The sequence below is a fragment of the Rousettus aegyptiacus genome, unplaced genomic scaffold (genome assembly GCF_014176215.1).
Source record: "Rousettus aegyptiacus isolate mRouAeg1 unplaced genomic scaffold, mRouAeg1.p scaffold_m13_p_12, whole genome shotgun sequence".
NCBI lineage: Eukaryota > Metazoa > Chordata > Mammalia > Chiroptera > Pteropodidae > Rousettus > Rousettus aegyptiacus.
In genome coordinates, this window is record NW_023416287.1 from 57,270,856 (window position 1) to 57,559,213 (window position 288,358).

General features: G+C 42.2%; 2 protein-coding genes, 2 long non-coding RNA genes, 1 other non-coding gene and 1 pseudogene across 16 annotated transcripts in view; 3 read left to right on the plus strand and 3 right to left on the minus strand.

The window, feature by feature from the left end:
* Positions 1 to 13,108: 13,108 nt before the first annotated feature.
* On the minus strand, positions 13,109 to 26,857 carry LOC107520367. Of its 7 annotated transcripts, XR_004953694.1 has the most exons (7): positions 26,205 to 26,857; positions 25,786 to 26,028; positions 19,982 to 20,018; positions 19,348 to 19,493; positions 18,523 to 19,194; positions 15,685 to 16,463; positions 13,109 to 15,567 (listed from the first exon to the last, which is right to left on the minus strand). It is a non-coding gene; the product is annotated as an uncharacterized LOC107520367 (long non-coding RNA). The 7 variants fall into 7 exon arrangements; XR_004953691.1 differs by having other exon boundaries at positions 13,109 to 16,463; positions 25,786 to 26,001; XR_004953692.1 differs by having other exon boundaries at positions 13,109 to 16,463; positions 18,523 to 18,697.
* Positions 26,858 to 36,805: 9,948 nt separating this feature from the next.
* On the minus strand, positions 36,806 to 66,267 carry LOC118610032. 2 transcript variants are annotated; one of them, XR_004953698.1, is made up of 4 exons: positions 66,168 to 66,267; positions 56,900 to 57,032; positions 50,228 to 50,347; positions 36,806 to 37,574 (listed from the first exon to the last, which is right to left on the minus strand). It is a non-coding gene; the product is annotated as an uncharacterized LOC118610032 (long non-coding RNA). The 2 variants fall into 2 exon arrangements; XR_004953697.1 differs by lacking the exon at positions 36,806 to 37,574 and having other exon boundaries at positions 49,038 to 50,347.
* Positions 65,111 to 168,555, plus strand: CABLES1 (Cdk5 and Abl enzyme substrate 1). Of its 2 annotated transcripts, XM_016163998.2 has the most exons (10): positions 65,111 to 66,368; positions 109,631 to 109,702; positions 115,038 to 115,130; positions 131,638 to 131,715; positions 146,202 to 146,298; positions 147,566 to 147,722; positions 148,808 to 148,911; positions 162,465 to 162,571; positions 163,775 to 163,982; positions 166,707 to 168,555. In XM_016163998.2, exons 1-10 carry the CDS (start codon positions 65,539 to 65,541, stop codon positions 166,845 to 166,847), a joined length of 1,887 nt encoding a protein of 628 aa, XP_016019484.2. In that variant the 5' UTR covers positions 65,111 to 65,538; the 3' UTR covers positions 166,848 to 168,555. The 2 variants fall into 2 exon arrangements, with proteins under 2 accessions (XP_016019484.2, XP_036085798.1); XM_036229905.1 differs by lacking the exon at positions 131,638 to 131,715 and having other exon boundaries at positions 65,457 to 66,368.
* A 14,326-nt stretch (positions 168,556 to 182,881) lies between these two features.
* Positions 182,882 to 288,358, minus strand: part of TMEM241 (transmembrane protein 241) — a 110,297-nt gene continuing 4,820 nt past the window's right edge. Inside the window, exons 3-15 of one of the 4 annotated variants that reach the window (XM_016164596.2) lie at positions 283,960 to 284,037; positions 271,167 to 271,248; positions 259,919 to 259,996; positions 256,330 to 256,355; positions 253,064 to 253,115; positions 251,413 to 251,461; positions 250,634 to 250,679; positions 249,395 to 249,430; positions 245,386 to 245,420; positions 238,177 to 238,246; positions 234,766 to 234,827; positions 197,809 to 197,873; positions 182,882 to 187,096 (exon numbers count right to left, since the gene is read on the minus strand). In XM_016164596.2, coding sequence (XP_016020082.1) covers positions 197,839 to 197,873; positions 234,766 to 234,827; positions 238,177 to 238,246; positions 245,386 to 245,420; positions 249,395 to 249,430; positions 250,634 to 250,679; positions 251,413 to 251,461; positions 253,064 to 253,115; positions 256,330 to 256,355; positions 259,919 to 259,996; positions 271,167 to 271,248; positions 283,960 to 284,037 — 649 coding nt within the window. In that variant the 3' untranslated portion in view covers positions 182,882 to 187,096; positions 197,809 to 197,838. Of the gene's footprint in view, positions 187,097 to 197,808; positions 197,874 to 234,709; positions 234,828 to 238,176; positions 238,306 to 245,385; positions 245,421 to 249,394; positions 249,431 to 250,633; positions 250,680 to 251,412; positions 251,462 to 253,063; positions 253,116 to 256,329; positions 256,356 to 259,918; positions 259,997 to 271,166; positions 271,249 to 283,959; positions 284,038 to 288,358 lie in introns of those variants that run through there. The other 3 variants (XM_016164491.2, XR_001599392.2, XM_016164761.2) reach the window with 3 other exon arrangements.
* Positions 222,391 to 222,496, plus strand: LOC118610148. The gene has a single exon (XR_004953806.1). It is a non-coding gene; the product is annotated as a U6 spliceosomal RNA (small nuclear RNA).
* Positions 286,600 to 286,718, plus strand: LOC118610306 (annotated as a pseudogene).

Sequence of the window (288,358 nt, forward strand, 5' to 3'; positions counted from 1 at the left end):
TTCTCACATGTTTTATTTACATTATACTTTTTTTTCTAGGACAGTTTTAAAGCTGATTTTTTTTTTTTTTTTTTAAATCTCTGCCCATGTGTTCAAGTTCAGTTGTATTGTTTTTCTGGATTGACTTATGAACTTGTAATTTGGCAACAAAATAGGTTTCTCTCTTTAGTAACTTTCTCTTCCTCTAGGACCTAGTCTCTGAATCATTAAGATAACTGACCACATCTTGTCACCTTTTTTAGTGGCATTTTGTTTACCAGTGTATTGTGTTCCTGTCGTTCATATCTTGATAGCATTACATAAGCAGGAGGACATGAGACACTGAATGGAATGCCTCACTAAAATCTAAATTATCTTATGGATCACCTTTACTTCTCAGAGTTCCCAAAAATCTTTTTGCTCAGTCTTGTCTTCTTCATTGATCAAGGTTATCATGTGAATAAATGACATCAGTTTGTGGTCTCATAGAGAGTATTGGAAAAGAAATCACGTGTATTGAGTATCTACCGTATGTCAGATCCCTGTATACATTGTTTGGTTCTGAATGTGATTCTGAATTTTTTTACAGTTTTATAGCTTCTAGTGAGCATTTTTCTTCCCTTCCCAAATTGTTTATCCTGTGTTGATTTTTGTTCTCTGCTGACAGTCAACTAATCTCCCCAAAATAATAGCAACTATTCATTCACTGGCCACTTAATTCTATGCTAGGAACTGTTTTGCTCTTCACATAGATTTTTCTCTCTTAACCCCAAATAATATTATGAATTTATGTATCAGCTTAACATTAAGCTGCCAAAAGTGGATCCCAAAAAAACAGATTAAACAACAAATGACTGATTTTATTTTTCTCACATTAAAAAGTCTGGAGGTCAGCATTCCAAGACTGGTAATGCCCTCATACACCTGGATTTCTTCTAGCTTTATGCTATTTTATACTCTTTATATGCCCTTCATTCTTTTAACTATAAAATAGTTAGACCACCTCTAACAATCATTAATATTCATGTTCCAGGCAGGAAGAAGGGAAAATTAAAAAAAAGCATTTCATTTGTTTTTGTCTGTCTTTAAAAAGTTTTCCAGAAGGCCTCACCCAATAACTTCATCTATTTCACAATGGTCAGAGTTGTCACTTGGCTACTTCTAACAACCAAAAGATGAAATTAGAGCCCAGGATTGGCTAATTTCAGAATCAGAGCTTGTATCTAGCTTAGTGTTTCTAAAGGCCAGGAGATTGACAGACACCTGGATTTGAACAGGGCACCATAGAATTTTGCTTTTTAAAAGGCAGGCTAAGCAGAGACAGCAAGTTGTCTACCTGATAGTAGCTTGATGGTGATCCAACCCTTTATAACTAGCATTTTTCATTTTATCCTTAGTCACCTTGTGTGAGTTTGGGTAAACTGAGTTCTCTCGTCTTTGTGTCTGCTATTAACTAGCTCTACCTTTAAATGAAGTTATGAAGAGATACTTTTTAAAAACACTTGAGTGAAAAGAATGTATTTAAATACAAAATTGTAGTGTATGATACATGATGTACTCTCAGACTTTAAAAAGATAATATGAAAGGACTTTATTCATTTGTAAAGAGGTATATATGTTAGACAATATTTTCATACAAATATATTTCAGTCACTGTTTATATATAATTATATGTAGTTTCAGGGTGCCTATGAGCTTTTTAAAGTTATGACCTCTGATTTAAACTGAAAGTATTAAGAACCTTATGTCAGCACTTAACATTTGAGAAACATCTTCCTGCCTTTAAACAATCAGATATTTTGATCAAACCGTTTGAAACCTAAGATTGTCAAAGGCAGCAGCTTGAATGAATTTCAATCACTGGTACCCAAATATATGTAGAAGACATAATAGACTACCGAGAGAGCGCAAAATGAAGCAGAAGAATATTTCCTAATGCCTTTCACGTAGCGAAAATTTTTCCTTAAGTCCAAGGAAAAGCTGCTGTTGGTAGGCTCAGTGTATTAGTGATTCAATTTAAACTGCAACTGGCAGATGTTTTTAAAAATGCATAGAGAACATTCTTAGGCCTGCTAAGAGAAATAACTCTGAAAGCCTGCAAAGATTCTTCCCCGAAATAACTCTGAAAGCCTGCGAAGATTCTTCCCCAGATAGTCTTTAATTCACAATTCAGTTCCAAAAAAGTTATAGTATTACATAAACCAAATACTAATACATTTATTTAACAAAGGTTTTTTAAGCACTTTACTAGGCACGATACCAAAGACAATATCAGGTTCAGGTAAAAGCTGACATTTTCTACAAAGGAGCAAGCTTTTAGATAAACACCTAAGAATCTTAATTCTGTTATCCCTGACATCTTAACATAACAAACATGCATTTAATTTTGAAAAATACCTCTTCAGAAATAAACATTTGAAATATATTTGAAAGTTTACCATCCAGCTCACTTCAACAATTCTAGCAGTTTAATAGATATCTCAAAATCTTTCTCTTTGCTGAGTTGATGCTGTTAAAATGGTTCCTTAGAAACTGAAGTGTCCTTACGCTTTAGTTCTGTAGATGCACTTAAGCAAAGAATTAGTAGAACAGTTGTCCGCTATCATACCAGCAGAGGCCAGAAGAGAGCTATTTTTGGAGAATAATCAGTGGGAACTAGGAGCTGAATGAGACTATCAAAAAAATTTTCTGGGATAAATAGGATACGAGTTGGAACCTTTGGTACAGTAATGAAAGCTTGTTGGGCAAAAACAATATAAACTTTCAACAAAGCTATTGTTGGAATAAAACAAATGGCAGAGGCAATTCATGATCCTGAAAAAAAATCAGCAAACATTATGTACTTACCATATGCTAGTCATTTAGGGATACAAAAAGATACATGAGATCCTGTTATTGCCCAGTGGGAAACCAGACATAAACATTTAAAAGAAAATTGCCAAAGAGGCTAAAGAAGCATAGACTCAGTGCCAAAGAAATATTAAGAATAATTAGAACCTGAACTATGCCATAGGATGAGTTAACCTGGAGAAACAGGAAGAGAATGCAACTGAAGTGGGGAAACCAATCTGAATAAGGAGATGTTAAAATACCAAGAGTCAGAAGGAGCCTTAGAGATTATTTAGTTCTAGGCTCTCACTTTATAATGAAACAGAAGCCCAAAGAGAACTAGCGACTCGCAAGGTCCCAATGGGCTGGAACATTCTTAGCCTGGAACCTTTGGTGCATTTTCCCCTTCCTAGGTGCTAGGGAGCATATATAGGTATGTGTCAGAGCTACGGAGTAGAGCTGTGGGGTATTAGTAAGAAGCAATAAACTCATGTCTTAAAAGGGGAGACTAAGGAATTTAGACTTCAGTCTTTAGACCTTGGTTTTCAAAAATATTAATAGCAGACTCCTTTATTCAAATAAAACTTTACACAGAACCCAAATAAGCGATGATACTTTATTTCAAGCATTCAAATTTATCACCTTATTATCTGTTCTGTAAGACTAGATAAATACAAAATTGTGAAATGAGTTATGGATGGCAGATTACATTGACCTCAACATTCATGATATACCAATGCTTGCTGCACCCAAACCAATTAAGTCAAATTATGAGGTTAAGTTGTCAGGCATCTGTGTGTGTGTGTGTGTGTGTGTGTGTGTGTGTGTGTGTGTGTGTGTTTTAGCCTACAGCGCCCAGTCTTCCTAGGTGGTCTCCCATCCAAGTACTAACCAGGCCCAACCCAACATCAGTATATTTTTTAAAAACTCCTTAGATGTTCTAGTGTGCAGCTGAGTTTGAGAACCACTGCCCTAAAACATTGTTAGAGGCTAATTCAATGGTATTCATACTTTAATGTAAGTCAAAATCACCTAGAAGGCTTGTTAATCCACAGATTGCTGGGTTTTACCCCAAAGTGGGTAGGGGCCCAAAATTTACATTTCTCACATGTTTCCAGGGGATGCTAATGCTGCTGGTACAATGACCAGAACTTCCTAATCATAAAAGTTTCCCAGATACGTGATAGAGAGTCTTAGGCTCTTCCTGTAGGGATTTTTGATTCAGGTATACCCTGAACATTTATATTTTTAAAAGTTATCATGTCATTAGTATGAGGCTACTCTTAAGTGATAATGCTTAAGACAACAGTAAACTAAATAGCGAAACATTAAGTTTTGAGTTGTGTTGTAATGCATTAATTTAGATATTATCATCAGGCATCAATATACAATTGACTGTTAAACAACATGTTTGAATTGTGTGGGTCCACTTATACTTGGATTTTTTTCTCAATCGTTATACAACTGGCCTTTCATATCCCAGAGTTTCACATCCACAGATTTAACTAACCTCAGATAGAAAACAGTATTTTCCATCCACTGTTGGGCATCTATGGATGCAGGGGTCCTCCTCTGTGCGTTGTTCTATGATGCCACTTTGTATAAAGGACTTGAGCTATCCATGGACTTCGGTATCCATGGGGTGTCCTGGAACCAATCCCTCATGATACCGAGAGACAACTGAAATTTGGGGAGAGTTAAAAGTTACATGCGGATTTTTGATTGTACAGGAGACCATTGTCCCTAACTCCCACATTGCACTAGAGTCAACAGTATGTATGATTTTTTTTTTTGGGGGGGGTAGGCAAAGGGCAGATAGGCATAGAGTTAGGTATGCAAGAAAAAATATTCAGTAATATAATATTCTAAGCATGAAGAACACCTGGGCCAAGACGGTGGCAGTAGGAAGGGGGAAAGAAGAAATTCAACCACTTAATGGCTGTTATATACCAGAACTTGGCAGCTGAAGATACAAAGATGAGTATGACACAGTTTCTCCTCAGTGAGCCTATAACCAACTTAGTGGGAACAAGGAACATTAAAAGGAAGAATCGGTTGGACAAGGTCCCACTGGAAATGGGGAGAGACCCTTGTTCTGCATGCCATTTATAATTGTAAAACTTTTAAAAAATAGGAATGAACTCATCTGCAATTCTAAAGTGAACTTTTTATAGCATACTAAAGAATTCAACAGTTAGTGGACATTTGCCTCGAGCAGTTTTTTCGATCATAGGCAAGGTTATTTTACAGAGCCATAGCAGGTGGCCTAGCGAGTCCTTTCTAATGCATTTTCCTGGCATATGTTACTCCCCACTCAAATTCAAAGGTGCCTATTACTTGGTTGGAGATTTTCCCAAGAGACTTGCTTTTTTTTTTCCTGTTTATCCTTCTCTATTCATTTTTTCACTCAGATATTCATTCATTCATGCTTACTGCCTTTGGGCCCTTTTAGTGTTTCCACCAAAGGCCAGTGGGATCAATAAAAGGTGAAACTCAGACCAAACTTAGACCATCGATTTATTTTGATAAGATATTTGGGAGGAAAAGTAGGCTCAAAATTTGAAAAATGATATGATTTCTAGGGATCCAGGCATTGGCCTAACAACCTAAGTCAATAATTCTTGGGGAAACAGATACAAGCAAACTAGGGAAAGCCTCTCAGTTTAAATTAGAGAACAGTATTCAAGTTTCCCGTTAGAGTTGATTAGATAAAAAGTCATCTCTTTCAAAACACTAGAGGGCTGCTGAAACAGTGGTTAGAGACACTAAGATTAGAGGGAGGAGAAACCAAGAGGTGAGCTGAATCCTGCTAATGGTGTTCCCCTGCGGCAGGAGGCTGAGAAACCTGGGCTTTACCAGCCAGAGGGGTACTAGTGGTGGTCTCTTACAAGGCCGAAATGACAATGCTGGAAGACAAGCTTGGTGACGTGGTCATACATACATGCATGACTGCAAAAGAGGGACAAGGTCTTTTGGAATTGGATTAGGCTTAATTAGCATGCTTCCTATTTTCTAATGCTGGTTCTTCAGTAATTTGAGCAGCACTGAATCACCATAAACAGGGCCTTTCTACGCTCTGAACTTTATCCTCTAAACGAACACCCGCTCCAGTCTCCAGCACACCCTATGGAACTGCAGCTGCTCTGAGTGTGGGGTCAGGCCAATGACCAGGGTCCCACACTGAGGCCATCAGTGTGCGTGGCACTTCTGCACAGAGCCACACTTAGAGGAGGTAGGGGTTTACTCAAGCTGCATTTTGAGGCAGCTTTGTGTGTGGATTCATCAAATTCGACAGGAGCACCCAGAGAAGATACAGCAGGAACGATACTCAGGTCCCAATACAGTGCCTTAAACAGAAGGCTTTAATATGTGATTGTTGAATGACTAAATGATGAATGAGTATGAGAACCAGGAAAACATCCTTGCCTAGGCTCTGCCAACATTTCATTGTTACCTTGATCAAGACTCTGCCGTTTTGCGCTTTAGGTTCTTCATCTATAAACTGAGAGGACTGGATGATATGACCTTTGAGATTCCACCTAACTTTATTAGCTTTTCCAATTAGATGATTAGCATATTTCAAGAAGGTGGATTGGAGAGTGGTTATAAAAGCATGGCCTTCAGAGCCAGACAAACCAAGGCAAGAGTTCCAGCTTTGTCACTTAGGATATGACATGGCCAGTGCACTCAAATTCACCTTCCAGTAACAAGGTTATTATAAAGATTGAATGAGATGCAACAGGTGCTTATTACAGGGACTGATACTTAATAACAGTTCAATCATTGATAGCTGTCATCATTATTGTCAGTATTTGCAGAGATGGTGGTGATAAATCAGAAAGCCTCTTAGAGAAGTCAGATTTTGAGCTAGGCCTTCAAGACTAGGAAAGATTTAGAGATGGGGGAGCATTTCCTAAAGGGAAAGGGTCATATGAACAAGGGCCTACAGGCAATAGAACAGGGAGGATGTTGCAGGTTGGGGTGGGGGCTGCAAGGAGAAGATAAAACCGGGTAGGGGAGTCACAGACTATAGTGAGTGATACAGGGGTGCTTAAGCCAGGATCTCAAAAGAAAAATTGCACAAAGGGGGCTCCATGAAACCAATATTCTAAGCCCCTGGATTCTCCCTGCTTTCTAAATGCTCAAACCAGATGTCCTTCCTAGGCCATAGAGTCATTTTAAATTCTGTCATTTTTGAAGAGTGAATTTAATTCCATAAACTTTATTCCATAGATATTAATCGACTGCTTCTTATTTGCTCATTAAAAAGTCAGCAGAGGCTGGAGATAGAAGTGGAAATGGCTTCCCAGGCCTCAATGAAAACCAAAAGACCAAATTCGTACTTTTAGAAGAACACCCACAAATTTCCTGAAGGTGTACAATCTTGTTTCATAATTCAAGGCTTGTAAGAGAAGCCAGTGTGACTGCAGATTCAGCAAACAGAATGCTGATAGCTCAGCGCTGGGTGTGCATTTCAGGGACAAGATGTCTGCTCGGCAGTACTACCTGTCCTCCAAACTTACCTTCCTGGTCACCCCACTTGTTCCACACAAGAGGAGTAGCCAGGTTAACTTGACACAGTTACTGAATTATCCAAAGATGTCCCTGGCACACCCCACCCTCTCTGTATTAAAAAAAAAGAAAAAAGAAAAAAAAAGGTGAAAGCCTCCTTAGTCAGAAAAATAATACAGTGGGGAGGCATGAGGAGGAGACTTGCCCCCCAAAATATTAAAGCATGACCTACTTAAGTAATTTCCAAACATCAAGGGGGAACAGTGTGGAAATGTTAGAAATACAATCGGCTATGAAATCAGCTGTGTAAACTGAGACATACGTCATGGTGTTATTTGTCCTTTGACAATGTAAACATTGCATATTTTCACTCATTAGAAACTGAAATAAAAAACTATAGCCTTCATCTCACAAGGAGATAAAGCACTGCCAAGTGGATCTGTCTCCTTCCTCCAATCATTTAATCATACAATTCCCCTGACTTTGTCTCAGCTGAGAACCTTCCCCATTTGCCTGTGACCCTAACCTGCAATGCTCCCCATCCCAGAAGTATTTCGTTATGTTTAGGCATTCCACCAAACTCCAGGATTCTCCTTTTAAAAGATGAACACACCTACTTACCACATTGAACACTTCAATGTTCATTCATTTTCACCTGGCAACGATTCATTTCTCAGATAACACACTGCCATTTTGGAAAAGAACAGGGTCTTAGGGTAGGGTTTCCTGGAAGAGAATGTTGAAGAAAGGAGGTAAGAAAGAGCCCAAGGCACAAAGTACTCCCCATGGAGTGGGGAGACCAGGCATTGCCCAAGAAAGGCAGCGAAGTGGAATCCGTAGGACACCTCAGAGTTAGTTCTTTGGGGGTTTTAGAGCTGTATGTTTCTGTGTGAGCGCAGCAATGATGGCAGCAGGCTTGCTCTTCTGTACCCGCGCTGACAACGGACCCCTCTTGAGTGGCATTAGGCAGCAGGAAGTCCAGGGCACCTGGAATGCTGGGATGAAGACATTGAAGAGAAGTTTCCTAGGAAGAGGCAAGAGGGTGCCATGGCGGTTCCTGTCAGCTCCTGGTCTTGGCATTTTATCTGAGTGGAAGTTGTGCTCACCTATGGGGAGCCTTGAATAGATTTGCCCCAGCCATCATTGCTGCTGTACCAACCTTGGCCAATTTGATGCTGAAGAACAAAATCTGAGTATCTCCAGCTCTCCTGGGAATTTGCATGGTTATTTGCATGCACCCAAGGGAGTTCATTGACATCATTTTCATAATAATACTAAGACATCATTTGCCTTTTTCTCTGTGTTGACATTTTCACTGAGAGCATAAAGCAACTATGGGTAAAATTAGTACAATCAAGGCAGTAGTCATTGTATTCTTCACTGCCATGCACTGGCGAGGGAACAAAAGCCATTTCCACTTAAGAATGTCCTTGCTAAAGAAGGAAAAATAATAATTTTATTATATTTTATCATCTTTTTAATATTCTGCTTAGGGATGGTTGTACTCAGGAAAAGCACTTGTACAATTGTTTTGGAAGCTGAACTAGCCACACTTTGCATGGAATGACAGTTTGAAAGGACGAACAGAAATATTATGATCATTCAGACTTGATCATTTGGCAGACATTTTCTGGAAAATAATGGAGTAAGCCTGTCACTTTAGGGAAAACAACTGTCCATCATTGTTGCCAATAATAAAATTTAAGCTTTCCAGTAAAAATTAGAATTGGGGGAAAACTTGTATCTTTCACTTAATGATTTTTCTGATGAGGTCAGTGATGGTATTAATGAATGTGCTTTTTATCATATACTGAAATTTGTCACCACCATATAAGAGATCCACAATCCTCAGCTGAATCAATATTTTTCAAATGATCAGTGATTTGTTACAGGTCATGCAAGATAGACTTATGGATTTTAATGCAACAGAGTACAAAAAAAAAAATCATATAGTTTCAGATTCTACATTGCAACTGACCTTTTTTTGTCTTTATTGAAATATAATAGACAATTAGTTGCTTGTATTTACATTGTACAATTCAATGAGTTTTTTTAAAAATTATACTTGGCATACAATAATATATCAGTTTTAGTTATATCGCATATTGATTGGACTCCACATTAACTCACAAAGTTGTCGTCATCCCACTAAATCTAGTACCTCTTTACCCCATTACATATTTATTCCAACATTATTAACCATCTTCCCCATGCTATACTCTACATCCCCATATCTATTCTGCAACTATCCATTTGTACCCCTTAATCTCTTTGCCCTTTTTTGGTACCCCCCCCCAATCCCCACCCATCTAGTATCCCTCTAAATAGTCTCTGTATCTATGAGTTTATTTCCACTTTTGTTGTTGTTGCTGTTGATTTCATTCTTTAGATTCCACATGTATGTGAAATCATGTGATATTTGTCTTTCTCTGTCTGACCCATTTCATTCAGCACAATACCCTCTAAGTATATCAAGGCAACATCTTCTTCCATCCCCTTCCTTTTAGTCTGTGTGTGTGTTTTTTAATCTGAAGTGAGTCTCTTGTAGGCAGCATATGTAGGGATCTTGTTTTTTTATCCATTCAGCCACTTTATCTTTTGGTTGGAGCACTTCATTCTTTTCCATTTGAGGTACTTGTTGATAGCAATGTAATTGTTACCATTCTTTATTTTCTTTATTACTGTTTTTGATAGATGTTTTATCATCTTAAAGAAGTCTCTCCAACATTTTCTGTAATACTGGCTTGGTGTTGATAAATTCCTTTAGCTTACTTTTGTCTGGGAAGCCCTTTTTTGTCCTTCAACTCTAAATGATAGCTTGCTAGATAAAGTATTCTTGGTTGTAGATCCTGGGTTTTCATCACTTTGAATATTTTGTGCTAAGCCCCTCTGTCCTGAATAGTTTCTTTTGAGAAATCAGCTGCCAGTCTTATGGGTGTTCTCTCGTAGGTAACTGCTTTTCCCTTGATGCTTTTAAGATTCTCTCTTTGTATTTAACCTTTGGCATTTTAATTATGATATGTCTTGGTGTGGGCCTCTTTGGGTTCCTGGTTTTTGGGACTCTGTGAGCTAACTGGGGTTTTATGTCCATTTTCTTCACCAGATTAGAAAAGTTTTCCATCATCATTTTTTCAAACAGCTGTTCATCATCTTGATATTCTTCAGTTACACCCATCAGACAAATATTTGTAACCTTAATAGTGTTCCGTATCTTCCTTAAATTATTTTTATGGTCTGGAGTCTTTTTTTCTCGCCATTCTGATTGAATGTCCTGCTTGGCTTTCCTGTCCTCTAGATAGGGCATTTGATCCCCTTCTTTATTCACTTTGTTTATTCCACTTAATATACTTCTCATCTTGGATAATGTGTTCTTCATTTCAGACTGGTTCCCTTTTATAATTTCCATTTTTATGTTTTTTTTTATCTCCTTGTTGAAGTTCTCACTGAATTTATCTACACTTTCCAAAAGTTCATTGAGCATCTTCATAACTAGCGTTTTGAACTCAGCATCTGTTAGATTACTTGACTCCATTATATCAGGAGCTCTGTTCTCTTTTCTCTTATGGTTTCTGCTTCTTTGTCTTACCATTTTGGCTGCCTTTCTGTGTCTGTTTCTATGTACTAAGCAAAGCTTCTAAGTCTCCTAGTTTTATTAGTGTAGATTTGTGAAGTAGGTGTCCAGTGGCACAATCCTGAGAGGAGTTCAGCTGCAGGCCAAATTTAGCCCAAGCTTCTACCCCTCTGGAGCCACTAGTTACGATTCAGCAAGCAATCCACAGATGCTGTGCTTATAGTTGCCTCAAAAGGCCACACTAGAAACTGAGGCCAGTTGCCTCCACTGTGAATCTAGGCACTGCTTAGCAAGGAGCACCTGACTCTCTGAGAATATACCTGGATGTGGCTTGGGTGGGGCCTCGAGTTGGGGGAGGCAGGATTTCAGGGAAGCCTCTGGGTGGAGTGGCCTCTGTTATACAGTTTGGTGACCTGTCTGCTATGGTGGTGTTGAGTCTATGCACTGGTAGGAAGGAGGGCTCAACTGAGGAACCATAGATACCACCAGCACTTCCAGAGCCTTGTCAATGAATAGGAAGCCCATCTGTATTCTTGCAAATTTTATTTTAAATGGAAGTCAGCTTTACCCTATAGCAATTTCAGAGGTGCTAGAGATTGTCTATGGCCACCATAAGAACTATGAGTACCAGTTTGTAAGACAGGGTCAGAAAAAGATAAAGCAAGTTGAATCCCTAGATCCTTAGAATGTCCCTCACTCTTGGGGCTAGGGCTTCACACACCCTGCATCCCTGGTCCTGCTGATTCATACCATTTTATTGAGCAAAAGGGTGTCTCAAGCCCAGTAGGAACTGCCTCAGGTAAAGGTATGAGCTAAAGCGGCTTGTTTCAATCCAGGGCATCTGCCTTGTTGCACAGTGGTGGTCAAGGATCTCCCGGGCACAGCTGAGAGGGTTACTCAGAGTTGATTACTAACTCTCTCTAGAAACTGAGCCCAGAACATGCTCAGCTTCCAGAGTCACATGATGAGGGGGTGTGGGCAAGAGTTAAAGAGGAGACTGCAAAAGCCTCTGAAAGGGAGTCTTAAAGGGCGGAAATGAGAGGCCGGGCTGGGCAGAGGTGGCTGCTGTGTAAGTACTATTTGACCTTAGTCAGCATTCCCAACATTTCAATCCTCTACCCGTACCTACCTCACCAAGGCTCTTAACGTATCAGCACAGGCCGGACTCCACAATTTGTGAAGTTTTTTCTAAGCCTGACAAGACGTTTTAAAAATATGTCTGAAAGTTCTTTCATTTCCAGCTTTGATTCCACTGTCTGCACATCCTTTGATGTCACATAAAAACATTCATCTTGCTGACCTTGCCCTGCCGAACGTGGCTTTGCCATTTGCTCGGAGGAACTAAAGATGTCTGTTTTCTCCTTCAGGAAAAAAGGAAACTTTTCCCATTTTATTTTCAGTTCTTTTTAGAAGATAAGCTGAAATTGAAACACAGTGATAGGTTGTGTTATTTTTAAGTGAATTTTGAATGGCAAATAATTTGTTCCATCTGGGAAAAGGCTGATAGCATTTTTAGCAACCAAACACGAATCAGGATGAATTATTTTCAGTATTAAAATAAAAAAAGTTTGTTTAGGTCCACTGCACACTGGCTACTCACAGTCAGTGGCATTTCCTGACTCTGAAGAGGGGCTAAGCCCTTGGCTGCGTCTCTCATTCCTTGAGCCCACTTGCCTCTCACAATATCACAGATCTCTTGCTCATTGCACCCCACCCCTTCATGGTTTCTGTCAACCACTTTCGGGGAGGGAACTATTATGGTTCACATTGTGGTAGCAGCTCACACTGAACTTAATCCCAGCCATTGGCAAAGGCCTCAGGTGCTGTCACGCATCAGCGGCTGAACTTGGCTCCTCTGGGTGCTTGTTCCCATAGTACACAACCTCATTTGAGAAGAGAGAGCAGAAAGAGCATTGCGCATTTAGGGAAAACAGAGGATGAGATGATCCTGGGGCTCCGTTTCGCTTCATCCAGCTCTCATTTGCCTTCTAGGAATGCCAGAATTAAAGGTATTTATAAAAAGGACAGTTATTTGTACACCCATGTTCATATCAGCATTACTCACCATAACCAAAAGGTGGAAAAAAACCCAAATGTCCATGGATGGAAATGTGGTATATACATACAATGAAATGTTAACTCAAATTAAAAAAACAATTTTTTTTTTAATTTGGATGAACTTTGAAGACAATGTGCTACATGAAATAAGCCCAAAAAGATAAATATTGTGTGATTCCACCTTTATGAGGTGTCTAGAATACCCAAATTCACAGAGATAGAAAGTGGAATAGGGGTTACCAGGAGCTGGGGGCAAGGAGGCATTAGGGAATTATTTAATGAGTATGGAGTTTCAGTTTGGGATGATGAAAAGCTTTGGAGGTGATGGCTGCACAAAAATGTGAATGTATTTAATGCCAGTGAACTATACACTTAAAAACTGCTAAATGGTAAATTTTATGCATATTTTGTCACAATTTTTAAAAGGGAAGAAAAGCGTATTTGTGCTTTTCACTGCCCCCAGATCCTTTTCTAAAGGAAGGCTTCTGGGTGTTATTGTTGCTATGTAAGGCAGTGGTTAGTGACCAGGCTACCCAGAGGTGTGCCACTAAATGATCAACAACTGGTTCTCCAACAAATACAAAAAAACCTGCATGGAAATATTGAACAAGTTCAGCATAAATTTTAGTGATATAAAGCATATGAATCACACAATTTTCAAATAACAATAAAATATACAACACTATTTTAAATTCCACATACACCATTGATTTTTACAGAATGATTTCACTGACTTGTGCAAACTCATTTCCATATCCAACATCGGTTGCAATTGATGAACAAGTATAGTTCTGACATGAATGTTGGTTGATATTTTCATTTATGTTAGTGAGTAAGACAAGTGAAAAAGCAAAGACATATATCGAAATGTCACTTAGTTGTCGATGATATAACCAATTTTTTTGATGAATTGGGTAATAGTTTTTGAATAGTGAAAAATATTTCCTCAATTTCTTGTTATTCACAATGTGACAGCTTAAGACACAACGTACTTTTAAGTTTAATCTAAATTATTATTTTCTCCACCATGTTGTTATATCTAGACAATCAATAAAACAATATTTTAAGCCTCAATTTTATAGTATTTGCTGATTTGTATGGTGTAAAGACTTCCACGGTGGTTGATTTCAACCTACCAATATGAAGTCACTTGAAGACAGAGTTAGGAAGAGGTATGCGGTAACATGCCACTGTATAGTATTTCTACATAATGTAGACACTTTGATCCCTACTAGATAGGGAAATACACTAAAATAATTAGAATGCTATGAGCTTGTAGTATTTTTTATGTTTTTAACGTCATGTATTTAATTGTAAGTTTATATTATTTATTTTTTTTAATAACTGTTTAACACCTAGCTCACAAAATGCCTAAAAATGTAATAATTGGATCTCACAGACCGGTACACACCAGGTTTGGCCAGTCATGAAACACTGTTTCTCCCTACCTCTAATGAAATCTCAGGAAGCACAGAAATTGAAGGTTCCTGCCACATTGGCCTCATGACATCACTCTAGATTTTTCTTCTTTCTCTGTTTCCTTTGTGCTTCCTTGGATCTTGTTCTTTTGGGGTACAGACTTCGCCGTACAGTATTTCTCACATATTCCATTTTCTTCTCGATGTTTCCTTTGTGACTCTCTTAGGTATTGTCATTTGTTTCTCTCTCTCTCTTTTTAGTCTCAGTGCGGTCTTGACTCTCCACTTGTTCTCCTTTCCCCCTTTCCACTGATCAGCACACAATTTTTCAGTTGCCATTGTTCATGGTTTTCACCAATTGTCCCTCTTTTCTTTTTCTAGCATAGGATAGCCGGGGGCCACAGGAATCCATGTTTATCAGAGAATTTTGAAGAAATCTACAGCTGGCTCAGCCTTCTGGGGCATTTTCTTACTAGTTTTCTTATGTTCAGTGCAGCATTTTTGTGAACTCAACAATCAAAAGAGAGGGGGCTACTCTACAGATGTATCTTAAGTGGGGTCCTTGGGGTGGCTGGCCATTAAATGGGATTTCATTTTTGAGAAAAGCGTAGCACAGAAGGAACTGGTAGAAAAAGTTAATAAGTCCTATAATAAATGAGGCAATAAAAATAGTGAGAATTCCTAGGGGACTTATTAAGAAAATATCTTTTTAAAAAAACTCAATGACATCTGGTCATGGAATATGTAATTCATGGACCTTTTTAAAGAGAAAAAATTATTACAGACCTGTTTTAAAGAAAACATAATTTTTTTGGATCCTCAATATCGCCTTAAATAATTTTGTTATTTAGAGTATACATATAAAGTAGGCATAAAGCCATATGCTTATAACCCTCATATAATTGTAAAAACATATGTGCAAAAATACAAATGAAACCACAAAAATCAATAAGATTTTAATCAACAACATTAATTTAATGTGATGAATGATGTTCTTGAAAGTAACTTGCCACCGTTGGGTTTTAATATTTGGTTTGTTGAAAAAAATTAATAAGTGAATAAATCTTGACTTTTTCATTGGTGGCAGCAGGCATCACTGTTCTTCCCAATCCCCACCAACTCTTCACTGCCACATAAACATTGCACTAGCTATTACATAAGGAAGGATGTCTTTTCTCTTATATTCTCTTACATTTGTCACTATTCAAAAACAAACAAAAGAAAAAACAAGGAAAGCGTATTCATTAGACAGCTCATAATGTGTTTGATATTTAATTTAACAGCCTTAAAAATGTTCTAGAGAAAAAATTTTTTTACCTTTCTTTATTCTTTCTTTTCCTATAATTGATTTGATCTCTTGAGCCTTCATTTCTGCCCAGCAATAGGAAATGTCATCAACCCAGTTCCTCCTATGGAAAATAGTCAATTCTTGATTATTTCTCCTGCTCCTCCTGGAAAGTGACCTAATTTGCAGGGTCCTGTGTCTTGGAGGAGAGGTATCCCACATGCTCACTGGCGTCCATCATGTTTTTGGTCTGAGATCTGCCATCCCCATCAGTCTTGATAGCAGTCCTTACCCCTGTGTAGTCAAGGGAAGATCAGGGACCTTTTTGGCCCACACACTCTTGAGTTTCTGATCTGATCTCTGCCCCATCCTGGTGGCAATAGCTTATGAAATAAAGCAGTGATGTGTTTAAATGTTCAACAACTGATTCTCCAGTGGGGTAAAAGCCCTGGTTTGTAGAATTTGCCAGTTTGGGTATAAACACTTCCACCACAGCTGATTTCAGCTCCTGGATGTGGGTTGGGAGGAGACATCCACATCAGCTCTTGTGAACCTTTGGACATCGAAACCACTGGTTATTAATGACCAAAGCCAAGCTTTTCAAAATTTAAAATCTCTTCTCTCTTGAGAAACCCACTTCTTTCAACAGAAAGCCTGGGCTTTCAAGACTTTTCTTCTTACTGTGCATCTTAAGACTCTGTTTTAGAACTCAGAGCCAAGAATTTGTCTCTGCTCTCTCCTGAGGAAAGTGCATTTAGCATCTCATCCTTGTGTCTCCAGTGGTGAGAGAAGGCAGTGGGTATAAGAAAGCCTGGAGAAGAAAAAACCTTGAATTATGTCTCAAAATATTATCTACCATCCACTTACAACATGTTTTTCTTTTTCTTTTTTCTTTTTCTTTTCTTTTTTTCTTTTTTTTTGGAGCAGTTTAAAATAGCATATGTACTGCCAATAGATGCTTCACTAAGAAACTTCTATCAAATTGGCACAGACTTGGTATGAAGTTAAAGGAAAGGTAAGCTACTAGGACCTTCAGTACTGGAAAGAGAGAGAGCGGAGAGGGAGACAGATGGAGGGAAGGGGGGCAGCAGGAGAATCCTTAAAGCAGAGTTACCAAAATGTGATATATTCTATACATTTTAGAAATCAATGTTTTCTACACATGTTTTGCTAAATACAACTGTACACCTAAACCTCATCTGAAGCTGTCATAAGACTAAATCGGTGGGCTTGAAGAAGGGGCGCCAGGGACTCACTCTGCAGCTACTAGTGCTGGAGGGATGGGAGCCAGAGGAGGAGCCGGTGTTCAGCCTAAGCTCAGTCCTTGTCCTCAGCCCCTCCCCTCCTTCTTGCCTCTCCTAAGAAGAGTGATATCCCCCAGCCCCCAACTTCCAATCTGGTGGGAGACCCTTGCAGTGGGATTGCTGGGGTGCAGGTGCTCAAGTCCTTTGATGCCTGAATCTGAGATGCTTAAAACCTAAACCAAAAAATAAAAGGTAAGAGAATCTTAAATATCAGGACTATCACTTGTAAATTGTCTCCTTTCCCCTCTCTCTCACTCTGACAGACAGTAGCAGACTGTTTGAGGTACCTCAAAGTGTCTTTAACTTTAAACTGCGAGGAATATTTAAAAGTGAGAAGTAACAAAGACATGAGATTCCAATTAACCAAACTGCTGATTGCTTTTGGAGCCTGGGGAAACCTGGCGGCAAGCCCAGGGACTTCTCTATTTACTAGTTGTGTGCCTTTGCAAAAATTGCTTAGCATCTCTTAGCTGTCGTTCCCTTATCTGAAAATGAAAATAATACTTACACTATAAAGTCAAAGTAAGGAGTAAGTGAAATTTTATGTAAACAAGTGACTTGCAAACTAGAGTTCTATATAGATATTTGCTATCAGACAGGATCCAGCTTGTTCAGGGCAGCATGGCCATAGACTTGCTAGTGTTATTCGACATTGATTTCCTCAAAAGTAGAGACACATGTTAATCTTTGGGACTACAGCATCTAGCACAGAGCCTAGCCCCGATCTTCATGACTGTTATTGGATCAAATTATTGAAAGAACCATCTGTGTCGGTCACAAATCATGCTAATTTTTTTTTTCTTTCATTTTGTTTTTAACAGAGATCATCTAAAACCAGAATTGGTTCAACAAGTTTTGAAGCGCAGAAAGGCCAGGTGGGAACGTGCGGTAAGGCAGAGAGATGATAGTCACTGCAGGAAGTGGCTGCCACCCCAGGCCTGCTGGAGAAGAAGCCGGGCTGGGGGTGGTGTCTCTGAGGGGGTGCCAGGGTGGGACACCTGGAAGCTGGAACTTCTTTCTGGCTTCTGAAATCAACTGTGGCTGCCAAAATGAAGAGTCATTGCTGTGGTGACAATAAGGTGATGAGCAAGCAGTACAGGAAAGGGCAAGTGTCCCGACCCTTGTCCCCCACTCTGCCCCCAACCCCACCACCCCAGCCCTCCTATTGGCTGAACCGGCAAGGATCCAGCTGACGAAGCGGAAACGCAACCTAGGCCCCGCCTCACAAGCCCGGTAGAGGGGCTTTGAAATGAGCGATAGCGTAATAACCACACATCTCTATTAAATGCAGGGGACTTTTGCCTATAGGTGAAGATGCCAAGGGTGAAGCTCCGATGACTTCCTCCCTCTTTTTATGTCCCCTGAGAATGATCCGAGGAAATGGAGTGTGGTACATCGATGGCAGGAGGGTCTCAGGCGCTGGGAGGCCTGCTGGGCAAGGCCACCCCAACCCAGCGCAGCCAGCGGGGTTACACACACACACACACACACACACACACACACACACACACACACACACACACACACACACACACACCACACACCCACCCAGAAATCTGCTCTTACTCCACCGGCCAGTGCAGGAAGAATCCGGACAGCACGCTGGCTGTGGCTCAGGCAACATTTCCATAATGCTGGGGAGGAGAGCAGAGAGGTCCTCTACAGCTGCAGGAGGCAAGAGAACTGGGGACATTCCAGCTTGTGATTTGACATGGCTCCCTGCAGCAAACTCCCGACTGGCCTTGGTTGATTTAATGACAGAAGGAGAAATAGAGCACTTTTGGTGATGTCTTACATCCCTTGCCACCCCTTTTCCAAAGGAACACTGATTATTCTGAGGCTCTGAGAAGACTGATAATAAGACTAACTCCCTAGCTCAAACCTGAAAGTGTTTGTTTGTGTTCCCTTTTTAAGACAGAATCTAAATAAAATTCTTATTTCTTACATGTCACCTGAGCTGATGTGGAAGAGTTAAGGCTCATCCTTCATGTTGCTGCAGACAGCCAGAGGACAGACGGCCTGCAGCCAGGAGAGGATAGATGTCTTTTTCTCCGTGAAGGGTAGCCATTTGCAGACAACTAGCTCTGCTTTCCCCATGAAGAGGGCAAGATGAGATGGAGTAACAGGTATACTAACTTCTCCTCTTAGCTGGCCCGCTCTTCAAATGCTTTGCATCTCTCATTCCAGTACAGGTAACACCATTCAGTATCCTTATTGACAGAATCCACCCTGGGGGGGCTATGGTAAAGGACAACAGTGCTGACTTCAACTTCCACTCCACCTTCTACCTCTTTTCAGCTGGCTCATTTTCCCCAGGCTACCTGGGGGTATGATGTGCTTTCCTGCTGGCTACCTAGCCCCTTGACCCCCGCCCCCCCAGCCTAGCCCCACCTTGCAATCAGGTGTTCTTCTCCAGGCGGAGCTTTGTGCTTCCTTTCTCCCTCACTCCATGCTCTCACCAAACTGTAACCAGTTTCCTGTCTCTATTAGGTCTTTGTTCTCTGTTTCCCAAAGGCTTGTTTATTTTTCTCGAAAGCCTGGAGGTGAGAGAAGGCGCTGTAATTCAATACACATAGAAGTCAGAGGTGGAGCGCTTCTTCAGACCATGGGCATAACTTTGTGTTGTGTTAGCACTATAGCGATTTCCAAAGAATTCTGTGGACCCCCAAGACAACCAGCACCATGACCACCCCCTGAATACATGGTGCGTGGTTCATTGCTGGACATTGTGCTTCTGCCACCACAGCTGGCAGATGCAGCACACAAGAAACTCATATCTACAGGCCCTGTCAATCCCGGTTGAAGCTAACAAGACTCGAACAAGAATGGGTACGATCGGTCATCTGCAGAAGTGAAGCACTTCAAACATGGGCCAGCAGCTCTGCCAAATATAATCTGAGTCCAAGAGCACCTCTTGAGCTGATCAAGAGACCAGAGTACCTGCAGAGTGTGGGCACTTTACATCCTGAGTACTGGAACTTTTTTTTAAGTGGACTATTTTATCATGTCGTGACTGACTACCTACCTGATAGAAGAATGGTGCTCTGTACGGATTCTAGAACCTAGGAGAGGAAACCAAAGAATAAATATTTCTCAGTGTTTGTCCTATGCTTTCAAATAATATTTAACGGGTCACGGGATAAAATAAGAGCCCATTTATAGGACGCTTATTAAATGTTCCAGGCCCAGACATAGGTAAGCTTTATGTCTACTCTCTCATGTAATTCTTATAGGTACATTATGAGGAGGTGTATCCATCAGCCTTTTGTGAGTTTGATTGCTGGGAATCAAAAACCTGATTTGCTCTGGGGACTGAGTATCTGAACTTGCAAAGCGAGAATTGAGAACGTGGTGACTCGCCATCATATAGCCACCCCAGGGTGCCAGGCTGAAACAGATGGCCCGAGTCTCTTAAATTGTCTTGATTCCAAAAGAGATTATCTGTTCCAGCCCTCGGTTGACCCAGGCAGTTTATCGAAGTCATTTGTTACAAGATGTGAGACTCCGAATATGCAAAACCCAGATTAGAACAGTGTGACACGACATGGAATTCAAATGGGCCAGTCTCTGTGACAACTTGAGCTATTTCCATCATACATGCTTTCCTTTCAAGGGCTTGTAAATAGAAACAAGGGTAACATGCTTTGAACAGCTTATAAGGGACGAAAGAGAGTATGGGTTGGAGAATGCATTGGTAAGGATTCTAACTGCCTAGGAAAGAAGATGAACCCCCACTCACCAAAAAAAGCATCTTGATGGAAGATTTGAAACTTGGAATTATTAACATTATAATCTTACCACGACTTATAAATATCTAAAAGGAGAGAATTATCATTATCTTGACATGATATAGCTTTTGGCCTAATTTCAGTCTGAGCTGATGACTCCAAGACAACTGATTGCCCTGTAGTAAGTGGGACACCCATCAGCTGACCTCACATAGTCTAAACCAGCTGGGTTTGGGAAGGGCTGGCGTGCTGTTATTGCACCAAGATGAAAGTGGCTGGCTAAGTGGCTCTGGTTTGATAAATAGGCCCTTCACTATAGCTCTCAAAAGTAAAGCCAGGCCTAGCAACTTTCTATGATAGTGGAATAGTCCTACCTTCTTCCAGACATGGATATTGATCTAAGAGGTATATGTTTATTGTAACAAAAGTATAAAAAATGGGTATCAAAGATGAAAAAAATTATAAAACAGTACATATCTATGATCTAAAAGACTGTGAAACAGCTTCCAAATATACACAGATGGTGAATGAACAGGGACCCCAGGATACTGCATCAACCTGGACTTCGAGAAGACGTTGAGTAGGAAGATCCAAGTCATCTTGAATCCAGATTGATGCAGTATCCTGGGGTTCCCACTCATTCATTCCTTCTTTCTTCTATCCTTCCACAATCAAAAAAAGGAGATAAAATTGTAAAAAATGAGCAGAGTCTTTGTGGTATTATAGTTTCAAAACGCGGGGAGTGGTACAAAAGGACAACTATTCCTAAGGCTGTGTCTGCACACACAGGGACAGAATAGTCCCAACAACAGTTCCAACTGTCTCTTTCAATTAAACCAAGCATGATGATCTGTCCACACTTCAGTGTGATGGGAACATCTAATCCTACCAGCTCTCCGTGGCTGTATAGATAAAAAAAACACCCATCGGTCTGACCAAAAGCTATAGCTAGAATAATTCTCAGAATTGTCCTACTGCAATTATTTTAAGCGGCAGTTCCAGAAGGGTGGCAATGACAGATTGAATAAAAGTTTGGATAAGTCTGTGGCCAATGAAAATAATTATAAGCAGAAAATGTTGTTTTTAATTTTACATTTTTTTAAATTTTAGTTTTTACTGATTATTAAAGTAATATAGCTCACTGTGGGAAATACAGCAAAGCATTAAGAAAAAAAGAATCACTAATAACCTTCCACCCACCCAGCTGTGAAGAACTTTTTCAACCTAAGTGGTGGAGCTAAATTAATCTTCTATGGTCAATAAATCTAAAGAGCTCTGGTGTTTGCCCTTCATTCACAGAGTTTCTCTTTCACGATCTCAAAGCCAGTGTTGACACTTCCTAGGCTCGCCTCAGTCTCAGGCAGAATTGCGACCCTCTACTAAGTGAATATTCAGGGTCCCCAAGGAGGCGTCTGCCCAGAAAGGCCCTTTTCCAATCTGCTCCCCAGAATCAGAGCTCAAGAGATAACACTTGTTATTTCCATTAAAATTAGCTAGACGGAAATGCCCATTGCCTTAAACTTATTCGCACTAAAATGTAAATATGGATTTTTTGTGTGTCTACAAGAAGGGGTCACCACAGAACACCAGGCACCCGGATTGGGAAGCAGGACGGTCATTCAGGAGTGAGCCAGTCTAATGTAAGGCAGCCCTTCTGGTTAGTGACTCTCAAAGCCTAAACGGGCTCTATGATAGCTTTAAACTTAGCTATTATTTGAACAGATGCCACCTGAGAGGTGTTTGTCTTCCAGCGAAATGGCACTGTGGCATCTCTATCGCCTGGAAAGCTGGTCTAGCGCAAAAGTCAAATCACGGATACCATTTCTTTTCTACTATCTTTTCCTTTGAAACTGCTTCTCATGCTTCCCAGCTGTAAAAATTAATTTAAAATAGCAGCAAGCCTAATCAGGCCAAGTTGTCCAGTTTCACGTGAGAATTTCTCATCTTTCCAAAACACACAAATCTTCTCACAGTTTGTTTTCGTGTCTAATTAGACATGGCTTTAGGGTCACTGAACCCTAAATTAGTTAAATCTCTTGAACTGTTTTTGAGAAAGAGTCATCCTGTGTGTTTATTAAATAAAATTATCTAGTGTCTTTCATATTATTTTACAATAAACTAATTCCTTTTTTTTATTTTTGGGTTTTGTTTTATGTTTTTTGTTTTTGTTTTTTTGGAATTCTTTGATGTTCCAAAATCTTCTGGAACATTTTACATGAGATTTTTTAGGTCTTCTTCCTTAGAAACAGGAAGTTGACAAAAAGCCCATACATTTATTTTAGTTCCCAAAATTGGGGTAGGGATGTCCAATGGATCCTTAAAAATAGTTAAAAGCTCTTTAATATTGAACTTTGTTCTTACCAAAAGATTCTATGGATTTAAATTTAGTCTGAAATGTGTCCAAAACTCTCCTGGTTAGATTTGGAGGCGTCTTTACATTCATTAATATTCTTGGCTCTGAAAATATGACACCTGGAAAATTGCTTTATGTCTATCCTTGACAGGATAAACAATTATTTTAATAACAATGAACATCCCTGACAATAAAAACTCACTGTTTATCAAACCATTACATTCTCTCTTTTATAACAGGAATTGGCATACTACACTTTATGGGTCATATCTATCTGCCTTGTTGCTTTTAAAAAATAATTTATAGAGGTGCAATTCACATAACATAAAATTAACTGTTTTAAAGTGAACAATTTAGAGGAATTTAGTACACTTGCAGTGTTGTGCAATCACCACCTCTATCTAGTTCCAAAATATTTTCATCATTCCAAAGTAAAACCCTGTACCCATTAAGCAATTCCTCCCGTACCCTCCTCCCCCAGCCCCTGTGTTCTGGCTCTGTGGATTTATCTATTCTAAACTTTTATAGAAATGAAATCATACAATTTGTAGCCTTTTGCATCTGGCTTCTTTCACTTAGCATAATGGGTTGGAGGTTCATCCACGTTATGGCATGTGTCAGTACATCATTCTTTTTTATGGCTTAATATTCTATCGTATTTGTATACAATAATTTGTTTATCTATTGATGGACATTTGGGCTATATCCACCTTTTAACTATAATGAATAGTGCTGCTATGAATATGGGGATACATGGACTTGTTTGAATTCCTGTTTTCATTCTCTTGGGTATATACCTAGGAGTAGAATTGCTGGGTCATATGGTAATTCCATTTAACTTTTTAAGAGTGTGACAAAGTGATTTCCACATTCTTACCAGCAATGTATGAGGGTTCCAATTTCTCCACATCCTTGCCAACACTTATTGTTTGCCTGTTTTTTTTTTCATTGTTATAGTCATCCCTGTGTCATTGCCTGTTTTTGTAAATAAAGTTTTATTGGAACATAGTCATGTCCGTTCATTTACATGTCTATGGCTGCCTTTGCTACAATGGCAGAGACTATATGGCCATACACCTAAAATATTTACTATCTGACATTTTAAGAAAAAATTTGCTGAATTCTATATTAGAATATTGGTTCTTCTTTTTCCTTTGTTACTTTATTTCAGTTTCCCAAAATAAGACCAAATAATACCTTTGGGACCTCAGGTGGGTTAGTTATTTTTAGTCTTAAATTTCCTTATCTATAAAAAGAGAGGGTAGGACTAACTGATTTCCAAGTTTTCTTTTGGAACTTTAAAATAATCTGAAAAATTATAATATTTCTAAAGTGAGTAATTAATTTTCAGTTTATACTTTCTTATGCAGTCTATAACCTGCTCAGCTTTCTTCCGGCTTAAACTAATTCTCCATGATCTGTTCTTCATATAGGTAGGGAATAGTAGCTGATTCCTAGTTTACACTGTTCTTTCTCTGTACCAGGCAGCACTTGGTGGAATTACTATACTCCTGTCCCTGTTCTGCTATGTAGCTATCACCAAGCAGGAGCCCTGTCTCGCTCTGGCAGGACATATTAGTGTCCCCTTCCTGGCCAACACTTCAGAAGCATTATGCTGTAATGGAAGAGCCTTGGAGACCTGGGTTCTAATCCCAGCTCAGCTGTTGTTAACTGTGTGATCTCAAGCAAATTACTTAACCTCTCTGATCATCAGACTCCTGTTCTAAAAACTAGAAATTAAAAATAAAAAACTTATTCATAGGATTATTCATTCCTACAGAAAATATTTTTTTGAGTCCTTATATGTATCATCTCTGATCTAGTCAGTGGTAATATAGTAGCTTCAAACATAAGTACTTAGATATTGTTTCTTTCCCCTTCGCTGTTTATTCCCTAGTCAAAGCACAGAATCCTTAGAGAAATTTCCTGCCTTCTTTCTCACCTCCAGTGCACATTATTACGTCCTTTAAGTAAAGATCACCTAATAATAGTAACACTTAACACTTCAGGGACTTACTACATGTGAGGTGCCATTTAAAGTACTTATATATTTGCTAATTTAATTTTCACAACACAACGAGATTAAATTTTACAAATAAGGAAAAGGAGGCACAGAGAGCTAAGGAATTTGTCAAGGTCACATAGCTAGCAGATCATGGAGCTGGGATTTGAACCTGGGCACCTCGGTTTGAGTCTGCAGTCTGAGCCAGTCCATCGGAGGTCATATAGCTTAACCCCTCTGAAGGATACCATGTCTTCATAGCTGTCTCTCTCTCCCCATCCTTTCTTTGCTTTGTATTCTTCTCTCTTTTCTTCTCTCAGCTGAAGAAACTGAGACAGGGTTAGATGACATGCTCAAAGGTACACAACTCTTCGTGTCATTTGTCCTGACTCCCATTCCTGTTCCCTTCTATAACATTGTGCAACACTAGATAGTACGAAAGCCAATGGCTGAAGTTAATTACTATTTTGAGTAAATCGTTTATGTGGCTTTATCCTTCTAGTTGAAACAATCATTCTAAGGTATCAGATCTGATCATAAAAAAAAAAAAAAATTCCTTAGATACTGTTATGTTTCCTTTAGTTTAATTAATAACAACCTGAAATTCATTCTTTGTTTTTGCTACAATTGCTTGAATTTCTGCTCCCATAAATAATGCAAATGTTGTCTCAGTTTCAGTTAGCTTCCGGTGTTTTCCTTGGACTGGTTTCAGTAATGATTTTGGGGTGGAGTATTGACGGTCTTACCTGTCATCCGTGAAGCTTTGTATCCCAAAACCACAGTAGCCACAGCTTGGAGATGACCTCAATGTACAGTCAAAACAAGCCCAGGGTGCTTCATGAGTTTGGCAGTGCTGTGTCTCAGCTGCAGAGTGATCCCGAAGTTTATGACACTATCACATGGAGCCATCTCACCCAAACAAGCCCTCCACTGAATCATCTAGAGCTTTGCCTTTGAACTGCCTGATGGAGATCACCACAATTCAGAACCTAATTCCAGGAAAAATGCTTTCTTGTGTAAAGGGGGTACTCATCCCAGAAGAGATAAGAGAGTCAATAGGTGCCAATGAGAAACTGGGACCTAAGTTTACGGAGGGTGGTGTAGGCAATAAGTGAGACATTGTAGGAAGAACACTATTTACAGATAGAAGGGTTTTTCAGCTCACCTGTATCAGTCAATGCACTCCTCTGAGTTTTGATTTCCTCATCTGTGAAATGGGAATAATTATTATTGATTACTCAGGGATTAAATGAGGAAACTAGGTAAATGAGCTCAATATGAAAGCCATAAAGTGCTCTAGAAAATTGATGGAATCTATTATTGCTATTTTGTACAGTATATATAAAGAAAGTAAAATTTCACTGGAATAAAAGTTTCACTGGAATATATAACAGTGATTTCAACTAATATGTGCCTGAAAGAATGATGCAGTTCATTACGAAACTTCCACTGCATTTTTAAACCCGGGGAAAGAGAGACAGTTTTGTAAACACCACTAAATAACAAAAACACAGCAAGGTAATGTTAGACAGGGGCACATCAAGGAGGGTGAGGCAGGTGAAATGTGCAGCTTGTGTGTGCACAAGGGGCCAGACACAGTCACTGGGCTGCCACCCAGGGCAAGAGGAACTCGATGCCAAGGCAAATGTTAGAGACTGCTATGGACACAATTGTGTCCCCCAAATGAATATGTGAAGCTCTAACCCTCGATATGATGATAATTGGAAATAGGGCCTTTAGGAGGTTAATTAAGGTTAAATGAATAAGGATGGGGCCCTAATCTAGTAGGATTGGTGGCTTTATAAAAAGAAAAGATCTTCTCTCTCTCTCTCTCTCTTTCTCCCTCCCTCCCTCCCTTTCTCCCCACTTTTCCCTCAGAGGAAAGGCCATGTGAGGACAAAATGGCCATATGCAAACCAGGAAGAGAGTTTTCACCAGAAACTGAAACCTGCTGGAACCTTGATGTTGGACTTTCCAGCCTCCAAAACTGTGAGAAAATTTCTGTTGTTTAAGCCAGCCAACCTGTGATATATTGTTATGGCAGCTGAGAAGACTAAGATAGTGACAAGTTGTCATTTTTTACAGCTAAAAAGAAAATCAAGTTTTCTCTTAAGTATTTTAATCTCTGCAGCTTCTGCCAATATAACCAATGAAAATGAGAAAAACACAATTCCAATGGGAAAATCTTATTGGGTGCTGTTTTATCTCAAGAAGATAATACAGTAGTCTATTCATCAATTCTCATCAGAATCAGTCTGCTCTTCTAAGATTGAATCAAAGTTATCAGATGTCAGGATTACAAAAGATCTTAAGGTTTTGGTCTAGTCATCCACCAGAGTTTCAATTTCATTCCTACAGTGGAGCAGCTAAAAACACACATATTGGATTTTGACCACCTGAGAGCACATCCTGGCTCTCGTGTTTCTTGGTTGTGAAAATCTGAGAAACTTTAAGAATATCTCCAAATCCCAGTTTTCTCATCTATAAAATGGGAATAATAATAATAATAATAATAGCATCTACCTTGAGTTCGTTGTAAAGAGGAAATGAAATAATGTAGCCCAGTGCTGTGTCTGGCACCCAGTAAGTGCTCAGTTAATATTAGCTGTTACTATTGATATTTGAAATGTCTGATATAAAATACAAAATACTCTGCAATCAGGTTAAAGTGAGACCTTCCATTGGGGAGTCAACCTTTAGCACTCTATACCCACAAATTTACTATCTATTGATCTATAAAGCCAATTAACTAAACATTTATCAATTAGAGTGAGAGGAAGGGATAGTATCAGAAGAGAATGACAATAAAATCCATTTACAAAAATCCAATTCAGTAAATCTTTTCACTCGAGACAAGCAAAGCCATTGTCTAGATGACACAGAAAGGTATTATTTCTGCCAATGTGCTTACTGATCCACAGAATGAGTCCTGGTATTCTTACTCGTGTAGTGTATGCAGGGAGTGTCAACAGAGAGGCTTGCATGGGACAGACCCCTTCCCAAATGGAACATGGGTCACCCTGGGGGATAGAGAGGGCACACAAAGCCACAGGAAAAAAACATGGCCCAGCTTCCCGAAGCAGCAATTTTATGACACAGAATGCATATAGTTGCATGATTTTTCTCTTAAAGACAAAATACGATACTTCAAAGAACTTTCTGGTATGCCAATTTCTGTTTCCAGTTGTGCTTCCAGTTTGGCAGGGACTGTGAACTCTGCTCTGCCAGGGAGGGCTCTGGGGGAAGAGCTTGGGACTCTGCGGGGTCGGGGGAAGACCCCAGAGCAGGAGGCAGTTCCTCCACCTGCCACTGCTATCCAGGATTACCCCCGCAGCCTCCTAGCCGCTTTCTCCTCTCCTGCACAGTGCTCTTTGTAAACTGTAGTAACACGGTCCATCCTCCCTGAGGACACACTTAATACCACCCTCACACCACGCTCCCTCACACCTCAGCCACTGCTCTCCACCACCCTCCACCTGTGCTGTCCCTCTCTGCCTTATCACCCTTCCCCACTTCCCTGGCTCATCTCTGAGATCTTATTCAAAGTCCAGACTTGTGCAATGCTCTCCCTACCTCCTGCCCCCAGGGTGTTCCGCACAGCAAGGCTTTCCACGCTAAATACTGTCAGTGTTTAACTACTAGCATTACCTGGCTACTTAAGTTAGTATTTAACTGGTGTCAGGGCATGCCGACTACAATTTTGTTCTCATTCACTTTCCTAGTTTGCAGAGAAAGTTCCTTCATGAAGTTAAACTGCTCTTTGAAAACGAAATCTCAGCAGATTTTCTTATTTCCAAACAGAATTAGAACAGGAAGTGAGAATCTAAAGTGTGTTCTACTGTGACAAAAGTCACATTGTGAAACCAAAGTGTCCTCATCTCTTAGGCAACTCCAGTCTCCTCAGGGGCAGAATGATGTCCCAGGGCTCCCAGTTGAGATTCCCTGGAAACTCACTTCAAGTTTATTTCACTCCTCAAACGTCACAGGGTTTTGAATGCCAAATAAAGCCCCTTAGACTCCAGGTCAGATCGTGGGAAGACAGGGGCTGCAGAGGACCAGGCTGGGGGCCAGATGCAGCTTAGAAGACACAAAAGTTTTTCCTCCATAAAAAGAAAAAGAGAAAATCCTTTTGTGGAGGAAGTCCAGTGTCTCCAAGCAAGTTCTAACTTTACTAAACAGCTGAGCTCAGCTCTGCCAGCCTCTTCCAGAAAGAGGGAGAAGAGAGGTGCCTATTTTCTCTCCACACCAGGGCAGAGAGAATTAACAACGAAGTCTGTTTGCCTTCCAAATAACAGATCAATCTCTATTCACTTTTACCCCAATTTATCAGTCAAAACCAAAATTTCAGTCACGACATCACCAATTCCCAAATGCTGCTGCCACTTCTGGTTTTGTCTGATCTTGTTCATTTATTTTGTTGTTGTTTTGTTCTTCCCACAGTTGGCAGTGGACAACGATCAATAAAGGAATTAACACAGAAAAAGAAATTAACACTCTATCCTGGGAACACAGGAGTGTGCCAAAGCTAGCAGAGAGAAAGGCTGTGAGAAGTAGAGTTGTGTTCTCTCGTTCTTATAAATATGCTAATACTTTGCCCTGTTCCGAACTCTAGAACAGCTAGTTCGTTTTGCTGTTTTTGTTTTGTCATTCACCCATTTATCTAACAGTTATGAGCTATTATTGTATTGAAAGTCATCCTTTAACACAACTTCAGTGGTTCTTAAACTTTTGTTCAACACAGTCACCCCAAGACTTGCTAAAATACAGATAGTTGGACCAGGACCCCTAGTTTCCAATTGTGTAGCAATGAGGTGAGGCCCTGAAATTTGCATTTCTTAAAAATTTCCCAGGTGGTGCAACTATTGCTAGCCCTAGGAGCACACTCGGAGAAGTACTTCATGAATATATCCACCACTAAATCCGTAAAATGCCCAGAACTTAGAAGATACTCAGTAAATAGTCATTAAACTGAATTGAAGCTCCTTTGAGAAAATCCTGGACTGAAATAACAGATAACAGGCTAGTGCAAATATTTACACGTTTTTCCAGCTGAGAAAGAGACGCAAATGTACAAGAACAACTTTATAGAGCAGGGGGCTCTCATTTATAGATCAAATATTCAGTTGAGAACAAAGTATTTCACAGCTGCCTTATTGGTAAGCTGACATAGGTGTGGACATCTTGGGGATTATTACAAAAAAACAGGAAAATTATTTTATCATCTTTACCACCTGGCCCTACAGTGACCTGCTTTCCTCCTCTCTCCTCTTCCCACCCCTTCTTCCTCCCCCCTTTTCCTCCATCTCTACAAGGCTATCAGTTAAGATGTTTACAAATACTCTGAGTTCTTTGGAAGAGAGAAACTGTATTGTTGCCAAGTGAAATAAATAATTTCTCTCTGTTCTTTAAGAAGGTAGACAGGGCAATATTATCATTCCAAAGAAATTTTGTTTTCTTTATAACATCTTGTTTATCAAACTTTAGAATAAACATTTTTGTTCACTGATGTATCCCAAATGTCTGAAACAGTGCCTGGTACATAGCATGTGCTCATTAAATATATGTTGACTGATTTAATTCTATATTTGTTACATGCCAGGTTCTATTTATATCCCTATTAGATCAAGTTTTAAAATCTCCTTGTTCAAAACTTTCATATCTTTTTGATGTTTTATCTCCCTGATCTATTAGTTTCTGAAAGAGCAATTTTTTTAAATCTCCCACTCTGATCATGGCATTTGTCAATTTTTCCATTTGATTCTGATCCTTTTTATTTTCTCTTTCCCAAGACTCTGTTGTTAGGCCTATCAGTCAGAATTCTAAATTGCAAGTAATGGAAATTGACCTTGGCCTGCTTAAGCAGAAAAAGTACCTCCCAGAATTATTGGGAGACTTGAAACGCTGGGATCAGCACTACCCTGCCAAGAGTTGCACATCGAGAACAGCAGTCACGTGAGGAAGCCATCACTTTCACTGCAAAGCTATAGGTGTTGCTCCCCAATGCCTTGAGTATCTCACAGCAACTGCTGCTGTTATCAGCATAGCCAAAATGCTGCCCTCGGAGGTCAGCCTTCCAGGAGCCCCCAGCCTGTTGGAGGATTTTTTGGTCTTTGCTTTTCCATGTCACTAGCTCTCAAACCAAGTGAGGCAAAGTGGTGTCCATTGGCAAAGCCTAGGTCATGTGACTGGCCTTCAGGGCCAAGGAGGTAGAGAAAATAACAGTGAGGCACTTTGAGCTTCTATAGTGGGAGATAGGGAATCCTTTAAAATAGGAAGTGAATTAGAAAGCTGGGCATGATGAATATCTGCTCTAGATAACATTCATGATTATTTTATCTTCTTGATATGTTGGTCCTGTACTTTGATATTTTTGCTGTGAGATATTACCTTCCTGAGTTGTGTTTTTCCATGAACCCTACAGGGCTTACATTAGTCAAGGGAAGGGTTAGAGCTGGCTTTCACAGCATTGGACAGGAGGCCCTATTCTGGCCTGGATTTCACTCTGTCTCGCTCTGCTTCAAGCCCATAAGGCTGGGGAAAGGGCTTTCCTTCAGGGATGAGCTTTTTTTCTCTTGTTCTAGACTTCCCGCACCTGTAAGCAAGTCCAGTCCACCTCCTAGTAGCAGTCCCCAATCTTTCTGGCACCAGGGACCAGTGCTCCTCTGAGAATCGAATGCCTAATAGTCTAAGATGGAGCTGAGGCGGTGATGCTAGTGCTGGGTAGCAGCTGCAAATACATACAGATGAAACTTCACTTGCTTACCTGCTGCTAGATTCCTGCTGTGCAGCCCAGTTCCAAATAGGCCATGGGCCGGTACTGGTCCATGGCCCGGGGGCTGGGGACCCCTGTCCTAGAAGACAGGTGCTCTAGACAAAGAAAATACTGGCTCTTTCAAGGACCAGGGTCCCTTAAAGGGTAGAACTCTACCAACTGTCCACTTCTTGATTTCTCTAAGAAGGAAAGTTTGTCCTGAGGGGAGAGGGAAGTCCATTTCTGAGAGAAATGAACAGAAAAGTAGAAAGCGGTCTTTGATTCGACTCTAAGACTAGAATCTACTTATACAAACCATAATCCAGGTGCATAGACTTTAAAAATGATCACCCACTTAAAACATTAAAAAAAAATAGAGAAAAATAGAGCAAACACTATCTTCAGCCTCTCAGCCTAAGAAATAAAGCATCACAGTCTTAACTGTGCACTGTGTGGTCCTCCCTGACCTCCCTTCCTTCCTCCCCAGAAGTCACCACCATCCTAGAAATATTTTTTATCATTTTCATGTGCTTTTTAAGATTTGATGTTAATGATAGCATACATATGCATTGTTCTGCAACTTGATTTTTCACCTAGCCTTATATTTGAGCATTAACCAATATTGATAAATGTAGCTTTGGTTCATTCATTTTAACTAAGCACCCCTTGATACAAATACATCACAATTTTTTTCATTCCCCTTTTGATGGTCATTTAGGTGGTTTCTAATAATTTGCTATTATAGGCAATGCTGTAAAAATAGTCTTGCTTCTATTTCTTTGTGCATATGTAGAAAAAAAATCTCAGAAAATGAATTACTTGGTTTAAAGACATACACATCTTTAATTTTACCAGCAATAACCAAGTTAGAGGCTATACCAGTTTACACTCTCACTAGTAGTTTGTTTCCACAGCTCCATTAGTCCATGACATTTGTAATTGTCAGGCTGCTTTTATTTTTCTCAAATCTAACAAATGTAAAGTATTACATCACTGTGTTTTAATTTGCATTTCTCTAATTATCTTTGGGATACTTTGGGATACATATCTCTGGTGAGGTCGAGCATCTTTATATATATTATTTTGTCATCCTGAGTTTCTCTTTCCTGAATTGCCTATTCATATCATTTGTCCATTTTTCACTGGCCATTTTATATTTTTTTAAATTGATTTGTAGGAATTCTTTATATATGTCAGATTATCCTTTGTTAACCATAGGCATTACAAAGAGATTCTCCTAGTCTGTTTCTTATTATTTTGCTTTATTTATGATATCTTTTGATGGGCAAAAGACTATTTTTTCTTAATGTAGTCATATATGTAAGAAATTTGGAAGGAACACAAAAGATTACTGAGTGTTCTCAGTGGAAAGTCATGTACTGTTTAGGGCACATCCTTCCAGGTTATTGGATATTAGCTGCTCATTGTCACAAACTATTTGACAACTTTAAGATACCAATGGCAATGCAAAATAATTGTCACTAGACATGAAAATAAATTCTGTCTGCCGGTAGTTTGATTGACTCCTTCTGCCCACACCCCTTAATTCTCCTCCCCCATCCTACCTGTGGAAATAGCCAGCTTCATGTTCATTTATAAATTTATTTCAACATTCCTTTATTCCATGTAAATCTGTGGTACTCTGCTTTCTCCTTTTAATGGTTGTAACATCCACCCAATTCCCTCATTAATAATGATGTAAACAAAATCTTTAATACATATTCATTTTATATCTGTATGAGAATCATGATTTTAACTTTCCTGAATGTTTTCTTTAACAAATGTATGAATCTTTTCTTTCTTTGTTTTTGAGTCTTAAGAAATTATTCCATCCTCTAAACTCATAGTCTCCTATTAAAGTTTTACTTTTATTATTTAAGCTGTTTGCAATAGATTTTTTGCTTATGGTGTGAGACGTAACTTAATTTTTCCGCCATGGAGAGCCCGTTTTCCCAGAACCACTTACAAAACCGTCCAACTTTTCCGCACTCATTGGTAGTTCTCTGCTGTGCATCAGTCTATTTCGGAGTCCCCATTCTGTTTCAGCGGTCTCCTTTTCCCACTTTTGTGCCAGTGTCACGTTGTCATAATTCTTAGAGCAATATATGAAGTCCTCACATCTGGTAAGATGTCTCTCCTTTGGGTTCTTTGTATTTAAAATTACCATGGCTGTTCTTGGTCCTTTGTATCAATTTTAGAATCAGCTTACGGAAATATGCAAAATACCCATTGGGATTTTCATCTAACTTTTATTAGATTCACATATTACTTTGGAGGAGAATTGACTTCTTTAGGATTTTATGTCTTCCCATCCGCAAACATGGTAGATATTTCCATTTATTTAGATTTCTTAAAATATTTTTGCCATAGACTTATAATTTCCTCCACACAAGTCTTGCACATCATTTGTTAATTTAATGCCTATGTACCTTGGGGTTTTGTTGATGTTGTAAACAGTATTTCTCAGAAGTTTATTTTCAGCGTATAGTCATGTAATTGATTTTTGATATATTGATATTATATCCAGAAATCCACATATGTTCTTAAAGCTAGAATTTTAACGTGCGACCCCTTGGCCATTTCTTAGTCTTTCTTGGACACAAGAGACTCATTTCTGTTTTTAAAACTTCCTGTGAAAGATTTTTCAACTTAATACTCTGTGGAGTGTCAGGCACATTGCAAACGCACTTAATAAATACAAGTTAAATTAATAATGGCCAAAGAGGCCATCTTCATTTGAAAAATTATACATTTCTCTAGGATCCACAAATCCCATATACAGTTATGTAAGCGTGAGAATATGATATATGCATCTCCTACCTTCCAATTTTAATATGTAAAATCTAGTTAAAGAAAAAATTCTGGGAACAATCCTAAAAGAAAAAAGGAAGAAATGGAATAGCACGAATTGATATCTAGGGGAGGTGAAGAGAGGGCACTGTTGCTAGGTAACTGACTTCTTTCCCAACAGTGGCTGACCCCCTCATTCCCCTCTTCTCACCTGATAGAGTCAAGAGTGGGGAGTGAGAGGTTTGCTGACCGAATCTCATGTCTGGGACAAAGCTACAATGGTTCCTAAAATGCACATTCCATATCAAAATTTATTTTCCTCTTTGGAGAAGACATGCTGGCATCAATTTGGGGTATGATATAATTTCAGTTTCTGTGATCATAGGCTTGGATCCTTGAGATCTGAAAGAGATCCCAGAGATGTAGGAGCCATGGTTTTCAAATTTTGTCCTCTGATGAGGAACTCATAACAGAATTTTTAATCTAATGGGGGCTTCAGGGTATGAAAGATCGGTTCTGCTTTGATATTTGAAATGATGTGGAATATGCTCAGACATATAGAGAAGTATGGGCTGGAGGCAGCTGAACTGTCTGAAGTGGAGACCAACATTTAGAGGTCATCAGCTCTATGTGAGTGAAGATTAAAGTCAGGGCAGTAGGTGAATCACCACAGAAGCTTCATAGATGAGAAGAGAAGAGGCTGGGCATGAAGCTCTGTGAAAAACCACCTCTAGAGGAAGACATGCCTGCCAAGGATGCCTACGAGGAGCAGCTGGAGAGGTAGGAAGTGAAGGAGGGAAGGTAGGGGTGAGGATTGGAACCAAGCAGTGTTTTGAGGAGGAAACGGGAAAGGTGCAAATACCAAGGACAAGTAAGGAAGATCAGCAGAGAGTGGACTTATCACAAGTTGGCCACAGGCAACCAAGGTAAGTCAATGAGTTCTGTGCTGGTGCCTTGTGCACCTGGAATGAAGAGACCCTGAACTGGCTAATCTGGTCAAGCCACTTAACTTCTATGGGTCTCTGTTTGCTCATCTTATAAACTGGGCATGATAACGACTTCCTTCAGGACTGTTCTAAAGATTACTAAATGCTCAGTGTGTTGATGATGTCTCTGTCCTTCCCTCCATCTTTGCCCTTCCTCACCCATATCTCACCGTCAGAGCTCCTTTGACAATCTCCTGCCCCCCCCCCCATATTATCTGACCTCTCTCCACAAATTCCTTTGTATTTAAGTTTTCTGTGAAGATCTTCTGATGGGAGCATGGCAGGAGAGCACCGAACAGCTTCTCCCACCCTATGCTCCCTAACCCTCCTGAAGAAGTAGAGTCCCATCCTCATCTCAAACCTCAGTCACGCCTTCTGACCATGACAAGCATTCCCTGGAAGATATGGGAACAAATGAGGTAAATGTCTCCTTTGCAACATACTGTCCTTTGAGTGATTCTAAGTAGAGATGTTTAAGTAACCCTTCTGATATCTCCACCAAAAGGATGTATGGTTGCTAGGAAACAAATAGGCATTAACCACACCTAGCATGAAAATGCTCTCAACCTAAAGCACTGTAATTATTCTCAGAAGAATTTTTAGCTGCTGTTTCATTGTCATCTTTCAAAAATTTAATTTGACAATTATTTATTAAACTCATATGTGCAAAAAACATGCAAAACACAAATCCTATCATATCACTCTTCAACTCAAAAAACTTCTGTGCGCTCTCATCCACAAAAGAAAGTCAAAACTGCTTAATCTGTCTGACAAAGCCAGCCTTCTTACAACTAACTCCTTACTCCCACCTCACCTGGTTGCTACTCTCTCTCTCCTCTCTACTTCTGAAATCCCATCCTGCTCTTGCCTGTACAAGATCTTGCCACTCTTCAAAGCCTAATTTAAAGGATACTGTTAAGTCCAGACAGAATGAATTGCTCATTCCTGGTCACTGATGATTTCAGGTATGCATGCACTCATTCAACAGAGATTTTGTCAGTACTGAGTACAGCTGGTTTGCCGTCTTTCTTTATAGGCTGCAGTTGATAAGTGTTCTATGCCTGCCTCTATCAAAAGGATTTTCCGTGGGTGACAAAACTGTAGCAACTGGTAATTCTTTTATTTCACAAATTATGGTCCTGACGATAAATACAGAGTGGAAAAAATTTTAATTCAAAAAGCAGCTAGTAATTATCCTAGAGTGTTTTTTAAAAAATTATATATACTCTGTTACCCAGTCATGCTTAACATAGCAATGGGAGGCATCTTCCTATATTCAGGCTTTATTCAAATTTTATTAAATTTGGATGTTCCCAGAAGGCTTCTACTCAAGAGAGAACTAGCTCTTGGAATCAAAAAGCTCATTCTTAGGGGAAAGAATGGCTTCTCCACATAAACAGGCTGCCAGCTATCATAGCCATCAGACCTAGATTATTAAGATAGCCAATTTTTATTTTCCTTTTGACACATGCTCAAAATTCTCTCTAAACTCTGTGCCTAATTAAGCTCCAGTTTATGCAGCCCCTGCATTTTACCTGCTGCCATTGCAACAAATGTATCTACTGATGCAGCAGCTCTTTGAAATGTCTTCACTTTGCCTTCCTTATCTATGTTCCCTGAGCTGGGGTGCAGTTCCCAGCACGATCCTAAATTATAACCTATTGTGTTGCCAGAGTCTAGTGAGAAAAGCCAAAACCAATGTGTGTGTTATGGAGGGAATTTATTGTTTAAGTGATGAAAGAGTGAAGAAGCCAGAGATTAGCCACAGCTGGAAACTATTAAGGCTGGAAGGGCAAAGGGGGCAGAGGGTGTTAATGGAACCCAGGATTTGGCATTACCTGCTAGATGCTGACGCCAGAGGAGAAAATATTACCGTCCAAGGTAGAGGGAGAGAGAGAAAAGTACCACAGCTTCTGCCTAGCTCTTACTCCAATCTTCCAGTAGCTTCCACTTGGTCAATCAAGCTTCCATCAAGCCAGGGGGTAAAGAATCTGATAAATTGTAGTTCCTTGAAATAGCAAATAGCAGCAGGGGAGAGGTAGAGAATGAGTCTGACAGCAAAAGGAACACAATCTGCACCTTTGAGCCCCAGAGATGAAGCTCTGTCATACCAAGTGTTGCCCACTTCTAACCTGGGTCTGCTCACAGACCTCCTTAGAGTCCTATGAGGACAAGCTCCAGCTAATTGGATACCATGAAATATACCTCTCTCTTTTCCATGAGGCTGGCCAACTGTTGGGTAACACCAATCTAATTAAGTTCTGTTTTATTTTTCTAATTAAGTTTTAAAAATAATTTTCAAAGGGAGAAATTAATATTGCTACATTATAATCATGTCTCATATTTACATTTCAAGTGGTTTTCCATTTCTCTCCAATTAATGTCATTTTTTTCAACATTTGATATTCAAATACCTGCACATAAAAATGCATCTCAGTCCTATTTTTTCCACATTTATTTCCTAGGGGTTTTTCTTGGTTTGGTTCTGTTTAGCACAACTTTCAAGTAGCATGTTGGGAGCTCCAGGCAGATTTAAATGATCTCCTTTAAATTAAAAGGAAACTCTTAGTGCACTCAGGGTTCCTCAGCTAGAGTGAGCCCAGTCATCTGAAAGTCATTTGACCAAAACATTTAAAGTGTACTCTTGGGAAATTCTATACATACTGGGAAGATTTGAACCATGCTGTGCAATAGGAATCTGCTAAAAAGCGCCTACAATAAGAGCAAGCAACATTTTTTAAAAAAACTATATTTCTATTCACAATTAAATAGAACTATTAAAACCACATATTAATTTTTGGAAACTATAATCTTCAGAGCTCTTATCTATGTTTAAACCCCCATATACAGCCCCTTTACTATTTTACATCCATCTTTTTAAAAAAATATAAATGGTCGTTATAGAATATTTGGAGAATAAGGGAAAGAATAATAACTAAAATTTGTGAAAAACCCATAACTCCGATATCCAAAGATACCCTTTTTTAACATTTGAATTCATGTCGTGTGTGTGTGTGTGTAAAACAAACTTGTGGACACACCACACGGTTTTATGTTCTGATTTTTATCATTTACCATTTTATTTTGAGAATTCCCCATACTATAATTTTCCACGTTAAAAATCATTTTAATTGGATCATAATATTCTATTTGATGACTGTATTGTAATTTATTAAATAATCTCCTTTTTGTTAGACATTTAGGAACCACATTGCTACTTATACCTTGGCAATCCAATATGAAAAGACTGGTTTTCAGTCTATAAAAAGGAAGTAACATTATCCTGAAAGTAGCTGGCATTTCCTCTTCCCAGCCTCTGGTTGTTTCTGTTAGCTGTGTTTGGTTTCATGTTAACGAAACGTGAAGCATAACCATGTGTTATGCTGAAGAGTCGAAGTGAAAAGAACTCAACCAAGGGAGTGGCAATGGATAATTATTAAAGTGATGCTTTGGAAGAACATAAGTCTTGTTCTTGTTTATAAATTGCAAGTCACTGCTGACATAATTTTTAAGGGCACATATATTTTTAGATGCTTAGAAATCCCTCATAAGTGAGTCATCAATTTTGAATACCAGAGAAGGGTATGGTTAAGTGCCTAATTTGACTCATTTGGTGTGCCTATGGGTTTTCTTGTTCCTGTTGTATTTTTCTAGCAGGTATCAATGATTTGGAGTAGGAATGGCCCAGAGTGGTCCTTACAGCACTAAAACCTGTCTTATTAAATTTTTATATGTTGCTATATTTACACTATACCGCCTATACTTACATATATACGAAAATAATAATTATAACAGAAACATTATAAGATTGTTGAAGACTAAACGAGATGATACATGAAGAATTCAGCTCAATGACTGACTAATTCCAGGAGCATAATACACTATTAGCATCTTCATTATTATCTTTATTTGAATAGGACTTATAGCTTACAAAGACTTTCATATACATTTGCATTTTCATTGCTACAACAACTCAGAGAGGTAAGCAAGGATGGGGACTCTTATTGTCTCAAGGTGCTTGCATACTACAACTCATGATGGTGATCTGCCAGTTTTCTGATGGCCATTTATATGGTCATGTCGTACTGAATTATTATAAACTATGACTTTGGCAAAAGTTGATAGAACGAGTGGACAAGGCATCGCAAACTCCTTCCTATTCTATCAGAGACATGAAAATTTATTTAAATCACTATCAGTGTTTAGCCATTGCTAATAATAATAATAATAATAATAATAATAATAATAATACCACTGTACTCACTAATCTGAGGTTAATATCACGAGCACAGAGGAAGATAAAGCAGTCAAAATTATGTCTTTTTAGGAGTGAAACTTAGATTGAAAAGTATTCTGTCAAGACTTTTCTAAACAGGGTCCTTACTAATTGAATATAATAATCTAAGCATCATTCCTTTGGAGTGTTTAACGAGAGCATTTAATACCCCCTCTCTTCCACCGGAGCTGCTTACAGCAAAGGAATCATTCAAACTGTTCCTAAAACAGTTTTTAGGAATACCCATCTGGAGGCCAGAAGTAGGACGAGGGGAGTTACATTTGGAGAAAGAAATCCAAGGGGATAGCCATGATTCAGTAAGGGATTGGCTCAAAAGTTGCATTCCAGGTCAAGGTCATGGCTCTCCACATGCACTGAAGAGTCAGGGGCCTCAGAGTCAATGGCTTGGCACTTATGAATACTCCAGGTCAAGCTTACTGTTTATATGGTTCATCAGTTTGTTTTCAAAGGGCTGTCCTAAAGTCAGCAGGGTTAATCAATTCTAATCACTAAGCAATCAAATAGCCAGCAAAGGCATCCCAGGAGGAAGATGAAGGCAGAAAGCAGGACACACCATTTGACTGTCTTAATCATTGAAGAACCAGTTGTAAGAGAACCAATCATTTCAGTCTTCTGACTCAACATGTGTACCCCTCATTTTCCAAATTTCTTAACAGACTCAATTGAAAAGCAATCTCTTTAAATTCATTAAGTACTAGGACAGGTAATGTACATCAGCAGGACATACCTTTTCCAAATTAGCAGGATCAGCAAGGAATGAAATAGGAAGGTTGGTTGATCAGTGACTCAGATTTCCCAGCCTGGTGGAGAGCTTGTCAGGTAACACAGAGAGTCAGAAATAGGAGTGATATTTGGATGGTGTTAAATTATGTTTCGCTTTACCGGAGAGACTATGTGGATGTCAATTGCCTTCTACAGATCACCAAACAAGCACAGATATAACATAAAACAGTAACTAGGTTTATATAATCCAAATATCTGCTTAAAGTCTACTTCTGCCAACAACAGAGCATTTGATAAATTCTTGACTTGTCTTGGAATTTTTGTCTCAGAATATAGAGGAAGCAAGGAAGGCAGCTAAAGCACTAGATTGAATTCTGATGAGCCAGAGGGAACGTGTAGGTGATATGGAAGGGCGGGGTCCTGGACAATTAAGCAAGTGGTTCACCTTAACCCTTACTGACTTAAAAAAAAAAGAAATCAAAAAGTTTATCAAAGAGGTATAGACAATGAATGATGTCTGTGATTTGCTTCAAAATTATCTAGTGGCAGCAGGAAATGGGTCGGAGGATTATAGGTGGGAGTATAGAAAGATCAGGAAGAGTTGGTAATTGTTGAAACTAAGTAATAAAACTAGGGGATAATTGTTGAAAATAGGGTTCATTATCCTATTGTGTGTGTTTGACATTTACTATAATAATAAGTGAACAAAATAAAACAAGAGAAAATAATATATGACTCATTCCAAAGTTAAACAAACGACCTCCTCCAAAAGGAGAATGACTTAAAGATATGACAAGCTTTCAAAAATGAAACGGTTTATTCATAGAGGCACAAACAATCCCATGTAGAGATAAAGTGTGTGTGAATTTGGAGTATGGGGTGGGGAGGCAGCATCTAAAGCAGTGTGACTCGACCAGGGGCCACTTGGAAATTTGTGGGGGCATTTTTGCTTGTCATGAACCCTGGCAGCAAAGGTGGTTCTCAGTGGCAGAAGGCCAGGGATACTAAAACTCTTTTCATCCAAGGACTGTAGAATTGCCCCCTCCCAAGCCAGTAGTGCCCCCACTGAACAGCATTAATGTGAGGAAACCAAAGTGCCAAAGTGGCCACTGAGGGAGCTCTTCCATTAATCTGATCTTAAAAGCACATGGCCCATGAATGGGAAGGATAAATAGTAAAGGATGAATAATGATAAAGACACATATGCAATAGTCAGAAGTGGATCAAGAAAGCCAAAGACTGAATGATTAGAGGCTTGCCGGGATTCAAGAGTAAGCACAATATTGAGATACAATAAGAATAAAGCATTTGTAGGTTTCAGAAAGAAGGGAGAACTTTTCCATAATCTAAAAAAGGTCAAACGACTGTTGCTAAAGAGAAATTGCTAAATGGTAACAGGGTAAATAGTGAGAAAGTACCCCCAAGAATTTATGTTCAGACTTCAATGAGATTGTGCTAAGACTACTTACCCTGGAAGATTCAACCCTTGCCTTAGGCTCTTGGGCAGAAACAATCTTGCCCATGCTCCCTGTACCCCTCAGGAAAATCTAATAAACCTCAAGGCCATGGTTCTATCAGTGGGTGAGCAAGCTTCGCCTCTGAAAATAGTATTCCTGCTCACTATTGATCAGGTACTAATTTCAAGGAGTTCATCATCTGCTTTGGAAAAGCAAAACACACTGAAACAAGTTCGAAGATGTCAAAAGACACCGTAAGATTCAGTCCTGAATGTGCTGCACAGATGGTTAACAGTATAAGTCAACAAAAGGAAGAATAGCTGTGGGTTAGAGTCAGCAGGGAATGTTTTGTGAGACAAAAGAGATGTGACCCTGATCTTAAAAGAGGAGCAGGTTTTGAAGAAACATAGAGAAAGGAAGAGGGCACACAGTTGGTGTAAAGTGCAGAATTGGGAGGAGAAAAGAAAATGAACAAAGGTCTCATTCTTTGACCTTGTCTTGACTGAGGACTTCAACTATAATGACTTTCCTAGCTGGCATGTGCTTGGACTCTGGCCTTCTTATCTCAGCCCTTGAATATTCTGGGCTCTTGATTTTGTGGTACACCTTCCTCTGACTCACTGCTGCTCAGGCTTTGGGTTTCCATGCACTCTGGCTTCAGAATCCTCAGATCTCTTTTGGCTAAATGCCACCACTGCCTTGGCCTAATGCAAGGAAGTGTCGCTGGCCACTCCTGGGCAAACAACCCACACACATTTCTAAGAAAGGAATGAAGACAACCATTCTACATGGAGGGGAAACCAAATTCACTGTCTTTGAGTGCTTTCATGTAATCAAATCCAAGGGAAATTTTGTCCAAAACCCTTCTCTTTTTCTTTGACAGATTCCTTTTTATTTGTTCATTTTTTATTTTCTAAAAGTTGGTATCAAACCTGACAGAGAAATTCACTTAGATGCATCATGAATGATAGACTGGAATGTTTTCAAATACTATTTACTCAAATGTTGGTAACTGAATCAGTAGCAGTTTGGTATCTGGAATCAGCTTTAAAAGAATTGATTGATCCATCAGCTCCACCAAAAGTCAATAAATGTATGATTCATGATACAAACTGTGACCAAAACAAACCTGCTGTGTAATTCATGTATCTGTTGGGGCTGTAATACTCGTGATAGCCTGAAATAAATTATTATGTTCCTTGTAAATTGACTTTTAAAAACTACACATCATATATCTTTTTAAATCTTAATTAAGTTACTACCATTCATAGTCCTGTAATTATGGGAAAAAATTTTTCTTCTAAAAATTATAAACTGTATTTCTCAGTAAAATACTAGGTAAACACAAATTAAGACGATGGTTGGCTGTAATAATTAAAATGCATTAAGATGCAGTACCCATGGAGTCAGATGAGGTGAGGGCAAGCACAACACTGCTTTTTCTTTCTTTACAGGCTCTGCCAACACCATATTTGGGTTCTTGGGTTGGTCCTTATCAGAAATCATGTTGACACAGACATGAACATTGTGAATTTTTGCAGGGCGTGTGTGCGTGCATGTGTGGCTGTTTCGCTATGCTTGCCGGAGCACATTTCTCTTAACGAACTGCTTTTGAGAAGCTGTAAAAATTTCACAACATATAGCTGCTTGATAAACAGCATCATTTCCTCCGGAAAAACTGGAGACTCAGGGCAGCCGATGCTGTTCATGTACGTGTTCAGTATAAAATGCTCGGAGCTGGGGGCAGGGGGTGAGGGTAGGGAGTGGGGGAACAATACTTGTGAGTTTCTATAAAGACAGAGTTTGCTAGATGGTTTCTAGGAAGTCCACAGCTTGGACATTACTACTTTAGTGCAATTATAATTGTGTTTTTAGAAAGACTGTACTCAGCTCTTCATTCTGAAGTTTTAATCTAGTTCACATTTCAATTGACTCCCAATTGCTAATACCAATGTAACTTGATGAAGGGATTGTTTCTGAACACTAAAGTAGAGAATATATATATTTTTTCCACAGAATCCAAATAGGACATGGGATGATTAATCTAGCACAACATCTCCTATAGCCAAGGTTCTTCACGCACTCATTCAAATGTCTGTTCATTGATCATTATGCAAAATGAATTATGAAGTTCAGACTTATTCAAATCCCAAGCATATGGAGTTTCACTCATTGAAAGCAAGTGTGCTTCCAAAATTCTTATTTCAGCTTCTTAAAATTCTTCAGCTATGTTTAGAGAATATGTTGTCAACTTATGGTTGCATAATGAACAAGCTTTAATTCTAAGAAATAAAATATAAATATAACGTCAATTTTATATAGCATAAAGCATGTGAATAGCTTTGAATATTATGAATATATCAAATGGTTTGTGACATTGGCCCCTGCTGGACCTGTCTCCTACACCAGCTGCAGAAAGCAGGTCAACAAGTAGAGATGAATGCACAGCCCCGCCGGCCAGGCTGGGAAAACATCCCTTAAGTGTGTTGTCTACGGCCCAGCTGTTTGTCCAGAAGCCTGATACAGCCAGCAGGTCACTCCTGGATCCAAGCCTGCTGAGTCTTTCCCACTGTTGAAAGAGCCAGGCACAACATTGCAAGTATGCTCCCTGAAACACTACGTATCAATTAACCTTCATTTTGCTTAAAAACAATGAAACAAAACAACTCCCCCCCGCCCCCCAAAAAACCCCTCTAATAATCAATTATATCAAATAGGCTGTTTAAAACCATTTTCCTTTATCAGCTTGTCTGAGAATGAAATAAGGACAGAGACAGCCAGAAGTCTATTAAATGTGCCCTCTTCTTGCCCCATTCTCACCCCCAGTGCTAATTTTTTCAGAATTCTGAGTCCTCAAAAAAAAATCCTCTTGTAAAAGGTATATTATTTTCACTCAAATCATTTTTGAGACCAAATGAAATTTTTTTTTCCTCCACACCAACCACTTCTCCAACTCTCTAGACACTGACTGGATCTCCTAAAACTAGATTTGATTCTAACACTAACTACCCAGACTTAGTGCAAACCCTACAGACTTAAGAGCTCAGTCCCATAAGACTGCCCACTTCAGATGCCAGCCACAAGTCCCAGGCTGTCACTGGTATTTCTGACCAACTGGCTATAAATTCGGGGATTCTTACAACCCATCCTCAGGTTTGATAATTCACTAGAACAGCTCAAAGAACTCAGGAAAGCGCTTTACTTACTGTTTTCAGTTTATTGTAAAAGAGTCAGCTCAGCGACAGCTGAATGGAAGAGATGCAAAGGGCAGGGTGTGGGGGAGGGGTGCGGAGTTCCCATGACCTCTGGGAGCGCCACCCTCCCAGCACCATGATGTGTGCACCAACCTAGCAGCTCTTTGAAACCCATCATCGAGGGGTGTTTACAGCAGTTCGTCACGTAGGTATGATTGGTTAAGTCATTGGCCACTGGTGATCTCCAGCCCCTCCCCGTCCCAGGAGATCCAACACTAATAATGGTTTGGTCATTCAGGACACCAGCTCCCATTCTGCAGCTACGTCCATAGGCATCTGCCAAGAGTAACCTAATTAGAACAAAAGAGGCTTCTATCACCAAGGAAATTCCAAGATTTAGAAGCTCTGTGTCAGGAACTGGTGACAAAGACCAAATATAGATTTGTTAATGTAGTCACACAAGGCTTGTTACTTTTATTGATTCAGTATAGAGGAGACAATACCTATAACTTTGTTCATTTTGCTTCATTATCCCTAATCCCAGCTGAGAAGCTCGATGGCAGATGAGAGCCTTCGCGGTCACTTTAAGTGGTTTTGTTTTAGGTACCATTGCTTTCTAGAAGCTTCTTCAGTTTATCTTTCATTCTGGCTCTTGTGAGCCAATTATCTGTGGATTGGTCACTATGCTAAAAGTAGATCAAAGATGGGTACTAAAAATGAATTAGGAGGTTCAGACTTATTTAAACCCCAGGCACAGAGCGTCTTACTCCTTTAAACCCACTCATGGTCCACACAGCAAGACTGCTTTCTCACTATAGTTGTTCTTCCCGTTAGTCGCCAGCTCCCCAGGAGGTCAAACTAAGGAAACCGCTGTGGACCTTCGGCCATGGGAAAGTGAAGTTCTGACTCTGATAGGCCCAGCAAAATTGGGGAGACTTATCTAAGAGGGAGGAAAGGGGAGAAGACACCCTTATGCTTGAATTGTTTCTATAGAAACCCTAGTCTCCTCCCTTCCTGTTCTTGCCCTCTCCAACCCCTGCACTCACCAAATGCCTCATGGATTCTCACCTAAAGTTGTTTTGAATTTTATATAGCAGTAACTTCTAGAGAATATGGTTATATATTTACATATGCATTTTTGGGATACGTTTTTCTTGGTGCCTTTGAAAGACTTTCAACTACCAGAGTTCACTCTTCTAGGTTTACAGCACAACCTGAGTTCTAAGTTTAGGTTATTGGTCCCCACCTGAAGTGTCAGCAATTACTGGTGAAAGGAACCAGAAGCTAAACACCCAAAAACAGATGTGGGCTTTGAATCTCAGCAGGGCTGGGAAACAGTCCAACAGCAGATGTCACAGTTTTTCCCCTCAAGAGCTCAAAACACAAAAACCAAAAAAAAAAAAAAAAAAAACCTAGCACCATGAGAAATAAAGGAACTATGCTGCTATGCAGTAAGGGCTGAGGCCTTGCACAACTCTAGGGGGCACCATTCCCAGGAAAACAGTGTGAATTCCTGCCCCCATTTCCAGTGTTGTGCAGATACTGGCCTCTAAGAACTAGAATGCTTTTTTCCACCATGTGTTGATGATTCTCCTGAGACACACACCACAGGGCATGAAAGCAGATCCAACACTCATGCACTTGAGAGGATGTGGCTGTCGGTAAACATGACTTAATTCTGTTCCTCATCCACCCAGAGCCCTCCCTGAAGACCTCCTCTGTACTTTGAAAACAGCCCAAGCTTTGGAATGAGGAAGTTGAAAGACTGGTTCTGTTACTTGTCTGGCTTTGGGTAAGTTACATACCCTCTCTAAGTCTTGAGTCTCTTACCTGTCGAGTGAGTGACCTGTATCTAATATTTGGAGTTATCACATCCAATAAAAAGAATTCTGCCTGTCCTTGTAGTTCCTGGATCCTTTTGTATGGGGTAAGGGAGGAAAATGAGAAAGGCCAAGGTAGCCAGATTTACTTTACACAGGAAAGAATAGAGCGTTGCTACAGGAAGAAGAAAAAAGTCATTGAAAAAAATGAGGGAAAGGAGACAGAGAGAAGTGCTAGAATAAGGCAGGCTGGGGGAAATTTGGGAGGAGAGATTCACGAGAGGACATATGAGCTATATTTAGAGAGAGTTGGGGGGCTTCGTGTGGTTATTAAATTGCCCTTTAGCATTTTTAGAGATAATTTAGTTAAATAAGAAATAATGTTATCAAATAGGTTGATAAACACCATTTACTTCACCAGCTCGTCCAAGAGTGAAATAAGAACACGAACACCCAGAAGCCTATTAAATAAATGTTCCCTCCTTGGTTCTGTCCCCAACCCCCCCCCGCCCCCAGCTATAAATTCTAGCGGCTCACAGACTCTAACGCACCACCTTAACCGGCCCTTAGTGGGAGAGGCTACTGGCACAGGGAAGACACCAATCAGATGTGTCATTGATTTATTGTTTTCCATGGCACTTTCAGATTTCAAGCTGAAGAAGGTCGAGAGAGAATTATAGCCTCTTTGGCTTCATTGTCAGGGTCTTGGGTCCCAGGAAGTGTGATGGAGCCAACTAACCTCTGGGAACCCCTGAGATGACCCCTAAACTTTATAGAAGCATCTGTACAGAGCTCATTTATGTTGTTCAAAGCTTCCTGAATTAAAAAAAAAAAAAAACTCATAAAAAGTCAGAAACCATTCATGCATTTTAAGACATTTCCTAATCTTTTGATACTAACAGATAACAAAATGGGAAAAAAATACCTGGAGTCAAAGGAAATGTGTTTGTTTATACTTATAGGCAGGTGGTATTTTACATCGTGAACTGATGGGTTTTAACATTTGATGCAAGCATCTGAACACACATGTTTTTACAACTTCTTCCTTTTTTCTGTCCTATAATATTCACTTATTTTAGAGGTCCCTCGAAGTGAAATGGGGGTAGTTTTATGTAGGAATTATATTTGGAAATAGAGTCTGAGGAATTCATGATGGCTGAACCATTGGTTTACGTTATTTTTTTCATTTTAGAGACTATTCCCATCAGATTTCTTTGTGTGATTTTTGTGTATTCTCATAAAACTGAGAGCTAGATAAAGGAGAAAATAAGTAAACTTTGTTTCTCTCTTACAATCAAAGTTCTCACATCCATCTTATTTTCACTTTGCTGCAGAATATTATACCTAACCCTCATGTTCGGTGCACAGGGCTAATTACAGCATCTCTTTTTTTCTGTTGGGAGGAAATAAAGCAAACTAACTGCAGCAATTGTCCGTGAAACTGAAACGCTCCGGATGGAATTGGAGTGGCATTTAGATTAACGAAGGTTTCCACTCACAGACCTTTTCACCTGACCAGGAAACCTGACGTACATTCACCAGTTCCACAGAACACAAAACACCTACCTATTCCCACAGCCTTGAAGACTGACTGCAGGAGAAGCTGCTAGTACAAACAGTCACCAAAATTTCTCCCAGCCCCACTCTATCCTCAGAAGAGAATGGGCTGCTGTAAGTGCATGCCCATGGGCCCTAGAGATATTTTCAAAGGAAACAGCTAGAACTGGCGTTCTCATGTATATTTCAGGGCTAACTTCCACACTACTTAATAGAAATAATGGTATTTTTTTCCCCTGAATAGAAACGATTGTAAATTAGTGTACAAAGTTTAAAAACATAAAAAAGGAATGAGAAAAACAAAATCACAGGATCTTAAAACTTTAGGCATAAATCTTTCTAGTTTTCTATGAACATTTATGTTTATTAAGTATATATACACACAGATATAATAAAAAATTAAATGACACTACATTGGCTTGATATACTAATTTAAAATAATGAACTACATAACATGAATATGTTTCCACTTCATTAAATGGGATTTCATATCAGCATTCAAAATGGTTATTTAATGTTGTATTAAGGGTAGTGCTGTGATTTATTCAATCAAGTCCCAGTTGCCGGACATTAACCCAATGCTCTGCTATTCAGATGAGAACTCCAGGGGCATCTTTGTGGATAGACCTTGGTAAACCTCAGCAATACATTCTTTGGCATAAATTTGGGGATGTTGAAATGCTGGGTCACAGAGCATGTCCGTTTTAAAGGTTTGGACATGCAACTTTAAACATCAATTTTCAGTCTCTCTAGTCTTGCCAGCAGTGCATATTATCTGAACAAAAATACTTTGCCAATTTGATTTTTTTAAAAATGTTATCTCAGTGTGGTTTTACTAAGAATTTCTATGATTGCTAATGAGAATGAAGGTCTTCTTCATCTATTTAACAACTATTTATATTTTTCTTTTGGTTATTTATAGCCTTTCCCTGATTTTCTTTTGAATATTTGTCATCTTCTTAGTGATAAAGAAGACCTCTTCAAATACCAAGGATAGTAACCCTTTGTTAATATACTGACAAATTCTTCCTCACTTGCCAGTTGCCTTAATTGTATTTATGATGTGTTTTGTTGTACAGGAGTGTTTCATTTGTATGCAGTCAAAACATTCAATCTGTTTTATGTTTTCTGACTTTGGCTTCATAGGCTTAGAAAAGCTTTCTCTAAGTGCCACAGACTTTTATCAATAAATCACAGTCACGTACTGCCTTGTGACAGCTCTTCTGTCATTGCGCAAGGTATAAACAATAACTAAGAGCCAAGATCAACTCTTAACTTTACTTCCCCTCTAAGTGTCCTGTATTTAGTAAATTGCAATCCATTCATTAACAACATGTTTTAATTGAGCACCTCCTATGTTCCAGGATTATTAACTATAGATGAGCTAGGCACTGATACACAACTGCTTCTTTGTGAATTCCACCAGCTTGTATTGAACACTTAACACATGTGAAGAGTGCGCAGACCATGGCAAAAAGGGAAGAATGACAAATTTAAAAAAATCCCTGCCCCTTGAGAAACTTATAGTTCAATTCATTCTGGGGAATTAAAGAGAAGTAATATTTAAATGAAACAGGTGAATAACTGTAATGTAGGAGAGAAAGTTTAAGTACCTTGTGAGAAGGGTAAAAACTCTCAGTGCTCATGCAGTGTAGATCAGGGAAAGCCTGGAGAAAGTGGCATCTGAAACGAGCCTTACAGGTGACAATGAAGGAGAGAGCATTCTCTTCTTCCTGCTCTCAAAGAGAAGAGAAAGTTACATTCGACCCAATTTCTCCCTGTAGTACTACAAAAAAAGATGTAACCAGCCAAATACGCTTATAATCAACCCACAGTGCCCAGAAGATGGGCTCAGTGAGGGGCTTAGGGAAAGAAGTTACAATTCTTTATGTCTTTTATATTCATATTATGCTTGTGGTATTTTTGTGTACAATTTTCTTTCTTATGTAGTTAAATCTTCTTGGATGGTGTGGCAGATTGTATCCCGTCTCCTATGCTCTTTTTAGAATGTGACATTAACAGACTTCATTGAGAAGTGAAGTCTATATCCCCTGAGTGGATCTTGTAACTGCTTAAACCAATAAAATGTGGCAGAAGTGTTACTGAATGACATCCAAAGCTAAGTCCTAAAAGGCACTCCTAGCTCAACCTCTTTCTCTCTCTTGGGATGCTTGCTTTCTAAACCGAGCCACCATATTGTGAGGAAGTTTAGACCACATGGACAGGCTGAATGTGAGTGTTTTCATCAACAGCCCCAGGCAGATTCCTGGCCAACAGGAACAAGGAGTTGAGCTTCATGATGTGAGTTACCGAGGATGTCTAGATATTTAGCCTGAGCAATTGGGTATTAAGTGATGATGTCGTTTATTGAGATAAGGACTCCTGAGGGAAGAGCCACTTTTCAGGGCAGTGTACGTCAATAGTTTGATCTGGAGCACATTCTATGAAACTCCTGTTAGACATTCAATAGACTAGAGCTCAGAGAGAGGCCTAAGCTGGAGATATAAGCTTGGGGGTCATTGGCATATAGATCATGTTTCATATACTACTGTTGTGTAAGAAAGGATTCTAAAAGTTAGCTTAAAAGTTATTTCATTTGCCCATCAATCTGTGAGTTAGGAATTCAGGGCAGGGAACAGCAGGAATATTTAGTCTCTACTTCACAATTTGTGGGGCTTCAGCTTGGAAGATTCAAGGGCTGAAGGCAACATGATAGATGGGGCTGGAATCATCTGGAAGCATCTTTACTCACAAATCTGGCAGGTGAAGCTGGTTATTCACTGGACCTTAGCAGAAGGTGTCAACTGGAATACAGATAGTAGCTTTTCCAGGTGACTTGGGCTTCCTTACGGCATGGTAGTTGGACTACTTACATGGCAGCTCAGGGCTCCCAAAGTGAGAGTGCCAATAAATAAGGCTGAAGCTGCATTGGAAGTCATGCAGCATTATTTCTAGCTCCTTCTATGGGCTACATGAGAGTAACAGCCAGCCTAGACTCAAGGATGGCAAGAGGGGAGAGGTGGTGATGGACCTAGACCTCTTCTCTTGATAGAAATGTGGAGATCACATTGTAGAAGAGCATGTAGAATGGAAATACTGTTGTACTCAATTCTGGAAAATATAATCTGCTACAGGTGATGTTTATTTAGAGCTGTATAATTGGATGAGATCACTTAAGAAGCAAGTGCACAGAGAGAGAAGTCATCTTGGACTGAGCCCTGGGCACCCAATAGAGATCGGGAGGAGGAAAAGCAGAAGAAATCATGGAGCAAAGGCCATTTCTTGCGGTGGCTGCCACTTCCTGATGCAAGCAGAGACCAGAACCAACCCTCCCCAGGTGGAGACTGCCTGGGTGCTCCACTGGGCACAGCTACTCGGGCAAACCAAGATGATCAGATAGCCAGTACCCTCAGTCCTGCAGGTGCTCAGTTTTCCATAACACAAGGAGGAGTGGGGAGGGGTTGGACGTAGACCCCTGCTGTGTTGGGGGGTTGCTCCAGTTCATGCTCTTAGAAAACTATTTTGCCTTTACTCAACTCAAACAAATGAAAAACAAACAAACAAACAAAAAACAAACAAACAAAAGAAACTTAACATCCAAATAGTAGCATCTGGATTTAAATTTAACTCACTTCAGTTTTCTCTGAAAATAACTAGTGAACGTTGCCTTATAGTCTTGTAGAATTTTCTAAACTAAGAGAGTCCAAAGGTAATTGTTTTCACTTCCAGGAAACTAAACTGCCAGAAGTTCCCGAAATGGCAGGTCCCAGGAGAAAATTCAAAAAAATTAAGTCCCTCTCCACAAAGACTCTACTACAATGGTTAAATAATCCTGAGTGTTAGAGTTGAAAATTCTCTAATTATGTAGCTGTCTTGCTGAAATGGATTCTGACCTCCACACGAAAAAGGCACTTGCTGTTCCTTTAATGTTGTTTTTGCTCATGCAAATGATACCCTATTACATTCAGTAATACATAACTACTACGTTAATACATAGCAATTTGGACCACTCTAGGATCCCCTCACTGTTTTGTGGTTTTATGCAATTCATATATTGTATGCAAGAAGAATTGACCTGGAGCAGGCAGCAAGAAATGTGTAATTAGAAACACTTCCCAAGGAAATTACGGTGACAAATGAAGGCTTGAGGATTTCTGTGGGAGCCTGGAACTGCAGATATTCATTATAGGTACTTGCGAGGCACAGCTGCCCTGCTGAAAACCATGTCTAATTTTTGTGGGGCTGGATGCAGCCATGGAGGACAGCCCAGAGCTGCCCAGAGCCAGAAATGGTGTCCGTGGCAACATAATGCTCCATTTGTAAACTTTTTTTCAATGCATAAAAATAAATTGCTTAGATTTTTCCTCCCTCTTTTTCTTCCCACTAATTTCAGAGTTTGTACCAGCAGTGAATACCCTCTAGGTCTAACATTTCCTGGTAGCTAATGACTGGCCAGCTGGGTTAAGCGCCTTTGGCTATACCTCCAGCATTAGCAACTCCAGCTGTCATTAATTACTGCTCCAGGAAGCATTTTCCAATCAAATTATTGTTGAATCAAAATGAAAGAAAATGAACTTTTATTGCTGTCAACAATTATTAACTCTCCCTATGAATCTAAATGGAAATAGTGGAGGTTTTACACTTAAGAAGTGTCCCTCTGGGGGTATTTCTCTAGATACAGCTAAGTTGCTTGGACAGCCCTCAAGGACTGTTCACTGTGAGTGGGGAGGAGGCTGACCCACAGGCAGGAAGACCCAGGAAGCTTATGCACGTAGCACCGTGAGTCCACAATCGTTTTTGTCAGCGTCCTTTTAACCTTGGTCTTAAGCTAAATGCCCCAAATGCTTCTGTGGGAATGTCTGAGGAGAAAAGATTGCTTTCATGAGCTGAGAATATGTAAAACCTGCATGAATGACAATAACTACACTTACTGAGTACTGGCTTTGTGCTGGGCTGGTACTGTGCCCCATGGTTTATACATACAATCTCCAGGGAACCCAGTAATTCTCACACAAGAAGAGTACAATCATCATCCCTGTTTCACAGATGGGAAAACTGAGACTCAGAGAGGTCAACTTAGCCAAGACCCACCACTTCCTGGTAAATGGCCAAGCCAGAACTTGATTACTAGTCTTTCTGTAACCACGGACCAGCTCCAATTGGCCCTAACCTATTTCTAACAAGACCCGGAACCAAAGTTTAAAACTTGGATACACCAGTTATGAGTAACACGGGTGAACCCTTAACTGCTCCCTCCGCATTGGAACCTAAAGCAACCTGAACACCAGGACCCTTTCAGAAACGAAGGGTCGGTCCATTGTTCAGTAAGATCCAGTGCTGCAACCCCTTAAATCTTGCCCTGATCCCTGGATGGGGGAGACAGATGTGAGCCTTACCTCCTGTCTCCTTGCGGGTTGACCTTGCAATAAAATTTTTTTCTTTTCTGAAAAAACCATGTCATGGTATTGGCTTCTATGTACGTCAGGCAATGAGCCTTTGCTCAGTAACTTTTCCATCAGAGCCTTAGCTTTTAATTTATTTTCTAACTTTTACCTATGGTGAAATACACATAACATAAAATTTACTATCTTAACCATTTAAAATGTATAGTTCAGTGGCATTAAGTGCATTCACAGTATTGTACAGCATCACCATCATCCATCTCTAGAACTCTTTTCATCTTGCAAGTGTGAAACTCTGTACCCATTAAAAAACAATTCCCCATTCCTTCTTTTCCCCCACCAACCCCTGGCAGACACCATTTCACTTTAGGTCTCTCTGAATTTGACTGCTCTAGTTAGTAGAATCATACGGTATTTGTCCTTTTGTGACTGGATTATTGAACTTAGCGTAATGTCCTCAAGGTTCATCTACATGGTAGCACATGTCACAGTTTTTCCTTTTAAGTCTGAATAATCTTCCATTGTATTTATACATCACATTTTTTTCATCCATTCAGCCATGGATGGACACTTCGATTGCCTCCACCTTTTGTCTATTGTGAATATTGCTGCTATGTTTACCTCTTAACCGCTAAGATATATTGAGACTTGAAAGAGTGACTCAAAGGAGAGCACACAGGCTGTCTGACACACCCCAAACTTCTGATCAGCCGAGTACCACGTGGCCCATCAGCCCATTCAAGAAGGCGCCACCTTGCTGGCAAGGAAGACAGGTGCCTGAGGCCAAAAACTCCAGCAGGTTGGCCAATGGGAGCGCCGCAGCTCCAAGCTGGCACCCCTGAGGAAGATCTTAAGTGTCCAATCCAGTCTGTTCCCCTGAAGCTTAGGTTCCAGGAAAAACAAGGTCCTTTATAGTCGAACTTGACTGGGTTTCCCCAGAGAGACCAGAGCCTGACCTGGGACTCCATGGGCTCATCGGCCAGCCATTGTCAGTTTCTTCCACTCAGTGGTTCCCAGTGGGGTTGGGAATGAGCAGTGTTCCCTCCTGATGTTACCACCCAAGGGGCTTTGTGGAAATGTGAGGGGTATTTCTGGTTGTCATAATGGTTTGATTGGGGGCACGGCTAATATTTAACATGTGAGGTCAGGGGTGTGAGGTACCCTGCCATGTGTGAGGCAGTTGCCCACAACAAAGAATTGTCCTGCATCCCAAATCACTTTCAAATATCTCATTAGAATGTATCTTGTAAGTGAAAAGCCTCGTTACAATTATTTGAGCCTAAAATCTAAATCATATTTTACAAATGCACACAAGTAATTTTACATGGTTTTTATATGCACTGGATTTTTTAGGAATGCAACTATTGATTACATTGAGGGACACTGTGGTTTTTTTTAATATTTGGAACTTTACCTAGAGTTGTTTATCAATTTGGAAAATCATGGAAATGTCACTCTTAATATTTGAGTTGCAAAATAAGTATACACAACTTTATCAGCTGCATTTGAATTGCCACATTCAGGAGCACCTGCGATTAGGGGCAAGCATCCAACTAACTCATTCCTTAGGTCTTCCAGTGTTCTCTTGCCCCAGCCTTTACATATTGAAATATACATTAGATTATTAGACATGTCTATTCTTTTATATCTTCTTTATTTTACACTTAGGGCATTGTATTACTAAACATCACATGTGTTGGTCAATTATATTAAACCACAACTCTATATCCAAAACTCTTAGGGGCCAGATATGTTTCAGAATTAAGAATTTTCTAGATTTTAGAAAAGTAGTATGATGCACATAAAATATATTATATAATGCATCAGTAGTGTCTGGAACAGTATCCTATAATCAAAAACGCTGATATTTCTACAGCAAAACATATAAATAGACACAGAGAATCAGATACATAGTCTCTCTGTAGCTTCAGGTCTGCTTAGGGCAGGTTTTGTTGACAAATGGGTGTTGCTGGTAAACTTAAAAAAAAGAAAACAACTTTGGATCGTTAAAGACTTTTGGATTCTGGATATGGATTGTGGCTCTCACTTGGTGATAACATGGGGGACGTTATCATTGGATCTGATAGGCTAAGAGCACAGCTCTGCCCACCAGCTCAACATTGGTCTCCCCTGGACTCAACCACCCCTCATCCTCCAACCCTCCCCACCCCCCCCACCCCCCCACCCCCCGCAGCCACCCAACCCCATCCCTGAGGTTCTCCTTTCTCAAAGCCTCTTCTGGGTTCAAGTGAATGTGACCTGGTTGGTCTCTTTACTGCCTGTCAGCTTCTGGACTTTTATAAATCAACTTCATCAGGTAACCACCATCACAAGCGATGCCCCCTGACGTAACTGGCCTCTCTTTATTGCTGCTCCAAGCAGGGCAGATAGGAGCTCTGAGAGCTGGCATCAGTGGCTTTCCCAGGCTCCTTTCCCTTCACTCTCGTGGCCAAAGATAAGCCATCCTCTCTGCTGAAATGCCCACTCTATCCCCCTTGTCTTCTAGATGAGTAGTTCCTTCTTTAAGCCCCAGCTTAAATGCCACCGATTTATGGGACTTCTCCAAAGCTTCTGAATAATATTTATCACTCTCTCAGGTGAGATCCCTCAACTCTTGTATGTTCATTCATTCCAGAAACATATTTTTATGAGTGCCTACTATGTGCCAGGCACTGGTCCAGTTTAAACAACATGGATTTCCTGGGATGATGAAACCTTGGATTTCATGGGATAATACCCCTCAAAGCTCTGCTTAGAGCATAATACATTCATCAGCCTCCTGACCTTGCCAACAGAGCAGGGTCCCCCCCCCCTACCACCACCACCTATCCCCTCCCCCCCATTCCCAGGAACAGTTCCTTTCCCACAGAGACAGGAACTCACATTTGCGGGGCAGTTATTTGATGTGCAAACACTGCAAAGTTCTATTCTCTTCAGAAATGGGATACTTGCTGGTGTGGCCAAAAGATAAAGTCCCAGGATAAATGTGTCACGTCTTTCTAGAATGTTAATTTCACTGTAGATTTGGGAAGGAAAGTCAATTAGTGTAAGGTAAGTAATTTAAATATTATTTTTATATCAAAATGTGGATATATTGACTACACATTTTTCCTAATTTAATTTATTATTTGAAAAGGTAATACGTGTTTTGAAACAAAACTCAAAAGGTCTAAAAGAGTTTAGAATGAAAATTTATATCTGTTTCCAGTCACCCAACTTCACTCCCAGGAGGCAACTGCTATTCTCAGATTCTTAGGAACTGTCCAAGAGATCATCTATACGAAGTATAAATAAATACCTATTAATGTGAGTTGTGTGTGTTTGGTTTTTGTTTTAGTACAAATAATAGCATAAACTACACACTACTCTGCAGCTTGCTTTTCTCAGATAAACACTACATTTTGGAGCTCTTTTCATTGTACATTCATAAAGAGTTCTTTCATTCTTTTAATAGCCGAACAATAAATATTTCATTGCATGGATGTGCTAGTTTGCTAACCAGCCTCATGAAGGTTATTTCCAATACTTTCCTATTACAAACAACACTACATCAAATATAACTCGAAATTTTCTTCATTTGTACACATGGTAGTATATAGGTAGGACAAATTCCTAGAAGTAGGCCACAGGTACATTGGATGATCCAACCGCACTCTGGAGAGATCTTCCAGTCTCTCGACTACTACATTAGAGTGTCTGTTTCCTCGTCCGTTAGCCAATACACAATAGATAATGCATTCTCAACCTTTCTGACTTTGGCCAATCTGATAGGTGAAAACTTGTATATCATTAGAGTTTTTATTTGCTTTTCTTATCTAGGAAGGAAGTTGAGTATCTTTTTTTTTTTTTTTTTTTTTACTGTTCAAGATTCATTTGTATTTCTTATTCTGGGAACTGTTTCTTCATATCATTTGCCTGTTTTTCTACTGATTGTCGGCTTTTTCCTTAATGTTTTGAATTTCTTTAAATATCAAAGAAAGGTACCTTTTGTGATATGAATCACAAATACTGCCCTTCAGTAGATTGTCTTTTGATTTAGTTTGGCCCCCTTACCCCCATACAGTAATTTGTAATTTTTTTCAATAGCTGAATTTACCTTTGGCTTTAAGTCTTCTGGGTCTTGTGGCATACTTAAAAAGGCTTCACCCCTATCTGAGGTGATTTAAAAATATTCTTTTATGAATTCGTTTCACCAAAAATTTACTAAGCTCTGACTCTGCCAAGCACTGCTGTAGGTGCTAGAGTTGCAGCTCTGAATAAAACAAACCGTGGGTACGTGTTTTGAGTCTTTTTGCTAAGTTACCGCACATTTCCTAAGTACTTCCACGGTTTCATTTTTTGCATTTAATTTTTTCTTCTATCAGGAATTTAATTTGGTGTAAACTGTGAAGGATCTGCTTTCTGACTGGTAACCCCGTTGTCTCAATATCATTGACTGAGAAATGTATCTTTCCTTTACTGATTTGAAATGTCAGTTTTACCAAATGCCGAATTCCCATAGCTCATACATTTTTAAGCTAAAAAGAAGGCCTCAAAGAAATGTCCTGCCTCAAGTTTCATCAACAGATCCTTCATGCTGTTAAGTCTATTCTCTTCTATCTTCGGGAACATTTGGCGGAAAGTCTGTGTATCACCATCTTTTTATCCTCTTTAATCTTCGCAATAACTTCCAAGGTAGGTCATATACCTCCATTTCCCCAGTGAGAAAAATAGGCCTAGAGAAGTTAAGAAGGTGCCCCACCAGGGTAGACCCCCTATTGTTTTATTTGTCATGCATTTCCCTTCTTTTGAGTAGTGCCCATCCCACACACCCCATCATCTGCTTCCAGGAGTGAACACCTGTTAGTTGAGACCTAGCCAAGCTGACTGATCCAGGGCCTGCTCCAAACAAGGTTGGCCAATCACAGTCTTTCCTTGTAACTTTAAAATGGAAACCTAGAGGGGCCAGTCCCTGTGAGTTATAAAGATGGGGATCTGTCAGAGGCACATTTCTTGCCCCATGGACCAGAGAAGCAGAGGAACCTAATCTGTAGAGGCAAGGGATATAGAACGTGACTCGGGCACTAGAGAAGGCTAAGGGCCAAGAAAAGGCGAGTCCCCAAGTGTTTATATTCACAATTCTCTGTGTGCTGGGCTTCCTCTGTATTCCCAATTCTGTGTTTCTTGAGACACTCCTGTATGCTTAAAATAAATTCTCCTTAAGCTGCTTTGACTTGGGTCTCCATCACCAGCAGTCAAAGGGGTCCTTCAGTGATTGAAATGGGTCTGACCCTGGATTTTTTTTTCCAAAGCCTGCTGTGGGTGTATCACAAAAGGGGGGCAGAATGCTGTTTTGCCTCTGAATTGTCTCAAAGGGCAAATGGAATGTGCGATTATGGCCCGTGTCCTCAGTCGTCCACTGTGTGAGGCCATCTGTCACCAAATTGAAGGATCGTGCCAGTATAGACTCAAAGCCTACTCCTCTTTTAATCTGATAAAGATGAGTGAAGTTGTGATTTAGAAAAATGAGATCTTTTTAGCCTTTTCACATTGGGTCTCTGTGTGATGGTGTAGAACAGGAACTCATGCCAAAATTCAGCCAGCGCTTTACCCTCTCATTTGTTCTCCTCTTCCTAGGGTACTGTTGGTTTTTTCAGAAATTACAGCTGCCCCACCCCGCCCCCCAGGCTGGAAATCTGGAAGCCAGTTTCTCTTCAGTGCCTCTGATACTTGACCTTTCTTTTCCATTCTCACTGCCAATTCCAAGTTTTATTGCCTCAGGCCTGAATTGTTGTAATAGAGTCCTAAGGTTATTGTCCCCCTGCCTTTGCATGGCCTGAAATACCCTATTTCAATGTGAACTAAAGTCCAAGTTCAAATATCACCTCTGTGGGGCTTCTCTGACCTCTAGAATTAGGCCATTCCCTGCTGACTTAAACCTCTATCCTAAGATTACAGAGGGAACTATCCAGGGATCAGGTGTGTGAGCAGAGGCAATCATCATGCTTAACTTTGTTAAGGCTTTGTCTCGTTCTCTGTCAGATAGGATAAGATAGCAGGGCTATGGTAAGAATTCAAACTATGTAGGTAGAGATGACCATTTCAGGGCTTCCACATAAAAGGGAACCCATCTTTATTCCTTTTGCTCTCTTTCTTCAATTTTCTCAGCAGGCTGATAACTCTGCAGCCTGAAACTCTGTCTTCCTGTAAGTGCCTAGCAGAGAGCATAGCATAGAGCAGGCTTAATGCATATTGAATTAATAAATACAGAAATGAAAGAATGATTAAAAATCCTCTCTACTTCTTTAGACTCTCTCTTCAACCTCTTGTGCATATTCCTATTTACCAAATTAACGCTCCTTCAGTTTGGCTTCCAACACACATCACTTTTTGTTTAAAAATGATCTGTGGCTCTCCAGTACCTGTAGGTTCAAATTCCTTGTTTGAGATTCAAGGCCTTCATGATTTGGCATTCTATACTGTTTTTCAACTTTATCTCCCATTGTTCACCATTATAATCCTTTTTAATCCAGCTGTTCTGGCAGGTTTATTCATGGCCAGCCACTTCCCAAAAGTCCGTTCCTTTCTTATCCCTGTCTTTGCACTTTCCTTTGCACTCAATCCCCTCACCAACAGGCATTTTCTTTTCTGTCTAACCACGTCCTACCATCGGTAGCAAAGAAAACTAGTTGCCTCCTAATATCCCTAAAGAAATTGAAAAGAAGCCCCTCAATATTTCCACCATTTAATGTTTGGACATATTTTCTTCTAAGATTTATTTTCATGCATTCAGAAATATTTTTTAAATTGTTATTTGGGAAGCAGTTTCTATAATGACCACACACTTATTTCTACTTAGGTGAGCAAAATGAAGCAATTAGAGATCACCATAATCCTACCAGCCAGTGATTTTAACCTTAAAACAATTCCATTCATTTTTTTACAACGTTGAGATATTTTGACCAATCTAGTTTATGTTCTGCCTTACTTGGTTAGCATTGTTTCCAAAAACATTTTTCATGTCATTAAGAAAGCTTGGTAAAGAAAATTTTTTAAAAAATAGAAGCACAATATCCATTTGTTTGAGTAAAACATAATTTACTTAGTTTTCCATTGTTCCACATTTAGGATTTTTTTTTCAAGTTTTCTTTATTTTAAACAATGCAGCAATGAATATTTTTGTGCATTAATCTTTGACCTTGTTTCTTAATAATCCTTTAGGATTATTATAGTAACTATATTCTTGAATGCTTATCACACGCCAAGCATTCACTGCACTGTTTACTGCACTGAAGACTCATAACTATTCTGTAACGTAGATTATCACTTCCATTTCACAAATGACAAAACTGAAGCACGTATAGACAGAGTAACACGCTCAGCACACTCAGAGCCATGAGTGGGGCCAAAATTTAATCTGGCCAGTCTAATACCAAAGAACTTTTTAAGACTCTTGATACTTATTGCCAAAGGATTTGCCAGAAAGGTTTCAATCTTTACTCCATCAGCAGTCTAAGAGTGCCCACCACTCCTATTTCTCTTTCAAACAATTGCTGAGCATTTGCATTTCACTTTCTGTGAGCTATATTTTCATGTAATTTGCCCATACATCAGTAAAGGTTATCATGGTCCAACAGTTAGTCCAGCTGAAGTTCCCAGTGGCAGGCAAAGTGGTGATATTTCCCCAGAATCTGGTCACATCCACCCCACTCTAATGTGAGAATGACCTGAACGAACACAAACACCATAAAATAATGCTTTTATACTGGGATACACAGAGCCTACGCCTGCCTATTTGTGCAGAGTCTAGCGGAGCCTTCATCTGGAAGCCTGTGCATGCAACGAGGGCCAATCTGGAGTCTCCAAAGCTTACGAGCTTGTAAGAGCCTAAGCTGGCATCAGAACCTCTTGTTTTCCACTATACCAGATGTTTTCTGTTATAAGTGATAGCCACTGTCATCCCTGAGCTAATTTTCAGACTTCATGGTCTAGTAATTTCTTTTAAGGGTCAATCATTACTTGCAGATTCTTTTTCTTTCTTTTTTAAATTGGCCCCCATATATGTCAATTAAAATAGTTCATGCATACAAAAAAGTTTTCAGAATGGGTACTTGGAAGGGGCAATATGCAAGTGAATGGGGAGGGGGGACTTGACTGATTAAAAATTACATTTTAAGATCTAGTCCTCTATGCTTGCAATCTACCAGTAATTTGGAGAACTTCCTCTTCTGGAAGTGTTCCCCTCATTTCCATCTTTATCTCCCAGGTCAGCTTAAATACTGGCTCTTGCCTGAGGCCTCCCGCTCAGGCCTCACCTCAAGTAAAAAGCTCCTTTTTCATGTTTTGATAACATTGACAGTCCCGCCAGATTGCTTAATTTATCAGGAGTCTGCCTTGCATTTTTATTTAAATGTGACCTGAGCTTTTGTTTTCCACTATTTTCACTATCAAGGGCACAGGGCTAAAGGCCACGCTTCTTTTTATAACTTTTGTAGCAAGGTGGCGCTGTGCCCATAGAAGTCCCTCAAAATAACCCACAGAGGAAATTGGCTTTGAGAGGTTAAAAGACTTGCTTTTGACACCCAGATTCTCTTCCTCCAAAGCTTGTTTCCATTATGGTTGACTCTCAAGTATAAACACAAAATTAAATCTGGAATTGGGCCCCTTCATAAAACATCCTCACCAGCAGAGGGCGCAAGAACATGCATTGTCTGAAATAAGGTTTGTAATCTGGCCCTTTAAGAGTTAGGTTAATTTGGGCAAATTCTTTAATTTTTCTGAGCCTTGTCTGCAAAATATTGATGATAACACCCTTCCTCTCTTTGCAGGGTGGTTATAGAAATAGTCTGTGGCTGGCACACAGTAGGTGGACAGTAACATATCTCTAATCTTCACAAAAGAGGATCACAGGAACAGTTTGGAAGTTAAATAGACATTGATTCTTGTTTGATACTTTAATAAATATTTTAAATTAGTTTGCATATTTTGCATTTAAAAATATGCAAAAAGTTATAGCAAATGCACAAATACATGAATATTGATGAAAAAATTTTGATACCCAGTGCTGGCAAGAGGATAAGGAAGCAGACTGAAACACTTTTTTTTAGATAGAAAGCCTTAGAAACATTATACGCTGCTTGCCCTAGTATCTATTTGACCTAAGAAAATAATGTTGAATGGTAGCAAGATTTAGAGAAACAAGGGATGTCATCACTACTTTCATAACAGCAACCTAAATGTTCAATTTAGGGCACAAATTTAATAATTATAGTCTCTCCATCAATTGAACACTGCTGTCATTCAAAAGATCTTATAGAAGAATATTCTAAAGGAAAAGAGGATCACAACACAAGCAAAAAGAAATCACAAGACACAGGTTGCTTTTACATTTGTTTAAAAATACACTGAGAAAAATCAAAATTTTAACAGTTACAAGAGATGAAATTGTTAGTGATGCTTTATCTACTTTTTTTGCTTATCTTACTTTTAAATGTTCTTCAATTAACATATATCACTCTTGTAATTTAAAAACTGGTGTTTTCTTTTACATATGCAGAGTTCGTGTCTTTCATTCGACACTGCCTGATAGCACAACCAGGCCCGTAGTAATGGAAAATAAGTTAATTGTAATAAGGCAGCTTGGAAGTTTCTAGGTAGTTAGTTAAATAAAATTAATTAAAATCCTAATGAAATTTCACAGAGCTGGTCACCAAGCTTTCACTTAGCTACTGAAAGGCGGCTATAAATAGACAATGGGCTACACTTTTTCAAAAGGCCTAAATATGGCATAAAATAAATTATAAAAATTGTTCATGTAAAGGACCGTGTGCCATATTTGTCCTAAGCAAAGGTAACCTGAAACTCCCCCATATCTCATTCTCTAGGTTGGCTGCACATCTCTGGACAGGGTGTATTTGCTCTCCATTACTCGATTTACTCTCCTGAACTTGAAATGGAGTGGAATTTCAATGTAGAGTTACCCATTAGCTTCAGGGCTAAATTTAAACCTTTAATTAAATTAATCCGTTGATCTTAAACACATTGCTTCTCCTTCAGACACCTCTACCGAGGTTTCTTAGATGCCGCAGAGCTTAACCTAGTGTGACGATGGTTCCTTATTGCATTTCCCTATGCACGCAAACTGCATAGGGAAAGCAGCATACATTTTCGGATGGCTCCTGCCCCCCAACCCTGCGCGGGTCCCTCCTCCTATCTTCCCTGGGGGTGGGGCTAGGGTACAGCATTCAGCTATTCTTCCCAGATCCAGAGCTGCAGCTCTAGGCAGGAGCCTATCTTTACAGAAGACATGGCAGGGTGTCAAATGAATGACAGAAATCAACTTGTCTCAGTTTATATAGGAGGAAAAGAGATCATAACCTACAAAAATTTTCAAGGGAAAAGGGAAAAGAGGTGTGAGGCCATCTCAGCCCACCTCAGTCTTCAGAGAAAACAGTACATTTCAGGACCAAAGTAAAAATTTATGTTGGTCTTTGCTAAGAAAGAGATGAGAAAACGACAGCACCACCATCAAATGGGGATGTGTAAATTAGTCTGGCCACACGGAAGATGTTCACACATCTGGGGTCTTAAGAACCCCGGGGAGTACATTTATCTCAGAGGCTGCATCCTCAGCCTGAGAATAAATGAGACAGAACCTCAGTGGTTAGCGAGAGCTTTAACGTGCGACAGTTCATGTAAGGGGCTTTTGACCTACCCTCATAACTATTAATAAGGACTTATTTCTCGGGCCCAACTGCAGTGCAAAGGTCTAGTTAACAAACACGAGGGCTAAATCTACGCGTTGCTCCAAATAACTGTCCTGCAGACCCACAACTCTTCTGGGACCACATCTTCACGCCCTGACTCGAGGGATTCTGCTCGCACCCTCAATTTCCAGTCTGAGCGCGCGGGGGAAACAGGCTCCCTCCCGCCCATGGCTACAGCGCGCCGCGGGAGCCACTAACTCTGCCCGCAGGAAGCTCGGACTACCAGGACCGCGGGCCGGATCCCCCGACTCGCCACCCGCTCGGCTTTCCCTTCCTCCTCTTCCTCCTCCAGCCCCTCGCCTTCGGCCGTCTGCCTCTGCGGCCGCCGCCTGCGGCTTTGTTTTCCTCCCAGGTTTCATTCCCCACACGTGATACTGTGTTATTGCAAAGAGCGCTCCGGAGCGCGAGCGCGGGGCGCGCGCACCTATAAATACGGACACCCGGGCTGGCGACCCGGAACGAGGGGGCCGGGAGGGCCGGGGACCCAACGACCAGGCGCAGCCGGCAGACAGACAGACAGTCAGCTAGTCAGCCAGCGAGCCAGCAGGGAAGCCAGCCGAGCGCGTGGGCCGCGGCGGCGGGTCCTCCCCCCACCCCCCGCCCCTGAGCACCGAGGGGCGAGCATGGCCCGCCCGCAGGGGGGCCGGGCCGCCGCGCACGCCGCCCGCGCCCCGCGCCCTGCCCAGCCCGGGTCGCCGGCGCTCGCGCCCGCCGCTTAGCACTCGGGCGCCGCTCGCTTGTCGGGGCATCGCGGAAATATCGCCGCAGACGTACACAATGGCGGCGGCTGCCGCCACCCCCAGCACGGCCGCCTGCAGCGGCAGCGGCAGCGGCAGCGGCACCGGCACCGACGCCGTGGGCACCAGCGGACTGCAGCAGCCGCCGCCGCCTGCGGCCGCCACGCCGGCCCAGCCGCCGCCGCCGGAGCCCCCCAGGAAGCCGCGTATGGACCCGCGGCGCCGCCAGGCTGCTCTCTCCTTCCTCACCAACATCTCGCTGGACGGACGGCCGCCGCTGCAGGAGGAGGAGTGGGGACGCAGCGAGGAGAGCGCAGCGGCCAAGCCCGGCGCGGGCAGCGCCTGCGGCTCGAGGACTCGGCTCAGCTTGCTCGCCGCCGCCGAGCGGGGCGGTTGCAACGCGCTCGCCGCGGCGGGCACTGCAGCGGCGGCGTTGGCAGCGGGATCGGGTCCCTGCCTCCCGCCATCCTCCCCGCTGCCGCCCCTCGCCCCCGGCGGCCACGTGCCTGTTCCCCGCCTCGGGGCGGCCCGGGGGTTCGCGAGCCCCCTGGGCGCGGGCCGGGCGTCGGGGGAGCTGTTTCAATCACCCCGGCCGGCACCTCTTGCCGCCTGCGCTCAGCTCCAGCTACCCGACGGGCAGGAGGAGTTGGAGGAGGACGATGCCTTTACCAGCGTGCAGGTGCCGGCGGCCGCCTTCCTGGGCTCCGGGACTCCCGGGAGTGGGAGCGGCAGTCGGGGCCGCCTCAACTCGTTCACTCAGGGAATCCTGCCCATCGCCTTCTCCAGGCAGACCTCGCAGAACTACTGCTCCCTGGAGCAGCCGGGCCAGGGGGGCAGCACTAGCGCCTTCGAGCAGCTACAGAGGTCCCGGTGAGTATCCCGGACGCGATGCGCGCCTGACCCCACGTCCCTCCTGGCCGGCTCTTTGCTGCGGGAACACGGATTGCTTCCACCTTCCCGCACCCTGAGGGATCTCTGGGCTTCTGGCCCGTATTCCAAACTACGCGGGCACGCGAAAGAGGGAGAGTCCTTAGGGAGTGTTTGTTCACACGCTTGTGCACAGCCCGGCACTCGCAGAGCAGAAGCACCGCGGTCATGCGGTGGGTCCGGAATTAGGAGTTGGGGGAGCTCATTAAAAAGCCGCACCACACTCTCGCATAGCAAGGAGGAGATCTTGAACCTCCAGAAATCCAGCCCGGACCCGGAGACGCGCTCTCCCCACGCCAGGCGAGACTTGGCGCCGCGCAGAGTCGAGCAGTGGGTCCTGGCCGCGCGCGGCTCAGTCGCGCATGTGAACCTGAACTTGTCGCAGACACGCGGTGAATCCCTCGTAAGAAATTACTTCCGGCGTTCAAGTATTCCTGTGTCTCAGAAAAACTTGGCGTTTTCCTTTTACTTTCCTAAAAGCATATAAAGTCCTTACATTCCCTTGAATCGGACATTGGGGGCGGAGGGCAGGAGGGAATGAGGGCTTGGGGATTCTTTTTTTCATTCTAAGATGTTTGCTAGAGTTCATTAAAAGCGGTTACACTTAGTAGCTTAGGTTGTCAGCAGGTATTAATTAGGTATCTTAGCAAAAATATGAAGTATTGGACATTTGCTTATTGTTCAGGAAATAGCTGGAGCTTGTCGCCATATGTTCAAGGTACTGTTGGAAGTCAGATCAGTGTCAGGCGGTGGGACTGGAGATTGGAAGAGGACCAGAGTAGGGGTAGAGCTCAGGGAACAGGTCTGCATTCCCTACCCCTACTCTGGTCCTACTCTGGTGAGGAGTATTCACCTTCCCTTATGCGTTAAGAAGTCCTGTGCAGTTACAGCATTGACTCAACCTCCATTCAGTCTATTCAACCTCCTGCAGCCTCAGTTTCCCCTTCCGGAATGGGACCTTGCTAACATTTTGCAGGCCTCAAGATGAGAAGGGAGAGTATTTTAGCTTCCACCCTCTCTCCTGTAATGCTCATCTGAAAGCTCAGGCTTGTTCTGTCCTAAGCAAGAACATGGCCTATTGGAAAACTTAACTTCCTCCCCCCAGGGACAATTAGGAAAGAACAAGCTGGGCTCATCCAGAAGTTTGCTGAGTCTCCTTCCCAAGTGGGTGAAATCATGACCCTGCTTAGTATGTAGCATAGTGACATAGTGCAGGGGTGTGGAATGGGGGAAGCAGCCTTGTGATTATATGGATCAGTTAGCAAGGCTGAACACAGGTGACAGTCTGGCTCTGGCATTTCTTGACAGAGCACACATCTCATTAGTGGGTGAGTGCATGGGAGGGAAATCCCTTCCTTTCTGGGTGAGTGGTGCGCACTCAGCAGTTTCTGGGCAGCTTAGTATTACTGCTTGACATCACTCACGGGCTCGTGTCTATAGCTTGAACATAAGCACAGCGAGTCCAGAGGGTCATGCCAGAAATTGTAATAAACATACACATTACTGTAAGTGTGCAAGACTGACCTGAGCCTAGGTAGATAGATGTGTTCCTGGGCTTAAGAGCAGCTGGCGGTCAGATTACCTTACACTTTGTGTCCAAGAATCTTATTTAAAGGGATATGGAGGATCTTCTGTATTAATATTTCTGATCCAAAGAATAGCCAGGATTTAATCTCCGATCCTCTCAGTATGAAGCCCTTAGATGCTTTATTGATCTCTCCCCACAACATACACATTAAGATGAGTTAGTCAATATAAGGTGCTTTCTTACCTGACAATCACATTCATCTTACTAGTTTGGCATTTTCCATAATGGGCAACTTGATAGGCATTTTAAAAAAAAATTACAGCTGTCCACAGAAACAGCATTAAATTTGATGTACAGAGAAGAGGTAAATGGGTAAACCTTGATTTAAGAAAGGCCTTGAAGAGCTAGTCTGGCCACCAGCTGTTGGAGTGGCAATGAACTTGAAATATCTTAGGATGTTTTGTTCCCTGTACTCCACTGCTTTTAAGAATTTTGTCAGAGGCATGCCGCTTTTATGATCACTAAAGAGTACTTTCACTTGCCTAGACAAAGCATGTTGTGTAGAGTACAGACTCATTTGAAGAAAGCCCAAGGCCAGCCCAAAGAATGCCATTTGCTTTCCTGGTGTGCCTCCCTTGAAGAAACCTTGCCAGCCTGGGTGGTTCCATGTACCCCTTCATGGACGTTCTCCTGGCATGTTGTTTTTAAATAAAATTATGCTTTCCTTGGATTTGTTTCTTGTTATTTAAGGAATTCCATAGGACCTTGCTGCTCAAAAGCTTGGGCTCTTGGCTCTTCAGCTTCACTGTAGCTCTTAGAAATGCAAACTCTCAGGCTCTACTCTAGATTACTTGAGTCCTAATCTGCATTTTAACAGGATCACAGATGATTCATATATGAATGAAAGTTTGAAAAGCATTACCATCATGTATCTGAAATCTTTTTTTTTTATGAACTTGAGATTTCATATATCAGGCTTGTCACAGGTATATAAAAATCAGAATTACCCTGTTTCAAATTTTGTAACCTTTCTTTTTCGTTATTTCCATCTGGACTCTTGTAAAAACCAATCATAATTATTGTTTTGACTTCTAAACTTTGAAATGAGGAAAATTTCTGTGCCCAGGCATGATGCTCTGGGCTGGATATTTAACATCATGTTTAATCCTCACAGCCACCTCACGTGTGATTCTTTCACAAACCTTGTTTTGCATCTTCGTTTGGGGCCCCCAGCTTTGTTGCTTGCCAGTCTCCATTGTCATGTCTCAGAATGAGGACCAAGGGCCTCAGAGCAGGCACCCCAGCCCTGGGAAGCCAGCACGCTGGGATTTGTTCTCAGGCTAGGCAACAGACCAGGGAACTAAAAAAGTTGCCTTCTAGCTTGACACCCTGTCCTGTTTCTCTGCTTGGACTGGAGCACTGCGTGAGGAAGGTGTTAATGGGTGAAAGGGAGTGTAAATTTATAAGGCGTGTTTTAAGGTTTCCTTTCACTTTAAAAATTACATCTCAGGCAGCAGCTGGCAGCAGTCCTGGGTTACCCCACTTTCTAGAGCTTCAGAATGGCAGACAGCCACCCAGAAGGACTAGTCTAGGCTACTGACCAGAGAGGTGCATGGTAACTAGGGTATTATTTAAAAATATCATGAAGGTTTTGCTTCTTAGAACACCTGAGTCAGTATTGTGCTTGTGGAGAGTTAGACCTTAAATTGAAGGAGGTCATGTGGTATAGAAGAACCCCAAGTCTTGGGTTCGAATCCTGTGTGACCCAGGGCAAGTTAATCAGCTTTTCTAAGTCTCTTTCCTCATGAGAGCCTTGGCCTATGTTTTGGGATCTTTCAAGTGCTGTAATTGCACTTAACATTTATTATAAAGGGCTATGTGTAGAGGTGTAATAATACATACTTAATACTTATCTGCACTTCTCAAATAGAAAGGTGTTTAGAATCACCTGGGGATCTCCATAAAAAGCAGATTCTAATCCTGCAGGTCTGGAAGGGGCCTCACTTTTGCATTTCTAACTAGTTCTACAGGATGTGAATAGACTGCACTTCGAGGAAGCAGACTTTAGCGTGACTTTGATTGTTTCTATTGTAAGGTCAAAGAAACTGAGGCTCAGAGATGTTAGGTAACCTGCTCAAGGTCACTCACCATTGGGACAGAGCTCAGATTTGCTTCACACTTCCATTGCTTTGCAGACTTGGAACTTCTAACTACCCTTCCCTCTGTATTTCCTTTCTTGGGGTAAAACCTGGACTCTTACTGCCACTGTAGTCTTGGTCTTTACTGGAAAGAAAAATATAAGCCAACTAGGGTATTGACAACCAGAGTAAGAAGGGGGAATTAGACATTTTTTCCTAACTCTGTCACCACCTTGCTTTGTGACTTCAGGCAATTCACCACCCTGTGTGCTCTAGCTGTAAGCCACCTAACCCACCTGGATTTCAGAAGTCCGTAAAGGGCTTTGAACTCCTTAGCAGTAAGCAAACCCAAGTTACTATAGAGCCATCTTTACAGCAACGTGAATTGTGGAAGCCAAAGTTGCAGTTCCAGGCAGGGCCAGGCTCTGGTTTGGACAGGTGCACCCCAAGGCTGTGAGGAGGCTGCCTTGCCAGGGGCTCAGGCCAATAGCCCTCTTCCTCGCAGTCACAAAGCCCAAAACAGTGTGGGTGAACTCAGAAGGGGAAGTCAGTCGGAAGTCTGCTTGTTGCTGCAGGTGCCCAGAGAGGGCAGTGAGTTCAAGTGTGACCTTTTACCCTCCAGGAAGGGCAGGGGGAAGCTGCAGCATGGCTCCTCACTGTGTCCACAATGCTGTCCCTGGAAGCTTTGCTCGCCTGGACCATTTTCCATCAGGAGAGTTTTTATGTAGGGAGAAGGCCAAGGGCAGGTGGCCTTTGGAATACGCTGGGAAAGAAAGGTCTGTGGGGCCAGGTGAGGTGACGTGATATGGATCAGAAATGTACTTGGAAACGCTGGATTCTGGGTCTCCCCATGCCATGGCTGATAACCCTGGATAGGTTACCTCACCCCTGCCTCAGTTTCCTTATGGAGTAAAATAGTTGAGACAGATGAACGCTGTTATTTTTCCAGGTTGAGTGTTCTGAGCCTATTAGTGCTGCTGCCTGCTGCGGAGGCTGGGGCGTGTTCGGCTTGGGGATGTTTGGGTAACCTAACCTTAGAATCAGATGCAGACCCATTGTTAAGTTTGTTCCATGTGGCTTCAGTTGGCAGGATATGCACTAATGAATGAGTGAACGGGTTTCCTTCTGTGGTAAGGGAGAATAAAAAACACCTGCTGTGCTCCTTATGGCAGTGGAGGTGTCATTGGGACTGACAACTTTAAGAGGCCATCCAAGCTGGAAGTGACTGTCCTGTGAGGAGCTCTGTCCCCAGCCACCACCACCCACATCTCAGAAGTGATCTGTAGTAACTTCTGCTGCTAAAGGGCCTTCAGGTTTACAGAATACTTTTGTAGACATTGATCTCAGGCCCTAGCAATGAGGAGGGCAGGAATCCAAGGTCCCAGAGTGGGCAGAAGGTGACCTAGGTGTTTGTTTTCTGTCAGGTATGTTGTGGAGGGGATTCTAGTATTGGTACCTAATGCCTTGTATCATTTATTCAACAAATATTAAACACATTGAATATCAATTGTGAGGGGGCTATTGTTCTAGTCATGGGAGATACAGACATGGTCCCTGGCTGTGTTGGGAGATGTACATAAACAGGCCGTTTATTCCAGTGGTAAGTGCTTGGTCAAGGGTGAGCCCCTTGTTTGAGCCCTCACCAGGGCAGGGACACTCATGCTCTTCCCTGTGGGACCTGGCTCAGTGCCTCAAGACAGTATTTTTGTCTAAGCAACATGTCCCAAGCATTATTCTACGTACTTTACGGTCATTAAGGGAGTTCACATTTATAATAATCCTCAGACGGCACTGCTTCATCACCCCCATTCTGAAGCACAGCTTGGTTAAGTGACTTGCTCAGGATCCCTCAGCCTGTCTGTGGGAGCTGGGTTCAAACCTTGCCATTCTGGCACCAGAGTCTGTGTCCTTACCCGCTTCACTCCCTGTGCTCTGGTTTGTGAGTCAGGCTCATAAATGCTTATCAAACTGGCTTCAGCTAAACTGGGCAGAAGGTGGCTTAAATGACCTCTAAGGGCACTACTCACCAACCTGTGGTTTCTGTTTTTTGGTTTCTGCTTTTCTGTCATTCAGGGAGGGACCTGTGTGTGTCAAGGCCCAAAGCACAATCCAGGGCAGATAGCTTCTTGTGACTGCAGTTCTCAGTCCTGCCTAGCCCCTGGCCTGCTTCCTCTCTTTTCAGCTGTACCTTATTTCCTGTTCACCTTTGGTGCCTCGCAGGCATCGGGTGCTTACATGCCTTTCGTTGTTTATATTGTAGTGGAATAGGAGCATGAGCCTGTACCCCAGGAACTGTGTTGTGGTTCTGGTTCTGTAATTACTTCTTGACCAGGTTCTCATCCATGAAATGGGAATAATAATAACACCCCCTTCCTAGGTGAGTTTCCTTTGTTTGGACTCTTCCTTTCTTCTCAGAATCACCCTTTCCCCTAGCCCAGGGGTCTGCAGACTATGGTGATGGGGAAATTTGCCCACTGGCTGTTTATAAATAACATTTTCTGGGAAAACAGCCCCACCCATTTATTTCTGTATTGTCTTTGGCTGCCCTTGTGCTTCACACAGAACTGAATAGTTGTGGCAGAGACCACATGTCCTGAAACACCTTAACTATTCATTCTCTAGCTCCTTACAGAAAAAGTATTTGAGCCCTGCCTCTATCCAGTGCTCTGTAGCCCAGAGACAAGCACTGGTTCCCTGGTCCCTTCTGGCTCACTCTCACTAACCTTGCCTTCTGGAAGCTCCTGGCTTCTGTTTGGACCTGCCAACACCTCCCCCAACTGAAACCCAAATCTAGTCCTCTCAGTTTTAAATTCCTTGTCTTTCATGTGAAGCAGCCATGGCCATCCACCATCCATCACTGCAGCCACACCCCACTGCTCTCCTGGGGATTATACCCATTTTAGAGCTTTGAAGATCAAGGATCGGAGGGGTTAAGGAGACTTGCCTATGCCCAAGGCCTCGTAACTGGAATCTAGAGCTAGAAGTTAAACCCAGATTCTCTGGCTTCTAAGCTGAGTTTCTGCTAAACCCAGTAGGAGTCTGTGAGCTTGTTGGTGACCTGAAATCAGTCATGGTGGAAGTATTTATACCACAAGAATCAGCTTTACAAGCTGAGGTTTCCCTCACCCCCCTCACTCCCGCCCCAGAGATCTGGTTTATCAGCATGTGTACCAAGGGCACACCGCATATCTTTCTGTTCCATTCTTACCTTTGGGGGCTGTGTAAAATGTCACCATCAGAGCAAGAGTGTTGAAAACTAGATGTTTTTATAAGAATCTGTTACTTAACATAATTTTGTGAATTTCTCCAGGGGTCGCCATCACTGATTTTTCCACCTGAAAAAAAATTTGACCCCCTCAAGTTTCATTTTATATGCAGTTTAAAGACCATACTTTTCATAGACACTGTGGGGCTCAAACAGACTTCTTAGTATTACATATAGGAATCATTAACTCATTAGCCCTTACTCTTCTTTACAAACTGTGTAATACATTTTTATTTTTGTTTGGTTTTTAAAAGCCTCCAAGAACATTCAGTTGATCAGAGTTTCTTAATTTTTTTTCTCCTTTTTATTTGTGTTAACATTTTGGATGACTGCACACTAGTTTATATTTAACAGGCTTATCATTAATGGGGTTTATTGCTATACATTCAGTCACAAAGACAAAAGCATATAAAACAGAACATGCAAATGCTAGAAGTTTAGGACTTGGAATATTGTAATAATGTGTGCATGGAACAGCTCACCCTTTTCCCTGATTTAAATGCAGGTGTGCTTAAATCTAAGTTAAATTCCATGGTAAATAGATAATAAACCATTCAAGAAGAGACTAATGAAATATTCAAGAATGCTAGATTTCTATGTGCCTAGCTCATTGATTTTTATTTTAAAGCACTTTTCTCATTGACCTAGTGATTTATAAAGCAAAATCTCTACTTTGATCATCTTAAGAAGGAAGGGAGGGGGAAAATGTGAGGGACTGGAGGAGAGGCAAAGTCTAGTTTTTTTCTTAACAACAAGAGTTGGCATGTTCGGGGTAAATGGTTGATCTGATGTTGAAAGATACTTCTTGATGAAGTATTATGTTTTGTTGAGTTAAGTTGTTTTTGGAGAAAGAATAGTGAAGAAGGAAGATGAGATTATAAATGTCCAAGATAGTTGTATGGGTAATTAAAGGGTTTAATTTATCCATCACAAAACAACCATCTGATAATAGAGTTCTACTTGTTTGCGGCTTTACAATTTGCAAAGTGCTTTTTTATCAAGCCATTTCAAAAAGGCAATGTGACAGCTGTTTTATAGATTAGAAAGTCAAGACCATGAAGAACTAAGTGACTCCTCCAGGTTAAGTACTCCATATATGGCAGAAATGGAATTTTGAAACATGTTTTCTAATTCTAAGTCAAGTTTTTTTAAATTATTTTTTTAATTGATGTAGTATTAGTTAATAACATTATATAAATTTAGGTGTATGTTATAATTTGACATCTGTATGCTCACCCTCGAAGGTCTAGTTTCCATCCATTACCATATGTTTGACTCCCTTTATCCATTTCTCCCTTCCTCCACCTCCTTACATTCTGTTGTCTGTATCTATGAGTTTTTGTCCTGTTTTATTAGTTCATTTGTTACTTCAGTTTGAAAGTTTTAAAACAAAATACTATAGCTGTATCACTTAAGAAAACAACTCTATTACTGTAAAATTTTATTCTCCTTCCTGCCCCAAATCTTCCACTTGTTTATTAGTTAACCTCAAGAGAACAAAAATGCTAGGGCCCCATCCATTTCAGACCTATGGGCTAGAGTCAATCAAGATCAGAATGTTAAAGTACAAAGAAATATTGTGCTGTAGTTTTGGCTATCAGCACCTTCTTGTCAAGCTAGGATGCTGATCTTCATGTGATGACCTCTAGGGTAGGCCAGCAGAACCCTGGTTTGGGGCCCGAGTTGTGGAAAATTTTCCTGATAACGACAGCTCTCTCCAAATCATAGATTGGTGTCAGTTCCTCTTTTCAGGTGTTCCTGCCTCTCCTCGGCAAATTGGGTGAACATTCAAGAGTAAAAAGACCAGCTTTGGGGTCAACTTCTGTCACTTAGCGGCAACTTTTGGGAAATTCATTTAACCTGTCTGAGCCTCAGCATCCTCATCTGTAGAATGGGGAAAATAATTCCTGCCCTTTTAGGGTGTTGCAACATTAAAGAATGGAACAGGAAGCTGCTAGCAGAGGCTTGGGCCTTGGCAGTGGATCAGTAAAATTGTACCTGTTAATTCCATTCACGATTGTCCTGCATCCTACACTGTGAAGAAGCAGTTGAGAGACTTCACAAGGTCTGCTGAGATCACTGGGAGTGGAGCTGTTTGCTTTGGTGGAGCTAATGCTATAGTACACTAAACAGATAATTTGCTTTATTGTTTTAATTTTACATAGTAAAGTAGAATTAGAGCAGTAAAGGAAAACAATACCCCCTCCATCAGGTGCTGCATTTCTTCCCTATTTACACTGAAGTCTTGACAGTTTCCATTGCCAAAATAAAAGTCTTGGGGACCGGGAAGCAAGAAGGGGTGAATTGACGTGTTCGTCATCGCATGCTTAGAGCAGCAGAGTGAGGAGGTTAAGAGTGACAGCGGATCTGGCCCACACCTAGGCACACGGAGGACGCTGCCCTGCTTGTCAAACTTTGCAGCCCTGTTGGGACACATGCGAGGGGAGGGGGATGTATCTCCAAGGACAATTCTAGAAGATGTGCCTTGGCTCACTCTCTTTGCAGAAGCCGTGACCCTCGTTCCATGATCTTTGTGCTGCCCACTTGTCCTCCTTTTTAAAGCAGGATACCCCCAGAGTATGAAGGCTCCTGCGGGACCCCCGTGGCTTCTCCTTCCCTCCTCCCAGCCCCTGCTTCCCCTCCTTGTTCACATATTCCTCTGCATCTAGCCCCCATTTCCTCTCTTTGAACTCCTAGTTTGACAGAGTTTGTCTTTGTCCAAGGCTCCCAGTGGAGCCCACTTGGCATTGGGTCAGCAGCAATCCGCCCCCTATGTGCCAGGTTGTTCATATATCTTGGTGTGACAATCAAGTGGCTTGGTTGTTCAGAGATCACTGGGGCCAGCTCCCAACTTCCAGAAGAGAATTACAGCCCAAGGCATTTGGGCTTCCAGGAAGAGAGAGTGTTCAGGGTCCCCCATTCCTGCAGGGGCCAGTGGGCAGTCATCCTAGAGATAGCTCCTGACCTGGGCCTGTAGGTCAGCATGATGGCATGGCACATTGAGTACTCTATTATGGAGGTGAGTTTTATTTCAAAGGGTGGCTTTTGAGCAGGGACAGGTGTGAGCAGAATTGGGTTTTTGAAAGCTGGAGGCTGGGTCAGTGGAGGAGGGAGTGTGTGCTACTGAGCATCCCAGTTGTTTCAGAAAGATGAACTTGTGCACATTCAAAATTTTCTGTTCTATGGGGTTCAGTCTATTTTTATACATATAGACTTTTAGAAAGAGTTTCACTGGGTTTATGGATGCTTGTAAATATCTCTCCAAGGGAGGAAGATTAGCAAAGAAGCTGATGTGGGAATCCCAGAGAAGGGTGGGGGCCTGAATGCAAAGGCAGCTCAGGGGCCTCTGATCGCTTGTGGTGCTTGGTAACTGCACAGATTTGGGGCACATCCTTAGTGGCACCACTGCTGTAGTCCTTGAAGTCCTTTGGGTCATCCACCTCTGCTGCTCTTGTGTGTACTGGGTTGAATAGTGCCCTCCAAAATTCACGTCGACCTGGAACCTCAAAATGTGACCTTATTTTGAAATTGGGTCTGTGCAGATGTAATTGGTTAAGTCAAAGTCATACTGGAGTAGGGTGGGCCCTAAATCTACGGACCTTTGTCCTCATAAGAAGGCCACGGTGAACCCACAGAGACAGAGAGAACACCATGTGAAGACGAAAATGGAGATTGGAATGAACTGTCTACAAGCCAAGGAATGCCAAGGATTGCTGGCAAGCACCAGCATCGGGAAGAAGCAAGGAAAGACCCTCCCCTAGAAGGAACCAACCCTACTGTCACCTTGACTTCAGACTTCTAGCCTCCTGAACTCTGAGAGAGTAAATTGCTGTTTTGCAAATCTCCCAAGTTTGTAGAGATTTGTTACGGCAGCCCTGGGAAATGCACCTCAGAGTTAGAGTCGGGATCAAGGTCCCTGCCCACATAGACTAGCAGCCTTCCTTCCCCTGGCTAACAGGATTGGACAGAAGTCCCAATAGACAGAAGAGCCTGAATGGGGGCGTCTGGAGGTGGCTGAGGCGCTGTGGAATTCAGGGGCGGGTGGGAAACCTAAACTCTGCTGAACAATTCTGTTTTTGTTCAGTTTTTTGGCATAGCCATAGACCAGTTCTCGGAATGTGGTCCCTGGACCAGCAGCACCTAGGAGCCTGTTCAAAGAGTGATTTCCCAGGCCACACCCCAGATTTCCTGAATCAGACCTTCTGGGGGTGGGGCCCCACAGCCTGTCTCTTCAGGCCCTCAAGGTATGTCTGGCTGGGGCCCATTCCAGTTTGGGAACGACCGCTATAGACAAAGCCTCATGTGTCTTAAGCTTTATTGTACCTCCTGGAAGATGTAAACAGTGCTGATTGTACATGAAATATTTGAATTTTGCTTCAAGACATTCATTCTAGGACAAGTCAGTGGAAATCCTCTGATTCAGGGCTCTGCTGAGAGGCCAGATGCTTCATGTGTGAGGCTCCACACACCATCAGGTTCATCACTCCTTTTCTGTCCCCACCGTTGACCTGGTGAACTTCTAGACAGAGCCTAATGAATTCCTTTCACATTAGCTTTCCCCGCCTCCTCTCTGGAGTGTCTCTGTTCTCATTTGTGTCCTGAAGCACTTTGTATTTACCTCTGTTTTACACAAGTCTTAGTAGTTTTCTTCAAGTATCCAAACCGATATGTTGAAAGCCCTTTGTCACATGCTAAGGTCTAGGGATACAATGGGACACCAGAGAGACGGGTTCCCTGCCATCACAGATCTTCATGTGAGAGATAGGGGAAAAAATGCAACTGAATAAAATGACACATAAAATAAGTTCTGAAGAATGCTGTGGAAGGACTTGGTGAGGTCTGTGAATGTCTAGTAGATGTGGTCTCTGTGAATGGCCTTTCTGAGAAGGATGAGAAAGCAGTGACCCACCTAAGACTGGACATGGGTTTCAGGCATTGGGAACCATATGTTTTAGGGTCCTGAGATGGGAACAAACTTGATTGTTTAAGGAAAAAAAGGGTAGTGGGAGTGTGATGAACTCAGGGCCGGGGGGAGCTGAGCCCCAGAATTGGGCAGGGGCCACAGCACAGCAAGCCTTGTAGAACATGGTGGAGAGTTCTTACTGTGTGGTAACTGTGGTCGGAAGCCCTTGGAGAGTGTGGCGGTGGAGAGCGCTGTGCTCTGGCTTACCTTTTAAAGTCTTGCAGAAGACTGTGTGGCGAACGGAGTAAAGGAGGACAGGTGGCATGGATGTGGGGAGACATTGGGGAGCCTCTTGCTTTGACAGCTTGGCCTCTTGCTGAGAGACATGGTGGTCTGGTCTAGGGTGAAGATGCCAAGGGGGTGATGGACTCAGGATGCAAGTTTTGGAGATAGAACTGACAGAACTTGTAGGTAACTTGAGAAGTTCCTACCATCATAGAGCCTGTTAACACCCAGCAGATGTTAAGAATGCAGCTGCACTGCACATTACCAAGGGGAGGTCCTTGGTCCTATGCGAGCCTGTAGTAAGCACGATAGTGGATTTGACCCATTTGTGGTTAGGAAGGCTGGTTTCTGCGATGATTACTGAAATGTGGTCTAACGCAGTGGTCCCCAGTCTTTTTGGCATCAGGTACCAGTGCTCCTATGAGAATCTAAGGCCTGATGGTCTGAGGTGGAGCTGAGGCCGTGATGTTAGCACTGGGGAGCGACTGCAGATACAGATAAAGATTCACTGGCTTGCCCACCACTCACCTCCTGCTGTGCAGCCCAGTTTCTAAGAGGCCATGGACCGCAACCAGTCTGTAGCCCAGGGGTTGGGAACCCTGGTCTAAAGGATGAACAAGGGCTGGGAGAACTGGACAAACCACAGGACCAGCCCAGGCAGACTTTCTAGTGGGAAAGAGAAGGGAGCCCTGGAGGAGACAGTGCAGAGAGTGAGAAGAAGAGCAGGTAACATAAGGGCCACATGGAGGATTTTGATCTGCATCATGAGAGTGGTGGGAGCCATTAAAGGGTTTTCAGACATGTGGAATCAGAATGAGACTGGTGTTTGAAAGGATCGTGCTGCTGCGGTGTGGAAGAACAAACAGATAGATGGGGGAAGCTGCAAATGGGAGAAAACCAGAGAGTACTGCAATGGTCCAGGGAGGAGATGGTGGCCACTTGCCAGACTAGAGCGATAGTGATAGGGGTGGGGGAAGTGGGCAGATTCTAAAACATTTAGGGAGCAATGGAATGGACTTTGAGATGGATTGGCTGTAGAGGGTGGGGGAAACGAAAGCATCAAGGGAGACCCTTTCAAGTCCCTTTTAGTGTGTCAACTGATTGGATGGCAATGCCACCTCTGTAACATGGAGGAGGGTGTGGCACAATGCAATGCTATGAGTTTAAAGAATACTACCTAGAAGAAAAATTGTAGAACTGAAGATGACCCTATTTCTTTTCATCGTCTTTATTTTTATTTTTTTCTAACCCTTGTGCCTTTACTCTCCAAGTAGCTTGAGGTGATATATCTGTAGGGTCATAAATAACTTTCTGAGTGAGGATGTGCATATAGACATTTTCCTTTTTCTTGTAAAGTGGAGAATGATATTTATGGTCAAAGAAAATCATCTCAAGTTTTGGGTTCATTTCCAACTTTTTTGGCCTAAAAATCCTAACATTACCTTTTAAGATAAATGTTGATCAATTTCAAATAAATACCTCAAGTCCAATTTTATTCATTTAATTTCAGTTAAAGACACATAATTTCTTTTTATTAAAGAAAAAAAAATATCCTTGAATGAGATCATGAGATATTTTAAAACAATCCCAAGTTTAGCTTGCACATATTTGCAGCTGATTACCAAGTGCTGAAGTCTGAGTGATTTTGAATATGGAGAATGAAGATATGTTCTTCAGAAGAGAAAAAAATGGCTTCGAAAAACTGTGATGGTCTGCTGCAGTTTCTACATGATTTCATACTTCAAAGTAAGGGCGTGATGTAGTCTTAAAATTCTAGCAGCAATTGCATCTTTTTCTTGTTTTATTGGTGGTTTTTTTGTAATAGAGTAGTCCCCCATTATCCATGGGGGATACGTTCCAAGACCCCCAGTAGATTCCTGAAACCCAGTTTGATAGTCACTATGTTTTTTCCTATGCATACATATGTATGGTAAAATTTAATTTATAAATTAGGCACAGTATGAGATTAACAACAATAACTAATAACAAAATAGAGCAATTTTAATATACTGTAATAAAAATTATATGACTGTGGTCACTAGTTTCAGGGGATCCCTTGTTGAAGTCTCCGTAAAGGCTCAATTTTTTCTGGCACAACATGTTGGCATCAGTCAGAACACATTTTCTGTTCATGCCTCTTCCATGCACAAATTTAATGCCTTTTCCATCTTAACGAAGCACTTATCTCACACCGGGGATGTAACTTTTGCAGTTAGAGATGTGGCAGCAAAACTAGCATGAATTTCTTTTTCTTCTTCAAAGTTTCTGAATAGAAGATTCATTCTCCATATATCTTAGTAATCTCAGCATATGATTTTTTTTTCCTTTCCTAAGTCAAGAACTTTCACCTTTTCACTTAAAGGAAGTACATTATGGCTTCTCTTTGGCACATCCAAAGTGCCAGCATCAATACTCTTGTGCTTTGGGGCCATTATTAAGTAAAATAGGGTTACTTGAACACAAATACTGTGATTCTGCAAAAGTCGATCTGATAACCCAGACGCTGCTAAATGACTAGCTGACGGGAAGTGTCTACAGCATGGAGATGCGGGACAAAGTGTGATTCACATCCTGGATGGGATAGAGTGGAATGATGAGAGATTTCATCACGCTATTCAGAGAGGCACGCAGTTTAAAGCTTGTGAATTGTTTCTGGAATTTACCATTTAACATTTTGGGACTGCTATTGACCGCGAGTAACTGAAACCATGGAAAGCGAAACCTCGGGTAAGGGGCACTACTGCAGGGGCACGCTTATTGAACACTAACGTTATGGGATAGGAATTGCTTCACATCCCAGATCTGCCATTTCCTGAGTGTGACCTTGGGTAGATTCCGTTATCTCCGTGAGAGCCTCACGGAGGAAATGATATTTAACAATCAGATACCTTAGAGTATGACTGCCAAGGTTATCTCTGATGATTTTTGTAAAGCACTTAGCACAGTGCCTGGCACAAAGTTAGTTCTCAATAAATATTTGATACGATGATTGTGTCCCAGATGCTGTGCTGGTGCTCTGCACATTTTGTAGGGGTGACATCACAGTGTAAGTGAGGAATTGAATTCTAGGGAGTTAACTTTTCCCACCGGGTCGTGTAGAGCTCGGTAGAGCTGGGATCCTGTCTAACCCTGGAGACCACTGCTGCCACTATGCTTTATATTGCCTTTGACACGTGTAAGGTTTTATCCAAACAAGCTTTGTGACCTTCCTGAGCAAAACAGTTTCTGTTTTAGGATCCAGGTGGTGTTTCTTGATATTTGCACTTTTTGACACTTTCAGCTGTCTAAGAATATATGCTGATGTTTGTGTCATTTACCTATCCAGCCCATGTTTGACTATATATGTGTCAGTGGGGAGCTGCTATGTGTATACAGAGTGAATAAACCAGATTTTTTATTGGACCCTGTTTGCTCCAAACACAGGTGAATAATTGAGGCCCCAGAGATGAGAAGAGATGGGAATGATATATTTCAATCCACTCATCCATCTGGATATACCCTCCCTGCAAGCTCTATTTTACAGAACTAGAAGTATTTAACCTGTAGAGCTTATTAAGAGGTGCAACATTTGTTATGTGTAACTTTAATTCTTTTGGAGCCAGGAAAATAAAAGTCAGGACTGGAATATAAGAAACGTGCAGGCTGGTGAAATCTGGAATTAAAAAAAAAAAATTTACATGGGAGTTCAGCTTTGATTTTATATTGTCACAAATTAATACCAGATGCCTGCATTTCAGACAGACTCAGGAGCTGATCTGAGAGAGTGAGTTGGAAAACAAATCACTTTGCCATTTGGAATACTGATTGATATTTTAGAAGTTTCTTTTTGTTTTCAAAGGGAAAATAATGCACATTACAGGCCTAGCAAACAGAACTTTTATAAATGGCAATTAACAGAAGATGCCCAAGGGAGGAAGTCTCCAGTTTCTTTTTATAACCTTGGCAAAAGTAATTGAGGTGACATTTTATTAGCATTGGCATCTCCCACTTGCCCTGGGAGCTGGTTCAGTCTTGTGTAGCTATGTCCAAATCTGGTAGCTTCATTTCCACTTTCCTTCAGCCTCAGGTTAGGGGAGAAACACAAGAGCACTTCTGTCTGGGGCAGCTGGACTCATGTGGTCTCCATGTGGCAGGACCCCAGGCTCATGGGGAGGTTTACCCATTTTCCTCTATGGTTTAAAGAAGTGGCTTTTAGTTTTGAGCCTTAGGTTTGGTTTTCAACAGTGTTCCCTTATTCTACAGGCCCTTTTTCTTGCTGGCATTTGAATGACTCATAAAAAATAAGTTTCAAATAGCCTGACACCTCTGCTGTGTTCCTTGAATGCCTTCTGAAAGGTACTGCTGTGGAAGAATATATGCCGATTTTTCCATTTGAGTTGTCAGAGCATTGCTCGGATGACCGGGAGAGTTGAGTCTGAGTTCTGGCTCCGCATCTTGGAATTGAGAAGTGACATTCACACTGTCAGACTTTGGTGGGAACCACTCTCTGAGGCTTAGCCTGGAAAAAGGAATATCAGAGCTGGGTGGTTGGACGATCACAGGAGAAGAATGAAGTGAGGTTGCTCCATGGCTCCCAGATGGCCCTTGGTATTTCCCACAGTGGCTGGGCCATATACTTCAAGATGGATGAGAAGGGACCTCACAGAGTCCTGGAGGGGTGAGGCTGCCATGTACTCCTGAGCTCCATGTACATTGGAATGAAAGGATGAGAGTGCTCACCCCTGCACACTGGGGATAATATTGGCCCAAAGCTTCTCAGCTCTGGACGGAGACTCAGAGAGTGCCAAGACTGTGTGTTCCAAGTACTTCTCCATTTCCTCTGTAGACTTTGGCAGAGGAAATGTCCTTCTATGTTAGCTGCCTTTACTGTAAGGGAGTGACTTTTATAGTTAAAATTTTTAGCTTATATAGTTGATTCTCATTACTCACAATGGTTATGTATTCTATAAAGTCACCGCGATTGCTGAATTAGCTGCAGATACGTACTACTGAACCACTGTCCCCAGGGGAAATTTGGGGTTGGGTTCTCGTGAGCCTCTAGTCACATTTTCATCATCTGATCAATTACTAAACTTGTTTTATGTGTGTTTCCATTTAAAGGTACATTATTTAATATATATTGCTAATTCATTAACATTGAACTTAGAGCCAGCAGTAACTCATCCCTGAAGGAAGCTTTGCTCACACATGTATTTTCACTATTGGCCACATCACAGTCTTCTTGTGCTTAGCAACATTAGGCAGCACTTTGGTACTTTGCCTAGAGACCATTTTAAACAGCGAAATCACCAACAAAAAGCACAAAAATGCAAAAGAACCTGGCACTAAAATTACCACAAAAAGGGCACTTATTTGCAGTATAAGAGCTGAAACAAGGCAGAGCCTTGTCTTGTCGCCTCAGCTGTTTAATTTTTTTTCTCTTTTGCATGTACACATGTTCGTGAATGAATTTAAAAGCACTGATTTGGAGCTGCAAGTAAGTTTTAGCAAGTAGGCAATTTGCAGTCATGAAATCTGCAAATAATAAGAATTAACTGTACAGTTGTCCCGCCTTATTCATGGTTTTGCTTTCCTTGGTTTCAGGTACCTACAGTCAACTGCAATCTTAAAATATTAAATAAAAAATTCTAGAAGTAATTTATAGATTTTAAATTGCACACTGATCTGCAAAGCATGATGAAATTTCGCGCTGTCTCGTGTCATCCCACTGTACGCTACCCAACCATTAGTCGCTGAGTAGCCACTGTCTCGGTTATCAGGTCGCTTGTCTCGGTATCCCAGTGTTTGTGTTCAAGCAATCTTTATTTTCCTTAATTATGGCCCTCAAGTGTGAGAGTAGTGATGCTGGCAATTTGGATATGCCAAGAGAAGCTGTAAAGTGCTTTGGTTAAGTGGAAAAGTATGTACATATAGAAAAAAAACCACATAATATATGTAGGCTTTGGTACTATGTAGTTTTAGCACCCACTGGCAGTCTTGGAACATATCCCTGCAGACAAGGGGGGACTACTGGACTTAGGTGTTTCTTAAGTGTGTGCTATGAGCTAGAAGCTTTCTAAGACTAGGATGTCTCGGAAGGAGTCTGTTTTCTGTCTTAGAAAGGTCTGCCCCATGCATTCTCATATTTATTCCTGGTAACACCCTGGAGGGCGGAAGGGCTGGCTTTATGTCTTCCCATTATTGAGGAGGAAACCAAGAACCAGAGAGCTGATGTGGCTCAAAGTCCCAGCAGAAAGTGGAATATGATGGAAAAGCATAAATTTTGGAGCCACACTTAGGTGTAAATCCTGACTTTGCTACTCTCATACCTATGTTTTTAGGCAACTTTTAAATAAAATACAACCTTTCTGACTCTTTGTTTCCTTATTTGTAAAATAAAGATAATATTAACACCCAGTGTGAGGTTAATGTGAGACTTATGTGAATTAATCCATATTTAGTGCTTGGATCTGTGCCCAGCACACTGTAGGCCCTCTGTATGTGTCAGCCACGGTCGTCATTGAGCATGATAGGTACTCAGGAAGTGCTTGTTGCATTGATCAATGATGACTCTAAATATTAGGGAAATTGTGAACTGTGGTCGCAATTGTGCGGCTCAAGCCAAGAGGAGATTTTGCAAATTTCCAGTCCTTTCGATCCATTTGGGTTACAGGATTCAGACCTAGAAAATCTGCTTTAAAGCTTTATTCATCGAGTTTGACTGTCAGCAGTCAGCAGATTGAATAGACTTTTGTCAAGTCTGTGTCATTTTTGATGACTGGACAGCTAATCAGATAAGCAAATATTAGCGGCACCTGCTGAATGCCAGGCATCCTGCTGGGTTTTAATATTAACCTGTGAATATTCAAGCAATAAAAGATAAGAATATGAGCTGTCATAAAGCAGAGCATAATTAAGGCATATAAAGAGCAAATCCCCGATCACCCCAAAACCTCTATCTTTGTAGCCACTAAAGTGTACTTAAAACTGCCAGAATTTTCCTTCCCCTCCTTTTGCTCACATCTGGTACAGATGGTAGTAAAAATCAGTTGCATGCCCCACAGGGATGGGGAGACCACATCGTGTGGAGGGTCTCCAAACTGAAATCATGCCCAGACCCATCAGACATGTACCTTTCTAAATAGACCTCAGGCAGCCAGTCCATCTCCTTGGTAATGCCTTTCATGTCACCAGTAGGAGAAAATTACAAAGGATGTGGAGATAACTCCACATCTATCTAATTACAATATGGTAGTATTGGGAAAATCGATTCTTTATCTTCACTCTGGAAGCCCCATTCTTGGGCAGTAAAGTTACTTTCTTTCTGCATTTCTTCTTCCCTCTGTGGACCTAGGTCTCACAGTTGAGTGGCACAAAAGTAATCTTTCATGGGATGCTTCAGTTAGGAACAAGGAATAGGACAGCAGACTTTGAGAGCAATGGAGGAAATTCTTGTTTGCTTTCTAGAAACAGAGTTTGGAATTCTCCAGCCCTGTGGCGGTGGGGGTGGGAGTGGGGAGGGGTGTCTGTTATTTGCTGACAAAAAAATTGCAGACCTAAATTCATATTCATCTTATCTAATATTAAGTTTTGCCTAACCTGGTTGCATTCGTAAATATAAGCTTGATAGTGTTCTCTTGTTAGAAAACTCCTATTTTCTTTAGGAAAAAATCACCTTTCCTACAAGCAAGTATTTTGTGACACAGTTTAAGTAGACTATTTACCCTAGATAGTTTTTTTCTACTGTATGCACTTTTTATTAGTGAACAAGTGATTCTCTGTGTCTGTGTTTGTTCCGCCTGAGGTGATGGTGTGAGATACACTGCTGAATAGATTCCAGTCAGATGGTCCTGGCTGCGTGAGCTTATAAAAGACATCTGTTTAAGTTTAAAAATAAATAATTAAAACACATGCACAGACAAAAGGTTGTTGCTCCTAGCCTGATTAAAATTAGTCTGCTGTTACCTAGGCTCTTTATGTTTTCCTCAAAAGGATTTATGTTTTTTGTTGTTGTTTTTGTTTCCATTTAATCAAAAGATAAAAGTCTAGGTAGAGAAAATGGTAAAACATTGGATTTTTTAAAACTCATTGTCAAGTTACACAGTTAAAATACTCTCATGTGGCACTAAGACCCTTTTGTGTCTCTAGAGAATTGAAGGTAATCCTTATCTGTGGCTACTCTGAAATTACCTAAATAAGATAAAATTCTTCTAAGCAAGAACTTTCAAAAAGGTGTGTTGATTTTCAAATAACTTTTGGTAGAGGGTAGATTGCTAGAATCTTGAATTCAGAAATGAGAAAAGACATGGGCAAAGTCATCTTCCAGTTTTATTTTGTGAGGCTCTCCGCCCCTGTGCTGTGCCAAGCACTTAATTTTTAGAGCGGTAGGTGCCATGTGCCGCCTTGTACTGCTAGGTATGATACTTTGTGGCCTGCCCGTCTGCCCAGCAGGCCCTTCCTGGAGGGACCTCAGCAGGCCCGTTGTCTGAATCATTAGAGCAAAAATCTGGTGTTGGGGGGCAGGTGGTCATGTATATTCCTGTCAAACGGTTCCCATATGTACTTTGTATGGGCTCTGTGTCCTGTCTGGTCTTCATCCCAAGACTCTCTTGTCAGTGGAGGTCTCTCCCTTCTAAATATGAGCTGGCCTGTGGACTGTGGTAAAAATCTTTCTTTGAAAAAAACTGTAACGCTGTTACTTTATCAGTCACATAACACCTTTATACTTTCTTGTAAAACACTTTACTCCAGTGCTTTTTAGGAATCTGTGTTTCAGAAGTTGTCTTTAAATTACAGTTGTGTTAAAAATGAGTGACAGTTTAAAGCTAGCAAGTAAAATCATCTGTGATCCCATCACTGCCAACATGTTGGCGCACTTATCCAAGGGCGGGGTCCTGTCTTCTATCCTTCATCCCTCTATACCATGTACCTAGCCCAGTGCCTGTCCTCTGTACCTGGCACTGGGCTAGGTACATGAGATGAATACCAACCCTGCTGTCATGGAGTTTGAGGACCAATGTGTGTATGTGTCTGCTTGAATGTAGGTACACTTATTTTTTAAGTGGTATCATGCTTTACATATGGTTTTGAATTGCTTTTTTCTTTTTCACTTAAAGCAAAAAAAGAACCACATTTGTAAAATACTAAGAAAACTTTAAAAAATACTTGTGATAAAGCCTTCGTAAGAAAGTTTTTATAATCTAGATAATACCTCTAATGATCGTTATGGGTATATTACATTCTTTTCAAGAAAGATATTGTTAGCTTAGATGGCCAGCTGTCTAATGTCCTGATGGCCTTCCGAAACTTAGGCAGCTAAAGGAGGCCTGTACCTGGCGTGGTTTTTCATTAGGTTCTTTCTTTCAGGAGATGTTTATAGAACATACACTATTTGCTAGGGGCAAGGCAAATAGGGTTGAACAAAATGTCATTGATTCTCACCATTAGGGAACTTATAGTCCTAGGCAGGGAGACAGATAATTAGACAAGTAAATAAGTGAATATAAATATGAATATAAGTTGTGTTAAGTGCCCTGGAAGAAAAGAGTGTGAGCTGCGAAAAGAATAATAGAGGAGGGGAGAACCGCTTCTGCTTGGTAGAATCTGGGAAGGCTTCTTGTAGGAGGTGTCTTTGGCTGCTAGAGGAGAAGCCACCAGCATGTGAGGAGTGGGTGGCAGAGTTCTAGGCAGAGGTAACAAGGACGTGTTCAAAGGACACATGGCACAAAATAGCCCGTCTGGGGGAAGAAATGAAAGAAGGCCACTGTGGCTGAGGAGTATGTATGTAGGTGGGAATGAGGGGAGGTCAAGAGGTAGGTGGAGCTGTTTGTGTCTTATGGGCTTCCTTAAAGGGTTTGCATTTTCTTAGTATAATGGGAGACAGCCGTGGGTTTGAAAGAGAGAGTAACTAGATCCAGAACTGAGTCAGGATCAGCTAGGGTGGGCACGCATGTGTAGGATTCAAGGTTTATTTCAGAAATAAGCTGGATGGTACTTGGTGCTGGACTGGATGTGGACATGTGGTGGAGGAGGGTCAAAGATGACGTGGCTTCTTGTACCACCGACTGAGAGGGGGCTGGTTTAATGGGAGAAGGGGCAGAGAGGAGGACGAATTTGGCTTATGAGGTTTGAGCTGCCCATGAGAATGCCATAGGGAGATTTAGGGAAGGTGCTTGGGTGTACAGGACCCTGAAGCTCCAAAGCAAGGCAGGTTGGTGAAACATCTGCGTATCATCAGCATGTGGATGGTGTTTAAGGCCAAGGGAGGGTGGAGTCACCCAGGGATGGGGTACAGAGAGATGACAGAAGCCCAAACCTTGACGGTCTTCCACATTGAGAGGTTGAGCAGAGGAGGACCTAGCAGCAAACACACAGCACAGCCAGGATGTGGACGTGAAACTGGGACCGGGCCACTGCCAGGGAAGCCTGCGTGGCTGAGAGAGGGTGCAAGGGGGCTGCGGGAAGGGTTGGAGGAGTGGGGAGAAAGCACAGGGCAGCAGTTTGGGAGCATGGGAGGGGAGTGGATACAGAATTGTAGCAAGACCGTGGAGTGCCTGTTTGAGGCTGGTGAACATGGATTTATAGTGACATCAAGTTACTTGACTGTGATTATTTAATACAAGGACACAGGGATGGTTATTCATAGGAGGAGGTCACTCCAGACAGGAAGGACTATGTCTCCCAAATGCTTTTACCATATAAACATTTATGCTTGTTAGTATTAATTTTCATAAACAAGATTCAAAAGCAAGAGCTTAAAAATATTAACATATCCAATCTATAAAACAATCCTATAAGGTAGGTCTTTTTATCCTCCATTTTACAGATGTGGAAACTGAGGCACAGAGAGATTTAGCACATCTATGATCCCAGGACTGAGAACCATGGAGCGGCATTTGAATGCAAACAGTCAGGCTCCAGAGTCAGGTTCTTACCTGCTATGCCCTGCTGCCTTGGGGCTCTGTGACCACCCTGACGGTCTTCCATTACACTCTTTTAAAGGGGCAGCATTGTCAGGAAGTGGAATTGTTTCTGAAGCTTTCTGTAGTATGAAACACCCCTTTCTCTGAAGTTTTAAAGACTTTTTCATATTGAATCACTTGGATATGGAGTGAATGGTTAATTTCACCTTGCAAGTTAAGATGTCTCCCTTCAGCCTGTGGGTGTTTTTCTTGGCTGGTCCGCCCTGTCCTCAGCGACCCCCCACACATCCACTAGGTTGATACAGGCCAGTGTCCATCATCACAACAGCCCAGCAGCAAGTGCACAGCGTAACCACCCAAGGCCCCCACAGCAGCCAGCAGCTCAGGCCAGCGCGTGGGGCCCACTGTGTGTGGGCTGTGCACTTTCTGCTGTATTTTTTAAAGCATCCGCGCCTGAGTGTCCAGTCATGGAAGTGGGAATGAGATTATTTTCCCGTTAGGTTTAACTACAGGCTAAACTCCACTGAAAGATAGGCATGATGATGGGGGGGGGGGGGCGGGGAAGGAGTTTTGAGGGTGCCAGAAATTGCTCTGTGCATCTGTAAACTAAACTGAGTAGATAGAATACAAACTACCACATGAGCTTTTACATAACATGTGAAAAAAAAAGTTTGCCATCTTAGCCATTTTTAAGTGTACAGTTTAGTAATGTTAAGTACATTCATACTGTTTTTCAGTTACTCTCTAAAACTGTTCATTTTGCAAAACTGAAACTCTATACCCATCCTCATTCCCCACTCCCTCCAGCCTCCAGAAACCACCATTCTATTTTCTGTCTCTATGAATTTGACTATTCTAGGTGCCTCATATAAGTGGAATCATACAGTATTTATCTTTTTATAACTGGCTTAACTCACTTAGCATAAAGTTCTTAAGGTCTATCCATGGTACGGAATGTGTCAGAATTTCCTTTCTTTTAAAGGCTGAGTAATACTCCATTGTATGTGTACCCCACATTTTGTTTTTCCATTCATCTGTCGATGGACATTTGGGTTTTTCCACCTTTTGGCCTACTGTGAATAACGCTGCAGTGAACATGGGTGAACACCACACGAGATCTTGCTGTGTTTTCTCACCTATCTAGAAGCAACCTTCAGGCAGGGGTGATTCATAAAGGGAAAAGGAAAGCTGGTTTGAATGCAAACTTGATAAGGAATTTTCAGGAGGAAATTCACATTTCAGGGAAATGAATTATTTCCTGTCTTCTGGAAAGAAGCAATTCTAGGGATATTGTGAAGTGTATGCAAGCAACTGGATAAATTAATCATAATGGGCTTTCTTATCAACCTGTTATTCTGTTTTTTTGCCTTTATACCTATTTTCTTCAACAATGGGACCAATTGATTCTTAAATACTACCTAGAATATCATAACAGTACACATAGACATATTTATGTCTCTATAATATGAATACATTGTTTTTTAAAAAACAATTTTTAATAACAAACAGGAATACCTGTGTAAAATATTTAGAAAAAACAAATTCAGGTTACCCATAAACCTACCTTCAGATGACCAGGTAACATTTGATGTAGACATGCATACATGAGTGGGTTAGGTTCTGTCAGTTTTCATTTGCTATGCATATGTTCTCCCTCTCTTTTTTATTACTAGAGATCAGATTGCATGTACCATTTTGTAAGTTTCCCTTTTTCACTAAATAATACATTTGGTCATTAAATCGTATTCTGTGTCTGACTGTTGGTGACTAGGTATATTTGTATTGCATTCATAGGAACATAACATTCTCTTGGTGACGCCACCCATCCTAAGTCAGGTGTCCTGAAGGTTCTGTGTTGGGTGTGATTTCTCTGTTGAATGTCTTACAGAGAAGAAAGGATGGGAGATCCCTCATCATATGGCGGAAAACACAAAAAGTTAACTCTGAATGACTTAACCAGGATGGGGGAAGCTGGAAATAGAAACCAGATCACTCACTCACTGCCTGGTGCTTGATTCATTTGATAAAACTAATCTCAAGATCGCTATCAGCGGAAATTATTTTCCCTAATCTCCTGGGACTGTGCCGTAGTAGTTTTATGTTTGCTTAATGGTAATTTCAATTCTATGTCTATTTTTTTCCACTTAGAAAAAAAATGAAAAATTTCCAGGCTTCTTTGGGAGACTTTCTGGATCTTTCTTCTCCCAGGGGTGGAAACTTGTGTGGCCACAAAACTAGCAGAGCCCAGGACCCACACCCTTGGGCCACCTTCACTGTCTCCCACAGAGAATCATCAGGCTCTGGATGGTCCAACTAGAGGCCAAGGTTTTCATAGGCTGTTTGGAAGTTCAGGGTCTGTTTTATTTATCAGATGCTGCCTTTTTTGCAGTTTTATTAGCTCTTTCAAAATATGCTTTAAAAGTCTAATGTGGTACCATCTTATAGAATTCATATAGTTAGATTCTGTCAGTTATAATTTATATACTGTTAATCGTTTTGGGGTTTTGGGGTGCTGATTATTTTGGTTTGTTCAGTCATTCAATGGGTATTTCTTGTGCACCGAATATGAGTTACAGCCCTGGATGTAGGGAGCCCTGAGTTACAGAGAGGAACCAGACAACATCTACCAGGATGGTACAGGGCTGTGGTAACAGAGCCTTGCCCAGGAAGCCAAGGGGGCTAGGAGGGGCCCTGCATGCAGGGAGGGGCTAGAGGGAGGAGAGAAGGGGCCATCTCACATCTGGGCCCTGAAGCCCAAGGTGTGCCCTGAGGGAGCTCAGCAGGTAGCTTTGCCTCTTTGGAAGGAAGGGTGTGTTTGGGGTGTGGAAGGAGACTGAGCATGCAGGGGCTTGCGCCCTTCTGTCCATTCCCATGCTTAAAAGCAAGAGGCAGATTTCCATAAACACTGCAGAGCTGATTTGGCAGCTCTTCAGGTGACACCTGTGGCTGTGTGGGCAGGATGGAGGGTGACAGCTCCTGGACGGCCTCCTTTCACACATGAGGCCCCTCAGGGCCACCCAAGGACAATCACTGGGGTATCTGATGAAACTGGTGCCAGTTTGCCCTTTTAGAGTAAAAGAAAATAAGAGAAAACAGGACAGAAGTAGAATTCTCAAACAGATATTTGTCCATCCCCCGCCCCCCCGCACCCACCCAATGTTTATTATAGTGTTATTCACAATAGCCAGAAGGTAGAATCAACCCAAATGCCCAGTGATAAACGAATGTCTAGACTAAATGTGGTGTGTACTACTATGCAGCCTGAAAGAGCAAAGAAATTCTGACTTGTGTACAGGGATGAACCTTGAGGATATTATGCTAAGTGAAGTAGGCCAGCCACAAAAAGACAAATACTCTATGATTCCACTTCTGTGAGGTATCTAAGTCGTCAAACTCATAGAAACAGTAGAATAGTGGTTGCGATGAGGGATGGGGATAATAGGGAGTTAGTGTTTAATAAGAGTACAGTTTCAGTTTGGGATGATGAAGAATTTCTAGAGATGGATGATAGTGTACAACAATGTATTAATGCCACTATATTATGCACTTAAAAATGGGTAAAATGGTAATTTTGTGTTGTATGTATATTTTACCGCAATCAAAAAAAAAAAAAAAAAAAAAAAAACGCAGTGTTTTCAAAGGAAGAAACCAAACCAGGGCTTAGAGCAAAATTGTGCCCCGGGCGAGGGCCAACTGTTGAGCCTGGAATAAGAGCCCCAAGCCACTCTGCTTCCTTCCACCAGGTGAAGCGCCTCTCTCCAGGTGCCCTCTGATGCGGCCCACCCTCATTGTGAGAAAAGCAGTGGGATCAGTGCACATGCCTATCTGTACCAGAGGGTTGGTTTCCCCTACAGGTACCCATGATACACAGTCTCCAGTAGGTTCCAGTCTCCTGAGACCTAATCTAATGATTAAACACATTAAATTTATAAGGTCAGATATTTTACAAAGAAACTGCCTTGTCTGTCAGGAAAATATAGTTATTTCTTCACTCCTTAGAGTTCCAGGAATGAAGCTTCCCCTGGCCCAATCCAAGATTCCAAAGTTAATTTTATTTTTAAACCCATCGTTTCTCCCTAGTTGGGTAAAATTTCCTTATTTCTTTGGCAAAATAACTTCCATTTGAAAATAAACTTTGAAGTTGTTTGAAGCTAAAACAGCTTTCTTTCAAACACAGCAGAAACAGAAAGAGCTTCACTTCTTTTGAAACAAACTTCTGGAGAACTCATCAGAATTTGAAAGGACAGTGAAACAGATATCCTGTTGCTTCGATAAGTACATGGTGGGTTTTGAAGTGGCCTGTGATTGTAGAGGCATCTCCTGAGATGCTTTTGAAATCCTGTCGGCTTCCCTTAATTGGAGCTAGCGGCCTGTGTGGGGTCACAGGTGACCATGGGGCAGGTGGCTCCTGCCTGGGCTTGGCATGGCCCGATTGGGGCAGCCAGCCCTGTGGGATGGAGGGATCACTGGGCAGTTCTCTTTCCTCTGTAAGAGCTACACGTGGTAAGCTGGTAGTTCTGCAAGAGGTGAGATACAAACGTGGGGAAGGAAAAATAATTTTTCTTCTTCCTTTTAAGTTCTGGCCTGGTTAGTTATTAAATTGACATGAGACAGTTTAACAGGAGAAAATCACTAAATTTTTCATGTAGGTACATATGGGGGTTCCATAATATGAGACCTTAATCTCATTGGGCACTTAAGGCTCATATGCCATCTTGAGCTAAGGAGAAAGGGGCTGGGGGTAGGGGGTGTTGGAACTTCAAAGGGCAAAAAGGCAATTCATGTGGAGACAGAAAACCAAATGTTTGGTAAACAAATGTTTGCCGGGCCATCTTTAACAATGGGACACAGAGAGGACTTTGATCCGATGGGCCCTGCTAGGTTCCTCCCTGCCTATCACACTTAGTTCATATTAAACCGTGGGTATCTATGATGAAAGCTCCCTTCCCAGAGCAGGTCCTCTGTCCAGATTCTTTTAGGCAGTTAGGGGGAAAGTCAAAGGTTTTCCTTGAGTCTTTCATTCCTTAAAAATAACCAGCTTAAAATAATCTTTTTCAAAAGGCATATTTTAGGATGGCAAACTCTGACAAGAATGAATTTCCTTGTCATAGTGACACCTCAGACTCTTTAGTATAGAAGTTGCCCTGGCTCTGTGGCCTTGGGCAAGCCACATACCATATTGGAACTTCAGTTTCTCCATCTGTGAAAAGGTAGTCAGAATAGTACAAACCTTACAGGGGTTTGAGAATAAAATGCAAAGATGTCTTCTATAAAGCCCTTAGCAGAGTGTTTGGTGTGTAATGTTCCCGAAATGAAATGAGCATGTAACTAGGGCCTGCTGGCTTCTTGATCTGGCCTGGTCCTTCCTGAGAGCCTTAGTGCTGTTTGAAAGAACATCAAGCATGCATAGGATGTAGGTCCCTTTTATTCCGCATCTCTGCTCTGGCCTCCAGAGGATTGGATGGCAGGGGAGCTTCCAAGCTTTATGCTCTGTATTTCTGGGTTCCATAGCCAAGGCTTCTTGGCAGCATGTTGATGGGCCTTGGGTCCGTATATGCCCCCTTACGCTTTTTTTTAGTTTAAAAGCAGAAGCTAAACTGCTGTGTTTCTCTGGACCTGGGAAAATGGGCTGTTGATGATTATGGGGCATTGAATTGTAGAGCTATTTTAATGGGCACAGCCCAGCATCAGAGTGAGCCCCGCATGTACTAATGCATGACAAGCTTCACTTTCAAAAGACACCTATCAAAATCCAGGAACAGAAATCTCTCAGACTGAGCAGGGAGCAAGGAGCAGTTTGAGGAGCCTTTTCCCATCTGTGTTAGTTGCAGGGAAGGTGAGAGTTTGCTCTTCCTTTTAGAGATGAGTGGGTAGCGTTGTTCATTATTGTGGGACTCATGGGCTTTGCTAACACGTGACCTGGGTTGTATGTGTTCTCACCTGGACTGGTGATCTCCCATGTCTGTCCCAGTGCTGACACCCAGGAAGCCTTCCCTGATTTGTTCCTCCTTGGCCCTACTCTGGCTGTCTGGGGTCCTCCTTCTTGTTCTCACAACACTTATGATGGATGGATATATATATATATATATATATATATATACACACACACACACACACACACACACACACACACACACACACATACATATACACACACACATACATATATACCAGTGCACTCTCCATTTATATCATTCTCTCTTAATGTGCCTCCCCACCAGATTATTCTCGAAGATAGGGACTATTCATCTTTGTCATCGGTGTTTAATAAATGATGGTTGCATGAATGAATGATGGTTTATAATTCTGGTGAGCTCTGTTCTAGGTAGTGGAGGAGAAGGTTCATGTGCATCGAACCTTCCCACAATATGTACACTGTTCTCATCATCCCTGCTTATATTTATTTATGCCTCCATTTCTTGGTAAAGTTTTACAAAGTCTTTCTGTTTTGCTAGTCTCTATTTCTCTTTTGACAGATTAAAATGTTATTATTTCTCCTTGCAATTTTAGGAATCTATCTAATTTTCAGACAGGGCTCTCACTTCTACTCTGGTGTTGCTTTGACGGTCATTCCTCAGCTTTTTTCTAAGATTCCTATAACCCACTGAAACCCTAGCCACTTGGGCTTGGTTCCTCAGGGCAGAGCCAAGGGCCCCATCAGCCCTTACCAGGGACCCACCCACCATGTGCACCCTCACTGAAACTCTGCTTCCCCACAGGGAATCAGCCTTGCATCCCTGCTGAATGGGGCATGGCCCAGAGCTTGCCTGAGTACCAAGCTTTGGCCTGTGAGTGTTTAACCAAAGTCTTAAAGTTTTTAGAGCTGTGTTTGCACTGTCTCCATTCTAAGTCAGTAGCCACCTAGAACAAGGGACCAAGTCTCACATTTCTTTATTCTTCTTTGTATGCCTGACATCTAGGACTATGAATACTTGTGTATATGTGGTGATAACAATGACAGTTTGCTTCAAGTCACATAATAGAGATAGAATGGGATCTGGAATGCCACCCTGGTATCCCCACTACGCCTGGTAGCACCATCCTTTGCCTGATAGTGGTTTCTAATTTTGGGATCACATAGACTTTTAGGAAAGAGGGGGAAATGGACATTGATATACACATGCAAGCTTTGCATCTAATTTTGAAGGTGCATGGAACTCCTAGGAGGTCCTTGGACCATGGTTTAAGGACCCTGCCATAAAGAATGACACCATTGACCATCCTTAGGAAAATGAAATAGCTGCTGATTGCATTTATTTTAGTTCATTGCTTTCTGAAAACATCAGTTGAAAACAGCATATCTCCACCTCCAAAGCTGTTAAGAATATATTATTTTCCACAATAACCATTTGGTATCACAAGCAAGCCCTGGCATAAAGGGACTGTTCAGACCTCTGGGGTAGGCTTTTGCCCAAGAATCCAATCAGTAGTTGAATCCACATTACATCTAAGTGAATATTCATGTGGTTTTAGGCACGGTTCTCATGCTGCAAATTCACTTTAGAAACCTTTCCTGAACAGCCTGAACTCTGCTTGCTAATTATGTATTCGATGAAGCAGATACACTAATAATATATTTTCAGAGAGCTCTGAACAAGCTGTTAAAAAATTAAACTACCTCCCCAGATGCTGACAAGCTTGAGGAGGGTGTATTGTCTTTCTTCTCGCTTCTTGGATGCTCAAAGGTGCTTCCGGGTTCTCTCCTAGAAAACAGTATATCAGCCTTTATAAAAAAGGGAGTAATTTGCAGGTGTGTCTTACACTAGAGGCTAGGGAAATGAGAAGTTAAGGAAATTAATGTTTCAGAGCTCCAAATAAACGACACTTTGATGATGTGTACAATAGGAGGTTTCCTTTTTGGAGATGCAGGGAGAAAGGGGATGGACAGGTGGGCAGTGGGCAAGTGTTAGGTGATGCAGTTCTTGAGGCCAAGTGGACCATCCTCTCTGGGAGTTGTGGAGAAAATGAAGCCCTGGTGAAGGTGATGAGCAGGTTTTGCCTTACCGAGAGGTTGCCTGTGTCTACTGCCTTCTATTCTCACCTGGTACCTGCCACTGGAAACAGCCCCCTCAAAAGACCCGTTAAACTCACATTAGAAAGGAAAGGGACCAGCTCTGCAATGAGGTAGTCTGAGCCCTATCCGAGCTCTCTCGTCTAGTGCTGACCTGGGCAGGTCAGTCAAGCTCTCAGTCTCCTCCACAGCTCTAGTCAAAGAAGGTGGAACAAGATCCACAGTTTTCAAAATTGTATTATCTAGAGTTCTAAAGATCTCAACAAAAGCGTTAGGAGTTCCACAAATGGTTGGTTCAGTTTACATATATATATATATATTTTTCCCCCCAGTATATATTTTTCTTACATACATAGGTTTTATATATCACATGAATATTTTAACAGCTTGATTGAGATACAATTCACACATCATCTTTTTAGTGGCTTTTAGTATATTCACAGAGTCGTGCAACCATTGCCACTGTCTAATTTTAGAACATTTTTATCACCCAAAAAATTAATGGTGTGGCCCATTCCACTGACTCCCCATAGCCATTCCTAGGCAACCTCTGATCTACTTTCTGTCTCTATGGATTTGCTGCTTCTGGGCAGTTCATATAATTGGAATCATACACTACGTGGTCTTTGCGATTGGCTTCTTTTACTTAGCAAATGTTTTCAAGGTTCATCTATTTTATAGCATGTATCAGTACTTCATTCCTTTTTATGGCTGAATAATACTGCATTTTATTCACCCACTTATCAGTTGATGGACATTGGGTTGTTTTCACATCTTGGCTATTGTAAAGATGCTGCTGTGAACATTCGTGTTCACATTTTTTATGTGGGTATGCTTTCATTTCATTTTCAAATTTTTGTGTGGGTATGCTTTCATTTCTTTTGGATTATATCTAGGAATGGAATTGCAGGACATATGGGGTAATTCTGTGTTTAACATTTTGAGATATAATTTATATGTACATATATTTTATACTTACATACATATATATGGTTTTTCATAAAGTGTTTTTAAAACTGGAGTAAAAACAAACTCAGTAGTGTTCTATAGCAAACCCTATCACACTGATGACCATCTATATGTTAATTATGCATTAATTAACTTGTGCTGCCAGAGTAAGTTGATTTTCTGCAACTAACCTTCACCTGCCACATCTATTTAATTTGTGTCCTAAGATGTTTAAAACTGGTTACCATAGACACCTACTTATCTGCGTCAATTAATTATCTTCATATTGTACTACCAAGACCAAAAGAAATAAATTAGATGTTAGATTGACTTAAGACTGGAAATGTCATCCATAACTCCAGGTTTCAAAATTGTTTGTACATAAAAAAGCTTCACTATTCTAATAATTGAGTTATAAGTAAATTTTACACATTCAGATTTATAAAATTGATAATGCTAATCTGTTTCATATTTTGGGAGTTGACATAAGATTTAGTTTGAAAAGAAAAAGCATTCTGCTACTCAAAAAACAATTGAACATCTGATGATCTCCGAGGCTTTGGTGTTGGGTTGGGCTTATGCTGGAGGGTCTCACAAGCGCCCCTCAAAGCAGTGTGAATTTGATACCTTGGAGCAGATAAGATCCATGTTTGCCTGGTGTGGGCTACCTGCAGCTGCAAACAGATGTCCATACTTTACATAAGGATTGATTGAGCGCCTCTGTGACAAGGCGATATGCTAGTCACCGAAGGGGTTTCCAAGGAGGAAAGACATAGTTACCTGTCTTCAAGGTACTTGCAGTCAGGTGGGAGATACAGGGGATAAAACAAGAATAAAATTCTATAAGCATCTAGATATGAATATTTTCAAATACAGTAAAGATACCAAATGTAGGAATTCAGAAAATGTCAGGGACGGCTCTGCAGAGCAGGTGGCAACATGCTTTGCCTTAGGACGGTGGTGGGGTTTGGGTGGATGAAGGGCTGGTGAAGCAGAGCCTGAGTTTTCTTTTGAACTAAGATTTGGTCAGCTTTGGGCTCTTCCTTACCCCATAAATCCCTAATAAGGAAGCAAGTCAACTGTGCCCAATCCCCATTCAGTTTTCAGTAACAGGAATAAACATTGGTGGGCAAAGAGAAAGAATGCATTTTTTAAAAGGCTTCCAGACAAGAATGAAATCATTTGGGCCCCTTGGTAGGAAAAAGGATGCTGTTGATTGAAAGCTAGATAGACAAGGAAGCATCAGTCTTTGTTTCTATAAACTGCTATTGAGCGTGGGCCATGGCAAATCTAAAAAACTACAAAGTAAAGATTGATGAAACCCCATCAATCCCAAATTTGCTATAATTTATTACATGCTGTTTCTGAGCTGTCAAAATCCATTTCTACTGAAGGCGCTTGGGAGCAGAGAAAGGTCACCTAGGAAACCAAGGGAGAAACTCAGGGGAGGGATTATGCTGGAAGGCAGCATCCTGAAGGTCCCATTAAATACCACTTGGAAGCAACCAACCCTACCTGACTCCCTGCTGGTTCTAATTAGATCCCATTGACATCTCAGCCCTTCAGGACTGGGCCAGGGAAGGGAGTTTGCTTCCAGGCAGGGTTTGGCTGTCTCTTGTCCCTCTCCAGTCTTTGTGCTGCAAACCCCAAGCATGTGCACAGAGAGCCCTTACTTTGCTTTCTAATGGGAAATAAATGTGTATCTATCCAGCTTCTGCATTCAAAGGCATTCCTTGAAAGCACCAGAAAGCATCAGTAAGTCCTAATGATTGAGAAAGAAAGGCGAGGTCACCAATTCTCTGGGCCCATTGTCAGGATGGGTGTTTCAGAGACAGCGCCATGCTGAGTGCGGAGAAGAGGGTCCAGGATGAAACATGCTTCCTGAAGAGGCTGGGGAAGAGTGGAGGTCGTGGACCCATCAGACACAACTCAGGCACGGGCCTTCAGAAGGAACAGGTTGCACTCAGCCTCTGTCTAAGGAAGCAGCTCCAGCCTGCAGCATCTGCAGCCTCACTGTCTCACACAAGCCCTGCAGGTGTTCTGGCACCTGCTTTGTTCTTATGGTCTCAGAAGGAAACGCTGCATTAGTGAGCACATACACGTGCACACTTCTGCATTGCACAGGATTGTGCCAGCGCTCAGCCCCAACTGTCAGTGCATGTTCTTTTAGTTCTTGGGGGTCTTTCCAGCTCCCCCTAGAACAGAACTCTAGCCTTCTGATTGGGGGCCTGGCTGTCTCCTGGCTCCTGTTGGCTCCTTTCCTGACTTTGTTTCAGGGGATTTCTCTATGCCTTGCACAAACCTGGTGTTCCGTTCTCTTTAGCCCCATCTTGTTGAGCTTGTGTGTAAGAAGTTCATCCTGGGTTACCCCGTGAACCGTCTGCAATGCTCCGATTGCTTCTCCACGAAGTGCTTTCCTTGCCTCCTCCCAGTTAAACTGGCCTCTCCTTTGAGTTCACTCGTGACTCCCACATTCTCCACACCTGGTCTATCCTAGCCTTGAACTCTGAGTTCAGGCTCTTGATTCCCAGCCACCCTCCCCACCTGGCTCAGGGAATTTCTTTGGCAGAGAACACCTGGGTTTGATTTCTTGAATTCCGATACCCAGAACATACATGAGTTGGCCCCAAACTTATTGACCTCATTATATTAGTTCAACAGGACTCTCTTCTCCAGGCTGAAGCCAACTCTTTTATTCTGAGTGGCTTTTCATTGTTTTTGTTTCCTTCTCACCCTCACCCTGTCTTGGCCCCTCCTTGTCCCCCCATCGTGGATATCCAGCGTGCTCTCTGGCAAGGACAATATCGTTTACCTCATCAGTCACACACAACCTCAAACCTTTCTGGATCCTGATTATTATTTTTTTTTAACCAGTGCACCTGCTTTCAGTTTCAGCTCTTCTGCAACTTTGGTCAGCTTGGTCCCCCTGCTGCAGGGCAAGGCCGTTCCCCTCAGGGTGAAGCTGAGCGGGAATTAGAACGTAGCACTGTCACTCGGCCCATGTTCCTGGGCCGGCCCCTTTATTTCCTGACATCCCAAAGATATTCCACGAGCGTGGGCAGGTGCCTTTGTGATGTCGGGTGTGCTGTGTCTGCTGCTGTCTTCTGACCTCCCTGTCTAGTTCATTTGTCACAGGAATTTGAACTTGTTCCCAGAGAGAATCATTGTAGATCTTCAAATTGGGGAATGACATGATGGAAAGGGTATTCTGTAAGGTAAGCAGGGCGGCATTGGGCAGGGAGATCTGAGGAGTGAAATCCTGGCCAGTTTTTAAATCCCACTAATAAAGCCCTACACACTGAGATGACCTCACACCTTGGTTTTCCAGAATTTGGCAATGAGATGAGATGATGAGAACTTCGAAAGGAAAGTAAACACAGGCAAGCCCAGTGCCTTTGTAGTCTCTGCAAACAGTTAGAGTTGCTTCCTTGACCTGTATATAAAAATGTAGAAACAGATTTTATTTGAACAAGCTGATAGGCAACTCTTGGTGTATTGATTTTAATTTGATTTTTTCCTGATTCATCAGCTGGAGACTTTGAAATATAGCCAAATTCAAAATCAGTTTCCTAGCATTTTCTCTGTTTCTTGATCTGCGTATCTTTCTTTTTCTCAAAGAAAATTAGATTTTCCTTCCTTTATGAGGAAGACCCCTGTGACCCGCTGAAGAGTTTGAATTGCTTCTGTCAGTATCCTGGGTATGGATCTGGCTTTAGGTATATAAGCTGCCATGGGGAGAGGAGGGTTTTCTTTGCACAAGCAAGCCAGCTGCGAGCAAAGAGGCATGCAAGGGCTGATGAGTCCAGACAGGGTGCTCTCCTGGTCGCCCCAGCCTGGTGACTGGCCCAGCCAGTCTGCCAGTGCGGTGTCATGTCCCACGGCTCTGCTCCGGAACTTTCTCCACAGTCTAGCAAGCAGCTGTTGCCAGGTGAGCAAGTAAGTGTCACACTCGATTTCATCAGCAACTTTGCTGCTGGACAAAGCTTTAGACCCATGGAAAGCAGAAGAAAGCATGTATCCAATGAATGTGTCTAAAAGCTGAACCCAAGGGCATTTTTGCTTTACGACTATGTAGTGTCTATTAAGAGGTGACATCTGACTTTCTTCATCTGTGAACACATAGTATTGCTGCAAAACAGTTTGCTTCTTCAGTGAGCACAATCTGATGTGACTTCTGCTAAAAGAGCATCTGGAATCTTGGCTATAAGATTTGCCAAATCATGAACAAAGTTATCATAACAGTTGCTGAATCTGGAGAGCAAGCTCACGGTACTGTGGTCTCAGAAACTTAAAGCAGTGTTAGGGAAATGAAGGAAATAACCATGGGATGTTAGAGATGCATTTGGCCTTAAGAGATCTCGCCTGGTAGATGAAAACCAGCATTTTCACCAAAGATATCAATCAAAGTATATTTCTTAGATATAAAAAGGTTTTTTAGGTGTCTTTTCAGTAGCAGATTGCCACAGAGATAGTCTTCAAGTTACAGATTTATATCCTGATTTTAGGACCACCTTTTCTGCATGAGCCGAATACTATTTTCAGAACAAAAGAATATGTCTGTGTTGTGGGTATACAAAAATCAGAGATGGTATCTTATGACATTTTACAAGGGGATTTTCTATCTGCTAAAAAGGTCAGCTCTGCTTTCTAGGCTGGTGAACCCTATGCCTTTTTAGCTAGACCCTGATTGGGCCCCTTGGAAGCTTTGCGATTTTTTAAGTCAGAAAAGGGAGCTAAGAGATGAAGGCTCCCTTAGGCTCTAGACTGAGTGGGACTGCTTGCTGTCCACCCCTGACCCCTTGCCCTCAGCCCTGCAGCACCCACTCTACCTGGGATAGAGGTCTGTGCTCTGATAGTCCTTCAGCTCCTAGAAGGGCCTCGGGCCACCGCTCCCACACCTGCAGCTCCACATGGTAAAGGCTACTGGACCTGTAAGCATCAGGACCACGCCTCCAGGGTGAAGTTGGAGCCCTAACCCTACTGGTGGTCCTTGATCCCCCTCTTTCCTAACTGGTGTGAGCAATCAAGCATGACCCCTCTGTGCTGACTGCTTTTCTTGTTAGTTCACCTATAGCCAGAAGTTGTGGAGAGGACATGGTGCCCACCCTAGGGAGTGCTTCCTAACCTGGGGGAGGACCCAGGATTCTCTCTTGGCTGCTGTCTATCTGCAATCCCATTCTTCTGTCTTGCTCAGATACTAGGAGTGTCGGTAGTAAAGCCAGATTCCAGCTTTGTCCCGTGGCGGTGTTCTTCCTGACTGCCTTTGGTTTTAAAAAAGCAAACCTTTCTTTTCCTTTTCACAGTTTAATCACAAACATATGTATATGTATGGAAACATTTATAAGTAGATGTGGCACTAAGAGTCTGAAAGGACATATACCAAACTCTTATGGGATACTCTCTGGGCTTTGGGGTTGACAAGTCATTTCTTCAGTTTCTACTTTATGCATTTCCTGGTTTGAATTTTTTTTTACAGTGAGATATGTAAATGAATATTTAATAAACCTAAACAGAAGAAACCCATTTAAAACAGATTACACCTTATATCTGTGAATTGCTCAGCTGTGCTTGCAGAGGACTGTCCCTTCTGTCCACCCGCCCCTCCTGCTACATGAGGATCTTCTGCCTCCCCGTACTTCATGTAGTGAGGCGTTGGGAAGCTTTCTGAGGATGATTCTGAGTTTCTGGTGACCAGACTGAGAACTCATATAATGACTAGAGAGGGTCCGCTAGTAACTGTGTGTAGAAAAGCATTGAATGGGAGGTCAGGCGCTCTCTGGGAAAATCTACAAACTCTCACCCGCCTGATGAGGTAGTTTATTTGGCCAGCCTTGATTGAGCACCTACAGTTTGCTTAGCATGCTCCATCACTAGAGCTATACAGGTGAGGAAGGCAGGGTCCCTGCCTGAGTAACTCACTATCTAGTGTGGTTCAGTTTTGACTGCAGGGGAGGGAGCTGGTCAGTGAGAGAAAGACAGAATAACAAAGCAATTACAAGTGTGTGGGTGTCTTATGACTATGGTAATAAGTTATTTTTATATTTTTTTGGTCATGATAACAGATCTGAGGTAATCATGACCTCAGCTTGCCCATCACCTGTGTAATTAAAGTATCCGTAGTGCTCTCGCTTCTTTCACACCTGTGAAGAAGTAACCATGCCTTCTGTGGCCTGTCTTATGGCCAGGAACGCGACTGCTTGCGTGGAAAGAATTAGAGCTACATAGGAAATTGCCTTTTGTGAGAATAGTGATGGTTGGCCCAGATGGCCAGGGTCCCTTCTTGCTTTCAAAGCTTGTGTTTTGCTCCCGAAGATTTCTAACGTTCCCTGGGCATTCCAGCACACAGCCAGGGTGGAGAGCCTTCATCCAATCTAACTTCCTCATTTGATGCAGAGGCCACGGGGTCATCTTCCTCGTCACATGCTGGTCCTAACTCTTGGGCTATAGTTGTTCCCTGTGGTGCCCACTGTCTGACATTGGTCTTCTGGCCAGGCTGCTTCCCCAGGTTACCCTATAAGGGGATTGACCTTGACCAGTTGGCCCCACTGGACCCCAGGATGATCCTGTCCTGACCTCGCTGGTCAGCAGGGACAGCAGTGAGCCCAGAGTCCAGCTCTGGGGAGGTTCTTTGGCATTGCCCATCTCCCCTCTCTGAGGCATTCTACTTACCAGGCTAAAAAGAGACCTCCCTCTTCCAGAAGCACTGGTGAAGGTACTGCAAGCACAGCTGTCCTTTACCCCCTCACTCTCTTGGGGTCCCCAGAATGCTGTCACCTGGGACAATGACAGAGCTTCGGCCAGCTTTCAGGATGGCCAGGCCACTGGGCTCATTTTCCGCTTGGTCAGTTAGTGTGCATGGTTGGTCATGGCCCCTGCTCTGAAGATGAAGTTGGTGACATTTTTGTGCCTAAAAGACACTTGAAAAATACTAGCCCTCGGTCCTGCCTCACCTAGTGCTGTGTCACCTCAGTCACATGTTTTTCTGTGTGATTTTTTCCCTCCTTTTCTCAGTGACCTTTTCTTAAGCTTTCAGCATAAGTGGATTTATGATAACTACCACTCTGATGAGCCCTGGGTCCCAGGAGTACCCAGTGACTTGTGCTGGCAGATGAACCATTACTCCTAATGATAAGTGGATTAATTTGGTCAAAGAATATGTATCCAGATATATGGTCTTATCATGTATTTACCACTTCCTGGCTCAGGCAGAGCTGAACATTCAAAAAATAATATTCTAAAATGAGTCTAAGGGTTTTAGGGAGGCCAACGTAACACAGGAGCTTTGAATGTGAACCACATTGGCTTTAGAATTGTTTGTGGCCAGTGTGGAAGGACTTACATTGTAATCATCAGACAAGATGGGGAACCCCAAGTTCTGAGGATTCAATCTGAGGACCAGACACAGACTCTTCCATTTGATGATGTCAACACATAAAGCTGTTTTCTTTTTCTTTTCTTTTTTTTTTTTTTGCGGTCTGTCAGTCTCTTACTTGATGTCTGCTTGGTTAATGAGGGGCCACACTATTTTGGTCCAAGTCTAAGTATTCTTGTCAGTCATTAAAATTTGCAGACCTGTGCTTATCTAACTGTGCCCAGTGATAAAGTTGTTTGTATAGTAACAGACTTAGTTTATGAAACATATCATGGAATGAAAGGTACCAGTAAAGGTTGGCCACCTGCCCTTAGTCTTCTCTTCCATTACGGGCTTTCTAAGGATAGAAAGTAAGGGAAGAGGTTGTCACTTACCTTGGAAGGATCTAGCAAGGTAGCAGGGGGCAGAGATGAGAGCGCTACTCGTGACCACCACAGGGCATGCCCTTGCAACAGCAAACAAGTCCTTTTTTTATGTAGGAAGGGCAGGCATCACACCTCTGTTTTCATGGCACCATATGATGGTTTCTTTATAATAACAGGTGGTAGTTTTTTCTAAGCTCTGTATCTCCATCTCAAAGAATAGACTGCTGGGTTCTATTCATATCTGCCGAATTTAAAGAAATGGGTGGGTATTTGAGTTTTGAATTTTTTTAAGGGATCCAGATTGTAAGTGTCCGTGTGTGTGTGTGTGTGTGCGCACGCGCGCACACACGCGAATTTTACACTTGTTTAACTCACGAAGAGAATATCAAGTGTACTTACTTTTAAAAAGCAAATTCTTATAAATGTATAGAAAGACATATTCTTATTTGGTTATTTCCTAAATAAACACCTCTCTTTTTCAGTATATGAAGAGCTAGATATAGCTTTTTGATAGGGGCACTATCGGATTATGTGCTTTTGTGAATGGACCTATTTTCCAGGGTGAACACCCAGGTCTAAGTGTTGCATGAGAGGCCTGTGGAGTCCCAGCCTGCCTGGCAGGGGCCTGATGAGTTCACCATGGGATTTGCTTAGCCTTTTCGGCTTGAGTGCTCCTCATGCTGCTCCTGGGGTGGTTGGGGACGGGGGTAGGCAGTTCCTAATGCCGGAGAAGCTCGATGGATCATTAGTGGAATTACTTGGGGGTCATCCCACGGGATCCCCCTTGACTGTGAGCTCCTTGAGATCAGGAATCAAGCCTGGGTCAGCTTTGTGTTTCCACCAGGCCAGGTTTGCCATTGGTGTGGTCAGGGTGGATGAGTGCAGGATGTCATCTGCCTGGCCGTTGCTGGGGCCTTGGGTTTTACCTTTACTGCCCAAGGAGCCAACCACAGAACTTCCCGGTGGACCTCTGTTAGGATAACTGGAGGAGGGGAGTCCTTGGAGTTGTACGATTGTTTTAGTCACCCCCGTTGTAGGTTGAGCAAAATATCTATTTACTTCCATTTACACCTATTGAGCAAAATGTCTATTTACTGGTCACTCAAAAATGCTATGCTATGCTGTTCAATTCTATCTAAATATTTAGTATATCTAAATATCTGAATATTCTCTCTGAAATGCTATTTGAGTTTGACAGGATTTGTTGAGATTTATAGGATCTGAAACCTATGTATTTATTTCTGCCTAGGGATAGAAGTTATCTCTATGGACAGCCTGGGTGTGCACACTTAAATCAATATTTCACTTGTGATTTAAAATACTCCCAACATTATCCAGAGATAGACAGAGTAAATGTCATTTTAATCACCACCTTCTGGCTGTGGAGGAGACACTGGTATTAAGTAGGAACAGTGCACAGAGGCCTGGGCGGGTGGTTTACTGATTTTCTGTGTGGCCAGCGCATCAGCAAAGGTAACATACAGAGTTAGTTGTGCTTAGAGGAGGGTGTAGGTGTGGAAGGAGCAGTGTCTCAGGTGGGCTCAGACACGAGGCAGCCCTGCCACTGGCTAGGATTGGAGGAGGACCCAGTGCTGGGACAGCCAGCCTGATCATAGTTGAGGGGGCGGGGCGGGTCAGGGTACAGCCCCAATGGAGGAAACTGGATTGTTTTACCCAGTAGCTACCTGTCATTAACTACCCTGTGCCAAGGACTTATTTTGCTCTGTTTCTTAGTTACTCTCATTTAACCATTTCATAGATGAGGAAACTAAGGCTCAAGAATTAAGGAATTTTCTAAGTCCCCAAAGTCTCCAAACCCCAGGATTGAAATCCAAATCTGTCTGACCCAGCACGCATGTTCCTTTGTGGAACTGCACTGTCCTTTGGGTGAGGAGCGTGGAGGTGCCTGACCCTGAGAGCTGCGACAGGTAGCAGTGTGACTATATGGGTGTCTCTCCCATCCTGTGAGACCTGGAGGGGCTGTGCCTCAACTGGAAGCTTCAGAACCACAGCTGCAGGCTGCTGTCAGGGATCCTGGTGAGCCGAGTCCCCAGAGCCACAGGGCTACATGGGCAAGTCCTGCTTACTAATGAGTTGGACACCCATAAAATCAGCTCCCTACCCTATCAGGCCACTTTGCACCTTTGCAAGTAAGACCAGTGTCTCCCCATAGCCATTGCCTCCAGTTTGGCTGACTGTTGGACTCTGGCAATGGTGTAGAAATGGAAATTCAATGTAAGTTAATTGCAAAGTTAAACTGCAGACCTTACAGAAGGTCTAGTACCTTATGAAGACATTGAGGGTGATGTTGGAGAACTCTTGGATCTCACACGATAGCAAATTAGGGTCTGAGAGAATTAGACCAGTTCATCAGTGGAGAAGGAGGGTCTGTGATGAGTAGTTTAGAAAGCATTTGTTAGTGGAAAGGCTCTTAGAAAATTGATGAAGCCCTTGAATAGTTTACAAAAATGATCTTTCTGATTGTTTTTTTAAAATTAAAACATGAAGCAAAAGGTGTAGGGGTAGTTGGTCAGGAAAAGTACACAACCAAAAAAAAAAAAACCAAAAAATTCATTGCATTTTTTCTTAAGAGCAAATTAGAACATAGTTGTAATTACATGTTATTAACCTAAATTTTCTCAAAACAGAATTATCATTCTAATTTTAGTCCCATTTTTTTTTCAAGGTACATTAAGACTCAATCAGATAGATGTTTTCCTGCCCACCATCCTGAGCCAAATCACTGACAATGAAATGATGGTCGAATGGATTTACTGTGAATTACTACCACCCCAGCCGGACCCAGTACCAGACAGTCTTAGTTAACTAGGACCTGTTCTTATTTCAGTCTGGCAAAAGAAACTAGATTGAGGAAGTTTTAGCAGGTAGTTTACAATCCTTTGGCAGCCCGAAAGAATTAATGTTTTGCCTAACCATGCCCAATATTTATTCTTACTGTCTCTGAGAAACTCTCCCAAAAAAATAGTGTCTTTTTTGCTTCTAATTACTTTTGAAGTCATGGCCAACCAGAGACTGTAATTTTTTTTATTGCATCCTAATGATTTTATTGTGCTTCAATTGATATTTTATTTAATATGGTTTTAAATTTTAATTTGTATCGGTTAACCTGGTTCACACCACTAATATTTTAATACTTCACAGTATTAAAATACTGTACCCAAGTCATATAAGAGACACCATGTCTTTTTGTCTTCTGGGGAAATTGCAGCATAATAAGGATCAGTCAACTTCCCCAATCACCACAAAGCTGCCCTACAACTAGGGAGAATGGCTCAGAATTCAGCAAGGTAAGATGGTCCTGGCCTTTGGGATGGAGACTGGGAGCATGGCAGCCTCTCAAATACAACTTTTGTCTAATTTTTTTTTTAATGGACTCTATTTCTTAGAACAGTTTTAGATTTACAGAAATGCCTAATGCATTTTACAATGCAGTTTTAACTCCTAGATTTTTTTCTCCTTTCTCTGCAGGCGTCGTCTCATCTCCCAGAGATCGTCCTTGGAGACCCTGGAAGATATTGAAGAGAACGCCCCTCTACGGAGGTAAGTTTCCCGTGTCGCATTTATAGATACGTAAAGGGCTGGCATGGCAATATGGTAGCCAAAGTTTGCTTCTTTTTTTATGTTCTGGATCTACAGAATTAAAATTCTTAAATGACCCTCTGACTCCCAGACTCATAGTTTAAAAACCCCTACCCTGAGGACCATTAGAACTAGAAAACTGTTACAGTCCAGGCACATATTGGGAGAGGCCAGTTCACATGTGAATTTGGGTGCTGTTTCTCTTTAAATTTGAAAGCTGCTGCTTGATGAAGAGGAGTCCATCACTGTCCCAGCTTTCTCAGGCACAGTAACACTGGCATCACAGTCCTAAGTTTCGCCAGGAGGTGCCCACGAAGTCACTGTATAGCTGGTTGCTGGGGAAACTAGGTTTAGGATAGCTGTGAGTGCTCCTTTGGGACTGAAAGCATTCCATTTCTCCCACGGGATTACAAAAGTGCTTGCGAGGCATCTTTTTTTGGGTGACAACAGTTGCTGAGCTGTGCTATGCCTCTGACTGGCAGCTTTCTCTCCTCTAATCCTACACCTCTTCACCAGCCCCCATCTGCAGCGCAGTCCAGCCAGGCCCTCCTTGAAGGGAGGACTCAGTACTCACACTGTGCATCTCCTTGAGTCCTCCCTCACTGCAGTATGGGTCAGGTCGGCCAGCATGCTGGAGGACTAAAGGAGATGCACAGCCGTAAAACCACGGCTCCTTTCTGCAGTAGTCACTGGGGCAAGATGGGGATGCCGTGGTTTTACGGTTATGTGTGGCAGGCGGAAGATGAGGAGGCCTGTGGGAGGTTATTGGTCCCCTCAACTCACACCAGTTCCTCTGGGAACCCACATCTGCCCCCCTTTGTGCTTCTGTTGCTGGTCAGGACTCAGGAGCTCCAGGGTCCTCCCTTTGAGCTTGGGAGAGTGCTGATGTGTGTGGAGGGAGGCACCTTACCCTGGAGCCAGCTCCTTCCCTGCCAGGACCTTCACTCCCAAGTTTAGGTCTTGTCCGCAGACCACCTGGGTGAAGTGTGGAGCATAGACAGGCCTAGGGTCAGGTTGAAAGTGTCAGGAGACCCTGACTCTCCTCAGTGACATCATTCTAAAGAGAAAGCCAGGCCCAGACAGTCTGATTTCCACTTTTGAAGTCTTTTTGAAAATGTACATAACTGCTGGGCTCATCCTAAGGTGAATGGCGTGTAGCCGTGTGACAAATGTGGCTTGGGTGAGAGTGTTCTTCCATTCATCAATATTAAATGTTGGGAGAAGGGCTATTTCCTTGAAGGAGCCCTACAAAAAGCTGCTTTAAAAGTCAAATTAGAGAGCTGGCTCTGGTCCAAAGTAATCAGCAACAGTGGAGGAGAAACATTCTCAGGTGGCACCAAGTGGCTTTGGCATTTGGCGTTTCCCACAAATAGGAAAATCAATGAATAGAGCTGAAAAGCCCCTGGTGTTTCAGAAGGTTGCGAGAAGCCACAGTTGTTAGAGCAATGTGGTAGCTGTGAGCCAAAGAAACCAGGTTAAAAAAAATGTTACCCCTTCCTCAGGGATTCTAGGTTATTCGTGGGGGGACTTGGGAGGAGCTGGGCACTGTGATCCTGGTTGTGTGCCCCGTCATCTCACACCTTCCTCTCAGAATCTACCCAGCCTGGCCCTCTGCCCCTCAGGCCTCCGAAAGCATAGATGAGCTGAGTAAAAATGGCTTATCTGCCCCACCTTCATCCAACTCTTACAGATATTATACTTATATAATCTTGTGTAAATATAAAATTTAAAAATAAGTCAGAAATCAAGGGAATTTAGACAGTTTAAGAAGTTTTCATTTTCCCTAATGGATTTTTTTTTTTAAATAAAAAAATTTACTTAGAAAATTATTTATTCCTAGGAAATAAATTAGCATGGCATAACAGGAAGGGACCTTAGTTTGAGAGATCTTGGCCTGATTTTTCTACTTACTGGTTCCCATGGCTTTGGAAATTCACTTAGCTTCTCTGGGGCCTCAGCTTCCCCACCTTTAAAATGGGTGGGGCAAATTGGTTGATCTCTGAGATCCTTTCCAGCTCCCTGATTCTGCGAAATGAATGTACTGTTAATAACACTGAAGTATTTGAGAGAATTGTGGAGGTTGAAGACTATTAGCCCAACTTGTTTTTCAACTCAGCACATTGAATAAATGGCTTCAAGGCATCTATTAAAAACCTTTTGCATAATTAAATGCTAACAAGAAAGAGATAATCTTTCATTAAATTAGTTTTTAATTTCATTCTCTCCTAATTTAATTTTGCATCATACAATACATATGTTTTTAAATAGATATTTATACATTATTTGCAGGTGGCTTTGAAATTAATTTGTTCTTTGCTTAACCTGCCACAGTCTGAGTGCTCAGTCTTCCAATTTCCTTGGCAATTGTTGCTAATGCCACAATTCTCTTAAAGCATTTCTTAGATTCCCTGGTGGTTTAGTTGAACGTTTAAAAAAAATACAAGACAACAAACAGCTCCATGAATGAAACGCTAGATTGGTAGCATACCCAGTTAGAACTGGGCACTGATATCTACCTAAATCATCTTTAATTTCTCCTTTTAAAAGTCTTGCTTCTCTTCTCTGCATTACAGTTTGTTAGTAAGCTCATGTTCTGTATCCACCTAGAACTCTAAGAATTGAGCATTTATAGGAGAAGGTTTATAGACTGAGGAGTTTTCCACTTGCCTGGTGGTTACGGTATCCTTGAAATAAGGACCTAAGATATTTCTACTAGGTGTCCAGAGGATCCTCAGTTCATCTACAGCAAAGGTAGCAGTCACCACCACCTGCCCCAGTTTTCCAGTCTGTCTGGGTGGCTGGTACTGATAGCTACCTATGGTGTTTTGCTGACTTCCTGTGAAAGTCTGGGGAATTTTGTTTTCAAACCTGAAAGGCAACAGCACTTCTTTCTGCAGGCACGGGAGGTAGGGAACAGCTCGGGAGTCATCTGTCCTCTGGGCTAGGATTGGTACCAGCTTCCCGCCACTAGGGTAGGAGTAGGAAGGTACCATCATAGTCTAGCTCACAATCTAGCTCTGGGCCCACTGCCCTCAGACTGGATGGCCAAGGAAGCTCTGCTCTTTGTTGGGAAGTGAGGTAAGGGTGCGAGGACACTTCTGAAAACTCGGCCCTGTCCAGAAACCAGTGGAACCAAACCTTTATGCTTTCAGAGGTTTTCACCTTTCCAGTGACTACATGGCTCTAGAACTTCCTTCTGTGTGTGAGAGACAGTTGGGGATGTTGGGCAGCTTACAGAATTGAGCAGTTATTTCTGGAGGTAGAAGTGAGGCAGTTTGGAGTCTTTGGTATGCTTCCAGAGGGCTGCCTCAGGAAAGCAGAGTGAGGCTCTATCCCCTTGGCCTCTGGAAGCCTAAGTCTGGGGTTAGAAGCCTGGAGTGGGGAGTGGGATTGGTGAGTACTGTCCCCTGTTCAGACCTTGCCTGAAGTCTACAGGAAGCACCTACTAAATGTTCTCAGGCAGGGCTCTGCAAGTCTTTAAAAGATTATTTAAAACCAAGAATTCAGGACCCTTATTAAGGGCCGCAGTTTTAACAATATAGGTGGCAAGTAGTAACAAAATATGTACCCTTCGTAGCTTAATGGTATGTTAGTAATAATCATAGCACCTGAAATGCATATCTGAATATTCACATGAACGTACAGTACGCATACACGAATGTGCATATTTGGACGTGTCACTTGACAGTTTATGAAGCTTGTATACATCATCACGTTTAATCCTCACAGCAATGCCAGGGAAGGAATATTACAAGTGATAGTCAGGGTCTGTTGTAGGTGGAGGCTGGGAGGACTGTGGTTTCTGGTGAAGCGTCTTGCAGGGCTGCACGGGCTGTAGACACAGGCTGCGGACCCCGCTCTGGTGACTGGCAGGAGGCTCTCCCTCCTCTAGACACAAGGCTAGGGGAACCCCTTTTTTCTATGAAAGTCACCAAATATCTGATGTCATGTCTTTGTTTTGGTCAGCATTCTTTTACTTCAACGTGATTGTTTTTAAGTTAAATTATATTTTAAGGGGCTGTTTCTTATGAAAAGAATAATTCTCAGTGCCCTCTGGGAAAAAGGGCTTCTAGAAAGACCAACCCTTCCTGGAAGGAGGGTAAGAAGAGAGTTTGGGGGGACGTACATGCTGAGGCCTGGACCAGGGACATCACCTGTTTCCCTTGAGCTGGGTCCGTGGGGATCGTAAATATTGGAGTTGCTCCGCAGATCTCTGACCTTGCCCTTCCCCAGTCCTGTGGCCCGACCTGCCCTTGGCTGTGCCTTCTGGTTGGGTTATTCTTGTACCTGAAGCCCCAACGTTTAGAACTCACTAAACATGGGGGCGGGAGAGAGAAGTGGCCTTAGCCCACGTTGTGGCTTTGTGGCTTTGGGAAGTCGGGCACTGCCCTCTGGAACTTACTTTCTGAAGCATGAGTTCTTGGGTACCCCCTTCCGATGGCAGGATCTGCCCTTGAGGCCCATAGTCAGAAAGGTTTTTAAGCAAACAATTTGGTAGCAAAGACCAATCTGCAGACTCGTTTGTTGGATTCTTTGCTTTTTTCCTCTTGTTGTTGTTGCAGCTATGTAACTTAAGAATTTGCCAGGTAACTTTGAAAAAAAAATACAAATAAGTAAAATCTTTTCAGTCTGTTCTGTCAGTTCTGTAGTGCAAGAACATGTCATATATTCCAGGAAAAAATAATTTGAATCCAACTCATTTTGTTCAACAAATATTTAAAATTTATCTTAAAAAAAAAAAAAAAAAGGTAGGAAAAAAATCAGCCACTAGCTGGGTCTCTGATTCTCATTCAAAGTAAAGCTGAGACTTCCAGGCATTAGTCAAGTTGAGAAATGAGGCAGCTGGCCAAGTAGTTCGGGCCAGAGTCCTGCTACAGAAGAAAAATGATTCAAGGTTGCTTTTAAAGTTGAATTTTCCAGTGTTTTTCCTCTCTAAGTCCTTTAAATTTCCAGTTTTCTGTTCCCATTACCTGTGTTGATACAGGAGGATTCTTTTTAAGATGACAAGAAAGAATAATGTCTTTGGAATCCGAGTAAGTTATGTTATTGCAACTGAGGACAATCTTTTTCATGAGCTGGCTTTTCAGAGACCCATATAAATTATTATCAGTATTATCAAGGAAGTTGTCTGTCGTTGGGTTTTTTTAAAGCTTCCTTGCTTCCAGCCATATTGTCCTCATTATCCTTGGGGTGACTCCAACCGTTTGTCTGGTCTTTCCTTCCTGTCTTTGTGTGGAGATGCCTCAGCTGTCCAGGGAACAACTGACTGTGTTTTTGAAATGACTGTATTTTTCAGATGTCGAACTCTCTCAGGTTCGCCCAGACCAAAGAACTTTAAGAAGATTCATTTTATCAAGAATATGCGGCAACACGATACCAGGAATGGCAGGTACTACACTAACAGAAGCTGCTCGCCAGCTTCTGTGGGTCCAATGGGGAAGGGAGGAAGGGGCTGTTTGAATGAGGAGACTTCTGCCAAGTGAAGCCAGTGCAGTTAAGATGGACAGGATCTCCAGTAACCTTCCCAAACAGACCAGTTCCACCCCATTCCCACCAGAATCATCCAAAGAAGTCTATAGGAAGTAATGCTCCCTAATAGTGACCAGAGGCTTGCTGAGATTTTTAGATTAACCACAAACTGACTTTTTAATAGTACTCAAATATATTTTTATAGAAAATTTGGAACAGAAAAAGTTGAATTTTTTGTTTTTAATTTTTCCTCCCCCTCATTTTCTGCTTTATTTCCTTTTTTTCACTGGGGCTATGTGCTCTAGTCAGTAAATATCCCTCCAGATCTGTACCTGAACTTGGTTTTGGTGCTAACTTTGATCAGTCTTTAGGAGACTAGAATCATGACTTTGCCAGCAGATCCTTACTGAGCGCTGGTTCAGATTCCTGGGCCGCTGACATTTGGAGCATGGGTTTCTCCAGCTCTTCAGTTGCTCTTTTAGAAGGTGCTGTCAAGTGAAAATTATCGTGGTTGAAATTTTTGTGACCTTGATATTAAAACAATCTTAGTGACAGATCACAATCGTTATTACTGGCATGTTTGTGATCGACCGACTAAGTCCATTCGTGGCAGCCCGAGGGCGACACTGGAACAGACTTCCAAGACCTCTTGGGGTCCCCTGATGCTCTGTACCCCCCTGTACCTGTTAGGAACAGCTCTTCCCCATAGACCTGTGACCTGGATAATGGTTTCCCTGAATGGGAGAGTTTTAGACACCATCCCAGAGCAGAGGTCCTGCGTGAAGACCATTTCGTTGGACCTCCTGATGGACAGAAGACCACTAGTACACTAATCTATACCAAATGAGAATTGCTAAAAAGTCATTAGGCTCATGGAATGATTAAGGCCCAGCATTATTGTGATTTGGTGTAAAACACACTGTACAACCTAAATAATAACACTAATGACTACAGTTTTTAAAGAATGGTTTACTTGAAGTTTGTATATACTTTTTAAACCTTAGTTGAAAAGGGAATATAATTTTATGGCTATTCAGTGATTTCGGAATAGCACGATTGAGCTCCCTTGTCAAATAAGTTTTACACAGTCAGTATATATTCATAGTTTAAGTACAGAGCTTTAGTTAAAATGTACCCAACTGCCATCTGTTAAATGAAATATTCTGAATTTCTCTCTCTCTTCTCCTTACTCTCACTGTTGTAATTGTTATGCCTTATTCATTTAATCACCATGTTTTATCTTTTGTGGCTCTTAATTACTAAATCCAAACCTTCATTATATTATTTTTAGTATAATTATTTATCATTTATTTACATTTATGTTTTTATCTGTAATTTCTTTAACCATAAAATAAGCATAGGAAGCCTTTAATTCCTAAATAAAATCAGTGACAAAGCCAAAGGAATCAGCCACATTAATAGTATTCTTCACCTGTAGACGCTGTCGAGGATACAGTCAGATAATCACCTGGCATGGTTTGGTAGTGAGAGCACGTAGTTAACAAAAGACTTGGACTGACAAGATTGCCAGTGTATGTGTTACAAAGCCATATTCTTTAGCACACCCTTGACCTAGGAACAATATGAACAGTCCGAAAAGCATGCAATTGCTGGCAGTTTTGCTGGAGAATTTTCAGAGGGAACCAGGAGAGACTTAGCTTATCTGAAGATCTGAGAACTGGAATTCAGGACGGGAACCACAGGCTGGAGGCTGTGGCGATGGCCAGTTGTAACTGCCCAGGTGAGAACTGCTTTTCCTGTGCCAAAGGAAGATGAAAAGACTGGAGGTGTTAGGGGTGCGCTCCTTCCCCCACCCAGTTAATGAGCAAGGAAGGACTGTTCTTACATGAAAGAAAGAACCTGGGAGGACGCCAGGAAGAAAATACATACGATTTCTGAGGTGACAGAAGGAAATTGTGGTCAAGAGCCGATGAATGGGAGGATGTGACCTGCCATTTGAGAAAGGAAAGGAGAATTGCCCCCACTGCAGCTGGGCAGAAGGCGTGAGATTGTCCCGAGGGAAGGTGGCTAGGGACATGTGGATGATCTACGGGTCCAGCAGTGATGGGTAGCAGGGATCCTGGTCATTCTCTTAGAAGGGAGACACTGGTGCGATGGCTGGGGCGGGGTCTCTGATTGCCCCGCCTCAGGTGTACAGAAATGCACATACAGCACCACACAAGAGGGGCACTCCTGCAGCGAGTATCAGAGCCACCAGACCCGGGTTTCTGCCTGCGCTGGGGAGGAATGAGGCTTCATGGAGAAGGCTGAAAGTGTTCATTAAAGATCTTGAAGGTCTGGACTGAAAACAGAATGGCCTGAGTTACTGGTATGTTTGTCTCTTCTTGCACTGGGGACAAGAGAATGGAAAGGAGCCTGCACAGCCCTGAGGCCCACAGCAGGCTCTCCAGCCCGGTGGTCTTGGTCTCTACTCCAGGCCCTAGTTTTGCCCACTCAGACACTGTGCCCACCTTCTGAGTCTCCTTGTAACCTCTGACTGCATAGACCAGCCTCTCAGACTGCAGGCCAAACTTGGGGCCCACTTGCTGTTTGGCCCTGGTGTTGAGGTTCCTCTGTCCGGAAGCCCACTGACAGTGATGGAGGCACCAGCATCGAGGAATATCTGGCCTCACGTCTCAGCAAGGACAAGAGTACGTCGATGGGATGAAAGGAGGAGCATCTGTCGAGATTCATCACACTGTCTGATTCTGACAGTGGAGCTGAAGCTTTCATCGCTGGGTCTGCCATCTGTGTCTGGGCTCTGTCCTCAGCTCTACCGGCTCAAAGCTCTGTAGCGTGACTCCAAAACACACTCAGCTTGCTTTTCTGTATTTCTGTTACGTGCAAAGCCTTACCGCAGGTCCCTAATCCAGCCTCATGGAATTTGCTCATTCCAGACAAATAATTTTCATTTCAAATAGACTCACCTTCCATCAGAGCCACATCTTCTACTGAAGGTACATATTAAGTACAATTAAAGATAGAAAAGAGAAAGGATAATAAAAACTGAGGAGCAAATATGATAAAAGATAAATCTTGTGTTATTGTAAAAACAAAAAACCTATGATCAGTAGTATCTAGGTAGCTGCTAAGAAGTAAAGCTTGTGCGTTTGGCCTGCTCCATGTTCACCCAGTTCTCCCTATGACATTAGACAAATCCCAGATGGCACATGAAGTGGAGTGAGCACCTTCAGTAGACAGTGCAATGAGTTCTTTACTGGCCCTGCTAGGTCTTGCATCTCCCAGCAGGTAGGGGAAGCTGGGACAGGAGCTGCCACACTCAGTTTTCTGCCTTAATATAAAGACAGTTTGGCTATGGGGAAGTCTTGTTGGGCTTGATAGTTGGAAAAGAAAGCAACGCTTGGCTGAGTTTTAGAAAGACAGATTTCAGAAAGGTCAGACTAAGAAGTGGCTACTTATGCCTGCAAACATATTTCCCAGAGGGATTATAAAATTATGAATATCATCAGGTGATAATGGGTGCATTTATTGAGTGCTTACTGGGTGCCATGCTCCAAGTTTTTGATAAACTTTGTTTCATTAACTAAACTCAGTGGATGATTGTTGAGTAAATGAGTGGAAAGATCTTCTAAATATCACCAGGACTATATCTTGAGAAATAGGAAGAATTTAGAAATATACATAATCCTTGAAATAACCTTGTGAGGTAGCTGCTACATTTGTTGTGTTAGGCAGAATAACATGTCGTCCCCCTCCCCCATCCCAAAATGTCCATGTCATATCCCCAGAACCTGTGACTATGTTAGGTAACATGGCAATGGGGAATTAAGGGGATAGATGGAGTTGAGGTCATTGATCAGTTGCCCTTAACCAAGCAGGATCATCCTAGATTATCTGAGTGGGCGCAGTGTAAACACAAGTGTTCTTAAAAGTGGAGGAGGGAGGCCAGAGAGTGAGTGGCAGGGTGATGTGATGTGAGAAAGACTCAGCTGTTCCTTGCTGGCTTTGGAGATGGAAAGAGGGGCCGTGAGCCCAGGAATGCAGCAGCTCCTAGAAGCTGGAGGAGGCAGGAAAGCGATCCTCCCTTAGAGCCTGCAGTGGGAACCGGCTCTGCTAACACCTTGGCTTTAGCCCTGTGAGACCTGTTTCAGAGTTCTGACCTCCAGAACTGTAAGGTAATAAATTTGGTCTTTAAGTCACTAACTTGGTGGTAATTTGTTACCGCAGCCATAGGAAATTTAAACAGTCCTCATCCCAGTTTACAAAGGAGAAAACTGGACCACTTAACTCGAAAGTGAGGAGTGGAATATGGATCCAGGCATCAAATTTCAAAGCTCTTTGTCATAATTGAAGGGAAGAGTGAGAGATAAAAATCCATACTATAAGACAGCATGTCCTAGTGGATTTTGAGAAAACGCTATTGAATTCTGATTTTTAAAAATCATTAGCTAAAGGCCAAAGACTGATAAAAGAATGGCAAATGTAGAAGAATATCGTGAGGAAGATTCAAGTCCAGAATGAACTAAGGATTTATAGAAAGACTAGGAAATTGGAACCTTTTCACATTGGAGGTGGAAATGTAAGATGGTTCAGTAATTGTGGAAAATAGTTTAGTGGTTTGTTCGGCTGTTCCTCAAAAAATTAAATATAAATTAACATAAGACCCAGCAATTTCACTGCCAGGTACATAGCTAAAATAATTGAAAAGAGAAATTCAAACAGATACTTGTAATCAATATTCATAGTAGCGTCATTCACAACAGCCAAAAGGTAGAAACAACTCGAGTATCCATCAACGGATGAATGGATAAACAAAATTTGGAACATACATACAAAGGAATATTATTCAGTCATAAAAGGGGACAGAGAGCTGATACATGCTACAATGCATATGAACCTTAAAAATATGCTGACTGAAATAAGATACTAAAGGTCACATATTGTGCGGTTCCATTTATACATAATACCCAGAATAGGTAAATCTAAAGAGAGAGAAAGCAGATTAGAGGTTACCAGAGGCTGGGGAAAGAGTTATTGCTAAATGGTTGCCAAATTTCTGCTTGGGGCGATGGAAAAGTTTTGGAAATAGGTAGTGGCGATGGTTGCTCAACATTGTGTTTGTACTTAATAACACTGAATTGTGCACTTAAAATGGTTAAATGGCATTTTTTATATATTTTCTCACAATAAAGTAAAATGCCAGTGATAGCTTTGGGGCTTTTAAAACCAGTTCAGAAGAGGGAGAGAAGGGATGGCGAATTTATGCGGGTTGATGGTACAAGGGAGTGGATGTCAGCTGCCAGCCTAGTTTCAGTTTCCTTAAGTATAACTGTGAAATGTAGACTCTAAACAAAGCAATGTGTAGACACACAGTAGGTGCTCATTGTTTGTGGAATAAATGAATAAAGAGGCCTTTTAAATGAGTTTTAGTCTTCAGCACTGGATTCTGGGGAGTGGAAAGAATTTAGAACAAATGATCATTAAAACACCATGAGGAATAAAAGAAGTTCTAAGTTGAATGCTAGGTGAATGTCGCCTAAAAAGTCAAAAAGAGGCAGAGGAGGTAGCACAGGGTAAGTTCTAATAATCATAGACTAGCGAGCCCAGAGCTGATTGCTGGAAGTTCTGGAATGGATTATTACACAGATGGTTTGGGTGCTTTTAGAAAAGAGTGGAGTTTGTTAACAGTCAATATGACGTCACTGTTAAAAGTCATGGTAAGTTAACTTCATCTCCTTATTGGTGGAATAACTAGGTTGGTAAATTAGAGAACTGCCATAGACTTGACATTTGATTCCAGCAGAATATTAGACCGCTCTTCATTACAGCATTTCCCAGTGGCTAGAATGGTGAACAGTGGGCTGGGGGCTGGTGAGGCTGGAGAGCTTGCAGGCAGCGGAACTTCTTTAGTCGATGGTTGTTAGCCTGAAGGGGAGTTTAAAAAAAAAGATTAGCACATGGTATTCACATGAGCATTATCTCCTCTTCAGAGTAAAGGCCAAGCCAGTAAGCCTGTTGTGGGCCTTCTGGAAGACCAAGAGCAGCAGGGAGAGAAGAAGATTGTGTTACAGAGGCAAACCAAGACCCAGCTAACTTCAGTAGCCGGAAATGCTAGGCGCAGTTCACTGAGACTAAATTTAGCAGGGATAAATGATTTACAGTATCAGATACAGACTTTTCAGAGTTCATATGAAAAAATATCTTGGAATTTAGATTAACAGTTTGTTTCATAGAGGTTAACAATGAGATGTAACTACAGAGGAAGCTAATTTAGCTTGTCCTAGTAGAAGGATAGTACCACAGAAATGTATCACTTTTACACCCAGCCAGGGTCAGTCCCATTTGTCGTGTTTCAATCAGCGTGTCACATTTTAAGACATTGGATTTGTATTGAGATGGCTCTGTTGTGGTGGGCTCGGATTTTCCAAGCCCCTTCCCTACGCAGGGCAGGGTGGATGACACACAGCAAATGGGAACAGGCAGAGCTTCTGGTTCATTTCATTACATCACCTAAGGATCAACAGCCATTTTTTCTGGAAGGAGACACGTGCATCCAGATAGAAGAGGCCTTAATAAAGTGGTTCCTTAACTGTAGAGAATGAAGTGACCCCCGTGTTTTAGTCTATTCAACACCTACGTACTGATACCTGCTCTGTGCTGGGACTGTTTTAAGTGATGGGACTGATCGATGAATAAAGTAAAGATCCTGCTTCGAGTAGTTACATGCTAGTTGGGGAGGCAGACAATACACAAGTAAATATATCCTGTCAGAGATGGGATAGGTGTGCTATGGAGGGAAACTCATGCAGCTGAGGGGGTTGGGAGTGTAGGGGCAGGGCCCGTGATAGGCCAAGGCTTCAGAGATGGGAATACCTTTGAACAGAGGTGAGGAAGGTGTGAGAAGGAGATGAGGGCGCCAGCCCTGGGCTCGCAGTGAGGAAGAATGTTCATGGTGGATGGAACAGTGGGTGCAGAGTCCCTGAGGCTGGAACGTTTGGGATGTGCTTGACGAGCTATACGGAAGCCAGTGAGGGTGAATTAGAGCGGGGGTGGAGGGGAAGAGATGAGTCTTGGGAGGGTAGATTGTGAAGACCCCTGCTTGTATTATGAGTGAGGTGAGAGCCATGGAGCGTGCTGAGCAGAACACTGGTGTGACCTGGCTTGCATTTGAGCAGGAGCACTCTGGCCAACCAAAAATCAGGAGCAAGCATTACAGGTCATTTTTTTGGTAACTTTATTCTTGTAGAAAATTAGACTGTGTGTGTATTGTGTCCTGTCTTCTAAAAGTGAATTGATTTTGATATGAAGTTCCAAAATGACTCGAGGTCTTTAAAAAACTTCTCACGAATGTATGAGTAAATTCTTTGTTATGAAAGAGAAGTGACCAGTGGCCCCATGCCACAGCATCTAGAATGGGTTCTTGAACATCCTGAGAGGAGGGTGGTTGGACAGTGGGAGCTGCTGCTTAGTTAGTAGAGAAGAGTCAGTCACCATTTGCTCTCATCTGTGCCTTCACCAAGAGCCCCACTATGTCCTGGGGAGAGGAAGTTAACCAAAAACAAAGAAAAATCTCAGTCCTTGGGGTTAAAATACACCCTTGAAAATGACAGGTATTAAAAGGCCAGTGAGCGCCAACTGAGAGCCAGTTGCCGGCCAGGTAGAACTAGATCATCAGGATAGAGAGTAGAGATTCTGTGCCTGAAGGCTGAAGACTTAACCAATGGTCTTTCAAGATACTTGTGTCTAAGTGACCTCATAGTCCTATTAGGAAAGGACCTTTCCAGCTCTTGGGACTCCCAAACATTTGTCTTTGAGGGAGACTGGAGACAAGAGCCCTCAGTTCAAATGGGTGTCACCCTCCCTCAGGCACGCAGCTTGTGGGCATGATTTACCATCTTGGAAAGTCATCCGCTTTTAAATGTCTGCGTTGTACATAAGTGATGGCTATGTGTACCGGCAGTGCCCACCTCCTGGGTCTGCTTTGAGAATCATTTCATTCTGAACAGGCAGAGAAATGCTCTTCGCAGTGAGTGGACTGGGCTGTCTCATCCCAGTCCTCTTGAAAAGGATTTGAGGTGGGACTGGACAAAGAAGTGAGGTATAGGGCGTTTCTCTTTAAAGTGTGAACTCAGTGGGAAAACTCAAAAAGTACATTAAAAAGATTTTGGTACTTTTCATCTGCTTTTCAAGTAAGATGGTAAAAGTACAGTAACTGAAGTCAAGTTGAGGCCTTTTCTTTTTATACTGACGATTTTGGAGGGGGATAGGATAATAACTAAATGAAGACCTTGTTTGTGATCTCATGAATTCCAATCTGTCAGCCTGGTTTAGTTTGAAAAATGTTAGAGAAAGTGGTATGTTTTAAAAAAATAAAATAGCTAGTTACCAGTTCTGAACTGCCCTTCTTGAATGGAGAATGTCATTGCCTTTTCTTCCTTTAATGAATTCATCTAATTTGATAGATGTTGAGCATCTTCTGTGAGGCCCCTTGCATACTTTTCCCTCTCAGAGCTTTTGTTCTTTATTAGAAAACTAAAACCATCGCCCCAGCAGCAGGAGGCTGGCAGGGAGCATCTTAATCTGTTTCATCATCAGTGTTTACAACCAATCCCTAGTGAAACCTCAGTTCTGAGGGACAGTGAGTGGACAGACAGAAGGAGCCTTCAATAATCCCCAGACCTCACTGAGACTCCTGGTTCAGCTCCTTCTACCACCAAAATATCCCTCAGAGTTGCTCTCAAATATGACCGACCTATTGACTTTCCCTTATTCCCTCCCTGGTGCTGTGAGTGGCTGGAGGAAGGAAGGAGCTAGCTTGGTGGACCACCCACTGGGCTGTAGGAATGCTTGTGCCCTGGGGCCAGCTGGGGCTATGGCCGGGTCAGTACCATACACATGGTTTACTAAGTTTTTATTATCTCTATCTCTTTAAGAAGCATAGGGGTTATGCAGGCCTTTTCTTTGTATGAGCAGCAGCCCGAGAAGAAACTCGTAATTACAGCCAGCAGAGGGCTCAGGGCCAGGGGCCACCTTCAGGACAGGGCTACCGGTGCTGCCCTAGAAGAGCAAGTAGAAGGCTCAATAAGGGATCTCCTAACTCCTGTGACACCACACTCTGCTTGGTTTCTTCCTGTCTCCCTGTTACGGGTTGGATTGTGTTCCCTCAAAATTCTTATGCTGAGTCCCACCCCCAGGACCTCAGAATGTGACCTTATTTGGAAATGGAGTCATTGCAGATGTAATCATTAAAATAAGATTGTCCTGGAGCAAGGTGGGCCCCTAATGTAATGTGACTAGTGTCCTTGTAAAAGGGGGAACTTTGACAACACACACACACACACAGAATGTCATGTGGCCATGTGAAGGCTGGTATTATGTTGTCACAATCAAGGAGCTACCAGAAGCTGGGAGAGAGGTCTGAAAGAGATCCTGCCTTGGTGTCTTCATGAGAGGGAGTGTGGCCCTGTAGATAGCTTGAGCTTGGACTTCTGGCCTCCAGCACCGTGAGACGGTATTTCTGTGTTTGAGCCATTCAGCGTGTGGCGCTTTGTTATAGCAGCCCCAGGAAACTCACACACTCCCTTATTCTCTCTCACTGCAGTTTTGTGCTTTGCTATCTTGGTCCCTCCTCTCTTCTCACTTCACTCCCTATCACTAGGGAAGCTCATCCACACCACAGCTTCAGTCACTATCACCATCTTAACCAGTCCCAGCTCTTCTGGATCCCAGGACTGGCCCCCTCACAGACGCAGATGGCCTTTCAGGAGCTGGCCTGCCAGTCTCACTGGTTTCTACCATTCCCCCCCCCCACACACATCCTCTTCCAGCTCTGTTAAATTATTTGTAGACTGCTTGGTAAAGGAAAGAGGTTAGTAAACATTGGACGAAATACCCACAAAAATTACACATGTAGCTTAAACAGTGTGCTTTAGTTTAAAGCATATTGGTGATCATTCAAGTGTTTGTTTGCTTGTGTTTGTTTGTTTTTATGCCAGTCCTTTTCTTTGCATATGATTCCCACGGATCAGAGTTTGTCTTGTAGTATCAACCTCGCATATCATCATACACACCCACTACTGATGTGTCCAGATCGGACTTCTTTAAATAGACCCAAGAACCTAAGTGTAAAAGCCTTTTGTAATTTTACAATTTTTACAATTTTTTATGTTTTATAGATGTCTTGCCCACACCTCAAATGCAATTTTTTTTAGTGACTTGCCTCGTTTATTTTAAAAAGCATTCTGCATTTTTTAAATAGAAACAGCATTTCTCCCTTTTTTCCACATCTCGGTCGTTTGTATAGTCTTTCATGAAAAAGGACAAGTAGAAGTAACAATTATAACTGGTGTAAACAGGTTGAAGACTTACATAACTAACTCTTAGTAAGTGGATGACACGGCGTGGGTTTTCTGGAAACAGCCTCCCAGCCTGAGCTGCGAGTGGGCCGTAGGTTTTGGTTAAAGTGATGCGCAGAGTGGAGTGGAGTCCTGGGTGGTTCAGGCAGGTGGAGGTCAGGGAAGAGGGTTTTATCGCATGTTCAGTTTCTCAAATAGGCCTTCTGCTCTTTCTCCTCCCAGCCTTGACCCACACCAATCCCTCTGCCAGTATATCTTCTCCTGTAGCCTGATCGCCACTTATCCTCTCCTGTCTCAGCTTAGTGGTCACTTCCTCCAGGAAGCCCACCTGGCCTCCCTTAGGCCAGGTTAGCTGTCTCTCTGATGTGCTCTATAGCTCCTTCTACTGCTCCAGGGCAATCACACCCCTGTGTAAACATCTCCCACCCAACCATAAGCTTTGTAAGGATGGAGCCCTTGTCTGTGTCATCGTTATTGGATCTCCAGCACCAGCACAATGTCTGGCATACAGTAAGTGCTCAGAAAATAGTTGTGGAAGGGAGGGAGGAGGAGAGGAAGATCATTTAACTTGTTTCTCAGAAACCTTCCCCCACTCCCTGCATTGTAGGATAAGGTACACCTTAGCAAGCACTGAAGGCTTATACTGCCATCACAGTACTATTAGCAGTAATGAAAGTGGCCATGGAGATGGTGGTGGTGTGAGCAGCGATGACAAGGTAGTATGATCAGCCACTGATGATAATACCACCATCTTGCATTTGTGGACTACTTAGCATAGAACTTTAGATGCTTATCCCACCCGGTCTGTGCCAGCTCCATGTCCTCCAATTCCTCTTGCTCTGACACGCTGCGAAGCCTCACTCATCACTGTGTTGGTCATGTTTCCCTCCGTCCTGGCCTCTCCATTTCCAGGTCTCCCTGGCTGGAATCCCACTTCTCCAGGACGTAGCCCTGATCCCAAGTGCTGGTCCCAGGCCCCAGCTTTACCACTCGCTCAGGCTTCTAGGTCGCCCTTCTCCATAGGCTCCTTCCCTCTTCCCAGCTCGCCGAACTGGAATATTATTGTCTGTGCACTTTGTGCATCAGCAAACAGCACAAGGCACAGAGGATTTCCTGAGCAGGTGATGTGTGCCACAGAACAACTAGGAAGAAAGTGACCGAATGCCAGCTACGTAAGTTTCCCGGGGCTGCCCTATAAACCAATGACTTAAAACAACGAAAATATATACTTCAGTTTTAGAGGCCAGAGGTCAAATCAAGGTGCCTGCAGGGCCACGTGCCCTCTGAAGTTAGGGAAGGACCTTTCCTGGCTTCTTCCAGCTTCTGGTGGCTGCCAGCGATCCTTGGCGTCCTTTTGTCCAAATCACTCCAATATCCGCTTCCACCATTACATGGCCTTCTTCCCTCTGTGCGTGTATGGGTGTCTCTAAATCACTCTCCATATTAAATCCAGTCATTGGATCTAAGGCCCACACTAATCCAGTATGATATGACCTCATCCTAACTTGGTTACATATGCAAAGATCGGACTTCTAAATAAGGCCACATTCACAGGTTCTGGGGGTTAGGACTTCAACGTATCTTCTTGGGGAGCACAATTTAGCCCACAACACTAGTATTTTTAAATTCGTTCTTTCCTGCTTCCAGGGCACATAGAGAAATGAACTACAGAATTTGAGAGTGCGTGTTTACATATGTACTTAGTACCTAATGGTGGACCCTTGGGCCGTGAACACACCTAGGCTGTGTTTATGCATCACTATACTCAGCCATTATTGTTGTGAAAGTGATTTTCTTTGCTCTAACTTTTGAAGTTAGTTGCTTGTTTTAATGTCCTTAAGAGAATATTTCTGCTCTAATGGAATATTCCACCTGGAAGAGCTCAAACCTTTTCACAGCCAACAGAGACTCCTCAGGGTTCTGGAAATAGAACAAGAAGCCAGTTTCTGGCTTACGCGGGAACACTTAAGAGTCCCTGATGGCACTGGACCCTGCCTGCTCAGACGTCGTCAGCACTGAACTGAGGGGTTGAAAACAGATTCAATGAAAGCGGTTCATGGCACTCCGACAACTGTGGGGGCCCTTGTTTACTTTCTGGCCATTCTGAAGACTCTAGCATCTCACCGGCAAAGTGGAAGCTTTGTGGCCTGAAGCCACAAGTTTTCTCATACCAGAAACACTTTCCTAAGCACGGAAATGAGGCTACATGAAGAAGAAAGTTAGATGGTGTTCCAGCTGCAGAACATGCTCGGCGCTTCCTGGAAGGGTTTGGAAAATGGGTATCCAGAGGGAGCTCTGCCCATGTGGGCTGCATGCAGTGCTGGGGAGCCTTTGCTTTTGCTATTTTTCCTTTTCTCTGACAGATGTTCGTGTATGGAAATATGATTTTTAATTCCTTAAAGGCCCATCTCTCTGGAGTTGATTCTTCTTTTGAAGTCATAATCTTTTGTATAATGCTTTCTGGGCAGCTTGACTCCCAAGTAAAGCATTATATGTCACAGATGGGGGAAATTATGTGGGCCTTTTGCATGCCATTTGGGCATAAAAGATCGCTACAGTGGCCGGAAGGGATGACACGGAGTTGGGTAATTTCTAAAGCCCATCGGAAATGGAGTTTGGCCATCTTATGTCATTCTTCACTAGCATCTAATTTAATTCTTTCACAAATACACAAGTACTCGGAGGAGCCGAACAACTCTGATTTTCTTCTGTGCTTATGTCCAGTATGATGGACATCGCTTGATACTTATAAAGAGCAAAACAGCAAATTCACATGAACTCTCCGGGTTCTAGACACAGTGGTTGGCCACACTGCTCGAAGTTGTCAGTGTAGGAACCAGAGGAGACTAGAGCATGCCACTTGTTAATATTTGCCTGCCCTGGGTTCAGCCTCAAGTCCCTCCCAGATTCCAGAGCTACTTCAGGAAACACGGAGGATGTGTTTTTGGGAGCTCCATTGGCTATTTCTGGCTCTTCAGGGCTTGAACTGCTGCAAACCTGTTGCAGAGCTGCTCTGTGGATCTCTGCTTTGGATTTCTTCTCTGGTCCCTCCAGAAAGTGAGAGGCTACAGAATGGCTGGACACAAAAAATGAAAGGAAAGTGCCCAAAGATGAGGTGCTCCTTACTTACTGCCTCCCCCATTGAGCTGCTTGAGAATGGCCAAGTGAGAAGTATCAACCCTACTGGAATTGTTGGGAAACATTCCATATTCATAGTTGCTAAACTTGACCTATGTATTAGGTCTCAGCCTCCTCTGAGACCTAAATGGTGAGGACCACACAGTGTGAGTGCTCATTTACCAGAACAATGTAGCTCATTTGCTAACAGGCACATTGTGGTTGAAAGTTTGGAAAGAATGCTTACATTTCACATACATTAATATTCTCTCATTTTTTTTTTGTTCTATTAAAAATGCCCAAACAAGTTTTATGCGTGGGAAAGAAGGACATATTAGCACCAAGTAACAAAGAAAATTTAGTATACTAAGCCAGTTGAGTTTGTTCAACACATCACTTCCTCTGTGTTGCAGAAGACATGGATGTCAAGTGACATGGGGAAAGTAGCGATAGGCTTTGCTCCTCGGTGGGTAGCAGGGAGCAGTGATGTAGAACCTCTTTCCTGCCATCAGGAAAGGAGCCCAGGCTAAGCAGAGCAGGAGCAGGGGGCCACCCAGGGCTCCAGCAGCTCTGATGTCAGGGCTGTTGTTATTAGTCACCCTCCGGCCCCACCCCATGCTCGGCCTGGTGACCTGGAAAGCCATCCTCAAAAACCTATGTGAAGGCAGATTTTTTGGTGTCCAAGAAGTGCATGGGTACTCAGTCAAACCCACAGGAGTAGACTTTTCTAGTAAGTCTTAGAGAAGAGCAAAGCATCAAGGTACATAGTAGTAGAAAAGCAGGGGTTCAAATTCATGGTCAGTCACACCTGCTAATGTGCCACCTTTGGCACACGCTTACTCGCTTGTGTCTCTTTAGTTAAAGCATTTAGAATCTGGCACCTAATCGATACTTAATAAGTATTAGCTATATTTTTCTGCTTAAGTAAACCGAATGGGCATTGCACTGTCAGCTCTTTTGCTGGTTGCCCGGGTGAGGGCCCAAGGAGCCAGGCTGGTGTTTGGCAGGGAGGTTTGCTCATGACTTATTTAACCCTTGGAGACTTACTGAATGCAACACCCTGTCCTTGCAGCAGTGACCAGGACATCACCTGTGGTACCTGCTGAGAAACATCTTCTTTGAGAGAGCAGAGACACCTCTGTGTGCGTTCTACATCTTTGTAGACAGGCCACGTGTGTCGACCTTCAGCTGTCTTTAGAGCACGGCCTTGCATGTCTGAGCAGGCCTGTGTATTTTAGCATAGAGTTCTGAAGAGGTTCTCAATCTAAATACTAAGGTAATAAAACTTACCCCAACCCCAGAAAGTGGGTCTCTAGTAAAAACCATATTTATTGAGTATGTATTATTTGCCAGGCAGTTAATATTATTTACTATATCTGCCATATGGACTTATTTACTCTTTACATTTCAATAAGATTGTTAGTAATTTTATCCTATTTTTTATATGACGAAACTGAGGTTCAGAAGAGTTAGTGTGGCGCCTGAAGTCATACAAAGGTGAACACACTAGCATTTGATGCAGGAAATATTGCCAGCCACTGTAGACATGAACCCCTGTGGAATAAACAACAGCCACAGTCCTGTCCTCCCAGTGACGAGTGCCCAGGTGCTGCTCTGAAGCACGGCGCTGCCCAGACGCATTTATGGAGGGGCTGCCATGTGCTGAACCCTCGGACTCACTGTCCAGAAGAGGAGCGTGGCAAATGATTACCAGCACTTGTGGTCAGTGCACTCCCGGAAGTGGAAATAAGGAATGGAAGCGGCACCAAAAAGGGGATGAGAAGCTCAGTGAAGGGAGAGGAAGTGCTTCCTGAGGGGGCTACCTCGGAGCTAGGTTCTGAAGAATAAACAGGAGTTCACTAAGTGTACCATGTAGAGGGCATAGCAGGCAGAAGAAACAACATGCAAAGGACAGAGGTGTAGAACAGTAGGGGTTTTTAAGATGGGGATGTGGCAAGTCCTTTAAGATGGTGAATAATAAGGCTCAGGAAGAAATACCGTGTGTGTGGAGACAAAGAGGCAGAAAGAGCTAGAAGATAGAGGGCCCTAGACAAAGCTAAGACAGTTTACATCCAAGGGAACCCGACTTTATCCTGAGAGTAGAGACTATTTAATATCATAGCTTTAACACAAGGTCAGAATCCCTCAACCTTGATGCAGTTTGTAGTACAGCTTTTTCCCTGGTTTTATTATTACAGTTACTTATAAAAGTCAGTAAGTTCCATATCCGATGTGTGTTGCCATTGCGCTAAAGAATGTTCTTTTAATCTCCTTACTCGTTTCTCCATTTTTTCATCAGCATTTCTCTTTTGCAAATGTTGTTCTCAGATGCCAGGATAAGTACTTTTGAGAGTTTTTTTTTTTAATGTTTTTTTAAGTGGCCTTTGATTGCATAAGAACATCATGTAGAACTGTTTCCAGTAGTATCTTTATAGCAGGGATGGAAGCTAAGACTGATTATGTAATTGTTCCCTTAATTTATTCTCAGAACCTAACGTGCTGCCAGCATATTAAAAGAAAAAAAAAAACCTAATGATCATAATGGCATCCGAGTGTCTTTCCTGCTCACGGTTTCTGGCACGATCGCTCTTGCATCGTATACTGCAGAATAGAAATCAATGATTTAAATGTAGCATGACCATCGGCCCAGCACTGGGCACCTCCAAACTCATAACACTCTCACCATCTTGCATGTGCAGCCCACAGCCAGCAATTCTCACTGGAGAAAGGATTCATGTATACTCTCTAGAGACCCTCGCCAGTGTCTCACATGTTAACATTTAGATAAGAAGAAGCAGCACACTGCTGCTGTGCTGAGGTTGCATTTTGCAAGGAGCACAGAACACCATCTGTCAGAGGAGGTGGCGGGAATGTGCAAATACTGCTGTGAATTCCATGAATGCTTAATTGCTAGAGATTTTTTTTTTTTTAATTTAAGAGTCTGCATTTAGTTGGTTTGTTTGTTGTTTGTTCTTTTTTTTTTTTATTTTTTAGAATAGTCCTTATCAGTGGCAGAAGATCCTTCTGTAGTATATTTTCAGTGCTGCCGTATCGAGACAGTGCCCACATTGGGTATGTATATGCATGCTTGCTTTGTAGTTCTCTGGGTGAAAAGTTGTGATACCATGTGCATAATGTGCTACCCTTTCCATTTCGAATAACTTATCTCACTTTGACGTTGCAAATTCAGAATGTGTAAATTTGAAAGAGAAAAAAGTTCCACTTTCTTTTCAACCAGAAAGCTTCCTTGTTATTTCGTGTGTGCATGCATGTGTGCATATGTGTGCCCTCACTATATTGCCTGCTATTTCTAAATGAGCATTTTGTCACCTCTTCTAATACTGGAAAGCAAGAACAATATGGGGCCCACCTCACTCCACAGGGCCGTGTCAACTTTTGGAGAAAGGTAGGTCAGGAAAGGAAGTAGACAAACCATGTGGCTGTCCTATCTCCTTGTATCTTGGGCTTGGGGCTGGAAACCGACCAGCAAGCTGGAGCAAATATCAAAGCAGAGTGGTACCAGGAACAGACTTATGTGATTTGCAACAGTCCACAGGAATGATCACCTTTCTAAATCAACCTCCTTTTGCTCTGAAAAAAGGTAGGTAAATGAGGCTCTGACCTTGCAAAGCCTGTCTTCCTCTTTCCCCGTCCTGGAACTCTGCTCATTTCCTCCTCTGAGTGTCGCCCTCACGCCCCTCACCTGTTCACTGCATCTAGTGTTTGTTGTCGAGGAGCTGCTGGTATGTAGGATAGGACAGTTCACTGTGTAGGATGCTGGGAGCATTGTGGGCGTTGGCTCTGGCCTCTGCAAACTAAATGCTGCTGTTGCCCTCTGGTTGTTGTGACAACCACACACCATTCACACATGGCCATTGTCTTGTGGGGAAGGGGGGGGCGGGGCAGTGTGGCCCCTGGTTCTGATTCACCATTTACAGTTGTCCCCTTTATCTGTAGGGGGATATGTTGCAAGACCCCCAGTGAATGCCTGAAACTGTAGATAGTACTGATCTCTATATTTAGTATGTTTTTTCCTATACATACATACCTGTGATAAAGTTTAACTTATAAATCAGGCACAGTAAGAGATTAACAACAATAACTGATAATAAAATAGAATAACTATAATAACATACGATAGTACAAGCTATGTGAATATGGTACTATTAATTAAAATAAAGGTTATTTGAACACAAGCACTGCGATACCGTGACAGTCAGTCTGATGGCTACTAAGTGACCAATGGGTGGAGATCATCTACAGCATGGAGCCGCTGGACAAAGGGGCAGTTTACATCCCACGTGGGATGGGGCGGGGTGGCGCTGGCTTTCATCACACTACTCAGACTAGCACGTAATTTAAAACTTATGAATTGTTTATTTTTGGAATTTTCCATTTAATGTTTCCGACTGCGGGTAGCTGAAATTGCATAAAGCGAAACTACAGATAAGGAGGGACGGCTGTATTTCAGGAAGGGTCACCTATAAGATTATCAGTAGATTCAGCTCTTCTTCTGGTTAGCCCTGGATGAAGAGCAAAATGAGTGCGTGAGATTACAGGACATAACCTTTTTCATCTTGGACATAGACAAACTCAAATTCACCACCCTTTCAGATTTTATAGATGAGGAAACCAAGAAAAGTTAATTTTCTGTAACAAAGCACATAATCGGATCCTTTGTGATACCTATGAGAGAAAAACGTGCCTTTTTCTGCAGCATATGTTACTTAAGTATTCACATAGGAAACTGTGAGCACAGTTCAAAATATTGTGATTTAGCACTAGGATTAAGAAGCATTCTGCTTTTTAAATTTTTTAATGAGCAGACTACTTATTTATGAATAACTACCATTTATCACAATTATGACTTTTTTTACTAGTCATTAGGAAACAAGTATGTTCAAATAATAAAAACATGCTAGTAAATTATATACTTATATATTTTAAACTATTTTAGTTCATATACATATTAACTAATACCTTTTCACTGTGGAAAATTGCTTTTATACTAAAGCTTTCCCTCTGACCAGGTCATAGCATTTCAGGGGTGGAAGGGCCTTTAGAGATGACATGGTGTTGCCTCCCTGTTTCGTAGCTCGGGCCCTTAGGCATGGGGGTGGAGTGAGCTCAACCACACCCCCAACAGAGCCAGTAACACCAGAACCCAGGACTCCGGCCACCCCAGACTGCTGACTGTGTGGTTTCTGGCTCCCATGTTTCCGTTGTACTTATTTGTGCACGTGGACTAGACCACATGTGCCTAATTATTCCAGACAAGTGCAAACCACTCTGCTGACGGGGACAATGTGCAGTTTCAGCTTCATCACAAGAAAGTTTTAAAAACAGGAAATTCAAAAGTTCATCCACTGTGTACTTGAACCTCCTTTATATGGAAAGCATCCATCAGGGTGGCCTTATCTCTTTCCGGTTTTGTTTTCTGGCTTCTCATGCTGCCATGGAGCTTCCCAAGTCCCATTCTTACATTGTGGCTTGCCCTCCCTCCCTGACCCCAAAGCGTTATTCTTGGTTTTAAACTGAACTGAACACTTCTTCTGGCTCCTGACATCAGTTGACCAAAGCACACAGTCCAGTCTTAGGAGAGGTGTCACCATTCATTCATTTATTCATGCATTCAGTCATTTCTTCTGCCTCTAGTGAGGCCCTGATAGAGGCTGGGAGCATGCAGGGATGAGTAAGACCTGCTTTCCAAGAGTTTATCATCGAGCAAGGAAGCCAGACACATGAACAGCCTCACCGAGACAACTGGAGGGTGGGGCAAGAGTTGCTAGAGAGTACTTTAAGTGCCCCCAAATCCTTATCACTGTCCCCATTTACAGTAAATCTATGATTTTTAATAAAAGCCAAGTGTGTATATATATATATATATATATATATATATATAGTCTCTCTATCTCCTTCTGTCCAAGTACATTGCCATTCTTGCCTGCTATCTATGTTGAAATTCAGGTGCCACCACTGCACAGCAGAATTCATTTATGCTCCCCACAAAATCTATTAAACCTACGATGTGCCAGGCACTGTTCTAGGCAGTAAGGAAATGATGGTAAAAAAAGAAAGTCACTTTCCTCACAGAGCTTACCCTCTAATCGTAGGAGACCAGAAACAAGCTAATATACTAACCATCAAACAAAAGAGCAAACAATTAGGTGTGAGTGAGTGGGTAAAGTGCTGGGAAAGGAGTCAGATGGAGGGGTCCGGGAGTACTGCCCAGAAAAGGTGACTCTTTAGCTACATGTAGACGTGTGAGGTCTTAGAGAAGTGGAGAAGAATATTCCAGCCTCGACTTTGACCTCTGAGAATGTCAGAAGATGGATGATCTGGCTCCTTGGGAACTTCTGGGCAGGGTCTCTAGAATGCCCGACATACTGAAAGAATTCAATAAAGAACCATCCCAGCTGGAATCCCATTGGTGACAGTCACTGCCATATTCAGGGCTCTATAATGAGGGGAAGTGGAGAAAAGAGACTGAAAGAAGTGAGCTTTGCTGGGAGACCACAGCCTTGTCCTGGTTGTCACTGTCACAGGCTCATCACTCAGCCTTCTGGGTCTCAATTCCCTCATTGGTCCAATGGGAAGGTTTAATGAAACTCCAAAGATCCTGCAAGCTCAAATAACTTGTCTCTGTTTTCTTTCTTGTCAGCTTTGCTAATGTGGAAGCTATAAGTCTGGCTGCATAAAGAGTTTATGATTGGGACATGCTGTCTGTTCACTCTCCCTATCCACTAACAATCTAGAACTCCAATCTGAATAATTATTCTCTGTCCAGCTTTTCTAAAATTTGAGATTTAAAAGAATCTTCAAATCTTGTGACTTTTTGCAGTTTTATTTGATATATTTCCTAGAATGAGTTACAAGGATAGAGACTTAATCAACACAGGGTTGAGAACAACGAGATGTTTGGGGTCATTTTACATGCTCCCCAGCTTTATACTAAGCTGACAATAAGATCATACACAAAATTATTTCTAGAGCTTCTGCTTGAAGCAGGCTGCCTTGATTACTTAACAATTGCCCCAGTCTTCAAACTGTTCTTTCCTGCCTCGATTTACAAATACAGATACTTGAGAAAAGAGCATATCTCTTTAATGTTGCTGATGGTGTAGTCAAACCTTTGTGTGAACATGACACAATAGAGGTAATAGCATAAGCCGAAACATAAGTAATGGTCAGAGTAAGCCAGGCGTTGTTCTAAGTGCTTTATACACATTTGCTTTTTAACCTTCAGAACCGCTTCATAGGGTAGGTTCTCCAGTGATCATTTGACAGAAGGAGGCAGAGCAGCAGGGGCAGAAGTAGGAGGCGCACTGGCTGCAGGCTCTGCGTGGCGCAGTGCTTTCTGCTTCGGGGCCTGCCAGCCCCACGGAGGCCGTACCCAACGTGCTCGTGTTCACCTGAGGGCCGAAGGTACTTCTTTCCCTTTGCCGCCACACCTTTGGGGCTGTGCTTGCAGGCCCCAGACCAGCACCTAGCAGGTGGCACTAGCTCTGTGCATGTGCCACAGGAGGCTTGCCTTTTGGGGACCCGGTGGCCAACGTGCTGAGTAGTGGCCGTCTGATGGCTTTGAAGGTTACTGGTGTACACTGCAGCCTGGCCTCCTCCAAGGGCAAACTTCAGGCAACTTTAGGTGGAGCCTTCGGTGAAAAATATTCTATGTAATTTCCTCCTCTGGGTATTTGTCAATTATAGAATAGGAAGATATGAATTACAGAATCTTAGGGTAGAGAGGTGGTCGCATTCTCCAGGTATCAACATCGTACGGAAACCCTGGCTGCATGGGCTTCACTGGTTCATGACCGTGAAGTGCTGCTCACTCGCATCTCCCCAGCACCTTCCCAGGCGCACCCAGGTCGCCCCTCAAGCACCGTGGGGAAGTGATTTAGGGGCTGGTAAGGGTCTTGCTCCTGTCTTTATACCCTGTGTGGAAAATGCTTCTCCTAGAAAGTGTGCAAAACAGTTGTATTAGGAGATTATTGTTCATGGCACCAAACATGTCTTCGTTTCACAAAAGGTTTGGTGGATGGAGCATTTAAAAATAAAGAGCTTTCTTATTTTATTTCTTAAAATAAATACTGTTTGATTGACAGTTTGCCTTTTTTCAGAAATCATCTGTTTGATAAAAATGAGGTGCTTCTAGTAACCATCCTTTTTTCCTGTTCTTTCACTTTAAAAATTCAGTCTTGCCTGTCCATGAAGCCACAGTGGCTCTGATGGGCATAGAGGAGTGGAGTGCAAGGTGGAGTAAAATCAGACAACCGGATCTTCTCTGTGGTCACACCTGGCTTCTCCAAGCTCCTTCAGAGTTCCTTGACTTTCAGAGGTTTGCTCCACCTAGCCCTTGATCAACTCAGGGTGTCAGAACACCTCCGAAAGAGCATTATGTGATCAAACTGTAAATACCACATAGCCTCATTTTGAGCAGATTAACATGCAATTTTGCTTTCATGTGTACTGCTTTTGCTTTAAGCAAAGGACATCTTTGGATTGAATCTAGTATAGAATTAGAAGAGGGTAGTTTTCCTAAGTCAGTACAGGGTAGAGGGCTTTATCCTATCACTGGAGCCCCTCTCAGTATCTGGGGTGAATTGAAACCCCAGCACACACACAGGCTGGTCATCGCCGCCTGCCCTTTCCGTGGCTGAGCCTGGCCATTTGTAATCAGGTGCACATGTCGGGAAGATGTCGGGATTTACTGGCAGGCTTAGATTGAAGACTGGCTGCAGGCTGTGCTTACTCCTTTCACCTAACACAGCAGCTGAGCCCAGAGTTGCACTAATCGTTACCAGGGATGGATTGACTTTCGTAACAGCAGGGCTAAGGGCTGAATTTGAGCTAAAACCATTTCCGAGGATGTGGAAGCTTTTCCTGGACATAAGAGCATTGCCACTTCCCCTTGGGGTGTCCCAAATTAATTCATTAAAGAATATTTGACATGGAATATTGGCCAGGTAATGCCAATTCACACGAATTGAATGGCAGGGAGAACTCTTTAGCACTGAGGACTTTAAGCGCTAGAAAGAACTTGGAGACTCTCTAGTCCTGTGGTTTTCAGACTTTTTTAGCTGAAGAAACCATTCTTCCAACACAAGTTTACACAGAATGCCAGTAAACAAAACAGCTAACCGCAGAGCTATTCCAGAAAAGTGAGAGTCGAGGGACGAAACCCACTCATCTCTGCTCTGACCCTCATGACCCCATTAGGGAAACTGCAGTCCTTATCCTTGCCTGCCCTTGAGGCCAGGGAGCAGTAGGGTGCATGGGAGAGAGCTGATGGTCAGGCAGAATCCTTGGTCTTGGCACATTAGGTTAGCTGGTCCCAGACTTACTTATCTGTAAAATTGGCTATAATGTCTTTCTCAGGAAGTTTTGAGAGCATTCAGTGAAATATTAAGTGCGAAAGCTCTAAGTGCCCTGCCAGGCTGCAGTAATTACTCATTAAATGTTAGCTTTAGTCCCATTTTTGTCTAGTCATGAGAGCTATTTCATTGCTCTTTCTAGATCTGCCTCACATCTCATATGGGTTCCCAATGACTTAGCCAGCTGTACGTTTCTATAAACACAAGGGATTCATCTTCATATCTGCTTTATTTGGTCTTTAAATTGTTTTCCTCAGAGGTAGATGTTTATTAAAAATGTGGAAAGTATGTAAAAATAAAAGGAAGATAAAAATTACTGAGCCTCACCTAAACAAACTCATCAACATTTTTGTCCTATTTCCTTCCAGTCTTTTTTTTTCTCCCTAGTGCATGTACTTATATGGAATATGAAGAGATGATTGTTTTGTTTTGATCTTTCTTGCTGGTGGGAAGCAGCTTTGCCAAATCCCACCTTTTAAAATGAGCTATTGGAAGCCAGCTATGGAGAAGAGAAACAGATGTTGCCCGTCTTTTTCACTATAACTGTAACATCAAACCTTCCCATAGCTGTAAACACTCTTCTCAGATTAAGCTTGTAAATTATACCATTTTCTGGGAAGAGTCCCAGCCTTAAACTAGCTCCTCTTCTCTCAATCGACAGTTGCCAAGGCCCATCTGAGTCTTTTTGCCTTTTATCCACATTAGTCACTGCCTTCTCTTTTCTACTGTGGATTTGTGGTTTGGCTTGGTGACCCTCCACTTACAAAATGAGTTGCAAGCAAATTTCTCGACTTTCCTAAGTAAGCAGACCCCACACCTTGCCTACACCTCTACCTAAGACCACTGACCTCCTCTTGCTCCCCAACTCCCAGCCTGTCCTCTGGGCTGCTGTGCCATCACCAAGGGACCAGGAGTGGAAAACATGGGAGCAGCAAAGGAATCTCTGAGTTCAAAAATAGAGAGAAGAAATTGTGAAAAATAGAAACAGCTTAGGAAAAGGGATCCTGGAGTCCTGAAAAGACAAGATTTGGAGAGGGAGGTAGAAATAATGCAAACTGCGCCTCCTTTAAAATGTTGCTGAGGGTCAGCCCCAAACCAAGAAACCATGAGGGAGACTCAGCTTTCTCCTATTTCTTCACCCTCTTCTACCCTGTGACCTGTTACTCCTGCAACCAGAGCTCTTGCTTGGACTATGGGGCTAGTTGAGTTACATTATAGACTAAAAGGGCACTCCGTGGGGCTCATTTCCATGTATTACCTCGTGTCAGTGGGAACATGCTTTCTGAGTTCCAGACAGCCAACTTAAAAGCTTTTGGAACACAACCCACTGATGAGTGAGAGACTGCAGACTTTGTGTTGAGGGCCAGTCTCAGAATTGTCCCTGTGCATAAGGCACTGACAAGAGTGCCCAGATGTTCTTTATTTCCTGAAACATATGGACATCAGTAGGTATTTCTGTATACATGGACCTGATTGGAAGGAAGTCAGAGCAAACCCAATTAACTTGTGGTTGGGATTCTGTAAAATAACCAATCTATTGATTCCAGCAAAAAATAGCTTCTGTGATATGTGTGTACAGATCTATCAAGATAACCATTCCTGATTGATTGATAGTCACTTGGTTAGCTCACTACAGATGTATCAGAGACCATGTGATGAAGAAAACAGCTTCCCAGTAGAGCCCAAGGTGTCTGGAGGTGTGTTTTAAAATAGCAGCTTCCATGCGGTGTTTATGTCCTTAGCTCTTGGCGATGTGGCATTTCGGATGAAGTCATCTTCTTGGGTCCATTTCCTGAGTGTTGATCATTTTGTGACACAGAACAGCTTCTTACATTCTTAGAGCGGGCCTCCAAAGCCTAACCACCTGGCCCTGGGTCCATCCCCACTGTCTTTCCCTCCTACTTTTACCTAAAAACATGTCTTGTAGTTGTGGAAAATTACATGTTCACAGATCATGTTTCTTTCCTCACACCAAGCATATTCCCACACAGGGACAGATTCTGGAATGATCTCATGGATGAATCATGCCCTTATCCAGCTGTTTATAGGAGCTGCCTTTAGACAAAGACTTTGGTGAAAGCTACGTCAAGGCCCCTTTATTGTCTGCCAGTTACCCTTGGGGATGGCTTATCGATGAAGTGCTAAGTGTGAGAAGGGCAGGACTTAGAAGACTAAAGGCTGCTTTGATTTCACTTTTTCCTGTCAGCCCTGGGCCTTGACTCTGGGCTGTAGGGGTGTAATGTTCTGCTCTGATACAAGTAAATGGACCCAACCAAGATGGTAGTTGTACTATATTTGAAGAGGAAACCATGAAGATTTCTTAAACTATTTTAATGCCTGTGTTGTTGAGGTCCTATGGATGCGTAATCTCTCAATTACAATTATCTCACAAGTGGCATTTCCTTTCCTAATTCAGCTTTCAAGCTCTACTTTCTGGGCAGCAAATCTTTTTTTTTTTTTTTTTTTTTTTTTTGAAAGATCTGGAAATCCTGTTAATATTTAATTAGCTTTTAAATTATTTATACATCAAAGTGTTCAACCTATTGTTGTCCTTTAAAGAGCAAGTGCCCCATGGAGCTTCCAGCTGGTATTCTAAGGTCTCGAGTTGAGAGCACCATTAGAGAAATATTCACCGACGGAAGTCACGCCACCGCCATCTTGGAACAGAGAGCTCTGGGAATTAGCTAATTGGACACAAACACAGTTTTCGCCATCTACTTCCCAGGTGTTAAATATTTAAATCTAATATTTTTTTTATTAAAAGAAGTATTGGTTCATTAACTATAAGCTCCCTAATGAAAGGGATTTCACTTGAACTTCTTGTTATCTTATGGAGAATCTTATTTGATCAATTCAATGTGTCATGGAAGACTCTTATACAAGATGAAATCAGGAATGGTTCATTGCGTGGTAACTAGTGACCTGAGCACCAGGATATCTAGTTTGGCTATCTGTTCTGACCAGATGACTTCACAACTGTGTCATCGATGCATTTGCTTGATGCTGTGGGAGCCAAAACTAAAAGTGGTCCAGGGGGTTTCCAAACATGAAGTTACAGGCTTTCAAGGAGAGCCGAATTAAGTGAATTGCAGTGCCATCCTATAAAGGGTGGATTTACATCCCCCAAAAGAACCAACTTATATTTCTGCTGCTTGCTTAAAGATATAACTGCTGCTTGGCTGTCTCCCCAAATGCATTTATTTTCATCTCCTGCTTTAATCCCCTCCCCGCAGTCTTCTGTGACACCCTCCCCTGTTCTCCCTTAAACCATCTCCAATCCCCCTTCCCCCATCAGCCAGCTTTTGTAAAAAAAAATCTTTGTGCTCAGTTTTCAAAGTGTGTTTGTTGCTTACTGCCTCTGCAAAAGTTAAGAAATTTAAATAGAATGAGAAATGAGCTCTTGTAGCTAAATAAATCTGAGCTGTAGCATCACCCAGGGCTGCAGAGGAGAAGGAATCAGATCATGCATTGTCCACAGTTCCCTACCAGGGGTTCTCTTAGTGCATCCAGCCAAATGAGATCTTCTCATACCACCCAAGCGTGTTCATCTCTGAATTCAAGCTACAGCATTTAAACCTTAGCGCACAATTTTGGACAATGTCTACATAAGGTATTTGAACTTGCCTCCACTCATATTTAGAAGGAGGTGAAACAAATTAATATTTGAACTTAACACACATCTGGGAAAAAAATATTCTAGACTTTTCAAAGAAATTGAAAAGCTCAACTTCAGTTTGCTTCTAATTACTTTCAGCTGTGATTCCACACTATCTGGCTCTATCTCCTAGTACAGGAGGGTTAATGCTGGCATTCGAGCCACAGATAGTTCTATTCTCATACACCATTTTAATGAGAGTTTAATGATCTTAGAAAGCATCAAGATTTTATCACTACTCCACTGAGAGTTCTGCTTAATTCTTTTTCATTGGAGTTTTTTAAACACTCCGTTTGAATGAACCAGTGACACCATTCAGAGTTCCTTTTTGCAGGTGACTTCCCACCCGCTTGGCCCCGCAAAAAGTGAGGCATCAGGGGCCAGGGGTCTCTCGCTTGCTTTACACTCACATGTAAGGCCTAAGCAGTAAATTAGTAAATTACCTTATCTGTAAATTAGGTGGCACGATATGAAATCACTGTTTATATAGAACAAAATGAGCAAATAACAGCAATTTCATATGGTTCGGCAACATGACACACTTAGCTAAGGACAGCCCTAGAGAAGTTTGTCAGCCTCTGTGAAAGATACATTTTTCAGATTCAAAGCTGTTAAAAGAAACCAACATTATTGAAATAAATGAGATGTTTCATTTTCTGTGGATATGTGGCATGCCGGTGGATGTGTGTAGACGTGTGCTCTCAATTCAAGCCCACCAAAGTGGCAGCTCTGAGGTGAGTGACAACTTAGTCACCACCACAAAGCAGTCAATTTTTTAGAGCAATTGCAATATTTATTACCATGTCAGTGAAGTTTTTGAAGTATGAATGTAATAAATGTGAGTGCATCAGCTTCAGTGTGCAAGAAATGTCTCATTTCTAATTTTTTTGTTTTGTTTTTAAATCTACTTCATACATATTATTAGGTCCCCTTCTACAAGGGCAGAGGGAAATTCCAACTTAATTATCACTGGGCATCCCTCCCACTTGTCCTACAATGGGCAGAAAATGACCAGGCCACTTTGGGGAAGAAAATTGGGGAATAAAATACAGGTCACTAAATATGTAATCTATGACTGTTTGTGTTAAAAAGTAATGGTAGCCAAAGTACTGATGAGTAAGCACTAGTCCAGTACAAGTGTCACCCTTCTCATGTGACTATTTAAATTTAACTAAAATAAAAAATTTAGTTCTTCAGTAACTTGTCATACTTCAAGCACTCACTTGCCACCTGCAGTTAGTGGTTACCGTATTGGACAGCTCAGATAGAAAACACTTCTGTCCCTGCAACAAGTTCTGCAGATAACGCTAAGCAGTATGTGTTTTCTAGTAGCAGCTGAGGGTGGCAAACCCACTATTCTCCCAGCTTAATTTTTTACTTGGTTTTATTATTTAGAAAGTAGAATGGTACAAGTGAAGAGCCAGTGGGGAGTGGCGGCAGCAGTAGGCTGACCAGCACAGTAGTTCTCAAGAGATTGGTTCTTGTGGTTAGGTGTGATGCGGCTTCTCCTGTTGCAAAGTGTGGTCCAAAGTTTCTCTTCCATGTGGTCCAAAGTGTCCCTGAGGCATGTGGACAATCGCTGGATCTAATAATTACCGCATCCTTAAATGGGATTTGGGGGTTATCTCATGGAGAAGAGTCTTGGATTTTATGTGAGCACCAAAAGTTTAATTTTTGTTATGGCTCCATTTGCTTTGGAGGAGGCATCGAGAAGGGGCCAGAGTGTGGGGTGAGCGTGGTTTGGTTCTGTGAACTGAGATGTGTATATTTAGCAGCCAGGGGTCAACTGGCCTAAGCAGGGCTGTCTCTGGAAGCAGTGAACTGTGAGCAAATTGACAGATGAAAAGGGGCATAGTGGAAAAGCATCCATGTCCCTTGTTGTCTTTATGACCCACCCATGAGACAGCAATGATCCAGTAAACACTCTTAAAGTGTTATCTTGCACATCAGACACTCTGTGGACAGGATACAAATATGGACTGAGACTCTGTTCCTGCCTGCAGCCAGCTCTCCATCCAGAAGCACTCTTAAAAAAAAAAAAAAATTCTTAACTAAAGTATATAGTTGAGATACATTTTTATATTAGTTTTGGGTGTAAGAAGCACTCTTAATAAGGGCCTGTTTTAATACTCATTTCTTTTCATCTTCTCACCCCATAAAACATTCTCTGCTTTTATATTACAGCCCTAAATAACATTCTCTGTCTGGCAGAAACAAGGAGATAATTGTTTGGGAGTTGGGAATTTGAGGCACATGCTCACTGGGTTTGGCTCTGGACAGTCAGGAAGTCCATGGAAGTGTGCTGTAAAATTTTTAATGAAACGTAAGGTGCTCACCTCCTGGTCTTCCCCCATGGGGCTCCCTGCTCCTGACCCACCACAACTGTTTTAGCCTCCTCGCCTGGTTCTTGCTTCATAGGCATTTTTCTTTGTTAGCACCCTGATGCATTCATCATCTCTGTCCTTAATTGCTGGAGGAAGTCTTTTGAGAGCCTCCCTGGATGGCTCATGTAGGAGGTGGATGGTGTCTGGTACATGTGGTCTCGTGAGCCTGGTGGCCTGCTGAGCCCCACACTGCTCCAGCTTGCTTGGTCGTTCCAGCCACGGATTTGAGGTCAATAACTGGAACACAGTTTTCTCTCTTGGCCACAGCATGTTTGTCAAATGATGTGACTTAAACCATGCTGGACCTCATAGCCCTCAGTGAATGTGGTCCCCAGCAGGGGAGGCACCTCAGGAGAAATCAGACATATCCTGAGAGCACTTCCATGGCTCGAACATCTTTGAAACTCTCAATGGGATGATTTGCTCCTTCTAACAAAGCGTTTATAGTTCTGTGAGTTACTGTCCTGTTTTAGGAGTGAGTTTGATGTTTCGAATTACCTGAAGTCATTTACAGTAAAATCTGATCAATGAGGGGAGCACTGATTACAGTAAGAGTGTTCAGGGTGAAAAACATGTAGATAAAGTTCGAAGACTGGGATGGCTTGGCTGTTTGCTTTTTCCTGCATGACTCTAGTATTGATTACAGAAGGGACTCCAGAGGCATTGTGAATGCGGCAGAACCATGGCCTCCCACGGAGACTGCCTTAAAAATGCAGCTCTCACTGGGTGCAGGTCTTGGGTATTTCTTTTGAAAATTGCCATTAATTAAACACCCCACCTTACAGGTAGGATTATGTAGCCAGTTCATCCATGGAACGCCCATAGATGAGGACGAGTGTTCAACAGAATCAGAGAATCCTGTGTTTTTCCACCGAACAGGGTGGAGGGTGGTAGGGCGCCTCTTGTCCTCCTTCTCCGCACTGGCTGTTTCTTTCTCTTTCCTTGATTCCTTTACTTTCCTCCCAGAGAGTCTTGCCTTTACATTTTCTTTGTTTTTGCTTAGGTTGTAGGAGACAGCCCCTGAGTGCGGCGCCTCTCCAGGCCACACAGCAATTGTACTGCAGGCCTGAGGTGGCTTGGACTCACAAGCACTGTGTCACAGAGAAGAAGCTGGATGACAGTCTTTCCCAGATGTGGCTGCAATTTAAAATCACCTGGGGAGCATTTATGACCCCTATCACCCAGGTTATACCCCATACCAACTGAATCTGAATGGCAGGGGTGGGAGCCAGACCACGGTAGTTTGTCAAAGATCCCCAAATGATTCTAATATGCAGCCAAGTTTGAGAACTACTGTAAGGAGGGGGATTGTCTTTGAAAATGTGAGTCGTGTCTGAGCTTAGCCACAGCCAGCTCATCTTGCATCTCCACGGCAATGTGATGCACTATAGACAGCACTGGATGCAAAACCAGTCTCTTTCACCTGCAATCCCAATGATGTTTGCAAGCCACTGACCTACCCTGGGCCTCATTTTCCTCATCCGTAAAATAGGATAATAACAATGCCCGTTTGATAGGGGCATCTTAGAGAATGAAAGACGTGATGTGTGAAAGTCTCTGTAAATTGTGATGTGTTCTATAAGTGCTTATTGTTAACACTGGATATTATTTTTTTTTATAGAAAAATACCCTTTTTTAGGTGGCTGGCCTGGCAAGGTAGCTGCAATGACTGTTGTAGCATTGACTCTTTACCAGCAATAAACCTGAGAACTGTAGGACAAGAATTTCTTTCTCCCGTCTAATAAAAGGAGTGTCAAGGAGAGGTGGTCTTTCCAGATTTAAAAACAAAAGCCAGCAGCTAGAGCCCAAGAGAAGCATTGTCCCACTGTGCCCAGGGAATGTCCCCTGACTTCCTATTCAATGACCGTCTTAGCGTGGAGGGGCCTTGCTGAGCAGTAGAGGAGGTCGGTAATCCTAACTTTCATCTTCAGGTTTTCTGTACATTTGGATTTTGTTTATCTCAAAGTGAGCGAAATTGCCCACAGAGTATCACTGACAAGCCCCAAAGGAGGGACAAAGGGAGATCCAGTCCAGGGCCTGCTTGGTCATTTTTGTCAATGTGACTGTTATCTCATGCAGTAAACATCATTATATCTCTTTTTGGTACAAACAAAATCATTGTTTTCTTTGGCTTGTCCTCCCCAGGGATTTGAAGTTGGACGGAGGAAGACAATCAGCAGGTGCCGTGAGCTTGAAAGAGATCATTGGCCTTGAAGGCGTGGAGCTGGGAGCTGACGGGAAGGTAAGGCTGCCTGGCTTCCAGTCAGTGAGTTTGTGCCGATACCACAGGTTCAGGAAGCAGAGGCAGCGTGACAGATCATGAACCAGGTGTGGGACATGTTCTTGGATGCGTGATACCAGCCTGTACCAGTCCTCCAGCACGAGGAAGGAAATCCACCAAGGCAGCAATTAAATAGCAGTGCAACAGTTTCTCTGCCTACACTGTTTAACAGCAGAATGTATGATAAGACCAGTATCGTCAGTATCTCAGGCACACGCGTGCACACACATGTACATGTTCTGGGATGGAGTAACAGGTGATTAGATTAACAAGGAATAACTGATGGTGTCGGCAAGCAACATTCCCACTACTGGAAAGTATTTTTGGCTTCCTGTGGTCCTGAGAAACTAAGAGTCCCTTAGCCTTAGATAGTGACCACTGAGCAGCAGAGCTGTCCCATTCCGCTCTCACCCACAATTCACTGAGTTGCCGAGTTGAAGTCTGAGGAGTAAAGGTTGAAATACAAACTTGACCTCTTTGTGCTGGATCCAGGTGGTCTTTATAAACCCTTCCAAAGGCTGTTTGTGGAGACAATGCAAGAGTTTCTTTGAGAAAGCCATCCTAGCATAGTTTGCTTGCAGGTGAGGCTGCTGGGGCGGCAAACAACCTCCCAACCACCCTTTCCCCAGGACAGCTGGTCACCACTGTGCCCAAACGACATCAACCCTGAATTTAGGGTGCTGGAGCCACAACTCCCCAGGCAGGTTAAAAGAAAAATTCTTGTCCTATCTTCATCCCTAAGGGTTGGGTGTTCACATAGGAATGAGGGAGGATAAAACAGAGATGAGCATCATAGATGACATCTGCCAAAGGAATACAAAAGAACCGCCAAAGGTCACAGTCCCTTATCAGAGACCGCTGGGGCCTGATGTATCCTGGACTTCTGCATTTGGTGGTTTATAAAAAGTAGCAGCACTGTGTGCCTCACATATTACGCAGCACCCCAACGGCTTCTCAGATAGCACATTGTTATCAAACACACTAATATTTCTGCCACATAACACGAACATTCACACCAAGTAGAATAAATTAAAACTATAGATAGCCTCAAGTCAGTTCTGGCACAAATGAGTGCCAAAACAAATTTCATTTTTCAAATCTCATTGGATTTTAGAGTTGCAGATGTGACAATATGTACCTAAACTTAGGTGGCAACACAGCTTGGTCAGAATGCAAACCTAACATTGCCTGGGAATAATCACTTGCCATTTTTGTCTTCACCTTTTAGACTGTTTCTTATACCCAATTTCTGTTACCCACAAACGCCTTTGGAGCCCGGAGAAATACCATTGACTCCACCTCCTCCTTCTCCCAGTTCCGTACCCTGAGCCACCGCAGTCTCTCCATAGGACGGGCGAGCAGCACCCAGGGGAGCCTCGACACAGGTAATCTGGGACCTGGCTGGGTCTGGTAGCTCGCAGCAGGAGGTGCCTCAGTGTGCCGTGTGGACCGTGTCTCCCAGTGTGCAGAATGGAGAACAGGGGCCTCTAGAGCATGAGCTTACCCTGCAGGTGATGTGACTTTGGGGCAGGCTCGATATCAGGCCGTGCAGGCCACAGGGTGATCTCTAATGAGAAATCTTAGTCACAACCTCCTAAGCTCCCACAAGGAGAAATGCTAAGGCCATCTTGCAGAGATGGCTGGCTGCCCCGGCTTCTCGCTGCCACTCAGCTCCTCATCTCACCAGTTACCTGCTTCTTGCTTACATTTTCATAGTGCTCAAGTTTGGCTTTTTTTTTTTTTTTTTTTCCCGAATAATTGGGCCAGAGACCCAGGAACTTCCTTTGTAATTCTCATAGTGGGTGAGCTAACATGGCTGCCGAAGGAAGACTTGCTTTCAGCTTTGCCCGTACAAACCTTCGTAAAAGTTGACATGCGGAAGAAAGCTCTTTACAAAGCAGTGTAACTCTCAGAGAAATTCCAGGCTAATGCGAAGTTCTTAGGCCTGTCTGGGTGCTGAGTTTGGAAGCCCTGTCCCAGTGTTCTGGCTACCTCTGGTCATTTCCAGCTGTTTGCATTGGTGCCCGCTGAGTCGTGTTTATACGGACACAGTAGCCTGCCCAGAAGCACACATACTGAAGATGTGCTACTCATACCGCACAACTACCAGCTGATCTGCAGGTTTAGAGAATGAGCCTTTTTGGTGCCACATTTTGTAATCGGGGAATGTTCACTGCATGTTTTATGTGCTGTTGGGTTTTGTGCTCTCTTGGGTCAAGGAGATTAACACATAATTTTTTTAAACGAAAAAAATGTCAGAATGTTAAGAATTTAGTGAACCCTTTCCTGGGAGGATACACTTCATTAGCATACAGAGATGTCTACTAAAAGTCAGAGGGAGCAATTTGACTCAGCTAAATGCCCTGAAGCCAGCCTTTCTTTACTCAAACTTTATACTTGGCATTTGTCCAGCTGCTTCTGCTTTAGACGGTCTGGGGCCCCTAATTATCACTTTGCATGTGATCCTTAGGCAGTGACCTGGGAGACTTTATGGACTATGACCCAAATCTCCTGGATGACCCCCAGTGGCCTTGTGGCAAGCACAAACGAGTTCTGATCTTTCCTTCGTACATGGTGAGTAGTGGCGTAGAGATGGTCGGTTTGATCACCCCCTTGGCCTCCGGCATGTATTTGAAGGTGGCATGCTCACCTTAAAGACAGCTGCTCTTCCTGGGTTTGGGGGACTTAATTCACACACTGCTCTGCCTGAAGACCTTCTTGAGGGCTCCCCAGTGTGGCTTGCTTATGGATGAACCAGCATGTACTGGTCCAGGATTCTGCTGGCCACCCGACCTGCATATATCACGTCATCCATAGACCCCACTAGGATGGTATCAGACACATCAGTGGCAGCACAGAGTTCAGGTTCAGCTCTGTTTGGAGTTCCTTGGCGACTAGGCCTCTGCGTGTACTCCCAACAAACATTTGGCGCTGGCTCTGGATGACGGAATTATCTCCTGGGAAAGTGAAAGTAGGACAATGTGGGTGTAAAATGCAAAACCTTTCCTTGCTGTTTTTATTTCTTGGGCTCTTCCTGTTTTTCCCTTCGTGTAATTTTGGTTTCTGCATTTGGCTGACCACCATTTCCCACCACTCTGGGCTGCCATTTCTCCAGACACCAGTGGGGACAGACAAGGTCCTGTGTGCTTTCCTGGGGCAGACTTGCCCTGACTTGGAGGCTGGCCAAGCCCAGACGACTGTGAGAGGACAGGAGAGCAGGGCTCGTGGGGAAACCCAGTGCACCAGCCCTGCCACAGATGACATCAGGTGGGAGAGCACTGACCCAGAATGTCCCCGCTGCCCCCCTGCCAGGCCCAGATGGGACAGGCACAGCTGAAACACCCTGCTCTCATTTTCTCGCTCCTTCCCAGCCTGTGCAGTTCTCAGGAGCCCTAGCCCCAGTAGTGAGCAGAGGATCCTTTATCTGTTGGAGGTTCTTATGTCTGAGAAGCTAACCCTGTGTATGCCAAGGGCACCTGAACACTCTCACTCAGAGCTTAGAGTTCTCAGCAGTGGGATTCTACCCTCCAGCTTCTCTCCTCACGGAATACTTGGCCAGTGGCTGACAGGGAAACCCTGGGCAGAACTCAGGCCCTTGCCAGTTACTTTCAGCAGATATCCTCTTGTAATCTGGCAAACAGCTCCGAGGTCATTCTAATTTGCCACATTGAGTCAAATGAATTACCAAAGGCATTTAGTTTAAAATTGCCCCTGCTCCTCACTCTCCCATCCTTATTCCCAGTTTCTAACACAGAAAGCAAAACCAGAGCCATGTATAGTTATTTTTTCCCACTCTGTGACCTGTGATATGATTAACCTTTTTTTTTTAAACCAGGGCTTATTCATATAAGCTAGTGCATCATAATAAGTGTTCAATAAATGACAAGAATCATCGTACTAATGTTTAGAAGGGAGCAAATGAAAGGTCATGACTTGTGTAGGACTAAGGATTCTTTATGTTGTTCACTACTTTATTTATTAAAGTTCACCTTATTAAGTAACTTGGGCAGGAAACTGTGGCTCAGGGAGCCTGAGCGAGACTTTTACAATTGACAGACAGGAAGTGGGGTGAGGAGGCCAGAACTCAGAGCTGTTCTCGCTTTGCCTCTATGTCCCACAGCCCTCAGCAGTCAGTCAGTGGCAGAACTGCCAGCTTCAGGAGGACGTGAAAATGATTCTTTGGGCCAACAGTTTAACAAATTTCTAGGTAGCCAAGGGAATAAGAGGGTGCACTATTTCTGATTGACATTAGGATTTGATGGGGAGATCGTCCATGGGTATGTTATATCTGGTGATAACACTGACCTCTCCTTTTTAGACCTGGTGGTGGGCTGTTGCCGGAGCTGTGTCGTTGTTTGTTTGTTCTCTCTTCCTTTCTCTCTCTCTTTCTTTCTTTCTTTCTTTCTTTCTTTCTTTCTTTCTTTCTTTCTTTCTTTCTTTCTTTCTATGATTTCATGGTGAACTTCAAGGTTTTGGGCTATTGTCTAGGTGTGTGTGCCTGTGAACATGGATAATTTTTCCTTCTTTGACAGTGTGCTAGATGACTTGCCAAGTCAGCATATATATCCTATTCTCCTTGTTTTATGTTCCCAAATAGGTCATTTTTTTATTTTACCACATTGAATCTACAGCCCATGCTTCCTATAATAGTCCATTTTTTAGAGAATGAAGTTGCTCATGAATTTCATTTGCCTGGTCAGCTCCATAAGACCTATATCTCCTCTTTTGGCCACAGATACCGGTACTTCGATAAAATATGGGAGACCCACTTTTCAGCATTTTTGTCTTAAGTCACTGCAGAGCATGTCATGTGTTACAAAGAGCCCCACACTTGCTCCCAGGAGACCTTCTCTAAAAGCGGATATGGATTACAGGGCTGTTTCACATGCATTTTACACTGAGCTTGCAGGAATAAGTTTGTTTGCTTTATTTGTGTGTTGGGTAATAGGTATAGAATTTGTCCACTCAACCAGTATTAACTGAGGCCCTACTATGTGCCAGGCCAGGTGCTTCCTTATATAGAGGAGATCAAACCAGCTACAACCCCGACTCTACTCAACCTCATAGTGAATGAAGAAGTCAGTGAACAAATGGATAAATCACTGGTCATGATGAGGAGGAGAAAAGTAATTGGAGATGACAGAGTGGGTTGGAGGATGGAGGTTGGAGTTGGGTGTCAAGGAAGGTTCCTCGAGGACATGGCATTGAAAGTGGGTACAGAGAGGTGAGAAGGAGCAGCCATGCCAGGCCTTGGCAGGGAGAGTCCATGAGCAAGACCTTGAAGTGTGAAAGAGGTTGACTTTGTATAAAACCAATATTTTTTACAATAAACGTCACTGCTTTCTGTAATAGGCGCTGACTACTAAGGTGGACAGAGACAACAACAGGGTTATTTGACCCAGGTTGTTGAAGGCCGTAATCTTAGAGGGTCTGTGGTCTACCTTAGCCCTTAGGCAGATGGGGCACTCTGGCCAGAAACCTGGCTTGGAGCACTTCTGCGGCAGTGTGAACCCTCATCTTTGGCAGGACGCCCCCTGCAGGTAGATGTCAGACCTGTGCGAAGACTGTGCAGCCCTGCTCCTGTCTCCTCTCCAGGGTTCCCTGGTAAGGAAGGTCTTTACTTGGAGACTGGGGAAGGGAACCAGCGTGCTAGGTTACAGCATCGCCCACCTCCCCCAAGGTCAGCCCCCAAGGCCTCTGGGGTCCTGCTGCCTGTGCCTGTCTGTCTTCCTTAAGCCCTCAGGGAAGTTAAGTTAGGCCAGCCCGGCAGAGGCCTCGAGGGGAGGGCTGTTGTCCCATGTTTTGGGGCACCCTACACCTGTGGAATTTGAGGGTCAGAGATGTTCATGTGGCCTCTGCAGAAGCAAGCAGCCCTGAAAGTGACGAGCTAGTCCTTTCACCCCTTCGGATCCTACTGCAGCCAGTTTATTTTTTTCAGATTAAGGTGTAATTTACATTATAATCAAATGCACAAATAAATTTTAAATGTAAGTTCATGAATTTTGTAACCTCCACTGTGATCAAGATCGAGAATATTTCTGCCCCCTTAGAAAGTTCCCTCCGGCCTGTCCCCTCGGCCTTCCCCCGTCTCCCCACAAAGGCAACTGCTGTTCTTACTTCTGCTACCTCACATATACCATGAACTCTTATGTTTTCGGTCCATCCACTTTTCTGCACAACTTAATGTTTGTGAGATTCACTTATTTGATGTGTATCAGTAAGTTTTTTATTTTTGCCAAGTACAGTTCCATTGTTTGGATAGATTATAGTTTATCCATTGTCCTGTTGATGGGCATTTAGGTTGTTTCTGCTCTAGGGGTATGATGAATGTTGCTTCTGCAAACATTCTTGATAAGTCTTTTCATGGACATATACTTTTATTTCTCAGGCAAATACGTAGGATCAGGCTTTCTGAGTCATAGTGTAGGTGATGTTAACCAGCCCAGATGTAGTTGGATGTATATATTCATACATGTTGGTTCTAAGTATAAGATACAAAGGCCACTCTTCGCCTAGTTGGGACATGCCTTAAAGTGGGAGGGTTCCAGGGGTGAACATTTCCCTGAAGCTCAGAAATAAGCCTGTTATTTACAAAGTTTAAGTGGCACCCCTTTAAAATTGTCCTTGCTGTCATCATTCCAATTGTATTTTTTAACTTTGATCCACACAGGTCACTCCCACTGTTAGCCACTATGACAGGGCAAAGGTGAAATTTTGAACAACAAAAATTCCTGGGGCAAGTCTGGAAACCAAATTGCAGCTGCCCCTGTGGTTTTGGCCTTAGAGTTTCTAGAATGTGACCATAGAACATGAAAGGATGCGTGGCCTCCTGGCTGCGTGCGGGTTCTTGTAGGGCCTTAGCTAATGATGGTGTGTTCCTCAGTGCGGCAAGGGAGGCCTCGTGTCAGAACCGGACGCTTCCTGCTTTGTGCGCCGCCTGGCTTGTAATTAAAGTTTCACTGGAGGATGGCTATTTATCATTAGAACCTGGCAGCTGACGTCTAATGGTGTCTTTCCCCCTCCCAACTTAATTAAAAAGAGAAAGTAAGTAAAAGAGCTGACTGAGATAGTGCCAACAAAATTAACATTACTTGAATGGATTTCTGAATCCTTTTCTCCGGAAGAAATCCCTCTTGAACTGTTGACAGAAATGAAACCAACTAACAACCTTTATGATACCTATAGGTATATAAATCTCGAGAGGACCTCTCTTGGACTGATTTCTGTGATAAAGTACCCATTCTTTTACTTATTATTATGTCATAGAAAAATCCCTCCTTCCACCCCTCACCTCCCCAGTGTGTGGGAATAAATCTTAGAACTTAATTTTTTGGTACAGTGTGAAATGCTGCACAGTGGGAAATAGAAGACTCAGAAAGAAAGACTAATTGAACCTTCCATGTGGTGGGCGATTGGACTCTGCTTTCCCTGCCACACTTCATTTTCATGGAAAGCTGTCTTTATGGCATGGGTGCTTATTAACTTGTCTGCAGGGTGGATTTATTGAGAAGGCAAAGCTGCCTGAGCCCCCACGGGGCTCTCTCCCTTGCAAGGCTCCTTCCAGGGCCCTCAGCTTGCGAGGGGCTTGAAGCTTAGTCAATTCAGGAGACCCTCTTTAAGAAAAGTCATGCAGCGTTACAAAAATACCATGAGGAGGCCTCTCCTGAGATTTGAAAGGGCTCAGAGCTCTGGGGAGAATCCGCCCGGCACCTGCACAGGAGCCGAGCAGCAGGATCTCTGAGGCTCGCCAGCTTTCGGTGTAAATGTTACAAATAAAATGTCTTATCACATTATGGTGAGGGTTCCCCCCACCCCCTCTCCATATTGGGGTTTTTTTTTTTTTTTTGAGAGAGAGAGAGAGAGAGAGAGAGAGAGAGAGAGAGTGTGTGTGTGTGTGTGTGTGTGTGTGTGTGTGTGTGTGAGAGTGAGTGACAGCTTTATTGGATACAATTCACCTATTTAAAGTATACGGTTCAGCAGGGTTTTAGTATATTCACAAAGTTGTGCAAACATCACACCAGTTGATTTCAAGACATTTTTTCCATCATCCTCCAAAGAAGCCCTTGTGCCCTTAGTCCTCTGTCCTTTACGCCCTAGGAAACCACTTTCCTGTTCTGGACATTTCATAAAAATGGAATCATATACCATACGGTCTTTTGTTTCTGGCTTCTTAGCATAATGCTCATCTGTGTTGTAGTATGCATCAGTATTTTGGTGGCTTTTTTTTTTTTTACTCTTCTTTTCCTTGTAAAAATGATGCAAAATGAAATGATAGGTGTTGGCAGCATCAGCTGCCTTTCTGTGTATCTGTCTCAGATTTTCGACAGTCATTTTCATGATTTTTAACGTGACCCTCTATACACAGTTCATTGGCTCAGGCTCTGAGCCCACCACTTGAGAAGCATGCGTCTAAAAGTGCGTTCTAATACTGTCTGGGTGTGTGTGAACTCGAGGTCACATCCACCAAGTCATCTCAAGTGGGTGGAGATGCTATAGAAGTTTCTGTAGTATCAGATAAATATTTAACAAATACCCGAAACTGTGAACATGTTTCGTACCACCTGGTAAATCCATGTTGTCACGTAAACCTGAAGCGGGTTTTCCTAAGAGGTAGCTTTTTCTATGTTCCTCTCCTTGGTTTGCAAACCATTTTGTTTCAGTGAGGGAAACTGCAGAGCTGCTCCCCTAAGGAGAAGGAAAGGAGAGTAAATCCAGGATTATGTATTTGGAATCCGATGGGTAGAAATAGCAACAAATACAGTCCCGGCCTGCATAGCCTGATGGCCCACTCCCAGAGTTTCCTTGTGATTTACTGTCCTCTTAGGGAAAAGGATTAAACGCATAGAACAGCCAAAATGCCCAGCTGTTCCTGGTTAGATAGATTTAGTTGAGGGCCGCCACTCTGTTTAATTGCCTTAGCAAGCATGTAACATCTGCTTTCCCAATGCCCAGCTGAGCTGGGAGTGCCAATGGATGACAGACGAGTGTGACAGAGACTGGTTAGCCCTGGTTGTGCAGTGGCTTTTGGTGCTGGAAGGAGCTGCAGAGATCATTGCCTTATCTCCTCCGTCCTTCCACAGGCGAGAAAACCCAGGCTGGGGGAGGCTGCACGCCTGCCCCTGGGCTCCCTGCTGGCTCTTGGGGTTGGAACCAGCTCCTTTGGAATGTTCCTGCCCCCAGGAGCCCTTCTGACCCAGAGGGGAACAGTGGCAGAGTCTACAGCAAGCTCATACCTGTTCAGAGCTGCTCGGGCTCCCAGGGAGATATGGAGGGCAGAAGAGTGGAGAAGCGTACCAGGCCACAAGGTGGAAGCACCATTTGTGATGTTTCTTTTGGAATCTGATCAGCGACCTATCAGCTCTGAGCCCCACTGTTCTCCAGTGTTGTTATTAGGGCATATATACCGGGCCCCGCTACACACACATATCTGCTGCCTCAGTTCTCTCCTTGCTGGCCCCCCCCCCCCATTGCACCTCCACCCCAGCCTGAGAGGCCTTCGCTTTATGGCATCAAGAGTGTTGTCAAGGGCCAGGGTGGGACCTAAGTTCAGTTCCTTGGTGGCCCCCTCCCTTCTCTCAGGATAAGTCAAGGCTTCATTTGTTTTTTAAAAATCGCGAGATGTCTCAGTGTCTCCCCAGTAGATGGTGGTAGACAGTGGTGGTCTTACCATCTTTTCCTGCTATCTCAGAAGGGATTCATGGTGCCAGGCCCCACACCGGCCCTTCCTTCACTAACTCTGCCTCCCGTCTCTGGCAGGGCAGGCTGGCTGGGCTCCTTTCTGAATTACGTCTCTCTGAACATTCTGCATTTTGGTGGTCTCCTCATCTCAGCTGACCTTCCCCTCTTTCCCTTTATGCAACTGTACACACACAGCTTTCCTGCAGCCAGGCAGCTGTGAGAGCATTTAAGTGATCTCTTATCCCAAGCACGGAACGGGCCCCTCTGCAAAACCACAGGTGGGGCTGAAGCTGCCTGTCCATCATTCAGCCCAGCCCAGCTGTCAGCCATTGCTGGGTCCACAAGGAGCGCTGCATCTGGTGAATCCCATGACCTGGAATTAAGTGTCATTAGTAACAGTGGTCACTCAGTCTATCCCAGACCAGGAAGGAACCACAGCCTAATTTATTAGCAATTTGATTTATTAGTAGTAACATGCATGTACTGGCAAAATCTGGCCATTGCGAGTCTTTATAAACTATATAATTAAACTTGGGTGGGGGGGCAGTGCTAGAACAAAGTATTGGCCTCACTTTTAATTTATTCTCTCTCAAGCCAAAATGAATGAGAGTCTGGAGCCCATGGTAACTGAACACCTGCAGCTCAGCCTCCCATCACTGGAAAGAGGATGACTGTCTCTCAGGGTGGTGGGGAGGTCCAGCCTCTAAAGGATGATGTAAGGCCCCCTCAAGACAGATGGGACTATTGAGAGGAATCGTGGCTCCTGTATAAGAAATGCTCCAGAAAGTATTTCTTAGAGGGAACCAGAGCTGAGGACTGTCATACCCTCTGGAATCTGCTTGAAGGAAGGGTGGCCCTGAGATCAGGGTGATTCTTTTAATACCCAGCATCTGGCCCATGCAGGGCTGGTGGGGCTCCAGGTGCAGTGTGTGTGCAAAACCCTGTCTGAGCTAGGGTCTGAGAGCAGATTGTTGCTTTGGGAGCCACTCACTCAGTGGCCCATATTATGTACCCACGCAGCTAAGTGTGAGTAAGACCTGGAGCAGCCCCACAGACCTGGTGCCCTGCACTCATCGACATAAAGCAGATGATGGAGAAGCCAGATGAAACTGAGGCACAGAGAGCTTAAGCAGTTTACACTAGGCTGTCCAGCTACTGAGTGGCAGAGCTGGGGCTTAAACCAGGGGGTCTGGCTCAAGAATCTGGGATCTTCTCCACTGAGCTGCAGCTCAAAGAAGCAAATACTAAAGCCAGACTGAAGAGAGAGCTGTCTCAACAAGCAAACAGGGTAGGAAAAGAAGACACATGGAAAGTGCACCCTCAGACCAAGGCCAAGACCAAAACCTGCTGCCTGGGACAGAGCTGGATTGGTCAGAGTACAACAAGGCCACATCATTCCCCCAAAAGAAAGGTGGAAGTCCTGACCCCCAGTGCCTCAGAGTGTGACCTTATTTGGACATAAGGTGTTATTTATATAAATTATGTATTTATAGTTAGTATATATTTTTATGTAAACTATAATTTATATAAATTCATAGGTGTTGATTATATATATATAACTAATGTAAATTAGTTAAGATGAAGTCACACTGAAGGAGGGCGGGCCCTAATCCAACAGGACTGGTATCTTTATAAGAAGACACACAGAGAAGATGGCCATGTGAACACAGACACAGAGGGACAGCACCTTGTGAAGGCAGAGGCAGAGACTGGAGTGACGCATTTATCTACAAGCCAAGGAATTACCAGAAGCGAGGAAGAAGCAAGAATGAATTCTATGTAGTTTCAGAGAGAGCATGGCCCTGCTGACACATTGATCTCAAACTTCTCGCCTCCAGAACTGTGAGACGATCTATCTGTGTTGGTTAAGCCACACAGCCTGTGGTACTTTGTCACAGCAGCCACAGGAAATTAATACAACCACTCACATTCTCAGGCAGCCTAAGGCGCTCAGACTCACATCCACGATTTCTCACCATCCTCCTACCATCTTGAGTCTTGGAGGCATTTCATCGCTCCAGTAGCTCATCTTTCTCACCCCCAAAATAGATGTAAGCAAACAGACCGGAATGTTATTTTGTGGCACCTGCCTCAGGTACGGGCAGCAGCAAGCCTCCAGCAGTCAGCATTCCCAGATGTCCTTGGACTTCCCAAAGCTGCCACACTGGGAACGCTGGGCCCAGCTGGCCCATGTCTGGCTTACACCTTCGCTGGCGGGGCCCCTTCCTCTGCCACACACCCCTGGCGGCTGAGGAGGCCAGGACTGCTGGCCACCTGGAGGTAAGGAAATAAGGAGCCTTGAGAGAAAGATAGAGGTTTGCAGAAACCTCCACCCCAAAATGTACTGTCTCTAGTTTAGAAAAGACAGAGTAGCCAGGTGATGGCCAAGTAGATGAGTAAGAAGAGGAGGATCATGTTGTCAGCAGGGCTTCTAGTTGGTGCTGGAAGTAGTCACAGGACATGGCCCTGAGGCTGGAAGCTCCACACAGAGGAGATCACAGAATGCCGCTTCTGTACCTCTGGGCGGCAGAGCCAGGATTCAGAAGAATTCTGTCACGTAGAAGATAAACTCAAGGGCTTGGCTATCCTTGTAGCTGCCACGTGCTGCCCTTGCCGGGAGCCAGGCACTGGACCAAGGGTCTCATAGTATCAGCTCGGTGGCCCTCCGGCCCCCTCTCTTAGGTCCAGTCTAGAGATAAATGTCCATGTCCACTCATCCCTCTGTCAGGAAAAGTAGGCCCAGCTCTATATCCTAAAGAGCCAGGATGAGGCTACTTGTATAAATGAGTCTCTCCTGCAAGGCCCGGGGCTGGGCCTGAGCCCTCCTTGCCCCAGATCTAGGTCTGCAGGCTGCACTCGGTTGTTGGTGCTTACGGGGTCAGTTGAGAGCCTGGATTGGTCAGGAAATGGCATATGAGGGCCCCAGGGTAAGACTTGGTGTCTTTGTAAACTGATGACTCTGGTGCTTTTAGGGGAATCGGAAGCCCTGTCCTTACCCCATGTCTCACCAGTGAGATGTAGTTTCAGTAGTGATAAATGTCATCAGTGAAAGAAGGGAGTGTGTATATCAGTCACAGTTCAGCATCCACCTGAGCTAGGTTAAGAAGAAAGGGATTTATTACAGGGTACTAAATAGCTCATAGAATTGCTGACGAGGCTGAAGAAAAACCACATAAGTTGGGATTTCAGGAATGATCCCAAAGCCACGCTGCAGAGCCAGGCCGCTGTGGGGTGCACTGGCCGCCAGTGTCGGATGTGGCAGTGCCGCCACCTTCACGGTCTGGAAGCTGCCCCTGCTGTGCTTCACGCCTGCAGAATGGACACTCGGGGCTCCAGCTCTCCTGCCACTACTCCTCTCGGCAGCAGGAAAACAGAAGCACAGCCTCTGCTTCCGTTCTGCCGTCTCATGCTGGTGCACTGGATAGGAAGAACCAAAATGGCATTTAGAATCCTAGCTGCAAAGGAGTCAGGAGGTGCAGAAGGTGTTCCAGAAGGGAGTCATATATCCAAACCATAGTGCACAATGAAGGGGAGTCACCAGTCACCCCTAACCACTGGAGGTTTCGGGAAGATGCTCCTGCAGAAGTGGCATTACAAGCCAAACTACTGATGGATGTTAGCCAGGCAAGGAGGATCTGATTTGCATAAAAGTCACCTGGGCAACAACACAGTTCACATAGCAGGGCCCCACCTCAGACACTGACTCAGTGGGACTGGAGCTGCGCCCAGTTTGCTGCCATCTTCCCCTATGATGCCCTCGATAAAAGTCTCCAGTGTCCCTTAGGTACATTCTGTTCTGTTTGATCTTCAAATAAACCTACAAAGCAGCCTCATCAGGTATTCTTACCTCGTGCAGAGAAGGAGGAGGTAAGGGTCAAAGAGGTTAAACCACTTTCTTCAAGCTGCCCAACTTGCTGGAGGTGGAGCCACTAGCCACTACCTGGACCTTCCTCTCCATCGCTCCTTTCAGTTGGATTAAGAACAGAAAAGCAGGAAGGCACTGGATGTGTGAGCTGGGAGTCATGAATCCCAGCACTAGTCTTGCTGGGGTCAAGGACAAGCCTCTTCACCTCTCTGACCCTCTTTCCTCACCTGTGAGGTGATGTGGCTGGAATGCATTTGCAAACTTTGGTAGTGGGAGCCTTCTTTCAAGAGAAGTGCTGTGTGTACCTACATATTAGATAGAAAAGAAGCAGAGCTGCTATGGTTGCCTCAGGGAGCATCCAGGCCCTACCCCCATGATGTCTTTGCTTGGGATTTACGGAGCTCGACCCCCAGCAGTGACTCCTTGCCTGAGCCTGCTCACATCATTTCAGACATAGTGACTTTAATCCACAGAGGAGGAGCAGGAGGGGGCTGTCTCTGGTAGTTCAAAGTGCCTGGGTGTAGGAGGGGCAGGGAGAAGGGGGAGGGGTGCTGAGTATTTAGAAAATAGAAGAATTGGTTGCCAATGGGCCCAGCTTTTGAGGTAAGCGTGTTAGATGTGGTCTCTCATTCTGCTGCCTGTTTCCTAAATTAAAAATCTTATATCCTGTTCAACTGGTGGAGATATTTGCTTGAGGTGAAACAGAGCAGTTTTGAAAAGTAGGAAGGGAAATGAGACCATCTTGGAGAACGGTGGAGGTGTCTACTCTGCTGGCCTTGGCAGTAAGTGGCCTCCCTAAACTCCCATGCATCCCCCCGCCCTCCACCCCCCGAGCCTCCTGGCAGAGCAGCACTCACATCCAAGTACACACGACAACTACCAGAATGGGCACGTCCCAGGCTAGCTGAGGGAGCACCTTCCTGATTGGGCCAGGAAGAGCATGGCTCCAAGGAAGAAGTCAAGGCATCACACCAAGTCCACTTCCACCCAGAATTTGAGAAAACTCTAAACAACTTTGGTGGAATTGCTTGAGTTAATATTATGTTTTGCTATGTTTTCCTTTATTCACCAGTAGAGCAAAGAAAGGGCCATTAAGATCAGTACGAATTGGCTATGCAGGCTGTCTGCCTATTCTTGGTTATTAACTGACACCAGGGGCATTCCATACGCCTCAAAATCATGCCAAAGCAAGCATCTGCTGAATGGAGGTGTTCACAGAAAGCCAGCAGCTTTTGTTGGAGCTGTTTGAGGAAACCATTGAAGCATCTTCTGCAAGAGGCTGGCTGTGGTCATCATCCATGGGTACAGGTCTTCTCATTAGAATCTATAGCTTCTTTTTCTGGCTTTGCCTGATAAGATTATTGCCTTGAGCCAGCCAGCAGGGCATCACTCATTATTGAAGCCCTTTGAAAGTTACTCATGAGGAGGAGTGATGTGACTCACCTGGTGAGACCTGGCCAGAGACTGTTTAATTCAGAGTTAACAGGGTAAGGCACAGAGGATCAGGGAAGACCAAAGTGCCCAGAACAGGCTCAAAGGAGCCTGTCTTTAAGGATGGATGGAGTTAGAAAGGGAAGGGGGGGAGGAGGAAAATTAAGGTTCAAGGGTCTATTAATAATAGCTAACATATACATATGATGGAATATTGTTCAGCCTCAAAAAGGAAGGAAATTCTGGCACTTGCTACAACATGGATGCACCTTGAGGACATTATACTAAGTGAAATAAGCCATCACAAAAGGACAGATACTCTACGATTTCATTTGTGTGAGGTACCTAGAATAGTCAAATTAAGAGAGACAGAAAGCTGAATGGTGGTTGCCAGGAGGAGCTGAGGGCAGGGAAAGGGAGTTGTTTAATGGATGTAGAATTTCAGTTTGCAAGATGATAAAAGTCTTAGAGACAGTGGTGATGGTTGCCCAACAATGTGAATGTACTTAATGTCACAGAACTGGACACTTAAGTTAAAATGGTAAATTTTATGTTACATATATTTTTCCACAATTAAAAAATAATAATAGCTAACAATTTATTGAGCACTTGCTGTATGCCAAGCACTGTATAGAGCACTTCACTTCTCACGTGGTTCTTGAAATAATCATATGAAGTAGGGACTTACTGTTTTCATTTCACGGATATGGAACCTGAGGTTTGTGGTCATTAAACAGCCTCCCACAGCCAGACAACTAGTGACGGTTGTGTGGATTGCACTCAGATCTGTGTAAGTCCAAATTGCAAGCCCTAAACACTGCACTGCGTAATTTACAGACTGAAGCATAGGAGCTAAGAGAGAGGCCCCTCCCTGCCAGGCACTGACCCCTGAAGGTCGAGAGGCAGTGTTTCTAAATGTCACCTGATTCTACTAGAAGCAGGGATTTGGCTTCCCTCTGCCTCCAGGGCCCATGGCCTTGTTCAGGCTCCTGGATTCAGCAAGCCCTTGCTGGGCGCTCGCCTGGCCTCCCCATTGCATGGTGGTGTTAGAAATTGTCAGTCAGTCATAAATTGCACATTTTATGTGCAGTTGGCTTAGAACATCCCAGGACCTTTATTGCAAGGAGTGACCTTGTTGCCTGATCTGTTACAGACCACAGTAATTGACTACGTGAAGCCCTCAGATCTCAAGAAGGACATGAACGAGACCTTCAAGGAGAAGTTTCCTCACATTAAGTTAACACTCAGCAAAATAAGGAGGTATGAACTTTTCCCTTCAATCTCCCCTCCCAGGAAGCATTAAACTCATGGTTTGTATGATGGTTCAAGTGAGATGTGGGCATAGTCCACAAAAAGAGGCTCATGTAATGCTGGCTGCCTAGGGCCCCTGTGTGAGAGCTGAAGGAAGCAGGACAGAAGACAGAGCTCTTGACACGAGCTGACGAGGGTCTGTGGGGAGGTTTCTTTCGTGGGTCATTTCATACTATCGGTAGCTCACCAGTTCAGTAAGATTTATGTTATTGAAAACTCAGAGAAAATAGGAAACATATGACTCCCTGTTTTCTCAAATGTAGACAAAACAGAAAAGAGTGGTATCATAGGGTTTGAGATAACTCTTTACCCACAGTTGTCTGCCCCAAAATGATAGCCAAGTTCTATCTTTAAGTGGTCAGCAAAACAGCCAAAGTGAGGTCCCATGGCCAATTGGATTGGCTTCGTGGTGACTCATGTCTGCCGGTCAAAGAGTCAAGAGGACTGGCCTTGCTGGGCCGGAGAGAAGCTGACTTGTGGTATCTGTGTGCCAGGACAGCAACATTTCTGTGTGTGTAATAATGGGGGCTGGACTCTACACCAACACAGTGTTGGAATATGTGCCAACGTTTATGCACACAAATCAGTATCCCAGTGTTCATTCGATTCTGCCATGTTCCAAGCCAAAGAGTTCAGAAAAACTAGGTATTACACTTTGTCCACTTGCTGGGCAGCTTTCCTAAGCACACTGGCCATTGTGCCCTTAGCCTAACCCTTCTTCTGCCATAGTTAATGAACGTGACTGATATTCTGCCGAGCTGACACCGAGTACCTGATTTATTTCTACATTCGTCTCTCTGGAAAGACTGTAGTTCTCCTCATAGTTTCTCTCTGTCGCTTTGGACAACTCTTGTAGTTTCCAGAGAGACCCTTGGAGATCCACTAGGGTTCATTGTGGTTATTTGTGTCCCATATCGATGTGGTCTGGACTCTGTAGAACTTCACCAACAGCAAAGAGTCTGAAGCCCTAGCATTGAGTCTGTTCCTCATACATTATGTAACTTTCTCACTCACAAGGACTTAATCCCATTCCACGTCACCTTTCTGGGAATGAGAAAGAGGAAATACTTTCAAGATGAAGTAGTCCTTATCTTTGGGGTCCCTGAAACTCTCAAGTTCTAATAAGACTTCCTTTCCTCTTTCTCTCTCTAGTCTGAAGCGAGAGATGCGGAAGCTTGCTCAGGAGGACTGTGGCTTTGAGGAGCCCACAGTGGCCATGGCCTTTGTCTACTTTGAGAAGCTCGCCCTCAAGGGAAAGCTAAACAAACAGAACCGGAAGCTTTGTGCCGGAGCTTGTGTGCTTTTAGCAGCCAAAATCGGAAGTGACCTCAAAAAGCATGAAGTCAAGCATTTAATTGATGTAAGTAGCCCCTGTCCTGATGGCTGGGCTTGTACACGCTCTAGTCCAGTATTATCCTCACAGCCACTGAAACCACTATATGACAAGAGCAGTGTGACCTGCAGAGCGTCCATCAGACGCATTGGCTCGACAGACCTTGGCTTCCTGCCACCGTGGTTGCCTCCTCTTTGGGGAAAGGTGTGGGTTTGAGTGGTTTCTCCTTTCTTTTAAAGGAAAGCCCCATCTAAGCAAGAAAACACTGACCTCCTTAGATGAATATATGAATGCCTACTTCAAAATATGGTGAATTCATAGAAAATTTGAGGTGCAGTAAAGCCAACAGATCAGGAGACAATCACCGTTGCAGAGATAACTTGTTACAGTTCCCAAGAGGAGGGGTGTCCTAGCTCAGGCTACTATAGTAAAATGCTAGAAACCGGGCGGCGTAAACAGCGGACGCGTATTTGTCACAGTTCTGGAAGCTGGAAGTCAAAGATCAAAGTGCCAGCTACTTCAGGGTCCGGTGAGGACCCTCTCCCCGGCGTCTCACTGTGCGCTCACGTGGCACGGAAAGAGCGGGGAGGGGTGGAGAGAGCGCGCATGCCCTCGTTTTCTTCTTATAGGAGTACCGATTACATCACGAGGGCTCCTTCCTCATGAACTCCTCTGATCCTAAGCACCTCCCAGAGGCCCCACTTCCTAATATCATCACATCGGGGGTTAGGATGTGAACATAATGCATTCTGGCGGGGGCACAGACATTCAGTCCATAACAAGGGGCCATGTAGGAGAGTACCAGGGTTGGCCAGGCGTCAGAGGGAGAGGGGGGAACTGTGGGCAGGAGCCTTTATTTTGGTTTCCACAGGAAGGAATGGGCAAGGCAGGGTGAGCGGGCTGGCGCTGGCCGGTTTGAATCATGTCAGTGGGCTTGGGGCATAGGATCTGTGCCTGGTTGTCTGGCTCATGGCCATGGGTGATCAAGGCAGGCAGATAGTAGCCTGAAGTGTCAGAGCTGGTGCAGGAGGTGGTTGGTGTGGGCTCTGGATTGGTTGGTTTACATTTGAAAAGCACACCCTCTGGGCACTCTGGGAATTGGCTAACCCTGGGAGGGACAGTCCCTCCAGGGTCAGCAAGGCCCCAGGATGCCCAAGCCTCAGAATATAGAAAATAAAAGACATAGTTAGTGCAATGCCCCAGATATCTATCTGTGCAGCTGTCTCCAGTGACAAAGGAGAAAAAGCAGGAAGGGAGCTAATGTAGGTATGCCCCACATAAAACACGTATTATTTTTTCATTTTGATTATTTTTAAGTGTATAGTTTAGTGGTATTAAGCACATTCATATTGTTTTGCAACAATCACCATACAATCACCATCTATCTCTAGCACTCTTTCATCTTGCAAAACTGAAACTCCGTACTCATTAAACAACTCCCCAGCCCCTAACAACCATTGTTCTACTTTGTGTCTCTATGAATTTGACTATTCTAGGTACCTCATAGAAGTGGACTCGTATAGAATTGGTATCTGGCTTATTTCACTTAGCATATATAACATCGTCAGAACTTCCTTTTTTAAGGCTGAATAATATATGTGTATACCACATTTTGTTTATCCATTCATTCATCAGTGAAAGAAAGTATTCTTTAGGCCGTGCTTTACCGATTTTAAAAAATGGTACAAAATCATCTAGCTTGGAGGTGATCTTTGGATACCAAACCTGAGCTGAGATTCAGAAACTTTACATAGGTATTTGCAGATCTAATGAATCTTTATAAATAACAAATATTAATAAAATTTTAAGTGATATTATGCTCACTTAATCATAGTTGAATAAAATACCACACAGCAAAAGCTGATAGTATTAATGCAGAATATAATGATAATGGTTTGACAAACCATTTGCCGTAGCAATTAACCTAACACAAGACCCCACCCCAGTTATAATCTAAATGTAGTCTCTAACTACCCGTTGGTGAGATTAAACCAACAGCTAAATTTAAGCCAAAGCAGAATATACTGCAGCAAAAACGAGGCCTTTGCTATCCACCCTCACCCTGATTTTTCCCCTTCATTTCCGCCCCAGCAGCCTTTACTGCTGGGTGAACTGGGAGGCAGTGTAGGAGGAGGTCCCCCTAGGCACAGAGCCAAACACCAAGCACTCGGCCCATTGAGATATATAGGAGTTGTGTGATGTTCTGAAAGTGAGGTGACCTCACCAGGGTCCTCAAGCATAAAATAAAACCAAACACATATAATCAGCTCACTCAATTCTGAACTTTCCATGCAGTTATCGTTGTAAATGATTAGCTATATTTTAAGTCTTACCTCTAAGCCTGAATAACTAGTTGTAACAGTAGAGTTTGAGTCCCAGTTAAGTTTGAATCTCAGCATTGCCATTTACCGCCCATGTCACTGTGGACAAATTACTTAACTTAGTGAGCCTGTTTTCTCACCTGTAAAATGGATAAAACATCAACTCTACAAGATTATTAAGAGATTAAATGAAGTCATCGGATGTGTGTGAAGCTTCCACAAACTGTGGGTCCTCGGGAAGTTTCATTTCCTTCTCTACCAGGACTGAGGGCAGGAAGTACAGCTGATGCCTCCCTTTTTCCTCCACGGTCTTGCCCACAATGGATTTCTCTGTAAACACTCACTGGCTGATGGTGAGGTTGCACGTGGAGAAAGCCTAGAATTTTTATTTCAAAGCTAAAATACTTGGTTTTCTTTACTTCTGTTGCAGAAACTGGAAGAGAAGTTCCGGCTAAACCGACGAGAACTGATTGCCTTTGAATTCCCAGTGTTAGTGGCCTTGGAATTTGCCCTTCATTTGCCAGAGCACGAAGTCATGCCCCATTACAGACGCCTGGTCCAGAGCTCCTAGCACAGGCCCCCTAGGAGGGCCAGGGACCACTTCCTCTGAGCTCCGCGGAGCAGCATTCACTACTGGAAATGCAAAAATAGAACTCAACATACCAGACTTGTTCCTCTCATCATGTTTTTGTGTAGAAGCAGTACCGGAAACTTTTCAGGGAGTCTTCAGTCTGGCTGGCCGAGATGAACTAAAAGCTGTTTGCTACTCAGAGAGGGAAGGGGAGACCCGTGCAGAAGACAGCAGAGGCCCTTCCAGCTCTCCACTAGCAAGAGTTCTTAGCTGTCTCCGCCCCAGTCTTCCTCCCGGGCACACTCAGGCCTTGCAAGTATGGTCCAGGGCCTTCTCTCCAGACCTGCTCACTCAGACTGAGGTTCTAGAGCAGAGGAGGGAAGAGAATTGCAGAAGTTGGGGGAAAGCTTTTAAAAGATACCCTCACTGTGTCAAAAGAGTGTGCCAATCTATTTTTGTATCAGCTGTTGAAGTGCACTTTCTCTTGGGGCGTGTGCATGAGTGAGTGTGACAGTGTGTGTCAGAGATGTCTCATCAGCCCTCAACCCCCGAAGCTAGCCGCAGACCTCAGCCTGGGGTCATGAGCAGTAATTTCTAGATAATCTCTGGATAACAGTCACTCTCTGTACCAGATTGTCAGACATCCTCTGCCTTCAGAAAATGACATTGTTTCTGTTACTGCTTCTACCACGCATAGGACAGAAAAGACAAGTTCTCAGTATTGGATGGGTCTTGTGGAAAGGCGGGGAGTGTGGTGCTCTGTACCTGTCTGCCGTCACACTACGTGCACACACTTAACCTGCGCACTTTCCCACTGTGGAGACGGCTGGGGTTGTACTCCGTGGTATGTATTCCGGTGCTCTATGTTAGAGTGCATAATAAGCACATTTATTGTGCAATATATATATATATATAAAGTGTTTTATAAATATCCAGAATAAGGGTAAGACACATGATTGGTGTTTTGAGGCTTTTGACAGCTGGGACAAACTGCGTCTTGAGCTGAGGTTGTGTCCATCGATAGAGGCAGTTACTCTTATCACCCAGGTCTGTTAGTGCAGAATTTCGACTATGACTTGTACTGACTGCTGGGACAACCTGTACTGAGGCTCATGACCACGCCATCACCTCATAGCCATAGAGACAAGCACCCACTAGGGTTCACCTGACTGGAGAAAGCCTTTGGCCATGTAAAAAGAATTAAAATATTTTATTGTTTCTATATACATGTATGTGTATGTTCAGACACGTGCATTACCCCTTGCTTTGCATTAAAGATTCCTTCGCTACCATCCCTACTTCAGATTTCACACACAGATTTGGAGCTTCTCACATCACCCCAGAGAAAAGGGCAAGGGGGAAGCTGAGCATGTTTAGCTTTAGTTAGCAGAACTCGAAAGAATCTAACGGTCACACAGGATGGAGAGTTTCAAGGAGCTGCTGGGGAAAGAGCAAACAAGATATTCACCACCTTTATAGTTGTAGATTTAGCTGAGTTTAGTCCTAAATATTGTGCTAACAAATTTTCTTAGCTGGATCCAGTTTAAGACAATGGTTTTGTTGTGGGCTATGATGATTGTGATCTCTTTGGCTAGATCAACTTATGTTTAAGGGGCGCACCAACTGTTTATGAGGCAAATTTGGAAAGGAAGTACAAAGTGCTCAAAGCATCTCTGTCACCTTAAATACAATGTGCCCTTGACCTTCCTCTCTTGGTGTCTGTTACTCTCTGATGAGCCACCCCAGTTCTCAACCCACTCAGTGCCCTGGCGAGTGCCTGGTGGGTAGAAATCCTTTCTGAGAAGCAGGACCACTGTCATGTAGAAACTGCCCGCAGAGCTCCCCACCCTTCACCCACCTTGCGCCCCCTGCCAGCCTCAGGGGATTGTCCAATGGATGACATGTGTCACTAGCCCAGACCTAGGGAGGGTACCCTGCATCCTCCTTGTGTCTTAATATCAAGCTAATATTCTTGAATTTGGGACAGTTTGTTTGGTTTTGTCATTTACAAAATGGATATAAGTTGTCGGTCCATTTAAAAAGAAAAAAAAGACTCATCTTAAATTTAAAACTCTGTTTTGGCCTGTGGATTTGTTGAGTGGAAGATTTTATTGGTTTTAATTTGGTGGGGGCTGCAGGGGCTGAGGATGAAAGATTTTTGTCAAGAGATTTCCTTTGGCTTGTCCATAACATGAGCTTTCTGAAGGGAAAGAAGGCTGAGGTGGGGTAAGGTTTGAGGGCGAAGCCCATGCCAGAGCTGCCCAGCAATGATGTGTCTCAAACACTTCTCTGGCCTTGGGCTATGGCAGGGGAGTCAGGGAGGCAGCCTGAGTCTGTGTGGAGAGAAGGAGGCCACTCCGCAAACTGTCCTAGAAGACCCTGAGGTTCTGCCCTTCTATCCTTCACCACTGGGGGCAGGTTCAGGGCCCCTTGCAACCCCTACTCCCTCTCAGGCCTGCCCCCAAACCTCTCCAGCTCTCCCCACGCACAAATGTCTGTGGGAAAGCCCTGCCTAGTCACATGCTCTGAGGGATAGCACTGGCCACTTTGCTTGACTTGGTTTCCCCAGACTGGCCTGGGGTATCCTGAGCTCCTGTCCTCTAGTCAGCCTTGACTATTAAGTCAGGTAAGAGATGGGATAAAACCAAGCAAACAATGCCACCTGCCCTTTCCTGGAGCAGGCCTGCTGTGTACCCTGCCTGGGAGGGGTCTGGTCCTCTGGCCCCTGGAGTACTTGCCCTGGGCCTGAGCAATGCCAGTCCACTGACACTCTTTTGTCTCTAGTCAAACCTATGTTAAAGCAGGAAATTCACATGAAATGCAAAGCTGTTCGTTTTTCTTGATTTTTTGTTGTCCCCTCCCGGCAGGCCCACCTTGAGGCAGTCCCTTACTCCACGTAAATTACTCTGTACCACAGGCCCTGCCTTGCTGAATTGAGAGCAAGGGACATTAGATGTCCCTTCCTCTCCTTGTCACTCTGCCTTGTCCGACATTGAATGTTTTTTCTTAGACACATCCAGATCAGTGTCTCACAGCCAGCCCTCTCCCCCCACCTCCATAACTCGTCAGAGCCTGAAGTCTTTTCAGCCTTCCACCCCCTACCCTACAATCTGCATGTATGGGGAAGGGGGAGGCCGGAGAACGAAGAGAATTTCAGCCAGGTAGTTTTGTGACCTGTTAATTGTGTTATCTGTTCAGCGATGGAAGAAGTCCTTCAAAGGAAAAAGGGGTTTGTGGGCTCACTCCTCCGAGGTGTGGCCTGAGTTCATATCCCAGGAGCTGTTAAGATTGTTTATTTGAAGACAGTGCTGGCCAGGTCACAGCAGGACTGGTAGGAGATTGCCGAGGGCCAGAGAAAGAAGGAAACATTAAGTCTGAATCTGGAGTCATATCATCAACGCTAGTTTAAAAGGTGGCTTCTGGTAGCTGAACTACAAGGTAAAACTGAGGTTTATAAAAAAAAATAAAACTGTTAAAGAAGATAATGATAGATAGGTGAATTCCCTCTTACTACCAAAGGAACCCAACGCGGAATGCAGGAGTGCTCGCTCAGAGAGCCCCCACCCTGTAAAGAACCGTTCAGATTTCTAGATATTCCAGAAAGTCTGCAAACACTACTGGTTGAACCATGAAGAGATGCTTGGCAAGGTGGTGCTTGCCTCTGTACCACCTCCCACAAAAGTGTCAAGAAAGGATGGGAGACCAAGATCACGTGCCCCTTAACAGGCTGGTGGGGATGGCTTTGCTACAATGAACCTGACCATGAAGCGGGGCACTCATGGTGTCCAGGGCCCCTCCTGCCCACTGGGCATTTGTTCCCTCGGAGCCTCGGGTTCCTCTGGAGTCTTTATGAGGGGCTTCTGAACAGGAACTGATTACGACTGGTGGTCAAACAGAAAACTCAATGGTCCAGTAGGGAAGCTGATGGCATCCACTGCCAGAACCATTCACTATAAATTATTGTTTTTAAACCCAGGCTTAAGAAAAAGGAAGCAGATCCCCTTTGAGGCATATCTGGAAGTCCCTGGTGACACCTACACATTGTGTTATGAGATCCTAAGTCAGATATCAAGTTTTTCCTAAGGCAGCTGCCTTTTCCCACGAAACTGATTTTTATTTTTATCTGCAACATAAAAACAAGACACAAATGGAAGAGATTACTCTCCCCTCTCCTTTCTCGTCATTCTGGAGAGAGTGGCAGAAGCAGTTTTCGAGGCGAGCCGGGGGCAAGAGAATTTTCTGGGAAAAACATCCAGCCAAAAGTGGGAGGGCCCAGAACAGAAGGGATGAATTTCAGCAGCAGCCCTGGGGGGCCCCAGAGGTAGTGACCCTAGGAGAGGGGCAGAAAGGGAAGGAAGGGACTCGGGAGAGGAGCCAACAGACCCTGCGACCTTCGGCCAGTCACTGGAGGACACTCACCTGTGAAAGAGATCTTATTACCTCCTGTCAGAGAGGTTCTGGAGGATGCATGAGGAGGTACAGTAAACGCCTGTAGGAGTTCAGTAAATGAAAACAATTACTGTCGCTTCCCACTGGACTTAGCTGAGTTAGCAAAAAATAAGTTGAAAACCCCTGTTTTATAGAGGAAGCTATTGGAGCACAGATATGGCATCTAGGAGTAAATGAGGAAGATACAATAACTCTTTTGGATTCCCAGAGTCTAGGTATCCCAGGGCCACACGGAATGACTATCTGGGGTGCCCAGTTAGGGTGCTGGGAGGCGGGTTGGAATTCAGCCCTAGCTTCACTCACCAAGTCATGCTGTGGCATAAGCCTAGAGGAAGGGACACCTTCCTAACTGTTCTACTCAGAAAGGACAGTGTTCTCCCCAGCAGTTTGAGAAAGGCATGCCTGCTCCTGATTTTTCCAGGTGGCAGGAGAGAGGAGGGGTAGAGGGAATGCTTGGTCCCTTTATGAGCCCAATGAGGTGAGCACCCAACCCCCCGTCCCAAGGAGCAACAGGCCGCTGGAGCCCTGGGTGGCCTTTCAGAAGACGACCAGGCCATGTTATGTATGTCCAGGGGTGCAGAGACTGTGAGGGTTCCCTAGAAATCTTAAGAAATGAAACAGGTGCTATTCAGGGTGAGCAGGGAGGGGTTGTCAGGAGCTGCCACCCGAGAAGCAGAAAGAACCCCACTGCCCTGGGCCACTGCTGCAGAGAGGAGGGTGCCAGAGAGGCCAGAGCAAGGTGGGTATCAGCGAAGGGGGGAAGGATGCAGGGACCCAGCTGCTCTAACCATCTCTACCTGGTGGAGGCCGAGCAGGTGGTCACCTCTTGGAAGGGGTCAAGGCAAGGTTTTTGGAGAGGCCCATGAAGACCTGGGAGTCATATTTCACATTGACCTCCAGAGACCCTTTCCAGCCTCATGAAGTTACTTTCAAGAAGGCCAAACTGTTGAGGAAAGACAAGGTCACAAGGGGCCCGAAGCCAGCTCTTCACCTGCCGAGCTTCACAAAGTGAGTGGCATGGCTGGGCTGAGCCACCTGGGGCCCAGTGCTGGCCTTTCCATTGCCCCAGTCTTCACATTTCCAAGAGAAGGGCCTTCTTGTCAGTGAAACCCCTGAAACGAGCGGGAGTTGCACTTGGCCTCTGGAACACTTGCACCCGGAGTTCCCACCCGTGCCCGACAGCCTGGCCCTAGCTGAACGGACCGCATCGGGCCTGGGCTGCAGAGTGTCAGGTGGGAGGTTGGAAAATGCTGAGGCTGCCTGTGCTTGGCCCACAGTGGAGCCCTAGACGCAGAGTTGTTTGTGGTATCAGGAGACTCAAGTGAGATGATAAGGAAGTGTCTTTCCACAGAGAACAGCCTAGCATCCTGATTCCACTGCCTGCTCCCAGGCAGTTCCTTAGGTTCCAGCTGGTAGTCTCCTCCTGATTCCCGTGGTATTTCACTCATTTACTCATACCCAACCCAGCTTCAGGTAGTCGCCATGGCTCCTTATAGGTGCTGCTCCATTCTTGTTCCCACTGCTGGACAGATGGAGATGCTGGCTGCGGTTCAGGGCCCCAGGTACTGGGAGAGGTAGAAAATGGACACTGGGGGCTTTGCTGCTGCCTTTAACCCAAATTACCCCCAAATGCTGAATCCAGGAACTCAGTGGGGAGATTATGAGGCTCCTGTGGCCTCAGGGCCTCTTCCCAGGTGACATGAAGCTGGGCTACCATCACCAAGCGCGAGTTCCATTCCCAGCGGCACTAACCTGGACCGCTGTCCTCATAGGTGGCCCTTGGAGGGTCCCCATAGTGTGGTGCCCTGCCAAGCAGAGATGCCCGTTGGCTTCTCTGTTCCAGAGGTTTCCCATGGACAGGGGCAGGGAGTGTTGAGGAAGTTGGGCGGGGCCGCCCAGCCTGCAGAGCATTCTGACAAATGGCCTGGAGGGTAGGAGCCGCTGACACTCGGCCCTATAGCTGTGTTTGTACAGGGCCTGGCATTAGTCTCCCAGGAAGTCAGACAAAGGCGCCCAAACCACTACCCATCAGAAAGATGTCTAAATCGGAGCCCAGGTGGAAAATGCTGCTGGCTCCCTCAAGGCTCACCCTGAGGAACCCGGGCAGTCTGTGAAAAGAGATGTGGCCCCACATGTTAACTGGTCTGACGCGGCCACTATTATTCCTCACCGTCCACAGCTGGAGAAAACAAGGGCTAGTTTCTCCCCTTGCCTCTCTCCTGCTGTCCTGCATACCACTTAGGACAGGCTGAGTATGACAGGTGAATTCCAGTGTGGTCCCAGTTTGCTGGGGCTGCCACCGTTGAGAGGGAAAGGTCACGTTCCTGAGACAGGAGGAGCCAGAGTCAAAACGAGCAAAAGTACAGGGCTTAGTGTTAAGTGAGACAGGAGATACTCCCCACCTGTAAAAAGGAGGGGGGAGACGGGCCAACGCGGCAGGTGTCTACGGACAAGACTAGGGTGGTGTACGGGTTCTCATCTGATGGCTGAGAACCCTTTAAAGTAAGAAGCAAGGCACCTCTAAATGGGAGAGGGAAGGGCAAAAAAGGGGAAAAGGTTTTGAAGGGAATTAAAGTCTTCAGAATAGTCGTGGAGCCGGCGAGAGTGAACCAGAGTGAACCAGACGCTTAAGGTTGGTGTGTATGAATGTAATCGCCCTGTTCTGTGACTTCCCAAATAAAGGAATAAGGACTTCTGGGGTGACTGCATGTTCCACACCCACCTGGATATGTAAGCACCAATAGATTTTAAAGTCAGCTTACCACATTGTCACAGTCCATTTACTCAGACACTCCAAGTGTCCTGCCGCAGAAAGCCAGCCGCTGCGGAAATCCACCCTGGATGGTGACAGTGTATCAGCAGTAATGTCTACGGCTTATGTGCTGGGTTCTGTGCTAAGCACCATACATACCTATATGGTCTACATACATATACATATGTACATACACAGATGGTGAATATATATATAACTTTTTCCTATTTATTGCTACAGACTTATGAGAGGTTTAAATTACCTTTCCCATCTTAGAGATGGGAGTACTGGGGCTCAGCAGAGCTCCCTGCCTCTAGCCCACAACCACGTGCCCAGGCTTTGCTGACCTCAGAGGCAGCTGTGGACTTGCTTGAGGAAAGGAGCTGGGAAAGACCACAATAAAAAGGGAGGTAGGGAATTCTTGATAATAAAGAATCACTTTTGCCACTTAATAAAAACAAATTCCATGCCCTAGGACAAGGTGGAATTTACTATCTGGTGCCCCCACTGACAGAAAAGTTGATCAAAGGCAACCCAAGGGTTCTCGCTGGTGGCACACACCTGAAAAGTGACAATCCTTCTCCCTCCCTGACACTTTCCCTTCTCCTTACCTACTTCCCCCACCCCCTTGAGTATCCACAGTGTCTGAAGCCTCTTGAGGCAAACTCGCCACCTCAAGGGCCACTGCCGCCCCACCCACTGGCCCCCAGGGACTGTCCCCAAAGGCCAAAGGGCCAGAGCAGTGCAGTGTTCTCAAAGAAGTGAGAGAAAAAACTCTCTTTGCTTCTCAGTTTCACCTTTGATTTCCTTGCTCATATCCCCTGGGGTCCTCTTGAAACCTTCTTTGACTTATGTCTGGAGCAGCCCTCTTACCTCAGGCCTTAAAAAGATGAGTCCCTGAGGCAGCTGTGAGTATCTGTAGGAGTGAGCAAGTATTTGTGTGACCAAGTGTGTGTGAGAGAGAGTATGTGTGGGTTAGTGTGTGTGAATGGTGGAAGGGTGCTGGGAGGGGCAGCAGAAGGTGAAAATTTAGTAATATTTTGCATTTCTCTCATCATTTCCTTTACTTTATCAACTGATGCAAACAGGCTGCCCACAGACCTCAGGCTCCACCAGACTCTTCCGGGCCCACAGAACGGGTCTGACTCCAACTCACCTCAAGCCAGTGCCTCTGATATTGAAGAGGTATATATTTGTCACGCTAATCACCTCAAACAGGGCGGGGTACTTTGCGGCTACTGCAGGAGTATGGGCTCTGTCCTCCTGTGAGAACACCTGAGGCCAGTGACTTCGGTGCACCTCAGCTTCCACCTTCAGGGGGTGGGAAAGCGAGCGGGTGGGGCAGAGTGCACAGTGCAAACGGCTGGGCTCGAAAGGCAGAAAGGAAGAAGCCGAGTGAGGTGTCCTCAGCCCCTGTCCAGGAGCTTGGTCAGAAAGAGTGATTCATGTTGTTTTGTCTGGAGAGTTGATGGGGACAGGGATACCCATACCCAAAGGCAAAAGTCTCGCAGCCCAACTCTTTTGGGGTTGGGGTGAGGCAGAGAGTAGTAAAGAAAGTGTAACTCTCACACCCTTGCTGGGCTGCTTTTCAGATTCCTGAAAACAAAACTTTGGGAAGGATAAAAAGACACAAAAGGACAAATATGTTATTCCACTTACATGAGGGACCTAGAGTAGGCAAGTCCATAGACATAGAAAGTAGAACGGAGGTTGCCGGGGGCTGAAGGGAGAAAGGAATGGGAGTTGTTTAATGGGTACTCAATTTCTGTTTGGGATGATGAAGAAGTTGCAGCAATAGATGGTGGTGATGGTTGTACAACATTGTGAATGTACCTCATGCCACTGAATTAAACACTTAAAAATGGCTAAGATAGTAAATTTTATGTTAGATGTATTTTACCACAACTAAACAATAAATAAAGGGCTGAGGAGCATAGAGAAGCTGTGTGGGAGAATAACAGGCCCGGGGCAGGGCAGAGTCTGGACTGGGAGGACAGCATTCAAAGCAGGGACTCCGGGGTGCAAGGCGTTGTGGTGCTAATATTTCAGAGCTCTTCGGCCTGCTATTAACGGCTGTTAATGGTCCCAGTGTGTTCACATGAAGTGATCTGGAATATAGGACGTCACTGTTCCACAGCTGGTACAAACTGTTGCATTAACCCTAGTGCCGGCCAGTCCCCTCCTGCCAGATGCGCCATCCTCCAGCTGTTGCCTGGCGACTGCAGGATCCAGGACCCACACCCTCAGCTATGTCTCTATTTCCTGCCTCCCTCTTCCCGAGAGTGGCAGCTGAAGAGACAGGACTGTCCCTCATGAATGCTCTAGGAATCAAAAAATATGAACCCTGCAGGATGCAAGGAGCCCAGGACATGAGGTCTTTCAGAAGGTCCTTCTGCTCTGCTTCTTTTAACTTTTTTTCTCCATACCTATCATTTATTGGCACATATCTGCAGATCACCCCAAATTGTATGGTGTAAACCAACAGAAATTTATTATTTCTCATGAGCCTCAGGGCTGAGCTGTGCAGTTCTGCTGACCTGAACAAAGCTCAGCACAACCCAACCAGACTCACTTATGTGTCTACAGTCAGCTGAGGGTGGACTGGTCCGGGATGGCCTCTCAGGGAGAATTTAGCTCTGCTCCATGTGGTCTCTCACCCTCCAGGATTTAGCTCTGCTCCATGTGGTCTCTCACCCTCCAGGCCTGTTCTCATGGTAGAAGAGCTCAAAGAAAACATGCACAGGACTGAGATAAACAGGCAAGGAAAACTTTATTCAAGACTATTGTAATAAAGGTCAAGACTATTACTGTAATAGGAGACAGAAATTAAACTCAACTCTGAATACAATAGAGGCATCTGAGGTTTTTTGGCCAATAGGCAGGGTGAGGGATCCAGCGGATGGAAAAATACCAAGAGGAACCTGGTTAGATATCAAGGGGGCTGGGGAGTCTTGCTAAACTGGCTTGACAAGAATCAGTTGCTGAGCTGGGCTCAGCAGGCCAAAGCCAAGGCCTACTCAATAAGAGGGCTCAGAGAAGTCCAAGAGAGCAAGTAAAAGTGTATAGACTTATTAAAGCTTTAGCTCAAAATTGTCAGAGTCACTTCCACAACCTTTATTGGCCAAAACAAGTCATGAGGCTGGCCCAGACCCAAGCAGTGGGGAAATGGTTCCATCACATTGCAAACGGCATGGACACCAGGAAGGGTGGAAACTGGGGCATCTTGGCAACTGATTTCCTACTCTTTTAACGGGAAGACCCTGGGGCAGAATGTGAAGCTCCATCTGTATCCCGACTTAGCTGGTAACCCGGCTCAGCGTGGAAGGCTTACCTGTACTGGAAGGCACAGACTGGAAGGTGCCAGAATTGGAACCCGGGCAACCTGGGGACTCATGTACCAATGAGGTTCTCGGCATGGAAAGAAAGCAAGGAGAGTGAGACAAGAACCTACTGAATACAATGTGTGTAAGTCAGAGACTTGGTCTTAGAAAAAAGTAAGAGTCTGGTTGTCTGAAGTAAGTGGAGCATCATACTGGGACTAGAACAAGGATCCACTAGAAAATGTCATAATATTAATAATGGCCACCAATTGCTTGGGTATCTAACATGTGCTAGGCTTAGACATCGTGCTAAATTCTATACATTTGTGTTTTGTCTTTAAAACAGCCCTGATAGTATAACCTCCATTTTAATCAATAAGGAAATTAAGACTCAGAGTCCAAGCCCACAGAACTGGTAAATGCAGAAGATTTAAAATCTCTTAACACTCTCCGAGCCCCTTCTGTGTGTAGGCTCCGTGCGAGGCACCAAGAAAGCAAAGATGATCAGTCAGGGCCCCTGCCTTTAAAGAACTTTCTTTGTCTGAGGGTAGACAAAGAAAGGGGTCATTTCTATGCTGTGGGACGCTGTATACAAAGAGAACAGAGGACAAGTACCCAGGTCCATCTCGCACCAAAGTATTAGTACATGCCTTTCCCACCGCACCATACTGGCTCCTTGTCGGCTATTTCTGTTAGAATTGCCTTTGGTTGCTAGTAACAGAGACCGAAAGTAATAAAGGAGAATTATTATTTTCTCTCTTTTAAAAGGGTTTGAGGTGAGCAGCCTATGGCGGCTCCACTGTCTTGCCCGAGCCCCCAGGCTCCTTCTAGCTTCTGCTCCACTATCCTGAGACCACAGCTTCCAACTCTAAGGTTGTCTCAAGTCCGAAAACAGATGCTGGAACTCCAGCTATCCTATCCTCAGTCCAAGCAAGAAGCAGGAGGAAGGCGAAGTTCTACCTGCCGGAGCTCTGTTAAGGAGCCATCCCTGAAGTCTCTCTCAATCACCAACTGCTGCTTACATCTCCTCAATTGGAACCTAGTCAAATAAGCTGCATGGCTACAAGGGAGGCTGGAAAGGTATCTCTTAGCTGTATACCCAGCCACTCAATAAAACTGATTTTTGGTCCTAAGTGCTATGGGTTGAGTTTTGTTCTCCCCACCGCATAAGGATATGTCGGAGTCCCCCCACCGGTACTCGAAATGTGACCCTATTTGGAGATGAGGTATTACACAGGTAATCAAGTTAAAATGAGTTTGTGAGGATGGACCCTAAACCAATATGACTGGTGTCCTTATAAAAAGGGGGGGATTTGGACACAGAGACATGCAGAGAGGGGAGACCATGTGAATAGACATAGGGAGAAGGGTCCCGGAACAGATCCTTCCCTGTCAGCCTTCAGAAGGAACCAACCCCCCACACCTTGATCTTAGACTTCTAGCCTCTAGAACTGTGAGACAATGTATTTCTGTTGTTTAAGCCACTAAGTCTGTGGTACTTTGCTACTGCAGCCCTAGCAAAGAAAACATTTGGGAAGGAGAGGAAACGTATATTGGGTAAGCAATCAGCTATCTCTGCGCAAGGGTCCTAGAGGTGCGCCTCAGAGCTCCAACACTCCACTGAGCCTGCAGGGGTGACAAACAGGCCGCAGCTGGGATAGGTGTGCGGTGGGCTGCAGAGGTGGGAACCATGCCCACCACAGGCAGATGGCTGTCCTAGCCCCTCTATCCATCAGGTCTTGTCTGCAAGAAGTGAGGTTGCAAATGGGCCTCCACCGTGAGACCAAGGCTGTGGCCGAGAGCTTTGAAAAGGCTCATGCCCACATCCTCATTGTCACATATGTACATAAATCTGATCCGTGGGACTGCAAATTCTTCTCACGGTGTGTCTGCTTTCTCCTTCCTTCCGGGAGAGCGTATGTTACTTAGTAGATAATAAGTAGACACAGCCACAAATATAGACTCAGTTGTACCTTCAAGATCTCGATGAGAAGAGGACAGTTGCTGAGAGCTGAACGCTTAAAGATGACTCGTTGAAAAACAAACCTTGAACCATTTCCTTAAAAGAGCTCAGATAGCTAGAACTTCACCTTCCTCCAGCTTCTTGCTTGGACTGAGGATAGAAGAGCCAGAGTCCTAGCACCCGCCTTGGGACTTGAGACACCTTAGAGCTGGAAGCTATGATCTAAGGTGCAGTCTGGCCTGATAGCGGTGACCACTCTTCTCCCCGCTCTACCTTTGGAGGAACCAGAGCCTATTCCCCAAAGTACAGCCAACACCGGGCTGTTGTGCATAACAGACTTTACTGAAGGCCTGTGGATCATAGAGATGATTGGTTGAAAAAAACAAACCTCGAACCTGGCCACCAGGGCTCTGGGAGTGTGTCGACCCACCTCCTGCTGCCTCTCACCAGAGCTCCCTCACCTACCTCCAGGTGCCAGACTCCCTTATTCTCACCCCCAGTTTTCCACACCCCATGTTCAGGACTCTTATCTCCCCACCCCCAGGCAGACACAAAAGGCCACATACTGCACGATCCTATTCCTGTGAAGTCTCCAGGACAGGCAAATCTGTAGAGAGAGAGAGTGGATTGCCTGGGTCAGCAGGAGCTGAGGAGGGAAGAATGAAAATGGGTATGGGTTTTTTTTTGGAAGGTGGTGGTAAAAATGTTTAAAATTAGATAATGATAATGGTTGCAGAATTGTGTGAATATGCTAACAATCACGAATTGTATATTTTAATTGGATGTATTTTAGGGCATGTGAATTATGGCTCATTAAAGCTGTTATTTATTTCTTTTTAAAATCTCCTTCTACGGGTCTTCTTGTAGGCTCAGGGCCTCCCTGAGAACAGGGAGTGTGAATTTGCTCTAGGTCTACAATCCCCTAACAAGTCGCCAAAGCTGCTCCTGCCAGAACAAGGGAGATTCTGCCTCAAGGACAACTTCTGGCTTCTCTCACAGGATGCAGAATCTGTCTACAGCCTCACCTATTTGAAGGTCGGGGCTCACCTCCGGCAACAGTGTCGCTGGCTTCTTTAGGGTGGCGAGTTAGCTCTGCTGAAGAATATAAAGACTAGCCCTAGGGGGGCATTCAATATGTATGTGCTGAGTGCAGGAAGGAGGAGATCAATGAAAGAATGATTGACATCACTTGTCAGGGTGGTGAGACAGCCTGGGACAGAACCTGGGGTTCTGCTTCTGACTCAGAGCCCTTTTCACTAAACAGCCCCCTTTACTTCTATTTGTCAGGCCAATCCGCTGGCCTGGGAATAGTGCCTGGATTAAGTCCCCACATTTCCAAGGGCTCCGCTCCTCTCCCTGGGGTGCACTCAGAGTTACCGTGTGAAGACAAATGGGCACAAAGCCTTTGCCAGTCCTGTAGGCTTTTTCACACAGCAAGCAGGAAATAAATGACTCAAATGATCCTTTTGGCTCAGACAGCTGTTTAAATGGGATTCCACCCTCAGCTGCCAAGGGAGGGGAGCTGGGGCGGGAAGTGGTTCCTTCAGACCCCTTCACAGTGGATCCCGGATGGAACTGGATCAAGGCTTACCCGGCACTGTTTGTTTTACTAAGGGCAAGTGTCTGCTGATCAGGCCGCTGAAAATCAGTTCACAGCAGGAGCAAAGAATCCTTCATTTCACCGGGGAGCACAAGAAGTCTGCCCTCTCTGAAATGTTTCCAGAACAGAGGAAGCCTTGTGCAAGCTCTAGAATGGGCTCGGCCTTCCCAGGGGTTTGCTGCCCAGTTCAGAGGACGGGAGGCAGTTCTGCAGGCAGCCAACCCCCCATGCAGGGAGCAGCACTGCCCTGCGCCCTGCGGGAGGGCTGCCTCTGGGGGGCTTGGCTCCTCAGGTTTGCTCAAAGGGGTTGCGAGGTGGGCGGACAATGCCCACAGACAACCCATCACGTGGGGGTGGGGCGCGGCCACTTGGTTATGAAAGACGACTTTGGAATCTTGGCTTAGAAGTGATGAGCTTGGGGAGGTGTCCTGTCCTGTCAGAGTTTAGGAGGCCTCATCTATAAGCAAGACCATTCAGGGTGTGAAGTGTGGACGACAGAATGTGTGGGAGGCACCTGAACCCCATCTGGAGCATCGCAGGAACCCACAAAGATTATTTCCCATCCTAGCATTCAAATCACTCCCTGGGCTGGCCCAGCCCACCTCGTGGCCTCTCACAGGCTTTGGCCTTGCCGCTCAGGCACTCACTCCCCGACTATGGCCAGAAGTCTCCACCTCCGACTCCGCTCACTTGCATGGGGAAGGCAGAGAGGAAGGCCTGCGTGGTCAGATGGCCTCCTTCAATTTCTCCTGCCCCTCTAACTAGCAGGACCTCAGGGAAGTTGCTCACCTTCTCTGTCTCTGTCAACTCCATGAATGAGGGCGAGGATTCCCCCACCAGAGGCTCCTTGTGAGGATTAAGTACAATCATAGGAGTGAAGCACTTCGAGCAACACTGTATGGCCCACAATAAGCCTCAGTGCAGCACCACACAGCTGGAAGGGACTTATAACTCCCAGCATTTCCTCAAGCGCTATCATGTGTGTCATGTCCTTGAAATTAACCACGAGGTCCATTTTCAAGTCTACACATCTCATTTCCTGCACCAGACTGAGAGCATCCCACAGGCAGGGCCGAGACTTCTATGGCCGGCCAGTGTCTGCACACGACTGATTCATTATTCGACCTGGTCTCTCCTCAGAACCAGTGAGGAGAGGAGGTAGCACATTCCACCACTGGGGATGCTTGACTTTACCCTGTACCCCCCAAAATGGTTTTTAACTTAGAATCCATAACCTTAGAGGTTCAAAAGACAGACTTTAGGGAAAATAAATCCCTCCAACTATATGCTACATTGTGTGTGTGTGTGTGTGTGTGACTGTATATTTTGGAAGAGAAATTCTCTTTCATGAGATGCTCAGAAGAGTGTGTGTTTCCCTTCTTGGCTTTATTTTCTTAAAAGCACTTAACTCTCTGAAATTCTATTATTTACTTGTTTATTGTCTGTTTCCACCACTAGGAAGTCAGCTTTCTGAGGGCTCGTCTTGTTCATGGTTATGGCCGCAAAACCCAAAGCAGAGCCTGCACACAGAGGGTTCTCAACATCTTGTGAGTGAATGAGAAAATGAGGTACTTTGACTTAAGGCTACAGATCGCACCCTGTACTTGAGGCCTGAGTAAGCCGTGGACAGTCACCTGGGGCCCTCCTCCTCAAGGTGGCTCTGGTGCTGCAGGTCAGCTGGAGCGGAGACTGGTTCTCCTGGAGTAAGGGGCTACTTAGCGGGGATGCTCAGAGTGCTCAGATTAAATCTGCCTAGGAAGAACAGCATTTGAGAACCTCTGCTCTATTATCTGTTGCTGTGTGACACATTTCCCTGAAACCTATTGGCTTAAAACAACATTACTGTGTTTCATGAATTTGTGGTCAAGAATTCAGGCAGATACTGCTTAGCTGGGTGATTCTTCTGCCCCACTGGCATTGACTGAGGTTCACTTGATGGCATTCAGCTGCCTGATGGGCTGGCCTCCAGGGTTCAGGAGAGCTTCCCTCACAGGTCTGGTGGCCTGTTGGAAGGGTAGAAGGCTGTGCTCAGTGGGAACTGTCTACTGGAGCACCTGCATTTGGTCTCTCCAATATAGTAGGTTCAAGGTAGTCAGATTTCCACGTGACATCCTGGGACTCCTGGAGGCTGTTCCAAAAAACGAAGTCAGATGTAGCATGGTCGTTTTGACTTGGCCTTGGAAGTCATGTAGTATTACTTCTACTGCATCTTATTGGCAACAAGTAAGTCACAGAGCCAACTCAGATTCAAGATAAAGGGACAAGAACTACACAGGGGCATATATACCACTGAGGTGGGGATGGGGACATCTGTGGGGCAAGGCGCCACAGCTTCTCTCTGTGCTGGGCTGAGGGACAGTCTCAAGCCGAGGGTGCTGAGGGTGTCTGGGAGAAGCCCAAGAGCCTTACACCTTTAACTGACTTTCCCTGGAACAAGGATCAAAGGACTGACTCCCAAAAAGTCCCAACCACTTGAACCTCCAGGTGATTTCACTTCTATTTCAATACTTTGTCCAAGGTAACTGTTCAAGAAAGATATCATGTTCCAAGCACTAACCACATATTGTATTCTCACATGCTTATTGTTTCACCCAGATCTGTGATTGTACTTCCTTTGGCGGCCCTGCAGACCCAGTGAAGAGAAGGGTGTCCTCTCTTGGCACCATTGCTCAGGCTCCTTCCATCTTCAAACCCCTTGGCTATCTGAATGTGCCAGTCCCCAAAACACTGGGCCTGAGAATCCATTAGTGGCTGGTTGTTCTGGAAACACTTGAAGTGAGAGCAGTACCATTCCCAAAGAACTCCTAGTTGCTCCAGCCCCACACAGGGCAGGTCACAACACAACCCAATCAAAGAGGCTGAAGGGAAGGATCGGAACACTCTGGGTAGGCAGCTGGGACTCTGGCCACGGATCTTGCCCTTTGGCAAAGGGAGGGCAAGTGACCCCCGGGGAGAAAGCACAGATTACCTCACAGATGTGAGGACTACATAGGGAATCACTTCTCTGAGAACTGATGACCTCTGGTAAAATGTGGGGGACTCCACCTCTCCTTCTCAATAGAACTCTCCACAGTAAAGCTGAGAATAATAGGCTGAGTGTGAAAGAGCTGGTTTGAGTCCTAGCTGGGTCACCCTGGAAAAGTTACTGAAACTCTGAATCTCCTAGGCAAAATGGGGACTAATGTTGTCTCCCTCACCATTGGGAAGAATAAATGGCAAGATGCATCGAAAGTACCTAGCGCAGTGCTTGGCGTGTAACAAGTACTCAATCACAAACTGTCTTAGGTATAATTACTGGCTTGATAACTCTAGCAGCTACATCCAACCTACTTTCCTTTGCCACTTCCCTGGTCCAGTGTAGAACACCCGCTCTAGATCAGCACTGACCAAGAGACACATCACATGAGCCAAACATATAAATTAAAATTTTATGGCAGCCTCCTTAAAAAAGGTAAAAAAAAAAATAAGAGAAATTAATTTTGATGATATATTTCATTTAATTCCACATATCAAAAATATTTAAACATGTAATCAGTATAAAAATTATTACAAGATTTTGAAACCCTTTATCTTAATACTAGGTCTTTGAATCAGTGTGTACTTACGCTCATAGCACAGCTAGATTTGGACCCGCCCCTTTTCAGTAGCCACACATAGCTATGGTGACCCTACTGGACAGTGCGGGACTAGAAGGAGTTGGGTGGCCCTTCCTTGTCCAGAGCTAAGTGGCCAGGATGTTGGAAGAATTCTGGGTTTGTGTTTAAAATGAAAGAACTCTCTCTCCAAGGATGACAACCTTTTCTGCAATACTCTCCTGCTGTGGTTGAAAAGAAGAGAAAGAAAGGCCAATTACCAAATAAATGGTTTCTTTTTTGTTATATCCTTAGCAGATTAGTAATAATATACAATCGTACAGAACCTTGTCTTGACAGAAAGCATATTCTTTATTTGTACAAATGAAAAAAAACAAAACACCCTGGTTTTGACTTGTGGCCAGCAGGGCCTAAGGTGATTGGAATCTAGACAGGACATGACCAAATGGATCATTTTGGGTAAAAATGAGTACTGGGGTTTCCTGGAGAGCCCCTGTCCAGGGGCGCTGGGCCCAGAGGGCCACAGAAAATGAGGGTTAAGGAGTTGTAATGACCTGGGCCAGCCCCTAGTTTTACAGGCCTTTGGGCTCACCCTGCACTCAAAGCTGAGCATGTGAAGTTGGGCATAAAAGGCAGTAGCTAAAGCTTGAAGAAAAAAGCCTGAGATAGAAGCTAAAGGAAACAGGATTGTAAACTGAAGAAGCACCTCATCCTCTGCTTCTTGCTGGTGTCAAAGTAAGAAATCTGAGATTTTAAAAACGAGACTCTGGAATATGAATTTTAAAAATCAATAAAACAACAACAACAACAAAAAACCTTGCTAGAGATTCTCAAACAAAAGAGAAAAATCTAAAACTTTTCGGCCAAAGTGTTTGAGGTCAGTCTTGCTGGAAACAGGCAACTGGTCTTGAACTGCGCATAGTTCTTTCCAGCCTTAGAAATCTCTATTTGCATAAATGGCACTTGGAAATACAGGCATAAGATGTCATTTGGACAGATGCCACTTTCCTCAAAAGGAAAAGAACTGGCTTCGGCTGTGCAGAGAAAGTTTTGTGGGAGCAAAAATAAATAAATAAATAAGGAAAGTTCTAAACCCAGATTTTCTATTCGGTCTTCAGTCTGAAGAAAGTTTGACATTCCAGATGAAGAACAAGAGCAAATTAAAACTACGTGTAAAGGCGACTCTGAACATCTTTACCTTAAATGGCAAGCAGAGACCAGGTAAAGACAAGAAATAAATGTAAGGTACTGGAGTTCCAAATATCCATATCCATTCCTATTTCCTTTCCTTTTTCTCTTTTCGACATGTTGGAGAAAACATGCAGAAAGCATGGGCACTGACCCTATTCTTCACAGGGCTCAGACTGGACAAGGCTCCCTGCCCAGGTGCTGAAGGGGGTTCTCAACATCAGTGAGGTAGGTGGTAGGTGTCCAACACTGCAGGGCCTGGCTTCCTGCCTGAAGAAGACTCACTGGACTTCATTACTTTCCACATCTCAAAAGACCAAAATTGACACCTGGCAGAGTAATGAGGTATTCAAAAAGCCTATTCCAAGCAGAAATATTTGGAGTTAGACATAATTTTCTTAAACCTTCATTGTGGGTTCAGAATCAAATAACCGTTTCATGCTAATTCATTTCTTTTGATTCCCATTGAGGCAAGGTTTAGAGTCTTAATCCAGTTTTAATCTGGCCTGAAAATATACTTCAGCATTCAATGATTTGAAACCTCTGAGATACTGGGAATTAAGTGGATTAAAAGCTTTAAGGAATATGAATATAAATTTGTCTGTATCCACATGTTATATATTTGTTTCTTTTTTTTTTCACCTGCTCAGAGAGGACATCTATCAGTGCTTATAAACCCTATTATCCATCCAGTGATCATTTGCTACCAAGTTAACACAATGGTGAGCAAAAAGGAGTGTGCAGAATTCAATACAACACAACAGACAACCACAAAGGCCTCAGCACTCGCTCTGGAGTAATAGTGTCCTTTCTGGCTTCTTCCGTGGCCCAGGGCTCCCTGCAACCCCCATCTCTGCCCCTGGGCCCAGTGGAAGCCCTCTCAAGGAATTCTCTCTATGCTCATAAGTGGGCGAGTGAGGGCTCTAGATAAGCCAGCATGAAAGCAAGGAAAAGACATCCCCAGGAGTCTGCAAAAATGTAAAAACACAAAACCAAACCAAAAATGCAACAAAATACCTTGGGCCCGCTACCATGGAGTGGAAGCGGAGTGTTTGGGGAAGCGTGTTTAATAAGGAGGTCTGCGCGTCAGGCAAGGCGGGGCCATCCCCACCGCATAGGGGGAATCCTCCATCTGTGTCTGCACAAGTGGGAACGGCACCGTCAGCGGCCTCCTGTGAGCCTCTCAAACGCTGTCCGTTCTCTGCAGAGGCCCAGAGGCCCCTGGGAAGGGTTCTTCTTGATGAGGTGAGAAGTGGTGGTCACATCATCCTTGCTGTGTTCTCCGGCTGGCGGCCAGTGAGTCTCCTTTCCCTGCGATCACCTTTAGACTCTCTTCTGCTCTGAGAAAACCAGCAAGGCCTCTCCAAGTCCGCCGAGCAGGAGGCTGCAAAAAATGGCAAGAGGTCATCAGCTTTGCGTTCCCTCGAGCCTGGAGGCTGCCTGGCGCCACATACAGCAGGGTAAGGGGCGCCCCTCGTTCTGCTGCTGGGACTCTCATCCCACTGCCGGGTCAGGCCCAACAACCACCCCGTTATTCATCCAGAGTAAACCTCAGCCATGCGCTGGGAGGGGAGTGGGCTGCGAGGTGGGTTTGATACCTTCCCTCAAGGAGGAAGGTAAGGTGTCCACTCATCCTGACCAGGTGGAGGAGACTGCGCTTCGGTTCGTGATCTCTGGTGCTAACACCAGAGGACGGATTCCCATGGGGCGGGATGGCGCTTTTTGCTAAAGAGGGCTGATGGCTATGAAGCCATGCAGGTATCCATAATTGTAGAATTATTAAGGTGAATAATCTCCAAATCCTTTCATTTTATTTAGACTATTAGAGCACTTAAAGATGAAAATACAAATGGAAAAATCATGAATTTCCCATTGGAGCAGAAATAAACGTGGTCAGTGCTTTGAAAATGAAAAAGCAGTGGGAGAACTGAAGACTGAGGAAAAGAATAGAATATTTTAACATGCCTAAAATTTAATACATTCAAAGGTCTGGATGTTTTCTATTTTAAACTCCTCAGCAGACAATCTGGTGTCTGTCTGAATCTCCTGCCATTCTTCCCAAAAAGCACTTCTGGGGACCAGGCTGGGTCATCAGTAAAGGATGATGATGGGGTCGGGATCTCCCCGATTATGAAATGCCCGTGCTCAGAGGTTGCAACAGCCCTTTCCAGGCTACTGTTTTCTTCCGTCTCTCTCCAATCCACCCGCCCGATATCCCGACCCCCCTTACACCCGTACACAACACACCCATACACAACACACATCCACTCGGGCATTCAGGCGCTGGCACCTTGATATTTCTAACATCTATCTGGGGTACTGAATATGTGAAACACATGTAGGCTGTGTGCTATATTCCCAGTGAGAAATGTCACCTATGTGGGTGACTCTGACATGTAGATAACTTGTACCATTTGCCACTTTTAGTATAGAAATGAATCTACTAAGTGTGAGAATATAAAAACAGTAAGCTGAGTGTCAATTACGGCTCACAAATTTATTAGCTACGTAATCTCGGGCATGATATTCAGCCTTCATTTCCTCATCTGTACCACAGGATATGATCACACCTAACAGTCTCTGTGAGGCTTCGAAGGAGATCCCTGAAGCAATCTACCCCTGTGCCTGGCCTATAATGGATAAGCAATAGAATATTAGTATTTTCTGGTCAACTGCCCTCCCAACAGAGCGATCCATCCTTGCTGGCCCTCACGGCTGGCTTCTCGACCTCTGCCTGAAGACTTCTGGTGAGGGGCACATCGTTCTGTGCAAAGCAAGCCTGTCGAGCATCTCTAGCCACAGGATTCCAGCAAGCTTCCACGGGCATCTTACTTGTGGAAGCACATGGTTCCTCCCTCATACTGACCCAACAGCTGTTCCTTACAACCTTGGCTATGAACCAAGTTCTGCTTCCTGGAGCCATAGAGAACAAATCCGTTCCTTCATCACCCACCTGTCACCCCTAGAGAGTGGGAAAATCCCTTGAACCACCAGCATTTCCTTTCCTTGGTGACTAAAGGCCCCTGAGTGAGGGCAGAGAGAGGTGCTAGTCTTGTAGCCAGGTCCTGGGGGAGTGGGCTGGGAGGATGTCCCCCAACCCGGGCTAACCACTGGGCTGGAAAAGAGAGGGGCATGTGGGAGCTGTATGCCTAAAATCTTAAGCTCCAAGTTAAATGTACTTTCCTCTTTCCTATGGAAATATTAGAGTTACAGTAAGTCGATAAATTCTCTTTAACATACATTTAGCTCATAATAATGTAGCTGAAGTTGGTGTCTCCATTATGAACAAAATTAATTTCTGAGGAGTTTCTTAGATCTACACTTATTGTTTACAGGACTGTTTCTCTGTGAAACTGGGGTCCAAGTTCCAAAAGACCATGTTTGGGAACATGACACATTTGTGGTAATCCTCAGTCTAGTTCAGGACTCAGAGGCTGCAGCATTCTATTGCCTCCTCTCCTTGGATGAAGTGACTGTGAAGGGGAAGCCGTTCTTATCTTCGTACACTGCCTCACCTCTAAAGACCTGGCTTTTCCCTTCAAGCAGATGTGCTGTTCCCTTGAACATTCCTTAAAGAATGCATACACCATCTCCTCATACCCGGGCAAGTGCAGAGTCACCATGACCTGATGCAGGGGCTACACAGTGTTTGGGGTTTGGGAGGGTTTTATTTCTGCAAATGTATCTGGAGGCTCAGTGTTTCCTACAATTTCCACTAATCCTCCTTAATCGCCAGGGAGAAGAACAGGCTATCAGCTGGCTCTCTGCCACTTTACTCCCCTAGCCTTAGAACAATGCTGAAGTGTAATAACCTTGCATTTCATCCCTTGGCTTAGCTAGTTTCTGAAACACCAAAGCAGCTTAGTGTATGCTAAAATGAAAACAAACCTCGATTCAGTTTACTGTTAAGAGAGCCAGGGAAGTGAGCTTTGATGCTGTTTTCTAAACAGCAGGAGAAGCTGACATGGGGTACAGGAATCTTAATAGCATTACAACTATTTAAGTCAGAGCTTTACTGAACTGTTTGCAAATCTTGTAATCCCCATCATTCCTGAAATGAACAAACTTCATGTAACTACGGCATAAACATCAGATTGCAGAGCATACCCAGCCAAAAATATTCATCACTAGCTTCTGTTCCAGGGGTTTATTTTCAGCATTTCTCCAGTCCTTCATTTTTCTCTCAACGGGAGCCAAAGGCCTCATTTCAATTTTCATTTATTTATTATTGTGGTTATTCAATGAATTCCTATTGAACCCACTAAACAGAGGACGGAGACTGTATCCTTTTCCCAGCTGAAGGCCCAGTACTTAATGCAGCACCCAAAAAATATTTACTCAATGAATGATGTGTGAATAAAAAAGGGACCATGTAATAAACCTGACAAGTTCAGGACGGCCACATGGCAGTTCTGCCAAGCTCAGTGACCAAAAGTAACCACACAGAATGGTCTGATCATAAATTCCTGGGCAGGCCATGACGGGTAGTCATATCCCAGGCTTATAGCTTCTTTGGCAAAGGTCAATCGTTACCTTAAGTGAGCCCTGTCCACTGTTTTTATGCACCTAGGATAACATACCTTTGAAATGTCAGAGCAATTTTCTTTTCTAAGACCCCTCAAAGGCACTACTGCTGGCACCAGAGAACAAAACTGCCGGAGGAGGAGACCACAGAACACCTCATTGTTATCTTGTTCCCCGCATACCATCTCTATGCGCTATAAATGTTAATTACTAACTATCCTGTACCTGCAACATAAAAGAAGTATCTGTTACTCCATTTGCTTTTTATTCAATCCTAGAGATTTCCCTGCTTTGCTTTCTCATGCCTCCTTACGTGTTCTCCTTTGATTCTAATGCATAAAAGGAACTGGAAAACTGCCATTCTTGGGAGCATTTTCTCAAGCTGTTGAGATCTTGCTTCAGGGTATGTCCTCAAAATTGGGCTCACATAAACTCTTATGAAACACTTTGGTAGGTTTGCTGTTCTTTCATCAACATATGGAATTCTTATACTTGCTCTCCCTTCTCCCATCTATAATCCAATTATTTTTGTTTTTTCCTCACCAAAAATGTATTTAATATAATATACCATTTCCTTGGGTATTTATCATACTCTGATAAATTATTCTGTGCTGTGAGGTAATAAGCAATAGTTATTCAGCAGGTACTTCTTGTCATTTTAAAGAGGTTTTGAATTTTTAATTCAAATGGAAACTTGATAAATTTCAAACATTGTAATCCTAGATGCCTTTCGTGGTGTGTTGGGAGAAGTTCCTTTGTCTCCCCTAAATTCATTCTTCCTATGGGCAGTCTCCACGCAGTTCCCTAAAATTAAAGGTATGAGACATCTTTACTCAAAGATGGTGAGAGATCATTTACAAAAGACTCTTGGTTTTAGCAAGGTTTATGTCAGGATCAAGTTCAAGTAATGTTCACGTAGGTAACCCAGTATCAATGGCAGGCTCAATGAATGTCTGGCCAGGCTAAAAGTTGATCGCGAAATCCTAAGAACAAAGAGGTCGTGTCTTGGTTATTCTTTTCTCTGTGTGTGCCTATACCACTAAAGAGAAAAATGACTCTCCTTCTCTAAAAAGCATTTAAAGAGGAGGTACCCACAACTAATTCTACTTGACAGGGACACAGTTCCGAATTTTTTTCTTTTATTTTGTATCAATTGAATCCTCTTTGCTGACGTTTTGGAATAGAGGGAATTCATATCAATACATACTATAAAACTCTGTTAATTAAAAAGTGAATAATTAAATATTAATCTGAATATTTAAATTATTAGTCTTGCCATAGATTTTTTTAATAATTAAAAACAAGATCATTAGCTGGACAAGAGCATTTACTTTTAATTAAAGACTTTAAAAGTTGACCAACATTAGGTACTTAGGTTTATAATTTTTCTTGGGCATAGTATTTAGAAGGCTGGCTACTCATTTCTTCAGTGCTGGGTGGGGAGGCAAAAAGGTGAATAAAATGTGGTTCTTCTCCTGGAGAAGCTCACAGTCGACAGCAGATGTGGTGTGCACACCTAACAGCATGAAGCGTACTGATCGGGCTGTGCACAGACGAGGTGGAAGGGGCTGCTGAGGACCTGACACTTATGCTGATCCAAATCTCTAGTTAGACCAACAAGTTCCTTAAGATCTTGCTGAAATTTCAAATGGTGTTTTCTCCATGAAACACCACACACTTTTAGATCCATGATTCCCAACTAAGGTGATTTTGCCCCCAAGGGGACATTTGGCAATATCTGGAGACATGTTTGGTTGTCACAACCAAAGGGGTCCTACTGACATCTAGTTGGGTGCAGCTCGAGTTTGCTGCTAAAAACCCTACAAGGCACAGGACAGGTCCCCACAACAAAGAATTATCTGGCCCAAAATGTCAACTGAGGGTGAGAAACCCCACTTTAGATGATAATTTATTTTGAGCCCCTAAGCTGTTACCCCCTTGAGGAGAAGACAAATAATGACATGAGCACTCATCTCCTAGATGGTGACTTCGTTGGGGTCAGAGCTGTGTCTGTAGCCTCAGAGCCCAACAGGCACTTTTTGTGGAATGAATGACTAGCCAAGCAAATGGATATAAGGATGTCACACAATACTGGGTACTCTGGTCTCAGCCAGCCTGGACAGGAAGACGCCATCCTGACTCGTTCATGTGAGGGGGCAGCTTCTACCCATTCCTGCAACAGCTGCCATGGGGAGGTGCCAGTCTACAGCTGTCCCACATTTTTAAAAGAATCTGGAGATCTGGACTTTTATGGAGAAATCACCTGATTTCTAAATGTTGACTAATTAAAAATTTGAAAAGCAGAAAATAGGAAACAATAACTTTCCAGGCAAACAAAACAGGTCCGCCTTTTGTGACCTTTGACTAGTCTAAGCTCCCACAAGACAGACAGAGACCAGCCCTGCCCCTGCCTAGGAGCTTAGAACTGGTCACCCAGTCATGGCTTGAAAAAAACTGAGTATATGGATAATGCAGACCAGCTCTGTGCAAAAGAAAGAAAATCTTAAATACAGTCTGACACTCCTTTTCTGGTGGTTCACTTTGTGGTTGGAAAATTCTTGGAGGCTGAAAACAAACCATCCTTAAACTCAAGAGTTCTTAAAAATCAGGAAATTCCAAAGTCAAGGTTCCTTTTGCAATAATGACACATGTTGTTTCTTTGATTTGGGAACATATGCTTTTCTCCCCATTTTGTTTGGGGCATACCATAAAGTTCACAGGATGTGAAACAGCCCGGAGACTCGGCCTCTTAGTGACTACTGCTATAATATTCAGACTTAGCATTCCTCCCACTGGAGCACCATCTCACTTGCATCTCTCACACTCAGTTCAACGCCTGTTTTTTGTTTTGTTTTGTTTTGTTTTGTTTTGTTTTGTTTTAGTTCACTCTGAAATTCTGTACAAGATATGGTCAATGGAGGCTTATTTGAAAGAAAGAAAAATACTGTCAAGAATTTAGACTATAACTATGAAGGTTAAGACACAGAAAATTGGGAAATAGCCTCAAGAATGCACTGGGATAACTTGGCAGTTGGGTTTTTAGACACCAACCTGCTAACCATTTATTTGTGCTGTCTCATAAGGACAGGCGCAGAGAAGGAAAGAGAGCAGAGGATTGGCTCCCTGCCCCTCAGCCCCAGCTCTGCTTATCATCACTGTCTCACCATTAGCACTTCTTGCCCCTCCATCCTTTCCTGTCTTCCTGTGGCAAGAAGGGCCAAATCCTCTTCCACTCACAGTCTGGCTAAGCCTCTCCCTTCTGCATAAGATTTAGTTTCTAGGCAGTTCCAAGGCCTCGTCCTCTCCTTCAGTCTTCACATTCGTTATGCACTCAATTACTATCTACCCCACAAATTATCTTTGAGATTTCTCCTTCCCATGAAAACTTCTTGAGGGCTGGATGATGTCTTCTGCTTCTTAATGACTTCTGCAAATTTTGCATATAGCAGTCACCCAATAAATGTCTTAGCCGATTGACAGAATTATAGCTTGTAGTAGTAAAAACTGAAGACAGTGAGATCTTTTTTAAAAAAATGTTCCACCCGAGTTCTCAGTTCACCATATTGATTCCTGAACAAGAGACAGAGGTACCTAGCCCTGGGTAATGCTCCTTCTGTTTGCCATCGGATCATCTAGATGTGCTTTATAGATGATCACACTGGTGGGAAGAAGAAGATGGAGGCCAATTTTTCTTCCACCTCCTTTATGGTCCACTTCTACCTAGACAATATCTACATTGCTGATAAATCCTTAGTGTTCCCTGAATCAGTTCTAGGGAGGTGCAGGGCAGGTTATGGGGCCTTGGACACACACAGACCTGGACCTCAGTTTCTTTATCTTTAAAATGGGGATAACCTGGAGGTTGTTGTGAAACTCAATGAACTAATATTAATGTAAAAATGTCTGAAACATAGTAAGTTGCTCAATAAATGGTTAGTCATTATTATTAAAAAGAAGAAGAGAGACCAGGAATTGGAGGAAGAACAGAAGAGTGAGGGATTATTTCCGAATTTTTCTTTTTCTTCCAATTTTTTTCTTGGAGCCCCCCATTAGGGGCTCCCAAAAGAGGATGCTGTGAGCAAAAAGATTCATTTCTGTCAGTCTGAGTTGGTTTATATACAGACCTGCCCTCAAGCAGGGAGAGAAGCAACTCTAGACACCACAGGGCCTGCAATTTTCCAATTTTATCCAAGAATGGTTCCTGGCACATATTAGGCCCTCATTAAATATCTGTTTATTATATGAACCCCTTCCAGCCCTAGGCCACATGGGATGCAAAGTCACCTCCTGTGCTTCCTCGTTATGGTGTCCACAGAGTTTGGTCTTGCCCCTCACATTCATCCTGCAGAAATTGCCTACCAACATTTAAAAATAACACCAGTATTTCTGCAGCTACGACAGCAACAGGAGATTATTCACAAGAAGTCCTAGGAGATGGGAGGCTACCATGGGCACACCCAGGCACCAGTGCCCGGCCCCATCAACCATCACTGCGGTGCTTGAGTCATACAGGTGACAATTCTGCGGGTCTAATTTGCAAGCAAATGGGGGACTAGCTCTTAGAATTTCTCTGATCCCAAGCATGAGAAAAATACTGATTTTCTAGAACTATGCCATAAAGCTGAGCAACAGCATGATTTTTCTTTTAATAATACTAGTAAAGAAATCTGAAACCCTATTCTAAACCTTGTCTGCACCTCAATTTTAGAGTGCCATTCCAAGGGGTTGGGGTGGGGGATATGCTAAACCAGTGGTCCCGGCCTTTTTGGCTCAGGGACCAGTGCTCCTAGGAGAATCTAATACACAATGATCTGAGATGGAGCCGAGGTGGTGATGCTAGCGCTGGGGAGTGGCTGCAAATACAGATGAAGCTTTGCTTGCTCACCTGCCACTTTCTTTCTGCTGTATGGCTCAGTTTCTAACAGACCACAGACCAATACTGGTCCACAGCCCAGGGGTTAGGAATCCCTGTGCTAAACAATATATCAAAACTGGAATGGAAACAATTTTTATTTTTAAGGGGTCCTATGCTTGTTCTTTTTTCTAAATCAAAAGATAGTAGACCAGTAAGCAGCCACAACAAATACGAACTATTCTCGACAATGCCGCATTAGTGATCCAGGCCAGGCAGCAGACAGCCAAACGTAGCCACAGGGAAAGAAAGCTGTGTGTCACCAGGCCAGCAACCTGCAGGCCGAGCGAAGACCCAGCCAGGACTAAACTACTTATGGTGACGAGGAAAGCACCACTCTATGTGGTTTCATTTTACAGACGATACGGCCCACCTCATTGGCATATACATCTCTAAACTAAACATTGCATTTTTTCTCACCATTAAACCAAACTGTCATGACTTCTGACAAATGGCAATAGTGGAAATGGAAGACAACAGGCCTTTACTTTTATTGGATACATTTCTGTATTGTTTTAAACATCTCATAAATAGGATATATTACTATGTAATTTAAAAATACATAAACATATACTCCCCTAATGAAGCATGCCCATTGATAAGGGAAATAACTAGCAGTTTAATTTAAGAGTTTAAACTCACCGTGACCTGACACCCCCCCCCCACCACCACCACCAACCTTCCTCTCCCTGCAGACAACAACCAAAACCCTTGGTGATGATGGCATCGACTGCTTTGCATATAGTAATCTGCAGGGGATCAAAGTCTTAATTTGGTCAGCTCTTCAATGGGCAGAGTCCGTATGGAGTGTTCAGAGGTGGAACGCGCAAGACTGCATCATTCTGTTGCCAGTGTGGCTGTAACCACCTGGCCCCAACAAGCCCATAGGACCTGTCTTCTCTGTCACAGACAGACAGCTCAGTGGCCTGTTTTTAAAGGGCAAGATGAAGCGCTCCCATTGGGCTGCTGTGCTATGGCAGTAAAGCATTTGAGCAACCTCCGCATGTCCTTGTCACTATTTGGCAAAATCAGCTCTTAGGCCTATGTTACACGGCTATGTGGCCTTTTCCAAGAGGTGTGGTCTGAAGTTACCATCACAGCCACCACATCTATTTCCTGGGCATCCTCTCCAAAGTCATTGTCCCATGTGGCTGCCCCAGCCATCCTGCTAAAGTAGCCACGTGCTTGAGTCACCACTTGCTTAATGCCCTTCACCAGCTCTCTCCTGCATCTACCACGAAGCCCATATACTTTGCGGGGGGCACCATCTTCTACGAGGGAGGCAGACCCTAATGAGTAGAACAGAGAGCAAGGAAGGTGATGACTATCGGAACCACCAGGAAGGAAACAACCAAGGAAACAGGAAGTAGTGAGGACACTTTCTATAGAATGTGGTCAGGGAAGGCCTTTCTGGGGTTGCCTGGATGTGGAGACCTGGAGGAAAGTCGGCAGACAACCGCAAAGCTGGGTGGAAAGCACTCCAGGCTGAGCGGATGAGCCCAAAGGCTCTGAGATGGGAACGTGGACGCCAGGGTGAAGGCACAGAAAGCCTCTCTCTCCCTTGATCACCAGGCCGGTTTAGTCACCTACCTACTGATATCTCAACTCCCAGGTATAACAGGCACCTCAGTTCTAAAATCTCCAACCCGACTCCTGCTAACCCTCTACCCCTCTTACAGAACACTGTCCTTCATATATTATTCCCCATCTTTGTAAAAGGCAACTGAATTCTTTCCACTGCTCAGGCCAAAAACCTAGAAGTCCTCCCAGACTCCTCTCTTTCTCTCCAATCCTATTGCCTTTACCCTCAGTACACTGCAGGCATCCTACCACTCCCTGTTCTTAGCCATCTTGCATCTAGATCATTGCCAGAGCCTCTAATCGGTCATTCTGCTCCCTCCCCACCCCCTCTATAGCATATTCTCCACACAGCAGACAGAGGGATACATTTTTGACATAGGAGCATGTGGCTCAAAATCCTCTAATCACCTTCCCTCTCAGTCAAGCTAAAATCAAGCCTTTATAATCGGCTTTAAGGCCCCACATGGTCAGCTGCTGACCACCTCTCAATCCTCATCTCCTACTACTCTCCTTGTCATGCTGCTCTGGTCACATTACTCCTCAAGCAGACAAAGCAACTCCCACCTCAGGGCCTTTGCACTTGCTGTTTCTGCCAATAACCCTGTGACTCACTTCCTCACTTCCTTCAGGTCTCGGCTCAAACATCGCAGGGACATGCAGTGCTGTCTTTAAGCAAATGGGTGAATACCTTCTAAAAAGGGTGATATGAAGCTTGGTGAAGAGAAAATAAATGGAAGCGTCAAAAAAATAAATAAATAAACCCAAACATAGCTATATATATAAATAGTGAGTCACCAATAATGTTTACTCTTGTGTGGTTGAGTGGCTGGAAAGTATACTGGTCATGTTCTATGACTGGATCTGATTGCTGGTTATAGTAGGTATAATATAGTCAGCTAGTGAAAAGTCTTTAAATTGTATAGCCATGATATATGCACTCTTCTAAATGTACATTTAAATGTCAAAATATATACCCAATAACATACCCTTTCTTCAACATTTGAGAACAAAAATTAGTATCCTGATGAAACCCGAATAACTACTTTTCATTTCCTCTTTCTATGCAAATAAAGACTTACCATCCCACAGTTGCACTGGTCAGGATCATATCAAACAGCAATATTGATAAACCAGCTGTGATCACCTGCAGAAATAATTCCAACAGAAGGTCATCAGAGAGGTAGGGCTTCAGTTATCTTCCCTAAAGTCATTAGCACAGGCTTAGTTCACGTTAGTTCAGATCTCCAACATTAACATTTCTTTCCACCTCATGTCTTTTTCCCCACACATTTCCTAGTCCTGTATTTAGTGCTGCCTCTGAGCAAAGTATTTGGTACAGAAAATGCTAAATCCTAGTCTATTTTGGAGGTGGGAAGGTGGGAATCGTCAAAGAAGCATTTCATTTCCAAACTCTTCAAAAGAAGAGACACAGAGCCAACACCTCACTCATCCTCTCCAGGGCAAGGGCATAATAAGAACACTCATTTCACCTTGTCTAGTCAGCACAGAATTAATCCTAAGGTCAGTGGTGCTCATTAACCTGTTCCTAGAGGAAACTATCAACCTGCCTTTTCTCATAGTACCATCTCTTCTCTGTCTTAATGCCTCTTTCTGGCCCATGTCACACATTCTAAGAAACCAGGTGCTTCCTAGGGAAGAGAGCAATTTATTTGTTAATTATTTGCAAAGATCTAGATTCTAAAAGAGAAGGAAGAGTTTACCCTCATATCTCTCTCAGCCAGAAATTACAGAAAAGTCTCTTAGGAATGGCAATAACAGGACTCAGACTTCCACAGTGCCTCTTAACATTTGGCACAAAAAGTGTGTGTGAACCAAAGCCCCAACTTTGTCAACACTTTGAATGCCTACTTAGGAAAAGGTTTTTGTCCCCCAAGTATTCTGCATTCTGAAATGCCAAACAACTTCCATTGGGAAGGTCACCATTAAGAATTCCTTTCTTGCAAGAAGTAAGAAGTAGGCTGTATTGGGATGGGTCAACTCCTTGGAAATGTCAACTACCATCTCACTAAAGGGGGCTTCACATGCTATTTCAGAAGCCTCTTCAGGTCTCCAAGCAAGCAGATGGTAAGAAGGAAGTACATTTAAAGAGTCTCATCATCATTCATTTACCATCTCAAAAAGAAGTCTGGAGATATAAGCCAGGAACTCTCAGTATATAAACTTTGTGAGACTTTGGAAACTTCATGAGACTTTGGGACCTTTGTAGTTTACCCATTTGGAGTCACTTTCTATTTGCTTCCCTTTATGGATTTGCAGCCAAAAGCCTTGACAACAAGAAGGCCTGTGCTGTCTTCAGGAACAAAAATGAAGTGGCAAGAGAGTCAGAGAGACGATTGCAAAGAAGAACCCAAAGGGCAACGGAAAAGAGATTTTTCAAAGTGCTGAGCACTGGGTTTTATTGTAAAAAGCATAAGTGGTACCTGCTCTTCCACTCCACCCTCCTTTTGTTTTATTTCGGACATCTGCATCTATGGTATAAATCAAATGAGCCTAAAGTTTTATTATCGTGCAATGCAATCGTCTGGTTTTAGAAACAAGGTGATACCAACTACACAAATTAGTTCATCAGCTTTCCTTATTTTCCTGTAAAGGGTTAAGGTAAATCTTTACTGTGGAAGCTTCTAGCTGAGAATGGGTAATGGCCACTGTCCTGATCACGTCTTCTCCTTCTCTTTAATTACAGTTTGCCATTTTCAGTTTTTCCAAACATGTATTTCATCAAGGTTTTCCAACTTATTACATTTAGCTGTTTGGAGAAATAGTACTTTATCTCATTTGTACCCATTTTTATCACTTTCTCTTTTAGTCTTATTTTTATTGTCATTTTCTCTTCCCTTTCTCCTTCCTTTGCTTCTTTAGTCTTAACCAAAGTTAACTTTATTAATCCCTCTTTACTTTTGCAACTTCTTGAACATTTCCTGGGGCAGTGCCAATGGAGATAGATTTTTTGCTGAAAAAGGCTCCATTCAACGGAAGGATATTAGTGCTGTTGGCAGCTTGGAACACATCGCTAAATTTCTGAAGGCTTTCCTAATTCTTCACCATTGTCTTCATGTCCTTTGCTCCTTTTTATCAGCTCCTTTCCCCCCTTTTTCCCCAATTTTATTGAGGAATACTTGACAAACATAATTGTACATATTCAAAGTGCACAATGTGATAATTTGGTACACATATATATTCACAATCTTCTTAGAACAGTTTCTCTCCTCACTCTCTGATTGCCTTTTGCATATGACTTTCAGTCTAGTCTGTGAAGCTGACACCTCCTACATGCCCTGCTAACAGTCGCAGCCAAGGACTTGTGTCTCTGTTCCTCTCTGAGTTTCTTTAGTTGAGGAAAAGTTTCGTCTGCTGTGAAATAGACAGCTGGCCTACTTGTTCCTATTAACTGCACCTTTTGCCAAGAAAAACACATCTTAAAATTTCAAACCAGCCCTAACTTGAAAATAAGGTTGGTTTAGTAGCCACACTGGTGCCTTTGCCATCTGCCGCTTCCTGGAAATGTTTGTATAGTCTCCTGCCTTTCTCCCGGGCCACTTTTTCAAACTTCTCTAAATTTTTATCTCTCAATGAGCAAATATTCTGCTGGCTGAATAGGATTGTCCTGTTTCTGTAGGGAATGTACAGTGAACTTGTTTGCACTGTAAAGCTGTTGTGGAGTTGGACGGGCCACTTTTTAATCTACTTCAGTAAGAACCCTCAGTTTCTTAGGCTTCTGTACTTTCTTTTATTTCCATTAGTGACCCTAGCATTCAGATCTGTGTCTCTCTCTCTCTCTCTCTCTCTCTCTCTCTCTCTCTCACACACACACACACACACACACCCACCCCACATCCTCAAAGTTCTACCACTTTAGAAAAGTCACTAAGGATGAATAGCAGCTGACAATACCTCGCTGAGGGGCATTTGGCACCGGGCAGTGGATCAGCCCTACTTATCCTCTTAGTGACTTAAACTCACACATCCACCTCACCGTGTATGAGGTTCAAATTCGTACCTCAGTCAAAAGGTAGATTTCTATATGCCATGGGCTGCCAGGGCAGCTCAAGAACACTCAAAATATGAATGATAAATCTGCTCATGCCAAGAGCCTATTCCACTTCTAATTCCACTGAGGAACAAACAGAAGCCAGGAGTGGCTGCCTGTGCAAGTCTGGGTGCAGAATGTCTCACACATAGTCGCCTAGGGGTGGAACTTGAAAGGTGGAAGGGATTCCCTAAGCTCAGAAGTGGGGGAAACTGTGACCCAGAGATGGTGTGTGACTTGCTCCAGGGACCTGGCTACTTCACAGCAGTGAGCAGTAGAACTAACGTTCTGACTCTCACAGCCAAAAATTCAAGAAGGGTCTACATAAGCTCCATTCAGCTTTTTTGAAAAAAGAATCCACAGAAATCAGTGACTCAAATGTGCAAACCCATGTTTACAGCAGCATCATTCACAATAGCCAAAATTTGGAAGCAACTCAAGTGTCTGCTGATGGATGAATGGATAAGCAATATGTGGTGTATACATATAATAGAATATTATTTAGCCTTAATAAAGGGGGGGGGGATTCTGTAATATGCTATGACATGATTGAACCTTGAAGACATTATGCTAAGTAATATAAGTCAGACGTAGGAGGACAAATACTGTATGATTCCACCTGTAGGAGGTACCTAGCATAGTCAGACTCAGAGATACAGTGTAATACGAGGCTTTCGGGGCCTGGGAAGAATGGGGAATGGGAGTTAGTATTTAATGGGTACAAAGTTTCGGTTTGGGATAATGAAAAAGTTCCAGAGATGGATGTCAATAAAAGCATAAACTTAAAAAAAACAAAAACAAAAACAAAAAAAAACCCCAAACTTTAAAATAGCTAAAATCTGTTCAAGAAAAAGACTTTAAGTTACTCTTGGAACTTGACATTCAAGAGACCCCAAAGTAGCAGCCATTACGACCAACTGTTGTTCTTGCTTACGAAAAGCATTTTTAAAAATAAAATGTTTCCCCAAAGGAAAAAAGAGTCTTGAAGTCTGAGGAATGTCTCCTTGCACATGCAGATCTGAGTAACAAACACCAGGACCTGCCACAGGCGGAGGGACGCCAACAACAGCAGAACCCAATGCATTGTGTCGGCGGCGGCGCTTTGAACTTCCTGGCTTTGTCAATGGATGTCACAACCTCTGTGTTATTTAAACAGAGTTTGGTATTTAAAGCAGATCAGGTTTGTTTTTTAAACATTCATTTCACTCCTAAGTCAAATTTTCTGTTTGTTTAAAAGAAAATAAAAGGGAGCGGTTGTTAGTGGAAACCTGCCAGATAGTCCTGTATTTGGGGTAGAATCAGAGATTCAGATTCATGTTGTTTGTTATTGATTTGTTGTTGCTGTTTTTTAAATATATATGAATTTTTTAAAAAGTGACTTATTGCAGTGTTCACAGGCCCTTCACTGCACTCGCCTTAGTCACAGCCATGCACCTCCCCCCCCCCCGCCCCCTGCAGCACTTAAAATGGTTGTAGTTTCTCAACCACGGTTTCATACCATCATCTTGCCTTTGCTCAGCAAGTTCTCTTTGCTTGGAGTAATTTCACAGGCATCCCCACACAATTCCTACTCACCTTTTGAAAATCCATTTCTAGAAAACTTTTTCTAAACCTAGGCCCATCTGTACATCCAAGCGGGTCAGGCACTCCTTCTGGGGGCTTCCATAGCCCCTTGCCATTGCACATGACAGACTCCACTGAACTGCGTGGCACTATTCATCTTTGCATGTTTGGGGCCTAGCAACAAAGACTTGTATATGGTAAGTGCCTGATACATTTTATGGAAGTGCACTAGATCATTAGAGCTGGTTATAAAACCCCAAAGGTCACAACATTGTTTATTTCAAAATCACTTTTCATATTTTAGGGTTAATTGGAACCTAGACCTGAGAATTATGGGGATACTCTCTCTGCCCCTCATCTCTGCTTCTTTGACCAACCACCTCCACAGAACTACAAAGAGCTCTACAGGGAGGATCTGAGACTGGCTCACTGGTTCCAAGTCCAAAAAAGCCAGGGAAGATTCTGACTGGCTCCTGGACCAATTGACTATGGCCGGGAGGCAGAGTAATGTAAGTACATGGAAGTTCACTTTTAAACTTCATGGTTGGAATGAAGAAAGAACTATTTCTTTGAAGAAAGGTAAATAACATATTAGGCAGACAGAACAGATGTCATCTATACCCTTGCCATCAACATCATCTGGGAGCTTGCAGGAAATGCAGAGTCTCAGGCCCAACCCCTACCAAGCAACAGCTACTCAGAACAGGTCCCCAGGTGATATGCATGCACATTAAAATGTGAGGAGTTCTGCTCTACACCCTCCAAGCACTGTCTCAAGACATACTCTGTATAGCTGGTATCACCACATCTCTTAGGAAGGGCAGACTCTAGTTTTTCTCCTGTGGTTTGTGCTGCAGTCGCATATGAATATTACTAACCTGACCTTCTATTTAGATTAAAGAGTAAATCTAACAAAAATTTACAATCTGAGAGCAGGCTCTCTTTTTCCCCCAGGACCCAAGGCACTATTCCAAGTCCGCCAGACGAAACCACAGCTAAGGCAGAGAACTCTATTTAGCATTTAAAAAATATTCAATGAACCCTTATTACTAATCCCATGATTTATTACCATGATCAGTATAATTTTAATGAGAGACAACTCATGCTACACTCCCAGCATGGCTGTTAATAGTATTTGGTATCAACTTATTAAAACATACAATGAGTCATTAATTTTGTCAAGTGTCAGAAAAAAACATTTACCATAAGCACGATGGGATTGAGACTACAAATGAGAAATAAAAAGATAAGGTCATGTGAATGATAAATTTTAAACCTAGAGAAACCAAGGAGGAGGCAGAAAAAAAGTGGTGTAGATGATAGAGGCTCTGTTCATCCCTCTGGCAACCAAATCAAAGTTGCAACAGAAACAAGGAGCAAACAGCAAAGAAAAATCACCTGGGATCTGGAAGAGCAAGTCATACAACTAGGGAGAAATCCAAGAAATCACCTTGCCACAGCAGAAAATAGGACGGGCGAGGACGTGGGGCTGCCTGGTCTGGAGCACCTGAGTGTGATGGAGACTGCGGCAGCAGTAGCAGTAGATGCCTCTTGAAGGGATCGTGTCTGCAAGCGGACTTTAACAATGATGGACCTGCTCACTCTGAGCACCAGTGCCAGGTTGGCTGTTCCAGGTTGCCAGGGACTTATAGGGGGACACTGCGTCGTCAGAGTGAGGGTCCAGGCAAGACTCACGCTATAAAAGGTGCTGGCGGTATCCATCGTTCCTCTGTTGAGCCCTCCCCACAGTGAGCAGACACAGTGCCACAGTAGGAGAGATGTCATCAAACTAAATAATAAAGGTCGCTCCACCCAGAGAATTCCCTCAAACTCTGCCTCCTCCGACTCACGGCCCCACCCAAGCCACATCCAGGTATATCCTCGGCAAGTCAGGTGCTCCTTGCTGAGTAGTGCCTAGACTCACACTGGTGGCAGCTGGCCTTGTTTTCTGGTGTGCCCTTTTGAGGCAACTATAAGCACAGCATCCGTGGATTGCTTGCTCAGTCTTCACATGTGTCCCCAGAGGGACACAGGCTTGGGCTAAACTTGGCCGGTAGTTGAACCCCTCTCAGGACTGTGCCACTGGACACCTACTTCACAAATCCACACTAATAAAATTGGGAGACTTAGGAGCTTTGCTTAGTACATAGAAACAGACACATAAAGGCAGCCAAAATGGGAAGACAAAAAAGCAGAAACCATATGAGAGAACAGAACAGAGATTCAGAAATAATGGAGTCAAGCAATCTAACAGGTGCAGAGTTCAAAACGCTTGTTATAAAGATGCTCAATGATCTTTTGGGAAGTGTAGATAAATTCAGTAAGAACTTCAACAAAGAGATAAAAAACATAAAAGTGGAAATGGAAATTATCAAAGGGAACCAGTCAGAAATGAAGAACACATTATCTGAGATGAGAAGTATATTAAATGGAGTAAACAAAGTGAATAAAGAAGAGGATCAAATGACCTACATAGAGGACGGGGTAGCCAAGGATATTCAATCAGAATGGCAAGAAAAAAAAAAAACCAAGACTATAATAATAATTTAAGGAGCCTTTGGGACCCTATTAAAGGTAAAATATCCATGTCATAGGGGTACCTGTAGGAAAACAAGATGTTGAACAGCTGTTTAAAAAATAATGATGGAAACTTTCCTAACCTGGTGAAGGAAATAGACATACAACCCCAGGAAGCTCAGAGTCCCCAGGAAGCTCAGAGGAACCCAAAGAGGCCCACACCAGACACATCATAATTAAAATGCCAAAGGTTAAATACAAAGAGAGGATCTTAAAAGTAGCAAGAGAAAAGCAGATAGTTACCTACAAGGGAGCATCCATAAGACTGGCAGCTGATTTCTCAAAATAATGCAGGACGGAAGGGCTTGGCACAAAATATTCGATGTGATGAAAACCTAGGATCTAAAACCAAGAATATTTTATCCAGCAAAGCTATCATTTAGAGTTGAAGGACAGATAAAGAGCTTTCCAGACAAAAAATAAGCTAAGGAATTTATCAACACCAAGCCAGAATTACAGGAAATGTTGGAGGGACTTCTTTAAGAAGAAAAAACATGTATCAGAAACAGGAATAAAGAATGGTAATAATTACATTCCTATCAACAAGTACCTCAAATGGAAAAGAATGAAGTGCTCCAACCAAAAGATAGAGTGGCCGAATGGATAAGAAAACAATACGCCTACATGCTGCCTACAAGGGACTCACTTCAGATTAAAAGACACACAGACTAAAAAAAAAGTAGATGGAAAAATTATTGCCTTGATGGACCTAGAGGGTATTGTGCTGAATGAAATGCATCAGATAAAGACAAATATTTCATGATTTCACATACATATTGAATGTGAAGAACAAAATCAACAACAGAAGTGCAAATAAACTCATAGTTTGATACAGAGAATATTTAGAGGGATACTAGATGGGAGGGGGTTTGGGAGATTTAAAAAAAGGCAAAGGAATTATGAGGTACAAATGGATAGTTGTAGAATAGACATGGAGATTTAAAGTGTAGCATGGAGAAGATGGTTAATGATGTAATAAATGTGTAAGGGAAAAAGGGGTACTAGATTTAGTTGGGTGATCATGTTTCGAGTTATGTGGATCTCTGATCACTATGCTATACAAGTGAAATTGATATATTATTGTATACCAACTATAATGAAAAAAAAACTCATTGAATTATACTATGTAAATACAGCAACTAATTCTCTATAATATTTCAATAAAGACTAAAAAAAGAAAAAAAAAACTAGAGAAACTTTAAATGATTTTTAACAAACCTGGGCATTTTACAGAAGAAACAAGAGAACAACATTAAAAACAAAATGTGACATGAACATTTAGTTCATGAAAGGTAAGGGAAGAAAGTAACCAAAATTTAAAGAGGCATAAAATGTTTCAGACTGATATCAGGCTCTACGGTGTCATATATACGAGCTCATATGCTCCTTTCAATGTTCCTGCACAGAGGATGCTTAGTCCTACTTCACAGATGAAGAAACTGAAGCTCCCGGAGGTTAAATACCTTGCTCAAGGCATACAGTTAAAACAAGGGAAGAGCTGGGACTGACACCCAGGTCTCCAGATTCCTGTGCCAATCCTCCTTTTTAAACTCTAAGTTACCCCTGATGGTAACTTTGCTTTACTCTAGAGATGTCACAGTGACTCAGCAGTTCTCAACTCTGGTTACACGTCAGCATCTTTGGAGGAATTTTGAAAAAAAAAAAAAAAAACCGAAGTACTTTCCCATATCAATCAAATTGGAATATCTTATAATGAGGCCCAGGTATAAGTATTTTTAAAAAGATCACATAGCAATTCTCATATGAAGCTTGGGTTGAATCTGTAATTATTGATGTATTTTTAATTTGAGTAAAAGTATCCATATAATTGCCAAAATTTATAGAACATGTTTAAAACACTGATGAATAGGCTAGAACCTAGTAAAAAAAAAAAAATCATCATCTCTGTTATCATTATCACCACCATCACCACAGATACCATTTACTACACCATTTTATATTCCCACAGCAGTGTATGAATATTCCAATTTTTTCCCATTCTTGTTTTCATCTGTCTTTTTTATTATAGCCATCCTAGAGGGCATGAGTGGTATCTCCTTGTGGTTTTGAGTGGCATTTCCCTGTTGGAAACATCTTTTCATGGGCTTATTGGTCATTTATTTATCTTCTTGGAAATACTATCTATTCAAATTCTTTGCCCACTTTTAACCTAGTTATCTGTCTTTTTACCATTGACTTACATGAGTGTGTTATATATTCTAGATACAAGTCCCTTATTGGATATATGATTTATCTATGGATTGTCTTTTCATTTTCTTAAATGTGTCCTTTGCAGCCCAAAAGTTTTAATTTTGGTGAACTATAATTTATCTGTTTTTCTCTTTTATTGCTTGTGCTTTGGGTGTCAAGACCAATTCGAGCAGCTAGAAATTCTAAATCACTATTCTATCCAATACCTTAACACTAAACATGTATCATACCATCACATTCTGGCTTCCTTTTTATAGAGCTACTCATTCATTCTTCCTTCAAAAATTTACTGTTTTAGAACATTACCTATAAAAATTATGTACATTATTTGATTTATAAAGAGCTTCCAATTTGATCTTAAAAAAGAAGCCAAATTCATGCTATATGATATGAATCTGAGGCTTTGTGATTCAGTAGAAACCTGGGGATTGGATCTAATAAGTGTATACAGTAGACCCTCAATTAGTTCATCGTTTTGTTCAATGTCATTTAATTATAGCATTGATGAGAAAACAAAACAAAACAACAACAACTGATTCCTAGCTTGGGCCACTGTCTATGAGGAGTTTGCACGTACTCCCCATATCTGCATGGGTTTTCTCCGGGTGCTCTAGTTTCCTCCCACATCCCAAATATGTGCATGTTAGGTGAACTGATATGTCTCATTTGTCCCAGTATGAGTGTAAGTGTGTGTGTGAGTGGGCCCTGAGATGGAATGGTGTCCTATCCAGGGTTGGTTTCTCCTTTGTGCCCTGAGCTGTGGGGATAGGCTATGGCCACCTGCAACCCTGAAATGGAATAAGCAGATTGAAAAATTATCTTGCTTGTTTTTATTAATCTTTCTTAAATGAATATATAGTTCACATTTATTTCAATATTTAATATTAGAATGTTCTGGGTATTTATTTAGAAGTTTAGTGATGTTTTTGTGACCAGGAATATACCATAGGAACTTAAGTCTTGTATATGCTAATTAGCCTACAGTAAAACTGATTTTGTTATACATCATTTTGCTTAAAGTCACAGTTTCCAATAACCTATCAAGGACTTACTGTATATTTAATAAAAGAGGCTAGAAAACCTCATGTAGTAATTCTCCAAATATATTCATAGTAATTTTAACCAGTTCTTTAAGGTAGGAATAGAGGAATAGTGTTGAGATGATCTAATCTCTCTCTCTCTGCTAATATTTCAGCACTATAAAGATGTCATTCCATTGTCTATTGGTATTCATAGTTTTAGTTGAAATGTCAGTTGATTCTTTAATTTAAGGTAATGTCATCTCCGGTTGATTTTAAGACTTTCTTTTTATCTTTGGTTTTCAACAGTTTGATTGGAATATGCCTAAGTATGGGGGTTTTTTTGGGTTTTTTTTTGTATTTTTTGTTTGTGGGTGAATATTTTTCAGAAGTTTTGGAAAATCTTCAGCCATTCTCACTTCAAATATTGATTTTTCCTAGTCTTTCTCTCTCACTTACCTTCTCTCAACTTCTAGATCTCTAGTTACACATATATTAGACTTCCTGACATTTTCACCCATGTCTCTTATGTTGTGTTCTGTTCTTTCCATTTTTTCCCCCTCTTTATGCTTCACTCTTCCCTCTACTCTTAGACTCATCAAATAAGTTATTAATTTCAGATATATTTTTTCAGTTTAATAATAACAGTTATTTTTAAAGATTCCGATTTTGAGCTGAAATTCTTCCATCATTTAATTCATCTTGTCCTTTATTTTCTTTAGCATATTATTCAGTCAATTTTTAAGTTATCACTAACATCAACATCTGAATCATTTGTAGTTCTGTTCCTATTATTTTTTCTACTTTATTGTCAGGAATTTTTCCTGACTTTTAACATGTCTATAACTTTGATTGTATGCTGGATATTGTGTACAAGAGAACTGTAGAGGCTCCCGCTGATAGTTTCTACCAGAAGTGTTGCCCTTCTCCTCTAATAGAAAGATGGGCTCAATCCAATCATGGACTGAGTGAATCACAGATGGGATGCAGCTCTAGTAAGACTCAGTTTACCTCTACTTTATCTAGTCCTTCAAGTATGGCCCTCCCAGACTTGTGTTTAAGAGCTTGATGGATCTCTGTTCTCCTCATCCCTAAAAATTCTGCTTTATAAAGTTTGTCCTTAGGTTTTTAGCTTCCCATCACACATAGGTTCAAAATCTGGCAGTTGTACATTTGCTGCATGCCTTTTCTTCTAGCAGGAATTTCTCTCCTAAGCACCCCAAGACTGAGAGTTTTCACTTTGCCTTTCTGGGCCAGCCTGCAACCTCTTGAACTACTCCCAGAATTCAGTAAATGTCTCATGGGAAAACTGGACTTGTCTTTGGGGCTCCTCTAGTTTCCAATCCATCAAGCCAGTTCTACATGACTGCCAAAAACTCTGCTAGTTTCTTTTTTTCCATAGAATATTTCCTCTTCTTGGACCAAGCCAGATCCTTAGCACACATCCTGAACCAACAAATATCCTCCCCTTCCCCTACCCCCATGAAAAAAAGAGCCTGTGTTACTCAGTATATCTAGAAAGGATTATTCTTTCTCTGGAAATTAATTTAGTTCCCACTACTTTCACAGATTTCCAATTTATTTAAAAATATAATTTCCGCAATTTATTTTTCTCTCTAGTTGTTTCAGTTGAATGTTGGCCTGTCACAAGGTATGACATTCTGTTCTGAAGTAAGGGTATTACTTTAGTATATAGATGAAGAAAATATGACCCAGAGAGATGGTCAAAGCCATTGGTTTTCAAACCAGGATTGGCCAACCACTATTTCGCTAAGGCCACCTTGAATGTCATGGTGAGGCAAGGTGGGATGCTTTATTTGATTTGTTCTGAACATCTTCCTGATCAGTGATTAAATAATCATTACAATTTGAATTAGTTTTGTTTTTATCTTAGTCTAAGATATTGTGTATGACAGCCTGAGACAACAGGACTTTTTCAATGGCACAGTCTCTTGGCAGGCACAGAATTTCCAAAATGATGCAAGTGATGGTGATTAATTACAAGCTAGAGGCGAAAGAAATATACAGTTTCTTCTCATGATACAGGATTTCTCTACCTATGGAAGAGAAAACTCTTGCCTTCTATCTTTTTACTTGCTTCCAAGTTCACTCAGGTGGGAAGAATTAGTCATCTGATTGTATATTTACTGATGCTCTAGTGCTTTAAAGGCAAGAATCCAGACTCCACAACGTTTCTTTCTTCTCCTGAATCCATGCAATAAAATTCTCTTCACTCTCTGTCTCTACCTGTTGGGGGTGGAAGTGGAGAAGAGGAAGGAAGCTATGTCTCCTATAGGAGAAAAAGCCATAAGTCTCTAAACCAAGGTTGAGTTTTTCAACTCAACTTTGTTTCCTGCTTCTTTACTATTCCTTGTCCATGTGTTTTTTACTCTATAGTCCTAAGAAGGGAGGAAGATTAAGTAATAGAGGTCAAATGCCAAAATTCTGAACTCTTTAACATATGCTATGTCCTGAAAAGACCTATATGTCTTTTCATACCACCTGACACTGCTCCTTTAATTAAAGCTTCAGAGATCTGTGGACCTTTGGACCTTTCCTCTTTGACTTGCAATCTTCCTTGCACAGTCATGCAGAATGGGTGAGCTCTTCCCCAAGTTCAGTGGCAGACTCTTCTCACTAGTACTCACATTTCTCAAGAGGCCATATTAATATCACGTCTACTGAAGAGGTGTTTCCTGGTACCTTTGGAGGGCTTCTTCCTTTTATTTGTCTCTGTGGGTGTCCCACTTCAGCTCATCCTAAAATACCTGATTTGGCTGGATCTTGTTTTGTTTTATTTGCCTTCTAAATAAAATGGCTCTCAATTTGCCAAGTATAAAGAGCCAAACAATGTAGACATATTTAGACTATTCAATTATAGAAAACAAATGCAGAATTTGAAACTACCTTATATTCCCCTCAAACTCAATTTAGTGACAACCTGGTGTAGAGTCAATAGATTCCTCATTCTAGTACTTTTTACTTTCTAAATTTTCTCAGTTTCATTTTATTCAGTAAATGTACTCATTTACTGTCAAACTTCCTTTTAGAATGATGAATTTCTGGCAAAGTTATCTTTTAAACTCTTGTCCTGCTGATTAAAAAGTTCTATCACTCTCCCAAGTTAAGCAGTACTCTGGGCTTCTGGAAAGGAAGGGCATGTGGCTAAGGTATTTTTTATTTTCTAAGTTGTTTTGATTCACTCAAAGGGTAGATCTAATCTCCAGGGTTTATTTTTAGAAATGAAATTAATTTAAGCTCAAAGGAGCTTTAAATAAAAGCACCATAATTATACTTACTCCAAGGCTGTGAGGATTTTTTCATCTCCTTTTGATATAACAATAACTTCAATTATTGTTATACCTAGCAACAATGAAGGTAAAAGAAAACATTTTGCCAAATGATATATATCAAGACCTCCTCTCAATGTTCAAAGATAGGATATGTGGTGCCCATTTGGTAAGAACCCTCTTGCTGCCTTTGACCAGCCTCCTTCCTTAACTCCAACAGTTCCTGAAAAAGTATCGAATGGAAGGAGTGAGATCATGGTGTCAGGGCCCTACCCTGACTCTTGCTCTGGTAATACTCAGTCTTACATGACTAGAGAGTGAGAACTCCTTAGACATGTGCAATGCTTGCACAAGATTCACTCTACCAGCTCAGTTCCATGTTAGGGACTTACACAAACCAGGAAGACTTTCTAGCACTTGCCACACAACTCTTGGCACTCACTGCAAAGTGTCAATAGGTTACCTGTGAACTCTTGCTATGGACTGACTGATTGTGCCCTACTTCCCTACCCAACAATCCATATGTTGAAACCCTGATTTCTAATGTGACGGTATTTGGAGATGGGACCTTTGGAAGTTAATTAGGGTTAGATGAGATCATGAGGGTGGGGTCCTCATGATGGGATTAATATTTTTAAAAGAAGAAAGCAGAGAGCGCTCTCTCTCTCTCTCTTTCTCTCTCTCTTCCCTCCCTCGCCCCTCCCTCTCTCTTCTTTCTCCTACCTCCCGCCTCCACCCCCATGTGAGGACACAGCTAGACAGCAGCCATCTGTAAACCAAGAAGAGAGTCCTCACCAGACACTGACCCTGCTGGCACCTTGATCTTAGACTTCTCAGCCCCCAGAACTGCAAAAATATGTCTGTAGTTTAAGCCACCCATTCTATGGTATTTTGTTATGGTAGCAAGAGCTAAGACATTATTCCTTGCTCTTTTGGAGAGTTTAAAAAAATGAAGGTTAAAAAAAATGATGACTAAGCATTTCATAATTAAAATTGACTTAGAAGTGAAAAAGGAAAAAGGACTTGACTTATTACTGGCATAAAGCTGAGGACAAATTATATTCACCAAGCACTACACTAGGCACTAGAGAGGCAAAAATGAAAGGCAAAACCCTGCCCTCACAGCACCCCTATGCTAGATTATCTGATTCTTGAGGTCACTAAGGAAATGATTTCAATATAATATGCTGAGTGCTAAGATATGGTTATACTCTGAATGTTATGGGAACAAATCCCACAGAGAGATGATGTCATGCTAATCCTGAAGGACAAATAAAAATTATGTGGTAAGGAATGATAGGAAGGGTCTTCCACATATAAGGAACAGTACTAACAAGCTCAGCAAACTCAAAGCCACTACGTACTAACTGAAGTGCAAAGGATGAGGTGGGTACTGGCATACAGCCAAAGGAACCCTGAAGAGAGAAAACAAATCAAAAGCTGAAAAAAAAGCCATTCCTCCTAGCAAAGAATTAAAAAAAAATCCCATGGAGAATCTTATTCAGCTCAAGACAATGGGCAGTTGGTCTGTAGTTTTACCAGCCCCCTGAAGCGGGCCTGTAGTTTTACCAGCATTCCAGAGGTAATCCGTTGGCCTTGGAAAGAGCTTATCTCAGTCTCATGTGCATCTACCTGTGCCATGGCGGAGGGGAGAACAGAGGGCCAGCACTCTGCGAGTCCTGGGTGCTCCCCCGCTGTGTGACAAACTCACAGAGGAAGCTCAGGCAGGCCAATTCCCTCTCGAGGTTTCCCTTTCCTCCTCTATAAGACAAAGGAATCCCCTGCGAAGTATTTCTCAGAGATTGAATTTGCTTCTTTCACCTAGTATATTTTTTTGAAGGCAGCAGGGGCAATTTTATTCATTCCCTGACTTGTTCCAATGAGAATTTTCAAAAAGCTTAAAAAGACAGTCATTACAGACAAATTACATCAATTAGAAGTAGATAAGAAAGATGAAGGAAAGGGGAAAACAAGGATAGGGAGGCAGAGATGAGGTTAGTACCCCAAATCCACGCAGGGATGTCTGCCTAACTGGTAGGGAGAGGGCTGTTCAGAGCAGGGGAGGGGGCAGTGCATGAGTTCAGCTGCATGCTTTCCAGCAACCAAAGCCCAGACAGTACGTGATTGGTCACACATTGCGTGCCCCTAAGATACAAGCAAACTAACTGCTTGTAAGAAGCCATTTAATGTCAGTCTGTCACCTGAGTTTAAAATGAAAACATAGTTACAGACATTCAAATATATTTTTCAAAGAAACCAGAGAGAGGTTATCTTAGTAAATCAGTCAACTGCCATAATAAACCCTGTGTAATTACCCAGAGTGAAGACTTGTCTCTGTTGAACTTATAAAGTATACCCTTTAAGAAGCTAAAATCTAGGAAGCTAAAAATAAGAGAAATCTGAATGCAGTCTTTGCCTGGGTTCCATGATGGGAACCAGAAAGCCTAAGCACAGGTTGCTGGCATGGGCCCACCGCTCCTCTGGGTGCAGCCACCAAACACTCTCCTCCATCAAGAAGACGGTGCTCATCAGTGACAACTTTTCACTGAAGAAATGATAAATGATAAAACCTGTGGCCCCAGGCATATGCAAAGATTCTTAAAGCAATAAGCATATATTTCAGAATTCCTTGGCAGTATCCCAAGGAACTGGGTTTATTCATTATACAGTAAGAGTCTGCTGATTGCCTCATTGTGTTGGGGCACCAGCAATACTGCTGGGTGGCCCTGCCACATTTCACTTGGTCATCTCTTAAGCATCTGCTCCAGGCAATACCAAGACTCAGGCTCTGGTCCCTGCCACAAAAGAATTCACATTCTAAGAGTAATCCTGACTGCTGCTTGGACAGATAAGATAACCCTGAGTGCTTCAAATGGCACCATCACAGTACTAGCCCTCTCTCCTAGTGGCATCGAAGGTCACATTCATTCAAACTCAAGAGGTCACCTTACCTGAGACCCTGTTCTTTCTCCCATAATGAGACCCACCTCATTGCTACCTCTATGTTCTTTCTTTCTGATACAGGTTTCTAGCAATCAATCAACTCTTTCTGGTTCAAAATCCTCAATCCCAGATTTAAACTCTTTATAAGCAATGGTGCAGTTATTTTCCTGACATTTGGGGGGCATGCTGAAGCCCCTTTTATTTTCTAATTTTTATTTTTAAATAGGTAATACAATCATGATTCCAAAACCAAAAACTAAAAATACACACAGTGAGGCATCTCCCTGTGCCCCACCACCAGTCCCCATCTGCTCAGTTCTCACTTCCTGCCAAAGGCCATCATGCTTCTCAAGTATTAAAGTTTCTTTATGCTTACGTAAATGAATATGAATACAGATTCTGGATTTTCTTTTTTACACAAACACTAGCATATTATATATATATATATATATATATATAGTTTTACTCTTCGCATTTTTCACTTAGTAATATATCTTGGAGATCTTTCCCTGGCTGTAAATAGAAAACATTATTGATTTTTTTTTTTTTTTTTTACAGTATTCCATTGGCCAGATGGACCCTAGTCCTCTGCTGATGGACACTGGGATTGTTTTCTGCTTTTTGCTCCTATAAATAATGTTGTTTAACAACCCTGCACATATGTCACTTTAGACTCGTGGAAACATATGTAAAGGGTAAGTTCTCAGAAGTAGAAGTGTTGGATCCAGGGGTATACATTTGTAAGTCTAGTAAGTATTGCCAAGCAGTCCTAGATTGGATTGAGGCAACTGATATTTCCACTAGTAAGGAATAGAGTGTCTACTCTCTCACAGCCTTGTCAACCAAATATGTTGTCTTTTAAAACCCAAAACCACCCTTCCAGACAGAGGCTCAGCCGGTATAAATGCAGCCAGGCCGGAGGTGGCAGGGTAGAACCATGGCTCGGTGCTAGCTGCTGGAGGCCCAAACAGGAAAGGCAGAAACAGTGAAAGGTCTCCATGGGCCTCGGGCAGGCTCCCCCACACACAGGCTCGTGGCCACGGGGTGACACACCCTGTAAGTGCCACAGAAGCAGGGCTGTACCTGAATCCCCACTGAGTCTCTGGTGCTCTGCAGGGCCCAGAACCTACAAGGGCTCAGTAAATATCTGATGAATGAATACATAAACTCAGTTGGCAAGTAGGGCCCAGCAGAGAGGGCAGAAGCAAAGGGGCACCTGCCTGGGCACAGAAGAGAAAGTGAGAGACACAGGGATGGAGCTTCTCCTTGGGGTTCGTGCAAACGTACTCCTGAGATCCAAGAGGGAAGAATTTTGTTGATGCGTTTAGTTTTGGGACATGTGTGACTTTGCCTTCTCTACTGTGTGTTTGGATAGGACTAAGGGAAAGTGGTTAGAGAAGAGAATGTTGTTCATTTATCTGTTCCAATGAAGACACTGCAAAGCCCTTGTCATGATAACCTTAACTTTTTGCTCAGATGTTCAGTATGTCTTCTCCTTTTCAGTTTCAGTCAAGAAACATCAATTCCACAAGGAGTTAAATGGGAAAATATAAATAAGCTGCTGGCCTTTATGCTGATTTCCCCAGGGAAGGGATACAGCAAAGGACTGCTGGGATCTAGAGAGAGCAGGACCACCATCGGCCATCTGTTAACCTTCTCAGAACATGAGGCTGGGTCAACCTGTGGGGTCCAGAAACCCATAGACTGGATTTAGAAGTGGATCACTAAAATTGTCATTTTAAAATATAGAACTTTTGTGCCGTATCACCAAAAAAGTGCACAGAATGAACTGGTTTGCCCAGTATCTTGGCCAAGAGCTCCCTGTTAGCCATGTGTAAAACCATGGCCTGCCCCTCAGCCACCACCTGAACCTGCCAAGGCTCTCTGGGACTTTGTGGCATATTAATGGAATCAGCAGAACACTACTGCCAGGATCGTAACTGCTAGCCTGTGTGTATTGCAGTCATCCCATAGCTGCTAGAGGGAAGATACTGCCTTTTCTGCAGACTTAACGTGGAGACTTCTGAGATGACCACAAAGGCAACTACAACACAGGGCTTTGGAAGTGACAGGGGGAGTAAGGAGGCTGCTAAAAACAAACTCCTGGGCAGCCCAGGATGAAGGCAGGGAGAGGTGGGAGAGAGGCCTCAGCCACGGGAGCCAGTTTCTTTCTGTCGTTCTTTCATTTATCAAGGCCTGTTCTGTGTCAGACACTGTGCTAAATGCCCAGACCTCTGATAAGCCTGGTGCCCTAGACTCACGGACCTCAGACCTCTATCAGGCCAAGAAAGCTGTGTACTGGGAAGCTGTATGGGTTGCTTTTTCTCCCTGGGCCTCAGTTTCCTCATTCACTCCAAGCACAGCAATATTCCCAATACTGTTACATAAAAACCAGTTGGTAGAGAATGATCACATTTCTGTAAAAACAGAGAAACCCAGTCATGTGTGTACAGAGAAAAGTCCCAAAGGACACTCCAAAATGTCCAAAGTGGTGAGATCACATAAGTTTTTTTTTTTCCATTTAACTTAGCTTTCTAAATTTTCTATAGTAAATCTTTTGCAATTTCTTAAGTGAAGGAACTTGGATTAAATGGTTACTAAGGTTTTTTCCCTAGAGAATTGAAATTAAAGTTATGGGTCATAATTAAAGTTACGAATAAGGAAAAAGTTACTTCAATAGCGGAGAACATACCCTACAGTTAAACACCTCCAGAAAATTCAAGACCTAACCAAGGAACCATGCCATTTACAGTCCCATGGCCCGGCCAGGCTTTGCTGCTCAGATGTTTGGCCGTGGATTTTCCTAAGACACATCCTGACAACATGGTTCTGTTCTGCCCAGGCGGCAGGTTGAGCTCCTTTGCTTTCATCTGTTTCCCATTAATTTCTATCAGCCTCCCAGTTTCCTGGAGGTGTTTTCTCTATCCTGTGGTTACTCATTACGGAAAACTGCAACAGCAATATCCAGGGGAGCCCAATTACGATAGATCCTTCCCTAGGAGATTATGCTCATTACATCGCATCAGACTCAGTCTCTCAAATGTCACACACACTGCAAAGGACACCCACCACGATTGCGTCTTTCATAAGAGACCCCAGCAGGGGTGTAGGTTTTGCAGTCAAGACCTGGGCTCAAGTCTGAGTTCCTTTGTTCTAGCTTAGACAAGTTACGTAACATCTTTGTTTCCTCATGTCTAAGTGGGGAAGAGAAGCACATAGTTTGAACCACATAAAACTGTGATGAGAATTAAATAAGAAATGTGTCCAACTACCAACCACACAGCCTGGCATCTTGTGAGTACACAATGTTAGCTGCAACCATTATTCATATTTTTATATGAGGCATTCAATTAGTGTTAAGTGGATCTGAATCTAAAATCTGATTGGTTAATGAGTTGCTATCTATGGAATAAATATCGTATTATGTTTTGCCAATAGCACAAGGAGGGAGGGCAAGGTTTCTGTGTGCCATGGAGCAGGAAGGTACCCTCACGGGGCAGAGGGGGCTGGCTAAGGATGTCCTTAGCCCTCTTTCTACAGCAGGAGCCAACAGCCTTTGGGATGCCACCTGACATGGAGTATGAGTCAGTTTGCAGGCCTGCCTAGCTTCTTCACTACTCCTAGGCCCTCAGTGATCTGACCGCTTATTCCATGCTGAAGCTGATACAGTCACCTCTCTTCACCACCACTACACCCACAGCACACACTAACACCCACATACATTTCATCACGCTGGTAGTGAGCGAGTCCCAACTCGGTAAGTATGTTCAAAATGTGCCCCACCTCCAGCTCCAAAGCCATAAAGCCAAGAGGAGCCTGAGAGGCATGAGGAAGGCAAACCAACATGGCAAGCCTGAGAGTGTCCACCAGGGAGGAGTACCGAATGTAAGCAAACATTCATTAATCAAACCGCAAGGCAGGCCTGGTAGTCTTCTTAATTAGTCCAGCCCCGTAAACAGCGGTCCTCAACCTTTGTGGCACCAGGGACCGGTGCTCCTATGAGAATCTAATGCCTGATCATCTTAGGTGGAGCTGAGGCTGTGATGCTAGCACCACGGAGTGGCTGCAAATACAGATGAAGCTTCACTTGTTCACCTGCTGCTAGCCTCCTGCTGTGCAGCTCAGTTCCTAACAGGCTACGGACTGGTATTGGTCCATGGCTAGGGGGTTGGGCACCCCTCCCCTAAAGGAAGAGTGTACCTGACATAGCATGGTCCTCACCTGTGGAGCATAAGAGGCACAGTAAATACTTCAACAATGCTACCAGGAAGCCCAAGCTCACTTTCTTTACCTTGGCACTGAGCTGAATATTTATTAGAAACTCTTCCCAACCATGACATTCAAGAGAACTGGTGGCCACTACCTAAAAAGCAACATCCAGCTAGTGGGTTCTTCCTTCCCCCCAGTGAGTGATATCCCAGACCATCTTCAGTACACAGACAATGTCAAAGCCAAAGGCAGGAGGAAGTCTGCTGAAGAAGCTGCTGCACCCAACACAGGGGCTTTCCCATGCTGACAGAAGAGGAGGTCAGCACTGTGAGCTGTGCTTTCTGACGACAGCACCATTCCGGCGCCCACATCAGATTTTTTAAATTGAAGTATAACGTAAACAAAATAAAGCACACAAAGAGCCTGAATCTTAAGTGAACAGATCAATGAATGTTGACATCCATAAATGCCCATGTAACCACCACTAGATACAGATAACCAAACCTTCCAGCATCTCACAGGGCTCCTTTCGTGCCCCTTCCAAATCAATACTCACCCATCCCGAATCACCTACAAGGTTGTGTAGTATTCTCTCGTATGGAGAGATCACAATATATTTCTTCTGGACTGTTATATGGACTACTTCTTCCAGTTTGGGGCTATTATGAATACAACTAACATGGATATTCTTGAATATGTCTCTTTAAAAATAACAGTCTCACTGTTATGTTAAATGCACATACCAAAAAATTCACCCAAAGTGCAAGTCAATAGTTTTAATATGTTCACAGAGTTGTGCAACCATCACCACTATCTAATTCTGTAACATGGAACGTATCTCGTTGTGGATATACATCTTCATTTCTCTTGGGTGTATACCAGGAGTGGGACTGCTCAGTCATAACAGAGACCTTACTTAGCTCTAGTGTTTTGCTAAGCCAGAAATGTTATTCCACATCCTCGCCAACACTTGGTATTGTCAGTCTCTGTAATATTAGCCATGCTGGTGGATATGCAGTTCCGTATCAGATTTAATACCACTTCTGTCTTACTTCCCCATTGTCCTACAACCAACCTAGTAAATACTGAAACCTGCAATTTCCCTACTGAAGACTCATCCAACGATCTTTAGGGCTGGTACTTTTTCTTCTTCTTTTTTTTTCTTTCTTTCCTCTTTTAAATACACGTTTTCCCCCACTATCTGAAAGTAAAGTGTTCCTATGAAACCTTTTAAAAGCTGATAAAGTAAAGAGTATTCCCCCCCACACACACACACACACCGCTTTCAGAAAGTTCACTTTATGCCACTTTGCTTTTACAAAGGACCTACATTAATATGGTAACAGATTTTCCCATAAAAGTGAAAATCCTCCTCTGAAGTGAAAATCTCCCGACATGGAGGTAAGGGAAAGTGGTGGGCATTTTATTTATTAAATCTTGACTGATCACCTACCATATTCCAGGCCAAACCTAATGACACACCTAGAAATTTGTGCAGAAAACACACAAAGCCCCAAACAGATAATAATGGCCTCACTTTACAGGAAAGAAATGAGATGGAATTCTTCTTGGAGACAGATTCAACTGTGGGCCAGCTCCCCTGTGCACCCCTGCCCCGCAGAAGTCACGCAACAAGAAGACAGATGAAGAATTGATGTAGCCAGAAAGTGAGCCTGTTCCCAACCCAATCTCCCCACCAGTACCTCTCAGAAGAGCACAGAAACAATCAAATAAAATTTCAAACACAATTTAACAGCTAGTTGTGTTTACATGGAGCCAGGCAATGCATTGTTGACTAAAAAACTCTTCTTGCCACATATTTGTCCGACTGGCTATTTTGGAGTCATATAAACAAGTACAACCTGCTTGTACTTAACTGTCTGGCCTTACAGTCAGACACAGTCTACTTATATATACACAAAATAACATTGGAAATCTTAACCTAAAGAACAACTGGGTCAGTTCAAAGGGTCGATGTAGAGTCAAGAGTGGGAAAACAAGTTCAGATGACTTTTGTAAGGGAGGAGAGAAATGTTAAACAGGAAAAATGAGCTAATGACTATTTATACTTAAATTCCACTCTGGAGGATATAACAGGAGAACAAATGTGGGCAGGGATCCAGTGGAGTATCAGGCCACCAAGATCACAAACTTGCCCCAAGTAACTATCTACTGGCTTTCCAATCCACATGTCATTTCTTTCGATTAAGCATCAAAACCTTCCTATGATAAAAATCTGCTCATTCAGTTTTGCCAAAAACTGTTTCATTTTCTTAGCTTGGACCATGGCAGCTCATCCTCTAATGACACGGGCTCTCAGTTGTGCCCATGGTCTGCCCTCTGGTTTGGTCATGTCCAGGTGCTGATTAGCCTATGTCTGGCCGCACCTCAGGGAAATGAGCTCTAGGGCTACAGATAGAGGGTCTTTGTAAGGAAAAGCAAACTCAAACAGAACAAATGGTACCATTAAAGAAAGGAATATGGGCATCACAAGAGATTACTGAGGGCAGTTGAAGGTATTTCATGAGGCTTTACGAAATGCATGCAAATCCACCTTTCTCTATTTCTGATATGAGAGCACAAGCCTGCAGAGGTATGTAGAGTAAGGTCAGTGTATTTAAGCATTCACTTGGCATTCATTTATCCAATACTATACTACAGTGATCTGAGTACACATCAACTCATCCCCCAATGGAGACCCTGTAAAACCTTCCCAATTAATTGGACTTTTATGTTGCAAAAACTACTTTAATTATTTTAAATTATCTTGGCTAATAACAGCATTCATAAAAACTTTGTAGTCAGGAAATTTACAGAAATTCAGGGTATTTCCTCAGTAAGTAAATTAAAGCAAATTCATTCAGGTCAAAAGTTGTGAAACTCAGAATTGTTATCATATTTTTGCAGCACAGAACATTGTGATGATCAATGGCACTAAAAATAGCCCAGAAAAAATTAAGAGTTCATAATCGGAAACAAGGAAAACAACCTTATCCAAAATAGCAAAATGTCCATTAACATAACTCATGTCCCCATGAATTATTTTGACAATAGGAAATGGAATTTAAATTTTTTTTCTTTAATCCCAAACTGTATTTCCCTTTCCATGTGCCCTCTGGGAAAACTTTGTCCACAAATGAATAATTCCCAGATAACTAACTTCTGTGCTGTTTCCATACAGCTCAACAATAACAGTGGCTCTCTAACTTGCCACTTCATGTTCCTGTTGCTTCAACAGTGATGTCATGGAAAGACATTGACATGCTGTTATTATTGCCCAGCTAGAGACTGCAAAAGAAATTATGCTGCTGCCTCTAGATCTTAATTTTCCATGAAAAATTATTCTCATTGCCATAGCTGCTTAGACTGTGAAAAAGAAAAATGATTTAATTAGGAAACAGGCATAATTAGATTTTAAAGCATACTCTTACAACATAAAAGTTACATTACAGCACAGCTTCATTAAATTTAAGAATTTATTTTCATCAGACATTTCTAGAATACATTAAGATGCTGAATAGCAACTGAAGGAAGAAAATAAAAGGAATACTAAACTGTTACACAGAAAGACATATATTCAAATGAGCTTTTAAATGTGACAGGAAGAAAGGGTGACAAGTCTTAAGCAGCTGAGATTGGAAGAAATACAAGTAGTGAACTGAAAAGGAGCAGCCTCTTCCTCATGACTAACTTTTACCATCCGGGAAATACAGAAAGACAGAAACATGCTCTCCCCATCCAACAAATGGTGACCATGATGATATGAATAACGATAATAACAATAAAGAAAAAGAAGTAATTGTGCTCACTTTGGCAACACATAAACTCAAACTAGAATGATACCAAGAAGATTAGCATGGCCCTGTGCAAGGATGACACGTGAATTCATGAAGTGTTCCATACTTTTTTGTAACTATGTAAGATGATGAATGTTAACAAAACTTATTGTGGTGATCACTTCATAATATACACACATATCGAATCATTATGTTATACAATTTAAACTCATATGATATTGTTTATTAATTATATCTCAATAAAACTGGAAAAATAATAGTAACAACAGTGTAGGAAGTAGAAGGAAGAGAACTAACACTCTGTTCAGCACAGACCTGACCTAGTGAGAGTAAAACATGATGGGTATTGTAACTATACTTCCAGGATTTTTCAGTAATCTGTTCTTGTGGGGACAAGGGAAGGGTGGAGGTGTGCGTATGCGAGTATGCACGTGTCAGAAATTGAACATCCTAAGAAGTCTAATTCCGGAACCTCCTCAGAAGTTCAAGGTATGATTAAACGTTTAGCTTTAGAACTTCCCTACCAATATATCTAAAAAATCAGATGGAGAGTAAGAAATTATGTTATTTTAGAAGTCATGAAATCTGTGATTCCTTATTAAAAGGACACTGAGTTGCTGCTTCTTTTTTTTTTTTTTTTTAATTCCATCATAAACAGCAAGTTTTACTAACGGTCTCGGAGACATTTAAAAATTCCAAACATCGAACCCTAACAGTATCTGTTGAAAACCCTTTCATTCTATATTTAAACAGGTTTAATATTATTTAGTAAACCAACATAGCCAAGGCTCCTTCTTAGTTCAATATCTTGGCAATAGCTTAAGAGAAATGTCAACATGTCACTGAAAAAAGAAAGACATTAGGCCATGCTCCAAAGACCTGGCAAAACAGCCTGAGAGACAGGCAGTCAAAACGCAGAAAAATTCCCATTGTTAAGAGTTCTTCAAAGAATAAATCAAACGGAAGTTGAAACTCACCAGCAGAATCTTCTCAACTCTTAAGAGAAACTCCTGCATGGGAAACAGTTTAAGACAGCGGTAGTGTTACTACACAAGGAGGTGTTGTTATGGAGACAGCTTTGAAGCCTCCCTGGCAATCTCAGGGTATAATTAAGACTAGTGATTGCAGAACAGCCAGCAGGGTGGTCTCCATGGAAACCATCAAACACATTTTCACAAGCACAGCAACTGTTCTGAATCAATGACTCTTTATATAGGTTTAAAAACATTGTGAATGGTGCATCAATTGCCTCTTTTGTTAGACAATGCTTGATTAAAAGAGCTGTGAGAGCCCTTGTTCTCTGGCATGCTGAATTCTGAGCAATGTCTGGAGTAGGGAGTCCACAGCTAAATTCACTACCTAGAACTAGTGAACAGAAATGGTAAATTCAGACTCAGGAAATCACTGGTTAATTTGGTGAAAGAATTAAACTTGTGATTGACAGAGCCAAGGAGGGTCTGCCAACTGCCAGTGCTCACTATTCAAGCGCTGTCTAAATATTATGCAACCCTCTCAGTAAGGTAGTCATTATTATTATATTTGTTTACAGATGAGAAAATGAAGCACATACTAGAAAGTGGGAGACCTGGGACTCAAAGCTAAGTCAAAATTAAGTCTTGGTCCAGGGCTTATATGACTCTACAAAATGCTCTGTGTTTACTGCATGTCGTCACTCTCAGCTCTTTTCATATACATTATCTCATATATTCTGGTTCTACCTTGAAACACGGAGGAGTACAAGTTCTAGAATATTCTACTTTTGTGATATTTTATGCCCTGTTCCTCACCTACTTGCTTCACTTCTGCACCAACAACACAGTGCAGGTTTGAAGACTCACATGGGACCTTGTCTCAGAAGGCTTCCCCATCTTCCACCTGGACTGTGCGAGCCGCATTCTATCCTAAGCAGCAATGGGAAGGGAAACCCCATTCCATACGCATGAATTCTGACTGTCCAAACTATAAAATAAAAACAGGGACAAACACTCTAAATAACTGTTTGTAGCATTTATACATAATCTTTGAGGAGAGAAGTGGATTTGGTGATAGCGATGGAAAAAGATCAGATTACTGGGTGGTTTCCTACTTTATTCTGATCAGTTCTATTAAACACTTTAAATCTGACAAATATAGACACTGATAGTTAATGATATAGCTCCTAGCATTCATTATATATAATCCTACAATTGAATATAAATGCCATCAGCTTTTAGTCTTAAATATCAGATACGGTCAACAGTGTCAGAGCTCACTAGAATCATAACATATCTGAGCTATCTTTAGATATCATCTAGTCCAGACTCCTGGCCTTACAGATGAAACAAATGAGGACTAGGGGGCTTCAGTGCATAGTGATTAAAGCCAAACAGTGAGTGCTCTTTCCTTTCCTTTCCCCCTGAAATCCCAGTCCCTCTACCATGTGCCTCATGGAAAAGACTCCCTCCTATTTATCATTGCCCTTCTGCAGAGGTTCAGGAAAACAGCTCTTCGTTTTCTCTAAAGCTAGCCCCGTATTCCTTCTGCTTCCTGATGAGATGTGTTCTCTCAGTTTCCCCTCATTCTCTAGCACCTTTAAATCTTTCTGAATACAGGAGTCTTCTCTAGTTTCAAGCCTGCCTAAGTTTTTCTGTTCCTAGAAAAGTTTTCTCTAGATCTAGCTATCACCCTGCCCGCCACCGACTACAGTCTTCTATCTACTTCTTATATATTCTTGAGTATTTATGATCCATCTTCTGCCCCATTCCCATCCTGCCCTTTCACTAAAACCATTTCCTCAATGTCCTTGCCCTAGTCTTTTCTCAATCTAGATCGCTTTGACTTCTTGGCGGCATTTTGCTTTCCTTCTTAAAATTCTCCCTTAGTCTTCTCCACACCGAATTTTCCTGGTTCCCCCTTTTACCCCTTAGCTATTACCTCCCTCCTGCTCCTTACTGGTGCCAAGCTAAGTCCCAGGCCCCTGCTCTGCTCTCCCTAAATCCTTTCACTGTCTCAGTGAGCTCATCTACTTATTCATTTTCTTGATTTCAATCAATCTCTCTATAGGTGAAACCCAAATGTACATGCAAAGCCCCGAATTTTCACCTACATTTCACTCCATGTTTTCAAGACAAAGCAGCTCCATTTAGATGTTTTTTACCATACACTTTTGTCTAAAATATATGTTACCAGCTTTCCCCCTCAAAGATGTTCATTCATAATCACTCCCACTTCTGTCTGTAATGCCATGGATTTCCCATGTTTCTAGCTACAAACCTTGCAGCCATTTGTGATTTCCCTATCACTCTCTGTATGCAAATTATCATTACCCGCTCCCTTTTCTAAAATGTTCTGAAATAATCTGAGTCTTTGTTGTCTAATTTTATTATATCACACAATTATGTGATAAAGTAAGTAATTAAAATTTCTTTTCCTTCAAATTGTTAATCACGTTTGACCTTTCATCTTCATTTCTGTCATCGCTACATTCGTTCACCTCTCTTCTAAATGCTTGGAACTCATTTCCAATCTGTTTTAAGCACTATCGTGTATCAACTTGCTTAAAACATTACCTTTAGTCAGTCTCATTTGGAGGTGCACAATGGTCTCTGTGGCATGGTTTTTAGGGCTTCCTATAATCTGATTTTCTGTGCCCAATTTTCCCCTTATTCTTCCACACTCTCCTCTTCCTCTAGCCAAATTTATTTCCTCGTGGTTCCACACCTACGCATCCTGCCTTGGGCCCCCTGCCACTCATCTCGGAAGGCCCTCCTTCCATTCTTCCACCTTCCCCAAGCAACCAATGCTTGTAGGGGCCAGTTCAGTCATTCTGCTGCCTCAACTCGCACAGGTCTCCCTTCACCCGACAACTCCTGAAGTCAGTACTACCGGGCTCAGCACTGTTCTCTAATAGTCTCGTCTTGTCACTTTTACTTTCTCCTCTGGTTTATAAAGCAGATGCTACACATACACTAATGCATTCCCCCCACCCGCAACATTCAGGTACTCCAAAGATTTCCCTAATAGGTGTTGACTAATTGGTAGAACCATGTCCAAAAATAAGGTCATTCAAAGACACTGTCAATACCACAAAAACCGTAAGAATCTAGTATACCTCAAAATCCCAATGAATTCACCATTGTTTTAGGCAGGCAGGAAATTATGACACAGGGTGAGAAAAGGGTCTGGGAGAGGGGGCAAGTGAGGTGTCTAGAGTGCAACATTTAAGGAGTTACTCATTGACTCTCAGCAGACCTCGAGAATCATCACACGCAGATCCCACATTGCAGGCCCAGAGTGTTGGCCAGCCTAGTCCCGGCCATGTGCATGTTAAAGTTGAATCTCTAACAATCCAAAAACAAACTAAACTGAATCAAGAGACATATCCTAGGCAAGCTACAGAAAAATTCTTTTCCTAAGGTCTACCATTGTCTTCAGGGTACAAATGATGGCAGCAACTATGGCATTAGCTTAAAGGAAGAAAACTGTCTTCTTACAGAGACAGCTTGAAATGGGGAGCAAGTACTGGATCCTCAGGACCCTAGCAGGCCAGTGAGGCTGTTTGGGGATGCCTCTTTCTCCTGGTTCAACCTCAACATAAACTCACTCTGGTCTCAGTTGCTTCTGCTCAGTGGATGCTGAGAACTGTGATCATTTTGAAGTTAACAAGGATGAGAGAAGGAAGAATTCTCATGCGAGAACTTAACTGCTGGAGAAACTCCCTGGGAGAATAATATAAACTCATGTCATGTCTTCCTTATATGTCTACACATTTCATTGCTTTTCTCTTAAATTCAATCACTTTTTTTACTGCATCAATACTTTACGTTACAAGTGGGAAGGGATCTCAAGATTTTATGAAGATGCAGTTAGATTTCACATGGCTAAATTTAGCAAAATGAAGGAAGACATTTGTAAAAAAAAAAAAAAGGTTGCTAAGTATTGTTATTTTTAGCTTCTTAGAATGTTACTCAAATTCCCAAAGAGAAAAACAATAATAATAGTGATAACAATATAAAGTAATTTAGGAGGCACTTTTTTTTCCACACTGAGCATTCTCAGACCCAAGAAATATACTGAGAAAGATGAGTGAGGACCAAAGAGCAGCAGGGACGCCTTCTCTCAGAACTTGGAAGTGATGAAGCTGATATGACAATTCCTTGGAAAACAGAAGAGAATGGGTCCTTTTGGAGCAAAGGAGAACCCACCTTCAGTGCCCTTATAAATGACCTCCCTGCCTGTGCATCTATGAGTTTTTCACACAATCCAAATTCTCCCCTGGGAACAATGGAACATCTCTGAGTCACTTTCCGAATATGCTGGCACCCAGCAGTCACAATGACATCATGGAGAAATGCTGTATTGCTAAGTACAATTATGTTGTACTTCAAATGTCAGCACATTCTGATGTGTAGGTGGCCCAAAGAATGGGTAAATATTATGTTATTGAGGATAACAGAGTTTATTTTTAAATAGAAAAGAAAAAAGGAGAGAAAGAGAGAGACAGACAGAGATAGAGACAGAGACAGACAGAGATAGAAAAACGGAGAGAGACAGAAACTGCTTAATGAACTGAGGCTGAAAGAAATCTTAAAGGTTCATCTAAGCCAATCCTCCACATCTAAGGAGGATTAGCATTAGATCACAGCAGCCAGTTAAAAATTTTTCCACTTTCTGAATTATCTACAGAGAAGGTACTTAAAAACCTCCTTCAGAGTTTAAGAGAAGAAAAACTATGTCAAATAAAAAGAAGACTCATGAAACTAGTAGCAAAATGGGCAAAACCATATACACAGGAAAAATGTCCATCCTAATCTTAAAGAGATGAGATTTAAGCGCTATGCTTTAGGCACTGTTACTTTTCAACTTTTAGGGATAATTTAAATGTCATAAAATCCACCCACTATAAATGTAAAATTCAATGTTTTTTAAAATGAACAAATTTAATAAATTAATTTAAACGATGGCATAAACATCACCAAAACCCAGTTTTAGAATATTTCCATCACTTCATTTATAGTCATCTCTGTTCCAAGTAACCATCAGTATGTTTTCTGTCTCCATAAATTTTTTTCTAGAAATTTCACATAAATAGAATTATACTATATGTATTCTTTCGTGACTGGCTGCTTTCACTTAACATAATGTTCTTGAGATTAATCCATGTTGTAGCAATGTATTAATAAGCCATTCCTTTTTATTGCTGAATAGTAGTACTCCATGGATTGTATATACTACATCTTGTTTATACATTCGCCAGCTTATAGACATTTAGATTGTTTCCTTTTTGGGACAATTATGAATAACGCCGCTATAAGCATTCATGTTTAAGTCTTTCACGACATATGTTTTCATTTCTCTTAGGTAAATTCCAGAAATCATACTACTGTTTTGTATAGTCAGTTTAAGAAATTACCAGTTTTCCAAAGTGTCTATGCCATTTTACATTCTCACCAGTAATTTATGGGGTTCCAGTTTCTCCATATTCTTGCCAACACTTTTTTGTCGTCGTCTCCTCCATCTCCTCCATCTCCTCCATCTCCTCCTCCTCCTCCTCCTCCTCCTCCTCCTCCTCCTCCTCCTCCTCCTCCTCCTCCTCCTCCTCCTTAATGCCATCCTTAATGTAGTGGTATCTCATCACAGTTCTAATTTATATTTTCCTAATGACTAATGATGCTGAGTTCCTTTTCATGGACCTATGACTCACTCATATATCTTCTTTAGTGAAATGTCTATTGAAGTATTGTATGTACTCTCACTGAAGTGTAAGAATTCTTTATGTACATATTCTGGATACAAATTCTTTATTACGTATTACTTGCAAATATTTTCTCCTAGGCTGTGGCTTATCTTTTCATTTACTTAATGGTGTCTTTTGAATTACAAAGTATTTTAATTTAAATGAAGTCTAATTTATCAATTATTTTATGGTGTATGCTTTTGGTGTCAAATCTAATAACTCTGTTTAAACCAATATCATTGAGACTTTTTCTTGCATCTTCTTCTAAGAGTATTTTATTTTAGCTCACATTTAGGTCTACGATCTATTTTGAGTTAACAGTATGAAGCAAGGGACTATGTATGTTTTTGTTTTGTTTTATTTTTGCATATGGAGATATCTGACTGTTCCAGCACAATTTGTTCACAAGAAAATCCTTTTCCCATTGAATTGCCTTGCCTCTTTATCAAAAATCGATACACCATAAATGCCTATCCTTATGGCAATACAACATGTCTTGATTATTCTGGATTTAGAGTGAGTTTTCAAACTGTGTAGTTTATATATCCAAACTTCATTTTTCTTTTCCAAAATTGTTTTGACTGTGTATTGCTAATAAATTTTAGGATAAATTTGTGAATTTGTACAAAGAAGCCTGCAAGGATTTTGATGCAGATTGCATTATTTCTGTTGATCAATTTAGGAAGCGATTCCATCTTAACAATGTTGAGTTGATCCATTTATTGAGATCTTTAATTTCTCTCAGAAACATTTTGTAATTTTCAGTTTATAAATCTTGTACTTCTTTAATTCCTGAGAATCTTTTGATACTATTATAAATGGAATTATTTTCTTAATTTAATTTTTTATGAACATGACTGTTCATTACTAATATATAAAACTACAATTGATTTTTGTATATTGATCTTGCATCCTGAGAACTTGATAAAGTTTATTAATTCAATTACTGTTTTCATAGATTCTTTAGGATTTTCTACATAAAGGATGTCATCTGTGAATAGAATTTTTTTTCTTTATCACTGTCCAAAACTTCGGGTATAATGTTGAATAAAGTGGTAAGAGTGAATATACTTGTGTTGCTCCAATCTTAAGGGGAAAGTATTCCCTGTCACCATCAAGTATAGTACTAGCTACAGGTTTTTCACTGATGCCTTTTATGAGGTTGAGAACATTCCCTTCTATTATTAGTTTGTTAGGAGTTTTTATCATGAATATTCATAGATTTTGTCAAATGGTTTTTGGCACTTATTCGCACAATCATGTATCTGTGTCCTTTATTAATATAATGGATTGCATTAATTTACCTATGTTAAACCAACTTTGTATTCATGGAATACATTCACTTGATCATGGTATAGAATCCTTCTTATATATTGCCAAATTCAGTTTGCTAATATTTTGTTAAAGATCTATATTCATGAGGGATTTTAGCCTGTACACTTCTTACAATTTTTTTTGTCTGAAGTTAGTATCAAGGTGACTCACCTTATAGAATACATTAGGAGTTATTCTCTCTTCCTCTACTTTCTAAAAGAATTTATAAAGAAAAATATATATTCTTTAAATATATGATAGAATTCATCAGTAAAACAAATTGAGCCTAAACTTTTCTTTGTAGAAAGATTTTTAATTACTACTTATATTTATTTACTTGTTATGAGTGTGTCAGATTTTCCATTTATTCTAGAGTCAATATTCCTAATTTGTGCCTTTCTGGAAATTTATCCATTTTATCTAAATCATCTAATTTTCTGGCATAAAATTAATAATATGAATGGACTGATTCATAATGTACAATGCTTTTAGTTTAAATAGAATCAGTAGTGATATCCCTTCTTTCGTTTCTAATTTTGATAATTTGTATCTCCTTTCTTATTTTCTTAGTCTAGCTAGAGGTTTCTCAATTTTGTTGATGTTTTCAGAGAGCCAATGTTGATTTCCTCTATTGCTTTTGTTTTATATTTCATTAATTTCCACACTAAACTTTATCATATCCTTTCTTCTGCTCTCTTTGAGTTTAGTTTGCTCTTCTTTTTCTAGTTTCTTAATATGGAATCTTAGGTTATTGATTTGAGACATTTCTTTTCTGATACGGGTGTTTACCCCTATAAGCTTCCCTCTAAGCAATACATTAGCTGCATCCCATAAGTTTTGATGTTCTGTTTTTGTCTTCATTTGGTTCAACATATTTTTAATTTCTCTTGTGATTTCTTTTTTTGCCTAATAGGTTATTTAGAATATGTTATTTAATGTCCAAATAAATTGAGGTTTTTTTTAGATTTTTTTTTTCTGTTGTTAATTTCTAATTTACTTCTGCTTGTGGTCAGAGAACATACCTCATATGATTTCAATCTTTTTAAATTTATTGAGACTCATTTTGTGATCCAGAACAACATCTATTCTGGAGAATATTCCATATGTGCTTGAGAAGACTATGTATTCTGCAGTTGATGTGTGGAGTGTCACATAAATGGCAGTTGTCAAATTGGTTGAGAGTGTTGTTCAAGTCATCTCTATCCTTCTATAACCCTGCTTTTCTATGAGTTATTCTATCAATTTTGAGAGTGCAGTACTAGAATTTCCAAATATTATTGTTAAATAGTCTCTTTCTCCTTTCTATTTTGTCACTTTTTGCTTCATATATTTTGGGCTGCTATTGCTAGGTGTGTATACATTTATAACTGTTATAGCTTCCTATGTATTAACCGTTATCATTATTAAATGTCTCTCTTTTTTCTCTAGTAATATTTCCTATCATAAAGTCTATTTTGTCTGATTTAATATAGTCATTCCAGCTTGCTCTCTTATGTTTACCATTTGCATAGTTATGTTTTCCCATCCTTTTACTTTCAGCCTATTTGTGTCTTTGAATCTAAGGTGTTATCTTTTGTAGACAGCATATAGTTGGGTCTTGCTTTTTTATACAGTGTGATAATCTCTAACTTTTAAGTGGGGTATTTAGCCTATTTACATTTAATGTAATTATTGATATGACTGCTAGCAACAAATCTCTCAGTCTTTAATTGAGAATGTATTTATTTTTAGTTCATATTTGAAGGATATTTTTGCTGTATCTAGAATTCCTGATTGAAGATTTTTTCTTCCAGCATGTTGAATATGTTTTCCTACTGCTTTCTGGCCTCCATTGTTTTTGATGAGAAGTCATTCATTAATCCTATTTTTTTCTACCTCTCTTTCCTCTTCTTCTGATATATATATATATATACACACACACACATACACACACACACACACATACAGGTCTCTAAGCCACTGTTCACAGTTTTTGAATTTAAAAAAAGTCTTTCTTCTTTAGATTGAATAATTTCTTTTGCTCTACATTCTGGTTCATTTGTTCTTTCTTCTACCTTCTCAAATCTGTTATTGAGTACCTCTAGAGAATTTTTTTCATTTCATTTCAGTTATTGTACTTTTCAACTCCAGAATTTCCATTTGGTTCTCTTTTTTAAAATAATTTCTATCTCTTTACTAAGATTCTATATTTACTGAGTCTTTCCTTGAATTCTTTAAAAATAGTTTCCTTTAGGTCTCTGAATATATTTATGTAGCTGTTTTGCAGTCTTTTTCTGTTAAGTCCTACATCTGAGGAACAGACATGCAAACAGAATTTTTAATGACTGCTCTTTTCCTCTGCATGAATCATACTTTCTTGTTTCACTGAAGGCCTCTACTTTTTGCTGAGTAGTGGACACTTCACATAATATATGTATGATAACACCTCTGGATTATGACTTTCCCCCAAGCATTGTTGGTACTGTGGTATTTCTGTTTAGTAATTTGTCTGCACTAAGTCTGTAAAATCTGTCTTCTATATGTGGTACAGTTGTTGAGGTCTTCACCCACTTTTTTTGCTGTTGTTTTTATTTAAAGCTTGCATTCCTAGGAGTCATCCCCATGTCTGTCAAGCTTAGTGTTCTGGCAAAGACTAGTCAGAGGTTTTGCTCTAATACCTTGAGCCAGAATGCTTCTTCCCTCTGCTTCTGATCGTGTATGGGTTGAGAAGCAAAGTCAGATTTCAGGCTGCTTTCGTGTCTGCCCCAGCTTTTACTTTCTGTAGGCTTTCTCACATTTCTTCTATGTGTGCACACAAGTTCTATTGGCCAGAGATGTGTGGATGTTTTGGGCAGCCTCCATCTCTGATGCTCATGCACACAGACAAAGATCAATCTGGGATATATGGAGAGTTATCAATCCCCTGATGGTTCTCTCATCTCCCAGAATTACCTATTAAATCCCCAGCTAGACCACTGCTTGTTCTTAAGAGGACTATAAACTGAAGACAGTAGAGCTACTGGCTCTTCTTGTTCACTTACCACTGACTGACTCAGCCACTTTAACTGAAAATAGTCCAAATGGACTGAAAATACTCCAATAGAGTATTCTAGAAGTGGCAGCAAGGCTGATGATTTTCATAGCCTTCGGTGGTCTGGTTAAAATATCACACTGACAGAGCTGAGGAGGAGGGAATGGAGGCAATACTAGGCAAGATTGCCACAAGTTTATGCTGTTCTTACCCGAAGTTTGTTTTCATGAACAATTGTTTCTTGGTTTGTTGTATATCTTTGGTCAATTTTTAGACAGCTGAAATGGATATTTTTCACAGCCTTTTCCCAGCTTTCTAGTTGCTTTTTTGGGAGAGGATTTGTCAACCTCATTCTGTCATGCTGGAAGTTAGTATCTCAACCATTCTTTACATTCTGCTGGAATTAGAATTATTAATGCTATTAAAAAGTAGACTATCCAGGTGAAAATATCACTGTGAAACCTGAGTTTCAAAAACAAAATGTTTACCTTTGTTTTCAGGGGTGGGGGCGACCAACCAACAAACATAAAGATGACTAAAGGCACAAATTTAAATGATTATTTCATTCGATTAAATTAATTAAGAAATCTCACTCCTTGGAATTAGCACCTAGGGCCCTGCAACCTGACTCCTTCACAGACATTAGAGAAATGAAATTCTCTACTAGAAGGAAGCTAATCTCAAAGCATTTTAGTTAAAATCATCTGTCCCACTGCTGCTTTTTTGCTCCTTCTGTTTCTTATTTTCCTAACTCTCTATCTTATGCTTCAACCACAGTTAATCAGATACACACAGGCATTCTTATAACACTCTCTTGTTTCATCTAAGTCCCCCAGTCAGGCCATTGCCTATCTTCCTCTCTCTAATAAGCTGAGACCTGTTGGGCAAGTCACTTTAGTTCTAGACATCCTCACAGTTCCCAGGAAGGATGATAAGAACTGTCCCATGCATCCATAAGTCCAGTCTATTAGAATTAGAGAAGACTTAGAGGTGTTTTTGGGTTTTTGTTTGTTTGTTTTTTATTTTTTTTGTGTGAAACCCCTCATGTTCAGATGGAGAAATTAAGGCTCGGGGAAGTTAAATGGCTTACCCAGGCCACCTTCCAGGAGCATGATAAAGATTATATCGTGCTAATAAAAGAGGTGGAAGACCTCAGAAGTTGTTACCTGAATAAGCAAAAACTCAGTCTCAAGGCTAATAAATAGAAATGATTCCATGAAAAGCAACCCTGACATCACACAGGCTCTGAAAATACTGGACACAAAGGCCCCTGAGATCAATTTTTCCCACTCCTCCCCTCTCTCTTACCTTAGCAAAGAAAATCCAGGCTGCACACTGACCTGGGGCCATTAGGCTTTTTAGCTTCACTGTGCTGAACATGAGAAAGAATCCTAAAAATCCACTGGAAGGAGAAAATATTTTGTTAGTGAGGCCTGTCTTCCTTTAGCCAATAGGTAACTATTTTCTGTTACATTTTACTAGTCAATTTCTAATTATTACACATCTATCTTATCTGTGTTTCCTAGTAATATCTGGATTAAAAAAACACCAAAAATTAAAAAACCCACTAAGCTCTACTTTTCTAAGGAGCTATGATGAGAGCATTTTATTGGAGGTTTAGAAATTTGAGAAGTCTCTGGCTAAATCAAGGAAGAAAAAAGAGCATGGAAAACAATACCTCCTGCTCTTTCCATATTACTTCTGGAGCTTGGTGCTTGCCAAGGTAGAGCTTCAATTTCTTTCAAGTAGAACAAAGTGCCAGGAAAATTCCAAATGGAAACTCACTATATGAGGGCAGAGAGTCTGGAGTGGCCCATGGGTTCAAGGTAAGACTCTAAAAAGGAGGCTTGCTCCATAACAGAAGTCCCTGAACCCCAGCCAACCTACATGGAAGCTACTTTGGTAACGATGTCTAATCCCATATGACCTGAAAACCAAGGGAGCCTGAGGCTGGGGCATCATCTTAGGGTTTATTCAGAGGTCTGCATCAGCAAGGCAGATGGGGAAATAGTGGCCTACGTTGGAACTGTTTTCAAAAATGTTACAGTGCAGCCAAGGCCAAAGCAAAGGGAACTCCAAAGAGGACAGTTACTCTTCCTGGCCGTTGGAAGCAGGATAGTTGGGGAAGAGAGTGTGGCAGAGAAACTCCATGACAGAGGCTGACTTCCCACAAATACATGCAAGACAGGGCCTGAATGTAACTATTATTTGGAATTGAAAATTAAACAGCAAGAGACATGACGGCAGTTGTACCTCAAACCAGAGAGGTGGGTCTTATGAGCTCTATCTATTTGTACCCCCAGGGCCTTAAATGCCACACTGCCATTTGACTTATATTATAGGCACTGCTGTGTGACTCCAACTCAGATCGTGAGCTCTGAGAGGCTGAACCCATTGCTGGGCTTCTCTGAATTTTCCCAAATAGAGCCAAGCATGGAGCCTTGGTCATAGTAGATATTACATCAATGTTTGACAGGCTTACTTGGGAGCAGCTTAAATTGAATTAAACACGCTTAAGGCCAAATTCCATAAAAATGTGTGCCTTCACTTCATTAGATTAGGTTAGTTCACAGCCATATTCTTGGAGCAGGATCAGAGATGAGCATTAGGAGTCCCTTGTGTGTATATCAACCTGTTTGGCCTGGATGACCTGCAAAGTTCATTCAGATTTGCATCTGCAGTCATGGGAGGCCAGGAAGCTATGAATTAGAGACTGAGTCACTTGCACCCGCCCCGTGTCCAAGGAGATAACAACTTCACAGGTACCTGTCCAATCTCCCAAACCTCATTTTGCTCCAGTCTTTTTCTCTCCTCTCCACTTCCAGCCAGAGGAAGGGCATGATTCCATGATGACCTACCCTCTCAGCACCAACTCTCTGCTAGAACAGAGCCTCCAGGTTTGTGACCAACTTGTTTATGAAAGCACCCATGATTCATTCCCATCACTTGAAATATCTGCGAATCATTTCTAAATTACTCATGAATCCCTTATCTTCTTCCATTTTCAGCTCTCCTTCCCCTCGCTACAGAGGTAGATCTTTAAAATAATTGGAGAACCCCGGAGGTGAAAGAGCATGGGCTCCCTATTAACAGGGATCCTGGGCATGGTTACTACTGTATCCTTTGGTCTCCGTAGCCCCTTCTGACCTCCCCTAGGGCCTCCCGAAGGGGACAACTCTAAGTCTAAGATATGGTCAGGGAAGAGCCACAAGATGAGATGGTGAAAACCAACACACACATTCTTAAAAGGGATAAAGCCAGGGAGTAAAATGTAACAGAGAGTTAAATCAATTTGAATAAAGATTTCCAAGTCTTTCAAATAAAATAAACCCTAATTTTTCATGTTGGGTTATGAGAAAGTGGCATATGAAAAGGGGTAGAAATGGAGCCAGAATGTCACCCCACAAAGCCAACACCAACAGGCTGTGGACAGTGTTGCTCTGTTCCAAACAAGCAAACAGCGGCTGTCCTCCCCTCCACATCCTGTGCTGCCAAATAACCAGACCTGAAGGGAAACAAGTCCACAGGCGCCAGAGTAGCACTAACAGTCGTGCCACGCAGTCCTAGCTAATGGTCAAATGACAAGACCTGATCAAGTTGAGAGGAACTGGGAAGATGGATTCTGTCAGTGTTCTCCTGAAACTTTTCTGAGGATGATAAATAAATCATTCTAAGGCTCAAATGCAAAAGAAAACTCTATAATATTGATTTTTTTTGTCATAAAAGATCAAAAATTGTACCTAGCTACATATCAGATTTTTGATACTGTAAAGAAACATTGCTTCATAAGGTAGCATCCTGTAAATGTGGGACTAAGTGGTCTCACCTTTATGCTCATGGTGTGCTGACATTTTACTTATGCTTGATCTGAGCAGGTAATAATAATGACCATCATTTATTGGGTGAAGCATAATGCTTAGTGCTTTATAAATCTTATTTAATATAGGCAGCAACCTTGCATATTATTTTTCCATTTTATAGAACTAAACTAAGTTTTGAGAAAGCTAGGATAACCTGCCCAAAGACCACACAATTAGGAAGCAGCAAGGCTGGAATTCAACCCAAGATTGGTCTTTCCACCATATCAGAATACATACTTTGAGACTGTCCACAGAAACCTTTCTACTTCTGAGCATAATAGAGTCAAACAAAGTGGGGATCATGCAGTAAAAAGAAAATAGGATGGGTATGAACTTCTATGTTATCTAATTCTATCCATGTAATTGGTCTACCTCCCTTAGCATTTCCCAAGGTGATTAATGATTACCTTATGTCTAGACATCCCCTAGTCAATGGCTTCCAAAGTCATGGGGTTCAGTTGAATTATTTTGGAGGTTGCCCGTTAGGAGCAAGATGAAAGTTTAGGTAGAAGTCGAGATGGTAGGACCATAGACCCAAATCTTCTCTTGAACAGAATCAATTTCACCACTTTTACATTGCGAAGTTCTGTTTAACATTTGCTTGTGGAGAAAAAAAGAGTGGGAGAACCCTACCTCTCTACAAATTTGAAAACAATGACCCTGGATAAGAAAGAAACTTCCTCACAGGCCCCAAGCCATCCCTGAGCACCTGAGGGTGTTCACAACAACCCATTGATGGCCTAGAGGGCTGTTTCCATGCCTGCACCTGCCACTATTCTGCCACTCATTTGAATAACCAGCAGTGACCCGGGACTTTGCTGAAACAAAGACACAGCTGGTAGTACAGAAACATACAAATTAAAGTGCAAGTGTTTTACAAGTTAAGGTTACCTGGCACAGCAGCTGCCATGGAATCTGTAGAAATACAGGAATGGAAAGTCCAGGACGCTGAAGAGATCACCTGAGGGGCACAGCAAGAATGAAACAATGACCTGCACAGTCCATATGTCCCCAGCTGCTCTGGAAATGCAAAATGAGGGTCTTTAGCACAACAGCCCTCTGCGAGTTGAACTGCTCCATCACTGAATTCACGCCAGTATTCCTAGGGTTTCTATGTTATTAGCATTTTCTGCTAATAATAATAAGAGGAAGAGGAAGAGAAAAAAGGAGAAGGAGAAGGAGGTGGAAGATGGGGAGGAGGAAGAAAAGGAGAAGGAAAAAAGGAGAAGACGAAGAAAATGCCCATTTAGTGGAGTCTATCATGTGTAGGGCCCCATGCTAAAAGCTTTATGTACATCATCTCTTTCAATCCTTGTAACAGCTCTATGAAGTTGTATTATCTCCATTTTAACTGGAGCTTCAGAGAAGAGATTTGCCTGAGATTACATAACTCTGAAACTGAGCAGTCACAATGTGAACCTCTGTCACTCTGAACCCTAGAATCTTTCCTCTGCACCGGGCAGCCAATCCTGCCCAAAGCAGAGTGTGGGACAAAAATAATCTTTTTTTAAAGATTCTTCTATTCTTCTCTGCCTTATATCCAAAAAAAGAATGTGAATGCATGTCTCTGACATCTTTTTTCATTTTTGTGTTTAATTACTGCACAAATGGCAGAAGGGCCAACCGACTGTGCATATTCACTTTAGTTTAAGGTCCAAAGGGTACATTTATTTCTAGTGAAGTAAGTTCATTCTTTTAGTTCCACTTGGTGCAAGAGGAAATAATCACGCATATTGGCTGCTTCCCTCTTTGGAATTTGAACTTGGTCACAAACAAGAAGTCAGGAGATTAAAAAAGCAGAAAGCCTTCCAAAAATGTCCAGAGACAAGGAATTAAGCATTTCCACAGCAGATAGCTTAATCCTTCCAAATCTGGAATTTTTGAGACTGGAGGAGTCAGGCCTTCCAGGACCCCAGCCTTGGTCTGTCTCTCAATGCTGGATGGACTGGAGCAAGAAGGGCTGATTTTTACGAGTATTCACAGCATGTTAGGTGTGCAGTGGAACATAAGGGCAGTATTTGCTTCATCACTACACTTATTAATCAAGAGTGTCAGAACAAAAGACACAATGGCATGCCACACTTCCTCAGAGACCTAAATGATTGCAAATGATTCAGCCATTGGAAAGAAAAGTTCTGAATTACAGTTCTTTAGAGGGTTGTTTTTTATCATGACTATTACTGTTTTGTTTCATTTGTAACATATGTACGAATGTTTAATTAAAAGGAGAGGGACTCAAGGGATCTCGTTTTTGTGCAATATAGCAAGAGGTTATGAGTTCTTGTCCTCTCCGGCACAATTCCACTGAATACCTTTATCATCTCCTTGGGATCTATATTGGTGGAGAGACTTTGTAAATGATATCATCAGGCTCAGTCATTCAGTGCATGAGGAGCACCATCGGAAGTCCCTTTCCCCACAGGAGTGACAGCCAAGGTGACCCTGGGCACCGTGGTCCTAGAGGGCAGCCAGAGCACCCCCGCTCAGGCAGTGAAAGGATGTCATGGAGGATTTGCTCTCTATCTCTTTGGCAGCTGTTGGTTCTTGGCCCTTTCCCAATTTCCCTCTCAGTGTGAGAGAAACTGCAGCGCAGTCAGTGTGATAATAAGGAACGGGCAAAGAGGGAGATAAATTAAATGCAGGACCTCGAGATTTCGCTTGGGCGCTTCCTCCTCTCAGCACCTAGTCTTTCATCAGAAACACTTCTGGGAGGTAAACTAGACTCGCGGTGCATTGGCGGTCTTTACAACCCAGCCCAGGCTGAGACAGGGAGGAGGTGGATAAAGAAATTATTCTAGAACTTACTGGTTAGATGATAACCCTCACCCAAATCCTGAAAATTGATCCTATAGATCATTGAGAGAGAGAGAGAGAGAAAGAGAGAGAGAGAGAGAGAGAGAGAGAGAGAGAGAGAGAGAGAGAGAGAGAGAGAATAGCTCCCTCTTATCTTTGAGCCATTTCTAAAACCTCTACACATTTTTCACATAGCACTCAGCTGACTCCATGCCTATCTCTCCTGCTAGAACTAAGAAGTCCCTGAGAATAGGGACACTATCCTATGTATCACTTGTATCTACTGTGTTAGGACCAACTCTGACATATAATAAGCACTACTGAACTGAGAGACCTAAATCTCTCTTGCTCTCCCTGGAGGGAATGCTCCAAACACTTTCCAGTTGAATATGCTGGTCCTCAATTTTGAATTGACCCGAAACATTTGCCTTCTGATGCCTTCACCCTACCTCCACTTTTACTAAAGTAGAGCTCTTAAACAGATGGGGTGCATACCAACCTCTAAACAGCAAAGGTTAATGACTATGTTACAAACAGCCCTGAAGCTGTTGTAGTGTGTAGCTGGCTGACCCCAACCACATGAGGACTAGATCCAGGAGCCTAAAAAATTTGTAAAGATATTCAAAAAACAACACTCCTGCACCATCTAGTGCAGAACACACAACTTAAGCACAAATTAAGTAGTTCAAGATTTGTAAACATGTTTTGTGGCATCAAATGCAGCTGATACAATAAAGTCTGGATTGAGCCTTCATTCCTATGCTCCACAGTTAAATTTCTGCTGGCTCACTGAGTGAGGGAGTGAATCCCATTTCTCTGAAGATTGTGGATCCACAGTAAAAAGTGTGGCACAATCTTACTGCATTCGAGACTAATTGATATTTGAAAATGAAAAAAAATTCCTCTCATCACATTTTAGCCCTCAGAACTAGCAGGAAAAAGGAAGGTCAGTTCCAAGAAGTGATTAGTCTGCTTGCGTTATCTCACCATGAGAACAGACACACCAGGTAACAAGGTCATTTCTGGGTCAGATTCCTGTGGCTCTCCCTACCCTTCTGGTGCCTTGGGATCTTCTCTTCTGAACACCACAACATAGGGGACCCACACAAAAATGAAATCCAAACTCTCAAACATGGGAAGAATTTCTCTTCTTTATTACTGCTTAAAACAGTCCAAGGGGAAGCAGGGTTCCCAGATTCTTGAAGCCTCTGCCTGAACTATGAAATTGAAAGATTAAAGAGGGAGGTAGATTCTACCACCAAGAAGGCAACTCAGTGCTAGAAGGAAAAAAAGTGGCAAGGCCTGTGCCTAAGACATGGAGAACTATCTACCTGATCCCTGCCATTAGGTCCCAATGTACCCCAAAGGTTGTAACACACAGCTATATCATCTGCATCTACAAGAGTGCTTATTTTTTTTAGCTACTCATCAGTGAATGAGAAGGGTAGCTTATTCAAAAGCACTACTGAGGGACCAGGACTAGAATAGCTAAAGTAAGACTGACAACACCACATGCTAGTGAGGATGTGGAGCAACTGGAACTCTCATACATTTCTGGATGGGAGTGTAAAATGGTATGACACTTTAGAAAACTGACACTTTCTTTAGAAGTTAAATATATATCTACTCTAAACCCCAGAAATTCTACTCCTAGGTATTCATCCATGAGACAGAAAAACATAAGTTCACAAAAAGTCTTGTAAGTAAATGTTCATAGAAGCTTTATTCAGAACAGCCAAAAACATGAAAACAGCCCAGGTGAGCATCAATAGATGACTTGATAAAGAAAAGGTGGTATGTTCACATAATGGCACATTATCCAGCAACAAAAGGGAGTAAACTAGTGATATGCACAACGGGCTGGATGAATCTCTGAACACTACGCTGAATGAAAGTGCCAGTCACAAAGGAATACTTCCTATGTGTTTCTATTTATATGAGACTCTAGAATAGACAGAACTTCCTATGGTAACATAAATCAGATCAGTGGCGGCTTTCGGTGGTGGGTGAGGAGGTAGTGACCAATAGGGGTGTGAGGAAACTTTCTGTAGTGACAAAAGTGTTCTATACCTGATAGAACGGTGAGTTACATGGGTGTATACATTTGTCATAATTGGCCAAGCCGTGCATTTAAGATAGGTCTTAAATATAATTTTCATATACAAAATATATGTAAATTATCTCAATTTTAAAACATTTCATACGTACTACCAAATAAAATATGAGTAAAAAAAGAAGAGGTGGGAATAAATGAAGTGGAATTATGCTCTGTTTTAAAATGTCAAAAATTAACAGATCCTTCAAAATAAGACTGCACTTATGTCCCTGACTCATGTTGTGTCTTAAAGGGTACACATGTGGGCTATCAGGACACTCTCCTGGACCAACACTCAGGCCCAGCAGTGGACAGTGTTGATGGAAAGTGTAATAAGTAACTGGGAAAGAATAAAGTGCTGTTCTGTCTTAAAAACAGTCTAGACTACTTATAAGAAAGCTAAAATATTGGCAAGAATTGGAGCCACCCAATCGCAGTAGTCCTTGAATACTTCTGGAGAAGAGAAATTTTCCTCAGCTGTTTTATTTGCTTAAACATTATAATTAACTCTATACTATGAGAAAACAACACTAGGACCCAACAAAAAGTTTAGAACAATTGACGAGTTTAAAAAGCTGGAAAAACTGATTTTCCAGAGGTCTCCTAGATTGTGAACTTCTATCATCATGCATAGCAAATTCCTACCTTAATATCTATCTACCTTAGTTATCTACTCTAACAAATATAAGTGTTTTACTATGCCTGAGTTCTAGGAAAGCAACAAATGTAATCATGAACATCTTACAGTGTCTTTATTTTACTTAATACACATAGAAGTAGGTGTGGGATGTTCATGGGTTAGATACTGAACTTGGTGCTGGTATAATGAAAGGCTGCCGCCAGGATGTACGTACCCCTACACCCACCTTCTCCAGGGCCTTTGCTAGAGCCCTGCTACGATGGCTACAAAGGCCTGCAGGGCTTCGCTGGGGTGCCTCAGCTACTTACAGCAAGGGAGGCTAAGGCCATCTCTGCTATTAACACCAGTCACAGATAGTGTCATCAGCCCAGCAAAATTGTTCTCAGAAGTCTACTTTCTATACCTGGCTTCTTCAAAGATTCCACCTCAGCTATCTGAAAACTGCAACAAACCAAAGATGCATCCAGAAGCCCTTCCGGGAAAGTATACCAAGCCCCTCTCTGATAAATCCCATAGGCTTTACAACTCCCTGAGCTGCCTACCACAGACACAGCCTCAGTCATTCACCATGCAATATGGTCAAAGAGGAGGAATGGAGAGTGAGCATCTGATGCCCAATGCCGATTCTTTCTTTTCTGAACTTAAAATATAATTTGTAAGAAAATTAATTCTTCTTTCAAACAAACCAAAACCTATTTAAATGACTCTTCTGTCCAGGCCAGTCTATAACTTTAGGTTGCCAATCACTTTGAGTTCCAGAGAGTAATTAAGTGTCCCAGGTCTTCTGTGCTGACTTAAAAGTTTAGCAGTAACTCAACGTAAAATGTGGGAATGCAGCCCCAAGTAAATGATTATCGGCAGTCACCAGGCTTGGAAACTGATAACAAAACACCCTCCAAAACAAAAAAAGCTCCAGAAAGAAATTCAGGAGCATCACACAAAAGTATGGGAGACTTTATAATAAAGTATAAAACCACTGAAAAAGAAGCAGTTTAGAAAGAAAAGCCTGGAAAGAGGGTCAGGAGACCTAAACTTGTCTCCCTCTGCTACTCACCTCCTGTGCATCATCCAGGTCATATCATTTAACTGCCCTGCACTTCAATTGCCTCATTGTAAAATGTGGCGGCACCTTGGATATTCACTAGATTCCTCCCAGCCCCCATAATCCTGAGTGTAACCAATGAATGAGTATAACCTTTGAGTTGAAAGGCAGAGTGATTTCTTTATGTGACAATTATCAAATCCAGTAGAAATCACCCAGGAAGTAAATGAACATGTCGACAAAGGAGAACCGGCAGACAAAGCTTTCCAGAGGCCTTTGACCAAAATGCATTTCAAAGGGGGAGGATGCTTAGTAAGTAAACTCCTAAGTACCTGCTGGGTGGCAACCCCCTTGCTGCAAGAAGGAATGACAGGAGGCAGACGACTAGCTTATGGGCAAGTGGAACTGTTTAGGGTTAACACTATGGTTTTATATGATTTATTATTTTACAAATGATAGGCTTTCAACAAATGATTGTAGAGAGGGCACTCAAGAGAATACCTCATAGCTGTAAGATAACACCAGACTATAGGAGTGGAAGAAAATAGCAGATATGCTACAGTATAAGCAAGTGTGGAATGATGCATTCAGAGAAAAGTAATCCAAATTATCCTTATGAGACATGGGTTTACATATGTCAGATACAATCTAGAAACATTACTCAAGTTACTGACAACAGTTCCCTAAGGATATTAGTTCAAATAATCTGAAGCAGCTAAAAACACAAACGGAAAGCTGTCATTGTTTTGGGCACACTATGAGGGCTTGCAGGGGCTTTAGAAATAATCCAGCTCACCTTTTCCATTTTACAAATAAGAGAACTGAGACCCTGAAGGCTTGGGAAATGCTTTATGCATAACAAATGGTCAATAAACATTAGTTTAAGGAACATGGCCAATAAAACATGTATTTTCAGCCATACCTCACACAAATATTATTGTTTTATCTTTGGCATCAACTTCAAAACCTTTCAAAGTAAAAATCCACATTGAAATAGAGTATTGTGGGCAATTCCTGAATCTGAAAAACAACTATAGAGTAATCAAGGTAACAACAGGATAAAGGTTAAGTTTTAAAACTTGGTTTCTTTCATCTGGAATTATGAAGATTAGATGATAACATATGATAAAAAAAATTTATAAAAGGATATCAGTCAGAAATAGGGTGAATTTGAACTTTTTCACCAAATCCTTTAGCACTAGAATTCTGGATGCTTTAAGGAAGAATTAGAAGAGGATAATGCCCGCAATAGTCAACTCTGCAGATGAAACCTGTCTGTACATCTGAGATTGCACCAGATAAAAACATGCACAACAAAATTAAAAAAGGGATAAGAATAAATCCACAGGCAAAAACTCTTTAATGGGTTATCAGAATAGTTTCAAGTATGTGAGCCACTTCTAATTCTGAGTTTGACATGCTGGAAGGGAATCACATTCTTTTAAAAAATATTCTTCAGAGTTATAAGCAGGGTCAGAGGACACTGCACTAAACGGGCAATGTAAAACAAACAAACAAAATGATATTTACCTGTGGGATGAGATGCAAATGCCAGGAGCACCACGCTGAAAAAGAAACAGCAGAGTAGTGAAGAAAGCTTCCCCATACGGAGGAGAAACAACATACATGCCTAACCATTCTACTTAGAAACGGTGGAACTGGTCTAAGAGTAAATTATCTGCACTGAATGGTCTCATTCTGCCTAAATCCACATCCTCAGTGAGAAAGTGAGAATCTCTTCAATTGCTTCAGGTTTTGGCAAGAGGTTTGAATCTACCCTGTGACGAACTGACGATCTATGCCCTGCTCTGAGTGTCAGCCATGCTACTAATGAATATCACGCTCATCTAATCTATCAAAAGTATTTGTAAATTAAACAAAACAAACTCTAAATTACAGATAGGTTGCATTCTAAAAGCTTGCTGTTGAATGATAGCTATGTCTATTTTTACCACAAAATTAACTGCATAGAAGGTAAATTAAACATCCAAGATGCTAGCCCACAATGTGATCCACCACATACATCATGTGACTGAAAACTACCTAGGCAGATTTGCAATTGATGCCAAAAAGGATGAAAAGATAAGGAGGCATGTCCCTCTTAGGCAAGCCATATTCGTCCTTGGTACCCTTCCATCTTCCTCTCTAGAAGCTTCTCCCATTTCCCAGTGCCTGTTTATAGCATCTTCATGCTTCCCTAAGCCCACCTTCTATACTCTTTCATCGCAACCCCATGCCATCCAGGCAGCTGATATAGTTAGAGGTTAGAAATAAAACTTTTTATCCAAGTATAAGAGGGATTTTTTTTTTAAGTGCTAGATGGCCTACTCTGATTCTTAACTCTGACTGCACATCAGGATAGCCCAACATCTAGGCCTAAGTTAGAATCTCTGAGGGTATGGTCCAGGCATCAATTTTACTCTGCTATGGTCCTGGTGGCTTTAAAGTGCACCAGGACACAGAACCATGGCAACAAATCTCTAGTCAGTGACATTATAGACAGTGTGAAGGAAGACAGTTCTGAACAGGGAAAACACTATTAGCTCATCAGCCCTCGCCTGCCCAGCTCCTGGATTATTTCCTGGCACCATTCTGTTTTTCTCAGGCTCTTCCTTTGCTTTACTGCTAATGCACGGGTTCTCTGATGGTTCCAAAGAACAATGTCATGGAAAGAGGCAAAAGAGAGGGGGGTCAGAAAAAAGAATGGAGAATAGCCACATGTCTGACCATTCAGAAATTGTAGGTTTATATGACAGAGTTTACATGTACCTATTAAAACACACACACACACACACACACACACACACACACACACACACACACACTGGATCCCCTTTTGGTTATAACTTCAGCAAGAGAAGTTATTGCTCCTATGGCAGGATATGAGAAGCCTATTTCCATCTCAAAATATCTCCCAGGACTTGCCATGATACCCCAAATCTCATAATTGGAATCACCCCAAAGAGTGACCCTGGAATAAAATGTTAGGAAGCAAAGATAAGAAGAAATAATTAAATAACAGAGTTCGGCTCTAATCCCTATTTGAATTTTGCAAATATAATGTTGCATCACTCCTAATTTGTGCACTGTGACCTCATGGGAGGCAAGAACCACATTTCATTCATCTTTGCCTAGCAGGACAAATATATAGCAGGTGCTCCATAAGCTTTCCAAATTACAATTAATCTAATTACAATTAATCTAGATGCATTTGTGGGAATATGTTTAAAGAGAAATATAACTTGAAGTTCCCAATAGTTCTAAGATTATATATTACATATAAACCTTAATGAAGAAATTACACTAATATAAAAAGGCAGATCAACAGCAGATCTTTTAAATTCATTCATTCAACAAATATTTATCAAGTGCCTAATAAGTGCCAGGTACTGTTCTAATTTGGGAATATAGCAGTGAACAAAATAGAAAACATTCCAATGCTCATGGGAAATAAAATGGGGAAATATGAGAAAAATGTAATCTCTACAGGCTAAATGCCAATACATTTTTTGTTTCATAAGTCATACCCCAGAGAGAACACCTTTCTATTTCCCTTTTACACACACACAAAATTTCATGTGCAAAACAAGGAGGAGGGGTATGAACAAGGGACATTACGGTAATTTTCTATTTACTAGATGAGGAAAGACTAGTGTCTGCTTATATTAAAAAGAAATGGTATTAGGTGTACATCTCATAATATTCATTCCTTATAAATTTCCTGAATTTCTCAAAATTCTGATCAAAGCCATACAGCTTTTAAGCCTTGCATTTATGTTCAGTCCCATATTCAATTTCCACCTTTATTCGTTCCTTCATCCTTCCCCTCTACCTTGGGCCTTAGACCTCTACCTATACGAGAAATACCAAAGAGTCAGTGTCAAGGAGTAAATACCTCCTCAATAAAATAGGAGAATGTGCCAAAGTTGAGAACTATCCAACTACATGGCTCTCTCAAAAAATGGAGATATCAAACGAGTTCTTGATCCTGGTTGGCACAGTTCTAGGCTGGCACCTATAAGCACAGCTGCCCCATAGATCTGAGCAATTAAATCTCTACATGCTGATGCCCTCAGTGTCCAGCTCCTATGTGAAAATGAATAGCGGCCCTCTTTCTGATTCACATAGCTTCATCACTTGCACTGAAAGAAGGCTTGGAAACAGAATTGTGGCTTTAGCCACAGGCTCAGCAATGGGCTCTGCCAGGAAACCTTAGCACCAGGCTCACGACTGGCAGTGAACATCCTTACACCAGGTGGAGGAACCGAGAGGGAAGGAGGGAGGACAGGAGAACTAGCTGAGGTCACAGAGGCTCATTTTTCATCCCCTTATTCTTCTTCTGCTCTAGTTGGCTGTAAGTTCTCTGGAGAAAAATAACTGCTTAAAGGGGCCCGATGTCATGAGAGTCTTGAAAAGCCAGCTGGTGGGTCTGGGCAGAGTAGAACTATGATCGTTTTCAGTTGAGCACAAAAGAGGCCCGCGCTTGTAATGAATCTCACTTTCAAAAAGGTGTTTTAATAAATACTAAGATATTTATGTGCTTCATCTGCAAATAGAGAACACAGCTCATGTTGAACCTTTTCAGCGGAGTAACTTCCTCCAGAAATCAGTGTGACCATATGCTGAGAGGCATCTCTCTGACCTTGGTGCTCTCCATATAAAGTTGCAGCACTAGGCGAACCTGGGTTCTGAACATCAAACCTCACCCTGCTTCTCAATTAGATACTGCAGTGCCCAATCTGAGACTACTAAAATCCAAGAATGCTCCCCAGCTATTCCAGGTCATGGGCAGACCTCTATTCTTTGCGTGGCTCGAGACAAGGGCACAAATGGAAATCCATTTACCATATTTAAACGTTATAAATCAAGTCTCAAACTTCATCTTACCTAAACAGATATACCTTCAAAATGACTTGGAAGTCCAGATTAAAGTTTAGAATCCTTGGAGTCCTTGGAACTTTGTGTCAGAATGTGGCACCCTGGAGACATTCAGCTTCTGGCTGCTGGCTCCTGATGTTCCCCCTTCTTTTTCTATCCCAGGCTCCATCCTGCACCCTGAGGCCTCACACAATTGCACGTGGACACCTCAGCCTGCATGGCCACTCTCCATCCACATGCTTCCCACTGACAACCTTTATCGGGACATTTTTGAGTATAGGGATGAGTTGGGAAGACAGACCCAGGGAAGCCTTGGAATCAAGCTCCAGGTCACCTGCATAGGGAATTCCAGGGCCCAAGCTAGAAGAGAGGTTGTGGGCACTGGGAAAAATGTCCCCTTAGCCTTACAGACTCCATATCCCGTGGAGAGAGGCACAGCCTTCTGAAGCACAGGGCCAGACAGAGGCCCCTCTTGTCTGGTCAAAGGGCAGGACTACTATTTGGTGTCCTCAACTTCTGGTCATCTCACAAATTATTTAGGTTGCCTTCTTGACAAGCACATCAACTCAGAACTCCCTAATCAAAATATTATTGGAAAATAAAAATCTATTAGCTCCAGGAGGATATGAGTTACTCTTTAAAAATGTAAATTATATTTTACCTGAATATATAATTTAAGTACTGCTGGTCAATGTCACTAAGGAATGAGAGAGGGGGAAAAAAAGATAAAACATGTGAAATAATAGAAGTGTTTTATAGATACAAAATAGTCATATTAATACATTATAGCTATGTATAAGTTATTATATTTATAAATTATCAATAAATAGTATGAAGAATCTACTTGAAACTAGTTCCTGGATCATTTTTAAAAAATATGTCCTATTTTAGTACTAGAACACACATTTTCACTTGTGGCCGATTATTTCTTCTCTGTTCATTTGCCACTTTAAAGGAGTGTCAGCTCTCTCAGGCCACTGGACTATCTTCTAGGGCTACTATATTTAACAAATAAAAATACGGAACATCCAAATAAACCTGCATTTCAAATAAATAAACATATTTTAATATCAGTATGCTCCAAATATTGTAAGGGATATACTTACCTTTAAAAAAAAATTAAGACAAACTTTTAAAAACATGTTTAAAATTCCAGATAAACTACTTTTCTGAAATTCAGATTTAACTGTGTATCCTGTATCTTATCTGGCAACTCCACTGGCTTTCTGCTGCAAACAAACGTTTTGTTGAAAGAACAAAAGGTGTTGTAGGGACCCAAAGTCAAACATCCTCAGAGGGCATCACCTTCTCCCAGGAGTCATTCCCTTCAGACCTTTGCTCCTTGGGCTCCAGGCAGCCCCACACCCAGAAGCCAGCTGGCTCGTCTAGGGGCTCCCGCCTCACAGCTTCAGCCCAAGCAAGGCTTGAATTCTCTTTTTCATTTATATTCACTAAGGCTAGTCCATTGACTGCCCACAACAAAGGCCTCATTTTACCCCAGAACAGGGCTGACTGGAGAGACCGCTGGGTCTTAACCAAGTCAAGTTAGGAAGGCGCTGGGGAAACAAGAAAAAAGAATTGTGCCCTGAGCAAGAGGAAGTAAACTGGGGCCCAAAGCAGCTGGTCACATAATTTTTGTAAAAACGTCATCTAAATGGTTGCCCCCGAAGGAAGAGGACAGAGACCTCCCTGCTCTTCCCACGTCGCTGGCGGCTGACACAGTACAGGTCCTGGTGGACCCGGCTCAACCGTAGGACGAAGGGCTCCTGGGCCGAGCCTGCTGCTCCCCACCCCCCATCCCGGCCTGGCAAAGTCTCTCGCTGAACAGAAGCAGCTCACGACACCGTGAGTCTCACCGCTTTCCTTTAACTAAACAACTCACAAAACTTTAAAAATTTACCTTAATGTATTGGGTTTCTGGGACTTCTGTAGTATCCTATAAGCCCCTGAAAATGAAGCAACACGCGTTACTGGCACAGGACATTCTTTGTGAAGGGCTGCCTGCACTTCCAGGGAAGCACGAAACCCACTTGGAGAAGAGCCCCTCTTCCCTGTGTGGGTCCCTTACAGCCGACAGGGGGCGACCAACAACACCGTGGAGGGTTTCACGGATGTGAATGGGATAATCCCCCGTGATAGTGCTGTTCAGTGCAGGAAGGCTCGTGATCAACAGAAGGGTAAAATGAACGAAAAGCTGCTGGTTCCCTCCACAAGGTGATCAGGAGAAAGGGCGACGCCACTGGATTTCTGAATGGCGTGTAACAAAGCGAGCGCACTGTTTTTTTCCCCTTAGAACTAACTATAGACAAGAAGTACTGAACAGATGGGCCTTATATTTCACCTGCTTACATTTTCCTGGTAAACTGATGAGAGTGTCTTTGATACAAACTTTTGAATTTCTTCCAACCATTTTTAGAGAAAACCAACCATCATTCCGCAAGTAGACTTGAGCAAGCAGAGCCTGAACCATGGTAAGTTAATTAACACTTGTCACAAAAAAGAGGAAACTATACTGGAAATAGAAACATTTGAGGAAAACTCCAAACCAGAAAATGCCCCTTTAATTTTAACCTCGACAGCTTGTATTTAATCTTCCTATTGTCCAGAGTCATTAAAAACTAGATCAAGGTTGAAATAATAAGCCTCAATTATTTAAGTAAGCATTCTTTTAAAACTTACCTACACAGGATAGGTGAATTACAGCCCAGAAATATCCATCTGGATCAAACTGTAACATAAGATTTAAAATAATAAAAAAAAATGGCTATAGGTACAAACAGAAACCAGCATGACAATCAGAAAACCTAAATGCCAACACACAGTGCCACGCAAGGGTGTCAAAACAGGATTCTGGGGGCCTTGGGTCAGTTCCTCCTCCTCTGTCACCCAGTTGCCTACAACATCTTCCTAACATGCTATCTGCCTCCAGCACTCCTTTCCCCATTTCCCACACTGCTGCCACACTGGGTCTTTAAAAAGCTAATCCAATGCTGTTGTCTGTTGCTTAAAATCATTCGACAGTCCCCCAGTGACTTCTGGATAAAAACCTAAACTCATGACGCCCAACGATCTGTATGACGAGACCCTGTCAACCCCTCCAGTCCCATCTACTGCCCCCTCTCCAGGGAAAGAGAACTTGTACTTCCTCAAGCATGAATGCTTCCCCCCACCAGCTCAGCCCTTCCTCTTCCCTTCCTTATTTGCCTCCACAGTACACACTTTGTTTTAATTATTACCTGTCTCTATCTCCACCTCTCCCTTGATTGTAAATTCCAGGAAGGCAGGAATTAGCAAAGGAGCACACCCATAGTAGGTGCTCAATAAAGTTGAATCCCAGAATACTCAGGACACTTCCAGGACTTGGCCCACACCTGCTTTCTTCTGGCTAACTCTTCTTCACCCTTCAGGATTAAGACTGAGTAAGCAGAGAATGGCTCTAGCATCAGAAAGATCTGGGTTAAATTCTAAAATCCCCACTCATTCATTGGCTGGTGACCTTTTGGGCCTCATTATTCTTTAGCTATGAAATGGAGATAATAATAATCCCTACACTTGTGGAACTGTTGTGAGATCTTTTAAAAAATAAGGCACATAAAGCATTGGCACAGAGCCTGGCACACAGCAGTCTCCTTACAATTGTTAGCCAGTCCTACTTTCTGAGTCCCAAAGTCATCTTAGGTGCCCCACAACGTCCCATACCTCCCAGGACAGAGCCCTGGCCTCCATGTGTTATAATTATCTGTTTATTATCTGTCCTCCTCCCCTTTGCTCTGACTAGACTCTGACATCTGTCCAGACAAAGACAATTCTTCTTTGTGCCCCTAGAGTCTGGCTCAGTGCCTGACACTTAATGGGGACTTAATAAATGCTGGGGAAGAAATGAAAGAAAAAAACCCAGCTATGAGATGACTACTGGGGTGAGGGTGGATTCTCAGTGCCTAATAAAGAAAAACAGGATAAAAAGTAAAAATCACTCTGCAGATGAGGCCCTTGGGATGAAAGGAAAAAAAAATCAACTGTGCCTTTATGTGTGAGGCTCAGGCAACTGGCTTGCAGGTTTTCCAAGCACGGAGGACAGACTACACCCCCCACAGCACCCAGAGGCCAGAGCTCTGTGGGCCACAGTGACGACACAGCCTTGCTGAGAAGGCAAAGGCCTAAAGAAAAGCACTGGCCTGGCCAAAAGGTACTCAGCCTGAAAGTTTTAAATGCCTTTGCATAGGCCAAGGTTACTCTGATTCTAAAAGGAAGGACCAGGAAATTCTGCCCATACACACAGGCTTCAGAGTAAAAGATACTTGAAAGGCAAAATGCATTTACCTAAACTTACCTGGGAGTCGTTGAAAGGAAGGCATCCTGCAGCAGCCAGGAGGAAGAGGACACTGTGGAGAGGGAAATAAAATACACGACCTCACTTTCCAACATCAAAGAGTTTCCCAGAGAATGTGGAAGTTGAAATACATCAATTGCAGCTTGGATGAGGCAAAAATCCTGTGCGCCCCAGCCCAGTTCCCCTGTTCATTCTCTGAGAACCTCACTACCTGTGTAGTTTTAATTATATGCTCCACTGATAACCAGATACTTCCTTTTTCTGGTGCTCAGTAGTCATTTTCCGAGAGACAGGCATTTGCAGAACATGCGCAAAACCACAGTGGGCTCACTTGAGAAAAACAATATGTCTATGAAACATATAATAAGAGATTTTTTTAAACTACAGATCCCAAAAAATACACTAGTAGAAAATTGGGCAATCAGACTATAATTATGCCACTTAGGAAATAGAAAACACTATGGGAAACACATTAAAATCTTTTATGCATCATCTTAACCAAATGATCAAACTTAACGTCCCCAGTAATGGGACAGATCTACATTATGTGCCTCCTGATATGACATACTGAGAAGTGCACACCTCACTCAGGAGGCGTTCCTGCCTATATGCAGAACCTGAACCGAATCATGAGGAAACACTGAGGCAAGCTGCAATTTAGGGACAGTCCACAAAACAGTGGACTTACGCTCTTCAAAAATGTGAAGGCAATGAAGGACAATAAAAGGCAGAGAAACTGTTCCCGATAAAGGATACAAAAGAGACACAACATCATTTGGGGGAAAAGATTACTTTATAAGACAATTTTAGGATAATTGGTCAAATTTGAACATAGACTCAACTTTAGATAACCATATTGTATAAGATATTAATTTTCTAATAATTGCACTGTTTATACAAGAGATTGTTATTTTTAGGAGACATACTTTAAAATATTTAGGGGTAGGGTCATGATCGCTACAATTTATTCTCAAATGATTCAGGAAAAATAAAAATTATATATTCTTATTTATTTTGTGATATGTGCGTGTGTGTGTGCGCACGCGCATATGCACATACATAGGAAGAGTGAGAGAAAGCAAATACAAAAAATGTTATCAATTGGTGAATCTAGGTATAACTACATGGGAATTCCCTGTAATAATCTTGCAACTTTTCTGTAGATTTAAACTTTTTCCCAAATAAAAAGTTTTATTAGAAAAATCTCTTATACATACTAAAGTATTTACAAATGAAATGCTATGGTGCCTGGAATTTGCTGAAGCGAGGCACTGGGTGGAGGCGTATGTTGAAAACAATCGATGGATATACTGGGCATCTTCTGTCCATTTTTACATACGTTTAGAAATTTCCATAATAAAATGTTTTTGTAGTTCTTGAACAAAAACGTAATATTGCCAATCACAGATATTTTGAGAACGCTCGCTACCTTCACTCATTAGAAAGTCAATTTAGAGTTATCTTTTGGTTCTGTAGTCATTGGTTTTTAGTATATCTTTTCTGTATTTCTTATACCAAAAGTTCTTGCCCTCTAGCTTTCCCCATTCTCTCTTCCTAAAATAAAGTACCAGAAAGCACAAAACCCAAATTATCACATACTTTCTTCCCCTTTTCATTTTGCAATACAACAAAATATTAGTGTTGGGCTCCTTTACTGCTGATCATTCCATCAGCCAGCAAGCGGCAAAGAATCAAAGGCATGAACAGAAGCAGTGAAAATACAGCATTTTCACTTTTAGGAGACTTTGTCATATGACATCTCAGATCAATATAGATTTATATACATGTAGAATTCTATACTTTATATATACATGTGTATGTAATACGCAACAGCCTGATATTTATAACCTAATTTATAACTGACAATAATAATGCTAATTAATTCTGTCCACAACCCCAGACCCCAACATTCCTCACTGTTGTCATCATCTGCAGTTGTGTCCCCAGCAGACAGCATGGCTCTCTTGGCCTGAGGCAGGAGGACTGACTGGTACAGAGAAATCTTCAGAGCTGAGGCTTCACAGCCTTGGGAAGGGCAAGACCACACTGGACACCCTGAGGGCACAGGAAGATTCTCCTTTCCAGCTCACCAACTTTTTCTTCTCCGGCTTTGCCAACTTTCAAGACACACACACACACACACACACACACACACACGCACACACACACACGGAAGACTCCAAGGTGCCAGCTTGCCAAGGTGCCAGATTGCCAAGGGACTCAGAGGCAAAGGGTGGGGTGAGTAGAGGAAGGTGTCAGAAGGTTTTCTGGAGCTGGCAGTTTTAAGTGGGAGGATATGAGAATCCTATGGGTTTGGAGTCTACCTACAATGGAAGGCTTTATGGAATACAGGAAACTTCCCCAACCACAGCCAATGAGCGTTAGAGAGTCCCCTCAGACAGACAACTCCTTAGGGTTGAGGGAAGATGGGGGACAGCCAGGTGTGAGATAACCCCTGGTTTCCAGCCAAACTTGGCTTTGAGCAATACCCGATTGTATCGGGTATTAGAGGGCTGTAATGTCTCTCTTTAACACCTGCTAATCTTTTAAACAATACGTAGAGTCCTGATAGTTCTTTTTTTTTTCAAGTAGCAGCCTGTACTAAAGGCAAAAAAATGAGATTGGATGACAGCCCAGAAATATTTGAAACAAAAAGTTCTAAATCCATGTATCAAAGCATTTCTGTTAGTTTTCTATCTACAGGATTGAGCTTTGTAGCTCCTGCAAAGGAAGCAGGAAGCAGTCAGAGAACAAGGTACCCAGGTACCTCTCAGGCACAGGGACCTGCCTGAGAGTCCAGTTGAGGAAACTAAGGCACAGAGGGTGATGACTCCTGTCCACAGTCACTTTGCTGTAGCCCAGGGACGCAGCTCACATCCCTGGACTCACAGGCCACTGCTTTTTCCACCATGGCAATTATTAAAAACCCCCATATACTGCAAATATTATTTAAAAATTTTTAAGTCTTTCCATGTTTTCCATTTACATTATCTATCAGTATTGCACAACTCTTAGTAAAGTTTTAGAAATCAACAACTGAAATCTAGCATGAGTTGTTTTTGCCTTAGGAATAAAATAGTTCAGAAAAAGAAAGAGAGTAAATTTTAGAATAAGACACGAAATTGGGATATATGACTGTTTATAATAAATTCCTCTGTCAACTCTCAAGTACAAATCTTCAACAAGCAGTTTATCATCAACATTAAAAATCAGGTTAAGTCATATTTTAGAGCTTTGTGGTGTTTTTTTTTTTTTTTTTAACTTACCTACAGATCTTTGCAGGAGAAGTTTTCTGCACAAAAATAAAGAGACTTATCATTAGTTTTTAAAACTTATTTTTTCTTGAAAGAAAATATTTAAATCAACAGGCAAAAAAAAAATGTGAGTAAGTTTATTCTTGGGAGCTTAACAGCCTGTTGCACATTAGTGTTGGTTGAGGCTTCTTCTGCTTGGACCAAATGAAGAATGACTCAAAGGTTCAGGGTTGAGTCACCTCGGCAAAGCACCCAAGATGTGCAGTTTTACCACTTTCACCATTAGAATTGTTTACTCATGAAATAAACAAACAAACAAATAAATGAAATGATGCCAGGATCAAGCCTTCCTGCAAGAGAGAAGGGGAGAAATCAATGTAACTTATGCAAGAAAAGAAATTAAGCTCATGTTCAACTTCTATTCCAATCTGTCTCTTTAAATTTTCTTCTCATTAATCCAGCTCTGACTCTCAGCAGTGCTATAAATTCTCTGGTATGTTGTGTAAATTAAGAAACAGAAAAAAGGAGAAGGGACGCTCGACTCCACCCCTACAGAGAAGTTAAAAAGGAAGACTGGAGAAATATAAACTTTAGCACTTAAATTCCCTAAAATGAAGAAATTTTAATGCAGATTCTACCTGGATCTCCTCCTATTTATTAGTCAGTCTAAGGGAATTAGTCCTTTGTACTCAGGAAGACACTTCTAGCAAGGACAAGAATAAATTATTCTATATTTGATAGAAGAAACGCTCAGGTAAGATAACAGATTAACTCTGAATATTTCAGAAGGATTATTTTGTTAGTTGAGGACAAACTATTATTTTTTTTAGTCCAGTTCAGATAAAGAATAAAGTATGATCATATTATTTAAAAGGGAAAGGCTGACAAGAGAAACATGTGGTTTGCTACGAAGGTTATCTTACGTTTTTACACGTTACTAAGCAATCCAGTGTGCATTGTTTTAATAAACAGGTTCTGTTTGTGCACCAAGCAGTGGCCAGCATCTTCAGATCCTTCTACTGCTTAACTTTGTGGACCCTGCCTCAGTAGTCCAGAGGCTATGCCAACCTTGACTCCACTGCCCTCTGGTGGGGACACCTATGCCTTCGGTACAGAAAGGATGACACATTCAAAGGTGACCTGGCTCTAAACACCTGAATAATTGCCCCATTATGAGGGGGAAAAAAAAAAAAGATTCCGAGCTAAACATAACCAACATCTCAACAGTTGGGTGGAAGAGCCAGAACAGTGAATAGAGATGAAAGGGATGCCTCAACTCCCCCATGAGCACCGTGTCCACCCAGCAACTGTTTGGGGGCTTCTGTTACAGGGCAGTAAACCAAACCAGTGTCTGGAAGAGGTCACCTGTTCCACAGAGGAGAGAATCCTTTTTTTATTGTAAACTCCTCTAACTAAAGAAGCCCAGAACCCAAGCTATGCAGAGTAAAAACGAGCAATAAATTCATTACCGAGCTCCATTCCCCCAGGGCTCCAAAAACACCTGAGGAATTAATGTCAGGGCATCCACCTTTTCAGGCCCCTCAGTCCCAAACCACCCAGTAATAAGTCCTGTTGATGTCTCGGGGTTCTGACAGGGTCCATATATTCCTCAAAAGTCACATTGCCAATAACAATAAATATTCACGATTACTCCGGGTTAGCTAACTTACTCTCTGAGGGCTACTTTGTGCCAGTGCTGTTCTAAGCACTCTACATGTATTGACTTGCTCACTGCATTATGAGTTAATTAACAGTCTTAGGTTATATGCTACAGATAAGGACACTAAAGCCCTGAGAAATTAGGTCAGCTGCCCAAGGTTGCAGGGCTTGGGACAAGGTGACCTAGCTCCAGAGCTTGACACTTTACGGTGCAATTCTGCCAAAGCCCACCTGTCAGGGCTGCAGTGACACCCCACTGGCCTTTTCAGGCCATCGAGCTTCATTTGCTGTCTCTGACTTGGGAGATGATGATCAGGATTGGGAATACCAAGTGAGAAGCGGGCTTGGAGAAATATATTAGTTTGATTTTGATCCCTTTGCATTTCAGATGCCCAGGAAACAGCCAGGCAGATAACCAAGACCAGCTGACTAGGGAGATCTGAGTTCAAGAGAGAAGTCTGGGCTGGAGATGGGAACTTAGGAGTCTAGTGAACGAAAGGTGCCTGGTGCCATGGGTTTGGATGAGGTTGTCCAGAAAATGTGTGGTGTGGGAGCAACAGGCTCCTGAGATGGAGCCCTAGGAGTCCCTGAAGAGCAGACAAAGGAAAAAGAAGAGAAAGACAGGTAGCTGAAGAAAGAGCCAGAGACTCGGGGAGAGACCAGCAGGGAGGGGGAAATGAAGGTCAAGGGGGCTGAGAGAATCAAGAAAAGGGAGTGGGGGTGATAAATGGTGTAAAAGGCCAACTGAGTTGATAAATGAAGCCATCCGTGACTTCAGTCAGAGCAATTTCAGGGTAGCGGTGCAGGCAGAAGCAGAAGCTGGTTGAAGGTTAGAGGGACACAAGGATGTGGACCGCATGGAGGCCAACCTCTCTTAGGCACTGCGGCGGGGAAGGGCATGGACGAGATGAGGTGGAGGTGGAGGGGGTGCTCAGGCAAAGCTGTATGCTGGCTTTCTTGTCAAATGCTGGTTTTATAAACAGAGCCTTCCAGAGCTGGGCTGATGCGAATGGGTCTCCCAGGGCCCGGTCCACCCATGGTGAACTGAGAACACTGAACATATTTATGGGCCAAAGGAAATAAGCTAGCAGAGAGGGAGAAGTTAACTATCCATGAAAGAAGAGGCTAACCTATTGAGCTACCTCCAAGTAGCAGGCAGGGATGACAGAGGGTGCACATGTGTGCACAGTGGCTTTGGCCATGGGAAGGGCACTTCTCTCTCCTGCATACCTATAAAGAGTATGCTGCCCGAATTGCCGACCAGCCTCTCTCTAGCTTAAAAATTCCAAAATTTTGATACGAAACCATTTCCAATGGACAGATGTTAGAAAAAAGGAACTCTCAAAAGAGGGCCCAAATTAAAACCACCACTAATAACCTCAATAAATAGAGCTAATGTGTATACAGAGCACCTACTCTGTGCCAGAAGCTGTTGGAAGCACTTAATATATGTATTGCATTACGTCCTCCCCAAAACTCTATGACTGGGACAATGTTATCCATCCATTTTTCACAGATGGAGGCACAGAGGTGAAGAAACTTGTTCTAGCTAGTGCGAGGCTGAGCTGGGGCTGGGAGGAATAGGGAATGTCCCCAGTATGTGAAGCTCCTCCATGTGTGTCCACGTGGTGCTGGGATGAGCTGTGGGTGGAAACCCTTCCCCCATGGGGCCCACAGTTGATTCTTCCTTGTACCCTGAGGACCTCACTCAGGTCTGGCCTGGAGTAGAGTTCTGTTCAGGTCAACAAGCATTCCATATATGTTTGGTAAACTCAAGGGATTTCAGAACCGTGGTCCTTGAAATTAGTGACCACTCTCAGACAGTCTTGACTGAAAAAAGATGGCAGGAAAAGGTAGACACTAATTTGGGCCATAAAAAAAAGGTGCATCTTTGAAATTTAAAGCAAGGGAAGTGAAACTAGCATTTTGCATTATCACTTACCTCTTTCCGAAAACACTTCTGGTGCCCACAGATGATAACTTCAGCTACATTATGCAAAGTGAGAAACACAGGAATGGCCTGAAAGAAAACAGAATTATAAGCATGAAAATATTTTCTTTGATCTCATAATTACATAATTCTTCTGCTTAAAAATAAAGATCCGTGGGAGCTTTTGGCATTCGTATACATAATCCTCCCCAGCAACAACCCTTCTGCACGGATTAGCGCTCTCAGTTGTAGTATTATGCTTGGTGGATGCAGAGGCTCCCCTCCTACAGGTATTCTCATCAACATACATTTATTAAGTGCCTATTGCAAGTCAGGTACCATGCCAGGTGCAGGGAACACATCCCATGGTCAAGGTGAACATGTGATAGCGAGACTGTCCCTATCGAGGTAAGGGCCCTGATGGAGTGCACAGAAAGGTGCACCCAACCAAGTGTGGGGAGAGCAACTTCTCAGAGGAAGTGAAGTCCAAAATCTAAATGATAAATCTGAATGATAAGCTAAAGTGAGCCAAACAAAAACGGGAGATGGAGAATGTTGCAGGCAGAACACATGACAATCCAGAGGGGAGAGTGAATCAGGCTCCTCCAGGAACTGGGGGAGGTGAGCAGAGTAGAATATAACATGGAAGGGAGAAGCTGGGGAGAAGTTGGTGGAGAGGCCATCACAGGCCATATCAAGGAATCAGGACTTGCCAAGGGCCACTGGAGATCCCAAAGAATTTTAAAGCAGACAGTGACATTGATCTGCATGTTTAAAGGAACTTGGGCTGTTGGATAGAGGACAGGAGGCACAGATGGTTGCAAAAGTTAGGGATGTGGTAGACCAAAACATTGCCCCCGCCTGCAAACAGCTACATCTGAATCCCTGAACCTGTGACTGTCACCGTATGGAGCAAAAATGGGTCTTCGCAAATGTGATTAAGTTGATAATCTTGAGATGAGGAATTTACCCCGGACTATTCGGGTGGCCTCTAACTGCAAACATATGTATTTATAAGAGAAAAGCGGAGCTTTGACACACAGAGAGGAGGAGGTGATGTGACCACTGAGGCAAAGATTGGAGTGATGTGGTCACAAATCAAGAAATGCCAGCAGCCACCAAAAGTTGGAAAACACAAGGAATATATTCTCCTCTAGAGGCTCTGGAGGGAGTGCAGCCCTGCTGAGACACCTTGATTTCAGCCCAATGATATTGATTTTGAACTTCTGGCCTCCAGAACTTTGAGAGAATAAATTTCTGTTGTTTAAAGTCACCCAGGTGTGGGGTAATTTGTTACAACCACAGGAAACTAAGACAAGGAATGACAAGACAGTGGCCTGAACTTGGTAGCAGCAGTGAAGATGAAGAACTGTGTCCACATTCAGGAAATACTTAGAAGACTAAATATTTAAATGACTGGAATAGGCTTTGCACCCAAAAAAAGGGGAGAGAAGGTATAAAAAATGTAACACTGCAGTGAATTATTAAGATACACAGAGGACCCACTGCACATTGACTGGGCTGTTTGCTAAGAATGGCAGTCTCTCCTTCCTTATTTGGTAATCTTGACACAATGAGGGGGAAGGATTAATGGATATAGGATTTTATGATTTATTTGTTGTTGATGATAATAATATCTCCTGGAAGGCAGAAAAAGGTAGAGAACATGCACGGGTTTTGGCATCAAACTGGGCTTCAGGCCCCAGCTCCACCATCTGCTAGTGAAACAGGGCACTTATCCAAACTTTGGTTTGCTCTTCTGCAGTATGAATTAAAAATACGTATGACCTGGAACAATCGAGTAAATGACAGAAAGAACGTAGGTCAAGAACCGAGATGAGTGGCTCAGGGGTACTGCTCAAACTGTTGTCAGCATTAGCTGGTACCAAGCTCACCCTCAGAAGTCTTCACAAGGACCCTGAGCTGAGAAACTGTTCCAGCTTAGAGGCCCTGCTTAAAGATCATGCTGCTCGCCCACTTCCAGATGGATTTAGTCTTTATCTTTTTGGAGGATATATTTTTACATTGTTTTTAAAACTTTTGTAACTTTATAGCACTGCCCTATTTTAGCATTTTGTGCTAACTTGCACTGTTTTATTTCTTTTTTTAATTCTTCCCTTACATTTTTCTTGCCTTTTTAACATTTTCTACTCTTATTTTATCTCTAATTAAAAGTTCAACTCAAGCTTCTTTTTCCTTTTAAAATCATACTTTAACTATTTTCTATTTTTAAATTTCTTTTGTGCTTCTTTTTATTCCTCTTTAAATTTTATATTTTAAATTACTTTTATATGTTTGAAGTTTATTAAAGAAAATTTTTTAACTGGCTTTATCCATTAGGCCCATGTTTGGCAAACTTGGGGCTTGAGCTTCTAGATCTTGGCTTGAGAAAACAGTAAAGAAAATCTTATACAGGTTAATTATGTGACACATTGAAAGCAAATAAAAAGAGCAACCTGGATTTTATTTATTAAAAATTAAGATCTTATTTAAAATGCTTTTCCCTTCTTGACTATGAGATCAGAATTAAGACTGAGATTATGGGAGGGAGAAGGTGGGGAGAAGTTGGTGGAGAGGCCATCACAGGCCATATCAAGGAATCAGGACTTGCCAAGGGCCACTGGAGATCCCAAAGAATTTTAAAGCAGACAGTGACATTGATCTGCATGTTTAAAGGAACTTGGGCTGCTGGATAGGAGCCCGGGCTTGCAGTTAGAGAAGCCTGGGTTGGAGTCATGGCCTTGTCTCTGAACTAGCTGTGAGCACTCCAGATAGTTGCTCGATCTTTTGCACTTCAGTTTCCTTGTCTATAAATCGACTATAACATCCACTAATACTGTCGTGGGGAGGAGGTTTAAATAAAAGAATGCAATTAAAATAATTAGTCCCCTGCTTAATATGTTATTGGTAGCTATTATCAGTGTACTTTAAAATCGATTTTTTATTCGCTTTCAATGTGTCACATAATTAACCTGTGTAAGATTTTCTTTCCTGTTTTCTCAAGCCAAGATCTAGAAGCTCAGGGCCCAAGTTTGCCAAACAAATGGCCTAATGGATAAAGCCAGTTAAAAAATTTTCTTTAAAATTTCTTTAAAATTCTTCTCCTAGTCCTCAAGGAGGTTTAGTTTTCTCTTAATTTCTCAATTTTTACAATGTAAACATATTTTTCAATCTCCCTAGGCCCTACTCTGATTAGATATAGATTCTGGAAAAGGATCTATCTACACATATAAAATCGATTTTAAAGTACACTGATAATAGCTACCAATAACATATTAAGCAGGGGACTAATTATTTTAATTGCATTCTTTTATTTAAACCTCCTCCCCACGACAGTATTAGTGGATGTTATAGTTGATTTATAGACAAGGAAACTGAAGTGCAGAAGATCGAGCAACTAGCTGGAGTGCTCACAGCTAGTTCAGAGACAAGGCCATGACTCCAACCCAGGCTTCTCTAACTGCAAGCCCAGGCTCCTAGCCTCGATGTTATAATACCCAAATTATGTCAAGCTGCAGTGTAAACTTCCTGGACCTATGGTTATCCAAAGTTCAATATAATTTGTGTGTTACAAATCCGGCCAGTCTGCTTCCTCCAGTAATAAAACTGGTATGACCTTGAAGAACCCAGGTAATTCTCTAGGTCAAAAAAACTGTGAATGTGGGTGAGAAAAACTAATTACGTCTTTGTACCACTTCTAACAGGAATTCAACAAATTCTTAATTATGAATGCCAGAAACAAACCACAGTAGTATTAGCAGTACCTGTGACTGTCACCAAGAGAAATCAAATCCATTTATAGCACATTACGATTGTTATACACTATATTAAAATATTTTTTGTTCTTGAGTAATAGATAGATAGATAGATAGATAGATAGATAGATAAAAATGGTATGATCTAAACATAGAGTAAATTCTATGCCATTTTAATAAGAGATATCTCCCACTTCTACTTTAAAAAATTTAAATCTGAATTTCTCAAGCCATTTTCTACTGAGAAGCTAGCAGGCTTTGGAAATAATAATTCAACAAATGACTATATTAGCCTCTGTAGATATCTATCAAAAACAATGTTAAGGCAGTATGAAAATTTAATTCCTGATTTTTCCTTGGCCTCTACCTTGCACACAAGTCCCAGTCTGGTCTACACTAAGAGTGACAGATCTTTTTAGCAAATCGGCCCTTTATTATCTTTATAGAGTGAGGGTCAGCAGAACCCTTTTTGTCAAACCAGGCAAAAACTCTGAGAAATGATAACAATAATAATAATAGCTAAGATATATTGAATCCTTATGATGTGCCAGACACTGTTCTAACTCCTTTTATATATTTAATCTTCATAATAACTCTGTGGTAAATACAATTACCATCCTCATTATCTAAATGAGAAAACAGAGAGATATATTCTGTCTTTTTTCTTTTAACTTGCCTCTTAACAATTGGATGAACTAGATACTTGCTTGCTGCAAAAGAGCAGAGAAAAATAAGCATAGCTTCCACATTGTCAAGACTCTAAAACAGCCTCAACAACAAAAGGTCCCACCATTATTCATGAGGAACAGTGGCCCAAGATTCACTACTATAAATCTCAAACCATCATTTCTGACACAAATTGACCAAATTTGACTACACTACAGACCAGTTCCTTAAGTGACTTAGGGGCACAATTTGCAACTAATTTATTCTAGAGTCCATTAGCTTAAAATTCAACATTTCTTTCTTGCATCATTGGAAATTCTTCTCTGGCTGTGAAGAGAAATTGGTAGCTATTACTTAAAATTTTTCATTATTCCCATGCTTCCCAAACTGGAATTTTGAAGACCTGATTATTATTTGTTCAGGTGTCAGAACTGACTTAGAACAGTTTGCTATGGAAAACTATGGCCCTGCCTAAAAGCACGGCCTCTGAAGAGGTGTGGATGACCCTTATTCAAGCACAAATCCTGGGTCAGCTTCTTAATTTTTATAAAAAGATGTCAATCCTACCTTCTTCTTGGGTGATTCTTAAATGTGTGTGCATGGCATCAATCTTTAGTATAGAAAGAATAACTGCGTTCCCGGCCCTTGTCAAAGAATGTAACTTTGAACTGTTGGCTGCCCAATTTTTATTACAATTGTGCATGCCATTAATAATGTTCTTAAAGAATTGCCTAACGGCAGTCTGTCCACCTATGAAGGGAGCCAGAAAACTAGACAGCGCTGGTTTCAGCCCTGGAGAACTGCTCCTACTGAATTGTGCTCTGTCACCATGCCTCAAAAAACGCATTAAGAATCCTAAGAACTGGGCTATCATTGTATCCATTATAAAGACGTCACTGAAGACCCTGCCTCACAAAATTGCCCTGTCTACCCTTTATGAAGACTCAAGACCTGAAAGCAAGGAAGAACTTTGCTTTTCTTCAGCAATGGTCCTGCTCTTATCTTAAAAGTGTTGAGTCTTGTAACTCTTTTATTTGACTACAGAAAGCTAAGAGCTGAATTCAAGTCCCACTTACATTTACTTTGTAAGATATCACGGCATAAATTTCCATGTGCTTTCTCTCTGCAACCTCATCTAGTTCTTCATCTGTGGCCCTTCATCTAGACTTCTTTTAAAATTCTACTCATAAAAACCATTTATCTTATTTTAATGATAATTATTTTCTAAGCTACCACACATCCTTTTTGGAGGATGATGAGGTATTTGTACATGTATATGTGTATGTATAAATGAACATATTAATAAACTAATTTGCATGAAGTAAATTTAAGTGTTTATCTACACTAATATTATTTTATCATTAGATGGCAAACTTCTTGAGGGCAGAGGATCAGACTCCCCATTTTCCCAGGATATTTCCAGTACAAGCTTGGAGGCCATTTTAGCCCTTTATTTGTGCATCACATAAAGTAGCTGACCCATATTTAGGGGGTTTATTGTATTAAAAATAGACATCTTAAAATACCAGGAGCTACTCCAGCATGGCAAGATGCATGGGAATAAGAAAAGGCCTATCATTTCTCCAGCTTACTCACATGGGAACATAACTGCACAGGCTGGAACATGGGACAGACCGGCCTGCTCTTGGGGAATGGCTGTTTCTCTTACATTTTTTACCCAAGTGCATAAAAATAAATTTGGTTAAACTAAATATGCATATCCTATAGTACCCAAAGGAGTTCTGAGTGCAACAGGAAAACATTATCATCCCTTCCTTTTCATATAATCCTAAAGAAAACCTCTACTGGAGCCCAAGTTTTTTAAATAAATATATTTTTTAAATTGTGGTAAAATATGCATATAAAATTTACCATTTTAGCCATTTTTAAGTATACAGTTCAGTGACATTAAGTACATTTACATAGTTGTGCAACCATCACCATCATCCATCTCCAGAAATTTTTCATTTTGCAAAACTGAAACTCAATACCCATTAAATACTAACTCCCCATCCTCCCTTCCCAGCCCCTGGCAAGCACCATTCCACTTTCTGTCTCTATGAGTTTGACTACTCTAGGTGCCTCATAGAAATGGAATCATATTGTGACTGGCATATTTCACTTAACATAATATCCTCAAAGTTCATCCATGTTTGTCGCATGTGTCAGCATTTCCTTCTTCTTTTAGGCTGAATAATATTCCATTGTGTGCATATGCCACATTTTGTTTATCCATTCATCCACTGATGGACACTTGGGTTGCCCCGCCTTTGGCTATTGTGAATAACGCTACTATTAACATGGGTATACAAATATCTGTTCAAGTTGCTGAATTCAATTTTTTGGGGGTGCATACTCAGAAGTGGAATTGCTAGATCATATTATAATTCTATTTTTAATTTTGGGGGGATCTGCCATACTGTTTTCCATAGCAGATCCACTATTTAATTTTTCTAACAGCAGTGTACAATTTTTCCACATCCTCGTCAACACTTGTTATTTCCTATGTTTTGTTGCTTTATTTTATTTATTATTAGTTTCAAATATTCAGTACATTGGTTAGACATTATTTTCTGTATTTTTTATAACAGTCTACTTAATAGGTATGAAGTGATATCTCATTATGGTTTTGATTTGCATTTCCCTAATGAATAATGACATTGAGCATCTCTTCATGGGCTTATTGGCCATTTGTATATCTTCTTTGGAGAAATGTCTATTTAAGTCCTTTGCCCATTTTGAATCAGGTTGTTCAGTTTTTGGTGCTTGTTTAAATTCTTATGTATTCTGGGTATTAATCCTATATCAGATAAATGATTTACAAATATTTTCTCTCATTCTGTGGGCTGCTTTTTTTACTGTTGATAATTTCCCTTGATGTTACTAAAGTTTTTTATTTTGATCAATTTGTCTATTTTTTCTTTTGTTGCATGTGCCTTTGGTGTCATATCCAAGAAATCACTGCCAAATTCAATGTTGAGAAGTCTTCCCCTTGGAGCCCCATTTAAATAAGTCATTTTAGAAGGGTTATGGAGAACACCTTTAGATGGAGCAAAAGGATAACCAAAATCCAGAGGAGGGGTTTACTCTTTTGCCAAAGACCCCACATCTTAATAAGTGATCCTTGCTATTGGACTCTGATTGGCCATCACAAGAAAACATGAAAGAGGAGAGCTGCCTCTAATCATCAGTAACAGGGAACATCAGGGGAACGGTCTCCTTTCTGCATCAACATTTACATTCTTATCCTTTACATGACATTGGACCAAACAAAGGGCAAGGGGACCCATGGGCTTCAGTTTAACTTACTCCACGTAGGTCTAGACCCCATCCAATCTCCATCTCAAACTGTTGAATGAATGTTGTGCCCATGAAAGACAGAAACTCTGACAATTAGGGAAGGACCACGATCAACGAGCTGTATAAGAAACCAAATCCAGTCCTGTCAAGATGTCGCCACTGAGTTTGCAGAGCCTGTCCAACTGCTGACCCTGGCTTCCCAAGCAAGAGAACAGTATGGCTTGAGCAGCTAAATCACCAACACCAGGACGGTCTCTCACAGGCAAGCTCACTAATGCATGCATTTGCACATCTGTTCTAAACACTAACAAGTATTGGCTTTGAGGCACTCCTGCCTAGCTGAGAAGACTTCTGGCCAGGAAATTATAACAAGAATAATAATAACCGGTCAAGATTGTTCTGTCTCTCCAAAGACTGGCATTCATGCCATCAGAGCCATCATCATTATGACCTTATTCAGTGTAGGAAAGCTGGAGAGGCAGACCCAAATTAGCCTGAGTAGGAGAGAGCAACTACACAGTTCCTGTCCCCTCCACCCTGCCCAATCCTGATAGGCTGATCGCCGTTGGTTGGTGTGATTTAGCTAGGAAACAGGGTAAGCTCTGGGTATGAACTACTTGGTTGATGGACTTGGGTTTGCATCTCTGCTTTAACATTTACTAGTTGTTGGCCTTGGCCAAATAATTTCATCTCAGTTTCCTCATCTGTAAATGGGGGTAATTAAGTCTTACTTGATATGTCATGAAAGTTGGCAATGGGAAGTGCCCGACACATACTAACACTGAATATTCATGGCGGCTATTCTCATAGTGAACTGTGTATCTCTCACTGACTCCCCTTTAAGTTCCTCAAGGTCAGAACTATGATTTATTTGTCATTAAGTCCCCAGTACATAACAGATCCCCAATAAATATTTGCTGGATACACATCCACAAGAAGACCCTTCTTCCTTTAACTCTGTATATCATTTGATTGTGAGTTTGAGGTGGAAAAATCAATAAAGAACCACCCCTACAGTGCCTTTGCAGAGTTAAACCAGCTTCCTCTGAGGAGCTGCACATCAGGAGAACAGAGCTTTGAAGTCTTGACAGAGAAAGGAGGCCTTTGCAGAGCAGAGCTACCTAGAAAGTGTTTTGCATAACAATACACCCACAGATTTTAACTGAGCACTTTTCTCCCAATTCCTGTGGATTCATTAAACTGACAGCTTGGCACCAGCATATTGATGCCTGTTTTCTAGATAACACAAGCTGTACGGGTGCCTCGTGTTTAATCCACTCTATGAATTTTTAAGCAATTGTGTGAAAACACTCAGAAAACAAAGAAAAGATGCTGGGTTAAGTTATTTCACCTAAAAAACAATGTTCGTCTCCTTTCTGTCCTCTTCCTTCCCTAACTGGGTATATCTGGGTTTCTGGTTGTTTCCCTTTGCTCAAAGAGTTTGAATTGCAGCCACTTCTTTTTGCCTGTTGAAGAAGGCTGTGCTCTAGGTCAAAGTGCTCATCCTCAGGAAGATAAGAAGCTCACACCAGAATGTAAAGCAATGTATTGCTCCCCTCTAAGAAATACTGCTGTAAGAAAAAAAAAAAAAGTTAGCTCAACTACACAGTATGTTTAGTGCTGAAGTTGATGTACATTCTGGCACAGTCTCCCATGGACAGGTAACAGCTCACAGACTAGAACACCGGTGGATCACACTTCAAGAAGCATTGTTCTAGGTTACTGAACTCCCTCTCTGCCTGAGAATGTACTAGATTGACATTTACAATGATATTTGAAGATTTTTTGGCCACCTAGTATCCTTATCCCTTCTTTTGGTAAAGTATCACAATACTGAGGATCTGCCATACCCTCTCACAGTCTGTGAGATCCAGGTAGGAATCCTGTATGATGAGGGCTAGCTAAACAGTGCTCTGAGTCTCTCCAGCCACAGTGACTGGCTCAGTGATTCAGGGCCAGCCAATCAGCATAATTCTATCCTCCTGGTTAGCTTTTAGACCTAAGATGCAATCAGAGTAAATCCTGAAACTCATGCAGGAGCTACAAGGAAAAGAGTCTCTTTCCACTAGACTTAAAATCATGAGGATGTGAGTCTAGAGTCAACAACACCTGTGAGGGGAGAGCCTAGCTGTGAAACGGGGCAAAAACAGAGAGACAGACACTGAATTCTGAGTATGTCATTGGAACCTCTGGATCAAGCCTTGCTTGAAGCTGGTAGCTACCCTCTGACTTTTCAGTTATATGAACCAGTGAATTTCTCTCTTACTTAGACAAGTTTGTGAGCTTTCTAATATGTAGAACCAAAGAGTCTGAAGTTATGCATGACCCTTGTAAAATGACATTACTTTTGTAATTCTGCAGATTTCTAAATATGTGGCCATTTTTGTATTTTCATATAACAAACAAATCAACAAAAGTTTTTATTAAACATCTATTATTAAAAAAATAAATAAATAAAAGAGGCAGCGGAAAGCCAGCACAGGCCTTGCGGTCTGGGCTGAGCACCAACGTGCACCATGGGTCATTTCTAAGGCCCACCCAGGACGCTTCTCCCCCACTACACACATCATCCCATCTACTTAAGCTTATAAATCATGAAAGAAAAATGATGATTTAATTTAGAAATTATTGCTATTAATTCTTAGTAGCTATTTTGCAACTTTGGAGATGTCCTAACAATAATATTGTGATCCAGTTAGGCATACCTTGCTTGTTTGTTTTTACTATTTTCATATCTGAGATCCAAGGGACCAACATAACAATTAACTTTGCATTAAAAGACCAAAGTGGTTTGCAAATTTTGCATTTCCCCCCCCAAAAAGGAATGCAATCATTTTCTGATAAAAACAGTAGTCAGAGCACAAAACAGGAAGAGGAATTACTACTGCTGCTAATTTTTAAGCCATGTTCTGAGTCTCTGGTCAATGGTGACTTTAATAGATTCTCATTTCATGGCAAAATAATTCAGTTTTTGGAGTTCCATATAATGTAACTAGAAGAAGTTTCTTCTTCACATCTCCCATCTTTAAGGAGCTCAGTCCTGGGGGGATGGGGTAGGAGGCCAGAATGAACACTTGTTTCACCAGCATCCCCGTGTTACTAGGTGTCAACTCCGTGTCAGGCATGTACACCCATGACGGAGCTCAGCATGCCCCAGGCCACATCACCAATGGACAGGGTTATGGTTCCCCAGAAGCAAGAAGCATCTTAAGCCCCCTCTCCCTGCTCCTGAGGACAGCCTGCATTGAGGCAGAGCAGGCTGGCCCTGTCTGTGGCAGGCTCCACAAATGTCACTACTCTTTCTTTCTGCGTCTCCACCTGTGCCTCTACATCTTATAAAACAAGTTGGCCCTCCTATGTTATCTGTTTATCTTCAGTTCAGTGGGGAAGGGGGATGGTAAAAGGCCCCATGTTGGTCTCTAGTCCAAGGCTTGTTCTCTAATTTAGCTATGCCATAGTTAAAGCTAATGGCACAATAAATTAAAAGGCAAAGGGGTAGAAGAGAAAGGAGCTGCCCGCCCAAAACCTCTAATACTTACCAATTTGGACAAAGCTCTGGAACCAGCATAGATCATACCCACAAACAGCACCGATGCAGGAAGCCATGTCAAAACATCAGATCTACAAAGAGGAAAAGAAGTCATAATACTTCCGTCACTTTATGTCCAAAAGACCTAGCTAGAAGGTATTACCCTTCAGATACATCAAATACAGTGACAGTGGTTATCTAAACATCCCTGATTGTCTCAAGTGTGATGTGGTCTATATCCACGGAGAGTGATGGGAGGCTGACAAAGCAATGTTGCCTACAGCCTGCCACTCTGTCAGCTGCCTAGTGTTATTTGATCCCACAATAGGGCATAGACACAATAGGGCATAGACGAGCTGGAGATAGAAACCTTCCTGCAGGTTTGGAGAAAGAACAAATCTAATTTTTCAGGGGATGGTGAACATTATTCTTTGGATTTAAGTAGCCAGAAGTTTTGAACCCATGCCGAATTATTAAAAAATTTAAAAAGCTATTTACCTAGGCAATATATCAAAGAGCTCCATGGAATCACAACAACAACAACAACAAACCCCACAGTGTCAAAGAATTTAAAAATAAAAGAGTGCTAGAACTTGAGCTGGGTGGCCATGTGCTGACTTCTTCAACCATTAACCTGGAAGGCCAGTTCCAGGAATCTTTAAGGATTTGATTCGATTGTGGCCTCACCAAGAACTGCTTTGTTATTACAGTTTAAAATCTTGCTCTCCTTGAGAAAAATAAAATCCCAGTTTTTACTGGGGTTACAACTTGCTTCCCCCATCAGTTACAAATGAATTTGGTCTACTAATTCAAGTTCCCAGAGTTATTCTAATAATAGATATAAATAAATGAAACCATTCCAGCAGGATATAACATAATAATCCCAACTAAACTCAATGAACTGCTCTCCTGGGACCGTGCCTGCTCAAGAAATGATCTTTGTTAATTTTATTAGCATGGGCAGGCACTCCATCCATAATCAGACCTGCTCTTGTACAACTTCCCAGGGAACATGGCATTAAAATGTTTCCAGTCTCTAGTAAGTCCCTACTTCCTGTATATATTCATTCACCAAATACTTATAGCAACTTGGAAGGTGGTGACAGCACCAGAATTAATAACAACATCACAGCTGACATTTGTTGAGCACTTGCTACAAAACAGGCACTATGTTAAATGTTTTCTACACTGTATCTTTTTAAAATCTCCACAATAATCTTATGAGGAAAGTATTACATTGTACATATGAGGAAACTAAGGCACAAAGAGTTTAAGTAAATCACCTATGAGCAGAAGAGCTGATAATGGCAAAGCCAGAATTTGAATTCAGGTCTGTCTGACTCCAAAGCCCCAGTTTTTAACCACTCTTTCATACTTTACCCTCAAGGACCTCATAATCCAATAGGAGACATTGACATATAAATAGATAAGCTATAAACACATGGTTTTGCTTGGGTAGCAGACTAAGCAGCTAATAATCTGAGGAGTGGTCTCTGTTATTACTACTCCTGCTACAATAATGTCTGCACTTCCAACCAAAAGGTGAACAGAGAAAAGGAGATGCCATCCTCCATCTTAATGGGTCAAGCATAACATCAGCCAATTGCTACTCCTCTAAGAAAAGGCTTTCCTATCCGACATTAAAGGTCACAGGAGACAGGATCCAGGCCCATGGCCTGCTGTGCACCGGAAGAAAGCCGGGAGCACAGACCGAAGGAGCACTGACAAGGAAGGAAGGGGTGCACTGAGTGAAATGGCAGCTGGCCTAGCTGCAGCAGGCCCAGGACTTTGGAATGTAAGGTCAGTGAGGCCCCAATATTTGTGCTCCATCCCCTCTCAAACAAAACTCCTGCTGAATCATTTACTCCAAGATGCATTAGGGTCACTGAGTAGCCATGGATGTGAGGAAAAGAAAATATAGCTAGGAACATCTTGTATTTTCACCCTTCTACCCTAAAATACGAAGACATAATTTTAATTAGAAAAAATATACACAGGTCTAGTTAGACAAAAAAGACTTCTGGGAGATGCTACAAGGCAGCTACGTGAGCATTTGGCTGCAAATATGGGACTATGACCCAGGCACAGGGCCACTCGTGCTTGTGTTTTTCACTATTATCTTACTCAGGGTCCATCTTCAAGCTGACAGCCTAATGGTGGAACTTTGGACACCTGCAGAAGTGGTTGGCTGCAAAGCTCTTTCTTGGCCCTGTCCCCAGTCACTTATCAGTGAGACAGCTGCCTTCCTCCACCACACACCAACATAAAACTATAGCTGCTATTAAGAAGAATAAACGTGAATCACTGGAGCAAATGCTGCCAAAACAGGTGTGGGCAAGACTAGTGTGAAAGGATGAGGGGAAGAGAAAAAATAATTAAAAATAGAGGAGGATTCTGCATTCATATTGTTTCAAAGTATCGAAGTTCTCATTTTACTGAATATCATAGGTTGTATGTTAAGTGTCATTTATGCAAGAAAATATTGGAGGGGATACTAGTTAACAAGTAATATATAAAGGGAAAGCCTTACTTAAAAAATAAGCAAATTAATGTATATTTATACCTGGGGCCAATAAAACCCATAACGACTGAGTTTTCCATAGTTTCCCAGGTAGCGTGGGGACAAGGTGAAGACACAAGCTACAAGGGTGGCCATGCTTCTTTGTGCTTTTGCCATCTCTTGGTATATAATTTTTAAATCATTTCTTCAGGAAGAAATGGCACTATCATTTTAAAATCCTGGCTAGCTCTGAGGAGCTACAATTGAGGATTATTTCCTATAGTGATATAGCAACAGGGATAAAAATCATACCTGGTCTAGGACATTAGAGAGTATAATCTTACAACATTCACATAGTAACTCAAAGCATTGGATATTAAAATTAGCTCTCTTTGCTCCCAAGGAACATTCCAGCAATTAACTGACTAACTTTAACCAGTCGCCCTAAGGGATGGACAGACTTCACACATTTCTGTGGGCTGTGCCCTTTCTTCTAGATCAGGTGACCTAAGGATGGGGTCATCTAGAGGTCATCTAGGGGTAGGGGCAGGAAAGATGCATAAGTAGAGAGCAGAAGGTTGTATGCAGTGGAAGGAACGTGTCTCTGTGGTCATGGTCAGGCAAACCTTCATATAGAAGACTTATATCCCAACTCTAAAGCTAATTGATTCATATCCCAAATCTAAAGCTAGTTTGCAATAAGAACTCAGTTTTCTTCATTTATAAAATGGGGATAATAATGCTCAGACAGCAACTGAGATTAGCTAAGAGAGCGAATATGCAGTACTTGGGGCAGTGCATGGCACATTAAAAATAACAAAACACTCAATAAAGGTTCTCCTCTAGCTTTTCTACACATAATCCCAAGGACAGAGCCATTAAGGAAGATTGCTAGATCTACCTAAACAAAATAGCCAAAAGACACCATAAAGAAAATTGAGAGATAATTGACGAGCCAGGAAAAAATAGTGGCAATATAGAAAACAGGCTGGAGTTTAATATCCTTAATGTATAATGAATGCTTACAAGTCAGTAAGAAAAAATTTGATTACTGGCAAAGAAAAAAAAGTTAGTGGACAAAAACAGGTAATTTTCCCCTCCGCTCTCATCTCCTCTCCTCTCTTCCCTCTCTCCCTCTCTCTCTCTCTCACATACATGCACACGAAATACAAATGGCCAATAAACATATAAAGTTATTCAACCTCCTTAATAATAAAAGAATTTTAAATTAAGACAACACTATACCAGGTTTTGCCCAATAAACTAGATATTTTTAAAGTTAGTTTCTAATATAAGGGTCATGAAATCAATTCCTTCATATTTGGCCCTGAGATATAAATTGGTATCTTTCTGGAGGGTATATGTGTACTCCATGGCTACACTTATAGAAAACCTTAAAAATATGCATACTCTTTGAGGTATTTAAAAGTACCCCAGATGTTTTCATTTACAAGTGGAATAGTACTCTGCCTGGAACCCTCTTCCTTCGGACACCTGTATGGCCCACTTTCTCACATCTTCAGATCTCTGCTCAAATGTCATCTTATCTGTGAGTCTTTCTTACTCACCCAATATAAAATAACCCACTGGTACAAACACACACACACGCCTATTCCCTTACCTAGCTTTATTTTTTCTCTACACTTATCACCACCTGACACATCATACACTTCCATTTTCATTTGTTTCTTGTTTATCTACTTCAATTAGAATGTAAGCTAGTTGAGGGCAAAGATTTTTGTCTGTTTCATTCACTGTGTACCTAGAACAATGCCTGGTATATACAGTAGGCACTCAAATATCTGTTAAATGAATTACCACGTATTACTTTCCTAACTTAAAAAAAAAAAAAATGTTTTCCTATCCCTCTCCAGACTGATATGAGGGGAAAACAACAACAAAATATATCAAGAAACTCCAGTTGTGACCCCAATTCACATTTCTTCCTCTGTTTTTCTTGAACTCTTCAGAGACTTTACTCTGAATAGAATTGTTGGTGCTTATAGCTACTCAGTTCTTAAGGGCAGGTGTAAAAGCAAAAAATGCCTACATCCTTCCATCTGCCTCTTTGGAATGGCCCTAATGGGGAATTTAAACAATTTCAAGTTCAATAAACTTTTACAACACTCATGTTATAACCTATAACTATGACAACAAACAACTAACTGCATTGAAAAATCAAACGAATTTGTTTTTTTTCAATATACATAAACTTAGAAACTTGGAATATAGGCTATTTTGTTTTTCTATAATAATTGATCTCTTTTTCTCCTAAAAATGTAGTACCTCTCCACACTAGAAAATCTTGAAATTAGAGATAATCAAGAAAAACATTAAAATTACATTTCTACTACCCTAAGATAATCACTGTCAACACCTTGCTGTCTCCTTCCAGTGTCACGGGCACATACATGAGCACTTGAACAAAAATGGGATCCTATTGTATATATTGTTTTATAATCTGCTTAACTCAACACCTTTCCATGTCAAGAAACCATCCCCATGCTCCAGGTGGAGCCACAGACCATACCCCAGGTTCGCCAGGCCCCCAGTGTGCCAGGCCCCGGGTGCAAGTCACGAGCACGTGAGAGGAGACGCCTCACCTTCAGAGTTCCAGTTCTTAAGGAGACATGGCAATATCCATAGGTCAGGGGTGGAAGTGGGGGAGGGGAATTAAAGAGGGGACAAACAAACAAACAAAAAACCCCATCCTCCTTTATTAATCATTAAATATTAGGCTACTACTGGATATTTAAGTTAACCCAATTTTCTACTATTTTAATGCTATAATGGGTATTCTTGAATATATTCTCTTCTCATATTCATGATATTTTAGCAATATTCAAAATAAATTCCCTGAAGTGGAACTGCTGTTCAAACATACATGCATCAAAGTTTGTAACTGGTTATAAAATCACCTTCCAAAGAGGTTATACTAATCCACCCTCTGCCATAGACTCCATGTTTATGTTCCACCATAATTCATATGTTGAACCCTAACTCCCAGTATGATGGTATTTGGAGGTGGAGGTGTTTAGGAGGAAATCAGGACATGAGGATGGAGCCCTCATGATGGAATTAGTGCCCTTAGAAGAAGAGACCAGAGAGAGAAAGGAAGTCAGCTCTCTCTGGTTTCTCTCTCTCTCTGTCTCTCTCTTTCTCTCTTTCTCTCTTTCTATCTCTCTCTTCCTCCCTCCCTTCATTCCTCTCTCTCTCCCCCTTCTCCTCCTTTCCTCCTCCCACCTCTCTCTGTCATGTGAGGATACAGCAAGAAAGCAGCCATCTGTAAATCAAGAAGAGGCCCTCACCAGACCCCAACCATGTTAGCACACTAATTTTGAACTTAACAGCCTCCAGGATTGTGAGAAATAAATTTCTGTTGTTTAAGCCACATAATCTGATCCATGGTATTTTTGTTACAGCAGCTTGAACTAAGATACCCTCCTCTATAGCTATAACATTATGATTCTACGATAGCCAGTGGCCTGCATATTAGGAACAAACGAGGCACATACGATTTATTAACGCACTCTTTCTTTCTCCACCTTTCATTCATAAGGAGGCACCATCTGGGCCTCCATGCTTGTTTATTCTTTCATTGTCCTACATGCCAACAAAGGAGGCAAGGTGGAATTAAATCCTGAGGTGGTCCTGGCAGAATCTTAAATCTCTGTGGTGCATGATCTCTGGGCAACTACCATGCCAGTTAGTGTGTGTGTGTGTGTGTGTGTGTGTGTGTGTGTGTGTGTGTGTGTGTGTAGGAATCTCACAGCAACCTCTAGGGAGAAAGATTACAGACGGTACAATTGCAGACTGCAATCCCTGTTGAAGAACTATTGCCATGGGGTCTGGTTTAAAAATTGTGGTGATACATAATTTTTCTTACATGTTTTATGGTTTATATCTCACATGACTTATAAGCACAAGTACTGCATCCTGTTTGAGTTGTAGACTTGTTTTTTGTTTGTGCATACTCTACTGTCCCTAAGAACCCTGATGTAGTTAAAGCATTTTACAAGAAGCTAACAATAGTCTGTTGGTAAGAATTATAACACTGTTGTTATTGAGGTGAAGGCTAATTAAATTAAATCATTTGTTTTTCAGATAGAGCATGCATTATTGAGTGCTCTGTGAAAACACTCAGAAGTTTATCTGTTCACGGGTGCCTAAAGGACTCCTTGAGCTGAATTCTTGAAAACTCTGTGTTACACTGACACCCAGTGGACCTAAAACCAATTTCCAAACATGAAAATAACAAGACGAAGAAAGATACCGGGGTTCATTTGTTGGTTATTGGTGTTGCCTAAACAGTAATATCTTATAATTGTCAAGTCTACATTTGCTTTACAGTTTACAAGGACTTCCACGTATATTAACTCACAACTTACAGAAGATGCCTAGATTTTTTTTTTTTTCGGGGGGGTCCATTACTGCTGAACATGGTCCTCAAAGAGGCTTATTCCCTTTTCCTCTTCCTCCCTACTTTTCTTAGACCTTGCTCCTTCTCTCTTTACTTGTCTCCTGACTCACAGAGGGTCACACTCCCTCGACAAAGTTCAGCCCTACTATTACTGGAACCCAAGAACCCTGTGATAATACTGTTTGTCACAGAGCTTAACTTAAGAGTTGGAGTCAGCAAACCACAGCCATGGGCCAAATCCTGCCTGCTGTCTAGTTTTGAAAGCAGCATTTTATTTGCACACAGCCACACCTGTCTGTTTATGTACTGTGACTGCTTTAGTGCTACAAGGACAGAGTTGAGTAGTTGTGACAGACGGTATGGCCCACAAAGCCTAAAGCACTTCCTCTCTAGCTCTTATTTGGTGACTCCTGGTTTACAATAAGGCAGCTTGGGTCACACTTCTGAAACTTTTGAGCTGGGATGCCCAAGGCTTCATACGTGAGACAGTGCCCCCAAGCTAGATACAAAGGACCCTATTACTAACACTGAGTTCTATAAAGTTCCATTTCATTTTCAGGCACTTTCATAACTGGTTCTAAGCGCTCAGAACTGTCATTTCCTCCCATTTCCCATTTCATTCACTGGCCCGAGATTCTCAACATGTAATGGCCCCAGTTCATGATGAAATAGAAATCTACTCACCTTCAGTAAGGTTCTGACAACCCCTGAAAGCCAACAAGAGCTTCGAAGAAACCAGTTCCGAAGTCCCAACACCTTCTTGTTTGAAAGACCACTGCTCTCCTTCCCTCTAATTCCAGCCTTGACTCTGCTGCAGTCTTCAGGCTGCCACTTGCAGCCTCCACTGTCACCACCCCCTGTGACCCCCACCCAAGCACCTAACCCCTCCCCTGGGAGGACCAGGGATGGATGTGCTGCTGAGCCTTAGGAGATAAGACTGCAGGGACAGCACAGAATAGAAGAGATACTAGTACTAAGAACCTAAGACAAAACAAGAAAAAGGAAATATAGGTTTCCCAGGTCCCCAAATAATAAATGAGGCAGGGCTGAAGACATCCAGATCTCATTTCTAATAAATATGAGGAAGAAATTCCAGGACAAGCACTTCACTAGTATACAATCCACAGTGACAGAAAATCCAAGCTAATACACAAAATATAATACCTGTGATCTCAGGTCTAAGGAGTTTTACATTGCATAGTGTTGGCTTAGCCTTGCAAAGAAGCCAGAAACAGGCTGTTTGGACACAGAGTGACAAGGACATGAGGTGTGGTTATAATAAAGCACAAGTTCAATAGATTCCTATCCACTGGGTAGTATAGACATGACCTACACATATCAAAGGTTAAAATTCCTGTCCTGAAAAAGACAAATACTTCATGGCATCACTTATATGTGGAATCTTAAAGAAAAAAAAAAAAGTTAAACTCTTAGAAACAAAGTAGAAATTGGTTGCTGGGGAGACATTGGTAAAAGGGTACAAACTTTCAGCTATAAGATGAATAAGGTCTGAGAGTCTATGGTAACTACAGTTGATTATATCGTGTTATATCACTGAAATTTGATACGAGAGTACAACTCAAATGTCCTCATTTTAAAAAAAGGTAAATATGTGAGGTGATGAATATGTTAATTAATTGGTTGGTGGGAATCTTTCACAATGTATACATATATCGAATCACCACAATGTACACTTTAAATATGTTAAAATTTTATTTGTCAATTATATCTTAATAAAGCTAGGGGGGAAAAAATCTCTTCCTTTTATCATCTCTGGCCTCATGGACTCTTCTCCTGGGAACTACCATAATAATACACCAAAATCGACTAGATTTTATTTAGTATTATATCCCTTCAGTGGCTCTCAGCACATTTCCTGAGGAAGTTTTAGAAGCTGGTTTTACTTTCCCCCCATGGTAATCTCTATATATATATTTACAGCATTCCTCTGGAGACAAAACAACAGGGAAAAATATCAAAAACATATCAATTTGAGTGCTAACTTTCCTCTGTGAGCAAAGACAACTTTTTATAAACCTACAAGTCACTTCGAACATGAACACATTAAAACATACCTGGGAAATTTCAACCACCAGTAGCTTTGATGAAACATAAAAAAATTAAATAACCAATTTATAAAAACAGGTACAATCTGGATCCTAATTAATTGGCTCATTTTTCATTTCTTTAGGAATGGGGCTGGGTTAATTCAGAGGTTTTTAAAATATGGTTCTCCACAAAGACTCTGAATGAAAAATTAAGAGTTGGGGGCTTTGCCTTCATCTGTTGGAAATCTCTAGTCACAAAGGTATTGTGGCATAGAACTTAGAACTTCTCATACTTGAAAACTTGAAAGCTAAAAACTTTCTCTCAAGTGTCATGAACGAAAAGTAGCAAGCAGGTTCCAAATTATTTTCAAAGTGTTTTTTATTTAAACATGTAGCCTCATAATACAGCAACTGGAGGATGTGTTAAGTCTCCAGTAAAATCACACCGGAGTCTGTCCTCAGCAATGGTTCAAGAATCTTGTAAAGGGCACTGCGTTATCGCTGTGTTACCAGATGAAACAGGTCACATGTTCTTTTAGAATCACATTTTAGATTTAAAAAAAAAAAAAAAAAAAAGCCTTCGGCAAAGGCCTCGAACATCTGCCAGAAAAATCACATCGACATTCTGCAATGGCTTGGCAACAGCAGTAGCTGCCATGTAATGACAAGCTTGTAGCTGGAAATCGGTGCTGTTTCTCCCAAGACAGAACCCTTCACGGGCATCATCCAACAGTTGGTGAGAATAACTAGTTGCCAGGAAAACATCCTGGGAGGAGAATTATTCCACCAGGTCACTCGGTGGAGTCAATACATGATGTAGTCAGAGACTGACACAGCAGATGTAGCCTCTTTGCAACATAAGAAATATGGTGCCAGGTTTTGTAACTTGTTTGAGAGGGAATCTGGTATTCTGCTCTACTCCAGGCTATAAGGACAATCTTGGTGAAGTCTCTGTGGCATATGTTATCAAGTACCAATTTGGGACCCATCCTTCAACCCCACCATTGTAATCCTCTCTCCACGATGACCTCGGGGACTCCAAACCAATTTCATGCTGTTGTTTTCATTTTTAGTAGAACTCAACATCTGCTATCTCTGTGCAAGTTCATGGTCACACCACAAAGCTGGGCTTTGTTTCCCTAAACAGCCAAGCCCAGTAGGAAACAGTAGCACGACAAACACAAACCCAGCTCGGCCATACACAAAAGAACACAAGTGCTGGGTCCTTGCCATTAGTCATTTGGCAACTCCCATTTGCCAAGGTCCATGTGGCAACTGGAAATCCCAAGATGTGTCACAGGTATTAACCACAAGATCCACTCATAACTAAGACACTGGGATCTTGGCCAGGAAGCTTAACTGAGCTGACACCATATGTGTGGCTAAGAAACCACCTAAGGAAGTCCGGGAGATAGAGGTGAAAAGGTGTCTAAGTAGTTTTGCAAGGAACCTGAAAGGGATATGGTCACGGATCTTCTGAGATGATAGCACCTGGCATCATGTGAGTTCAAAGGACAAAAGTGTATAGTAGGTCTCAAACTTCTACTGTCAGAGGCCCACTTCTGCCAAGGAGAGAATCTTTGACTTTGCCCAGTTCTATTAGTCATTCCTCTCTCCACCCAAAAAAAACACAACAAATGTATAAAGAATTCCATCAACAGATGAATGGATAAACAAAATGTGCTATGTAATATGGTATACATATAAAATGGAATATATTCAGCCTTAAAATGGAATGAAATTCTAACACATGCTACAGTAAATAAAACTTGAAGACAATATGCTAAGTGAAAAAAGCCAGTCACAAAAAGACAAGTATTATATGATTCTACTTAAATGGGGTAACAGGAATAGGCAAAATCATAGATATAGAAAGTAGAATCGTGGTTTACCAAAAGCTAAAGGAAAGGGAGAATGGGGAGTTATTGTTTAATGGGTACAGAATTTCTGTTTGGGATGATGAAAAAGTTCTGAAAATGGACAGTAATAATGATCATGCAACAGTACGACTGTCCTAAATGCTACTGAATTGTACACTTAAAAATTGTTAATAAATGGTACATTTCATGCTGTTTTTATTATATACAAATAATTTTAAGCATGAATAATGGCATTGTTTTTAAGGAAACATGACTAAGGTAATTTTTAAAAGACTGCTTTTAATAAGTAAATAATTTGCATCAAAAATTATAAGATAATTATGGTCAGGAACGTTGCAAGAGTGGAAAACCCATCAGATTTTGGACTGCAGAACCCCAGTCCAAAATCACAAGTCCCTCATTCCAGTCCAATCTCTTACTTCTGTGGAGGAATAAATTCAAACATTTGGAGTCAGAATGCTTCATTATGTAACAAAATATTAGAACTACCATGGGCCTTGTGAAGTCAGGGCCCATATTTGTTTAAATGGATACCCAGTTCTCACTGAATTATCATCTAGCATAACAACGGAGCATAAAGTAACACTTATGCTTAACATGACGTATAAAATCTGAAATGTATCTTTATTTGACCAAGTTGAGGACAGTATACCATGGAAATGGAAAATCATGACTAATGAACTACTCCTTTGGATTAGTTGAGCATCTTGAGCGAAATGTTCTTTCAGCATATGGACTATGATGGACTATGATGTAATCGGGTCAGGAAAATTAATCCACACCTTATGTTCCCGGGGCCTTTCCTCCATAAAGCCTCTTAATACTAGTTTCTTCTCCTCTAGTTTCATATCTTCAGAAGAAGCCAAATTTTCTAATATTTATACTGGACATATTTTCAAAGCTTCTCCAGAGAGCCAAGCAAAGGGGTAACTTAGCCATTAAACAGTTAATCTGAAGAGAAGCTGGGCAGATAACTTGGACCACAAGGTAAATGACTTGGCCTGATCATTCAATAGAGATGTTTACCTTATTCATATAAACCTTGATTTCATTTTCTTTTCATTTTGTGCATCATTTCAGGTGAGGCATGAGACATGAGAGTCTCAAAGAATCATGAGGATTTATCTACGTCAGGCAGGATTATAATTTTGGCTGAAAAATGTCATGGTCTTTGAGGTTTCTTTTAAATATATTTGAAAAGCTGTCTCAATATAATCATAACAATTAACGTAATGTGTGATATAAATTGGACCCTGGATCAGGATTTGGGGGTGTGGGACAGGGAAAAGAGTTATAAAGAATATTATTGAGAAAATTTGCAAAATATGAATTTGGTCTGTAGATGACATAATAGCATTGTATCAGTGGCAATTTCCTGATTTTGATAACTGTACTCTAGTCATATAAAAGAAGTATCCCTGCTCTTAGGAAATACATGCTAAAGAATTTAGAAGTAAAGAGGCGCCTTACTCTCAAATAGTTCAGAAAAAAAGTGCATATATATATATATATATATCGGCATAAATAAAAAAATTACAGAAGAAGCGGGATAACATAATTGGGGAATCTGGGCAAAGAGTATGGAAGTGTGTATGAATTCCTAAGTGTCAGAAATAATTTCAAAATTTAAAAATTACCAAAAAAATGTTTAAAGTTTTTTTTAAAAAAATGCATTTATACTGGTCTTATGATGAAAAACAAAGCCTAATTAATGTTGTATCATAAATTGTATCTCAATTAATTTTCATATTATATTATATTATATTAGTGGCATTACTAACCAGAAAAACACTACTTAACTTCTATTTGATTATAAAATCATTGAACCTCAAGGTTAAAAGGGAACTAAGAGACTGAACATCCGTGTTTCCCAATGTAAAACCATAAGAAATTAAGTAATGTAAAAAGGAAGCAGGGTATGAATCATGAATCAAACACAGAAGAGGTTGTTCTACCTTGAACTGCTGCTGATCTCAGCCCAGCCCAGTTTCCACGATACATGAAGCAAAAGTCCACCAATTAACGTCTGCCACCTGAAAAAGATAAGGGCCAATCTGAATTTTTTTGAAATTTTTATTTATTTTTATTTATTTTTGTAACCTGAATTTGACAGAGTGCCATAGTCTCAAAAGCCATCTAGCCCTGGAAGAACTGCTGACCGACTCAAACATACACACCCAATCCTTCTTAGGTTTTTTCCCACTCTCTCCTAAATATCATCGCAATTCTCAGACCTGCCCTTCTCAGCTTCTATTATTCCCTTGAATCCAGCTATACCATTAAGTGCTGACACTGGTACTCTTTTCTTATTCTAGACTTTCCCTAAACAACCTCACTCACAGCTACTTCTTTTTCCACTGCAGATGATTCCCACTTTCCTTTCTCACTCAGATACCCCACAAGCTCCCAAATATAACATGCCTAAAACATTACCTTGAACTTCCCCCATCCATCTTGATCATCCTCCTACTTTCCCTAAACAGCCAAACCAGAATCCTAGCTGTCATCCTAGCCCTTCTTTCATCTTCACCTCCCTCATTTAGTAGCAAAACACTATTGATTTTATCCCCATAACAGCTCTCAAAGCTGAAGTCTTCCTGTCCATGCCGCATACCTCTGCCTAATGCTGACTCATCATCTCACTCTTGAACCACAGCACTAGTGCCCTCTCCCCAGGGTTGTCCCACCCCATCCATTCTTTATCTTGCAGCCAGAGGGTTTTTTCTAAAATGCAAACTTAATTATGTTTTTGCTTGTTTTAAAAATGGTTGATTCTTCCCACTGCTGCAGATAGCAGTCCTCAGCTTCTTTTCTGCTACAATAAACTTAGTGTCACAAAGCTCATGTGAGACATACTTCCTCAGCATGCAGTGTTCAGGGCGGAGCACAGGTTATAAAATGAACATCCTTCCCTCTTGCAATGCAGAAAGCGTGGCAAAATACCAAATGAATGAAAGGGGAATTGTAGGCATAACTTCATCCTGTTTCATTCTAACTGCTTTTTTATTTTAGATGAATCATTCATAAATTTCAAAACCTTGTTTTTAGTTATGACTTGAGACACCACCCATGTATTACAACATTACAGTTTCTACATGCTGTTTGTTCTCTTGACCTATAACGTTCTTCACAGCTTCTTGTATGTTGGTGAACACCTGCTTATCCAAAAAGATCCAGGTTTTATGTCTCCTTTGTGAAGCCCTCACTGACAGGCAGAACAGATATGGGTCGTGCCCTCAAACAGCTTGGTCTAGAACAGTGGTTCTCAGCCAAATGGTTTTTTTCCTCCCAGAGGATATTTGGTAGTATCTGCAGACATTTTTTGTTGTCACAGCTAGAGGTGGAAGAAGGGAAGGTTGCTACTGGTACCTGGTGAGGAGAAGCAAGTGATGCTGATAAGCTTCCTATGATGGGCAGGACAGCTCCCATAATAAAGAATTACATTTGGGAAAGCACCTTCACTTTACAAGGGAGAGAATGTCTGAGAGATGCAAGACCAGGGGCCAAAAAGAAAGTTAAGAGTTGTTAGGGTAATTTGAGATGACAGTGTCCCAGGAAGGGGCTATTGGAGGAAGAAGGTGGACAGATTCTAACCATGTTTAGGCCCTAGTGGTTAACTTCATTTTAGAGATGAAGGAGACAAAGGAATCAAGAATAACTACCAGGTTTCTGAGTGAGTCAACTGAACAGAGGGTACCATTCATTGCAGGTAAATTTAAGGACAGGCAGAAGAGAAAAACAAGCTAACAATGGCAGGGAGCTTTGTTTTCTTCACTGATAAATCTTAAGTGTCTAGAGCAGTGGCTGGCACATAGTATGCTCCCAATAAATATTTGTAGAATGAGTTACTCTGCCCTATTGTGTACCTCCTATGTGACAAAAATTATTCTAGGCATTGGGGATCCTCCAGTGACAAAATGGATTTTTTTTAAAACTAGTGCATTTGAGGCTTCTACATTTTTTGGAGGGAAGGTATATTCAGTCTGACCTATCCACAAACAAGAAGAGGGAAAGGCAATTCAGATGTAAAGATCATCCTTTCGCACATAAATCTCTTTACCTGGAGGGACAATTAGGACCAGAAAACAATTCTGATTCACAATATCCCAGCTTTAGTGACAGAAGTATACATAATCATAAACAATATTTTAAAAGTTTTCCTATGAAATATTACAGAAAAACTTCACAAAGTACTTCTGAAACTTATTAGATTTCATTAACCACTGTCACCATAATATAAATAATTTTTTTAAAAAATAACATGCAAGAAAAAAAAATAACATATCAGTGATAATATAAAGAACAAAAATCTAAATGAATAAAAAAGTAATGAAAAGTGTTCTTTCATTCCCTATCCATTATCAGCACCATTTCCACTTTATCCTATTTATAATCACATTTCCACAGATGGTAGTATATTATACTGTAATGAACTTGCTTTTGCTACCCATTAAATGCATCCTGAAGAAACTTTCCATGTCAATACATGAGTTTATTATGTTTTAATATTTGAATGGTATTCCACTAAGAATACAATATAATTTATTTAATTGGTTCTAGATAGGTAAAAATTAGTTTATTTAAAAATGCTTGCTGTCTACGGCCATGCCACCCTGAACATGTTCGATCTCGTCTGATCTCGGAAGCTAAGCAGGGTTGGACCTGGTTAGTACTTGTATGGGAGACCGCCTTGGAATGCCAGATGCTGCAGGCATTTAAAAAAAACGCTTGCTGTTGTAAACAGAGCAGTAATGTTTCACATGAATATCTTTGTACATATTTCATTGATGTAAATGCAAGTAAACCTCTCAGGCAAATTCCTGGAACTGGAATTCCTAAATTAAAACACTTAAACTGTTGCAATATTGTTATTTACTGCCAAAGTGCCATTCATAAATATTGTAGCAATTTGCCAGCCCATGATCAATGTATGAGAGTACCTGTTTCTACATTCTCGCCAATGCAATCATCAAATTTTGAAATTTTATTTGGGAAATATTATAGGTAAAATACTATATCTCAATATAGTTTCCAATTATATTTTCCTTATGAGTGAAGAATATGTCCAAAAGCCATTTGCAGGTAGGGATTTTTGTATTTGATATTAAGATCTAATTTTAGTGCACTGGGATTGCTACTTTTTGAAAATTACTGCTCTTTTATTCACAGTGAATATTCCGTGGGCATATGAGGACAAAATCTCTATTTTCAAGATATAGCATTTGATATTTACCTATTAATTGTATTATTGAGCACATAAATATGCTAGCTTTTTATTTGCCCAATTGAACTGTAATGGAAAATAGTAAATTGTGTACTATTACTATATATTTCTATTTATCCCTGGGATTCCTGCACTTTTTGTTTGATAAATGATGCCCTGTTGTTTGGCTGGTATAGGTATTCATCCCTATTTCATTTTAATTTTGAGCTACATATTCCAATATTATAATGTCTTTTCATTTTGAACTGCATGCTTTAGCATATAACATGTCTTTCTTCACTTGTTTAATGCTTTATGTCTTGAATTCAACCTTGTCTGACATTAAGATCATGACCCCTGCTTTTTTGTTTGCATTTGTGTAATATAAAAAAAAAAGTAATAAGAATGAAGAATGATGAGCTCTATCACATACTTATATGCTATAATAATTAAAAACGATGTAGCACTAGCCCCTTCCCATAAGAGCTGACAAATAAGTATCTAAAAAATTGACTCTATACCAGACTTTTTTGGGATTATCACTTCTTAAGTTATATAAATGTTTATACAATATGTTGTACAGTTGAAAACTAATATAATATTGTATGTCAACTGTAATTTTTAAAAAGCTAAAGAAAAAATTTATTACCAAGATAATTTCTAAAACAAAGCTAAAGAAAAAGTTTATTACCAAATAACAAAAAATAGACCCTAGAAAAACAACCTTATAAATTATATTAACAACTCAAAGACGAAGGAAGCATTAAACAATAAAATATAATAAATGGAGCTAGTAGAAATGAAATTACAAGAGGAGGAACAATTTCTTCACATTGCACCATATACTAAAATAAACAAGCAATGACCAAGAATTGAATAAAGCTTTAACAAAATGGAGGTGAATGTCTACGTGATCTTGTAACGGAGAGGAATAAACATAAAGGCAATGGTAGTAATCACAAAGCAACTAGTAATATATTTTCCTCTATAAAAATAAACCATTTAAAAAATGAAAAGATGGTGAGGACGAGGTGAAAAAGAGAAATGTGAATGTCAGAGCACTCCGTCCTGCTCCTACAGATACCTAGACTATTGACTGACCCTACACCATTTTTTTCCTTCTATTGTCTTTCTAATAGCATCCCTCAGTC

What these genes read in the sequence shown, in the direction of transcription:
- CABLES1 (XM_016163998.2), top strand. Translation starts at nt 65,539, where the DNA reads ATGGCGGCGGCTGCCGCCACCCCCAGCACGGCCGCCTGCAGCGGCAGC. An exon ending in CGAGACAGTGCCCACATTGG is followed by an intron (nt 131,716 to 146,201) that starts GTATGTATATGC and finishes TGTCCTCCCCAG; the next exon opens with GGATTTGAAGTTGGACGGAG. An exon ending in AAGTCAAGCATTTAATTGAT is followed by an intron (nt 163,983 to 166,706) that starts GTAAGTAGCCCC and finishes CTTCTGTTGCAG; the next exon opens with AAACTGGAAGAGAAGTTCCG.